The 276,136-nt window shown below is 41.3% G+C and overlaps 16 protein-coding genes and 1 long non-coding RNA gene across 30 annotated transcripts in view; 5 read left to right on the top strand and 12 right to left on the bottom strand.

Annotated features, from left to right (window-relative positions):
* Positions 1 to 4,481: 4,481 nt before the first annotated feature.
* Positions 4,482 to 37,922, bottom strand: alx4b (ALX homeobox 4b). Its single transcript, XM_058087095.2, has 4 exons — positions 37,557 to 37,922; positions 20,526 to 20,839; positions 6,715 to 6,840; positions 4,482 to 6,608 (listed from the first exon to the last, which is right to left on the bottom strand). Exons 1-4 carry the CDS (start codon positions 37,888 to 37,890, stop codon positions 6,291 to 6,293), a joined length of 1,092 nt encoding a protein of 363 aa, XP_057943078.2. The 5' UTR covers positions 37,891 to 37,922; the 3' UTR covers positions 4,482 to 6,290.
* A 25,628-nt stretch (positions 37,923 to 63,550) lies between these two features.
* LOC144898650 (uncharacterized) lies at positions 63,551 to 71,412 on the top strand. 3 transcript variants are annotated; one of them, XR_013627581.1, is made up of 6 exons: positions 63,551 to 63,881; positions 64,190 to 64,326; positions 66,230 to 66,374; positions 66,823 to 67,129; positions 67,795 to 67,989; positions 70,360 to 71,412. It is a non-coding gene; the product is annotated as an uncharacterized LOC144898650 (long non-coding RNA). The 3 variants fall into 3 exon arrangements; XR_013627579.1 differs by lacking the exon at positions 64,190 to 64,326 and having other exon boundaries at positions 70,360 to 71,407; XR_013627580.1 differs by lacking the exon at positions 64,190 to 64,326 and having other exon boundaries at positions 66,823 to 67,034; positions 70,360 to 71,404.
* Positions 65,680 to 68,184, bottom strand: lmo2 (LIM domain only 2 (rhombotin-like 1)). Its single transcript, XM_058087267.2, has 3 exons — positions 67,788 to 68,184; positions 66,788 to 67,003; positions 65,680 to 66,259 (listed from the first exon to the last, which is right to left on the bottom strand). The coding sequence occupies exons 1-3, from the start codon at positions 67,928 to 67,930 to the stop codon at positions 66,034 to 66,036; spliced, it is 585 nt and encodes a 194-aa protein (XP_057943250.2). The 5' UTR covers positions 67,931 to 68,184; the 3' UTR covers positions 65,680 to 66,033.
* Positions 71,413 to 71,495: 83 nt separating the features above from the next.
* caprin1b (cell cycle associated protein 1b) lies at positions 71,496 to 88,294 on the top strand. 3 transcript variants are annotated; one of them, XM_058087265.2, is made up of 18 exons: positions 71,496 to 71,665; positions 73,664 to 73,828; positions 73,906 to 73,968; positions 74,043 to 74,129; positions 76,802 to 77,040; positions 77,106 to 77,188; positions 80,662 to 80,865; positions 80,930 to 80,982; positions 81,055 to 81,138; positions 81,776 to 81,955; positions 82,947 to 83,055; positions 83,142 to 83,203; positions 83,283 to 83,372; positions 84,263 to 84,409; positions 85,423 to 85,573; positions 85,654 to 85,830; positions 85,949 to 86,055; positions 87,152 to 88,294. In XM_058087265.2, the coding sequence occupies exons 2-18, from the start codon at positions 73,664 to 73,666 to the stop codon at positions 87,236 to 87,238; spliced, it is 2,088 nt and encodes a 695-aa protein (XP_057943248.2). In that variant the 5' UTR covers positions 71,496 to 71,665; the 3' UTR covers positions 87,239 to 88,294. The 3 variants fall into 3 exon arrangements, with proteins under 3 accessions (XP_057943248.2, XP_057943246.2, XP_057943247.2); XM_058087263.2 differs by having other exon boundaries at positions 85,651 to 85,830; XM_058087264.2 differs by lacking the exon at positions 71,496 to 71,665 and adding an exon at positions 71,778 to 71,976 and having other exon boundaries at positions 85,651 to 85,830.
* Positions 88,295 to 88,760: 466 nt separating this feature from the next.
* Positions 88,761 to 110,231, top strand: nat10 (N-acetyltransferase 10). Of its 2 annotated transcripts, none has more exons than XM_058087877.2 (29): positions 88,761 to 88,846; positions 90,113 to 90,233; positions 91,206 to 91,297; positions 91,377 to 91,548; positions 93,518 to 93,640; positions 93,721 to 93,782; positions 93,845 to 93,959; positions 94,042 to 94,149; positions 98,387 to 98,520; positions 100,778 to 100,871; positions 100,938 to 101,036; positions 101,125 to 101,261; positions 101,565 to 101,689; positions 103,693 to 103,843; positions 104,846 to 104,942; positions 105,008 to 105,124; positions 105,215 to 105,316; positions 105,379 to 105,453; positions 105,590 to 105,706; positions 105,774 to 105,907; positions 105,979 to 106,027; positions 107,168 to 107,258; positions 107,333 to 107,440; positions 107,514 to 107,686; positions 107,798 to 107,917; positions 108,022 to 108,120; positions 108,210 to 108,283; positions 109,261 to 109,341; positions 109,444 to 110,231. In XM_058087877.2, the coding sequence occupies exons 2-29, from the start codon at positions 90,120 to 90,122 to the stop codon at positions 109,571 to 109,573; spliced, it is 3,093 nt and encodes a 1,030-aa protein (XP_057943860.2). In that variant the 5' UTR covers positions 88,761 to 88,846; positions 90,113 to 90,119; the 3' UTR covers positions 109,574 to 110,231. The 2 variants fall into 2 exon arrangements, with proteins under 2 accessions (XP_057943860.2, XP_057943859.2); XM_058087876.2 differs by having other exon boundaries at positions 88,780 to 88,929.
* mapda (N6-Methyl-AMP deaminase) lies at positions 109,404 to 115,687 on the bottom strand. The gene is made up of 10 exons (XM_058087880.2): positions 115,529 to 115,687; positions 115,327 to 115,457; positions 115,192 to 115,252; positions 115,046 to 115,133; positions 114,892 to 114,973; positions 114,630 to 114,756; positions 111,560 to 111,640; positions 110,487 to 110,625; positions 110,309 to 110,409; positions 109,404 to 110,042 (listed from the first exon to the last, which is right to left on the bottom strand). Exons 1-10 carry the CDS (start codon positions 115,571 to 115,573, stop codon positions 109,851 to 109,853), a joined length of 1,047 nt encoding a protein of 348 aa, XP_057943863.2. The 5' UTR covers positions 115,574 to 115,687; the 3' UTR covers positions 109,404 to 109,850.
* A 444-nt stretch (positions 115,688 to 116,131) lies between these two features.
* On the bottom strand, positions 116,132 to 134,538 carry LOC131137953 (tyrosine-protein kinase CSK-like). 2 transcript variants are annotated; one of them, XM_078791692.1, is made up of 14 exons: positions 134,219 to 134,538; positions 127,391 to 127,459; positions 127,189 to 127,302; positions 127,000 to 127,112; positions 125,263 to 125,482; positions 123,805 to 123,898; positions 122,933 to 122,998; positions 122,673 to 122,772; positions 120,842 to 120,932; positions 120,695 to 120,768; positions 119,799 to 119,994; positions 119,633 to 119,719; positions 117,031 to 117,244; positions 116,132 to 116,947 (listed from the first exon to the last, which is right to left on the bottom strand). In XM_078791692.1, the coding sequence occupies exons 1-13, from the start codon at positions 134,303 to 134,305 to the stop codon at positions 117,050 to 117,052; spliced, it is 1,506 nt and encodes a 501-aa protein (XP_078647818.1). In that variant the 5' UTR covers positions 134,306 to 134,538; the 3' UTR covers positions 116,132 to 116,947; positions 117,031 to 117,049. The 2 variants fall into 2 exon arrangements, with proteins under 2 accessions (XP_078647818.1, XP_057942422.2); XM_058086439.2 differs by having other exon boundaries at positions 116,132 to 117,244.
* A 1,315-nt stretch (positions 134,539 to 135,853) lies between these two features.
* Positions 135,854 to 142,718, bottom strand: edc3 (enhancer of mRNA decapping 3 homolog (S. cerevisiae)). Its single transcript, XM_058086443.2, has 7 exons — positions 142,550 to 142,718; positions 142,150 to 142,315; positions 141,856 to 142,073; positions 141,436 to 141,777; positions 140,019 to 140,172; positions 138,187 to 138,404; positions 135,854 to 136,887 (listed from the first exon to the last, which is right to left on the bottom strand). Exons 2-7 carry the CDS (start codon positions 142,311 to 142,313, stop codon positions 136,553 to 136,555), a joined length of 1,431 nt encoding a protein of 476 aa, XP_057942426.2. The 5' UTR covers positions 142,314 to 142,315; positions 142,550 to 142,718; the 3' UTR covers positions 135,854 to 136,552.
* A 2,662-nt stretch (positions 142,719 to 145,380) lies between these two features.
* Positions 145,381 to 149,919, top strand: cox4i2 (cytochrome c oxidase subunit 4I2). Its single transcript, XM_058086444.2, has 5 exons — positions 145,381 to 145,539; positions 147,477 to 147,582; positions 147,678 to 147,845; positions 147,931 to 148,062; positions 149,662 to 149,919. Exons 2-5 carry the CDS (start codon positions 147,477 to 147,479, stop codon positions 149,793 to 149,795), a joined length of 540 nt encoding a protein of 179 aa, XP_057942427.2. The 5' UTR covers positions 145,381 to 145,539; the 3' UTR covers positions 149,796 to 149,919.
* Positions 149,920 to 152,743: 2,824 nt separating this feature from the next.
* On the bottom strand, positions 152,744 to 159,509 carry syt18b (synaptotagmin XVIIIb). Of its 3 annotated transcripts, none has more exons than XM_078791689.1 (4): positions 158,922 to 159,509; positions 158,287 to 158,498; positions 156,691 to 158,148; positions 152,744 to 154,743 (listed from the first exon to the last, which is right to left on the bottom strand). In XM_078791689.1, the coding sequence occupies exons 3-4, from the start codon at positions 156,833 to 156,835 to the stop codon at positions 153,785 to 153,787; spliced, it is 1,104 nt and encodes a 367-aa protein (XP_078647815.1). In that variant the 5' UTR covers positions 156,836 to 158,148; positions 158,287 to 158,498; positions 158,922 to 159,509; the 3' UTR covers positions 152,744 to 153,784. The 3 variants fall into 3 exon arrangements, with proteins under 3 accessions (XP_078647815.1, XP_078647816.1, XP_078647817.1); XM_078791690.1 differs by having other exon boundaries at positions 158,291 to 158,498; XM_078791691.1 differs by having other exon boundaries at positions 159,130 to 159,151.
* A 650-nt stretch (positions 159,510 to 160,159) lies between these two features.
* Positions 160,160 to 181,579, bottom strand: LOC131138014 (AT-rich interactive domain-containing protein 3B-like). 3 transcript variants are annotated; one of them, XM_058086550.2, is made up of 10 exons: positions 180,866 to 181,389; positions 180,603 to 180,764; positions 178,858 to 179,400; positions 169,667 to 169,738; positions 168,833 to 168,905; positions 167,410 to 167,593; positions 166,180 to 166,430; positions 165,826 to 166,101; positions 165,658 to 165,747; positions 160,160 to 163,327 (listed from the first exon to the last, which is right to left on the bottom strand). In XM_058086550.2, exons 2-10 carry the CDS (start codon positions 180,627 to 180,629, stop codon positions 163,188 to 163,190), a joined length of 1,656 nt encoding a protein of 551 aa, XP_057942533.2. In that variant the 5' UTR covers positions 180,630 to 180,764; positions 180,866 to 181,389; the 3' UTR covers positions 160,160 to 163,187. The 3 variants fall into 3 exon arrangements, with proteins under 3 accessions (XP_057942533.2, XP_078647814.1, XP_057942531.2); XM_078791688.1 differs by lacking the exons at positions 180,603 to 180,764; positions 180,866 to 181,389 and adding an exon at positions 181,406 to 181,579; XM_058086548.2 differs by having other exon boundaries at positions 180,603 to 181,389.
* A 592-nt stretch (positions 181,580 to 182,171) lies between these two features.
* Positions 182,172 to 185,752, bottom strand: cox5aa (cytochrome c oxidase subunit 5Aa). 2 transcript variants are annotated; one of them, XM_058086554.2, is made up of 5 exons: positions 185,596 to 185,752; positions 184,834 to 184,950; positions 182,825 to 182,946; positions 182,631 to 182,749; positions 182,172 to 182,553 (listed from the first exon to the last, which is right to left on the bottom strand). In XM_058086554.2, the coding sequence occupies exons 1-4, from the start codon at positions 185,666 to 185,668 to the stop codon at positions 182,636 to 182,638; spliced, it is 426 nt and encodes a 141-aa protein (XP_057942537.2). In that variant the 5' UTR covers positions 185,669 to 185,752; the 3' UTR covers positions 182,172 to 182,553; positions 182,631 to 182,635. The 2 variants fall into 2 exon arrangements, with proteins under 2 accessions (XP_057942537.2, XP_078647813.1); XM_078791687.1 differs by having other exon boundaries at positions 182,636 to 182,749.
* An 835-nt stretch (positions 185,753 to 186,587) lies between these two features.
* Positions 186,588 to 187,894, bottom strand: rpp25a (ribonuclease P/MRP subunit p25, a). Its single transcript, XM_058086553.2, has one exon. It carries the CDS (start codon positions 187,683 to 187,685, stop codon positions 187,062 to 187,064), a length of 624 nt encoding a protein of 207 aa, XP_057942536.2. The 5' UTR covers positions 187,686 to 187,894; the 3' UTR covers positions 186,588 to 187,061.
* Positions 187,895 to 189,302: 1,408 nt separating this feature from the next.
* Positions 189,303 to 206,503, bottom strand: LOC131138880 (protein mono-ADP-ribosyltransferase PARP6-like). Its single transcript, XM_078791686.1, has 24 exons — positions 206,231 to 206,503; positions 206,108 to 206,150; positions 205,109 to 205,186; positions 203,775 to 203,869; positions 203,649 to 203,709; positions 203,492 to 203,582; positions 203,359 to 203,425; positions 203,139 to 203,288; positions 202,381 to 202,522; positions 199,658 to 199,789; positions 199,472 to 199,567; positions 199,313 to 199,405; positions 196,974 to 197,099; positions 196,830 to 196,895; positions 195,538 to 195,605; positions 192,097 to 192,145; positions 191,839 to 191,951; positions 191,692 to 191,764; positions 191,533 to 191,602; positions 190,875 to 190,954; positions 190,743 to 190,800; positions 190,579 to 190,663; positions 190,360 to 190,496; positions 189,303 to 189,750 (listed from the first exon to the last, which is right to left on the bottom strand). Exons 2-23 carry the CDS (start codon positions 206,108 to 206,110, stop codon positions 190,400 to 190,402), a joined length of 1,893 nt encoding a protein of 630 aa, XP_078647812.1. The 5' UTR covers positions 206,111 to 206,150; positions 206,231 to 206,503; the 3' UTR covers positions 189,303 to 189,750; positions 190,360 to 190,399.
* Positions 206,504 to 207,989: 1,486 nt separating this feature from the next.
* On the top strand, positions 207,990 to 223,341 carry pkmb (pyruvate kinase M1/2b). Its single transcript, XM_058088217.2, has 11 exons — positions 207,990 to 208,104; positions 210,517 to 210,691; positions 210,784 to 210,875; positions 213,833 to 213,964; positions 214,073 to 214,259; positions 214,332 to 214,602; positions 214,713 to 214,863; positions 214,951 to 215,103; positions 216,175 to 216,341; positions 221,746 to 221,927; positions 222,872 to 223,341. Exons 2-11 carry the CDS (start codon positions 210,547 to 210,549, stop codon positions 222,976 to 222,978), a joined length of 1,587 nt encoding a protein of 528 aa, XP_057944200.2. The 5' UTR covers positions 207,990 to 208,104; positions 210,517 to 210,546; the 3' UTR covers positions 222,979 to 223,341.
* A 1,695-nt stretch (positions 223,342 to 225,036) lies between these two features.
* LOC131138875 (potassium/sodium hyperpolarization-activated cyclic nucleotide-gated channel 3-like) lies at positions 225,037 to 258,199 on the bottom strand. Its single transcript, XM_058088195.2, has 8 exons — positions 257,192 to 258,199; positions 241,367 to 241,790; positions 239,795 to 239,956; positions 239,498 to 239,716; positions 236,770 to 236,916; positions 235,031 to 235,271; positions 232,208 to 232,372; positions 225,037 to 229,945 (listed from the first exon to the last, which is right to left on the bottom strand). Exons 1-8 carry the CDS (start codon positions 257,836 to 257,838, stop codon positions 228,507 to 228,509), a joined length of 3,444 nt encoding a protein of 1,147 aa, XP_057944178.2. The 5' UTR covers positions 257,839 to 258,199; the 3' UTR covers positions 225,037 to 228,506.
* Positions 258,200 to 267,916: 9,717 nt separating this feature from the next.
* The window catches only part of LOC131138883 (neuroplastin-like), a 15,563-nt gene continuing 7,343 nt past the window's right edge, over positions 267,917 to 276,136 (bottom strand). For 2 of the 3 annotated variants that reach the window (XM_058088222.2, XM_058088223.2), the window contains 4 exons: positions 275,898 to 276,136; positions 271,573 to 271,594; positions 268,899 to 268,975; positions 267,917 to 268,769 (listed from right to left, as the gene is read on the bottom strand). The exon at positions 275,898 to 276,136 is cut by the window's right edge and continues 35 nt beyond it. In XM_058088222.2, the coding sequence (XP_057944205.2) occupies positions 268,915 to 268,975; positions 271,573 to 271,594; positions 275,898 to 276,136 (322 nt within the window). In that variant the 3' untranslated portion in view covers positions 267,917 to 268,769; positions 268,899 to 268,914. The remainder of the gene's footprint in view (positions 268,770 to 268,898; positions 268,976 to 271,572; positions 271,595 to 275,897) is intronic. The other variant, XM_078791684.1, reaches the window with a different exon arrangement.

Here is a 276,136-nt window from a genome sequence, read left to right as displayed (position 1 = left end):
CCTCCGTGACAGTTCATTTGGTTTCATGCCTTGGTTCACTTCCTGTGTCGCTCTTGTTTTGCATTGATAAGCCTCTAACCCCTTTCTTCAGACATTTGATAAGGCACTGGTAGCATTGTTTCACTCTGCCAACTAACAGGCAACAAGTGTGGACCAAACCATTTCATATAGCTATGGGGGGTTGGGTGCTTTGTCAATATGGATGTTATCATTTTAAGTTTTAATATTTAGTATATTTTATTTTTATTTTATATTTTTGTATTTTTTTTATTTAGTATTAAGTTTATTTAAGATATTTAATTTACTACCAAATACAAGATGGTTTTCATCCTTGGACTACATAAAAAAAAAAACACAGCAAAATGTAACCATTTACCCTTTATGGGCACCTGAACATGCCAATTACCATACTTTCCATTATTACCATATTACATACCATATTCTATTACCATACAACATGCCTGCATGGCTAATAAAACCTTTTCCAGATTGCATCCCTTGTTTTTGTCTTGCCACAGTGTGCCCCAGTAGGACTCGCGTGGATGTCCATAAATATTTCATTCGCCTCATTCGGCCTAAGGACTTTAGTTTTGACAGCTTTTGGAGTTTCTTTATACTTCCAATAATTTCACCATGTGCGTTACAATAACGGCCAGTTTGGACTTTTAGGAAAAACAGACTGCACTTCCGGAATAACAAACAAAAAACAGACTACATATATTTATACTGTTTATTCTGTATATTTTCATTATTTTTAATAGATGTGTCTGCTCCTGCTTCACCAAAACAAATTCATAGTATGTGTTTGATCATACCTGGCAATAAACCTTTTCTGATTCTGATTATAATTGGCAATCACCAGCATGGTACATGTGATGGAATGCATTATATTGAAACAATTCTTAATGTTTGACAGTACAGCATTTATTCAATAGAAATATTAACAATTATACACCTTGGGTATAATATGTCACGTTTTTTTAGTTAGAATCTTGTCTCATTTAAGAGTATAGTGGAACTGAACCGAATATGGACCTGCTAACACTTTCACACACATATATACACGATGTATATACATATTAATTTAGTCATATACATAATCAAATGAAGGCTCCATTCATACGAGTTCATTCACTTCACACACAAAGCGCAAGCTGTCTCTGGCGTCATCTAGCGGTTTAAACGTGTCATTGCATATATTTTTTTTCCCCCTAACTGACCTTTCAATTGAACAATCTGTCGAATACGGAAAAAAGAAAAGCGTTTAAAAGCAACATTTAACACGGAAATAATGTTTTAAAAATGTGTCTTTCATGGGCTGACGGACTTTAGATGACTGGAGATGTGAACTTAGCCCATGACGGAGCCGCTGGGTCACATTTACTTTTGACTTTGGAAACGACGAATAAAAATCTTCTAAAATTCAGTGGTACGAAATTCGAAAATGAGACTTTATTGTTGGTTGTAGGGATTTCTTTGGGACGCCATGGAAATATTTCAGTCAGATAATGGTGATAATGGTAACTTTATACTCAACAAGCAGGATCAAAACTAACCAACTGTTGGCAGAGCTTAAGCTTTTTCTAAAATGGTGCATTCAGGTGCATCAAATAACTCCTGATCTTCAATATATTAAGTTAATTAACATAAAAAGGTTTATGTTTTTTTTACGAGTAGGGGGTACTCTGCTTCAGGTCAAATGTCCCAAGGGGTACGTGACTGTAAAAAGCTTGTGAACGTCTGGTTTCACGTAAGCTACAACGTCCAAACGTTCCTAAGAGCACCGATTTACGAGCCTGATGTTGCTAAGTACGGCCTTTTAATGAACGGCTCAAGCGTCCGTTTGTTTACGGAGCGCCGTGACTGACGGATGGAGAAATAAAGTGCTGAATAAGGAATTGGATCCGGACCCTCTTTGCCATATCAGCACAGCTCTAATGTTCTAACGTAGCGAGCCAAACTTTGAAGTGGCCTAATGGTCTTCATGGTTCCTTAACCGTGCAGGCCCCTGGTGAGGATGTCATTGGAGCCCGGCTGGGGCAGCGTGACCCGCTAGCTTTAATGAGCGCGACTCCACCACTTTGGACAAGTGTTTATTTATGTCACCTACCTGCATTTTAGACTCCTCTTAAGGCTTTTAGAGGTTTGGGGATTTATTGACTGTGGTCAGCCAATGTAGTAGTTCAGTCTAAAAAAAAAAAATGTTCTTACTCATACTGATACTCACTTGTGTTTTTATTATTTTCTACTATTTGGGGGAATAGGAGTGTAAAGTTGACTATAGGGGTGTTATTTCATGTCTAGAGGGCTCTAATGTTAGACTAACTACATTCCATTTATTGCTCTCTGGTTCTACCATATCTTACTTATTGTGTGGAAATATGGGCTAATAACTATAAAAGCAATCACTGGCTAAATGTACTGCAAAAAAGGTCAGTAGGGATAATTCATAATGCCGCCTACAGAGAACAAATACAAATAACACAAATACTTCAACTTGCTGATATAGTTCATCTTCAAACAGCTAAAATAATGCACAAGGCTAAATTAAATTAAATTAAATTAAATTAAATTAAATTAAATTAAATTAAATAATTTAATTTCAATTAAATTAAATTAAATTAAACAAATTAAATTAAATTAAATTAAATTAAAAAAACTTCAACCATATTATGAAAGCAGGAAGTGAACAAATGTAACAGTTAGTGATTGTAAAAGTACCAGATGGAGGGGTAGGATTTAATAAGCTTTGCTTCTTCCTACTCCTTTTGGACATGTGGAACTGGGAACTGATTATGGGATGCACTCAATTGGAATCTGATGCATGTTCAAAAAAAAAAATCACCCACCCCCCCCCCCCCTTCTGGCTGCCCACCAAACTGCCTGTTCGTCCCTCAAGACCTCCGCCCAGAAGCCCTGGTTTGGGCTCATTGTTCTAAGCTCGCCTGCCATCCGGGAGCCAAAGGTACTGCATTCGTACTCTCAACGGTTCTTGCGGCCAAGTCGCACGTGGCCATGGACTTCATCTCTGAAGTTCTCACCTCAAGAGATTTCACTGCTGTTCTTACCTTCGTCGACAAATTTCGAAGTCAACTCATCCCGGTTTTCCTCCCAAGAGACTGAATCCTGGGTTGCCTCCCATCTGCATCGTATCCACTGGGTATGGCGAGACACCCAGGAGACACCCAAGGCAGCAGTCTTGTGGTCTGCTTGACGCCACCAGAGGTTGGACCATCGTAGACCAACGCCGGCCAGAAGGTCTGGATGTCGTTGTGGGACCTCACGTCGCGTGTCTTAGGTGTCCGATATCTCATCGACTGGGAACGTTACGGCACCCTTATCCTTGAGCCGTCCCTTATTTCTGACTTCTATCTGAGATTCCCCGATAAACCAGGTAACCCGTAGACCCAGGAGGGGGGAATACTGTCTCTACTGGTGCCACGCTCTGCTGTGACACCACCTTCCCGCTCCAGGTGAGCAGCCCATTGGTTTCTCTTTGGTTGTTTCTGCTGGTATCCTGGTGTCCTTTCTACTGCTACCAAATAGCATGTTTTACGTTCGTAGTTTTACCGAGGTTCAAGGACAACCTACTATTATCAAAACGAGGTTCAAGGACAACCTACTATTATCAAACCACGGTTTTATTTGTTTTTAACCATTCCATTTGGAAGTCTACATGCATTTTTGAAAAAAGTGAATGAGTTAGGTAAAGAGTTTGGATTCTCAAAACAATATGCGATCAAAAGAGTCATACATTTGCATCACATAAAAAAGAATCAGACCTCACAAAACGCTTGGCGTTATATTTATCTCCCGCCGTATCCCGCCACGCTGTCGCCTGTCCTTTGTGTATCTGATGAAGACGCTCGGATCTTTGCAACCTCGGCTGGTTTTGGAACTACAGTATTTTTAGTGGAACATGTTAGCTCTTCTGACAAGGTTTACTTTAGCATTATTAGAATTATTACTATTGTTATTGGGCTGCACGAGTGCACGAGCTAGGAGACCCAAGGTCAATTCCACCTCTCCCCGTGCATGCGTGGGTTTTCTCCGGGTACTCCGGTTTCCTCCCACATTCCAAAAACATGCTAGGTTAATTGGCGACTCCAAAATGTTTGTCTATATGTGCCCTGGGATTGGCTGGCCACCAGTCCAGGTGGGATAGGCTCCAGCACCCCCAAACCCTCATGAGGATAAGCAGTAGAAAATGAATGAATTAAGTATTATTATTATTATTTTTTTTTTATTATTTTGTTATTATTATTATTATTATTTATTATTATTATTATTAGACTTTATTATTAGAAGTAGTACTACACCTACTAGCTAGCGTCAATGTTGTTGTGTCCGGTTAAACATTTCTTAGCTTAGTTGTTAGCTTATGAGCCCCTATGGAGTCGGTGACTATACACGGTTTGTTCATATTTCCACAGATATTGACCAGATTTAGCAAAAAGAATAAACATGTTTAATATTTTATTCAATTTAATCATTGAAAAACAAGTTACCTTTTTACAAGAACATATCAGCACCCTGAGCGGACATCAGTTGCGGTGCTAAATTGGGACGGCGTTAAGCATTTATTGATTTTTTTTTGGCTACACAAAATAGACAGTCTGGACACAAAATACTCCAAACTGTAAGTGCAATAAGTTATTGCAATGGCACATTATAATATCAGAAGTACAATCAATCACTTGGTTATTATACAAAAAGCAGCTTAAAGGGGAACTGCACTTTCTGGGGAATTTTGCCCATTTTTCACAATCCTAATGTGAAACATGAACAAATATTTCTTTCTGTGCATTCTAGCGTAAAGTTAATATCATGTATCTAACAACGAGCGTCATGGAAATATCTATTTTTTACACTAAAGCCCTTACAAAAAAACAAACTGCGGTTCCCCTTTAAAGCAATTAGAAGGTTATTCAAACATATAGTTTAAAGCCCAAAATAGCACAACTTTACACTGGAAATATAACCGTAATATTTCAATGGTTTGGCATTTGGAGTCCATTAATGTACAAGAAGAGAACACTATAATAATACACATTGTTTATATTCACACAGAACAACTTCATGATCACGTCATTTCAGTAGTATCATCGTAGTAAGAGCTGCAGTTTGAAACGCCAACGCCATCCAAAAACTTGTAAACAGGAAGTCACAAATTCCTTATCGAAATTGAAGTGGGGGGTGGGGCATGATGTTGCATCACCTATGTTTACGATTGTTGCATGAGTGCTTTGCGGTCATTTTTTTTAATGCGTTTTGGGCTTCTCATCCACACAGACATTTTTGGCCACTGGAGGGAAAACTGCTTTTTCAGTATTTTTTTTCTTCAGTTTTTTCAATATTTCAACTTTCTTCGAGTTAATTTTCGATTTTTTTGTTCACATTTTTCAAATTTTAATTATGCCATATATTAATTTCATTCCTTTTACTTCCTCGACAAAATGTTCCAAAAATGTGAACCATTTTTTTTGTGTCTCATAATTGTAAAAAATATTTCAATTCTGTGCTAATAAAATGATATTTTTCTTGTTGATATTATGAGTTCACGTTTCATTCAAATGTATGTCTCTCTTTAAAAAACAACTTTCTTCAATATTTTTTTTTTTTTTACTTCAGTCTCATAAAATTGATATCCACTTTCTTGTGGGACAAAAAGGAGCTCCAAAATAACAGCATTGCTTGTTTGTTTTAAAAACAAAACGTCACGGTGGTAAAAAGCCATATTTGGAGTCTGAAGACCAGAAACTAGGTGCTAGCTAGCTAGCTAGCTAAGGATGGATGTTTAGCTAGCCAGCTAGCTAGCTAGGGATCCTCCCTCTGGCATCTCTTTGTGGAGTTTGCATGTTCTCCGGGTACTCCGGTTTCCTCCCACATTCCAAAAACATGCTAGGTTAATCAGCCACTCCAAATTGTCCATAGGTATGAATGTGAGTGTGAATGGTTGTTTGTCTATAACTAGCTAGCTAGCTGGTGCCAGTGTTTGAGTTGAGGTTTGATAAGGGGGCAATCGAACACGCTTGGCGATTGGTGTGTCAAGCAGTCAAACTAAAACCATCGGAGGTTCCAAAAGTGTATTTCTACGTTTTGCAGCACATATTTGTGATATTAATTTTTCCAAAGTGAGCACTCATGTGAATGTAGTTCACTTAGACCTGAGACATGAATGAATGAAGACCCCCCCTCATGTTGATGTGATCATGTGACCTGCGTTATCGCCAGCGCTGTCTGCAAAGCCCCACCACAGTGCTTCACGGCTGTCGAGGAGAAGCAGAAGATCATGTCGCCCAAGAAATGGCGGCACTGTGCTCCTTGGCCTTCATACGCAGGGCTGCTATGCTGGAGGACTTGCGGTCTGGATCCACATTGAGATCATAGCCATTCATGCCTCCGCCCATTCCGGGTCCCCCAAAGAGACTTCCCATGTGTGTCTGTCCCATGTGGCTGCTCCCTGGGCTGGGCACACCCAGGAAGTCTGAGACCCCACCATGGGCGTGCGTGTGAGGGGGCATGCAGGGGGGCACGGTATCACAAGGAACAACGCAACCTGGCACCGGAGACGCACCGCTGCTGCCGATCCAAGAAGGGTTCTGGATCTGAAAGCAAAGAGCAAAGGTGACGAGACTCCAACAAAGACGTCCTGACTTAGCAAGGCGGTGATGGCGGATCCGCAGGTCAGGTGGACTTAGGACCAGGACTTACCTGTGCGTAGTTGTCAGGCCTCAGGAGAGGCAGCTCATAAGCAGTAGAGAAATGGGTTCGAACTTGTTGCATTTGGCCAAAGCGCTCCCGCTTCCTCCACTTGGCTCTCCGGTTCTGGAACCACACCTAGAAAGAATGTTACCTGTTAGGGAACCACTTCTGGGAACCACCGGATCTTTTTTGTCAACGGAATGAACGAGGGCACCGCCCCTAAAATACCCGTTCAGTTGCAATTGCTTTTTTTTGATTGGCCGGAGAGTCAGTTCACCGTTCCTTTTGCAGGGCGGGACTATCTGCGTGCCTCGCTCTGTGGGTGGGCGGGGTTATCTGACTGAACGACCGAGACCAGGAGATTGATGGACACTGTTCATTCTGATTGACCTCGTTCGTTCCGTTCACAAAACACAACCAGTTCTTTTGACCCGTTCGTTCATGACCGACACATCACGAGTCATCATGTGTTTTTGTTGCGCTGTTGAGTCGGAACCAACGTGAACGTGAGTGAATGGACTGACTCAACACGACTGACAGGGTCTATGCACAGGGGGGGGGGGGGGGGGGGGACACAGGCTAACCACCTATTGACCCAAATGAACGGAATTAACGAAATGACCAAAATAACCAAAATGAACGAAATCAACGATATCAACGATATCAACGAAATCAACAAAATCAACGATATTAATGAAATCAACGAAATGACCAAATGAATGAAATGACCGAAATGAACGAAATCAACGATATCAGCGATATCAACAAAACGACCAAAATGAACGAAATGAACAAAATGAATGAAATCAACGAAATCAACCATATCAACGAAATCAACAGAATCAACGAAATGACCAAAATGAACGAAATGGCCGAAATGAACGAAATGAACAAAATCAACGATATCAACGAAATGACCAAAATGAACAAAATGACCGAAATGACTGAAATGAACAAGATGAATGAAATTAACAAAATGAACGGAATGACCGAAATGAACAAAATGAACGAAATCAATGAAATCAACGAAATCAACGTAATCAACAAAATCAACAAAAACAACGAAATCAACGAAATCAACGAAATCAACGAAATGACCAAAATTAACGAAATGAACAAAATGACCGAAATGGCCGAAATGAGCAAAACGACCGAAATGAACGAAATGACCCAAATTAACAAAATGAACGGAATGACCGAAATGAACGAAATGAACAAAATGATCCGGTTCACTGAAATGCACGGTTTTGCCCGCCACTAATGTTTAACCCAAATATGAGTATCCGTTGCGGATACATTTTTGTCAAACGAGTACATTTCTTGATTATCCTTGTTTAATGAAAATACTCATTATGTATCCACTCTTCACACTATGCCTGGCCACACACACAGCGACCACCTCTACCAAGACCGACCCCCCCTCGGCCATCTCTGTGTGGAGTTTGCATGTTCTCCCCGTGCATGTGTGGGTTTTCTCCGGGTACTCCGGTTTCCTCCCACATTCCAAAAACATGCTAGGTTAATTGGCGACTCCAAACTGTCCATAGGTATGAATGTGAGTGTGAATGGTTGTTTGTCTATATGTGCCCTGTGATTGGCTGGCCACCAGTCCAGGGTGTACCCTGCCTCTCGCCCGAAAACAGCTGGGATAGGCTCCAGCACCCCGTGACCTTTGTGAGGAAAAGCGGTAGAAAACTTGCAATGAGTCTCTTATAGCGCTGTGGGGGAATATTGGCCAACTCATCTTTGCAGGATTGTTGTCATTCAGCCACATTGGAGGCTTTTCCAGCATGAAGCCTTTTGAAGGTCATGCCACAGCATCTCAAGAGGATTCTAGTCAGGACTTTGACTTGGCCGCTCCAAAGTCAGTTTTTCTTCAGCCATTCAGAGGTGGATATGCTGGTGTGTTCTGGATCATTGTCCTGCTGTGGAATCCAAGTTGGTTCCAGCTTGAGGTCACCAACATTCTTCTTCAGGGTTTTTTGGTAGACAGCAGAATTCATGCTTCCATTTGTTACAAGTCTTCAACAAGTCTTCCAGGTTTGAAAATTGAGAAAAGCCTTAAATGAATGGTTTTTTTTGTTCAGCAGTTGTTTTGGTCTTGGAACTCTGCCATGCAGGCCGTTTTTGCCTGGCGTCTTTCTTACGGTGGAGTCCTGAACGCTGACTTTAACTGAGGCAAGTGAGGCCTGCAGTTCTTTGGATGTTGTTGTGGGGTCTTTTGTGACCTCTTGGATGAGTCATCGCTGTGCTCTGGGGGTCATTTTGATTGGCCGGCCACCGCCGTTCCGTGTTTTGGCCACTTTTGGACAATGGTTCTCACTGGGCTCGGTTTTTCACACAGGACCATGTAGCTTTGGATTTTTTTAGTCACGTAATAATACAATATTTCATTGAATAACTACATTTTATGTTGAGTTGCATTGTTATTGACTCATATTTACATTTGTTTGACCAAACCAACTTTGGAAATGAACTCATCCAACAGACCTTACAATATTTCATGATGCCCAGCCTCATGTGGACGCTCCCTCCAACACCCTCCACCGTCCTCCACCATCCTCCACCGTCCTCCACCGTCCCCCACCATCACCACCATCCTCCACCGTCCTCCACCGTCCTCCACCGTCCTCCAACACCCTCCTCCACCGTCCTCCACCGTCCTCCAACACCCTCCACCGTCCTCCAACACCCTCCACCATCCTCTACCATCCTCCACCGTCCTCCAACACCCTCCACCATCCTCTACCATCCTCCACCGTCCTCTAACACCCTCCACCATCTTTCACCGTCCTCCACCGTCTTCCACCGTCCTCAACCGTCCTCCACCGTCCTTCAACACCCTCCACCATCCTCCACCGTCCTCCACCGTCCTCCACCGTCCTCCACCGTCCTCCACCGTCCTCCACTGTCCTCCAACACCCTCTACCGTCCTCCACCGTCCTCCAACACCCTCCACTATCCTCCACCGTCCTCCAACACCCTCCACCATCCTCCACCGTCCTCCAACACCCTCCACCATCTTTCACCATCCTCCACCGTCTTCCACCGTCCTCCACCATCCTCCACCATCACCCACCATCCTCCACCATCCTCTACCATCACCCACCATCCTCCACCATCTTCCACATCCTCCACCATCCTCCACCATCACCCAGGTAAAATTGTGTTTGAGTCAACAAGGGCAACTGTCACTGTTATTGGAATCCAGGAGCTTACGTTAGTTCCGTCAACAACATCAGCACAGATGCAGCAACAACACTTAAGATGTCCGCTGTCATCGGGATGATTGTGTCTTCCAGCACAAGAACGGCTCACTCTGACATCACAGTGAACCCCGCTTCCTTATATTGGTGTGCCGGGTACGGTGTACGGGCTTGCCCCCCCCACCCCACCCCCGCTCTGCTGCACTGTTTTGTCGAAGATTTCACCATGTTAGCATAAAGCAATGGCTTCCAGGAAATATTTGCGAGAATGCTAATTTGCCTAAAGGGGCAAGCATCAGGCAGAAGTGGTTGGAGTTTCAGGTTTCAGGTGAAGAGAAAAAATATGTAAAGTCTGATGCCTTTCCAGCTGCACTTGGTCAAGTTGAAGAGCACAAGCTGTAAGTAACAATTTGTTTTATCAGTGTCCTGACTGTGTTTATGCTGTGCAAGTAAGCAGTTGTCTGTGTAGCATTATACGGTGTGCATACAGGGAGCGGGGTGCAGGAAGCACAGCCAGAATTAATCCATACATGAGTCACATTGGACTGTTAGGCACCGCCCTTTAATTTCATCCGATAGTCCCGACAGGAAAACACAATCATACAATTTAATGGAGCAAATACTAGAATTGAGTAAAAGTATTGATTTTGTGATTTGAGGAAATGATGACTGATCATATGTCCACTAAATTGGACATTGTGCATCGCAAACTATATTTTTACTACAATTTATAGTATTGTTTTTGAAAATACTTACAAATACTACAGTAACTTTTTGGCTGCAAATCAGTTGAATTTTTATTATAACAATATTTTATGTATTTTAGTTGAGAGTAATTATGAGAGTAATTTATGAGAGTAATGATCATTGTTGATACTGTTTGTAAAGGTCAGGTGAGAGCATGCTAGCAAAGCCCACAGAGTATTCATTCATTCATTTTCTACTGCGTATCCTCACAAGGGTCGTGGGGGGGTGTTGTTTTTTTGTTTTTTTTTATTATTCTTTGTGTTTATTGAACTATATTTCATCAGACGTTCAAATGCACGTTGTCTACTCTAATGGACATGTTACCAACTCCTTGAAAAATTTATGATTTTTAAAAATGAAGATGATAATTTTTGTGTAATAAAAACACTTAGGAAAAAAATATTATAATGCATGCATGAAAGGGATAAGATAAAAAGACTAGATTTTAGGGGAAAAAATACTTTAAAATAGTGAAATGATTTGTCCATACAGCAGGTACATTTTACTTGGTAAGAAATCTTAAATGAAGATTTTTAAGAAGTTCTAATATTTTTTATTTTTTATTTGTCATTTTTCATGTTTTATTTTTTATATTATTTATAAAAAATACAAAATATTTATTATTTATTATTTATTATTTATTATTTATTATTTATTATTTATTATTTATTATTTATTATTTATTATTTATTATTTATTATTTATTATTTATTATTTATTATTTATTATTTATTATTTATTATTTATTTTAATTTTTTTTTAATTTATTTTTATTTATTTTTTTTATTTTTTTATTTTTTATTTTTTATTTTTTATTTTTTATTTTTTATTTTTTATTTTTTATTTTTTATTTTTTATTTTTTATTTTTTATTTTTTATTTTTTATTTTTTATTTTTTATTTTTTATTTTTTATTTTTTATTTTTTATTTTTTATTTTGTCCCGTCCAGCCATTGGGGCAGATAGTATTGTTGATCTAAATGCCCTTACATGCTAAATATTATACTTATTTTAATAAAATACTTTTTTCTTTACCAAAAATGAAATGCCACAGTGACTGGTTGGGGAGATCGGGTATTGAACCCCCAACCAGCTCTACATCCTGCACCATGGCCTTCAAGATGCATAGTGTACTGTGTAAATGTACTCATTCACTGACAAGGATGGCAATTAGACATAAAATAGTTCTTCCAAGTGGTTAGCACGCAGGCCTCACAGCTAGGAGACCCAAGTTCAATTCCACCCTCGGGCATCTCTGTGTGTGGATTGCATGTTCTCCGGGAACTCCGGTTTCCTCCCACATTCCAGGTTAATTCCTGCTAGGTTAATTGGCCACTCCAAATTGTCCATAGGTATGAATGTGAGTGTGAATGGTTGTTTGTCTATATGTGCCCTGTGATTGGCCACCAGTCCAGGGTGGAAGACAGCTGGGATAGGCTCCAGCATCCCCGTGAGGATAAGCGGTAGAAAATGAATGAATGAATGAATCGTTAACAACCATCCAGTTCATTTTCTGTCATCCTTGTGCATGAAAAAATGTCAGAGTGAGCCTTCGTGTTGGTGGATGTCCAATACTTATTCTCCCAAGAAGATCTTTACATTTACAAAAAAAAAATCATACTTTTAATACTTTTAAAAGTATGAATCCATACCTGATTAATAATAATAATAACATAACTGTAAGCTGGACAAACAGTGAATGTGGGACATGAGTATATGTAATATATCAGTTCTATTAGTAATTCATGTTTGAATAACTATAACAAATTAAATAATATACAAATGATTAATATACCGATAATCGGGACGATGTTAGCATAAAAATGTGATATAGGTAGATATCGGTATCAGATTTTTTTCCCTGAATATGAAAGCCGCTATTAAAAAAAGTAGATATGTCACGTTACATATGAAGAGCTTGCAACCAAAAGGCGCTAAATCCAATTTTCACTAAGTTGCATGTTTTTCATGAGTTTAATAGACCTCTGTCATGTGTATCCAAATCACATATTTTGGTCTTGAAATCATTTTTAAAAATAGAAATAGAAAGAAAAAAAGTGATATGAAATTTATGCTTTCAACCAAAAGGCGCTATTTCCATTTCAGATTTCAACCAAAAGGAGCTAAATCCCTTTCTTTATTCTTTATTCTGATTGGCCCAAGTTTCCCATCTATTGATAATCTGACCAATACAATTGGCACTGCACATACAGAAAGCCAGTATCAGTGCGCATCCTGTTTTGTTTGTGTACATTAAGTACATATGATACATATTATAGTTACAGTATGCTATGCAATTCAGGAGAACACAAATTGTGTTTTTACAGTATTCTGTAACATGGAAGTTTTTTTTTACGCCATAAAAGGCCTTGACACCTCCAGCTTTCATGAGAAACATTATTTTACTTGTACAAAAAAACATACAATGTAAAGAGTTTGTAATGAGATGATTTTTGTCACTGTCACCTTCATGGTGCAGTCAAATATGAGCACTGCTTTTAATAACATTTTTATTATTTTAATTAATAATAATTATTTTGTATTGTATGTTGAGAATGGCTTCTGTGTTGTAATTATTTTATTAGCATAGCACATTAAAGCACCTTACATTCTTTTACAACAATGCCATTGAAGAAGTTAAAGGTGACTTCAAATTTATTTCAGCCAAAAGGCGCTAAATCCGAGAAAAAAAATTAATAAAAAAAATATATAAAATACATGGTGTGTGCAGGATTTTTATAGCATGCATTTTTATGACCTATATTGATAGTTCTTTCATTTGCAATATAGACTTGATGACCAAATAGATTGATATGTGCGTAGTTAAAAATCATTGATTTTCTCAAAATCAGTCAAAATGGATTTAGCGCCTTTTGGTTGCAAACTCTTCATATACTGCTCTCGGTATTGGAAATTGAGAGTTGGATTGAGAGTTTTTGTCCAAAAAGCCAATATTGATAATATAACAAGTGAATAATAATAAAAAGTGACAGTAGTAAAAAAAAAAGATTTTTACATCTTTAAGCACAAAGGGGAAACAATCCTGCTTCCACTGATTGTTGGTTGATTCCCAGCCCAATCAGCCCTTGACACCAACATTCCCAAAAGTCACCCCGTTTTTCAACCCCGTCCCAGATTCACATCATCTCTGCTGTGTTTGGACTAAAAAATGAGCATTATTTCTCCAATTATTGTGGTATAGTGGTATTTTAATCTTATTAGTGCCACAAAATGCCTTCATTTTCAGGCGTTTCTTTGGACCACAATTTGATTTAAAAAAGGGAACAGTCTACGGTCTGATGGTTTTGTCGGAATCTAACATGTAGAACTCTTTCTCTATTCCACAGGTCAGCTGGCTTGGCCTCCCAAAGTTGAAAAGTGTTGGGCGAACTTGTTGCTGCACCTCCGTGTTGAGGTGAGGGGTCGTTGACCTATGAATTCAATCATACGTCTGCAGGAGGGCTTAAAGTCTGTACCATCCCCGAGGGGCTTTGGTCAAGGGGGGGGGGTTATTGTTTGATGTTGGCCTTGTCCGTTTAGATGGTTTGTTCTGAGCAGATGTACCCCAAGTTTCCATGGTTAGGGTTAGGTGTTCAATAGGCTCTACAACAGGCTGTGATTGGACTGCTTTTCACTGACGGTATGGTTGCCCCGACCCACATGGGGGCTTCCTCTATCACAGTTTTCCAATCCGGTTCATCCGTTCCAGATAATTATTCTTTGCCTGTTTGTGATCTCTGTTTCGTTTACATCTTTACCCTTTTCTCAACCTTAACTTCTTTGATTTCTAGCAAATCGAGAGGAGTCAGTTGAGGTGGCTCGGGCATCTAGTCCGGATGCCACCCGGACGCCTCCCTGGTGAGGTGTTCCGGGCATGCCCAGCCGGGAAAAGGCCCCGGGGCAGACCTAGGACACGCTGGAGGGATTATGTCTCACAGCTGGCCTGGGAACGCCTTGGTGTCCTCCCGGTGGAGCCGGAGGAGGTGGCCGGGGACCGGGAAGTCTGGGCTTCCCTACTAATACTGCTGCCTCTGCGGACCCGGATAAGCGGAGGAAAATGGATTGATGGGTGGATTTCTAGCAGAGGTGGCCCCCAAAACGGACATCTACGCCTTGGCTGCGCCTACAAATTTTGTCCATGAAAATTGTGAACCACCAGGTGGCGGTATTTACCAGCAGTACATTTAAGTGACCACCAGGTGGCGACATAGTGGTAGGGTTGGGGTTAGGGTTGGGGTTTGACATAGTAGGTATAGTCAAAAAGGAGGTCTTGGTAGCTGCTACCATAAGCAAATAACTCGAGAACGGTGCGTCCTATTGCATTTTTCCCGAGGCCAACTCCCCCCATAAGTGGGCACAAACTTTCGTTTGGGACCACTTCCGACTTCCTGTGTCCACCGGAAGGGGGCGTAACTTCCAAAAAACGGTCGTATCTCAGGAACCTGGTGTGACAAATGGCAGCCAACGACAAATGGCAGCCTGGGCGGAGGCCAACGTTCGACTGGCGATGCGAACCAAGCTCCTGCTCAGTTTTTCAAGGACCAAATGGCACATGGTGGCACGCCACCCATGCCGTACTCCCGGAGCACCTCCAAAGGGTGCCGCGAGGGATGGGGTCTATGCACCCTCCAGCACTGGTCCAGTGTTCCACCACCAGGACGAAAACTGAACCTCTTGTAGTCAAGGTTGGACCAACGGTCGTACCCATCTATCCAGAACCCTGGAATAGAGTTCCCAGGGAGACTGAGGGGTGTGATCCACCTATAATTGGGGACCACCACCCCGGTCTGCTAATCCAATGGTACTTTTCCCGACTTGCAGCAATTGCAGGCGAAACTGGAGCTTTGCCACTGGGGGGCAACTGGGGGGCATTCAAAGATGTTGCAATCATACAAATGTAGTATTCTACACTGGTCAGTAGGTGTCAGCAATGTTATTGTAGTAGTTATTAGTAGTAGTTTTGGAAGCTGATAGCCAATATTCCTTTGCAATAAACATGTAAAAATCAGCCCTGGTTATTGACCCAGCCGATAATCGGTCGACCATGATTAAAAACTGTATTTAGAAGGTCGTAAACATGTTCGTGAGTATGACAATATTCTATTCTAGGGACTACTTGAAGTAAGAATCACCCAGTTTGGTGTCAACAAAGCTTGGACCAGCCTGGTCCATCTTGACCTCATCAACCCCTTCAGTGGTGGCCATTTTAGATGATTTTGACTGATCTTCACAGAGTATTGTGTTCTAGGGTTAAATAAACATACAAGCTACCAAAGGAAAGATTCGATTCCTGTCTTTCATCAAAAACTATCGTTTGTTTCTACTTTTGTCCGTTCTTTAGTCATCAGCAGTAGAACATAGGAAAGTTACCGCAAAATGTCAGCTTTTGGTTCAAAGATAGCATAACCTTCACTGTATTTATACATATGTTCTGCTTTTGTGACAGCTCAAATATCTAAACAATATACATACATTGTATACTAAATGATAAAATATACTACAACATAAACACAAACTATTTGATAACATCCAAATCATTTATATAGAACTATAACATCATGAAGTAGTTACAGTTTTAGCAGTTGGAATTGGTGCAGGCCGCACGGTGGGGGAGTGGTTAGCATGTTGGTCACGCCGTCAGGAAATGGGGAAGGTCTGGGTTCAAATCTCCTTTTGAGTGTCCCTGTGTGGAGTTCGCTTGTTCTTTGGTTTTGTGTTGGGTTAGGGTTACAGGGTTAGGGTTATAGGGTTATAGGGTTATAAGGTTGGGGTTATAGGGTTAGGGTTAGGGTTATAGGGTTATAGGACTATAGGATTGGGGTTATAGGGTTAGGGTTATAGGGTTAGGGTTACAGTTAGTGTTAGGGTTAGGGTTACAGTTAGGGTTAGGGTTGTTGTATTGAGTACAAAAACACACGTTGGTCTATATGTGCCTTGCGATTGGCTGGTTATCAGTGCAGAGTGTACCCCGCCTCTCATCCAGCTGGGATAGGCTCCAGCATACATGTACATGCATGTGCATGCATGTACATGTGTGTTTGCGTAGCCCTCAAAACAAAACGTAAATACTTCTTTGGGATGGAGTGTTGGGGTTATAATATATATATATATTATATATATTATATATGTGACCTGTGATTGGCTGGCCACCAGTCCAGGGTGGACCCCGCCTCTCGCCCCAAGACAGCTGGGATAGGCTCCAGCACCCCGCGACCCTCGTGAGGAAAAAGCGGTAGTAAATTAATGAATGAATATATATTATGTTATTATATATTATACTATATACAGTAACGTCTTGTTATATCGATATTCTCGGGAGTCAGAAAAAATACCGATATAACCGGACTATCCATATATCCGATCCTGCGCCGAACTGCATTAAAAGTGGGCAATAATGCACTCAACACTCAACAGCTAAGCTAGATAGATAGATAGATAGATAGATAGCTGGAATTTTTTTAATGATCTGCCATTTGTTGTCGTCCACCCCCTACCAAGTGCCCCCCCTGTCCCCCTCCCCTACCTTTTATGTCTGCGAGGGGAAGAGGGGATATTGGAAAGTGAGATGGGAGAATGTTCAAACCGGAGCTTGTTTTCATTTCATGTTTAATTTCCTGCCGCCAAAGCCCGTGGCTTTCCGCTGCTGACCCCTCTGACCTCTTTGGAGGCGTCCAGACGAAAGCGGCCGACAACACGCAGGACGCCCACATTTCCATAGTAGCGTGTCATTTAGAACGTTCATTTAGAACGTTCATTTAGAACGTTCCTAATGTGTTAGTGACTCACGGGTTCCCTCAGCTTCAACGCTGCTAATGTATTGCAAAATAGCGTACGTACGTACATATGTATGTAGGTATGTATGTAACGTGTACGTGTTGCTTTCTGACTGTATCGTGTTTCACGGAGGGTTTGCGCCACGCTGCTTCGCCTTTGAGCAGCTGTAGGAAGGGACGCCAGCCAAATAGTTTGTCAGGGAGATCATTGGTAGAGCCAATGAAGTCACATGTGTCTCTGCGTCCTCGCTTTTCCAACTTCTAAATGTTTCTTCTCGACAGGCCAGTGGCGTCTTTGCACAATGCGGATAATTCCCATGCAACATCAACATCGGCTTTTGGAAGCTTTCTTTCTTGCAGACATCTGCAAGGAAGGTGGCTCGGAGCAACACGGTCATTGCTGAAGATGTTGACGGCAAAGCCATTAAAGAGCTTTTATTTATGCTCCACGGCCAACAGGCAAGGAGAGAAGGAGAGGAGGGGAGAAGGAGGGGAGGAGAGGGAGGGCAGAGTGCACAAACTCCAAAAGCGTCTTTGAAGTTTCAGCCGTCTCACCTCATCTCCGTCATGCAGGACGTCTGCGATTGATAGAGTGCCTCGGGCGGTGCCTCGCTCGCGGCGCCCACTCCTCCTCAGAAAGGAAGGTGACGTTCAAGTCTAACCAACATAATGGCGGCAAAAGCCCCAAACGGCCCCTGCAGACTTTCATCCTTAAAAACTGAGACTCTCACATTTTCTGCAGAGCACACATCTGGGCTTCAGTGTCTGTTGCTTCCGAGATGAAAAGAAGGATTCAATTGCTTGCCAAGATTGCAATGCCCCCTTGGTATTCCGCAGTCGCGTAGCCCTGGACTTTGTCTTCATGGACCTTCTGTTGCAATTGTGGGATTTAGACTTGATTGCGTGCATATTTAGGGTCTGGTTTGTAGAACTCGGGTCAAACCTCACGCTGACTCAGAAGGCTGGGCGGTGTGCCTGTCAGTCGGGGAAGTTAATGATATTCATCTGGGGAATAGACGGGTCTGTGTGAGCGCAACATCGTGTACTGGTTTTTTCACTGTACCCCCACGCAGACCAGACTGGCCATGCCGTCCCTGACTTCGTCTCAAACTGCATCGGGAAATTCAAACTGGCATCTCAAGTGCTTTTTATAGCCGTACAAAATAGTCCCATGACTTCTTTTCCGCTTATGTTTTACACTCCCCTTTGAGGAAGTCCTTTGACCTTAGTGGCGCCTTTGACCTTCATGCAGAGTCCACACCGGGGGCGTCGAAACTTTTTTCCCAGAGGGGCTCGTACTGAAAACTAAAAGCATCCTACTTTGATATCTTGTACACCAACCCCTAAAAACGTATTTATATATTTCATATTGGGCTGCACGGCGTCAAGTGATAAGCATGCAGACCTCACAGCTAGGAGACCCGAGTTCAAACCACCCTCGGCAATCTCTGTGTGGAGTTTTCTCCGGGTACTCCGGTTTCCTCCCACATTCCAAAAACATGCTAGGTTAATTGGCCACTCCAAATTGTCCATAGGTATGAATGTGAGTGTGAATGGTTGTTTGTCTATATGTGCCCTGTGATTGGCCACCAGTCCGGGGTGGACCCCGCCTCTCAGCTCCAGCGCCGTCCATGACCCTTGTGAGGATACGCGGTAGAAAATGAATGAATAAATCTAGTCTGCTAATCTTATATTGAGCCCGACTTTCATAGTATTTTTTTTAATATTCATAGTATTTTCATGAACAAGGCTGTGGCACAAGAGGTATTCAGGAAGATGAAGGTTGGTGGTTCAATCCCAGCTCTCCCTCAAAGTACTCCCTAAAAAAGTATTTTATTGTAAAATAAGTATTTCCTGCTTATTTTGAGGTCTAAAAATCTTCAATCTAGATATCTAGATTGTAGTTAAGGAAATCTTAATTTAAGATTTCTTACCAAATAAAATTGACTTGCTGCATGGACATATCATTTTTATAATACAGTAAAGTCTCGTTATATCGATATCGGTTATAACGGATTACTACTTATTACGATACTATTTTCATTTCCTGGCAAATTTCTAGTCTTTTATGATATAATTAGTTCCATTAGTACGATACCCGGTTATTATGATAATCCGGTTACTAGGATGCCCTTTTCATCTCCCGCCAGCCAATTTGGTCTGCTTATATCGATACAAAAGCAGCTTAAATCAATCTTTGCTTAAGGATTTCAATACCAAAAAAGAACACGGCGAACGGCTGCTTCCAGGCATGTGTTTGGCTAGTTATGTGGGGCGGGTTGAGCATGACCTGTGAACCAGGAAGTGCGGGAATCGGTGTGTGTGCTGCGCTCTGGTGGTGGAAGTGTGAAAAATAAAGTTGACTGGAAGCAGCCGTTCGCCGTGTTCTTTTTTGGTATTGAAATCCTTAAGCAAAGATTGATTTAAGTTGCTCGACATTGTTCTATACTATAGAACAATACTATAGAACAATGTCGAGTGCATTATTGCCCACTTTTAATGCAGTTCGGCGCAGGATCGGATATATGGATTGTCCGGTTATATCTGTATTTTTTCCGACTCCCGAGAATATCGATATAACGAGACATTACTGTATATATAAAAAAAATTCCCATAAAACCTAGTCTTTTTTATCTGATATTTGGTTATCCCTCATGTCTGTTTATTGTGTTTACATTGTTCATTGTAGTTTTGAAGTATTAAGTTATTTAGTTTAGTTATTGTAATTTTATTTACTTACTGCACCAGGGTCTGAGAGGACTGAAATGTCATGTATGCATTTGTATTTCCATTACATGCATTTATGTATTTCCAGCATGTATAGCATATTTGACAATAAAGTTGACTTTGACTTGACTTTTTTGATGTGTAGTTTGTGTGTTGAGTGCAAAGTTTCCATGTCCCGCCTCATTGCCCCATAATTAAGAATCGGTCCCTGAATGGATGATTCCTTCAAATAACTGGAGTTTGGTGGTATGTCCCAAACGGGAGCGACTATGGAGTATTACGGTACAGCAATGTGTACCATGAACGATACCGTGACTGAGTGTAGTTCCCGAGTTGGCCGGTTGGATGGGACTGGCTCCAGGCCTTACCTGTACACGAGCCTCTGTCAGGTCCGTCCTCAGTGCCAGCTGCTCGCGGGCGTAGACGTCCGGGTAGTGAGTTTTCTGGAAGACCTTCTCCAGCTCCTCCAGCTGGTAGCTGGTGAAGGTGGTGCGGTTGCGCCTCTTCTTGCCTTTGTTGCTCTCAGCCTCGTTTTTGTCCAGAGGGCTGGAAAGATCCGAACCCGGACGCTCGTTCGGCCCCTTCACGCCGCTTTCCTTCAGATTGAGGTAGCCGCCTTCCATCCCGGGGGTGTCGACACTGGGGGGCAGCTCTGAGTCTGTCAAGTCATTGTTGTCCTTTCCTGCGTGAAGACAATTAAGAAATAGGTGAGTGTTGTGACTGACAGATGCGTGGTAACCATGCGTGGATCCGTGGTGCCAAATGTACAAAATGTTTTTTTATTGCACTACTTCCTGTTGTCATCCAGAGCTCGACCTTGTTCAGTTCCCCTATGAAGCAAAAATGAACCAGTCTATAACGACTTTTTGCCTGTTTTCTCCATGTCACTCAAACGATGGCTTCCCTGTTTTCATGACATCATTGAGGAAATAAGTCCCGCCCATATTTACATGAGACCGCCACTTCCCAGGGAACATTTAAATCTATATTTTTGTTAACTAGGCTTCGCTCCACCAGCCAATCACAGGGCACATATCGACAAACAAACATCCACATATTCCGATTTATTTGCGCAAACGGAAAGAATGTAACCTTTGTATACACCACATTCCCAAAGAAAAGTGTCAATCCGAATGAACACATAATCGGATTCACAGACAGGGGTGGAATATTCCTTTCCCCAAACCGATTGAGGTATCTTGTACCCACTCAAACGTAAAGTTGGCAGTGAAAGAAGTTTGGGATGGCTCTAAACGCTTGGCTTCAGAAGGCGTGGTAAAACTGCCCCTTTGTGATGTCACAGAGGGGACGACTTCCTTATATGGTTTGATATCCATGCTGTAATCATGCATTAACACGTACACTAATGATAAGATGAAAAAGTTAAATATAATGTTTAATCTTCAGTGATGCACTTACGGTTGTCTCTGTGGACACGTTAGCGCTGTTAGCGCTGTTAGCGCTGTTAGGGCGCTTCCATCTTACGTTCCCCAGACGGTAAACATGGATGATGCCGTCTTTATACGGCAACCTGTATACGTCTTTTTTGCTGTTCAATGCTGCCTCACTACCTCCATATCTCCGCAGGCATATCCGATCATTCCACGTTGCGAAGGGATGCTAACAGCTGCTAACAGCTGCGTGTCAACAATAGCAAGCGGCAAGCTACAAAAGATGAGCATCCGTAGCCGCACACTTGCTAAACGAGTCGGTACGGCACAAAAACAATAATAAAGTAATCAATATAGCACAATTAAACAGTAAAAACGCAGCAGTAAACAAGGAGCTGCGTAACTAGCTTACACTCGGGCGCCGCCATCTTGACACATGAGACCTCTGTGTCAAATCCAGTCGATATTGACATTGATATGAACGATGCTTATTTTTGATAGTGTGCTTAAAAGAAATATCGATATTTTAAAATATCGTGTCCAGGCTACCACGCTCACGTCTCTTCATCACGCAGCCATTAAACCCAAGGCCATTTTGTGACAGACCTGGCGCTGCTCCTGTCAAAATATGCTAGATTTTTTTCACTTTTAAAAAATTTGTTAAATAAATGCTTTTTTAAATTTATTGATACAATACATCATCTGACAATTTTCCAAGTATCCCAAAAACGGACGTAGCTTTGCTAATACTTCACTAATACTTCACTAATACTTTTTATTTCTACGAAATTCTCAACACAAGATCATATGATCCAGATCATATCATAACTGTGGTTAAAGACACCCTGGTTCATTGCTGATGCAATTGTAATAGCTTTTTTATATAGTATTTCCGTCGCTCTTATTTTGCAGACAAAATCTGCTCTTATTTTGAAGGAAAAAAGTTTGCCGTGTATGGAAATGTTACCCATGGCTTCACACACAAATCGCATGAAGTCAGCAGCCAACATAAAACGCTTGTTTACATTCAAGGGGACCTATTATGCTAATTTTTGGCCCTTTGTATGGAGTAAATGACTCCTATAGAGCAGCTACACACAATAACCACACAGAAAGCTTTCTAAAACAGTCTGTTTTCATTTATTACACCCAAGGTCCGCCTCCAGCCACACCCACTAGACTAGAGACACTTTCTAATTTTGTCACCATAGGAGTTGATAGTAAATGAATAAAGCCTTTGGATAGATACTTGGAAAGTGGTTAGGAGCAGCTGGTAGCTCACGAGCCACTGGCTGGAGACCCCTGACTTTCAGTCATTAAACGTTTTTTGGGTGACTACCCGTGAAAAAAGGCAACTCTTGTCATTTGTATGATTGCAAGACACTCTCTGTATGCACACTCTATAATGCTACACAGACAACTGCTTACTGACACAACATAAACACACTTAGGACACTGATAAATTGATAAAACTGATAAAAAAAATAAACACAAATATTGTGGCTGGAACTCTGTGCCCCCCCCCCCCCAAACGGGCCTCAATTCCGGTTGAATTTAATTCTGTTTAATTCCTTCCTCCCGCCTCCTATGTGATTTGTCACACTCCCAAGTGCTCCTGAGGACTTCCAGAAAATTACTGTAGGTTCACGTTGCTGGCAATCTGCATCCCATGTGAGGGGGTCCGAGTTGCATTGACGTCAGTCATGAAGTCCGTAAAACCGAGCGTGCAGAGCCATCCAAAACCTTCATGATCCGATGCTTTGGCGTGGTTGAACACCAGAATGCAACATTGGAGGTCCAGAGATTAATAAGTCAGAAAAGTGGAAATACATAACAGGGCCGCTTGGAAATGATTTATAATGGCCATAATTTGACAGTGGAAATGATTTATTTCTATTGTTTGACTTTATGAGTGTTTCATGAGCACCCGGGAGCAAATTGTGTTCCCCAGTGACGTTCCTTGCCCGTTACCTCACATTGACTGCCAGCATAGACGTGCATTGGCCTTGCCAGTGTTGTGTTCATTTGTTCCGTAGTCTGTCGTGTTCGATACTCAAGTACGTCATAAGAAAGTTACTGCTGAGTAAAATGGTGGAATAGTTGTGGCGTGATGAAGCTAGGCGTTGACTGTCTACAACTTACATGTTTGTTTTCACGGATTAAGATGCTTCCGCTGGTGTGTCCCGAAATGCCGTGTCAGTAGTCAGAATCCCTCCCCTGTTCTTGGACTAAGACCCCCACCCCCACTTCGGCTTTCCCAGCAGGAGTTCATGACCTCATCTCACAGATGTTGTGATGCTACCAGCAGGTATTATCCTCATTAATACATTGCATTGTTTTTATTGTCATATGCAGCGCTACCTTGGCGTGTCCAGCGATGCTATGCTAGCAATAGCATGGAACTAGCTAGGGATTTCCAACACCTCAGTAAAACATACATAGATGATAGCTATTTATTCATTCATTCATTTTCTACCGCTTATCCTCACGAGAGTCGCAGGTGTGCTGGAGCCTATCCCAGCCGTCTTTGGGGGAGAGGCGGGGTCCACCCTGGACTGGTGGCCAGCCAATCCCAGGGTATTATAGCCATGTATTTATTATGTATTGTGTAAAATGATGGCAGGAGCAACATCAAATCAATGAAAAGTGGGCGGTGACATTGATGTAGTAGACTCAGCATGGGATATATTTCCTGTTTCCCAGAGTGCTTTGGTGTATTGTTGTTTTATATGGTGAATAATTGATTTATATTTACATTTATATGCATCAACCACGGATCAGTATTGACCGATATCAGTGAAAAAGTAAGGTGTCGATATCGGCGCCGATTCGCTCCGCCGATCAGCCGCACTCCCGCCGCAAAAAATTTGCTTTTTGGGGGGGCGAACACGTGGAAGGGTGTGGTGAGTTTGAGGCCCGGGATGTGATCATTCGTCGGTTATGAACATTTTGCGATGAGTACCGCATCAGTACTGATTTAGGAGCATACAGTAACACTTTGAGTGCAGGAGGAACTTTTGGTGTGTGCAGGGCAGCGTCAAGCTATGCATGGTGGGTGCAGGTCAGTCTCGGCACTTCCCCAGTTCAGCCGTCCAATGAGAGTGGACCGGGACAAGTGAGCGTTTTGCACCCTCCCTGAAACGTGCATTTAGCGGTTTACCTTTGCGATCCATAATCAAAGTTATTTCTGTTAAAAAGTCAGAGTTGACCGTCTTCTCCATTTAGCCATTACTAATTAATTGCTGATTAAATGACAGCGACTTACGTCTGATGTAATGGTCTAAGTGGTTTGGTACCTCTGGACTTGATCGTATGACGTCTAGATTATAAACCAAGTACTCTACAAACTGACCTATGGAAGAATAAGTCGAATTTTCACAGAAAGTATGAAATTATACTTAACCAGCATGCAGGGGATGGTGCGTTCAGGGACAGTCAAAGAGAGTGGGACAAATCGGCACTCTCATTAAGCATTCAAACAATGGGGTTTTTAACTGGACATTATTTTTGAAGCCACTATACACCAGTAGGAGCCTGGACTTTACGTTTCAGAGTGGTTGGTATTGAACAAATTAGCACTCAAAAAGGTCAGCAAATCCTATTGTTTGCATTCCCAAATGTGGGAAAAAGAGGGTAAAAATACAGTAAAGTAGTACGAGCATGGGACAGAGTTAGGAGGTGCGTTCAAGGACTGTCAAACAAAGATGCAAACATGCAAAAAGATGTGAGATTTCTAATTGAATATTATGTATATTTGGATTAAACAACGGCCCATATTTCCACATTTTGACGTTGCCTTCATAAAATATTATGTAGTTATCTTTGTAGTTGCATATCAACTCCATTTTTGTACATTCCTACCTGTTATCAATTTTTTTCATATGTGATTAATTATGAGTTGGGGTACACCCTGGACTGGTGGCCAGCCAATCACAGGGCACATATAGACAAACAACCATTCACACTCACATTCATACCTATGGACAATTTGGAGTAGCTAATTAACCTAGCATGTTTTTGGAATGTGTTAGTGTTCTTACAAACAACACTAAACTCATCACACACCAACTTAACACTCAAAAGGTATAATTATGAAACCAGCTCAACCGAATCCTTCATTCATTCATTCATTTTCTACCGCTTACCCTCACGAGGGTCGCGGGGGTGCTGGAGCCTATCCCAGCTGTCTTGGGGCAAGAGGCGGGGTACACCCTGGACTGGTGGCCAGCCAATCACAGGGCACATATAGACAAACAACCATTCACACTCACATTCATACCTATGGACAATTTGGAGTGGCCAATTAACCTAGCATGTTTTTGTGAGTGGTTAGCACGCAACTCACAGCTAGGAGACCCGAGTTCAATTCCACCCTCGGCCATCTTTGCCATAGGTATGAATGTGAATGGTTGTTTGTCTATATGTGCCCTGTGATTGGCTGGCCACCAGTCCAGGGTGGACCCCGCCTCTCGCCCGAAGACAGCTGGGATAGGCTCCAGCACCCCTGCGACCCTCGTGAGAATACGCGGTAGAAAATGAATGAATGAATGAAAAACTATTTAATCATGATTAATCACGTTTAAAAAATCCACAGTTAACTCATAATTAATCGCAGATGAAAAAAAGTTGATCACAGGTATTAATGTACAAAAATTGAGTTGAGTTTTCTGATTGTGGTCCTAAAATGTTAAGTTAGGGTCCATTGTGCTCCAAGTACGCCTGTAGCCCTGCCCATACCTTACACCTGTTTACCACAAGTTTACTCAAAAATGCATGTCCCTACGGGACAAACGTCGTGGCGACATCAACATGTGAGGCACAGCTGGGTGCACACGTGGCCACCGCCAAGGTTTACTGTACGTTGATCCCCGCATGCGGATGGCACGCCATCAACATTTACAGTCAAGTATTTTCATCCCTCTCGCACGCTAAACAATCTCTTCTGTGGCACGCTAATTGTAACCACGCACGAGTCTCACATTCTTCCACAACGCCAAGATTCCAGCGCCGGCAAACAAGCAAGGCCTCCGTCTGCCGTTTGCCAAAGTTATTTTGTGACGAGCGACAGACCTCTTTGGTTTGCCGAGGTCAGCACTTTATTAGGGTCGGCAATTTAATCACTGCTGAAAACATCAAAGTGTCATTTAACTGGTTGTAAAGCAACAAGGCACCCTCTCAGTTTTTTATGGAATAAGACGAGGAGGGTCAAGTGAAGCCAAATAAAAGAAGCACTATAAATTAGTAACCCAGGGAAGGGTTAATGACCACGCACTAACGAGAGAAGACAAAGGAATGCTTTTAAACGGAGCAATCGGAGATCTTCAAGCACTCGCATTAGCCAACAAATAAGGAAACTATATTGTTATGAACAATATTTTGTATTTTATGTATCACATTGCAATGCCCTTATTCAGTTATTACAAATATTTCTGATTATAAAACGTGAATTTATTTATATCACTATTCCGGACTTTTTTTCATAGGTTGGCTGTTCCTGCGACTTATACTCCAGAGCGACTTATAAATGAAAAAAGTGTTTATGTTCCATAAACACTGGACACCTTTTGTGTTCATGTTTATTTTTGTGTAGCTGAATAAGCATTGTGTTAGCATATCTTACACCTATTCAGCCTGTTCTCTATTCTTTTATTGTTACAACTTGCCTTCCAAGATGACGTAATGCAGGGGTCTCAAACTCAATTTACTTGGGGGCCACTGGAGCTCGGGTCAGGTTTTCAAAAAAAAACAAAAACACATTTATTAAAAACAAAAAAAAAATCGCTTTGGTTCCAATAAAAAAGCTCTGATAAAACATTCCACTGTTCTCAAATATCTTACTTTTTATTTTTCTACACAAAATAAGATGAAAAATAAATAAACAAATCAAGAATAAAGAAAATCAATCAATCCGTAATAAATAAATATAATAATAATAATAAAACGGCAAATAATAAAAACGTAAGAAAGCACATATAGCTGGTGGGTAGACAAATGATTTTTTTCAGATTAAAATGAACAAAGCATTATTAGAGCCCTGTAGACATGACAAAACACGACTATAGTCACATTTATACTCTTTTTATTTACAACATATTGCGCAACTGCAGGGTCTTGAGACACATGCTAACTCGCAAACTAGAGAGCTAGCGACCTAAACGGTAGCCTTCAAGTTATTTCCTTTAAACTTAAATAGCCAAAAACTTACCACTTCCACACGGATAGGGAGGATAACTATTAACAGTTATTTAACCTTTAACATGAACATTAATCAAATGTAATAATTTTTTCTGGGTACATGATACCATACAGCATCCATATCAAACTTGCGCGGGCCGCACTAACATTAAACTTTCATATCAAGGCGGGGGCCTCAAACTAGTGTCCTGCAGGCCACATTTGGCCCGCGGGCCATGTGTTTGAGACCCCTGACATAATGTCTTTTTTGGTCAAGTAGTTTGGAAAATAAATTACCTGCACTTATTACCTACCACTTATACTCCGGAGTGACTTATAGTCCAGAAAATACGATAATTCCTGATTTTGGAATAAAATTGCAGAAAAATTGTGAGAATAAAGGATAAATGTCAAAAAAGTTTAACTCCACAAGTGTTTTTTTTTCTTTTTCTTTGCATTTTTTGAACAGTTAATGATGACCAAAGTATCAAATAAGTCTGATTTTCTTCTTTTTGCAATTTGAAGACTTAAAACGGGTTGGGCAAACATTTTGACTCGCAGGCCACACCGAGTTAACAAAATTGTCCAATGGGCATAATTCAATTCCCAGTTCCACATATCCAAAAGGAGTAGGAAGAAGCAAAGCTTTTACCCCCCCCCCATCTGGTACTTTTACAAATGCCTATCAAGGCCAATGTCTTCTGGCTAGTATTACTGCAGTTTTCCACGATGCCTGTGTGTCGTGGAGTGTCTTGCTCTAACATCTCAGAAAAGCGTCCCCCACCCAATTTCCTTCACACTGTGCAGGCTTGTCAAAACCAAAACAAACATGTCTGCCGTGTGGTACTTACCTGACAACTGTGAGAGTGACATGAAGTGAAAAACATGCTACAGAAAATATGTCTCAGTGGTCGTATATTAAAAAGTTGTCCTTTTAACGCTTGACGGAGTATGGTGAGTTTTTGAGGCCCACGGTGGGATCTTCTAGTCTAACACGGCCAACACGGGACACTCGCCCGTATGTGAGTGACAGTCACACGTCTAAAGAAAAGAACCCTGAAAAATAATCAAAGTAAGACAAGTATGTTTTTCTATCAATAAAGTTGACTCAGTACAATAAATCCGTACAAATGGGCCCTTCCTCTGCTATTTTTATTTCTGTCTAAATCTTTGATATCCAGCAACTTTGCACAGGCATTGAAGAGGAGTGGACCAACATTCCACAGGCCACAATTGACAACTTGACAACCTGATAAACTCAATACGAAGAAGATGTGTTGCACTACATGAGGCAAATGGTGGTCACACCAGATACTGACTGGTTCTGGGTCACCCGAGACCCCCAGTAAAGTAAAAAAAAAATGCAAATTTTCGGGTAGTTTGTGTGTACAGCTGGTGCTTTGTGACATGCATTTGTGAACAATGGTACTGGTAATGGTAATGGTACTGGTACTGGTACTGGTACTGGTACTGGTAATGGTAATGGTAATGGTAATGGTAATGGTAATGGTTTTATTTCATTTGAACATGCATCAGATTCCAATTGAGTGCATCCCATAATCCGTTCCCAGTTCCACATGTCCAAAAGGAGTAGGAAGAAGCAAAGCTTATTAAATCCTACCCCTCCATTTGGTACTTTTACAATCACTAACTGTTACATTTGTTCACTTCCTGCTTTCCTAATATAGTTTTTTTTAATAAAATAAAATTAAAAAGATGCGTACTTTCCCCATTCGGGTGTTGAAAAAATACTCAAGCCTAATAAACAGTGGGGTGGTCACGGCCACCCCCTGGCCACTTGGTAGGTCTGCCACTGCAGTAGCACGCTGTATTGTTTCTACAAACACTACAAAATTTTGTGGCAAAATTGACATATTTAACACCATCCGTTTTAAATATATTTATCATGTATGTACGTATGGAGTGGAATTAATGCTAAGAATCCCCTGGGACAGCGCCAGTTCATGCCAGTTCATGCCAGTTCATGCCAGTTCATGCCAGTTTGCGCCAGTTTGCGCCAGTTTGCGCCAGTTTGCGCCAATGCAACTTAATGTGGTGCCTAGTGGCGTACAGTGACCCAAACTGCCTCCCAACTGGCTCATGGCGGCCCATAATGGCGACCAAAATTTAGTTTGCCGTCAAGAAAATTTCAAAATGTTTAAAATCTTCATCGCGCCACTTGCATCAGGCAATCAGCGGAAAGTGTCCACCAAGTGGAACCAAATGTCACAAACAATCCGCCTATTGGAATCCAGTGAAATTTAATGGCGCAAGCTAAGTCATTGAAGCCATTGATGCTAGGAGTCCACTAGGCCGGCGCCAGTTGGTGCCAGTTGGCGCCAGTTTGCGCCAATGCAACATACTGTGGTGCCTAGTGGCGCCAATAAGGTGCCTAGTGGCGTGCAGTGGCTCAAACTGCCTCCCAACTGGCTCATGGCCGCCTGTAACAGCGGCAAAAATTTTGTTTAGCGGCAAGAAAATTTCAAATTTTTTTAAATCTTCATCTTCATTCAAAGTGTCCACCAAGTGGAACCAAATGTCGCAAACAATCCGCCTATTGGAATCCACTGGAATGTAATGGTGCGAGCCAAGTTGCGTCAATGATGCTAGGAGTCCCCTGGGCCAGTGCTAGTTGGTGCCAGTTGGTTTCAGTTTGCGTCAGTTTGCGCCAGTTTGCGCCAATGCAACTTACTGTGGCTCCTAGTGGCGCCAATAAGGTGCCTAGTGGCGTGCAGTGGCTCAAACCGCCTCCCAAATGGCTCATGGCCGCCCATAATGGCTGCAAAAATGTTGTTTAGCGGCAAGAAAATTTAAAAATGTTTAAAATCTTCATCTTCATTCAAAGTGTCCACCAAGTGGAACCAAATGTCGCAAACAGTCTGCTTTTTGGAATCCACAGAAATGTAATGGCGGGAGCCAAGTTGCGTCAATGATACTAGGAGTCCACTGGGCCGGTGCCAGTTGGTGCCAGTTGGCACCAAAGATGATGTGATTGGTGCGTATAGGCTCGCTGTGGCACTGAATAACAGCAACATGGCAACATGCCGAGTGAACGTAATACGCGCCAATCACATCATCTTTGGCACCAACTGGCACCAACTGGCACCAACTGGCACCAACTGGCACCGGCCCAGTGGACTCCTAGCATAATAACATGGCTGCTAAGAGTTCTGTTTGTTAATTCAAGAACATTTTTACATGCTGTGTGTGACATCCAGCATTGGTGTGATCCGTGGCGGGGCAAGGGTCCTTGGGGGCTCAAAGCAAGAAACGAATCATGCACACCAAAAAATCCCCCAAAATTGTTTTTTTGCACACAACTTCTGGGACATTTGTTATGCACACTGATTCCCTAATCTAATAGAAGAGATCAGGGGTTGTCAAGGTGACGTTCAGGGACCAACAAAAGCCTGTTCGTCATAGTTTAGTTGTTAGCTTATTAGCCCCTATGGAGTCCGTGACAACAGATCATAACAATGCACTTAGCACTGTTTTTCTTTTTCTTTTGTGCCCCACTGGGGTAACTCCTATTCATCGTGTCTCTCAGTGGCCCATAAACAACCAAAACCTCATCAGTTTTACCAAATCTTATTTCACGGGTCTGGAATCAGGCTTCATGTTGGTGTTGCCTTCTGAGGAACCAACACATCCACTTTGATGGATGCCGTTACTTCAGATCTTCTATCCGGTGAACTTTGCTCTAATCTTGGCGTTGCACTGCTAGGTAGGATCACAGTTCAGTCGCTAACATCCACAAAATGTGGTAGTCATCATCCCAAATATACATACATGTACCATGACATCATTTCCCAGCCCCCCCCCCCTCGGTGGAAGTAAAGACTTTATTTTGACAGGATGCTTTTAAAGCGCTGCCAGAACCTTCTTGTGGTCTTGTTTTGCTCTCGTGCGTTGAGAAACACGTTGTACGGATCACAGGATGCTCCGATTTCACACTCACGTCACAGAGGGGTTGTTTCAAATTGGTTGTTTTACCGGGGAGACAAAAATAACTGGCGCAATCAGGCTTACGGAGTCAGTCGGGATGCGTCTATCCACCCGTCCCAAAAAGATAAAGAAACCTTCCTGTTTTCTCCGACACACACCTGAACGTATGAAGTCATCCATTCCTTTTTCAGTCCCGACCACATTAGAGGATTTGACTGGTCCTTAAAGGGACATAGAATATTGTGTTCTTGGGCTACATAAACATGGAACCTACCAAAAAGTGTTGTTTTTCATCAGGAAAAAAGAGTTACCATTTTTTTCCATTCTTTAGTAATCAGCAGTAGAACATATAAGTTTCAGCAAAATATTGACAATTTATACATATTTTACCAAAATATATACACAACTATAAGTGTCACTTTTTTTCATAGGTTGGCTGTTCCTCTGTTCCTGCGACTTATACTCCAGAGCGACTTATAAATGAAAAAAGTGTTTATGTTCCATAAACACTGGACACCTTTTGTGTTCATGTTTATTTTTGTGTAGCTGAATAAGCATTGTGTTAGCATATCTTACACATATTCAGCCTGCTCTCTATTCTTTTATTGTTACAACTTGCCTTCAAAGATGATGTAATGTATGTTTTGGTCAAGTAGTAAAATAAATTACCCACAAAAAATGCGACTTATGTATGTTTTTTTCTACCTAATTATGCATTTTTAGCCTTGTGCGACTTATACTCTGGAGCGACTGTGAGATTTCTAATTGGATATTATATTTTAATTTTTTCATAGCATTTAACATACTTGTTAACAACTTTTTTCATCTGCGATTAATTATGAGTTAACTGTGGATTTTTAAAATGTGATTCATCACCATTAAATAGTTTTTCATTCATTCATTAATTTTTCTACCGCTTATCCTCACAAGGGAGCCTATCCCAGCTGTCTTGGGGCGAGAGGCGGGGTACACCCTGGACTGGTGGCCAGCCAATCACAGGGCACATATAGACAAACAACCATTCACACTCATATTCATACCTATGGACAATTTGGAGAGGACGTAATGTCTGTTTTGGTCAAGTAGTAAAATAAATTACCTGCAAAAAATGCGACTTATACTCCAGTGCGACTTACGTATGTATGTTTTTTTTCTACCTAATCATGCATTTTTGGCCTAGTGCAACTTGTACTCCGAAGCGACTTATAGTCCAGAAAATACGTTAAATCATTTTCGCATTAAGAGCTGAACTTTGCATGTGTTAAAATTTCCCTTGTGCACGCTACACTCCTCCGTGCTTTTTACTTCCCGTTATTACGTGAGTAGGATGCATGCAGAGCTTGGGATCGGGCGTTCATGTTGAACAAAAATGTTTGAATAATGTTTTGGTAGGGAATGAGTAAATAAAACCAGACTTTGTAATGATCTGTAATATTGTTCACTGACCACTAGGTGACAGTAATGTTACTGTAATATTTGGTGAGACACACAAGCACCAGACTTGATCTCCAGAACAACAGACACAATAATGCAGAACACCAAATTTACCAATGTTTTTTTCATAAATACACCAATGAACCTTGTAAGGAAAAAAAATAATAATAACATCCATTACCTCATTGATGGCTGAACCAAAAAGGAATCAAATATTGTAGCGTTGGGTATATTGTGTTGTTCCAAGCTTCACGTCTTTCATGTGTTCGCTATAGTGGGCAGTCAGGTTCAGATTCAGCTTCAAAAAGTCGTTATTCATGCTGTTCCGAAAACCGTATTCAGGTTTTGGCCCCACCCCTAGTCATTACCATTCCACTAATCCATTCATTAATATTCATCCAAGTTCATTCAAAAATGTGGTTAAAAAAAATAAAAATGTGGTTAGATTTTCATGACCATAAAGAACAACAGAAATGTGATTCGAAAGTACTTGTATTATATGGGTATTTAACTAGAAGTATTTACACTATGTAATTCAACATTTATTTCAGTAATGGGAAACTCCATCTGGTACTTTTACAATCAGTAACTGTTACATTTGTTCACTTCCTGCTTTCACAATATAGTTTAAGGTTTTTTTTGTTAGTTTTTTTTTAAATAATGTACCTCATACCGAAGTACTGGGTGATATGAGCATCCAATGCCATAATGGGTACCATAGTAAGTGTCAATATAGTGATATATATAGCACATCATGACTGGTTCAAGACTCTTCATCCTTGTATTTAGCAAACATCAACTGCTTGTATTGTTTCTTGAATTGGCTCATCGTTGTGCATTGTTTGATTTCCTTACTCAATCCATTCCATAGTTTGATTCCACATACTGACATGCTATGGCTAGCATAACGTAGTCCTAGCATAGAAGTGTTTCCAATGTACTTCTTCCCTGAGATCATATTTCTCCTCTCTTGTAGAGAAGTATTGGATGACATTTTTAGCTAAATGCTTATTTTTAGCATTATGCATTTTTTTAGCTGTTTGAAGATGAACTATATCAGCAAGTTGAAGTATTTGTCATTTTACAAATAAGGAGTTAGTATGTTCTCTGTAGGCGGCATTATGAATTATCCTTACTGACCTTTTTTGCAGTACATTTAGTGAGTGAAGATTGCTTTTATAGTTATTAGCCCATATTTCCACACAATTAGTGTGGCATATACATTTGATAGACTATCATATACACGTTTAAAAAGAAATTATAAGTAAAGTGCAGTTGATATTTGTCCTTAGTCTATATTTGGCTTGAGTATATGTGCAAAAGAAAAATGTCTCCCCCGTCCATTTGTGACACTTTGTTTATTTTCCAAGGCACGGTGGAGGCAGGGTTATGTAAACCAGGCCCTCTATGTCATTGCTTGTGGGTCGCTTTGTGTTTGGGGAGGATGAATAAAAAGCATATAGGAGCCAGTGATGCACATCTGCCTCGGATTAATGCATGGCTCTGCTGCAGGACTCATTTGCATTCCTCGATACTCCATCACCTCCAGCTTTCACTTCATTCACTCGGAGGTGAGCAGGTAGGTGCCCCGCCCTGTGAGACATTCACTGATTCACACTGAAGCCCACCTGAGTCATTTATCACTTTCCTTTTCCCACCACAATTACTGGATCCACCCGAGTTTTTAAACACTGGTAGTCCCACAAAACACAAACCTAAACCTTAAAATGCTAAATATACTTAACGGAACTACTCAAGAAGAGATGTCTTGAAGTCTTTTCTTGATTAACATCAGGTTTGGGATTGAACACATGTTAAAAGAGGACATTTTATAAAGACAAATCGCCGTTTATTATCAACCCAACTCCTACAAAGTTGGCAGCAACCGGGAAATCCAAAGAAATACAGCTGAATAGGTGCAGATTCTGGAAGAACTAGAACGCTTTCGGTGCTGGTTATTGTGTCTATCTGCTCTATAGGAGTCCACAACTCCCATAGGGCCGAAAAATTAGCATAATTGAATATAATCCTAAAGACCACCCTTTACTTTGAGTGGTGGTGTAACCTGTAAGCGCTAGTCCGTCCCGTCTCGTCTCGGGAACCTGTTGTTTGTTACTTAACATATCTGACTGTAATGGAATCGTATAATAGCGGTAGCAATAAAAAGGGTTATCAATGAGATCGTAGAATCGCTGACATACATCAGTAATTGATCTTTTCAGACAGGAACATTTCCTAACAAATTGACAGCAGCTAAAGTAGCTCAATTTTTTTTTAATGGTAAGACACAGAAATTTTACAAATTATCGACCAGTCTCCTTAATACCACAATTAAAAATTCATTTTGAAGTGGTTTAAAAGCTACCTAGCTAGCAGGAAGCAATATGTAAAGGTGGGAGTTCAAATGTTACATGTGGCGTACCCCAGGGGTCAATACCGGAACCAAAACTGTTCAACCTGCATATCACTGACATCAGGCACCAGGCATGCTTACTGCGGGCTTGTGAATTGAATGTTCATTTGTCGACCGTACTACGTTCAACCAGGCTCACCACAACAGACCATGTGAAACCTAAACATGTAACATCTTGTATACTCAATATAGTAAAAGGCCTCGTATATTGTGGCCAGACGTGGGCACAACCTTCATTAATCCTGCCGTCCACAACATGTAGGCGTGGCTAGGCTATCTCAGCAATGTTTTCATGTTAAATAATATGTTATGACTGTGTGGCGGGCCAATAAAAAAAAACAGCCATGTGCTGCAAATGGCCCCCGGGCCGCACTTTGGACACCCCTGCTTTAGGCTGTGCATAGCTGTGAAGTCAGAATGTATATCGTATTATATAAGTATTCACAATTGGCGCAGCATGGCTGTAAAAGTACACAACAGCCCGGTTGCCATGTGAACAACGTTGCATTCAGGGCCCATCCCGGCATCCTGGCACACGCACACTCCGTCTGTACATCACATGATTTGGAAGGGTATGAAATATCAGCGTCGAGTCATATATCTCCCATGTTGGACCACACATAAGAGCACAAGCCTGTTGACGCCTGAGGCTTTGACTATACAGACCCCAAGAGCGTCCCCCCCAACCCCAGGGCCCCCGCGCCTTCATCTGGCTGCAACATTTGCTGCGTTTAATGACGGCTCTGTCAGTACATTTGCCAGGTTAGTTCACTAAAGTACAGCACTGCTCCAAAAAAGTCTGGAGACGTACTCCAACCCCCAAAAATAGATGACTTTGCACTTTTAAGATGGTGCACTGGCGGGGGTGCACCCCTGTGTTATGATCAGCCGCCCTGATGGTATGAACCATGATAACGTTAGCCTGCATAACCATATAATATAATAATATAGTTACAGGCAGGTCCAGACCTTACTTATTTTAATTGGAGACCCCCGCTGACCCCCGCTGACCCCCACCAAACCTGTAATGCAGGGGTGTCCACTTTTACCCCCACCAATGGTCACGTATAGTGAAAAATATAACAGAAATATAAGTTATATGTTTCCATTTCAGTGTTGTGATGCAAATGAAAAAGTGTATTTCTTGTATGTACTTTTTTCCAAATATTTTCATTACGTGCATAAATAATCATATCAATAATAATTTTTCTGGTAATAATATAGTATAGCTTTTACCCCAAAACTAATTTTCCCAAAATTATGACTTTATTTTGTTTGTTTGTCATATTATGAAGTTGAAAAAAATGCCTTTCTTCAATTTTTCAACCTGATGCTTATTATGTCGTTTTTCCCCCCTCATAACATTATGACGGTATTCTCGTGAAATTCCAACATTTTTAATTTAAGTTACAACTTTTTCTTTTTAATATTTTGACTTTATAATTCCATTTTTTATTGTGTATTTTCTTAATATAGTTCTTGATGTTAAATTCTGTTTTAGAATGTACCACGCGCCGCCTATGGCCCATGGGCCGCACTTTGGAAACCATTTAAATTGAAAAAGGTACCTCGAAATCCATGCACCCGAGCTAACTTGTTGTTTATTTTCATTTTCAACTTGACATAACCTTGATATCTATCTCTATACGGCTGGATAAAAAACAATGAAAGATTGGAAATTGGCTTTTTCATCTTAAATCGCAATCCAAAAATATTTTTTAAAAAAATGTAAAGGCCTAAAATGTTGTGTTTAATATTAAACATAAGTTTAAAAAGAAGTAGAATATGTGTGTGGTCTTCAAGGTCAATGCTAGCCTTTTTTGACTTGTGTTTAATGTAATATAGTTTAATACTAATATACTTATTAATACTTTACATTGGCGTAATCGTAGCCTTTTTGATTCCATGTATTTTTGACACGGATTTGTTGTTTTTTATTCGTTTATTTTGTGCCTAAATGCACACATTACGACATTGCATCTTGACTATTGCGTAGTAAAAGAAATCATAATAATAAAAATAAAAAGTACCCGCACACTCACCGTAGCAGGGAAGGATGCCGTCCGGGTGCAGCTTGCCGCCTTCGGGGGGAGTCTTGCAGGCGGGCCTGTGCATGAAAACCTGGTACTTGTTAAAGGTGCTCTCTCCTTCCGCGCCGTCCAGAGTCTGGCACTCGGACTGGAAGGGACTGGACCGGGACTTCTCCGCAAAACCTTGCCCTTTCCCGCCCGGGAAGGTGGGGCTGTATTTGGCTTCGGTGGCGCTGAAAGTCCTGAACGGGTTCGCCTGGTGCTCCCTGCCTTGCGTGGAAGACGGACTGTAATAGGAATCCATCGATGTCATATCGCAGTATGACACGCAAGTATCTGCGTTCATGCCGAGAAGGTTAGATTTAAAAAAAAAAAAAAAAAAAAAAGAACGAAAGAAGCGAATCCACGCTGCCCTCCCCCTTTTAGACAGAACTCCACAACCTTCCACGCACACGCTCAAACACAGGCATCAGGGACGGATTTAAAAAAGAGATTTTTTTCCACGGAAAAGCTGCTGAGATGTTGGTAGCCCACAGTGGGAAATATCACGCAGCAGAGCACCGACCTTCAAGCTGAGCGCACTGCAAGTAGGCCCACTGCGCTCTGACTGCGCTATTATGCTCTGATGGGAGGTCAACCTCCGAGGGGGTTGAGTGGGGGGTGGGGGGGTACACACGCGGGAAACACAACACATGACATTCATGCTTTTTTAAATTTTTGTCTGTTTGTGTCTTTAGGATTTATTTATTGAAGAAATGAGTCCAAATTCTAAATATTATATTGTCTTTTTTTTTTAACTATTTCCCAAACCGAACTACTGAGGATAGAATCCACGCACAAAGGACGATTGTCGCTGCCAAGTCGTCTTATTTAGGTAAATATTCAATTACTTACAAAGAATTACGACCAATATTCCTCGTTGAAATGTTTGCCTTGCTAGTAAACACAACTTACGTATGTCTTTTGTCGTTTGTGCGCAAATGGAATAATAAGTCTGCTCCTGAATTCTATTATATATATTACTAGACTATTTAATAATAATAATACTCTATCACAAGTAACAGTAACAAATGCATTTCAATACGATACGAAACAATAATAATAATTATTACTTTTTTTTAATATACCAACATAATCAATTTAGATGTGGTTTCGGTGCTTTTTAAAATAATTTAAAACCCCGTTAATTTAACCTTCATACAACTTTGGTTGGATGGGATTTGTTTGAAATGAAATAAAATGACATTAAATTAACTTCGTTTTGTTCTTGTTATTTTGGTTGTTTTAAAATAGCAAATGGATCCAAATGAGTTTCAACAAAATTCGGGTTACTTATTTATCCAAAATAAATCCTATCCAGTTTACTGCTTTGATGGATGTTGAGATGAGGAGGAATATTCATTTTTGCTATTTTGCTTCGAACTCGAGAAGAAAATAATATTTTTTTTCTGCGCATTTTGCCTCATACAAAATGTGTTTGATTCTAATTTAGTTTAGCTTCAAAGCAGTCTCAGTTTAAAGATAGTTTTCAGGTAAAATGACGGCCGAATATGAGTGACAGGCCCAAGTGCTGCGTTCAGGGCCAATCACATTGCCCCCCCCCTCCCGGAGCAGCTGTGTGTACGACATCTCAAGGACTTAACGGACTCAGAAAGTAAAAGTGCACTTTTTTTTGGGTGGGGGTGGGGGGGGTACCCACGACCCGCAATCCTTACGTAAGACGTGAACACATCATTTTATTGAAACATATTGACAGCTCGGTACTGCACGTGATGGGATCCGCCCATGTCGCCTTCACAGACTGTTATTAAAACACGGACTGTGTGGAACTGTGAGTTGGCCCACGTCACAGACCATCAAAGAAGCATACTAATATGCCAACAATATGGCATACTAATGATATTAATATGCCTAATGAAGCTATTCCGCTGGCATTTGCATTTTAAAAGTGGAAACAATTAGCACAAAATTGCCAACCATTCCAAAGTCAGCCCAAATGTCCCAATAAGACTAAAACAGCAGTGCTTTAAAGGGGACCTATTCTAATCTTTGAGTTGTGGGCTCCCATAGAGCAGCTCCACACAATAACCCCCGCAGAAAGCTTTCTAGATCTTCCAGAATCGGCACCTATTCCAGTAGTGTTTCTATGGATGTCCTGCCTCTCTCCCAAAAATATCTAGTTTGTCCCACAACCAAAAGTAGTCTTTGAGCTTTGCCCCCTCATGCAATTGAGTTTGACACCAATAGCTATAGCGTTAAAGGGGACCTCCATTAGGCTTTTCCACTTTTCTGACCTATAATGATGTTAAAATGTTAAACCATGACAAGTTTCAAACCACTTTTCAAGTAGCTCTCCCAAGGGTTTATTCATTTATTATCAACTCCAATACCCACAAAATTAGAAAGTGGGGTTCGGCAGTTGTCCGGAAGTCCTCAAGAGCACTAGGGAGCATAACCAATCACTTTGGAGCAGGTGTGCCAGGAGTGGAATAAATGAAATCAGATAGAATAAAATAATAACCACAATGCATGCATTCCAGCATAAGAAAATGAGTTAGTTAGGATGTCATGGGAGCTATCTATTTTGTTGCTAAAACCCTTAGACATAAAAAAACAAAAAAACAGTGTTCCATTTCCTGTATATTAACCAAGCTCCAGTGATATTGTTATTGTAGCAGTGAACAAAAAACGGAAGTAGCGTAAGCTACTCTTCTATGTGAAATCTATCTGTGAATCTGTGAAATTCTATGTGAAAAAGTATTACATGTTATCATCAGTGTACGTGTTCATGCATGATCACAACATCTATATCAAACCGTGAAGGTTTTTTTCGAGAGTTTATGACCAGTCCCAAAGCCACCAACCTTGAAGTCATAATAGACAGTAATAAAAAGTAAACTTTTTACTGTTTGTTTGTTGCGTTTAAGGGGTTGGGGCTTTTATGACTTTTAACTCGGGTGTGAGTCATATGGTCATTTGTGTCTTTCATTTAGCTTTAATTGGATTTATCTATTTTATTTAATATTTAATATTTAATATATAAAATTTAAAATTTAAAATTTAAAATTTAAAATTTAAAATTTAAAATTTAAAATTTAATATTTAATATTTAATATTTAATATTTAATATTTAATATTTAATATTTAATATTTAATATTTAATATTTAATATTTAATATTTAATATTTAATATTTAAATTTACATTTTTACATTTTTACATTTTTACATTTTTACATTTTTACATTTTTACATTTTTACATTTTTACATTTTTACATTTTTACATTTTTACATTTTTACATTACTTGTCTGTGCTGCATGTTGAAAACTGTGTTTATAAAACGTGCTATATAAATAAAGTGGATTGGATTCATAGGTACGTGCCAATGACGTGCATTGTTAGCTAGCTCATACTAAGTCATTTTTGCTTGTTAGAATGCACAGAAAAGATAAACAAATATGCGTTCATGTTGCACATAAGGATCGTGGATGATGAGCAAAATATGGGAGCCCACAAATTGCATTTGACTCAAACCTGAATTTAGTTAGATGCACATTTTGGAGAAATATGAACACAGTAGACACACATTTTATTTTGAGATCAAATTAACACAAAAATATGACTTGTCACAATGTGGCATCAAACAGGTGGATGCGTATATCGATATGCTAATACGGGTTTACAGTTGTGTAAGTGAACTCATTCACTGTTGGCATAATCATCAGTGACAGCGCAGAAAATAAGTTTAGCATTAAGTTTTTTGTAAATAGCCCCATCATACATTAATGGTATTGACATTTTACTGCTTTAGTATTTTCAATTCTCACTGTAACAAAAGACAAATTGCCTCCCTTTTAAAATCAAAACCGGACATGTACTTCTGTTTTTAAATACTGTATAATTCCGTATTTAATATTATCCAGTCTCCTTTCTCGTTTTCCCATTTGTATCCATTGAAGCCCTCCACTATGGGCAGGCTGTCTCAGGCAGGAGGCCATGTCATAGAACACATAGAAAGGGTGACTATGGATGTTTACTTTTTGGTCCATGTGGATTTCACGTTTTCACCATCAAAACAAAGAGATCATTTTGATTGTTTTATGAATATATTTAAAAGAAATATCTCAACCCAGATAGCAAAATTATATTTTAATTTGTACCTATTTTGTGGGGCCCTGTCTTAATGTTTCCCCCCCTGGCTGGGTTAATATAAACCACCGGTGTGCTGCAGGCTAGCGGCTCAGCTGTCCTAGATATACATGGCCTCTGCTTGGCATTCTCTCTAAAAGGTTTTGCTTAAATGGCAACCTGGTTGTTTAACTTCCAGCAGGAAGCACGTCCAGCTATTTGCCGCCTGGAGGAGGCCGCCATGGCAGCATGGCGAAGCAGAGACTCGCGGCCTCTGGGGTTTACGCTGACATCGGCCTCATGTATTACTTCAGCGTCACGGTGACGCATGTCTGAGTCCCGTTCTTTGCAATGCTGTGTTTGGTTTGACACGGTAAAAGAGTGTTTTGTCATTTGCACCAACGTAGCAAAGGCAGCACAGCAAGTTGTCCGGTATGTCGATTCACAATTCATAGTTTGGCATATTTGCACATTGTTGCCCTAGTCCCTATTTCTTTCCTGCAGAAAATTCATCTCATTCACTCAAGTCCATCATTTATAAATACATGATAATACAGCTCAAATAAACAGTGAATACATTACACTCACTGGGTGTGTACGCCACAACATAAATAAGGCCTATGTGTTGTTCAATATATCATACAGCAGACCAACACAGTGATAGATGAGAAATGAAATGAAGTTTATAAGATTTACAGAAAGTGTGCAATAATTATTTCAAATCATGTGTCTAAATTTGGGAACCTCAACAGAAAAATGGCATCAATATTTAGTGGAACCTGACAGCTGAAATGGCTAACCGAGCTTAATGTATCCTTCCCCTTGATCGGGGGTCTCAAACACACGGCCCACAGGCCAAATGTGGCCCGCAGGACACTAGTTTGAGGCCCCCGCCTTGAGTTTAATATTAGTGCGGCCCGGGCAAGTTTGATATGGATGCTGTATGGTATCATGTACCCAGAAAAAATTATTACGTTTGATTAATGTTCATGTTAAAGGTTAAATAACTGTTAATAGTTATCCTCCCTATCCGTGTGGAAGTGGTAAGTTTTTGGCTATTTAAGTTGAAAGGAAATAACTTGGCTACCGTTCAGATCGCTAACTCTCTAGTTTGCGAGTTAGCATGTGTCTCAAGACCCTGCAGTTGCGCAATATGTTGTAAATAAAAAGAGTATAAATGTGACTATAGTCGTGTTTTGTCATGTCTACAGGGCTCTAATAATGCTTTGTTCATTTTAATCTGAAAAAATAATTTGTCTACCCACCAACTATATGTGGTTTCTTAAGTTTTTATTATTTGCCCTTTTATTATTATTATTACATTTATTTATTACTGATTGATTGATTTTCTTTATTCTTGATTTGTTTATTTATTTTTCATCTTATTTTGTGTAGAAAAATAAAAATTAAGATATTTGAGAACAGTGGAATGTTTTATCAGAGATTTTATTGTAGAAAATCGGAACCAAAGCACAACATTTTTCTGTTTTTAATAAATGCGTTTTTTTTTTTTTTTGAAAACCTGATGCGGCCCAGCTTTGCCCAGACCCTAGCTCCAGTGGCCCCCAGGTAAATTGAGTTTGAGACCCCTGCCCAAGACCATGATGATGAACAATTCAGGTCATTTGACAGTTGTTTTGAGGCTAGCATGTTGCTACTCTAACAACTTGCATTTGGCCACCTTAAATATTCTTTATCATGATTTGGCTTCACTTGTATGGAGGTATGTAGGTCAAAGGTCAGTGAGCTTACCAAATTAACCCATTTTACGTTCCAATGTTTCGTATCAATAAAACAACAAGGGTGGTTAAATAATTATTGCACACTTTTCCTATAAACTTCATTTCACTTCTCATCTATCACTATGTTGGTCTGCTATATGATATATTTATAACTTATATATAATATTTAAATTTGTGATCCCAACAACCAGTCATTTATAAAGGAACATTTTGAATATTATCAGGGGTGCCCAAATTTGTACTGATTTGATCAAATATTATAAACATAAATGTGTCCTTGATTGCATGGCAATTGTTTATGTAACTTTCACTCAGAAAATGACATGCAATCTGCTAATTATATCTGCTGAAAATAGTTCCTGGTATTATGGTTGGACAATAACAGCCTTTGCTAAAGCCCGCTACTAGTTAGCTACTACGTTAGCATCTGGGAAGCTAGCTGTTAGCTGTGTTTCAATGTAGCAAAATAAGCTGCGCTCCCGGAAGGGATTGACGTTCTATTGTCAGCTTGTTGGTCTCGTTCGCTAGTGAATTCATGTTTCTCGTGACAATACACGTAATATACCGAAGGTTTGAATCTCCACTTCCGTGCTAGCGTCTTTCCTCAGTGGGTAAACATCACACAGAAGCCACATTCTCATGGCATATAAAAATGTGCTTGAATAAACATGTCTCAATATGTATGTAAGGTACATAAAAGATAAGGTAACATGGTTTAAAAAACTGTTTATAATGTATAAATATGTTTAAAGCATTTAAGAGTAGTAATAGTTCATGTCATACATATAAAATTCAGTTGTAAAAGAAAAAAAGACACCCTACTATTTTTTTACTAGTTTGTTTCTAAAATAAGCAAATCTCCATTGTTGGCGTTTGGGTGTAATACCACAATGTCCACTAGGGGGTGCGAGCAGCGATGGTGGTATAGAGTAGGTGACAAAACCACAGAGGAAGAATAAATCCTGAGGGTGAATATACGTCAAGTCATCGTGGATTGTCTTCCTTATTCTGTACCACAGGTTAGTACAAAGTAGAGATCATTTATATTTTAGCGGCTGTAAAGAGTTTAGAAAGTTGGTAGAATAAACAGCTGACTGCAAAATGTTTGTTACAAAATGTGTTGTAGAGGATATGAACACAAGCCAAATGGCTAATGCTAGCAAGCCTGAATGTACAGTTGATAGCATGAAGCAGGCTAATTGAAATATGTGAAATGTGTCTGGAAACAAATGGGTAATTGTTGATGTAATCATCTTATAATATCTGAAGTGTTGGTATTTTTGAGAGGAAGAATAAATCCTGATGGTGAATACACGTCAAGTCATGGTTTATTATTCCTTATTCCTCCTACTTCGTAGGATAGAATATACAGTATTACAAAAGAAAGATGGTGAGCATCGATTGGCAAAAAGGCAATATTGGACATCCCTAAAGTATAGCATTGTAATGGAATTGTAAGAATGACAGAATTAATAAATCAGACTGTTTCATTGTTGAATACGGCCTATTATTAGTCAAAATATGCATATTTAAGCACATTACTTGTTTTAGCATTTTCAAGCATAAAAATGGCTAAATGCAGAAAAATGCAAATACGTTGTGATCACATGTAGTATTCTACACTCGTTGCTGTCCTTATGTGAAACATAAACACATATTTGTTTCCCTTTTCTGTGCATTATAAAATGCCAAAACAAGTTAATTTCAGCTAGCTTACAATGCTTTGGAAAGGCCCATTTTGGAAAGCGTCTAAAAAAACCCTCTATAATAGTCAAAATAGGTATTTCCTGTGACACCTTGCCTTTGCTAGCAAGCTGATATAAACTTGTTTTCTCGCGCTAGAATGCACAGAAAAGGGTAAGAATTATGTGTTCATGTTTCACATAAGGATTGTGAATGATTTGTCATGTTACAGCCTCATTCCAAACTGTATTAAATTAATCTCTTACCTCAAAATTCTACACAAAATACTCCATTATGACAATGTGAAAAAAGGGTTTTTTTTACATGTTTTGAATTTATTAAAAATAGAAAACAAAAAAATCACATTTACATAAGTATTCACAGCCTTTGCCATGAAGCTCAAAATTGAGCTCAGGTGCATCTTTTTTCCACTGATCATCCTTGAAATCTTTCTACAGCTTAATTGGAGTCCACCTGCAGTAAATTCAGTTGATTGGACATGATTTGGAAATATAATAACTGTCTATATAAGGTCCCACAGTTGACTGTGCATGTCAGAGCACAAACACCAAGCATGAAGTCAAAAGAACTGTCTGTAGACCTGCGAGACAGGATTGTCTTGAGGCACAAATCTGGGGAAGGATACAGAAAAATTTCTGCTGCTTTGAAGGTCCCAATGAGCACAGTGGCCTCCATTATTCGTAAATGGAAGACGTTTGGAACCACCAGGACTCTTCCTAGAGCTGGCCGGCCTTCTAAACTGAGCGATCGGGGAAGAAGGGCCTTAGTCAGGGAGGTGACCAAGGCCCCGATGGTCACTCTGTCAGAGCTCCAGCGTTCCTCTGTGGAGAGAGGAGAGCCTTCCAGAAGGACAACCATCTCTGCAGCAATCCACCAATCAGGCCTGTATGGTAGAGTGGCCAGACGAAAGCCACTCCTTAGTAAAAGGAACATGGCAGCCCGTCTGGAATTTGCCAAAAAGCACCTGAATGACTCTCAGACCATGAGAAACAAAATTCTCTGGTCTGATGGCTTTCGTCTTGTTTAAGTCTTGATGGCTTATTTTCTGTTATTTCTACTATATTGGGTAATAGGCATTTGAAGGTGACTATAGGGGTGTTAATTCATGTTTGGAGGCCTCTAATAATGTAAAAAGCCGAACAATATTAAAGGCAATTCTTCTGTCATGGCAACCATTCACATTTTATTGTATTTGATATTACTAGTTGGTTGAGAAATGGTACAGACCACACCCTGTGTGTGTGTGTGTGTGTGTGTGTGTGTGTGTGTGTGTGTGTGCGTGCCAGGGACAGGCGCTAGGTTTGTGTGCGTATTTTGAAATTGCTTTCACATGAGTGGGATGCACACTGCATCAGCAGATTCTCTGATCAAATTAAATGGAGATGAGAGGAGAGGGGAAAAAAGAGCAGCGGTTGTACTGATGTATAATTCAATAAACGGGAACAAACGGGGGCAGACGGAGGAGATGCTGCGCTGCCGTCTCGCCACTTGATTTAACTACCACTTGTACAACTCGTTAGCTCTCCATCAATCCATCACCTCACTATAAAACACTCCTAGATGGTGGATAGATAGTTGTATCCTCAGCAGAATGTGGATTCAATGTGATTTTCTGTCAGGTATCAACACTGACACGCCGTTGCTGGTGAGGTTGGACGCAGTAAGGAACAAAAAAGTTGAGTGGTAAACCCACCAAAATATCCCTGGTCATAAAAAAATGTCTTATTTGATTTATGATGAATGACTTATACAGGTGTTATATGAATCAACTGTCATGGCACGTCCAATCACATGACCAGTCGAAACTGTCAGGTAGGAAAAAAGGACTGTTAAAAATGTTTGATGAATCATCAAAAATCAAATATTTTGCATTGAATCATATTTTGGCTATTCTAAGAAATTACAATATGTCTATAGCAATGCTCTTTTCATACTGTAGATTGGCTGATATATCGGTTATTGGACAATGTATTGGATATCAGCTTCTTTTCAGCCCCCAATATCAGTCAGCATCAGCCCCAAAAATCCCCCCATATCGGCCGGCCTCTAATTGGTAGACATCGGTATCGGTATTGTGTCCCTGGCCACTCTGACTATACTGTTGTCGGCTAGCTTCTCATGTTAGCCTCTGGGGTGCTAGCCTGGTTTTATGGTAATGGTAATGGTTTTATTTCATTTGAACATGCATCAGATTCCAATTGAGTGCATCCCATAATCAGTTCCCAGTTCCACATGTCCAAAAGGAGTAGGAAGAAGCAAAGCTTATTAAATCCTACCCCTCCATCTGGTACTTTTACAATCACTAACTGTTACATTTGTTCACTTCCTGCTTTCCTAATATCGTTTAAGTTTTGTTTTTTGTCACCACCGAAGTACGAGGTGATTAAGTCCTACTTAGTTGGTCCTGATGCTGCGTCATCAATAGGTAAAGGTGCTAGAGGTGGAAAAGCTCGAAACAAGTGAAAGACTGTTTACCATCTTAGCAAATGAGCATTTCTGCTTGGGATTTTAATAGCATGAGTTAAGATATTCCTCGAACCACTAGTTGCTGTCCATTTCACTTTGTATCAGCTGTAACAAAGTAAAGAAATAAGTATTTCATTCTTTCATTCCAGTCTTGCTTATTTTTAAGTAAAAAAATCTTAAAGGTGACCTATTATTCTTTTTCCACTTTTCTGACCTATAAATGTAGCTAGAATGTTGTATTATGGCGTTATACCATGCCAAAGTTTCCAATCATGAGGTTTGTGCATTTGGAAGTGAGCCCTAAAAGAAGTTTGGGATGGCTCAAAACACTCAGTTTGAACAAGGCGTGGTAAAACCGTTCCTTTGTGACATCACAGAGGGGCGGATTTCCTTATATGGTGTGACCAATCACAGCGGAGTGGGCATGCCTGGAGGCGGGCCGTGGGTGGAATAAATGAAAACAGACGGAAGGAAATACAGCTGGAATAGGTGCAGATTCTGGAAAATCTAAAAAGTTTTCTGTGCGCGTTGTTGTGTGTAGCTGCTCTATAGGAGTCCACAACTTAATACAAAGGGTTGAAAAATGAGCATAATAGGTCCCCTTTATGTTAAGATATGGAAATCTTAATTTAAGCAATCTTAATTGAACTTGGACAGATAATTTCACTCATTTTTAGTAGATTTAGTAGATCTTATATTTGGCCAGGCCTTTTTTGCAGCGCAGTGGATCAAACATTTGACATGAGCAGGCTAAAATGTGGAATAAATTTATCACCCGGCAGTGTTAACATATTCATGGAAGCGTCTCGCTGTAATAACGGCGAGAGTAAAACAGCACTCATAATTGTTTTAACGGGGGACATATGGCAGACTTCAGAGGACAAGCAGTTACGGACACATGCTGCAAATATCACAGCAGCTCTCCCTCACACTTTCCCTGTCACACACACACGGTATTAATGCACCACAAAAGTTGAAACATGGTGATAAATATCGCGATGGTGAATTTCAGCTTCTTAAAGCAACAGCTGCTGCAAACAGACACGGGATAATGACCGGCTTTGTGCCAAACATTCCGAAATATCAGCCATGTCCTGCAATTTTGACATTAGCTTCACCAAGATGGCCCCGAGCCAAAAGGGCTTTGTTTCCAGATTGTGATGGAAAAAAGTTAGAAGGCTGTCATTTTATAAGTCATTTCACTTCAATTTCTATTTTCCCATATTCCTCATCTTTGAACTTTGAAAGCGGTTTGGAGCACAACACATGGCGGCGTGCGCGGCCTTAACAGCTTCACACCAAGACTCGCATTCAAGGACATGGCGGCGGAAAGCGCACACATACTTATGGCGCTTATTTATTGTACATTTCCACCTGGAATACATGTTACAGCACTTAGTGCGCATCCGTGCAGGGGCGCCGCCGGGTATTCTGGGTCGCATGAAGAAAAATGAGCAGCGAGGGGTTGCGTTCAAAGACATCATTGTTATGATGATAACATTAAGTATCACCCACGCAATATTATTATTTTATTACCCAGGTTTCCTTTATCTGCCTATTTGATACAGTGTTAGCACGTGTTTGGATTGTAACAGAGCACCATGTGTGTCGCCCCAACCTGATCTTCCCACCGCAGCGTCCGGACCGGGCCTGGCGATGTCCACAGAGATGCAGGAACAAAGCAAAACAAAGGCGTCTGAGTGAACATGTCTGTCGATCCAGGGTTGAGCTCATCCACCAGGGCTCAAGGAGGACTCATATCTGGATGGGTAAGGAGCCACATTCCCTTGAAATGAGCTGCTCCGGGATGAAAGCCTTGTGTGAGCTCCCCAGATGACCCACGACCCCGTCTGTATTTGTGCAAGGGGGAGAACCCTGATCCCGGGCTCTGCGCCTCCCTGCCAGGAACCTGGGGAGCCAGGTCGGGGTGGCCGGTCCAAGCCCGCCATCTTGCCCTCTGGTGTTTTGCTACTGGGGTAAAAAGTGACCCTCGGATGAGCCGACGCTGTCACGGCAGTAACCTTTCACCCCGGGAGATTCAGAGGTGGCCCACAGGAGGTTTTTAGGATTTCATGACTCTGCTTCCAATGCATGAGGAGTGACGCTTCGTGTTTCTGTGGAGAGAAACCTGTTTTCTCCTTTTACCTCGGGGCTGTTCACATCGCCACAATCGTCCAGAGCTGACATTTTTGAGCTGGAATTGGTAATTTCTTCTTCTTTTTTTTGACTTGCACTAAATGCATTTTAATGCTAACCTCTGCCCTCCCCCTTAGGCTTTGCAGGATGTCACAGTTGGCCCCAAACGCGGCCAATTACAAACAAACGCAGATGCCCCAAATTCCACCTTCACTTGAAACAGTTGGCTGACCCTGTTTTCCCCTCTGGTGAGGTTACCGCTACCTACACATGCCCCAGGCCGCCCATAATCCAATCTAAGAATCTTGCTTTCAAGGAGTGTTATCAGGAAGTGGGGGGACTGCCGACCATATTTCAGGGGGTGTCCAAACCTTTTCCACCTCACGTACGTACTGTACACCACTAGATATGCTGAGAAGTCAAAATTGCATCTCGGCTTTGTCATACAGATGAAAAAGTGGATTATGACTTTTCCCCCCGTTTTTGCTATTATTTCGGACATTTTTCAAGTATTTGAAACTTTCTTCCGATGTACTATTGCGACTTTATTCCCGTAAGTTATTTGCAGAGTAGTAGCATTTTTTCCCCAAACTAACACAACAAAAACTGAAGCCAATGGCACCACAAGTCACGCATTAATTAAACATTCCCACAATCGTTTCAACCCTAATTATGGCGTGTTTCTTTGATATTTCAACTCTGCTACTAAAATATATATATATATATTATATATTAAGTTTATATATTATTTTATATTATATGTGATTATATGTATGTTATTTATATTCATGTGAAATTACAGCTTTTTTTAATTTTCTTGTAAAATATTTTGACTTTATTCTAGTGACATAACTTTTTCCACAACCAATTTTATTTGACCAACTTTTTTTTTTTTGTTTGTCTCTTTTAATATTATAACTTGGAAACGTCTTTTTTTATTAATATTAAAATTTTATGCTTCTAAAATTAGTCTAGGGATGTCCAATAGCCGATAACCGATATACCGATATTGTCCAACTCTCAATTTCCGATTCCGATATCAACTGATACCGATACAACATCACATAGAGGCATAATTTCAATGAGTAGAATTGTGGTAAAGCAGTGTTTCTCAATTATTTTCTCTTATTTTCTGTCATGCTTGTCATTCCATCAAGGGACAGAATTTTTTTTGTGCCGCTCCGATTTGAAATACGAGAAACTGATCATATTTATTCATTTATCTGTACTGTACAGACTGAACTTGAAACCGAATCCAGGAAAATACGGCAAAACACATTCAGGAGTCAAATTGCATGTTGAGTACTATAAAATAGTACATGTTGGTAGGTCTGTAGGTCTGTGTCCTCTCCTATCTGAGCCCCGCCCGGATGAGTGAGCTCCTTAGTCTATCTCTACCCAAACTCAATTCAGCCGCTTGCATCCACGATCCCAAACACATGAGCATAAGTAAGGGTGGGAACTATTTCCACAGTTTTTGAGTGTTTAATGCGATTTTCGATTTGTCCTACTTTTTCGACGGTCATTGAATGCACCGACGTACGTTCTCCGATGCAAAGAGGGATGTATGGATGCATTTGGATGTATTTTCCTCCTTTTTCTTTTACCTCATATTTGTTCCCCAATTCTGATACTATGTGGGAATGCATAAAGGTACGATTTGATGACTTTGAGTGCTAATGTGCATCATTGTGGTAGTTCCATGCTAAATGGCTAACGCTAGCAAAACACTGGACTTCAGCCACGGTCATCACATTGACAGCCCGTCAATAGCAGCTGGAACTCCAATTTAGCTGTGTGTTCAATGCCAAAATCATCAGAGAGATGTAAAAGTGTGAAAAGCACTGGCTAGTTGGGCCACTCTTATGCCAAGGTAGCACTGGATATGACAATAAAAACAATACCTGCACTGCTCCAGTCTCTGGCAGGCCATGGGATCCAGGATAAGTCAAACACAGCGACAGTAGATACAAATAACTTTGGTCTTGCTACAAGAGCCATCTGCCAGGGCTTTGAAACTAACTTTACCAATCTAAATACTCTTTTCTTTCTCCATTTCCCATCAATATTTGTTCCAGCTTGTGGCTACAGAGTTACCGTGCTTTAACCAAACTACGGTGGAGGCCGAGGGTCAAACAGGAGGAGTGCACATTAATCGTGGCGTCATTAACGCGTTAACTTTGACAGCCCTAGTTAACATATGACAGGAGATATGTGATGTTACACATATGAGAATCTGAAATTAAGAGTTGGACAATGCTGGCATGGTCCTGCCAAAATGGTGTCCTTTGTTTAATTTCCCAGGATTTGCGAACTCCTCAGTAAGAAACATAGCTATTAGCTGTCCCAGAAATCCACCCCCGCGGCATCGCACCGCCGGCATGCATGATTCATGGATGCGTGAAGCTCCACTATGCTGTGGGCTTTCACTTTGTGCTTTCACTGTTAAGTCCTCATATACCATAAAACTCTGCAAGAAAGCCAGAAAAAGTTGAAAATTTGTCGCTAGTCGCTTTTGAGCCAGTATGTCACAAAGCGTGATTGGAATGTCACCAGACAAAGTTGCCAGGTTGAGGTTTTTTTGTGTAACATCAAGTTCTGCTGACATCAATGCCACCCCAACGTCCTTATATGGGTGGCACTCAGTAAACGCAGACCAACGTTTCCAGAAGTCCTCTGTAGCGCTTGGAAATGTGACCAATCATTACACAGACCATTTGGATGGGAGGCAGGAAATCCAAGGAAACACTGTTGGAAGACGTGCAGAGTCTGGAAGATCTAGACCCGCTTTCTGTATGGGATTTGTGTGTAGCTGCTTTATAGGAGTCCATAAATCAATACATGGACCTGGGAATTAGTATAATATGCTAATGGTAATGCTAATGGTAATGCTAATGGTTTTATTTCATTTGAACATGCATCAGATTACAATGGAGTGCAGGTCCAACGTAGTCCTAGCATAGAAGTTTCAAATGTACTTCTTCCCTGAGATCATATTTCTCCTCTCTTGTAGAGAAGTATTGGATGACATTTTTAGCTAATTGCTTTTTTTAGCCTTATGCATTATTTTAGCTGTTTGAAGATGAACTATATCAGCAAGTTGAAGTATTTGTGATTTTACAAATAAGGAGTTAGTATGTTCTCTGTAGGCGGCATTATGAATTATCCTTACTGACCTTTTTTGCAGTACATTTAGCCAGTGAAGATTGCTTTTATAGTTATTAGCCCATATTTCCACACAATAAGTAAGATATGGTAGAACCAGAGAGCAATAATAATAATAAGTCACCTTTAAAGTAATAATATGGGAAACTACAAAATGAGGGGGCGCTGGGAAAAAGGGGGAAAAGTGGGAGTATCCCAAAGGAAATATTAATGTCGGCAAGTATGGTGTACTACTTCCTGTAGTAGGGTGCACAACGCAATATACTCGGGATCACATGGATCTCAGGCTCCCAGGTAGTCGTGACCCCAGGGACGAGGGTTTCTTCGGAGTGACAAACAGAGCTGTACTCATCCTCCTAATTGTTCGGAATGTCCTCGTTGAGACAAGAAAGAAATCCTTTCACATGCTCCCTAATCAGAGTCATGCAGCTTGCACTTAATTCAGGAGGACACTTGTTGAACAACGGCCTTGTCGTCCCCCCCCCCCATACACAGAACTGTCTGCAGAAACAAACCTGCCAGACCACCACAGTCTGTGTCTCCATGACACTTCCTTTTCCATTGTTTGGATTTGTTCAAGTGTTGGCAACCTGTGAAAGCATTCAAAGCAAAAGTTCCAAATATATCAGAATAAGTTTAGGGATGGACCCGAACTGGAAGTAACAGTTGTTGGGGCCATAAGCAAAAGTTCATAGAGGGTCCCTCAAACCAGCGGTCATCAGCATGATGCATCGCGTTTGGTGGCCTCCAACTGGGCTGTCGGTGCCTTGCCTGGTGGCACGCGGTTGGTAACCGAGCATAAACTGCGTTTCTCGTTTGCCTAAATTGGCTAAGTCAGTTGCGCTCCTTGTCATTCCGTAGAATTCTAAAGCAATTCCGGTCTTAAATCCAACCGGGGGCCAGCGGCTGACGTCTTCGCTCCCTGTTGGGCTGCAAGGTATTACTGTAAGTCTCTGGGTCTTGTTGGCACAAGCCAAATCTACTGTAGTACAATATGAGTGTTGGCAGGTGGGCCGCCCAAGCATTAAAGACACATGTTGGATAGTAATGGCCTGTGATTGCTTCCACAAGGAGCTCTTCCAATAGTGCTAACAACTGGCTGACATGTTTTGAAGCGGTCTTTTTATTTTACAATGAATGTGTTTTTTTCTTGCTTCAGTTGCACTCGGATTTGAAGATGATATTTGTGGAACCCCCTGGGGGTTGTGCTATAGAAAAGAAAAACGCTGCTCTACATGCGATACAGAATGTTACAATCATTAGACAAATGGTTAATGACTCATGGGAAATTTGTTGATAAGTCTGTACTTGTTAGCCCTCCTGCTTTTTGTGTTTTTTCCGTTGGTTAACTTTTAACAAATTGCTGGTTATGCTAGAGGAGTACTGCTGTTGTTGTCAGCAACAATCAGGCAACATCAACAATTTATAGTGTGAATGTTGACTTTTGGGACTAAGTCCTGTCTGCAAAGTGGCCATGCTTTACTACCAATCTTGCTCAAAATGTACCATTATATTAATACACAGATACCTTGACGTACAAAAATAATTCATTCCGGAGGGGCTTTCCTATCTTGGATTTTTCGTATGATGAAATGTACCCTATAAATGCCGTAATTTGTTCTAGCCCAACAGTCATATTTAGTATAAAGTCAGAATTCATACATGAGTTGACATAACTTCACTTTTATACTTTTAATTGGCTTCACTTTTTAAAGACACGTGTACTTTAAATTCCCTCGAAGTTCATAGCGCAAAAACTCAAGACAATGAATGAGAGCATTGCTGGGGATTCTGGGAGATAACCACCATAGCCAATGGGAGAGCACAACAAAGCCTTCATGTGATACCAATTGAATTCTGGGAGGACGGCACCTTTTCGAGCTGCACTTTTGTATTTTAATGTTTTTTCGTGAATTTTTGTGAATTCTGAATTTTTTTTATGTAACAAGGTGGCTGCACGGTGGACAAGTGGTTTGCACGCAGGCCACACTGCTAGGAAACCCAAGTTCGATCCCACCCTCGGCCATCTCTGTGTGGAGTTTGCATGTTCTCCCCGTGCATGCGTGGGTTTTCTCCGGGTACTCCGGTTTCCTCCCACATTCCAAAAACCTGCTAGGTTAATTGGCCACTCCAAATTGTCCATAGGTATGAATGTGAGTGTGAATGGTTGTTTGTCTATATGTGCCCTGTGATTGGCTGACCACCAGTCCAGGGTAGACCCCGCCTCTCGCCCCAAGATAGCTGGGATAGGCTCCCTCGTGAGGATAAGCGGTAGAAAATGAATGAATAAATGATTGCTGTTTTGTGGTAGACTGGGTTCTATTATTAGTCAAAACATATTAAATATACATATACTGTACATATACATTATCATATGTAGTATTGTGGTCACTCGGCGGCAATAATGACACAAAACATTGAGACAATAGCTCACACATGGTAGTGTGAAAATAAGTTCTCCTCACCTTCTGTGTGGAAGTGGTATGTTTTTGGCTTCTTAAAGGGGGAACTGCACTTTTTTGGAATTTTGCCCATCATTCCCAATCCTGATGTGAAACATGAACACATTTTGCTTTCCATTTTCTGGGCATTATAATGCTCCAGCACCCCCGCAAATGAATGAATGAGGTTTTCGTAAGTGGAGGTTTTACTGTATTGATAAAAATATACGATTGATATTGGCAGAAAATTGAAAATCAGTAACTATCGGTATCAAAAGCGCTGTTAAAAAAACAGGTGATATGTTACAAGTATCACTAATTGGTATTGGTTGATAGCCGAATCAGAAATTGAGAATTGGACAATAATAGCATATCAGATAAAGCTAATATTTGCTCTCTATATTCTTCCCCTCTCCTTCTACTGTTCCCTTTCCTCTTTTATCGCCCAGTCATCCTGTCCTGTCTAACCGAACATTTCCACTCATTTCATACTTATTTTATAATAAAGCTGAAGCGTTCTTTGACTAAAAGAACCATCTTATGGACATTAGCAAATACGTCCTTCACGGTTTCCAAAGGTTGGGTTTTGTCTGCCCACAAAAGGAGCGTGTTTGATGCCGCTGGAAAGAGCATCGCGACTCACATGGCAAACACAAGGCACAGCATGGCTGACCATTAAAACAGCAAAATGAGCGTCGTTCCATAAAGCGGCAGGCCTGGACAATTAGGATGCGGCGCTCCAGTCCGGGGTGCCGGGCCGAGGCCTACGATAGCGCGTGATTGAGGCTGAAAGGTAGCAGCAATGGTGGAGGGTCAAGGACAAAGAATCCACTCACCAGCCCTCCTTTGCTTTACGCCTCAAACTCACGCGCACGGACCTTCCATTGCTTATTGAATTACGCTTAATCACTCAATTAAAGTCACATGGAGACGCATCATCCCTTTTCTCAACCCCACTACTGGACGCCCAATAACGGCTGCAGTGTTGCTGCTCGTGGGAACAATCAAAACAAGAAGTCCAAAATGCGTTGAGTATCTCAGTCGCTTGGTTGGTTACATGACTGTCTTTAATTGGACTTTCTTTAATTGGACGTATTTCATCATCCATGGACATACTGACAAAAAAGTTAGGAAATGAATAGAAGTCGTGTCCTAACCTTTTCCATGTAGTGAAAAGTGAAAGGATGCAACTGGGGGCCAATGGTCGGGACCACTTTGATATGTAAAGCAATACATGTACATAGATATGCTAAGAAATTACATCATAGTTCAGGAAAAAACGCATCTAGGCTTTGGAATATAAGCGACAAAAAGAATTTGACTAGCATGCACTTCGGTCTCAGCTCTTTTTCCTTCCATTTATTTCCAAATACTTCAACTTTCTTCTTAAATAATCTTTCTTCAAATATTCGTCCAACTTAATTTTCCAATATGGCCGTTAGCCAGCAAGCTAACTAGTTAGCTGTACATTTTCTCAACTTAAAGGGGAACTGCACTTTCCTGATGTGAAACATGAAGACATATTTCTTTCCCTTTGTCTGTGTTATAATGCACAGAAAATAAGTTATCCTCACTTTTCGTGTGGAAGTGGTATGTTTTTGGCTTCTTAAAGGGGGAACTGCACTTTTTTGGAATTTTGCCCATCATTCCCAATCCTGTTGTGAAACATGAAGACATATTTCTTTCCCTTTGTCTGTGTTATAATGCACAGAAAATAAGTTCTCCTCATCTTCCGTGTGGAAGTGGTTTGTTTTTGGCTTCTTAAAGGGGGAACTGCACTTTTTTTGAATTTTGCCCATCATTCCCAATCTTGTTGTCAAACATGAAGACATATTTCTTTCCCTTTGTCTGTTATAATGCACAGAAAATAAGTTCTCCTCATCTTCCGTGTGGAAGTGGTTTCTTTTTGGCTTCTTAAAGGGGGAACTGCACTTTTTTGGAATTTTGCCCATCATTCCCAATCCTGATGTGAAACTTGAAGACATATTTCTTTCCCTTTGTCTGTGTTATAATGCACAGAAAATAGGTTTTCCTCACCTTCCGTGTGGAAGTGGTATGTTTTTGGCTTCTTAAAGGGGGAGCTGCACTTTTTTGGAATTTTGCCCATCATTTCCAATCCTGATGTGAAACATGAAGACATATTTCTTTCCCTTTGTCTGTGTTATAATGCACAGAAAACAAGTTCTCCTCACCTTCCGTGTGGAAGTGGTATGTTTTTGGCTTTTTAAAGGGGGAACTGCACTTTGAGGATTTTTGCCCATCATTCCCAATCCTGATGTGAAACACAAAGACATATTTCTTTCCCTTTGTGTTATAATGCACAGAAAATAAGTTCTCCTCACCTTCCGTGTGGAAGTGGTATGTTTTTGGCTTCTTCAAGGGGGAACTGCACTTTTTTGGAATTTTGCCCATCATTCCCAATCCTGATATGAAAACATGAAGACATATTTCTTTCCCTTTGTCTGTGTTATGATGCACAGAAAATAAGTTCTCCTCACCTTCCGTGTGGAAGTGGTATGTTTTTGGCTTCTTCAAGGGGGAACTGCACTTTTTTGGAATTTTGCCCATCATTCCCAATCCTGATATGAAAACATGAAGACATATTTCTTTCCCTTTGTCTGTGTTATAATGCACAGAAAATAAGTTCTCCTCACCTTCCGTGTGGAAGTGGTATGTTTTTGGCTTCTTCAAGGGGGAACTGCACTTTTTTGGAATTTTGCCCATCATTCCAAATCCTGATATGAAAACATGAAGACATATTTCTTTCCCTTTGTCTGTGTTATAATGCACAGAAAATAAGTTCTCCTCACCTTCTGTGTGGAAGTGGTATGTTTTTGGCTTCTTAGAGGGGGAACTGCACTTTTTTGGAATTTTGCCCATCATTCCCAATCCTGATGTGAAACATGAAGACATATTTCTTTCCCTTTGTCTGTGTTATAATGCACAGAAAATAGGTTTTCCTCACCTTCCGTGTGGAAGTGGTATGTTTTTGGCTTTTTAAAGGGGGAACTGCACTTTGAGGATTTTTGCCCATCATTCCCAATCCTGATGTGAAACACAAAGACATATGTCTTTCCCTTTGTGTTATAATGCACAGAAAATAAGTTCTCCTCACCTTCCGTGTGGAAGTGGTATGTTTTTGGCTTCTTCAAGGGGGAACTGCACTTTTTTGGAATTTTGCCCATCATTCCCAATCCTGATATGAAAACATGAAGACATATTTCTTTCCCTTTGTCTGTGTTATAATGCACAGAAAATAAGTTATCCTCACTTTCCGTGTGGAAGTGGTATGTTTTGTTTGTCTATATGTGGCCACCAGTCCAGGGTGTACCCTGCCTCTTGCCCCAAGACAGTTGGGATAGGCTCCAGCACCCCCGTGACCCTCGTGAGGATAAGCGGTAGAAAATGAATGAATGAATGAATATTAATAGAAGCCAGTCCGCCCTTCGGAGGGTCACTTCCGAGGTTTCCTTAATCTACACAAGTTCCATGTGGGTCCCTGCTGTGGCTCGAGCCTGTCGGGTGTGGAGAAGCAGCAGTGAGTGAGGAGGAAATGGGGTCTGGCATGTTGACTCAGGAGTAAATCCCCCCGGACTTGGAAAAAGGCTGCTATTAAAGAGTTGAGTGGCCCCACAATGGTGGACACCCCAACACTGGAGGGATGACTGGTCACCATGCGGCACATCAACGACCAGCATCAACTCCTTCAGGAGCTGCAATCACCGCTTGGTGGGAAATCAGGTACTTGGATAAGTATCTTTCCACTCATTTCATGTATATATGAACACATAAATAATAAATAACACTTGACTAGCCTTTTAAAGTCCAGTCAGCAGTCTTTCACCAGGACTTCTGGTTGCCGCTCATATGAGGGTTGTATCTGTTAGCTTTGAACGTTCTTGTTGTCCCATCTCCATCTCCACAGAGCGCTGTTAAATTTAAAGTTATGAAAATACACTAAGAAGAGTCCCCGTACATTTGGATGTTTTTTCTTCTGTAGTATAATTTGTGGAGTGTATTTTCTCCGTATTCAAGCAGGTCATGAGTGGGTAGGCCTTGACAGAATGGACAATCTACATTGCCTCGTGGCGGTCAAACGTCCATTTCACCTGCGGTTCCAAACGGGGCTATTAAAGGGTCGGGTTGGGCGACACGAAAAGAAATGAGTTAATATGAGCTAGCTAACAATGCATGGCATCGGGATACACCTATGAAGCCCTCTAAAAAAACCTCAACAACATTGCATGGTTTGATATCCATGCTGTGATCGTGCATTGACACGTACACTGATGATGATGAAGTATCTTGATAAGTATCTTGCCATATTTTGATGATTTATATAACATTACCAAAACATCTTTGCCAGGCGCATTGGAAAGTTACGTAAGTTATGTAAATGGAACAATGTTGATGTTTTTTGGAGGGTTTTTGCTAAAATTGTGAGCCCCCATGTGTAGTAACATGCACGTCAGGGTGTAATTCCCGCTTTAATGCAGACCTACCAACAAGTACAAATTTATAGTACTCAGCATGCAGTTTGACTCAGGTTTCAGTTTCCAGTTCAGTCTGTACGTACAGTACATGAATAAATATGATCACTTTCTTTAGTATTTCAAATCGGAGTGCTAAAAAATGTCTGTCCTTTGGGGGTCTGGGGGGGGCATGACAGAAGACAATTGAGAAACACCGCTCAATAAAAACATGAAAAATATATGTGATTGACAATATCGGCATATTGGTTGTCGGAAAAAAATGTATAATATCGGACATCCGTACAAAGTACTTAACCTGGTAATACCTAAGAAGATGGGACTTTTAAATAAAGTTTTTTTTTTCCATTGACCTTTGCCAGGGACCCTCGGAATTGTCATTAGCACTCATGATAAATCCACTGAAAAATGTACAGTGGAACCATGTGATCAGTATCATATCAGCCCAGCTCACTCATGGACGATTGGTATGGAATCAGCAGCATGAATCCCTGATTGGAGCATTCCTCATTATCTCTCATTTGGAATGCTTTTATTTCACAACCAAAGCTTCTCGTGTTTAGACGGCTTCCTGATGTCCGTGGGGAATTTTCCTTTGCGACGGTTAGCAGCTACGAGTCTATTCAAAGCAGAAGTTTTCCACGCTGTGCTATCAGAGAAAGGGGAGAAGAACAAGTGTGGAGAGAAACGGACAATCAAAGACAGGAACTGAGCTTTTGTGATTGTGTTCCAGATTGGTTCCAGGTGAGGCGTTTTGAACGGAGGACCGGACACGTTCATAACAACACCAGGCACGGCGAAGATGTTGGCGTTTAGTGATGATCCCTATCAGCAGGTGTGGGGATTGTTTTCCATGTGGTGGGTGGTTCAACTCTCAGTGGAAGCGTCTCGTTCTGATGTTGAAAAAGGACAGAATTCTTTGAAATCCCTGCCTTGTCCATGGACCTCAACAAATGTATGTGTTGACGTTCTCCATGATTCGACTGTGGTGCCACATCGTACCAGTTTGTCTGTACCGCTTGCTTGATTGGAAGCAGACTTTGCATGGGAAGTCTAATTAGAGGTGGAAATTGGGCTGAGGTTGGTGCTGTGGAGCGAAGGTACCCCAAACAGAAGTCCCTGGAGGAGTACATTCCCCCCTGGCAGCAGGGTTCTTCTTCTTTATTAATGATGTCCTTGGTTGGTTTGTTTTGGTTTACCATATCCGTGGACATGTTCTGCTCGTCCTTCAGCATCTGTTAGAGAAGCAGTTGTCAAGGCTCCAAAAATGCTCCTCTCACATGTCTTCTCTTACCTTTTTGGGTTTTATTGTATTTATTTTAACGGGCAAGTTTGAGCGGAATCTGCCAAGATCCAAGCAGTGGTTGGTTGGCCCACTCCTCCATCTAGAAAGCTTTTGTAGAGGTTCCTTGGTTTTACCAACCGTTTTCATGGCCGGACCTCTGAACAAGCTTTCTCACCTCCACTTCCTGTACGCGGTTGGAGTTGGGGCTGTACTCTCCTAGTGCTCCAGCTCCGACCAGACGCTGCACCAATGTACCTTCTCCGGGGGTCTGTTGCCTACTGAGCCCAACTATGATGTTGGCAATCGGGAGTGATTGGAGGTGCTTCTTGGCCTTCAAGAGTGGAGGCACTGGTTGGAAGGCGTCCCACCCTGTTGCAGGGACAGGAACCTTGAGTAGGAAATGGTTCTGAAACTGAGTGGGCAGGAAGGGCAACGACTACCATCCATTTTCATGATAAACAAGATTTGTATGCTCTTGATTTTGTTGCATTTTCCTACTTTCACTTTCAATTTCAGTTTGTACAGGATAGATATAATCAGTTTCTCTAGTAGGGCTGCACGGTGGTGAGTGGTTAGCGCACATACCTCACAGCTAAGATACCTGAGTTTGATTCCACCCTCAGCCACCCTCGGGTTTTCTCCGGGTACTCCGGTTTCCTCCCACATTCCAAAAACATGCTAGGTTAATTGGCCACTCCAAATTGTCCATAGGTATGAATGTGAGTGTGAATGGTTGTTTGTCTATATGTGCCCTGTGATTGGCTGGCCACCAGTCCAGGGTGTACCCCGCCTCTCTCGCCTGAAGTCAGCTGGGATAGACTCCAGCAAACCCCCACGAAGGGTACATGGATGAATGGATGGGTGTTAAATGGTCTATCCAGCATCAGGACCAACTAGGGCTTCACTATCTTGCCCAGGGTGACTTCCACGTGATCACAGCAGGGCAGAGGATCGAACTTGTAACCTTCAAGTTGGGAGACGACGATGGTTTTGTTTTTTTTAATGTCATTTTTAAATCAGGAACCCTACTTTGTGGAAGCCGTTGTCAGGTCTGGAACCAGTTCATAAACAAACGTATAAACAAGGAATGACGGTTTTGTTTTTGGCTAATTTGTGGCGATCCCTGACTGTTGTATGTGTTACTTTGCATTCCCTTTGTAACTTTATCACCAACAGACAATCCAGAACGTACATTTTACATTCAGCCAATATTTTTGCTCTCTCAGATTCCCTGAGGTTTTTAGAACGTCCAAGTATGTAAACTTATAAGAACTAGTGGATCCATCATATCACACGTCTGTACACATGGCCCTCTGAGAGAGCAAGGAAGAGAAAAAAACAACAGCGTGGAAGGCTTTAAAAAAAGCAAACGGGAAGGTAAAGGAAAATAGGTGAGAGAGAGAGAGACTGTGTGATGCATCAAAGATCGGGTAGGAAAAAAAAAAAACGTGGATCCTGGCTATTCCATGCTGGACTTCTCTGGGGCCCCGGAGGTCATCTCGCTCATAAATCCTCAGCACATATTTAATCCAGTCAGAGGGTAAGCCCGGTGAGAGTTAAAGGATGCACACTTATTACTCACCTATGCAGAGCTGGATGTTCTGCCCCCCCACCCCCAAACTGCCAAAAGTCTACTCCCACATCAACCCCCCTCCATCCAGACAGCCGGCGCTACGTGCTATCAGAAAATCAGAGCAGGAATGTGACTCCTGACAGACACATCTCTCAGGCCCCCAGACTGAATATGTTCCCAATTAGCTGCATCTGATAAAGTGTGAGTGCAAGTGAAACCCGAGGCGGGCGTGATCAATAGCACTTGACTCATTTGGTCATATAGCTTTGACATTGACGGCCCGCCGTGTGATTAATCGCCACCGTGCCGTAGATAATCGTCTGACCACATCCTCCTCTGGAGGTGTCGCAGAACTCCGCTGTCACGTCCGCTCATCGCTTTCGGTCACCTTTTAATCCATCCTTCCTCCAGCTGACAGCCACCTCAGACCCCACTCCGACCTTCAGATGGGCATTTTTCACTTGCACAAAAACACCCAGGTCAAGCATGGGTTTACATGGACCACACTGCCATCTGCTGTTTCTTCTTCGCATTGCAGCCTACCGCTCCCTTAGCAAACAGATGGACGCTCCAGTCACACACAGCGACGCTATTTGTTATTTTTTGCCAGCATTACACGTTTGTATGAATCACCAACTACGCACAGATCATATTTTTAATTACTTAAATAATAAGTCTTACAGATCAATTACACACATACACAGTACACATATAGCGAAGTAATAATAAATATTGTAACGTCTGAGCAAGGGCTGGGCGATATGTATTGATATGTTTAAAAAATATTGATATATGTGTTAAGCACGATATCAAAAACAAGCTATTGTTTATATAATATCGTGATATAAACAATTAATTTGACGTGGGCGTCTCGTGTTTCAAGATGGCGCCGCCCTAGTGCAAGCTAGTTCATGCAGCTCCGTGTCTTCTGCAGGTGTTTTAGTGTTTAGCGGTGCTTTATTTATTACTTTCTTGGTTTTTGTGCCACGCTGACACCTTAAGCAAATGTGCGGCTGTGGATGTTCATCTTGTTACGTTTGTAGTTTGCCGTTTGGTCCGATGTTTACACTCGGAAGCAGCCGTTAGCTTCGAGCACCCTTTTGCTACACTAGCGGTCGTAGATTCCCGCCGAGATATGAAGGAGGGAAGGCTGGACAGCGGGAGTGAACAGCAACAAAGACCTTATAACGGTTGCTGCATAAAGACGGTATGGACCATGTTTACCTTCTGTCGTCATGGGGAACGTGATATGGAAGCGTTAGCCCGGCTAGGCCATGTATGGCATCAAATAATACAAGTATGCAAACTTGTTTTGTTGCTGATCAGAGTGTTGTACGAAAGGAGCTATGAATATTACTGCTGTTTCGCTGTGAGCTGGAGATAAATCTGCAGACATTTCTTCTCTAAAACCTACATTGTAAAAACTAATAACTTTGCTTCGATGATGCCAATTTTGCTTGTTCACCTTCGCTTTAGTTATGTTACTACTTGATTGTCAGTCTGTCATGACGTCAGGGTAAACATGAGACCACGTGACACAACCAGGAAGTGTGAGGAAGGCTAGACCGCCTGCATGAACCAGGCTGGTTCGAGGCTGGAGGAGGAAGGCCTGGGAACATCTTGGATCCGCCCGGAGGAGCTGGACCAAGAAGGTTCAAGAGAGTCTAGGCTTCCCTGACATATTCTATAATATGATGTTAATAATCAATATATTTTATATTATAATATTTAAAAATATATATAAAATAAATATATATAAATATATCTAAATAAATTTATATATATATCGAAAATATATATAATACAACTTAATATTACAATATTAACAATAAAGTCAACATAAAATGGGAGTGAAGTCATTATTAGAAATGAAAAAATATTTTAACAAATAGAAAAAAACAGCAGCAATTCTATTCTAAAATTTAAAAAAAAAAAAAAGCTGAGTCCATAATTCAATGAGAAAAAAGTCACAATTTTATTAGAATAAACTTTGTGTTTATGAGGAAAAAATAGTCATTTTTAGTAGCATTTCATTATCACAAAACCGAAATGCAGTTCTTGAAATATATATTTCACTTCTTAGCATGTTTATTATGAGTGTTGCTTTACAAAATATCAAATGACCATTGCATCCTTTGTTTTTTCCATATTTGGGCCTTGGTGGACAAAGATGGAAACCATCAGCACAAATCTTCAAAAACATTGAATCCGTGTTTGTTCAAATTGCAGTCGATTGAACAAATTGAAAAGTCTTCACTGGGGTGGCCGTGCATGGCTGCAGTCCTTGAAATGATAAATGACTCCAATTCAACCAATCAATCAAAAATGTGCAATTATTAGGATTAAGAGCCAACTAAGAAATCTTCATTTACGATATAAACATATGGTTGCTATTCTTATCTTAATAAAAAAAGCATACACTTCAAAAACAAAGTTATTTTATGCAAACATTGGTCCAAAAGAGTACTTATCAGGTACATAAGTGGCTAACCACAGCATTAGCCACCACCAGGGAGCACCTGAAACTCTGTTTTTACTACTTTAGTATTGGTGTACTACTGAGTATTGGTGTTTCAGAGCTACTTGGACATTGTCCCTATTTACAAGGTATAAAAATAATATGCAGACAATATTATCTTTTATAAGTAGTGGTCTTATGCCTCATTCCTCCATGCTATAAAAAGGTGCTGTCTGCCTTGGTTAAGTACTGCATGGGGAGTGCTAACCCGTGAATGTGTACTGCATACTCCGCTCTCAGCCTAGTAATATCTAATAATAATAATAAATATTAAAATGAATTAGAGCCCTGTAGACATGGAATAACACCCCTATAGTCACTTTTTTTACTCCCTACTACCCAATAAAGTAGCTATAATAACAGAATACAAGACACAAATGAGACTGGTACATATTGCTGTAAATGTGTACCAGTGCTAGGGGAGCTGAGTGAAGGACGGAACAAGAAGAGAAGTTTTATCTTGGCACGGGTTGCAGCCACAACAGTTAGATTTTACATATACTTTTTAATTTTGTTTTACAGAAAGAGCTACTGTCAATCATTTTGAATTGAAGTGTGTGTGTTTTAAACTATTACTGTTAGCATCTGGTAGCATTCGGGTTCGGCCCCACCCCAACTACCCCATACTGTCATTTTGTTATTATATTTTGTAGATTACGATACGGACCATATCCAAGTAGCTCTTCAACAGCTAGTATTGTTGCTTTAGATATTTTTCATCTTGGTTTACCACTTTGAGGGCCCCACTGGTGGTGGCCAGTGCACCTTTGGATCATTTATGTTGAAATGTTTCCATGGGAATTAGAGATGGAGTCTGGACAGCCTGCACACTCGTGAGTTCCTACACCATGCTGTTATTGTTGAGTTTGGTCCACTCAAAGATGTCCTGCTCGCAAACAATGTCTGAGTTGATGAGCAAGTAGCGGTCACCCACGCAGAAGTGCTTCTGGCAGGCGGCGCACTTGAAGCATTCCAGGTGGTAGACCTTATCCCTGACACGCATGGTCATTTCAAACGCTCTTATCCTCTTCTCACAGGAAGCACAGAGACCATCCTGGCCGAAAAGCCTTTGTGGAAGAAGACATATTCAGCATTACTGTCAGGATTTTGTCTCTACAAAAATTCCACAGTAACACACTTACCATAACTTCCAGTGTATACGTTGCTACTTTGAACCCTGTGGTGAGTCTAATTTATGTTGTAATCTCCTGACATCTCCCTCACTTCAGAACTACCGCTAATCCATGAGGGCAGGAGCCAAGTCATCTTATAAGGATGGCTAAACTCATCACACAGCAACTTAACACACTTGTCTTGATGATTTTAGCATTCTGATCAATGCCCTGCCACCTTGTGGGCGTTTTTATGGCGGCTGAAAAGTGTTCTGAAATGTTATAATGCATTAGTGGAGAGTTGCATCATTAACTTTTTTTGACTATTGCACAAAAAAACATTACTGTACAATTACATTGTTCTGATCGGGATTATAAAAATGTATAAATTCACCTTTGGTACTGAAAGAGTGAAAGATGAAGTTATTCTGGTCATATTGTCAGTCATGTCGCAATATTCTGACATAAGAAAGCAACACCAACCTGAGGTAATCCCTGCGGCATAATTTCCTCCCCAGTTTGTAGTACAGCCGGCGGCCGACCTCCCCGAGGCGACAGCCACACAGGTCACAGCTGAGGCAGTCCTCATGCCAGTACTGCTCGATGGCCTTGAGGAAGAAGCGGTCGCCAATGCTCTGCTGGCAGCCGCCGCACGTCAACAAAGATGGAGGCATCTGCAGGACCTCGTCCACTGGCTCCCTGGACATCGGAAACACAGCGAAACAATACAGTTGTGCTTTCTGTTGAGATTGGGGGCGTCCTAACTTTTTCCAGCAAGGGCCTGCTGAAAAATCAAAGGATGCAACTTTGCCACTTTTATATTTTGTAAGTTCTATACATTTTGTGATAGGTGAAAAAGCATATTATTATATGAATTCTGCTCTTTGCACTTGATGTCCCATTTCTTATCTTTAATAATCTTTGTAAATTTTATTTGCATACGATGATTCCAATGTTATCACTTTTCCCCCCAAACTAATTTGACAACAATTACAACTTAATTTTGGTTGTTTGATTCTCATAATACTGACTTTTTTCCCTTACCATAACAAATCTATGCTATTCTCTATGCTATTCTCATAAATTGCAAATTTATTTTCATAATTATGACTTAACTCCAATAATATTTTTCCCAAACTAAATTATTTATTAACTTAACTATTAACATGATTTATATTTATTTAATTATGCCGCATATTATTGAAAGCGATCAAGTCAACAATCATGTTCACATCTTGTCCACACGAGGGAGCCATTTGACACAATTGCACTGCATTGTCTCGTTCCGGCAAAAAATGATTCAAGCGGAAAAACAAAACCTTATTTTGATGCATTAGCGAAAAATGTATATATCTTAATATTATCCATGAAAATTGGATCTGACAGCATTCCACATTAAAACTTAGCACATAAATATCATATATCTCTCATAATGTGAATTGATGGCCAGAAAATTGCTTATGTAATACTGTGTTCCACTCACTCATTAGCTTCCAGCGTCTTCCTCTCGATGGTGGAAGACATTCCTTGGCAAGCGGCAAGCCTCCAAAAACCTCGGCCGACCTCCTCGATGTTTAGACGGCTTCCAGAAAAACCATGACCGTCGATGATGGAGGAGGCTGTCATCCAACCATGGTCTCCTCCGGCGGCCTTCGTGTCTCCTCCGGCGGCCTTCGTGTCACAAGGTCAGCGGCTCGGATCTCCTTGCTAGCTGCTCCTGCTGCTCCTGCTGCACGGGCTTCACGGCGGCTTCACGGCGGCTTCACGTGCAGCAGGAGCATCATGGTTAAATAGGTCGTGGACACCGGAACCGCCCCCCCCCTCGAAGTCTGTGTTGCTTTCGTTTCCCTCTTCCTGTTCACGACTCTGTGTGACTTCCTGTGTGACAATGGCAGGAAATGAGCCTTAAAGCGGCAGCACGCGCTCGCCTGCGTCGTGACTGACACGAATATTCCTTCATTCATTTTCTACCGTAAGAGTGACACGAATATAATAATAATAATCACTTTGTTAACATTCAGTTCATAAAACTCTGTTTTATTCAGTGTAAAAAATCACAAATTTTGATGTTTCAAAACTCTTACATATGCTTCCAATTTTTTTTGGAAGACCCTGTCACGTGACTATGCACTTTATTCCCGATTGGTTGGCTCTGGGACACAATGATAGATTCTTAAAGCGTATGTGTCAGTTTTTAAACATCAAATTTATATGCGGTGAATTTTTATAAAGTCAATTTTATAAAACAAATGATACAAAAATATACAATTACAATTTACAATATACAATTATACAAAAAACACTGTATTTCAGCACACTGAATTTTTAAACTTCATATTTTAAAGGTAATGCTTTTATTTCATTTGAACATGCATCAGGTTACAATTGAGTGCATCCCATAATTAGTTCCCAGTTCCACATGTCCAAAAGGAGTAGGAAGAAGCAAAGCTTATTAAATCCTACCCCTCCATCTGGTACTTTTACAATCACTAACTGTTACATTTGTTCACTTCCTGCTTTCCTTTAAGTTTTTTTATTTTTTTATTTTAATTTTATTCTTGTCCCGTAGCTAAGTACTGGGTGATATGAGCATCCAATGCCATAATGGGTACCATAGTAAGTGTCAATATAGTGATATATATAGCACATCATGACTGGTTCAAGACTCTTCATCCTTGTATTTAGCAAACATCAACTGCTTGTATTGTTTCTTGAATTGGCTCATCGTTGTGCATTGTTTGATTTCCTTACTCAAACGTAGTCCTAGCATAGAAGTGTTTCAATTTTAGTTCTTCCCTGAGATCATATTTCTCCTCTCTTGTAGAGAAGTATTGGATGACATTTTTAGCTAATTGCTTATTTTTAGCCTTATGCCTTAATAAAGTGAAATTTTATTGCTTACATTTTAAAAATGTATTTATGATTCAGCATTCATGGCCAAATTTGTGGATTTTTAGTGCAAATGTTGTAGCTCACAATGAGTCTCTTATAGCACTGTGAAAGAATCTCGTCCCACTCCACTTTGCAGAATTGTTGTCATTCAGCCACATTGATGATGACACAGCATCTCAATGAAATTAAGAATTAAGCTCAGACGAGGTTGACTAGGTCACTCCAAAGCCTTCATTTTGTTTTTATTCAGCCATCCAGAGGTGAACGTGCGTTTCGGATCATTGTCCTGCTGCAGAACCCAAGTTGCTTTCAGACTGGTTTCAGTGAGGCCTGCACTTCTTTGGATGTTGTTGTGGGGTCTTTTGTGACCTCTTGGATGAGTGGTCACTGCCCTCTTGGGGTCATTTTGGTTGGTCGGCCACTCCTGGGACGTTTCACCACTGTTCAGTATTTTGCTTTTGTGGATAATAGCGATGGGGGGCACAAGGACTTTTTGTAGCTTTGGATTTGAACGTATTCAGTTGTGTTGTCATTGAGTAATTTACATTTGTTTGATGATCTGAAACATTTATTATGCATTTTCATCTTTTTGTATTGAGTTGTGGACTCCTATAGAGCAGCTACACGTAATAAATGGACAGAAAGCTTTCTAGTTTTTCCAGAATCTGCACCTATTCAGCTGTATTTCATTTTATTTCATTCCCCTTAAAGTGTGACAAACATACAAAAAAACTTTTTCACACCAATTCCATCTGTTCACGGATGAGCGTACATTACCATTTATTATTAGCGAGTAACAATACATTTCATACTTTAATAAAGCCTTTAATATGTTTGTGAAGCAAAGTTAAGCAACATGTCATACTTATAAGTGCATGCAGTCTATGTGCAAAAACATGGGCAAAATTTGGGGATCCGTACGTGGTGAGAACCGCCTCAGTGTAGATTTGGGCGCATGCGGAACTGAGGAGAGAAGGCGACAGTTCTGAAACTGAATCAAATGTAGTCATTGCCACAGTCACCTTTATTGCAAATGTTGATTTGAAATCAGGAGGCGAACATCAACATAGCAAGATATTTTTGGTGTTTTATGTGTAATAAGTCAATAAGTAAACAAAGTACTGTACGTGTCCTCACACTTGGCTCCTCTTATCTGCTGCCAGAGTGTCAGAGCTGCCTGAAGGAGGGAGGAACACAGACGGCCGTTGGACTGGACAACGAGATAAAGAACCTCAGACCAAGAGCCAGCCAGACAGACTGGACTCAAACCTTAAAATGTCCCCTGACTGTATCTCTGGGCTTGCCAGTCGGTGGTCGACATATCGGACACAACGCAAAACATAGTCATGTTCATCTACTACTTCCTGGGAAGCTGAGTCAGGAATGGGCAAGTGGCGTAACAAGCCTTCATAGCCGTGGGTAGGGTGATGTTCTACTTGTTTGACTGAAATAAAACAGGCTGCCTCAACGAGTCACTCATCTCCCCGTAGTCACTAAAAAGAAAACAATGTGTGGAAGGTTGCAATCAATAGGCCGAGCCGCCATGTCAACCGTTTCCTGTGTTTGACAACACGAAAGGAAGCTGGTTGCACATTCTTTGGACAGTTTGGTTTGTCGTTCAAGGAAAGCGGTAATCTACACCGCTTTCATTAAAGAACATTCATTACAACCTCGTGACAAAGCAGTGTTCACAGTAAGAAAAAAAATCTAAATCCTAAAATGTATTTAATAATTTAATACATTCAATTTATTTTATTGATTTGGTCGAGTTTGACTGCCATCTGCTGGTCATTAACGTTCATAACGTTTCCTGATGAATTGAAGGCAAGCTCCCTTCGATTCAATACTCATGTTTTCATAATAGCTAAGAAAATAAACTTGACATAATATTTGCACCCCATTGTGATAATACTGTAACAGTTGGGTAGCGATGACATTCTTATTGTAAATGTCATATTTCCTAAATTAACGGGGAGCACAGACAGTCACTACTTTATTTTGAAAAATGTGTGACAGAGCTCGCCAGCTGCAGAAGAAATGTTGTGTGCATTAAGCCCCGTCAAACTTCGCTAATGATTGTGCAGATTTTCTTCCAGGAGAGTGACGCTGTTTTGCCTGACTGAAAATAACATTAGAACAATTGCACATTGTTATTGTGTTGATTTATAATGTATTAAAATATTATTTTTCATGGCATGATTTATGTTTTATTGTTTAATTCTTCATTAGAACGTTTTTTATATGCAAAGTCGTATTACACATGGACAGGCATATCTTCGTAAGCACAAAACGGACCTGCGCCTTTATAAAGACTTTCTCCCTCTTTCTAGACGTCTCAGTTGTCGGTGAGGCCGGCGGGGCGGGTCCAACATATCGTGAAAGAGACAATAAAGCGACAAAACAACCACAACAACTTGGCTCTGTTGAACATTTGGCCATAAAGTTCCCCAGTGGATAGAAAATATTAAGGTGGGTGATATACCGGTTCGTCCCTCGGGGCTAACGAGGCTGCCGACCAGCTGCAAAGCTAGCATAGACAGCGAGGCGCACTAGCAGTGCATGGTGAGGCTAATGGTCTGTGCTAACAGCAGTGCCGACATTTTAGCAAACCACCAGAGATCACCGATCAACTCGTCATAGTGGATCAAAGATCAGATTAAATCCGTTTCGCATTTTGAGTTAAACCGAGAAAGGGCATCGAGAATTGTCACTGTTTCCACGCCAGGGCTCTACACAGTGTAGCGGTGAAATTAACGGTGATATGTGAATAGACCGACCCGGTAAGTTTGCTACATTAACCCTCTGGAGTTCTTAAAGACCTTTTTTGTCTTTGGTGGTATATTTTTGCTGGTTTTGGTTGTTACGCCATGACATAATTTCATGAACATTCAAACTGAAAATTCACTCTTTTGGTTCCATAGAAAAAAAGGCTAAAAACTGCTATAAAAACAAAATATTTTAATATTTTAATCAACTTGAGTTCTAATAAAGATTCCACTGTAAAAATGTTTTCATGAATTTAACATTCTGTATGTCCATTTCATTCAATGATGTCACAGAGTTTTCTAATTTCAGGATTTCATTTCCCCCCCAATTTATCATATTTAATGAGCGGACTGTATTCACATTGTAGGTAATAAGTGTTTCCTCTGGGAGAGTTCTGGTGGGGGTAGGGGGGGCTTATCAATGTAATAGTCCATGATGGCCAGGAAACGGGTGCAAAAAGTCATCATCAAAAAAAAATCAAAGCAAATATGTTGAGAAGTACAAACAGGCTGCTCTGTTGGCTCTACCAGGGAGGAAGGAGCTTGCAGATCCATTTCTAGAGTTGTCTGTAGTTCTCTGATTACTTGCTAAGTAGAGTAGACCACCGTGAAGAAATTAATGTATGGGAAACGGTGAGGTCCATGCATGTTCTGTGTGCATATGCGTGTATCTGTGTATATGTAGTATGCAAAATTATTTGGAGTTGTGTGTGCGCTCATATGAATGATGGCACAAAAGCAATAGTTTCTAAGGTGAAAGCCACAGCCACACTGTATTTTGGAATATTAATAAGGTGAACCCATGACGACCAACACAGACAGTTTTCTCAACTGGGACAAAAAAAAATCATGGAGGTGTCTCGGGCAGCAGAGCCGTTTAATATTATTGCACACTATTTTTTTTTATTTTAGTCACGAGAGGTGTCCATCACATTTGAACCACTAGTGTACCTGTGTGAGACGTAGCTTAACACAGACATTGTATGTGTTATATTTGTGTTTTTGCAACGTAGCCAGGGTAGTGGCTGCTGTGGCTAGTAGCCCCGCCTCCACAAAGAGGCTGAATGAGATGAGAACCCACTCTCGTCGTTCATTCCACTTATGGAACCAATGCACACAGACAGACAAATGCGACGTCTATATGCAGAGGCATAGACGTAGTGGAGAGCGCTGGCCCTTGAGCACACCAGCGCAAACAAGCACTGGTACTTCCATTTGGCAGCAGCGTAGTGCAGGGACGTCCTGCCGAAGTTGCTTTTATTGAAGTCTGAGAAGTAGATTGAGACATTCCAGGCTGTGTGTCACAGAGGGAAGAGCATATGAATTTATCGAAGACGTCATAAATATTGAACTTTTTTAAATATTTGATAAGTCGTGACAGGCCTACTTGCATATATTTGATAATATAGATTGATGATAGCACAATTATGGACCAGCAAAATCTGTTTTGGTGTCAGGCTTGCATGTGTGTATCCTGAAGGCCACCCAGACCTTCTTAAAGGGATCCCATTGGGTTGAAAACACAGCCCTTGTCCATAGCTGTGCCATTGTACTTGACAAAAACCACATGGTTACGTTAACGTTATGTTTTGTTTGTCCCGTCTTTGTTTTATACTAGAGCAAGGGGTTGTTGTTCCTCATGGTGCTTGATGGTGCACAATTGTCTTGTAACGTTTTTATCTTGTACTCTTGTCATTGTTAGATGCCCTCTGCGATGAACGCCAACAGGACGGTGCAGGCCGCCAGCCCAGACGTGGGATCCTCTCCAGGTTTATTGGGCTGTAATGCATTTGGCGGCCAGTCTGAAGTCCTGAAGCAAATGCTGCTTGTTATTGACAAGAAGGCCCGCAACATGGAGAAGAAAAAGGTAAAAACACTTAAGAAGCCCAAGATCCATTTTGATAACGGGTCATACCTGTTAATAACAATGTCTGTCTGTCACAGAGCAAACTGGATGATTATCAAGTTCGAAAGGATAAAGGCGAGCGTCTTAATCAGGACCAGCTGGTGAGGACCCAGTAGTGTCATCCTTATGTTCATAACTGCAAGAATGACTTGAATGTTTTGGTGTTTCTTAATAGGAGGCCCTCTCCAAATACCAAGAAATCACGAATAACTTGGAATTTGCCAGGGAGTTGCAGAAGACCTTCTTCACTCTTGGACAAGATGTAAGGAGGGTATTTTGTTTCCCACGGAACTGCAATTCATGTCTGGCGTTGGTGGGTTGAGGGGTGGCAATAACATCATAATTGGCCATGACACATTTGCGTGTAGTTGCGATAGACGTTGTAGGAGAGAGGAATTATGTGGGAGGCAAGAAGTGAAGGCCTATCTACACGGGGACCTTTTCAGGTCAAAATGGCCTCTAATACTGGAATCGGCATTCTGGCTGACCTGAAAGGATATTTTATGAAAATGGCTTCCAGAGTGGGGAAAATCTGAGAACACTGGCTTGTTGTTGTTGACAACAATGATGTCTCCGACTCACCTCCGCCTTGTTGCTGTCACATGATCAGTGACCTTTGACCACAAACCAGCATAACTGAATATTTTGAGGATTTTGTTGTGTTATACTACAAATATTACTCATCAAATATTCAACTGAAAATATTTTTCAATTAGAATTTTTTTTGCTTGGTTAAAGAGCAATAATAAATTCACAAGAAAAACTAAAACATATGACTAAATGACTGAACAAGGTTTCAACTAAGGCTGGGCGATATATCTATTTTTAAAAATGTCTCTAACTCTGTTAAGCACGATATCAAAAACAAGCATATCGTTCATATCGATAAACATGGACAATACCATCTTTATCCAGCAACCTTTTTCACTCCCGCTATGCAGCCCCCCCTCCATATCTCCATGGGGATATACGATCGTTCTGCGTAGCAAAAGGGGGCTCAAAGCGAACAGTTGCTCTCGATTGTAAACATTGGAGCGAACAACAAACTACAAACTTAACAAGATGAACATCTGTAGCTGCACACTTGCTCAAGGGGTTGGTATTGCACAAAAAACAACAAAGAATTAATAAATAATAATAATAAGCACTATTAAACACTAAAAACGCAGAACTAGCTTGCACTTGGGCGGCGCCATCTTGAAACATGAGACCTCCGCATCAAATCAAGTCCATATCTATCTGTCGTCATGGGGAACGTGAGATGGAAGCGCGACCCCGGCTGCAGAGACTACGGTGACTGCAGCATGATTGCACTGAAGATTGAACAGTATATTCACTTTTTTCTATATTTATTTAAAGATAATATACTATTTTATTTCAGCGGGTATTGTGTAAGATTGTTTTTAAATTATAATAAAACTTTGCATGCATATTTGGCTTTGACTTTTGTCTAAATTCACTTTGTGGAAAAAAATATGGAGATATATATTTATCGATATTCAACCTAAATATAACGGGATATGCGTTTTGGTTGATATTGCCCAGCCCTAGTTTAAACTTTTAGATCAATTGTTTTAGTTTTTAAAGTGACATTGTATATGATGTAAGTATTGACGGAGTATTACTAAACAGTATTATTAAACAAAATATCGGGGCGATCAAGCAAGTAACTTTTCCACACAACCCAACCGCCTGAATTGTGCACCAATTCATCGTACGTATACCACAACCACGAGAAACAAAATGAGAAAACATTTGTCAGAGATGTGCATTGTTGGCTAGCTCATATTAACTCGTTTTCTGGCGTGGTAATGCACAGAAAAGGGAAAGATGTGTTCATGTTTCACATAAGGAATTTTAAATAGTTCCTCTTTTAAGATTTATTTTATTAGACAATCCTAGAACTCATCGCAGTTTTGTGCAAAAGTGAAACCGATACACAACTTTCTCTGATGCTGCTAAATCTACCAAAGTTGCAAATACCTTTGCCACTCGAAACCAGTTCAGTCCGGAGAGACAATCAAGCCCCAAATTATGAATACCTCCAGCAATGTTCCTGTTGTTCAACCAGAAAGATTGAAAATGACAAGATTCTAATTATAAGACGATGTACAAGAGGCATCATCGAGGAAAAGAAAATCTCTGCTATTATTTCCATTTGAACGAAATGTGGCTTCACCGTGATCTTGAGTTTCTTCACCACTTTTGCTGTGTTGTGGGTTGTTGGCACGCTAATACGTCCATTGAGCCAAGCTTCCCTGCAGACTGCCTAATTCTCGGTTCCCTGGTCCATTGGCTGCCATGCACTCTCAAAGCATTAGATTGGCTGATGTTCTCCTACTTTAGGCCAAATGAAAGATACATTGTTGTGGTCAAATAATTCTATATTTTTTTAATCCGATTATAAAACAGCAGACCAGATCTCATCTTCTTTTTGCAAAGGTCAAGTGCACTTTTGTGTCCTTGTGTCTGGACCAGTGACCTCCTCCTTGGTCTGCATTTGTGGAAACCATATAGCCATTTACTTTAATGTTGCTATGAATAAGTTAGGTTTTTGTTCAAATGTATTCAAATGTATTCCACAACCGTGCCTCTTCTACATAGTCTTACAATCTCCTGGGAGATCTCTAATCTGAAATCTCCAATAGTGTTTTCACTAGATTTGTAGGTAGTTCCTCATATGAAAGACAATATACAGCGGCCTGATTACTTGCTAAATATAGTGTCCATGGCTACTACTGAGTCCTGCTGCTACATCATCTTTTGCCCTGGCAGACCAAGTGCGTATGGGGACAGCTACTCAGGCAGTCCCATCATCGTGTGTTCATGAGCAAGGGAAAACCGGTAGTGCAAAGTCTGAGAAACACTGCAGTCCTCTCAAAGTGAAAACAAGGAGAGCTTCCATTAGTGTGGTTTTTGTGTGGTCGCGATCAGATCCAGAAGGTAGTGAAGAAGTCTGCCCGACGGGAGCAGCTGCAGCGGGAGGAGGCAGAGCAGAGAAGGCTGAAGACTGTTCTGGAGCTCCAGTTTCTCCTGGACCGACTGGGAGAGGAGTCAGTGCGGCAAGACCTGAAGCGGGGAGTCGGAGGCTCAGCCCTGCTCACGGAAGTGGACCTGATGGCGTTTGATGACTTCTACAAGCTGGTGGGGCCAGATCGGGACCAAAATATCAGGTCAGGGCACATTTTTTGACATGTGCATGAACATAGACGTCATTGACTTGTTCTTATGCTCCCAGGTTGGCTGACCAGTATGAGGCGGCATCTGTGCACCTCTGGGACCTTCTGGAAGGCAGGGACAAGGCTGTGGTTGGAACAACGTGTAAGTTCAATTCTGCATCGCTGTTGTAAGCCATGGACTTTATCACTCCTTGCTGAAGGGAACAATTAGCCATTTTGATTATTTGTATTACATCTTTAAATATGTTGACAGGTCAGCTGATCTGCTAACAAAGCGCACACACATCATTTTACTCATACCTTGAAACCACTGAGATCAAATGCCCCTGAAGTCACGGAATCTCGCGAAAAGTGACATAATGTTAATGAAATGCTGTCATGATGAGAAGAAGGAACGTTCGTGTGTTGAAGTGTTCCCTCGGCGCACCGCTGAATCATGGCGGAAGCTCATCACAAACACTAAACCGCCACCCCCGATCTAAACATGTAAAAATGCCGAAGCCGGAAACCCCTATGACAGAGCATGAACGGAAGCTAGCGGGGTTAGCTTAGTTTAGCAGCGCATGCCAGTATGACTTTTTGTGTGAAATACAGGCTGTATGGGTATATTTTATGTTGTGTTATGTTGTGTTTTACGACTTCACTGTAAGCGAGCGTTTGACAATGCCCGCTAAGCATGTGCATGTGCAAAAAGACGAGAGTCACGTTTATTCTTGCTCTCAGCTCGCCTGAACTTTCGACAGACATTCTCAACACAAACAGAACATTCTTCTGGCCTTCAAAATAAGAGCAGTTTGCCACATTTGCCTAACTGTCTAAGCAAAATAGGAAATTTAAAATTTAGCCAGATGTATTTCAACAACTATGCCACATCGTAAACAACACAAAAATGACATCGAAATAACAATTTATGTACAAATGCTTTTCCACTTCCTGCTTGCTGTGGAGCACTTTAATACAAGTGAAAGATACAAGCTTAAAACTGTGCTAAACACAATCTCTTCTATTGTGCACTTATCATCATCTCTTTTTGCCTCTTGTGTAAAAACAAAAAACCCCATAAAAGATAGAAATATCATTGAAAAAAAAGAAAAAAGAAGTAAGTACGTCTTTGGTGGAGGTGATATTGCAAACGTTTCCACCACTGAAGGGTTTGTTAGCTTAAACAGTTCTTCATTGTGATACTCATCGGATAGACAAAGTCTGACGTTGCACCTTGCCTTCTTGGCCGCTCAGCTTCTAAAACCTGTAACCCATCCTCCATATATTCAGGCTCAAAAGCAGTAGGCAGCGGTTGTAGCTCTCACGTAGTCTGCCATGATTGGTGGTAGCAAGCACAGAACATACAGTGCATCCGGAAAGTATTCACAGCGCTTCACTTTTTCTACATTTTGTCATGTTACAGCCTCATTCCAAACTGTATTAAATTAATCTCTTACCTCACAATTCTACACAAAATTCTCCATTATGACAATGTGAAAAAGGTTTTTTTGACATGTTTTGAATTTCTTAAAAATAGAAAACAAAAAAATCACATTTACATAAGTATTCACAGCCTTTGCCATGAAGCTCAAAATTGAGCTCAGGTGCATCTTTTTTCCACTGATCATCCTTGAGATCTTTCTACAGCTTAATTGGAGTCCACCTGCAGTAAATTCAGTTGATTGGACATGATTTGGAAATATAATAACTGTCTATATAAGGTCCCACAGTTGACTGTGCATGTCAGAGCACAAACACCAAGCATGAAGTCAAAAGAACTGTCTGTAGACCTGCGAGACAGGATTGTCTTGAGGCACAAATCTGGGGAAGGATACAGAAAAATGTCTGCTGCTTTGAAGGTCCCAATGAGCACAGTGGCCTCCATTATTCGTAAATGGAAGACGTTTGGAACCACCAGGACTCTTCCTAGAGCTGGCCGGCCTTCTAAACTGAGCAATCGGGGAAGAAGGGCCTTAGTCAGGGAGGTGACCAAGGCCCCGATGGTCACTCTGTCAGAGCTCCAGCGTTCCTCTGTGGAGAGAGGAGAGCCTTCCAGAAGGACAACCATCTCTGCAGCAATCCACCAATCAGGCCTGTATGGTAGAGTGGCCAGACGAAAGCCATCAGACCAGAGAATTTTGTTTCTCATGGTCTGAGAGTCATTCAGGTGCTTTTTGGCAAATTCCAGACGGGCTGCCATGTTCCTTTTACTAAGGAGTGGCTTTCGTCTGGCCACTCTACCATACAGGACTGATTGGTGGATTGTCCTTCTGGAAGGCTCTCCTCTCTCCACAGAGGAACGCTGGAGCTCTGACAGAGTGACCATCGGGGCCTTGGTCACCTCCCTGACTAAGGCCCTTCTTCCCCGATCGCTCAGTTTAGAAGGCCGGCCAGCTCTAGGAAGAGTCCTGGTGGTTCCAAACGTCTTCCATTTACGAATAATGGAGGCCACTGTGCTCATTGGGACCTTCAAAGCAGCAGAAATTTTTCTGTATCCTTCCCCAGATTTGTGCCTCAAGACAATCCTGTCTCGCAGGTCTACAGACAGTTCTTTTGACTTCATGCTTGGTGTTTGTGCTCTGACATGCACAGTCAACTGTGGGACCTTATATAGACAGTTATTATATTTCCAAATCATGTCCAATCAACTGAATTTACTGCAGGTGGACTCCAATTAAGCTGTAGAAAGATCTCAAGGATGATCAGTGGAAAAAAGATGCACCTGAGCTCAATTTTGAGCTTCATGGCAAAGGCTGTGAATACTTATGTAAATGTTAGTTTTTTGTTTTCTATTTTTTTATAAATTCAAAACATGTCAAAAAAAACCTTTTTTCACATTGTCATAATGTAGAATTTCGAGGTAAGAGATTAATTTAATACAGTTTGGAATGAGGCTGTAACATGACAAAATGTAGAAAAAGTGAAGCGCTGTGAATACTTTCCGGATGCACTGTATGTCACTGTTGTTGACAGAAATGGCATCTCTGTGGAATCAGTGTGCCCAGGAATTAAAGGAGTCCTTTCGAATTAGGAATGGAAAATTGTGATACTACACTAAATAGATTTAAAAACAATATCTTAAGTAGGGCTGGGCGATATGGACCAAAACTCATATCCTGATATATTTAAGTAAGAAGTAAACAATAGTAAAAAATAAGAGCCACTAAAATAAAGTAGTATTTTTTATTTTGGAGTTTTTTCCACAGACGTCAATGTGATCTGCAGATTGCCTGCACTCAGTACATGTGGACATTTGTATCCAGAAGTTCTCAAGCTCTTGGGAGCATGACCAATCACAGTGGAGTGGAGGTACATGGAGGAGGGATGGGGGTGGAGTACCAGACCGTTGGTCTGGGTGGGAAGCAGGAAACCACGGTAACACTGCAGAAAGAAGTGCTCATTTTGGGATGAGAATCCAGAACTGTTTGTTTATTTATTTATTTGTGTATGTATTTATTTTTGTGTGTGAATATATGGAAGATTAGCTACATGTTAGCTTCAGGCAGAGAATAATGTTGCTGGGCAGATCCAGCGAGAGTGAAACATTCTTGTAATGTTATTGTGTAGCACTAGTGCTAAATTTTCCATGGAGAAAATTGTAGTATTAATTGATCATTTGTGTGGTTTTTCCAGATAAAGCACTCAAGCAGAGGTTGGACCAGCTTTTGCTGAGTGGTTACTTCGATCGGGTTCCACCGGGTTCTCACCAAAATGGAGTGTGTGAGGAGCAACCGGAGGAGGAGGACGCGGTGAAAGAGGAAGCGGTGGTGGAAGTACCAGCAACTGAGGGAACAGCAACTGAATCATCGGAGGCAGAAGAGCAGCCCGTTGATGCGGGTAATCCACCATTTTCAAGCCACATGAAGTGAGGGCACAAACTAAACGGTTTCTCTCTCGACAGAAACTGAAGTCATTGAAGAGTACGTAGAGCCTATTGCAGTGGAAACAAAGGAGGTTAGTTAGTTTATTCCGACTAAATGTTTGTACAAATGATGGGACTGACTTCTTTTTTTTGAATGTGTCTAGTTCGTAAACAGACAGTTCATTCCAGATAGCACGTTCAGCGGCAGTGTAAAGGAGCAAGGGGACGAGTGGACCACAGAAACGGAGGTAAAACACAAAAGAACACACGTTACAGGTCACGTTAGCGGCAACCTCAGCAGGGAAGGCCAGACTTCCCAGCCCTTCCCAGATGTAATCCCTCCAGCGTGTCCCAGGTCAGCCCGGGGCCTCTTCACGGCTGTGCATGCCCGGAACACCTCACTAGGGAGGCGTCCGGGAGGCATCCGGACTCAAATACAAATGACAAATACTCTGAAGTTCACATTGTGTGTCAAGTCATCAGTCGGCTCATTTGCACAATTAAATTTTAGTTAGATTGTGTGCAGACTATGCTGGTTTTGTCCGAGTTTGGTTAAAGTGCAGTTTGTGTTTTGGATGCAATACAATGCATTTGGTGCACACTGAGGTGTTATACTTCGGAAATCACAGCACCTGAAATGTAATCCATGTCACAAAATGATGACGTACAAATGGGCTAAAATTGACCTCAGATTGTGTTTTATACACAACAGACCCAAAGAAAATATTCTACACTGTTTTTTTTTTCTATTTATTCAATGTGTTTGCAGTATATTTTTGTTTATAGTTGCAAATGGCTGCAGTCGGTGCATCATGCCTCTCAAAGTGACATCACCCTCCTGGCAGCCCTTTCAGGAGACTGACAACTCCTGTGTGTCCTTTGCAGGTGGTTGCTGCCATGCAGCAGCAGCAGCAACAACCCTTGCAGCCTGCCCCTCCTCCCGTTCCTCTGGAGACCCACCCATTGAGCTTAGTGGCTCCCGTGCCGCCTACTGATGCCATGGTCAGGAAGCAGGTGGTGCAGGACCTCATGGCACAGATGCAGGGAACGTACAACTTCATGCAGGTAGCTGTTGTGAACTACATATGACTTCAATGTAAAGTATACTTCATCCTTTCATTACAAACACTTTTCCTATGTGTACTGTGATGTAAAAAAAAAAGTCCAAGCATAACGTTCACTTTGACACAATTTTGGCCATGTTTTACAATATCTAAACAATATAATATCTATCTAAACAACTATGCCACAATGCCAAAAATGGTTGTTTTACATGAAATAACATTTTTTTTAAATTTACAAAACCAACCCCATGGCTTCAAGTTCTTTACGTGAAGTTCTTTAAAAGTGGGCTTCTGTCACCTTGTGGCCGTTTTTCTTGGCTTAAATTTGATCTATTATTCCTTTTCCACTTTTCTGACTTATAAATGTAGTTAGATAGTCGTATTTTCGTGTTAAACGATGCCAAAGTTTCAGATAATGAGATTTGCGCATTTGGAAATGAGCCCTGAAAGAAGGTTGAGATGGCTCAAAATGCTCTGTTTCAAAAGATGATGTCACAGAGGGGCGGACTTCCTTATATGGGCATGGCTGTAGGCCAGATGAGCTCTCTGCCCTGCCCCAGCAAATGTATTTCATGATATGGGTTAAGGTTTGTGGCTTTTTATGCAAGACTCTGCTGATTTTAATCATATATTCGCCAGGATAAGCGGTAGAAAATGAATGAATAATATCGTGATACATGCCAAGAATCATATCGCCCAACCGTAATTCCCGCAAACCATTTGCTCGTTCTTATTTTTATGTGACGTTGTTTACAGCCACGAGAAGCTGAGTGCTGATGCTGTGTGTTAATTACACACAATTATTCCAGTATGTCATGTCACGTCACATCGATTGATAGCGGAATTGGAAATTGAGAGTTGGACAGTATTTGCATGTCGGATATCGGCCAAAAAGCCAATATTGGACGTCCCTAATTGTAACACAAAATGGTATAAACAGAGGACCGCCTGTATGTGTTGAGCACGGATGCTAATTTAAGCTCTGGTTTCAGGACTCCATGCTGGACTTTGACGGACAGCCCATTGACCCCGCCATTGTATCAGCCCAGCCTATGAAATCGTCTCAAACCGTGGAGCTGCCACAGCTGGTGTGTCCTCCAGGTAAACCAGGAAAACAACGAAACAGAACACATGTGATGCTGCTTCTAGTGAAGCGTCTGGTTGATCAAGCATGGCATCTCCTTCAGTGCATCCAGAGTCACGGCTATCACATCCCAACACTGTTCCTGTCCAAACTGAACCCACACATGTAGGTCCCTTTCCAGACTACTCTGATTGGGGATCCACTTTGAACAAGCGAGCATGTTTGACTTTGGATCTATTTGCAGTTACCTATTGTCTCCCCAACGCCATCAGCCATGTTTCAGACCTCCCACACGCCAGATTCTCGGCCAACAGAACCAATCGACCCCATACAGGTAAATATGTACAAGCTCTACTGCAAGTGTCCATTTGGTCGGAAGAGTTCAGTAGAAATGTAGTTGTTTCTTCTTTATCATGATGAATTGGTCCTTGAAGAAGGATTCAATATTCATTAATGGAATATTTTCATTGTTATTTACGTTTAAAGCCGCTATTAAACATTAGAACCCTTATGGTCACCTTTTATATGCATGTTATCTAATATTGTAGACGTGATAAGCATTCACACTCACTGGTGTCTCCGTCGACATAGTGATCATTTTACTTCGGATTTAGGCCTTGTCCACACATAAAAACGCATATTTTCCCCTCTCTGTTTATTAAAAAAATGGTGTCCACACAACCTAAAAATTAACTTTTTTGGATTAGATTAGATTTCATCTCCTGATGTTTCTTCTTCCTCCTCGAAAACTAATGACGTATTGCTCACATCTTTGCTATAATCACTGTAAGCATCTTCTATCGCTTCCATTCTATGTTCGTTCACTCTGCCTGAGATGAGAGCTGTGCTCACATACAAAAATTAGCTTTTTTTCCAAATGTTCTACTAATTTAATGTTGTCTTTCAAAACAAAAAAAACAACGTAGAACAAAACAATAGAGTGCATATTTAAGCAAAGTTGAAATATGTATATAGTTGAAATATATATATATAAATGCTTTAATACGTGATTTAATAATTTCTTCTAGAAACTTGCTTAACTCGTTTATTTATTAACTACGTATATTGAAATGAAACTAAACATCCAAATTACACATAACACCCCAGTTATCTGACGTAGGAATTGACATTGTTTGGTCAGTTAAATGTGTCACAAAACTGCTGTTCTTGCAAAGTGAAGAAAATCATGTCAGTGTAATCGCTTCCCATCTCTTTTTGTCACAGACGTCCATGTCCTTGCCCTCGGAGCATTCTCCTCCTCCCACATCTCTCCCACCCGCCTCCCAGACACAGGTTTTCCAGCCAGTTCCCAAAACTCCTCACAGCAGTGGCATCAATGTCAATGCTGCACCATTCCAGTCAATGCAGACAGTAAGACCCCATATTCCTCACTTTGTCTAGTTAGCTGATGATTGATAAAGATTGGTATTAAAGCAGGAATCACGTAAATGATGACTTGGTGCTAGGGATGTCCCGATCCACCTTTTTTGCCTTCCGATCAGATTTTTTATTTTTATTTTTTTCTAGCCAGGCTTATGCAATAGTGATCCTTTCCTCTATTCCATTCTCTATTCATTGGGCAAACTCCCATGCACCCTCCAGCACCTTCGTGGAGCTGTAGAACTGGTCCAGTTTTCCACAACCGGCACGAAAACGGCATTGAACCTCTTGAGGTTTGAACAACATTTGTACCCTTTTCTCCAACACCCTGGAATAGTCTATCCCAGGGAGGCTGAGGAGTGTGAGCCCCTTGTAGTTGGAACACACCCTCCAGTCACTATTCGTAAAGAGGGGGACCACCACCACCCCTGTTCTCGACTTCCACGCAATGTTGAAGAGACATGTCAGCCAAGACAGCATTGAGGAATTCTTGAGGAAGTCATCTTTTTTTTAATGATAATAAACTTGTGTTACAACCATGAATTTGTGGACTTATTAATATGGTTATAAAAATAGCTCTCCAAAGCATTAATTATAGTTCTTGGCTTTTGTAACAAACCTCTGAGTCACGTCCCTCATCCAATAAAAGATAAAAAAGGGTAGGACTAATCATTTAACGTGGCTTTTGTTTGTTTCAACTTTTTTTTTTACATAGCATACACAGCGAGGGGTTCAAGCGTCACTACACCATGACACAGCTAATTAAGTGAAATTAATGGCACACCAAGAACATGTCATTGTGTTGTTGTGTGGCCTTTTGATATACGAACGTGATACAGCAACCACATGGGCCCGATCTCGTGACGGAAATCGATATTATCCGATCTTCAAAATACAGCGGATCGCCCCCCCCTCCCAACCATGAACATCAGATCAGGACATCCCTACTTACCCTATATAATACTTTGGCTGGTTTCATACGTTTCCCTTTGTTTGCCTCTCAGGTATTCAACCTCAATGCGCCAGTCCCGCCTGCTGAGACTGAGGCTTTGAACCAGCCCAGCCAGTACCAGAACACCTTCAACCAGGCCTTCAGCGGCCAGACTCAGCATCCTGTGGATCTGACAGAGATGCAGTCAGAACAACTGCAACCTGGTACAGCCCCACCACCCCCTGCCCCATAAACGCTTTACTTCTGAGATTGACTTTACCATTAGAATTTGCTCTTCAAACAGTTGGTGCCTTCCACCCCCAAGACCAGTCAGGAGGCCACCAACAGCCATCACAGCCAGGCCCAGGCTTTGGCAGACAGACTCAGTCCTTCTATAACAGCAGAGGAATGTCACGTAGTGGACCTCGCAACGCCAGGGGCATGATCAGCGGCTACAGAGGCTCCTCGAATGGCTTCAGAGGTTCGGCACCAGTTCATTCATTTCTTCCCTTTTTCAACACTTTGAATTGAAGTCACATTTCAATTCTCATTTTTTGTACACTTTGTCTATGCCGAGTTAAACATGTTTTCTTTTCTAGGTGCTTACGACGGTTATCGGCCTCCTTTTGCCAACGCTCCCAATTCTGGTTATGGACAGAGTCAGTTCAACAGTCCGCGCGATTATTCAAATGGAAATTATCAGAGGGTATGAAGAATTATTTAAAGAGAATTTCATTTGCTCTAGAGCTCTCAAACTCGGTGTACCGGGGGTCCACCTGAGGTAGAGTCTGGGTCAGGCCGGGCTGCATTAATTATTGAGAGTAATGCCAGCTCCCAGCATGCTTTGTGGCACTCGTTTAATAAAACGTTGCTAGAGTTTAGTGTTTAGATTTGAGGTAGTTGTTGTTTATCTCCCAAAGTAGCAGTTTCTCTTTGCGTGTTTACTTGTTACATGTTGTGCTGTCATTTTGTGTTGCCACTGCGATTGTAGGTCGTGTTCACTGTGTGACAGGCTCGTTGAGAGTTCAGTGTTGGCTCGCGCTCGCCTCTGGAAGTGCCTCTGAATTTGCCCAGGCTTCATGGGCCACACTTAATGTTTGATGTCAAGCAGGGGCCCACAAAATATGTCCTGGCGGGCTGCAAGTGGTGCGCAGGCGGCCAGTTAGAGTCCCCTGGTCTCGTGCCTAGGTTCCTGAAGCGAGGTAGTCAGACACAAAAATTGTGGAAAGTGTCTTGGGGGTATGTGAATATACATGAAAGTACGTTGGAATGGTAACGCTACCATGACAGGACTGCACATCTTAAGAGCAGCATTTCTCGTACATCCCTTTATTTGTGGTGGCCCGCTGCAGTGAATTTTGGGCTGTCGGTGAAAGATTTGATGCTGTGCTTTTTTTTTTTTTTACATTTGTTTTGGCGCGATATCCTCACCCTCGCTCACAATCACATTATATAATAGACTGAATGGCTTGCCATTCCAACTTTGTTACTGCGTAGTCGAAAGCACTTCAGCTTGCTTGAGGACAGCGCTATACAATTTGCAAACCAATTAAGCTGTAAAGATGTATTTTTCACCATATCATTACATAATTATATCAAACAGGTGAGAAATAATTAAAAGTAAGATGGTTTATTTTGTGTTTTCAGACACTGATTTATGTTTAAGTGTGCAGGATTAGGGGGTCATATGGCGTCAGGTCTAATGCAGAAGGGGTCGGGGACTGTGAAGTTTGGGAATCACTGGTCCAGAGTACTTTTGTTTCTCAAAATGTGTGCTTTTTCTTGTCATTGCCATGGTCAAGGATGGCTACCAACAGAACTGCAAGCGTGGAGCTGGCCAGGGACCCAGAGGCGCATCGAGAGGCAGCACTCAGGCAATGAGATCCTGAAAGGTCTCTCATAATGACTAACTGCACCACACTGAAAATTCCACATTCAAGAGTACATTTACCCCAGCTCACTCTGCTCTCGCCAGTATGTTTGATATCGGACACATCAATCACATGAATCTGGACACAAGCAAAGCTGTGAATTGAATCAGATTTACAGAGGCCATGTGTAAACAATATTCCTGGAAACTGGAAAGAGTTCATAAGTTATTTTTTGTATTAAAATGCACCTGTCACTGCTGGTCCAATCCATGGGAGTCACGTCCCTTTCTCAGTTAATATTGTCATTTTGGTTTTGGGAAAGAAAAACGTTTTACAACAAGCACCCTTGCCTTGTTTGTCAACTGATGTTGCTTTAAGGGTTTCAATAAAGTTGTGTTGCATACCCCAAGACCTTGAATTTGTGCTGTTTAACAGATGACATTCTGTGGGCTAATCCCTGGGACAGTGCTTCTAAACCAGGGGTCTCAAACACGCGGCCCGCAGGCCAAATGTGGCCCGCAGGACACTAGTTTGAGGCCCCCGCCTTGATATGAAAGTTTAATGTTCGTGCGGCCCGCGCAAGTTTGATATGGATGCTGTGTGGTATCATGTACCCAGAAAAAATTATTACGTTTGATTCATGTTCATGTTAAAGGTTAAATAACTGTTAATAGTTATCCTCTCTATCCGTGTGGAAGTGGTAAGTTTTTGGCTATTTAAGTTTAAAGGAAATAACTTGAAGGCTATAGCGTTTAGGTCGCTAGCTCCCTAGTTTGCATGTGTCTCAAAGCCCTGCGGTTGCGCAATATGTTGTAAATAAAGAGTATAAATGTGACTATAGTCGTGTTTTGTCATGTCTACAGGGCTCTAATAATGCTTTGATCATTTTAATCTGAAAAAAATCATTTGTCTACCCACCAACTATATGTGGTTTCTTAAGTTTTTATTATTTGCCGTTTTATTATTATTATTATATTTATTTATTACTGATTGGTTGATTTTCTTTATTCTTGATTTGTTTATTTTTCATCTTATTTTGTGTTGAAAAATAAAAAGTAGGATATTTGAGAACAGTGGAATGTTTTATCAGAGCTTTTCTTGTAGAAAATCAAAACTAAAGCAAAGTTTATTCATTTTTCTGTTTTTAATAAATGCGTTTTTTGTTTGGAAAACCTGATGCGACCCAGCCTTGCCCAGACCCTAGCTCCAGTGGCCCCCAGGTAAATTGAGTTTGAGACCCCTGTTCTAAACAGTCCGAAACATGTGGCTATCGACTCGGGTCGGGCTTTGGCGCCACCTTATGGTAACAGCGAATTTCTCCAAAAGAATTGAAGAATGTAAACCATATAAATGGTCTACTTCATCCCGTTTGCACAAGTTTTTGATTAAAATATTATGTAATACGTAGGGATTGACACACTATTTTCTCGATAAAAATATATAACACGACTGAACACGGATTACTATTGCAAGATTCAATGTAATGTATTTAAATCATGCTTCGCCTACAGAAAATATATAAACACTGGTTTTGGCTGCAAGTGCAGGAGCATCGAAGTAGAACCAAGCCGTCGCATGATTATTGCGTCACACAAGGGGTCCTTCATCAAACGTGTGTCGCCCCACGTGAGTCTATGAACAGGCTGATGGCTGCTCGCATACAAACTGCATAATCTATAGAGTTGTGGGATTTAAGGAAGCGATAAACGGTAAAAGGAATTCATTACTGTATCTTGTACTGTATTTTGTATTCATTGGTATATTTTATGAGGAATTTCATTTTAAAGAACAGCCACCGATTGTGCTATTTGGGATCATTTTTCTTGAGTTGTGGTAGTTCTGTTATCTATTCGTGGCTGCTCTGTGTAGATGGTGATATTGTCTAAAAATGTAACATTGTTCCGTCGCTTCTTTTTAGGACTGAACGTCTTTTTAAAATAATAATAATATGTGTAAAATATGGCCATCAATTGGAAAAGGGTATGAGCAACTCCAGATATCGGTGAGCTTTTAATTTGCATGCAATACCATATCAGGTTAGACCAGGGGTCTCAAACTCAATTTACCTGGGGGCCACCAGAGCTAGGTTCTGGGTGAAGCCGGGCCGCATCAGGTTTTCAAGAAAAACCCAAAACGCATTTATTAAAAACTGGGTAAAAAAATCAATAAACAAACTATCTTCAATGCTTTTGCTTCTGCTATACCCTACACTTTTTCAGTACTTTGGTTCCGGTTTTCCACACCAAAATATCTGATAAAACATTCCACTGTTCTCAAATACCTTCATTTTTATTTTTCTATACATAAAATAAGATAAAAAATAAACAAATTAAGAATAAAGACAATAAATTTATTTTCAATATATTTTATCAACAAGTTCAAAAATGAATTGTATTGAACAATACAACAATAAAGTGCACAATGGAATCCTACAATTAAAAAAAACTTTCTATAAATAAAACTGCAAAAAACATTCTGAACATCTTAACGTAAAATAAATAAAAAATAACTTAGCATCATTTAGAGATAAATATATTCAATTCAAATATTAGGCCTATTACAGTTAAGTGAACAGTAGTTTAACTTGTAGTATTTACTGGAGCTCCCCCGACTTGACATGCAGTTTTTCGTCCCAACTCGTTGTCCCAGCCCTAGTTATAATACGTTTGTGAGTGAGGGCGCCAAATATGTTTTTGTGGTCCAACAAAAATGACGTGAAAGGGTGTCTAAACGTTTTCCACCGAGTCCCACATGGAAGGTTCACTCGATATTTTGGATACCCACACGTAGATATGCTAATAAGACAAAACTGCATATCAGCTTTATGATATAGGTGACTTCATTCCCGTGAAATCACAGCCCTTTCTTCCGTTTGTGTGTATCATTTCCCAGGAAAACAATGGCAACCGTGCGGAAGAAGGTTGATAACCGGATTCGTGTCCAGATCGAGAATGGAGTCGCTCTCCAGCATCGTACTATGTTTGTGGTGGTGGGAGACCGTGGGCGAGATCAGGTAATGTTTTAGCGTATTAGCTGTATTTTGGGGTCTTTGCGCTGAGCAGTTTGCTGGCTAGTCCAGCGGCATGCTGGCCCATGTTCAGCATGACCTCGTAACACTGGAAAGAAATCGGACTTCACAACAATTTGGGTGGCTAGTCCATCTTTACCCAAGTTCACAAAACAGTCCTATATATTTTTTTCCTCTTGCTGGCGCAGAATCATCAACTCCAACCACTTGTGCCCCATACCTGACCCTCGGGCATTTAGCTGTCCCTCAAACCTGAATGAACATGTCCTGGAGGAAGCCAATGCCCCTTGCTAACACCCTGAAGTCTCCGCCTGCAGCTTGGGCTCACTGTCGGCACACTGTGATGTCACAGAGATGTGGGAGGGTTCACAAGTCTGGCAGACATGCTCTGTTCTGAATGCTGCAGCGGGGGAGGAGCTTATAGGTGGAGGGGATGGCCGTTTTAAACCAAGTATCAGTCGATGTCGACCGACTTTTTCAGTGATATCGACTGATACCGATTTGTGGCTGATTGATCGGAGCATCCCTATTTTAGCAACTACGTCTGAAATATGCCCTTTTTGACTGTTTTTAATGAAGAGAAATACAAATGACAGTACAGGATGACATGTGTTTGTTTGTATCGTCCTGTTTATTTACACACGCGTGACAAAGCCGTTTTTGTGATCTTGGGAGCGTCCCTGAATGCATCTTGTGTTCTTGTAATGAGAACGAGGAAGTGTCGTTCCCAGAATGAATGGACTACAGATGTGAGTCCAACATATCGGTGTTGGAATTGTACTGCTGTTGATGTTTTCAGGTCAGATTTACATTATAAAAGAGCCAAATTGGTGCGGAGAAGATGCCTCGTTCATTCAGTCATGTGCCTCAAACCAAATCAGAAATAACAACATTCCAGATTTTACAATTACCTTTGATAGTATTTGATTATTTGAAATGATTTTGTTTGTGATCCAGGTGGTGATTCTGCATCACATGCTGTCCAAAGCCACCGTCCGAGCCCGACCGTCTGTCCTGTGGTGCTACAAGAAGGAACTTGGCTTCAGCAGGCGAGTACGCCGCATGTCCGCTTCCTCGCTTGTTGTTTTGTTTGATTCTCAAGTATTGACTCTTCACGTGACGGAACAGCAATCGTAAGAAGCGGATGAAGCACTTGCAGAAGAAAATAAAAAGCGGCACCCTGAATCTGAATCAGGACGACCCTTTTGAGCTTTTCATTGCTGCCACCAACATTCGCTACTGCTACTACAACGAGACGCACAAGATACTAGGAAACACGTTTGGGATGTGCGTCTTACAGGTAAGTTTAGCTGCTTATTTTGCTCATCTGCACAAACCAAACTTTTACATGCAGTGGATCCTCGCACATTTGGGGTTCATCAGTCACAATAATTGATTTTTGCTCAAAAAAATATCTATTTTTCAATTTAATTAGTTAGGTTTTTTTGTTGAGAATCTGCCTTTTCTGCTGCAATCACATCTCCTTCACCATTAATGGGGATTCATTTATCAAGATGCCCCTGATGATGATGATGATGATGATGATGCATGTACAATGTACAGCATACTGTATACTGTACTGTACCTATTGGGATGCTTTTCCACTTTTTTGACCTATAAATAATGACATCCTCTGTAGATCTATTTGCTCTACTGTGCTCAAAGCACTTTATGTTAAAGTGTGAGGGCAACAGGATGGTAGTCATTGGGGCTGGTTATGGGGGACTTTTTGAGGATTTCAGGCAGGCGGGGACGACTGCTTGGGCCAGAGAGAGCTTTACATTCCTGCAGAAGACACTGGAGAGCTAGCGGGCGCATGCGCTGAGCACCTTGGTACTCTGTACAGGGCCAGTGGCCTTCCTGCAGATGGGTGGCACTGTGGTCAAAGCCAGCAAAGAAGCTGTTGAGCTCCTCTGCCAGCAACTCGCTCAATTCTCCTGGTGTCACCTTGCAGCCTCTGAAGTCGGTGACGTTCTTTCAGCCCTGCCACACCTCCTGGGATTTATTGCTGGCGAGGAATCGTCCTCTTATAGTCCGTTTTGGCTTTTGTTCATTCCTGTTTTCAGGTCAGCTCGAGACATGCTGTAAAGAGCTCTTGTCACCTGACCTGAAGGCTGTGCCTCAGGCCTTGAGGAGTGAGTGGACCTGGTTGGTCATCCAGGGTTTCCTGTTTGGAAAATGAGCATATGTGCCTTTTTTAAAGGCTGCAGTTTTTACATGTTGGTGTGTTTTAAGCATTGAGATTTCACATTTTGTTGGGCGACTCTTGAACACACCGCAGTGGGTCAAAAGTAGACAATTACTCGCTGTATTTCAGGGTTTAACAAGCGGGGATCTACTGTATACACTACCGCTCAAAAGTCACTTGCAAATGTATTTGTTTTCCAAAGAAAAACACATTTTCATGCATTTCACAAACAATGAAAATGAATCAGATGATTTTCAAAGAAGGATGTACATTTCTGCATAGAGGCCAACTATCAACAACTGTCAGGCCTATGCATCAATCTCCTGGTATGGCTGCTAATCCAAGTTCATCATTTTATAAGGCTATTAGATGATTAGAAAAGCCACCTAAAAATCGAAAGTCATACTAAAATCTCTTACCATGCTGTTAACTACTCCCTTCAGCACAAACTGGGTCTAACAAGGACAGAAAAACGCTGCACAACTGTGCAAGAAGAAACAAAGAAAGATTATTCCATATGATCGGAATCGGTCAATTTCACTCATGGATGATTGGTATCAAAATCGGCAACATAAATCCCTCGTATTTGCAAAGTCATAAACAGATTTTCCATGCTCCAACTACAAAAATATTCCATGTATTGACTTGGAATCCTATATTGTGGAAATTAATTTATCGCTGGCAGGTCTGTAACCAATTAATTAAACCAGGGGTGAATGTAATCACGAAAGACCAAAAAATCCTTAGCAATAGCACAAACTGGGTCTAACAAGGACAGAAAAACGCTGCACAAATATCTGAGAGTGTGTAGTTTAAGACAGGTCGTCACCTGGCAGCTGCGCTAAATAGTAGCCGTCAAACATCAGTGTCGGTATCAACAGCAAAGCAGCCACTTCAGGATGCTGGACTTCATAGCATGCCTGCCAAAAAAAAAGCCATATCTCAGACTGCGATTGGCCAAAAACATTTCCAAGTGATCCCAAACTTTTGAGCGGTAGTGTGTTTGAAACGTGCAGCTACTGGACATAAACATGCAAGCCAAAACAACAACATGAGCGTATTTGTTTACCTTCTTGCACAGGACTTTGAAGCTCTGACTCCCAATCTTTTAGCCAGAACCGTTGAGACCGTTGAAGGCGGCGGTATTGTGGTCATATTACTGCGTACTATGAACTCACTTAAGCAGCTATACACAATGACCATGGTAAGTTCCTCACCTTCTCTGTATTATTGTTCTCACTCACATGATCCCATTTTTATCATGTATTTTGACTTTTGTTGCAGGATGTCCACGCTCGTTACAGGACTGAGGCCCACCAGGATGTGGTTGGAAGATTCAATGAGAGGTAAATGGGAAATGATTTGTACGGAAATAAGGAACGTTTGTGTTCAAGTTTTCTTCTTGTAGGTTCATTCTGTCCCTTGCCTCCTGCAAAAACTGTGTTGCTATCGATGACCAGCTCAACATCCTACCCATCTCCAGCCACATGGCCAACATCAAGCCAGTTCCTCCAAAGACTCAGGTGCCTCCACGCACAACACAACACGGCCCGCTTGGTTTTTTGGACATACTCAAACTCCATTTTTTTCCCTTATATACTTTAGGAAGATGGTTTGCCTCCACAAGAACAGGAGCTGAAGGACCTGAAGGAGTCTCTTCAGGACACTCAACCTGTGGGTGTTTTGGTGGATAACTGCAAGACTATGGACCAGGTGAAGGGCTCTCGAATACTGTACTATTCTGGGACGCTTTTGATTTCTTTTATTATTAAAACACACACACATCAGCCACCGATCGGTATCGGCCCATCTTAGTGAAAAAAGACAGTATCCATATTGGCCAATATTTGTTTTAAAACGCCGATCCCCTCCGTCCCCCCATGCAGCATTCAGAACAAGCAGGTCTGCCATGTGTGGGACTTCCTGTCTTTGTTGAGTGATCTCATTTTTGCATCCTGCAAAATGTGCCTAAAAATGTCTCATTTTGAGACATGGTGTGGCGTTCAGGGCTGAACACTTGGCAGGGTGTGGTGAGTTTGAGGCTTGCCATGTGATCCTCTGGTAATACAGCAGCTATAAAGCCCTGGTCCCAGCCCCTCGTACTTGCAAGTGTGGGCAAAATTTAGTGATGAGTACCGCCTCAGTACAAATTTGGGAGCATGTATACATAATGTAGCACTTCTGGTGCAGGAGGCACTTTGGTTGTGTGCCAGGCTGGGTCGTACGCCGGCTCGTGTGACGTGTGAGCGTTTGTGCCACGCTTGGGGAGGGAGTCAGCCGTATCTGCACTTCAGAAGACGGTGGATGCGGCTGGAGGGGCCCAGCAGAGGTGGCTAAACCTGTTTTCAGTTAATAATGTGAGAAGACTAGAAATAGCTGCATTGTAAAATAGAAAACGTTGAGTTGTGGAACAGCTACAAATTGGTGACCTTTTCTATCTTTTTAACGGTCCTGTCGCTTTGCAGATGTTGATTTCCACATTACCAGGACCTTGCTCCTCCTGGGTGCATTGATGGGAACCAACACTACAATGTCTGTCAGCAATAGTGGCATAAAAATCATGTGTCTGTTTGTAGTCTGCAGTTGCAGTGTTGTGTAAAAAATATACATACAGGAATGCTAATATTTGGCTACATGTCCCCTGGCCATTTTCACTTCAATGAGGTGCTTTTGGTAGCCATCCACAAGCTTCTGGTTGAATCTTTGAACGCTCGTCTTGACAGAATTGGTGCAGTTCTGTTAAGTTTGTTGGCTTTCTGACATGGATTTGTTTCTTCATCATCGTCCACCATCGTCCACATGTTCTCAATTGGGTTTAAGTCAGGACTTTGGGAAGGCCGTTCTAAAACCTTAATTCTAGCCCCATTTAGCCATTCCATGACCACTTTTGATTTATGTTTGGGGGTCATTGTCCTGTTGGAACACTCAACTGCGTCCAAGACCCCACCCAACTATCTTCCAATCACTCTCTCAGAGAAAAAAGAGTTTTGTAGAAATAACTGAAAACTCAAGAGAGCCATGATCATGTTCTTTACAAGTGTATGTCAACTTTTGACCACGACCGCAGCCACTGCCTGACGGATGATCACATAGCGAGCCTCAAACTCCCCAAATGCCGCAACAACCTAAGCTTTTTAAAGCATTTTTGAGGCATGTTTTGTAGGGTGCAGGATTTCTATCACTCTCACAAAGACTGGAAGTCCCACACACGGCAGACATGGTAATGGTAATGGTTTTATTTCATTTGAACATGCATCAGATTCCAATTGAGTGCATCCCATAATCAGTTCCCAGTTCCACATGTCCAAAAGGAGTAGGAAGAAGCAAAGCTTATTAAATCCTACCCCTCCATCTGCTACTTTTACAATCACTAACTCTTAGATTTGTTCACTTCCTGCTTTCCTCATATAGTTAAATTTTTTTTCATTAAAATAAAATTAAAAAAAATAAAAAAATTAAATTAAATTAAATTAAATTTGTCATGTACCAAAGTACTGGGTGATATGAGCATCCAATGCCATAATGCAGGGGTGGGCAAATATTTTGACTGGTGGGCCGCATTGAGTTAACAAAATTGTCCGGGGGGGCCATAACATATATTTAACATACACACTATTTTATACTTATAATTTTTCTAGATTTTTTTGGTCTAATTTTATCTGTAAAACTTTTTCAGGAGCACTTTAAACATCAGTCATTTAATATATCATACATTTATTTATATATATATATATTGTTAATATATATATTTTTTCTTGTTATTTATTTTCATTTAATTTGTAATTTTTTTTTTTTTTTTTTACTAAATAAGACGTCCGACTTGCAAGTTATGTTGCGAGATTGTATGTTAAAATTTGAAATACTTAAAAAGCAACAGGCGGGCCGGATTCAATCGCTTAGTGGGCCGCATGTGGCCCCCGGGCCGTAGTTTGCCCACCCCTGCCATAATGGGTACCATAGTAAGTGTCAATATAGTGATATATATATAGCACATCATGACTGGTTCAAGACTCTTCATCCTTGTACAGTGAAGAAAATAAGTATTTGAACACCCTGCTATTTTGCTATTTCTCCCACTTAGAAATCATGGAGGGGTCTGAAATTTTCATCGTAGGTGCATGTCCACTGTGAGAGAGATAAACTAAAAAGAAAAATCCAGAAATCACAATGCATGATTTTTTAACAATTTATTTGTGTGATACAGCTGCTAATAAGTATTTGAACACCTGAGAAAATGAATGTTAATATTTGGTACAGTAGCCTTTGTTTGCTATTACAGAGGTCAAACGTTTCCTGTAGTTTTTCACCAGGTTTGCACACACTGCAGGAGGGATCTTGGCCCACTCCTCCACACAGATCTTCTCTAGATCAGTCAGGTTTCTGGGCTGTCGCTGAGAAACACGGAGTTTGAGCTCCCTCCAAAGATTTTCGATTGGGTTCAGGTCTGGAGACTGGCTGGGCCATGCTAGAACCTTGATATGCTTCTTACGGAGCCACTCCTTGGTTTTCCTGGCTGTGTGCTTCGGGTCGTTGTCGTGTTGGAAGACCCAGCCACGACCCATCTTCAATGCTCTGACAGAGGGAAGGAGGTTGTTCCCCAAAATCTCACAATACACGGCCCCAGTCATCCTCTCTTTAATGCAGTGCACTCGTCCTGTCCCATGTGCAGAAAAACACCCCCAAAGCATGATGCTACCACCCCCATGCTTCACAGTAGGGATGGTGTTCTTCGGATTGTACTCTTCATTCTTCTTCCTCCAAACACGCTTATTGGAATTATGACCAAAAAGTTCTATTTTGGTCTCATCTGACCATAAAACTTTCTCCCATGACTCCTCTGTATCATCCAAATGGTCATATGCAAACTTAAGACGGGCCTTGACATGTGCTGGTTTAAGCAGGGGAACCTTTCGTGCCATGCATGATTTCACATCATGACGTCTTAGTGTATTACCTACAGTAACCTTGGAAACGGTGGTCCCAGCTCTTTTCAGGTCATTGACCAAGTCCTGTCGTGTAGTTCTGGGCTGATTCCTCACCTTTCTTAGAATCATTGAGACCCCACGAGGTGATATCTTGCATGGGGCTCCACTCCGATTGAGATTGACCGTCATGTTTAGCTTCTTCCATTTTCTAATGATAGCTCCAACAGTGGACCTTTTTTCACCAAGCTGCTTGGTAATTGCTCCGTAGCCCTTTCCAGCCTTGTGGAGGTGTACAATTTTGTCTCTGGTGTCTTTGGACAGCTCTTTGGTCTTCGCCATGTTACAAGTTAAAGTCTTACTGATTGTATGGGGTGGACAGGTGTCTTTATGCAGCTAACGACCTCAAACAGGTGCATCTGATTCAGGATGATACATGGAGTGCAGGTGGACTTCTAATGGGCAGACTAACAGGTCTTTCAGGGTCAGAATTCTAGATGATACACAGGTGTTCAAATACTTATTTGCAGCTGTATCACACAAATAAATTGTTAAAAAATCATGCATTGTGATTTCTGGATTTTTCTTTTTAGTTTATCTCTCTCACAGTGGACATGCACCTACGATGAAAATTTCAGACCCCTCCATGATTTCTAAGTGGGAGAAATAGCAAAATAGCAGGGTGTTCAAATACTTATTTTCTTCACTGTATTTAGCAAACATCAACTGCTTGTATTGTTTCTTGAATTGGCTCATCGTTGTGCATTGTTTGATTTCCTTACTCAATCCATTCCATAGTTTGATTCCACATACTCAAATGCTATGGCTCTGTTCTGAATGCGGGGATGAAGCTGATGGGTGGAGGGCTTTGCCGTTTTAAATGAAGTATCAGCCAATGTCCATACCGTCCTTTTCCATCCTTTTCCATCATCGGCCTCTACCGATTTGTGGCTGATGGATCAGAACACCTCTAGTTGTCTGTATATTACTTGGTTCCACTGTCTAATCTGCTGTGTTCTCTTCGCTAGTCCAAAGCAGTACTAAAGTTCATTGAAGCCATCTCAGAGAAGACCCTCAGAAGCACTGTGGCTTTGACGGCTGCTCGTGGCCGAGGCAAGTCTGCAGCCTTGGGTCTGGCAGTGGCTGGAGCCGTGGCCTTTGGGTAAGAACAAACACGCAAATGCCAAAAGTGTGGAAACACTGGGTGCTTGTTGGGAAGAGCAATACAGTAATCCCTCCTTTATCACAATTCATTGGTTCCTTTGATAAGTGAATTTCCATGATGTTCTTATTTACAAAATCAAATATTTTCTGACTTACAGCAGACTAAACCTGTTTACAGCCCTGTAAATAAGGTTTTTAATTTTTAATTATTGAATCCCTCTAGACATGAAACACCCCATTGTTACCTTTACATTCAACAATAAGAGAAATAGTAATAAGAGAAAATAAGCCATTTAAGGCATAGATAAAACTAATGTTTGAGTCGGGGGAGGGCAGGAGGTGACGTGGTTCACTGTTTAGTTTTAGCTTGGCCGCAACAGTAGTCTCTGTTAGGGGTTATTGCGCCTCAGACAATAAAAGCCTGTTGTTGTGGTGATCAAATCCAGTGCTTGTCTCCCACCAAACATTCCCGTAATATTATTGACAACTACATATCTACATATCATTGCAGCATCTTTTGAATGGGTCCTTATGGGACCTATGTGGGTATCGGTATGTTTTTATGCTGAATTTAAAATATTTTTGCTAAGAATTATGAGAAGACATTTCAAGATGAAAGAGGAAGCAGTAGGAAAAGTTTAATAAGCAGCTGAATTAGAAAAAAACAGCTGTGATATTATGATCCCTTTGAGAGGAAAAACACATTCTAAGGAGAAAAGGGTTAATTTTACCAGAACATACTATTAACGAGGGCTGGGCGATATATCGATATTTCTTTTAAGCACAATATCAAAAACAAGCATATTGTTCATATCGATATAGACTGGATTTGATGCGGAGGTCTGATGTTTCAAGTTGGCGCCGCTCCATTATTAACACTCAGGAGCAGCTGTTAGCTGTGAGCACCCCCTCACTACACCAAGCAACTGGAGATCCCTGTGGAGATATGGAGGAGGAAAGGCTGCATAGCTGGAGTGAACAGTGGAAAAGACGGTATAAAGGTTGCTGTATAAAGACGGTCTGAACCATGTTTACCGTTTGTCATCATGGGGAAAGTGCGATGGAATTGCCAATGCCGCTAGCCTGTCTACAGAGTACAGTGAGTGCAGCATGAGTGCACTGAAAATTTAATTATATTAAACTTTTTCTATATGTAAAAAAAGAGAATATACTATTGTATTTCAGCGGCTATTTGTATGACTCATCTAAATTCAGTTTGTGGAAAAAATATCGGTGTGTATATATATCAGTATTCTACCTAAATATATCACAATATGAGTTTCTAGCCTTACCAATAAGTAGTAACTAATATTAGGGGGGGGGAAATGTCATTTTCATAGCACAGAGTTGGCAGACTTGTTATTTTTCTTGAATTCGAAAATTAGGTTGTGCAAAAATAAATGGTTATAAAGTCAATATTGTCGGAATATTACAAGCAGAAAATGTATGTATGAAAGTTGAAATATTTGGAAATGTAATAAAGTGTGGCGTTTTAGAGATGTTTTTTTTTCTTGAAATAATAGAAATGGTTTCTAACTTCATAACAGTATAGAATTTCTTAACATGCTTTACAAAATATCAAAGTGGCCCTCGCATCCTTTCAATTTTCACTGATTTCAAGTATTTATACATAGTGTACCAAGGTACATACCAGTACACCATTTACAGCTCAAATTGTGGTTACTGTGTTTTTCATTGATCAGAAATATTTTCATTGAATTTTTAGCCAATTAAAAAACAAGTGTACATAATGTCTATTAGAAGGTGCGACAGAGAACCAGCAAAAGCAAAAATAACGGAAAAAAAAAAAAACGGAAAAAAATTCAAAAATCCAACAATTCCAAATCTTGGAACAAATGACAATTCCCGTAAAGGTAAGACGAATTAATTAAATGGGCAAGACAAAGGAAAAAATATTGGAGAGCTCAGTTCAAATTGTGGAAGTCCACGAGGAATGGTCCTCGTACAACAGCGGTTCCCAAAGTGGAGTATATGTACAGTGGGGTCACGTTTTGGGAACCGCTGCCATACTAGAAGTGAAGGACAAAGTGGGGGTCAAATGCAAGTCCGGTTCGCCTTGTGGTGCTAAACAGCGTTATGAAAGGCAATCTAAATTGCCAATCATGGAAAGAGCTTGGAAACATCTTTCCAGTACTTCTCTACTCTTCTCTTATAGTCTCTAATAGTGATGAAAGTTGCTGTTAGCATAGCGTAACCCTATTGTGGTCCAACCATGGGTCTTGTGTTGTCCACAGCTACTCCAACATCTTTGTAACATCACCCAGCCCAGACAATCTCCACACCATGTTTGAGTTCATCTTTAAAGGCTTTGATGCTCTCCTGTATCAGGTAAGGTGTCACGTCTTCATCCAGCGTTTGATGCGTGCGAAGCGATGACCTTTCTGGCTTGTGTAGGAACATCTGGACTACGAAATCATCCAGTCACTCAATCCGGAATTCAACAAAGCGGTTGTGCGGGTGAACATCTTTAAAGAGCACAGACAGACCATCCAGGTGAGCAGGGCTCTCCTTTGTCTTTCTTTTTTTATTCTATCCACTACTCAAATAAACACATCATCTTCATCTCTCCGTCCTACTGCAGTACATCCATCCGGGCGACGCCGTCAAACTGGGCCAGGCTGAGCTTCTGGTTATTGATGAAGCCGCAGCCATCCCACTACCGCTGGTCAAGAACCTGTTGGGACCATATCTGGTTTTCATGGCCTCCACCATCAATGGGTGAGTCACTTTGGTGCAGTCCAAAATAACAGCAAGTCCTGGTCTCCTCAGATAAATGACAGATGACGGCTCTTCAGTGGAATACATTATGGTTGTCTATGCATTTGTTTACAACTGCACTGCATCACAGAGCTCACAGAGTACCAAATTCAATACTGCAAATTATTATTAGTATTATATAAACATATACATACTGTAGTGAAATGATTAGCTCTCAGACAGAGTAAATCATGTCCATGTACCTATCGTACCTCCGAGTACATAAGGTGGTATTTTGAGCTCCTCCCACGTGGATGTGTGCAGATACGAAGGCACCGGTCGCTCCCTCTCGCTCAAACTGATTCAGCAGCTGAGACAGCAGAGTGCGGACAGCCAGCAGAGCATGTCGGCGGAGAACAGGAACACCAACACAGCCAGGCTGGCAGCAGGTACTACACTGTACTACACTGTACTACACAGTACTTACACTGTATACTGGATAGCATACTATGCAGTCATCCCTTGTTTATCGCCGTTAGTTTGACCGTCCAGGTTGTAATGTCGGAAAATATGCTCATTTTATTTGCATAAATATATATTTTGAACAATAATGGTCCATGCTTGAACACGATAAAGTGATGTGGCCACAGACGTCACAAAAGCGACGTCTCGTGCCAGCCTAGGATCATTTTTAAGCAACTAATTAATAAACCAGGGTTGGGTGTTATATTTCATATACTGGTATACCATATAGATCAGGGGTCTCAAACTCGCGGCCCGCGAGACGCTAGTTTGAGGCCCCCACCTTGATACCAAAGTTTAATGTTGAAATGACAGCTTAAAGCTGTGTGCACACCGGACACAATGAACATGATTTTGCCCCGCCCATACCGTTACCCTACCCTGTTACCCCGCCCTGTTTTGCTTTGGATTAGCAATGAAGCTAAAGGCTTATGACGCTGGGTACAAATAAACGCAGGAAATGATTTGGAATAAAAGGGAAAATACACGTCAAGATAAAGCATCTCATCAAACATGTTGTTAAAGTTACCACGCTGATCCCAGATGGAACTGAGTACCATGCTAACTTGCTAATTGGGTACAATTATTAAGTTTCATTAATGTTCATGTTAAAGGTTAAATAACTGTTAATACTGTACATTTGAATCTGAAAAAAATTATTTCTCTACCAACTGTATGTGGTTTCTTATGTTTTTCTTATTTGCTGTTTTATTATTATTTACTTATTTATTACTGATTGATTGATTTATTGTCTTTATTCTTAATTTATTAATTTTTTTAATCTTATTTTGTGTATAGTAAAATAAAAAATAAGATATTTGAGAACAGTGGAATGTTTTATCAGATATTTTGGTGTGGAAAACCGGAACCAAAATACTGAAAAAGTGTAGGGTATAGCAGAAGCAAAAGCATTGAAGATTTTTTTTTTATTGATTTTTTTTTCCAGTTTTTAATAAATGTGTTTTGGGTTTTTTTGAAAACCTGATGCAGCCCGGATTCACCCAGAACCTAGCTCCGGGGGCCCCCAGGTAAATTGAGTTTGAGACCCCTGATATAGATTGTTACGCATTTATTAAAAACGGAAAAATATACAAACTTTTTCAGTGCTTTGGTTCCGATTTTCTACAAGAAAAGCTCTGATAAAACATTCCACTGTTCTCAATTATCTTAATTTTTATTTTTCTGCACAAAATAAGATGAAAAATAAATAAACAAATCAAGAATAAAGAAAATCAATCAGCAATAAATATAATAATAATAATAATAATAATAATAATAAAAACGTAAGAAACCACATATAGTTGGTGGGTAGACAAATGATTTTTTTCAGATTAAAATGAACAAAGCATTATTAGAGCCCTGTAGACATGACAAAACACGACTATAGTCACATTTATACTCTTTTTATTTACAACATATTGCGCAACTGCAGGGTCTTGAGACACATGCTAACTCGCAAACTAGAGAGCTAGCGACCTAAACGGTAGCCTTCAAGTTATTTCCTTTAAACTTAAATAGCCAAAAACTTACCACTTCCACACGGATAGGGAGGATAACTATTAAGTTATTTAACCTTTAACATGAACATGAATCAAACGTAATAATTTTTTCTGGGTACATGATACCATACAGCATCCATATCAAACTTGCGCGGGCCGCACTAACATTAAACTTTCATATCAAGGCGGGGGCTACATTTGGCCCGCGAGCCACGTGTTTGAGACCCCTGTTCTACATGAATGAGCGTGAATGGAAGCCAGCAGGGACAGATTGTTTATCATGCGTGCGTGACTCGGGCTCCATGAGTATATTTTCATTTGTACTTTTTTGACTAATACTGCAGTACAGCACCAAACCATACCGTACGATACTTTATTGTCAATCAATCAGTGAATTTTGTCTGACTTGTATGTCGGTACATCTTTTCCAGCTCGTACTCTACATGAGGTCAGCCTGCATGAGTCCATTCGGTACGCGCCAGGTGACGCGGTGGAGAAGTGGCTCAACGAGCTGCTCTGCTTGGACTGTCTGAACATTCCCAGGCTCGTATCCGGATGCGCACTTCCTCAAACCTGTGACCTGTATCCTTATAGTGAAAGTGCGAGTAGACTGAAGTATCACAGTATTTCTTTTTTCGCTCTTCCTCCACACTGGAGGAATATCTGATGCCTGGGAATTTTTTGGCTTGATCTACCATCTAGCGGGAATGTAGTAAATTCCTTGGCCAGACTTTTCCATGCCAGACGCACATGTTTCTTATGCTTATGCAAGTTGTTGATTTCAGTCAAGAAGCTAATTGATGATATCGTCCCACTCATAAGTTTCATATCGGTCAATATCAGTATCGATATTTTTCCCCTATAATGAAAGTTGATTATAATCAGAATGCCCATATTTTCCGGCGCGCAAAATATGACCTCATCACCCCCCCCCACAAGCATGTAAACATAGGCGGGTGGCTAGTAGGCTAGTAGCAACCTAGCTTGCTCCTTCCATCCATCCATTTTCTACATAATTACTGGAAGTAAGTGACAGTATGGGTGTTTGTTGCCCCGCCCCTTTTGGCAGCAATAACCAGTGAAATGTTTTGCTGGGATGAGATGCATTATGGGATGAAATTTTTACCTTGTATTAACTCTGTATATTTCTTACCTGGCCTTTGAGTGTTAAGTTGCTGTGTGATGATTTTATAACACGACACTACGAGTTAGACTGTTTATCTTTTGTAATGACCTCCTGCGATTTCTGATGAGCTTTTTCATCGCCCATGATTGATTCCTGTCACTGAGGAGCCTGGTCTGCACGGACCTGTGCGTGCCGCAATATGCCACGTACACACGTGTAGCCGATGCAGGTTCCAATCTGTTGCTCTCTCTGAATTTAGTGGGTGTGTCTTAAACACTATATTCCCGTTGAACACCACAGAAGCTGTGATTTGTCCTTCAGACTCACGCAGGAGGAGTTAATGCAGGAGGAGTTAATGCAGGAGGAGTTAATGCAGGAGGAGTTAATGCAGGAGGAGTTAATGCAGGAGGAGTTAATGCAGGAGTTAATTGAACCTTAACCAGGTTAATTACCTTCAGGTACTACGTCAACAGAGACACGTTGTTTTGCTACCACAAGGCATCTGAAGCCTTCCTGCAGAGGCTGATGGCCCTTTACGTGGCGTCCCATTACAAGGTGCGACCCGCCGCTTGACGACCTCGTTTGTTCTCCTGCTGACCCGACATGTTCCCTCGCTCCAGAATTCCCCCAATGACCTGCAGATGTTGTCCGACGCTCCGGCCCATCACCTCTTCTGTCTTCTACCGCCTGTTCCTCCCACGCAGAACTCGCTGCCTGAGGTCCTCGCCGTGGTGCAGGTCAGACAAAGACCAGCATCGAACGTAACAAATGACGTGTTAACGCCGACTCCGCCTTGGCTTAATAAAACTCTGGGAACGTCCGTGTAGGTGTGTCTTGAGGGCGAAATATCCCGACAGTCCATCCTCAACAGTCTTTCCAGAGGGAAGAAAGCGTCAGGTGACCTGATTCCGTGGACCATATCGGAACAGGTGGGCATGACGAGGACGGCGGCACATTTACCTGCACAATGCTCACCAAACACATTCCACAGTTCCAAGATCCTGACTTTGGTGGCCTGTCTGGAGGGAGAGTGGTCCGGATAGCGGTGAACCCGGACTACCAAGGGGTGAGAGTCCAAGTCCACTCAAACCTTCTATGCTTCATGAAGAAAGGGTTGAGTTTGGTGTGGAAGAACCCATCAAGAACCTTTGTGATGAGCTTGTGAGGTCCACCATCAGTGTCCTCTGATGTTTCTCCACCAGATGGGCTACGGCTCACGAGCGCTCCAGTTGCTGCAGATGTACTACGAGGGCAAGTTCCCGGTTCTGGATGAGAGCGCCGACGTCACCCACAACCAAATTACGCCAGTCAGCAGCGAGGTACTGCAGTATTTCCTTCCTGACTTGAAGTACAAGAGGAATGAAAACGTTGTCTCTCGCTCGCCAGGCCGTCACGCTCCTGGAGGAGGTGGTGACTCCTCGCAAGGAGCTCCCCCCTCTGCTGCTGAAGCTGAGTGAGAGACGAGCGGAGCGGCTGGACTATTTAGGCGTCTCCTACGGCCTCACCACGCCCCTTCTCAAGTGAGTCCACGTCGGTACGCAGGAAGGGAAGCTCCGTTCTAAGAGTTTTTCTTTTTTTTTTCCAATTTGAGGTTCTGGAAGAAAGCAGGATATACGCCCGTCTACCTGAGACAAACACCTGTAAGTACACTTCCTTCCTTCCTTACCTCCTTCTGCACCAACACACCCTCCCATGTGCCTCGTTGCCCTCCATGTGTTTCCTCAAAGTGTTGGATGGGAGACCAATTCCGTTATTTTGGCCGTAGACTGGATACATCTGGAAACATCTGGAACAGAGCTAGCTTGCTTACTCGGCAGCCTTGGCTAGCGTACTCGCTTCGTTCATTCCATTGGAAAAGAAAGCAAACTTCCAGCATCACGTGGACATGATGAACAGCTAGCGACGACATGACGATTTGGGCATGACCGCCATTTTGAGGAAAAATAGACCGAACGAACTTCACCAAGATGAGAGCCATCCCGATGCCGACGTCACATACTTTCATTCATTCATTTTCTACCGCTTGGGGTGAGAGGCGGGGTCTACCCTGGACTGGTCGCCAGCCAATCACAGGGCACATATAGACAAACAACCATTCACACTCACATTCATACCTATGGACAATTTGGAGTGGCCAATTAACCTAGCATGTTTTTGGAATGTGGGAGGAAACCGGAGTACCCGGAGAAAACCCACGCAGAGATGGCCGAGGATGGGACCGAACCCGGGTCTCCTAGCTGTGAGCTCTGCGCGCTAACCACTCAACCGCCGTGCAGCCCTCCACATACTTGAAATAGCTAATTTAGCGAGCACTGCAGCTGTATTAATATTAGTAATATTTTAGTAATGGCGCATTCCACTGACAGTTTTGTTGATTAATCAAGTAATCTGAAAAAAAACATATTTTTGCTTGGTTAAAGAGCTACAATAAATTCAAAATAAGACAAAATAAAACATTTGACTAAATAATGGACCAATTTAATTAGTAGATGTTATATTTCTAAATGGACATTGTTCATAACAATAAAAAAATAACCGGTGGTTATTTGTAGGGCTGTACGGTATTTACACATATTTTTTTATGTACAGCAGACCGCTGAGTCGTGGTCCAAAATAATTCTAAACGCTAAACGATCCCCTCCCGACTGAAACGGCTTAAATTGGCGCTAAACCTCAGGAACGTTGGCTGGCTCGCCCGATTTGGCTCGCTAGCATTATGGAATCCATAGCATACTTTTGTACGCAACCATGTACTACAACTATACTTGTTACTTTTCCAGAACGACCTGACGGGTGAGCACTCGTGTGTGATGGTGAAGGAGCTGATGTCCGATGGAGAGGAACGCCAGTGGCTGACCGCGTACTGGAAAGGTCAACATTCCCGCTAAAGCGTGTGTTTACGTATCATCTTATTCCATTCATCCGAGCGCTGGTTTCCGGTCCAGATTTCCGCAGGCGCTTCCTGTCTCTGCTCTCCTACCAGTTCAGCAACTTCCACCCCAGCCTGGCGCTCAGCATCCTGCAGAACAGGAACGTCAAGGAGACGGCGAGCGGTAGGTGGCATCAGTCGACGGTAGCGAGCACCTCATTGCATTAGTACGTCTCGTATGCCTCTGCTCTCCGCAGGTACGAGTAGCTCGCAGCTGGCGGTCCACTTCAGTCCGTACGACCTCAAACGCCTGGAGTTGTACTCGCGCAGCATGGTGGACTACCACCTCATCATGGACCTGGTCCCCACCGCAGCACGCATGTTCTTCCTCAAGCAGCTGGGGGATGTCTCCCTGTCTGCAGCCCAGTGTGTAAGCGCCTCGCCTGGCCTCGCCTGGCCTCGCCTGGCCTCGCCTGGCCTTGCCTGCCTATTCCTCGTGTCACATCGGTACTCGGACTCATGGGTGCCTGCTTTTCTCCAGGCCTTGCTGTTGGGCGTCGGGCTTCAGCACAAATCGGTGGACCAGCTGGAGAAGGAGATCAACCTCCCGAGCTCGCAGCTCATGGGGCTCTTTAACCGCCTGGTGCGCAAATTTGTGCAGGTAAGATGAAACCATGGCGTCGCTTAGAAGGGATCCCAGTGATCCCAGTGATCCTAGTGATCCCAGCGATCCCGGTGAAGCTCAAGTCTTTTGGAATGTCGTAGGTTTTCACCAGCATTCAGGAAAAGGCCATTGAAGCAGACATGGCGGCGGCCAAGGACGTCACCATGGAGCCCACAGCCCGAAGCCTTCAGGACGATCTGGTAAGAAGCCCCAAAAGCCCTCCTACCATTCGGGGTTTGGTTCCATCCAAGGGGAAGCTCGTCTAACCAGGACGGTATTTTCCCACCAGAATGAAGCCGCAAAGGAGTTTGAGGAGAAACACAAACAGGAGAAAGAGAAAGTGAAAGAACTTGACCTGGAAGAGTAAGTATGACAAGATGGCCAGTAAACGCCACAGACTGGCCACAATAAAAGGCCCCTCTGAGTTGTGCAGTAATATAACAATTAATAACAAATAATAACAATTGTGCTTCAAATTAGCGTTGATAATCGATATCAGACACAATTTTTCATGAATTATATTTATCGTATATAATTTCTTGTTTGGAGCATCGCTGCTTTCCAGGAACGAGCAGCTCATAACCCGAATTTCAGATCACAGTTCAATGCCAAAAATCAGCCAATAGATGGCGCTCATGAAAAAAACACTGATGACAAGGTACCTAATAATATTTTTTTTATATTTAATAATAATAATAATAACAGCTAACATATAAAATTATATAATAGTAATTAATAATATATATTATTATATTAATAATATATTTAAAATATTTAAAATATTTTATATTAATATATTATTAAAATTTTTAATTTAATAATTATAATATATAACATACAATATTATATAGTAGTAATTAATCATAATATATTATTAGTATTAATAATATATATTATATTAATATATTTAAAATATAATTTAATATATTTTATATTAATATAAAATATAGTAATATAAAATATATTACAATTTTTATATTTAATAATAATTATATGTATAACATACAATATGATATAGTAGTAATAATAATATATGCTATTAATATTTATTATATTATTAATATATTTAAAATATAATTTAATATATTTAAAATATAATTTAATATATTTTATATTAATATAAAATATATTATTAAAATTTAAATTAACAATGATAATAGACAAAACACATGCATTGCTCCTGTGCATTTGAGAGTTGATGTACTCCATGAGGATTTACTGGAAGTTAAATAACTTTGGTCCTGTTGCCAAACGAAGGTCTGGGCCTTCTGCCCTGGGTCAAGGATGCCCCCCCCCCCCTCGCCCCGATGTCCATCAACTACAATCCGTTGTGTTTGCAGGTACAGGATCCGTGGACACGATGAGGAATGGGATGAGGTGCTGAAGAAAGCTGGCAGCACGGCCATGGTCAGCATCAAAAGGTACCGTAGCCGCCGTCTATCCCACAAAGCGCGGACCCAGAGCGTCTAGACGCCCCAGTAACCCCAGTTCACGCCCAGTAACCCCAGTTTTACGCCCAACAGTGATAAGAAGAGGAAATTGGAGGCGGCGGGCAACGGTCTGCGGCCTGGGAAGCAAACAAAGAAGGAAGCACAGGACGGGAAATTCAAGAAGCATAAACGTGGCAGATCTGGAAAGAAGGGATTCAAGTGATGGATGTGGAGTTAATCACAGTTAATCACATTTAATCACAGGCATGATTCAAGTGTTTATCATGTTTGCTTCAACTCTGCTCATAGTGTAATAATACATAAGTGTTTTCACTTTTTATAGTTAGTCTAAGATTTGTATACATACACGGGTTCATATATACTGTATGTACATACACAGGTACACATATGTACATGTATGTATATATGTATAAAAATATTAGTATTTTCCCTTTGCTATGACATGAGGTAAGCGTCAGCTGCCGCTGGTCTAAAACGGCTCAGTCGAGCACACGAGGCTGTAATTCAGTCCACTTTTGTCGTAGCTGCTGCTTGACGCTGTCCGGTGCGAAGATGCAGTCGATGGCCTGCTGGGAGAGCGTCCACACGGCCTCGTGGTCCAGGCCAAACGTGGTTGCCGCAAGCTGGTATTCCTGAGACAAATCCGTGCTGAAGACTCCCTTGTCATCAGTCTGCGATGGGAACAATGAAACGTGTTTTTTTAACGAATGTTTTCAGTGGAATATTAGAGAGGCGTGTGTGAGCTCTCTTGTGCCAAAACGTGACGATAGTCGCCATCAAGACAAAAGCTGTGATTGGCTCTGTGCTTTCTGTACACAATAAACCTTGCAATCCAACCGACTATGGTGTTCCCAGTGTCAGTCATGCCAGACAATAAATGTGTCTTCACTGTTTTGTATTTGACTTCATTTACTTCATGTGGCCCCGTTTTACTCACACAAATGACGCTTGGGTGCCCCAGCTGGTACCAGTACTTGAAGTGATGCTGGGAGTACGACGCTACAGTTTGGCCTTTCACGTTTGATGTCAGGCAGAGCTCTGCAGGGAAGAAAAGGCGTCAAATCCACAAACGGGTCGTTGATTGTGGGAGCCGTCGTGGTTTGTCATGTGCCGACCCAAAGGGATGTTGTTCTTGGTGACTTTGTCCACGAGGCTTTGGGATCCGCCCACTTCGGGATGGAGGAAGGTGCCGTGACCGATCCTGTCTGGCGGCAGACTGAGCAGCAGCTCCGACTCCTCGCGCTGAGACGGCAACTGAAAGAGATGATGCGCTAAAGATGCTGGCGCTCGATGTCGGCACACCGATGTCCCGTCACGGCAGAACCGTTCATTTCAGTCAACCGGATCATTACGCTTCATTTAGCAAAAAGATCCGTTCATTTCGGTCAATAGGTCGTTAGCCTGTGATCTCCCCCCGTCAGTCCATTCACTCATGTTCACGTTCGTTCCGACTCAACAGCACAACAACACGTGATGACTCGTGATGTGTCGGTCATGAACGAACGGGTCAAAAGAACTAGTTCTGTTTTGTTGAACGGAATGAATCAATCTCTCGGTCTTTCAGTCAGCTGACCCCACCTCACATACGACGAAGTTTTGGATTTTTTTTCTCCCTTAATAATAAAATAAATTTAAATAATAAAAAAAAATTTCTCCCTTAATAATAAAATAAATTTAAATAATAAAAGTATTTTTCTCCCTTATTAAAATAAATTTCATTAACATAATTATTTTTTCTCCCTTAATAATAAACTTAATTTTAATAACACATTTTTTCTCCCTTAATAATAAAATAAATTTAAATAATAAAATTATTTTTTCTCCCTTAATAAAATAAATTTAAATAATAAAAAAAAAATTCTCCCTTAATAATAAATACATTTAAATAATAAAATTACATTTTTTCTCCCTTAATAATACAATCAATTTTTATCTCCCTTAATATAATCTTTCATTTAGAAACTGCATTTTGTGTTTTATGTACTTTTTTCTATTTGTTTGATTAGCAGAAACATTTAAGATGAAGTGATAAACACTTTTTCACAGCACATCTGAATGACCTCTTTGACACCAGGCTGGGATTAACATTTGCAATAACAGGGACTGTTGTGACTCAGCTCCAGAATATCCGCCTTTCTCTCTTCAATTGCCATTGTTCACTCGTGAAAAAAATGTTTGAATATCTTACCTCAGAGAGATGCAAGGATAACTTGAGTCCGCTGTTCTTGGCTCTCTGCAGGGCAGGAAGCAGGTCTTTGCCGTGGCCCACCTGATGATGACAAACACTTCAAACAGATGGTTTGGATCTTCTGACGTGACGTTGTTAATTGTTTTAATTAATCACCACCGTTGTTGTCTTAAACCTAAGAAAACAAACTCACAGTATCACTCGGATACTATGAACATCCAGCAGCAACACAACATTTTCATATGACTATTTTGATTAAAGTCAACCCGCTACCTCGTCCAAAATGTACAAAAATGTACTACTTTACCAATTTACCATTTCCTGTAAAGTTTGAAACCAAAGTAGAACACAATTACAAACAATAGAGAACATCAGTCATGTTTTTATACCACTTAGCCTCTTCAGGCAAGAGGCGGAGTCCACCCTGTACCCCCCGTGGTGGCCAGCCAATCACAGGGCACGTATAGACAAACAACCATTCACACTCACATTCATACCTATGGACAATAATTAACCTAGCATGTTTTTGGAATGTGAGAGGAAACCGGAGTACCCGGAGAAAACCCACGCAAAGTCCAAAGAGGATGGAACTCAGGTCTCCTAGCTGCATGATAACCACTCGTCCACCGTGCGGCCCCAATATTTAAGCAAAGTTGTCACTCAGATACTGTGAACATCCAGCAGCAACGCAAAGTTTTGTCATGACTACCATTCTACTAGCACAGGGGTGGGCAAACTACGGCCCGGGGCCACATCCGGCCCGCCAAGTGTTTGAATACGGCCCGCCCAATCTTTCCAAAGTATTTCATTTAAACTCAACATACAACCTGGCATCATGGCCTGAGCCAACCTTTTGATGGTTTTATCAATTTCGTTTTTTGACATGGTCTGTTGTTTACAAAGTGCTCCTGAAAAAAGGGACACAAGCACATAATAATAATTATTATTATTATTATTACTATTAGATTATTATTAGATTATTAGATTATTATAATTATTATTAGAACTATTATGATTATTATAATTATTATATTAATGCTAATTATTATATTATTATATATAATATTATTGTTATATTTGCATATTTTACATAATAATAATATAATAATTATTATTTTGATTTTATTGTAATTATTATAATATTTTATTATTTTTTAAATATTTAAATATAAATATAAAATAATAAAGAATAATAGCAGATTGCATGACAATTTTTCAGATACAATAATACCAGGTGGACTGTTACGTGTAAAATATATAGTCTGCCCCCCCCGTAAATTTTGTCATATCAATGCGGCCCGCGAGTCAAAAAGTTTGCCCACCCCTGTACTAGCATCTACTTGAGAGAAGTGTTTGTTTACGCTGCTTTAGCTGAGCGCTATGACCCTGATGATGTCATGTCAGGGACCCCGGGGACGTCCCCAAATGAAATTAACATTTAAATAAAAACATCACAGGCCTGAAAATCAATAAGCCTAATAGTAGCAGAACATTTGAACCATGTTATTATTAACAAATGTGGGGTTGCGTTCAAAGACACCACGCCATTTAAGAAAACTATGAATCCCAATGACACTACATTTTTTTAGACCACACATACACAAATAAAGACATTGTGATGTCTGGAATTTGGAGTGTCTGTGAATGCACCTTGAGAATGAGGAGGTTTTATTTCAAGAGACGTGTTTGTGAGTTGCACTTCCATATGTGCTGTTGGATGTGTTCAGGGCACAATAAAGTTATAAAGGAGCGTCAGACTGTGGGGTTGCTACACTGTGCCTCAGAAAGATGTGGCTTGACATGATGCATGTGACTAAGCTAAAAATGTTCATGTAATCAAGGAAATAAACCACCGCCTTTAAATATTAATATTCATTCATATCAATATAACTAAATAAATTAAATAATATTGATAATATTAAATATTAAATAATATTAATATATATGTTAATATTAATATTTCAAGGTGGTGGTTTATTTCCTTGAATTAATATTAATATTAACATTAATCATATTAAATCAAGGAAATAAACCACCGCCTTTAAATATACATATAAATATTAATATTAATTAATATCAATATAATATATATAATATATATATAATTAAATAATAATAATTATATTTAAAGGTGGTGAATTAATATTAATATTACTTCAAAGAAATAAACCACTGCCTTTAAATATTAATATTAATTAAGATAAATATAATTAAATAAATTAAATAATATCGATCATATTAAATATAAAATTATATACATATATTTATGTTAATATTAATATTTATATTTAATTTATTTCCTTGAATCAATATTAATATTAACATTAATCATATCAATTCAAGGCAATAAACCACCGCCTTTAAATGTACATATAAATATTAATATTAATTAATATCACTATAATTAAATAAATTTAATAAAATTAAGATGAAATTTGTATATTTATATTTAAAGGTGGTGAATTAATATTAATATTACTTCAAGAAAATAAACTACTGCCTTTAAATATTAATATTAATTAATATCACTATAATTAAATACATTAAATAATATTGATCATATTAAATATAAAATGTTAGTATATTTTAATATATTATATATTATATTCATATTTTAATATATTTAATATTATATATATTTATATATGATATATTAATATCTATATTTAAAGGCGTTGGTTTGTTTCCTTGAATTAATATTAACATTAATCATATTAATTCAGAAATAAAGGAAATAAACCACCGCCTTTAAATATACATATAAATATTAATTAATATCAATATAATTAAATAGATTAAATAATATGAATATTTATATTTAAAGGTGGTGAATTAATATTATTATTAATATTACTTCAAGGAAATAAGCCACCACCTTTAAATATTAATATTAATTAAAAAACATCAGGGCTGTGAAAAATGTAATCAGAGAAAAAAATATTAAAAATAAATATGAATATTAATATAGTGATATTAATATTTAAAGGCGGTGGTTTTTTCCCTTGATTCCATTTTTCACAGCCCTGATGTTTTTTTAATTAAACCTGATGAAGAAAGATAAGTTGCAAACCGTTGGATCGCCACTCAGGTCAAGTCCAACGACCAGCCCATCAGCAGACAACATGAAGTCCTCAGCCAGCTTCACCGTCTCCATGGCAACCTCACTGCCATTCCTGCGATCGATGGCCACCAGGAACCTTCGGGAGAAATAACATCGTAACTATTGATGTCAGGCGAGAGGCGGGGCATAACCTGGACTGGTCGCCAGCCAATCACGGGCCACGTATGGATTGTTGTTCATGTTTATTCCCGTACTATGCTAAGCTAACTACCTGACATCGATGTCCACGTCCTCGTCTTTACACATCTGGATGGCTTTGATCACCGTGTCCACATAGTTCCTCTTGGTCAGCCCTACAGAAGGGTTACACTTGAGGAACAAATCAAACAGTTTTTGGTTTTTGATGTTATTATTCCATATGAAACCTGTTTTCTCCTCCTGTCTCGGTGTACTTCGAAGTTCTAAATATTTGACACCATCAGCCGCAAACTCCTTGATTACATCTGTGGCCACCTGGTGTGAAAACAGCATCGAAAATAATGAAAGTAAATCACAGAAGACACAACCTTACCATCAGGATATCCTCCTCCGTGTCCACCAGCTGATGGATGACCTTGAAGACCTGGAAGCACCTGTTGGGACGCCACGTCGAGTCAGCGAGAGACGTGATGCGTTCACGTAACACGGTTAGAAATGGCCTACGTACTCTTCCAGGCTCCTCCGCTGTCCTTTGCCGATGGCCGTCATGTGGTGGTCGATGTTGAGATGCGGCTTTCTCTTCATGAGTTTCTCCATGGTGTGAAAGCTCACCGAGCCGTTGAGGTGAGCGTGGAGCTCCTAGTGGGGAAACTTCACCATCACCATCACCATCCACTTTTAAACCTCATCCAAGTCAATTTCTCACTCACCACTTTTGGAAGCTCCCGATAAAAAGGATCGAGCTCATTTTCCATATTCGACACTAAAACGTATGGCTAACTTTCCCTGAGCTGTTATGACGACGGGCTGCTTGTATTTTCAGGACACATTTGCATGTGACACACCAAAGCGCAACACTCAAATGAGTCCCTTGGTCGCAAAATAAAAGTTCCGACAACCAGGTTTGCTTTACTGTGTGACTAAATTACTTTAAATCAGGGGTCTCAAACTCAATTTACCTGGGGGCCACTGGAGCTAGGGTCGGGGCAAGGCTGGGCCGCATCAGGTTTTCCAAAAAAACCCAAAATTAAAAACCATTAAAAACTGAAAAATATACAAACTTTTTCAGTGCTTTGGTTCCGATTTTCTACAATAAAAGCTCTGATAAAACATCCCACTGTTCTCAAATATCTTATTTTTCAGTACAAAATAAGATGAAAAATAAATAACCAAATCAAGAATAAAGAAAATCAATAAATCAGTAATAAATAAATATCATAATAATAATAAAAACTTAAGAAAGCACATATAGTTGGTGGGTAGACAAATGATTTTTTTCAGATTAAAATGAACAAAGCATTATTAGAGCCCTGTAGACATGACAAAACACGACTATAGTCACATTTATACTCTATTTACAACATATTGCGCAACTGCAGGGTCTTGAGACACATGCTAACTCGCAAACTAGAGAGCTAGCGACCTAAACGGTAGCCTTCAAGTTATTTCCTTTCAACTTAAATAGCCAAAAACTTACCACTTCCACATGGATAGGGAGGATAACTATTAACAGTTATTTAACCTTTAACATGAACATTAATGAAACTTAATAATTGTACCCAATTAGCAAGTTAGCATGGTACTCAGTTCCATCTGGGATCAGCGTGGTAACTTTAACAACATGTTTGATGAGATGCTTTATCTTGACGTGTATTTTCCCTTTTATTCCAAATCATTTCCTGCGTTTATTTGTACCCAGCGTTTAGGGGGGGACATGAGGGTAGTTGGTGTGAGAGAGACAGATGCAGAAGATGGGGTTGGATGGAGGCCAAAGAGAAAGAAGAAGAATATATATGTTATTATATAAAAATGATTTATTTGGCCAAATACATATATGCACATTTGCAGGGCAGTGAATGTCAATGACTGTCCGGGGGGGGGGGGGGGGTGGTTGGGGGTCCCGGGGGTCCCACCTTGATGTCGTACTGGCTCTTGTCTCTAAAGTAAAATTCATCTTCAGAAGGAATCCATGCAGGTTGAAAGCGTAGAGAAATGATGAAGTCAAACACGAAGCTGCAGCGTTGCCAAATGTCACAGCCAATGCCGGGTTCCACTAAAAGGCTCCGACATTGAGAGAGAAGGCAGGAAGATGTGAAGATGTTGTGGACACAGGAACCTTCTCACATCAGCTGGTAAAGTTAAAGCAACATAAGGACATGTTGTGAACGTTGTGGACGTCCTCAAATCAAGTGAGATATTTGTCTGGTCTCACATCAGAAGTTCATGTTTAGTCACAGCTGGGTGCATCTTTTGCGTACGCCCTGGCAGGTGTTTAGTAGCCACGCCTTCAACTGGTCAAAAGTGGGCCGACGAGCAGGATCCAGTTCCCAGCATCTCGTCATGATGTCATAGACAGCTGTAGGACATCCATCTGGGGGGGGCATCCGGTATCCTCGCTCCAGCAAAGCCCCCACCTCTTTTAATTTCTGCACAATGGGAACAATACAGTTGATGTTGTTAACGACTATGTTGGTAAGACTAGTACAATGACAGCTGTCCTATCTAGTCTTTCAGCATGAACCAGTAAAGTCTAGTGAGATGAGAACTGTCCTATCTAGTCTTTCAGCATGAACCAGTAAAGTCGAATGAGATGGGTGTTGTCCTATCTAGTCTTTCAGCATGAATCAGTAAAGTCTAGTGAGATGAGAGCTGTCCTATCTAGTCTTTCACCACAAACCAGTAAAGTCTAAGGAGTTGAGATCTGTCTTAGTCTTTCAGCATGAACCAGTAATGTTTAGTGAGATTAGAGCTGTCCTATCTAGTCTTTCAGCATGAACCAGTAAAGTCTAGTGAGATGGGTGCTGTCCTATCTAATCTTTCACCACAAACCAGTAAAGTCTAGTGAGATTAGAGCTGTCCTATCTGGTCTTTCAGCATGAACCAGTAAGTCTAGTGATACGAGAGCTGTCCTATCTAGTCTTTCAGCATGAACCAGTAAAGTCTAGTGAGATGGACGCTGTCCTATCTAGTCTTTCACCACAAACCAGTAAAGTCTAGTGAGATGACAGCTGTCCTATCTAGTCTTTCAGCATGAACCAGTAAAGGCTAGTGAGATGAGAGCTGTCCTATCTAGTCTTTCAGCATGAACCAGTAAAGTCTAGTGAGATGGGTGCTGTCCTATCTAGTCTTTCACCACAAACCAGTAACGTCTAGTGAGATGAGAGCTGTCCTATGTAGTCTTTCACCACAAACCAGTAAAGTCTAGTGAGATGAGAGCTGTCCTATCTAGTCTTTCACCACAAACCAGTAAAGTCTAGTGAGATGAGAGCTGCCCTATCTAGTCTTTCAGCATGAACCAGTAAGTCTAGTGATATGAGAGCTGTCCTATCTAGTCTTTCAACACAATGTGATGAATTCTAGTCAAACTAGAGCTGTCCTATCTCGTGTGTGAGCATGCACCAATGCAGTTTAATCTGCCAACAGCTGTCCTGTCTGGTCCTTGAGAATGGACCAATCAATGTCTTGAGCCCAAGCAGTGCAGTAACGATTGAGTCAAAGCCCTGAGAATCCATTGGCCTGGACGAATGAATGAGTATATTTGGTCATATCTTTAAGACTTCAATGCGAGCGGGCCTCCTTACAGAGGCATGCCCAGATACACAGTAGGCCTGCCCTCCCCCAGCTACACTTGACTGTTTACGGTGTTAGTAATGGCTCCGAGGATATGTTTCTTCGATAGCAAGCTGTAAGTAGCAATTATTTCAATTAATATCAGTTTCCTAACTGTGTTTATTTAGTGCAAGTCATGGACAAAAGGTGCTTGTCAGTGTAGCATTATAGAGTGTGCATGCAGCCCCCCAATGGCTGGAGTTGCAAATAGCCTTTTTCCACCACAACCAGTGTGTCTACCTGAGTTTTTAAACGGGTAGTCCGGCAAAAAACGTGAAATGACCTCATTCCAGTACGACGGTGTACAAAGATTGCCTGGACGCAGTAAATGCGGACCTACGTTACTACTGTTAGAGTTTGTACACGGTGGGTCAGGGGTCTCCAGCCAGTCGATGCTAACCACTCTCCAAAGGGTTTATTCATTTATTATCAACTCCTATGCCGCCAAAAAGTGGGGTTCGGCAGCTGGACCGGAAGTCTTTGGGAGCGCATGGGAGTGTGACCAATCACAGCGGAGCGGCAGTGCCTGGAGGCGGGCCATGGGTGGAATAACCTGAAAGCGACCATTTTGGAAATCCCAGGAAACCCAGCTGGAATGCAAATGAACATAATAGCCCCCCCTTGAAAGCATCGCCTTCCCCAGTAGCATCACAGCGTCAGTCTTGTATCTTCATTGATGGGATTTGGCCAATAAACTGCATTAGGAGAAACAAGTTTAAATAGTTGTATATTTTAAACTTGTATAGGTACTTGTCTTGTATAACTCTTAGCTACCTTTGGAGGGTTAGGTTGCTGTGTAGTGATTTTAGCCTTCCATCGACGATGAGACTGCGAGCGGACTGTTATATTGGGTAACGACCTCCTACATTTCCCATGCGTTGTGAGGTTTCTCATAGCCTGGTCCTAACAGACTCGTGCTTGCTAGCGGTGTGCGATACCACTAGATTTGGTATCAAACAAATAACAAGTAAATACAGGGCCAGTAGCGCTGAAATCAATATTGTTTTTTGTTTTTTTTTAAATTTAGGTGGCATCATTACCATCTGAATGAGAATTAATTCTCATGACCTTTTTTGTGATTTGCCTTTTAGATTATTAATCAGTTAAAATTCAGGAAAGAATTCTCATTTCAAATTGGACAATGGCAACACAAAAAAGGAGTATTTAAATTCAGGAAAAGGAGTCCTTAAATTGGGCATACTTACAACTTTGGGGTAAGGCATTCGACCAAAAGAGTAAATCTCCCAAAGTAAAACACCGTAACTCCAAACATCTGATTTGGTGGAGAATTTCTTTTGATAGAAAGAGAAAAAAAGCCATTTAAAATCTTTTCAACAATTGTTGGCAAAAAAAGGTCACCCAAGGCAGCACCTTTTCTCTGAGGGCCTCTGGTGACGTCCACTTCACAGGCAGCTTGTCAGTATCCTGAACGGAAGACGCCTTCTTGGTCAAACCAAAGTCACTGACTTTAGCCACATGGTCCTCTGACAAAAGAACATTACGGGCAGCCAGATCGCGGTGGACAAAATGATTGGCCTCCAAATACACCATGGCGTCACACACATTTCTGCACGGGAGGAGAAAATGACTCAGCTAGGTGGCGGTCATGGTCATAAATCATATGTATCACAATATCCACTTGCAGCTATTTATCAACGTTAATTGCTTACGTGAAGTAGGATTCCTTTAAATAGTTTTTTTTAACATTATTAGAAACCTCAAGACATGAAATAACACCCCTATATTCACCTTTAACAAATCCTCAAGTAGAGTAGACATAGCAAAAAAAAAAAAAAGACATAAATCTTGTGTGTGTTGCAGTAAATATGTTCCGGTGCTAGGGGAATTCAGTGGGCGGCGGACAGGAAGTTGGGGGTCAAGAGATGAGTTTCAGCTTGATGTGGGTTGTGGCCGCAACAGCAGCTCATGTCAGGGATTGTTGGGCCTATTGTGTGATTCAAAACTGTAAAAAAAAGCCTGTCGTACCAACAATCAAGTCTGGTGCTTGTGTGTCTCACCCAACATTACAGTAAACGACCAGTGTAGAATACTACATATCTTCAAAACATCCTTGAATGCGTTTTCTGAATGCCTTATTTTTGTATTTGACCTTTCTATGCTTGAAAATGCTTAATTTGCAAAAAATATGTAACATTTACTTAAATATGCATTTTTTTTTTTTACAAATATTCCACCACAAAACATCATCATTTATTCATGAATATATTTTTGATGAACCGTGATACTGTTTGGGTGTAACTACTCACAATGAAAAATTAAGGAGAGCAACTTCACCGAGTACAGTCCGCCCTCTAGAACGTAGGTAGTCCACTAAGGTACCCTGCAAACAGACACACACACACACACACGTAAGTCAAGTCGTGAGGTTGTCGATGAGAAGGTCAGACACCCACCTTTGTCATGAATTCAGTGATGATGAATAAACTGCCGTCATCCTCTGTGATCACGCCATGCAGCTTCACCAAGTTATGGTGACACAGTTTCCTTTGAGAATAAACAATGTGGTTTTTCTATCGTTCAAATGCTACGATATTCATTCAAATGAATAATTATTCAATTATAAGTACCAAACCGCAGACTTTTGGCAACAAACTGGCTGACTTTTCTAATGGGACGTCAGCCTCTGCACACATTGCTACTAAATCGTCAACAATCTGTAATGCCTGTGCTTACCGTTAACAATGAAGGAAGATGTAGTCACCCATGCAATCCCAACTGCATAGGTAATATATCCTTATGGCACTCTTACTTTGTTTACACAGATGACAAACAATGCTGAACCTGCACGTCATCATCTATTCGTCATATTGCATGCCGAGTAAGATAAATGTGTACATGTTGGCAGGTCTGCGCCACCATTAAAAGCTCCCCCAGACCACGCCACCTCCAGCAGGGTCTGTTCCAATATTTGAGAAGCATTGGTGTTCATAATGATTTTGTACCGTGATTAAGAGGTCCGCCAAGTAAATACTTCCCCACTTGAACATCCCTTCTTTCACTCACAAAATGTCTTAGTAATATTTATTTACATACTTAAATATTTACTCTTGGATTGCCATCCGGAACATTGATTTTTACATTCTTATTATTACATGCTGCTTATATGGTGCTAAGTGTGTACTTTAACGCTGAAAAATGTTGGTAGTTTCAATAAAATTCTAATTAAAAAAAGGCAAGGTCATTTGTATGTATCAAAAAAGTACCACGCTGTTACACAAATGTGAGTTTTGTGTATCGTTGCACCCCTACAGTTTACACAGCAAGGAGGACTTGGAAGAACATGTGCAAATGAGGGAATTATAGGGAAAGTTATTGTTAATAAAATTGTTATTTTGATGTAAAACAAACCTTTTTGTGTTGTTCTTGTGGTATAATTGCTTAGTTGTTTAGCAAAATATTTGCCGATCCAGCTGACTTCCGGCAAGAGGCGGGGTCCACCCTGGACTGGTGGCCAACCAATCACAGGGCACATATAGACAAACAACCATTCACACTCACATTCATACCTATGGACAATTTGGAGTGGCTAATTAACCTAGCATGTTTTTGGAATGTGGGAGGAAACCCACATGCAAAGTGGAGATTCAAACCCAGATCTTCCCCATCTCCTGACTGTGTGGCCAACAAGCCAATCACTCGTCCACCGTGCGGCCCTGCTTTTTTTTTTTTTGGTGAGAAATGACATTTTGCTGAAAGCTACCTAAAAAGTAGAAACAAATGTTTTTTTTCTGATTAAAGACAGGAATCTAATCTTCCTTTTGCTAGGCTCAATGTTTATAAAGCCCAGGGGTCAGCAACCCGCAGCTCTGGAGTCTGTAGTCTCTTTGTTGTTGGGTCCCTTTCGCAATGCTAGAATACTTTTGAATACCAGTATGGGCAAAATCTGCATCTTTGTAACGAGTTCAACAAAATCTGACTTTCTGATCTAATACTTTCTCATTCCTAGCTGAGGAATGAGGAATGCAAGCGGGTGTTTGACTGCCTGCTTTGGTTGGGTTCTGTACGGACAGATCTTGTTGGCGCCAGAATAAAGTTACCATACCAGGTAAGCAAGAGCACTACTAAAAAACCTACAAAAAAAAAACTAAAAGATGAATAAATTTGTGTTTGGGTTGAAAAAAAAGGTATAAAAACGTGTGTTTGGTAGCAAATTAGTACTTGAAGACACAATGAGATCAGCTTGTGAGCCAGTTTCTCTCAGCATTTCCATATTATTGAACTTACATCATGATAGAAGCCTCTGCAATAAAGGCCTGTGCGGTGGCATCATTTTTAATGCACTTCACAGCTACTTTGATCCCTTTGTAGTCAGCCAACATTACTTCTGCAAAGATCACAAGCAGAAACAATAAACAATGCACTCAGCCAACCGTGTGCTGGTGTAGCAGCCATGACCAGCGACAGTGTTTGTCCTGTATTGCTGACCAAAAGACATGTTTTTCTCCAAGGCGCTCATAATGAACATCAAGCCAGACGTTACTCACCTCCAAACTCTCCTCTTCCAATGACCTTTTGTAATTTGAGATGCTTTCTGTTCATCACCCAGCCACCTGTAGGTGAATTTAAGACAGGAGACGTGACGCAACCACAAGCTCCAATCCTTCAATCTGGAAATAACTCAAGTGTTCATTCAATTACAGTGTTCCATCGTTTATCGCAGGGGATATCAAAAAATAGCCTGCGAAGGAGCCAACTTTATTTGTTTACAATTTTTAGATATGTTTTAAGGCTGTAAAACTCCTCACAATACACTTTTCTCAGGCAGGCATTCATATTTTTTCTCTGGTTTAAACACTCTCAAAGTTCAAACCTTCATTTCAATTTTAATGATCAACCAACAAGGACACAAGAACGGATGGATTGTTATACACTCACACATTACTTCCTCTGACTGTGCCTCGTCCTAGCGCCATCAACTGGAGTGTTTTTGTATCCTCGTTAAAACATATTGCTCCTGCCATCGTCCTCCTCCTTATCCTACTCCTCGAACTGAAGATTCATTTCGCCGGTTAGCTCCTTCACCTTCTATTCTACCGGCGGTTACCAAGCAAGCAGCTCACACAGTTGGCCACAACAGGAAACGTCACAGGAGATTGAGATTGATACGTTGGCTTACAACCAATCGGGACAGTTGTGGCTCTATATTTAGCATGTGGGTTCCTAACATGCTCGTACAAGCACATGAACACTTCTTCAACTCTCACATGAGTATACGACAATAACGAACACAACAACAGAGCACCACTATATTGTTCTAATACACCACCAGCAGCAGAACACAACGCACACTCAAAAAAATGCGCCAAACAGCAAATCTGTGATGTAACAAGGGAACATCGTATTCAAGTAAACCCACCTCTCAAAAACTCATCTTGGACTGCTACGGTCTCTTGCTTCAACTTTGGCTTGTTTAGGATGGTGCACAGACCATCAGCTTTGTTCTTGTAGTGCTGTGAAGAGAACATTGAAAATATATATATTCTCAGGCAGGAAGTGTCATCTGGTAGCCCACAAGATCCAGTATAAAATGACTGAATTCACAATAGAGCCCTGGGTTACAAGAAAAGTGCATGTTCAATGAACTTGACTTTGACAGCCATGTTTAAGACCTACCAATTAACCTAACATGCATGCCTTTTGCACTGTGAGGGGAAAACAGAGTCAAACTGGGGGACCATTTCGGTCATGCAGTTGTTTTTATTTGGACTGTAGCACATTCTAAAAATAGTACCTAATACGCTTTTCCAAATTTCTGACCTAGAAATGTGAGAATGTTGTATTCTTTTGTTAAACGATGCCAAAGTTTCAGATAATGAGGTTTTCGCATTTGGAAGTGAGACCTGAAAGAAGTTTGGGATGGCTCTTTGGGATAGTCGGAAAGGAAACAAACTGGCGCCTAAGTAAGTAGCAATCTTTTTACATTAGTATCAATTGGTATCATTGGTATCAACTTGGAACCAACGTTGGGATCAATATTTGTATCGATTCGCCCACCACTGTGGATCAATTCCCGATTTTGGGTTTTGGCAGTTGTTCGGAAGTCCTCAGGAGGGCTCGGAAGCGTGGCCAATCAACATGGCTGGAGGCAGGCCATGGGTGGAAAACACACAAACACAAAACACAGACTGTTTTGGAAAGCCAAGAAAATACGACTGGAATAGGTGCACATTCTGGAAGTTCCAGAAAGCTTATTGTGTGTTCTATAGGAGTCCACGACTCAATACAAAGGGACGGAAATGAGCATAGTAATAGGTTGGCCTGCGCTTTTTCACCGATATTGACCGATACTGATCGGTGGCCGATCGATGGGCGCACCCCAGTAGATATGAATAATTATTTTATAGTAAATAATATTTGCTTACAATACTGTTAAAAATTCCCCAGTTTTTGAATGTGTAATGCGAGCGCTGATTTTTCCGACTTGGTTGTCTGAAAGTGCTCTGAATATAAATCTATCCGGAATATAAAGTGAATATAATGTCTCCGAAATCCACAAAATATAACCTCTGAGCATATGCACATATTGGTTTACAAAATATGAAAGTCCTTTCATTTTCTAGTACAGTCATAGGAAAAAGTTTGGGCACCCCAGCCGTATAGGAAAGTCCCATTCACTTGAACAACGCTGCCCGAACACCCTTTTTTCGGGCTTTCCTCCATCATGGTTTTTCCTAAATCTATTCATGAAGAACTCAACACTAAAATGCCTATTTAAGCCAATTGTACATATTGTACAGTACATAAACGGCTAAATGAAGCAAACACCAAATAAACATGAAATGAGACATAAAGGGCGTATGTATGTAGGGCGTACCTCAACCAGCTGGATGAGGTTGTCAAAGTAGACGTCTTCATCGATGGTGAGCTTGCCATGGAAGTATTTGATATGGTAGTGCTCCACTTTGTCATTGGTGCTCAAACACAGCGTGTAGTCTCCTGGGTGGTTGGTGCTCTCCCTCACCAGGAAGAGGCCCATCTCTGGGGGGCAGAGCAAGTGCTGAGCTTGGGACCGTGTTATTTTGCCGTGAAACCACCTGCAATAAGAAGCACAGAGCAACCATAATCTTTCACACGTGTTATTGTCTACATAAAGTTATATTATGCTGTCATGGGGTGAAGCTATCAGATTGATTCCCATGATGCACCATGCTCTTCCACTATTATAGCTTACAATGAATTTGAATCTATAAATAGTTCATTGATTTTATGAGTTTATTTTAAAAAGTTGAACTCTTCCACTGTCAAAGCACAGTTTTTGTTGAGGTACAGGTTTTAAAAAATTTGTTTTTTTCTTTGATTTATTTTTTGTCACATATTGAAGTACTCGGTGATATGAGCATCCAATGCCATAATGGGTACCATAGTAAGTGTCAATATAGTGATATATATAACAGCTTTACAATCAGTAACTGTTACATTTGTTCACTTCCTGCTTTCCTAATATAAATTAAATTAAATTAAATTAAATTAAATTAAATTAAATTAAATTAAATTAAATTAAATTAAATTAAATTAAATTAAATTAAATTAAATTAAATTAAATTAAATTAAATTTAATTTAATTTAATTTTGTCCCGTACAGAAGTACTCGGTGATATGAGCATCCAATGCCATAATGGGTACCATAGTAAGTGTCAATATAGTGATATATATAGCACATCATGACTGGTTCAAGACTCTTCATCCTTGTATTTAGCAAACATCAACTGCTTGTATTGTTTCTTGAATTGGCTCATCGTTGTGCATTGTTTGATTTCCTTACTCAAACGTAGTCCTAGCATAGAAGTGTTTCAATTTTAGTTCTTCCCTGAGATCATATTTCTAAGTATTAGTATTGGAGTATTGGATGCACAATTTTTTGTATAAAAATTTTGGTCCCAGTATTGACCCCTGGGGTACTCCACATGTATATATATATATATATATATGAACTTGCAGATGTGTATTCTCCTAGCTGTACGTATTGCTTCTGTCAGCAAAGTAGCCTTTGACCCAGTTCAGAACTAATCCTCTTATTCCGTACCTTTCTAATTTAGTTATTAGGATGTATAAATAAAGATGCGTTTTGGGTGACACAAATGTCTACGGTAGGGATCACCAATCTTTTTTCTTGTGAGAGCTACTTGGATTCTGTCATTTTCGTAACATTTATTTTTATGGCTTATTTCAACACAAACACATTGAAGATAGTCGTTTTGTTTTTGGTATCCAAAACTCACATTTTGTATTAAAACAAACAAAAACAAACTGGCCATCTGCAAAATGCATTTAAAATTCACAAAAAATCTCACATTACCTAAAAACCTTCTCATGTATCTTTTCAATGCCTTATATTTGTATTATACTTAATTTTGCAATTCCTATGCTTAAAAACACTTAATTTAAGGGAAAAAATGCTTAAATATGCATTTTTTTACTAATAATAGGCCACATTCAATCAGGAAACCAGCATGATTTATTTGTTAATATACGTATTTTTGAAAAACTGTGATAGATTAGGGCCACAAAATGTGATCCCTGAGTGGATTCATACGCCAGACATTCAACTCACGGCATCAGATTCAGCTTGCCATCAGATTCCACACGCTCGTATTTCTGCACACGACTGGCGGGAATGGTTCCTTCACGTCCTGCCATGTTTGTGGCGAGGTACCAATGTGGATCCTTCAGTGAAAATGAATAAACGTGAGAAGAAATGAGCAGCGTTCCCAGCTTTAAAAAGCAAAAGAATAGTACTGACCTCTGTGGCTGCAACGATCGTCAACACATCTCCTTGGCTGAAAGGGAGGTGGTGCTCCAACGAGCCTTTGAAGTTGAATCTGGCCACACACTCCGTGCCTTTGGACCAAGGAGTCTATGGAGATCAACATCAACATTTTCCAGCTTTTTCATATCATTTTATATCATATCAAGATATAACTCGCTGTGTATGCGTGTTTTACCTTTGCCATGTTGTGATGGTTCGCCCTTGTAGGTCCTGTGGGTCTACAAATGGGAACCAGCACACAAACCTAAAGCAGCAATCAGATTCATAATACAGGAATTAGGACAATCTTTATTAAAAACACAATGTTTCCCATACATTTATGTATTTGTGGTGTATATAAATAGATTTGGCGCTACCCGTTTGACCTCACTCATATGGGACTCAATGTAGCTTGTTGTTACAGCGCCACAGAGTAGGTGGCGGTATGCATTGTGGTGCTCGCAGGATGAAGGCACACAAGGAAGAATCAATGTTGACATCTTTTTATTTACAGTATTTAGAGCTGACATTGCATTGCATTGACACAAGTACATTGCATAACTTTTTGACTCACGGGGTACATTGTGGTTCAAAAATATGGCAGAGGGGCTGTCGATATTTAGGTGGTCATTAAACAGAACGACGTTCTTGCTCACGGTGCAGCAAAACAAAAACACACCACATCCACAGCATAAATAAACAACTACTATGTGGGTCACAATCGAATCTTCTTAAAGGAGCACACCCGCCGCCACCTGACCGATGAACACACCGCAAATATCATCACACCCCGCCTAGTGCCCCCCCCCAAATGGCACACCAAACTAAAGCCTTTACACTTGCCAGCTCGGCGGGACATTTACCGTGACAACCAGTGGTGGCGCTATGGCATAGCCAGGAGTGGCCGTGGCCACCCTTGGTCACTCGCCGGCCACCCCAGCGACCACCCCCATGGCTGGGAGAACATTCAGCCAACCGGTGTTTCCGCTTGGACGCATTTCACTGCAACACGCAACTTTCCATGTGGAGGCGCTATCAATAAATGCTAGTCTTATCGGGCTGGGTGACATATACGTATTATTATTATATATTTTTAAATATCAATATTTACTTTAAGCGTGATATCAAAACCAACCATATCGTTGGTATCGATATAGACTGGATTTGCGCTGCATCTCACTCATGCCTGCATGCAGGAGGGGGGGGGGGGGGGGGGGGGGGCGGAACAGACCCCCGGTAGCTCAGTTGAAGCTAACAGGCTACCGTGTCTGCGGTGGAAGAAGTTGGCAACAAATAAACAGTAACTCACTAATATGGAGGTACTTTGATACTTTGATATAATATATGGTGACACAAAAAAACTTGCATTTTTAACAATCCAATAAAACCAAGAGTGATTGAAGAAAAATATTTGATTAGTAACTGAACCATTAAAACATGCCATTTAAATGGACCTATTATGTTTTTTTTACTTTTCTGATGTTTTATTCTCGTGTTAAATGATGCCAAAGTTTCACATCATGATTATTTAACAGTATTAGTTGATTATTAGTATTTTTAATGAAACCACTTCACATGCATTGATTTTGTCTAAATTCACTTTTTGGAAAAAATATAAAAAAATATCAGGGAGTGTTAACAAATGAGTGTGTCCATGCTGTGTTTCGGTGGCACTATCGGGCGGGGGTGTACACACACCGGGCTTGTGTGTGTGTGTGCACACGCTGCAAGCCTCTTGTGACCGCTTGTTGATGAATCAATCCACGAAGCTGGAGCCGTGTTACAATGCATACACATTTTTAAAAATGATTATTTTTTGGTCATACTTCCTGCAACGTTCCAGTATCCATAAGATAGCAGCTAGTATTAGCTAGTATTAGGTATATGTCAATGAGCGCAGCATCAGTCCTGAAACAGTGGGGGTCGGGCCACATTGGCTTCAGCAATGTAGCTGTGGGGTCATCGGAGAGATATGAACATACGTCCTCACGGTGCAACAAAATGAAAACACAACCCATCCACAACAAGTTAAAGCATCACATACATCAACTACTACCACGAAAGAGCTAAGCGCTAAACATAACATGACTTAAACCAGGGGTCTCAAACTCAATTTACCTGGGGGCCACTGAAGCTAGGGTCTGGGCAAGGCTGGGCCGCATCAGGTTTTCCAAAAAAAAAAAAAAAACGCATTTATTAAAAACAGAAAAATATACAGACTTTTTCAGTGTTTTGGTTCAGATTTTCTACAATAAAAGCTCTGATAGAACATTCCACTCTTCTCAAATATCTTAATTTTTATTTTTCTGCACAAAATAAGATTAAAAAAAAACAAATCAAGAATAAAGAAAATCAATTAATCAGCAATAAATAAAAAAATATATAATAATAAAACGGCAAATAATAAAAACTTAAGAAACCACATATAGTTGGTGGGTAGACAATTTTTTTTTTAGATTAAAATGAACAAAGCATTATTAGAGCCCTGTAGACATGACAAAACACGACTATAGTCACATTTATACTCTTTTTATTTACAACATATTGCACAACTGCAGGGTCTTGAGACACATGCTAACTCGCAAACTAGAGATCTAGCGACCTAAACGGTAGCCTTCAAGTTATTTCCTTTAAACTTATATAGGCAAAAAATTACCACTTCCACACGGATAGGGAGGATAACTATTAACAGTTATTTAACCTTTAACATGAACATGAATCAAACGTAATAATTTTTTCTGGGTACATGATACCATACAGCATCCATATCAAACTTGCGCGGGCTGCACTAATATTAAACTTTCATATCAAGGCGAGGGCCTCAAAGTAGTGTCCCGCGCCGCGTGTTTGAGACCCCTGACTTAAACTGTTATTTACATGTGCTGACGACACAGACCGAGGCTCGTCCAGCAGCAACAACAATATGAGCTATGAACAATAAAACATTGGATATCAAGAGCATGTTAACGTCCCACCTTGTTCACATCCCTGAAGACTTCTTCGACATAATTAGCAATCAAGGAAAAATGTGTCAAACACGGCAAAATGTCAGGAGACAGAGTGCCACAAGCTACCTGGCAGGCCTTGCGGTATTTCAAAAAGAGTCGTTCTAGTCGGTTTTGGTTACTTTAATAATAAAATTAATCTCCCAGCCCTGAAATGACCATTTGATCTATTTAAAAACAACAGCAATATAAAAGTACACAACATAAGTTAGTCAACTACAAAATGGTGGCGGTGTGAGGCCCTAACCCTAACCCTAACCCTGACCCTGACCCTTACTGAATCAGGAATCCAAGGACCAGAATCCAAAATGAAGTGCAATGTATAAAAAAGTTGTATTGAACCTTTTGTCCGAGTCGCAAGTTGTTTCCACTTCACATTGCAGACGACATGGAGCAAGACAGGACAGGAATGCCGACATTTGAGAGTGCCACTCCCTTTGCTGCTGACAAATGTGAACTGAAAGCAGCTATGAAGGAAACACGCAAGACCAAGTGAATGGTCGTCACACACAAACATGACGTCCTGAACACTAGAGGTTTTTGGTTGCATCGGAGCAATGATTGTATCCTTGTCTAGACTCTGTGACCATCCCGGCATGAACACGTAGGACGGGATGCACTTGGAATAACATCATGACTGAACACACACGAGAATGTAGAGAAACAGGAAGAGAAGATAACAGGACTGCTTTTCACTCAACAAACTGTTTTGTTTTGTCATTTTCGTGAATTACGGAAACCAACATGTGCCAAGACGTTTTATACATATTTAAAAAAAACTTTTGTGATATCAGTATGTAGGTAAAAAGGCGTATATTCAGTATGAATATGTTTCAGATCAACAAACAAATGGCAAAATGCAGAGACAAACAATCCACCTGTGTGAACAAGTGATTGCACCCTAAAGCTAATAACTGATTGGACCACCCTTAGCAGCAAACAACTGCAATCAAGTGTTTGTGATAACTTGCAATGTGTCCCTTACAGCACAGAATTGTTGTTATTTAGCCACTCTGGAGGCTTTTCAGTATAAAGCACCTTTTTAAGGGCATGCCACAGCATCTCAATATCTCAATCTCTTCTGTTATTCAGAGAAGGACTTGGTGGTAGAAAGTAGCCACGTTTAAATGAGGAGTTTTTCTCTTTCCGAATGGAATCTTTCCGAAAACTGTGTATACATGGAAAGGAATATTCCAATCACTTGTCTACATGCGCCGCTATAATCAAACAGAATAGTAACAGAACAGTAAAATGTAAACATCAACATCAAATAGCGGTTAGACCCAATAACCACCACAGAAAGCTTTCTAGATCTTCCAGAATCTGCACCTATTCCAGTTTTGTTTCTTTGGATTTCCAAAACGGTCTGTTTTCATTTATTCCACCCATGGCTCCAATGTGATTGGTCACACTCCTAAGGACTTCCGGACGACTGCCAAACCCCACTTTGTCGGCATAGGAGTTGATAATAAATGAATAAAGCCTTTGGAGATCGACTTGAAAAGTGGTTAGGAGCAACTGGTTGGAGATACAGTGCATCCGGAAAGTATTCACAGCGCTTCACTTTTTCTACATTTTGTCATGTTACAGCCTCATTCCAAACTGTATTAAATTAATCTCTTACCTCAAAATTCTACACAAAATACTCCATTATGACAATGTGAAAAAAGTTTTTTTTGACATGTTTTGAATTTATTAAAAATAGAAAACAAAAAAATCACATTTACATAAGTATTCACAGCCTTTGCCAAGAAGCTCAAAATTGAGCTCAGGTGCATCTTTTTTCCACTGATCATCCTTGAGATCTTTCTACAGCTTAATTGGAGTCCACCTGCAGTAAATTCAGTTGATTGGACATGATTTGGAAATATAATAACTGTCTATATAAGGTCCCACAGTTGACTGTGTATGTCAGAGCACAAACACCAAGCATGAAGTCAAAAGAACTGTCTGTAGACCTGCGAGACAGGATTGTCTTGAGGCACAAATCTGGGGAAGGATACAGAAAAATATCTGCTGCTTTGAAGGTCCCAATGAGCACAGTGGCCTCCATTATTCGTAAATGGAAGACGTTTGGAACCACCAGGACTCTTCCTAGAGCTGGCCGGCCTTCTAAACTGAGCGATCGGGGAAGAAGGGCCTTAGTCAGGGAGGTGACCAAGGCCCCGATGGTCACTCTGTCAGAGCTCCAGCGTTCCTCTGTGGAGAGAGGAGAGCCTTCCAGAAGGACAACCATCTCTGCAGCAATCCACCAATCAGGCCTGTATGGTAGAGTGGCCAGACGAAAGCCACTCCTTAGTAAAAGGAACATGGCAGCCCGTCTGGAATTTGCCAAAAAGCACCTGAATGACTCTCAGACCATGAGAAACAAAATTCTCTGGTCTGATGGCTTTCGTCTGGCCACTCTACCATACAGGCCTGATTGGTGGATTGCTGCAGAGATGGTTGTCCTTCTGGAAGGCTCTCCTCTCTCCACAGAGGAACGCTGGAGCTCTGACAGAGTGACCATCGGGGCCTTGGTCACCTCCCTGACTAAGGTCCTTCTTCCCCGATCGCTCAGTTTAGAAGGCCGGCCAGCTCTAGGAAGAGTCCTGGTGGTTCCAAACGTCTTCCATTTACGAATAATGGAGGCCACTGTGCTCATTGGGACCTTCAAAGCAGCAGAAATGTTTCTGTATCCTTCCCCAGATTTGTGCCTCAAGACAATCCTGTCTCGCAGGTCTACAGACAGTTCTTTTGACTTCATGCTTGGTGTTTGTGCTCTGACATGCACAGTCAACTGTGGGACCTTATATAGACAGTTATTATATTTCCAAATCATGTCCAATCAACTGAATTTACTGCAGGTGGACTCCAATTAAGCTGTAGAAAGATCTCAAGGATGATCAGAGGAAAAAAGATGCACCTGAGCTCAATTTTGAGCTTCATGGCAAAGGCTGTGAATACTTATGTAAATGTGATTTTTTTTGTTTTCTATTTTTAATAAATTCAAAACATGTCAAAAAAAAACTTTTCACATTGTCATAATGCAGTATTTTGTGTAGAATTTTGAGGTAAGAGATTAATTTAATACAGTTTGGAATGAGGCTGTAACATGACAAAATGTAGAAAAAGTGAAGCGCTGTGAATACTTTCCGGATGCACTGTAATCTGAACATTATTTTCAGTCTGAAATGGACTTGGATTGATGAGAAGTTGTCTGTGTAGCATTATAGAGTGTGCATACAGGGAGCGGGGTGCAAATTACAAGCTCACCAATGTCTTTTTTTTAAACACAGGTAGTTCCGCAAAGAACGTGTAATGACCACATTTCCTCTACGGATGTTGTGGCAAAAATTTTCTGCACGTACGTAAACATGGACCTACGTTACTAGTCTTTGAGTTCATACACGGTAAGTCAGGGGTCTCATGAACTACCAGTAGCTGCTAACCACTGGTTAGCGTAGCTTTTTCCCCTTTTTTAATTATTTTTTCTCCATTCTTGTAAAAACCGCTTCAATTTCCATTTTGGTTCATTTGTTTTGGTGAATTCTATTTTTAGAATGTGCAATGGGACACCCCTGTAGTCCCTATACATTTTATAATTGCGTGAGGGTTCTGGAGCTGAATCCAACCTAAAAATGACAAGTCAGTTTTATTGCAAACAGTGATCCAAAATCTAATGACTATAAAATAGACACATTACTTACTGCTGGCTTGCCATTGTTGTTCTAGCTTGTTCAACACCAAACTCACCCACTAAAGTACAGTACATTTCGTCAATCATATGATCAGTAAGGATATGAAAATGTCAAGACAGGTTTAAACCTGTCAAACACAAATATTCTGGTGGTATGAAAGCCACTAAGAGCTATTAAAAAGTACAACTGGTCCTTGACGTGAACCTGCGGTGTGCACATCATCATCAAGATCGTATCAACAAGAGGTTGAAGTCACAGGAAGCAGGAAGTAAGGTCAGCCCTGATAATAAAAAACCTGACGTTTACATTATGCTTCAAAGATATAAAAGAAACATTTACCGGTATGCAGGTTAAAGTGACTCCAGGCAATACGTCTACTTTCCACAATCCAATTTCATTTCGACCACAGCAGACAAATTCCCACATAGGAGGAAAAATAAATAAAGGCCAAAATCACACGACGTGTGTCACAGGTATTCCAAAACTTTCATAGTCCAGGTTGGTCGCCTTATATTTGTAGAAAAAAACACGTACAACTACGAGTCGAAACTGAAGTCACTTGAAAAAGTGGAAAGCTCACAGACTAAAAGCGGCACAGTGACTTAAAACACTTGTTAGTTTGACAAGATACTCCACTAACACCTCCTTCCACAAAAACTGGCCCGCCCTGATTTGTATTACGCATGCGCATTAACAGTACCGCTTTATGGCATAGCCACCGCCATATTGGGTCGGGCAAGGCTGTGTATGCCCGGTAAAACCATACCTGTCCTGTCAACTGCCAGTTTCCCCCGGAAATTACCGTCATTAGTTTCTCGGCTAAAATCGGGTAACATTAATGGCTTCGCGGTTTGCCGAGGACATGTATAAGCGGTATAGAAAATGAATGGATGGATGTTTACGATACAATGTTTCTGGAGTCTGCTTTCCATCATGGCGGCCAAACCTGCACAGTGCACTACGGAAGTCTGTCCCTTTAGAAAGTCAGCACGACATGAAAATAACCATCATTTTCAATATATCAAGTTTACAATATAACTGTTTTTCTTCATGTTTATTATTCGTCTCTCAGATGAATGACAAAAAAACAAACGGCAGTCTCCGGTAAGTGGAGAAAATAGAAAGTACATTTGTTTTTATAACACTAAAAAGGTACCAGTGTTGTCTGCAATGCCAAATCCTGTCACAGACTCTCCAACAGCTTTTCTTAGACAGTATCAGTAAAACTACTGAAAGGTATTGACTGATAAATGTGAGTTCACTTGAGGAGCAACAGCATTGTGGCTTGAAAATGGCTGGTTACTGCCTAAATGCTGTTGTTGTGAATGGGTGCTTGAAACGTTTTTTCACCAACAACAAAAAAATGCCAACGTTTAATTATTGCTCTCAGGAGGCATGTCACATTGGAGTCAAATGACACATTGTTGAATGGTAATCGCCAACGTGGACCAAACAGAGAAGGTGATGGTGTAAAACAAACATTTATGAGGAAACAATGAAGCTGTAATTACAGCACAATAAATGCCATTCACGGCCAATATTAATGGTAATGATGTTGTCAGGCCGGACTTGTTCAGGATGCTGAGATGCAATACATCAGTCCTATGGAATGATGGAAAAAGATACAAGTATGATCATGGACAAAAACAACTACCGTGCTTTCCAGACTATCAATCGCACTTTTTCATGGTTTGGCTGGTCCTGCAACAGGTACAGTGAAATGAAACCGAGTCTTCCACAAATAACAATGGTCCCATTACAGAATGAGCCTGTTTATTTTTGCCGTCCAACGTGGCCCAAAGAAAATGTGACTTCCTGTTTTACAGTACGAGCTCTCCATTCAAGGTAAAAAGTGGTGGGAGATACCTACCATGCGGAGGCAAGAATTATATCAAAGTAGGTTGCAGCTTGGTGATTGTTAAACACATCTCAACTTCACTTACAATCAAATTGGTTGTTTTGAAACTTTAGAAATGAGTTTTGTAAGCTTTAGCCATTTAATGAGAAGCTGCCATCTTGTTTTATTAAAAGGGGAATCTACTTTGATATCAATGGAAGTCGACCATACAATCTAATTGTAGAAAATAACGTACTGAATAAAACAGTCACGGTACTTCAGATAATATACAATAAGCAAAAAAAAAAAAAACTACAAAAGAGAGATTATGCATGCTGTATCATCACAGTCTGACGCACCATGGAAAGAAAATTGGTGACAATCTGTATGATTATCATCATTATACACCATGAGCTGCCCCAGTTTCTTTAAATGTGTTTTCGATTAAAGACTAGAATGTCGTTCATGTCACATTTTTTAAATCTGAGATTGTCCTACAAAGCACAATTTAACTCTATTAGATAAAACAAATCATTTAATTTGTAGTTTCAAATAACCTGTTTATCTCCAACACTATATAGATACAATAGTATCTATGTAATTACTGCAACCCATAGAGGTGTTAATTAGGTTATTTTAAAAAGAAAGAAGAAAAAAAAGCTGTGCTCTCGCCATTAAGCTAGCATGTGGTACAGAAGAACTAATGCACTACATCAGCGGTCCTTCAGTACGAGGGAGAGGTCACATTCACATGGTGAAATGTCAGTAACTTCATGGATAAACGCTGAAGGCTTTGACACAGTCCAGGATGGTCAAAGGTTCAACAACCAGTCCCATTACGCCGAGTGTAGAGGGATGACAAATTTGCATCCGAAAGGAGAATGGTACTTGATTCCCACTTCCTGGAAGACCTGACGGGGGATACCTATGTCACAAAGGTAAACCCTGCCAGCCCCCTCTGCTAAGGGAAGGGGGAGGCAAAGGGACAGGGACCATTTGGCCTCCACTGCCGGTCCCCGTCCGCTAACAGGAGGGTCTATGCTGAGTACCGGTGCACGGTTCTGGTTAGCCCAGTCCGCAGCCGCTCTGTACCAAGGCTGATCCATCAGGAATGTGTTCTCATGGCAGTCAAGGCAGTTGATGATGAGATCCACGGGGGTGTCTGGCAGGTCTGTAAAATCAGAAAAGGAAATATTTTAACATCACAAGCTCATTTCTGACTTGTTGGCCTACGAGAAAGTTAATCATTTCATCAGGCTCGGTTACATTCGGACTGTATGATAACTTCAAAATCGTTTTTTCTTCTTTTAAAAAAATATTTAATTAAAAAGGACAGAAAAAAGAAACAACAATCTCGCTTCACACCAGTTCAACACCTGAAGTGTTGTAACCAGTGTAACACCAAATACACCATCAAAGAATACACAAAAAAGCAATTAAAACAACAACAATAACTAGATGGTACAATGTCAGCGGACATTGCATGTGAATGCTGAAAAGCTGAAGCTTGACTGAAATGCTGTGGAAATATGCTAAAAGTACAAGTAAATTGGCCGTTTGAGCTCATATCAGGAATTGAACCAACCATTCCTCTACCAGCTGTGCGATGCGACTGTAGTATGAGCCGACCCAAACGTCATGGAGAGGTGTGTATTGCCGTGCGTACTGAGACTTTAAAAAGGTACTCACTGACATAGGCAGTCATGAAAAGGTGCGGTTTATCGTGCAAAACTTGGATAAAGTTACTCACCGTGAGCAAAGTTTCCTACACACAATCATTTGGCTGAGATAATACTGGCTACTGTTGTACAAAATCCTTCAACTGTGCCTCAAACGTGTTCAGGAGCGCACGCTAGTAATGGGTTGATCGATACTGAAATATCGATACTTTGATAGATCACCCCACTACCTCAATATATTGAAGGGTTAAAATACATCAATAAATGACTATGATGGCTTCTATTCCTTATGCTATGAATTGAAATGCTCTGCATGACTTTTTAAAACCGACCAAACACATTAGTTGAATTCGAACATAGAATCAAATCGGTATCAATGATACCAGTATAGACCTGGAATTGAAATCAACGTTATCGCACATCACCAGCGCTCACACTGCAGCAATGTTTACTTCTGTAAGCACACGGAAATATGAGCCATGTTATGCATACACGTCACTTTCTAGATGCTTTGCAATCATATTAACATTTTTTTAGTCATGTCAACTGGATTTTATTTTTTTTAATTGTGCATGAAATCCTGCAGTGGTAACGTAGCCTTGGATACCTGCATAGTCTGAGTGGTGCAATTACGTGGCGTGTTCCAAATGAGTGAGGGAGGCGTTTGGTTTGAGGACCTCCTGTTGGTTTGTGTTAGCATGTCACAACCGACATTTTTACTTGCAGTTTTTCCACCATTAAAAAGTGATAGATAACACTGAAATCACAACTTGCACTCAAATAATGCTCACCTTTGATGTTTGACACTTGTTTCCCGCCGGTCTTATTGAAGAGTGTCAGCTCACTGGTGACCGAGTCCACCATCTTGACAAAGTTGGGAAGGAACAGGATGACCTCAACTTCGTGGTTGGCCAGGTGACGACCACAGCTAATGCCCTGAGCACCTTGAACATGTGGGCCACACAGCAGAGCCACAGTGGGACGCTGGTGTAAGTTTTTGGGCGTGAATCTGGAGGAATCAAAAAAAGAAATGAAAATTCATCATCTATTTGGATGTTGGGAATTGGATACATACGACTGAGCATACCATGTTTGATCTATCGGTGCTTTATAAGCCTGTTATTGTATTTCCTACTGCTACCAGTAGAGGGTGTTGTGTACTCATGTGAGAGTGGAAGCCTGCCCAGTGTCCAGTTCATCTAGCATGTGTAGCCAACCACAACAGTCCTGATTGGCTAAGGAGTAACCCGCACATTGTCTTCTGCGTTCAGGGTGGACCATTGTCAGTCAATCTCCTTCGTCCACCGCTGCATGTTGGCTAACGATTATAGTTGTAATCTATGATTGCTAATGCTGTACATTGATTTTCAGTTCAATGGAGGATTATGAGCAGGAGTAAAATAATGCAACAGGAGCGATTTGTTTTAACAAGGATACAAAAACGTGACAGCCTTGTGGGGCTGGAACAAGGCAGTCAGACGAGTGAATATGGTGAGAGGTACTGATTTATTGTGTCCAAGAGGTTCATAATTAAAATTCTAATAACATTTGAGTGTGTTGAAAACCAGGGATGTTCTGATCAGGGTTTTACGCTGCCAGTACCGATCCCGATAATCCATGGGTGAAATCGATTTTTTTTTCTTGTAAGGACTACTTTACAAAATGGCCAAGAGCTACTAAATTTTGTAACATTTATTTTCATAGCTTATTTCAAGCCAAACAAAGCCATATGTTTGTTTACCAGAACATTGCCAAAATGCTGATATCCACAACTCAGGCTTTGTATTATACAAAGCATTTTATTTTTAGTCTTCTCACAAGCTAACTGAAGTTAACTAAAAACATGTAATCGTGTCATGTCACATTTGAGCCACTAGATGGTATTCAAGTGTAGTGTACCTGAGTGAGGCATACTACAGTATATTAGCTACAAATCGCAGGGTGTCACCAGCTCAAACACCATTCCAAGTCGTGGTATCAAAACAACTACACACACACACACACAGCAACACAATAGGTGGATAAAACAGACAAGACACTACCAGCGTATGATGCAGAATATTAACCAATGCACACTGGGAAATGGAAAGTGCTCCCAAGACTGCATGTCTTGCATTAATTTAGATGGTAGCCATTTTTTTAACGTCATAACATAACATAACATGCAACACTGTGGTGCTTCACTGCACAAGCTATGGCAGCTCAGGAGGAACACCAAAGACATGCTTCTTGTGCATTACAAGACACTGAACACTTGCCATTTTGCGCCGTTTGGTTCATTTACTCTGCCGATCAAAAGCCTCAGTAAGTGTTGACTGACGGAAGGAAGGCACATCCACACCAGAACTGTGGCATTCGAGTTAACTATTGTATTTGTGCCTTCATTCATTTATTCATTCATTCATATTTGTGTCTGCTTGCTAAATGCTAGCACTCCGTGTAGCCCCCGCCTCTACGAATGCACAGACACATGCACAGAGTGAACCCTCGTCATCCAGCCTGTGTACCGCAGAAAGATGGAACAAAATGTATTTTTCAGAGGAAATCATGCACTCTTGAGAATGAGAATGGATTGTGTTCACACAATACGATGGAAGCACCAAAAGTACCTCAAGGTGCCTACCTGTTTGGCCCACCAAGCAATGTGAGGGCCATTTGACTAGCACACACACCAGTCATCTCAAGTCGTCGCTCCAAAGTGAGGCCATGACGCTCCGCAGCTAACAGCAGACGCTTGTGCAGATCATATGATATACAGGGTACCACGAGTCCAGAGTCTGTTCGGAATACAAAGCAATACCAAATCTATGGCGGCTTTATAGTCTTATGAAATGTTTATTTTCCTTTTACCCTCATTTTAACACTTCTTCCTTTTCCTTAAAGGGTACCTATTATGCTTTTCCAATCAACCTTTCTGACCTATAAATGTTGTTACTTGCTTATACCACACTAGGGGTGTAAGAAAATATTGTTTCGCGATATAACGCGATACTTTGTTCCACGATACTGCATTGATATTAAAAAGTATAATATGGATATTTTTAGGCATTTATCATAGACTTTATTGGTATTTATTCAAGTGCAAAGTTGATTTCTAATTTGAATTGAAACCTCCGATGGTTAGGTGGCAGCACTTACGTAGCCAATTGAACGAGATTGACGAGTGAAAGGTCCAGTTCAACATGGCAGAATGTCAGCACATAACAGCGGCCCCTGCGGCGTACAAGGCTGAAGTGTGGACACATTTTGGATTTCTACACAAAGTAGGGTGTGCACAAATTGACAAAAGCCATGCCGTTTGGAAAATGTGTCGTGTTTCCCGAATACTTTAATCTGCGAGTCCACTTCGCAAGACACCATGAGGACCTGCCGCTAGCAAGCAATGCCAAGGTCCTTTTGTATACTACAAAAGTAGTACTGTGATATTGCAGGTATTTTGTTTTTCAAATTGATATCACTATTTTGTTGAATAATGCTTATTTCAAGCATCCTTGAAATAAGGATTTTTTACTGGTGTTAGTTACTTTGTTCCACAAAAATACTCTTCTGATGGTGGATAAGTCAGGGACTGTATACTCTACATTTTTTCACAGCTAATAGAATGTGAATATTTGAGCAGGATCTTGAGACATCATTTTATTTATTTGTTTTTTAGTAAATTTAAATCTGGATGTTAAAGCTTTATTTATCCAAATGCTACACTTTAAGTTTTTACAGAGGAAAGTTTGTGATACAGCATAACATACTATTCTAATGGAATAAAAATAAGTGCAGTAATATGTGTATATTGCTGGTGTCATTCAGTTTTTCCAGGAAATCTTTAACTACAAGAAAAACAAAAAATATCACCTTGTTAACAGTATCGTGATATATTGTATCGTGAGCCTAGTATCGTGATACATATCGTATCGCCAGATTCTTGCCAATACACACCCCTATACCACACCATACAATAATGTAGTATGCTACTTATATGTATAAAACAGTACAAATATTTAACAGTACTAGTCTGTTTGTCATGGTAAAATGCAAATCCTTACCAGTGCAGTATTCTCTGAACCCAGCCTGTGGTACTGTGATCTGTCTGTACACTACAGGTTTGCCTTCTAGGATGTTCTCATCATGGCGGTACCGTGAGGGTGTTTGCTCCTGAGGTGTACCACGTGATCGGGCCCCATTACGACGCTCTGATGTGTCAATCTCTGAAAAAACTGCCGCCTTGTCAAAAAGGGCCAAGTTTCCTTCAAAATCGAAGTCAGTGTCCAGGCCGTCATCCATTCCGTCACCAAAACACTCATCGTCCCTTTGCTTCATCTGAGTGCTGTTTTTCACCCCATTCTTCTTGGGGGTGACTTGGTTTGCAGCTCGACTGCTCGATGACCCTGGGAACGCCAGCACATACAACTGATGGTTACTGCTGTACAACAAGAAGCAATGACCTCCTCATCATCTGAACTTACACGAGTTGTGTCTTCGTCGAAAGCCCTTAGGGACATCCAGGTGGCGTTCTCCATAGCTTTTTGAAAAGTATTGTAGAGAGTTCACAGCATCTACAGTTCTCTGGTCACCTTTTGGAACTGCAACTGGGGTACTACTTGCGTTGGTAGACACTAGAAAGCTGTTCTGAGTACTTCCATTTCTGATATCCAAGATCTTTAGTTCCTTAATGTCAATGGCACTGTGAGGGAAATAGGGCAAATACAAGATCACTTAATTGCTGGTTCAACAGTTAAAAAAAAGACACCAAGCTGTACCTGAATGTGACCTCCGGAACCGGGCACTTGACCCCATTGTGAAAAGGTTGTCTGAGAGATATCGTTTGACAGGACTGGTCCACTGATGATACCTCTCCCTGATAGACTCCTAGTGTCGGTCCGCAATTTATTGACACCAAACTACCCAGCCAATCCGCAGCCATGCCTGTTAACATTCACAAACAAGGCACTTTCACAATGGCACAAAGGATAATGAAAATGCCTTGTGTTGTATACCAATTTAATACGTATGCTTCAGTTTAAACCAATGTTAATAAATACGAGTGACCGATGTTAGCTAACAGCTAACCCGCTGGCGGCGAGCGTTAGCTTTAGCTAACATCAATCTCAGTGGTACGGAGGGTCCACTTTTGCCATGAGACAAATTTAAACAATATACCTTTTGAGATTTACACCAATGAAATTCCTATCATGAAAACACGGCAGGAAACTACACAGTTGAGTGCTGAATTCAATGATTTGTCGCTTTAAAGTTGCAGCCTGTCTCCGCTCCTTGAATGGCTAGATAATGCTGCTGCAGGCATCTGGGTGAGCACTTCCGGCTTCCGGAACAAGTTTGATGTCGGAATAAAATCCGTAATGTTCGATGTGTAATATTACAATACAAAACCAAATTATATTAAAATGTATTGACTTATACTTTTTTGCGCAGATAATAATACAAGCAAATAGTAACGCATGCGTTACAGATTTCAGCGGGGAAGTACTGCTCTTCTTTCTCAGCACTGTCTCCAATCTCAATCTGAATGATAATATCCCGGATGTTAGCCATGTAGTCACGTTCATGAGGAAAAATACCTATCTGGTTCTGCCTTGGGCGGAGCTTCCGGGCGGAAGCTTTTCTGGGCAAAATCCGTATAATACATCCTGTATATCAGGTGAGGTCAGGCCTTCAAAATAAAAGACGCCCGCCAGTAAATAAAACGATAAAGGCCGACATAGATTATTATGATTATTATAGATTATTATATTATTATGACTATAGATTACTATGCGGTGGTTCCCAAACCTTTTAATTTAACGTACCCCTTCAGACACTTGACCTGAAGCCATGTTACCCCTACTTTTGCACACTTTAAAAATAGAATCCTTATTGTGTTAATTAACTTGAAATAAAGACAATTCATTGGTTTATTCATTTTAAAGTAATTTCCAGGTGAAACATTTGTATTTTCCATGGAAGCATTAAGATAAAGTTTGACATGAGAACTGATAAATAAGTTATCATCTTACATATTTTTAGTCCACTTCCCTGTGAATGGACTTCACTTATTTGTCCACTCAGGGTGGCTATGGTTTAAGTCTGCATTAACGATCGTGATAAAGCAGTATCTGTCCAAAGCAGGGGTCTCAAACACGTGGCCCGTGGGCCAAATGTGGCCCGCAGGACACTAGTTTGAGGCCCCCGCCTTGATATGAAAGTTTAATGTTAGTGCGGCCCGCGCAACTTTGATATGGATGCTGTATGGTATCATGTACCCAGACAAAATTATTACGTTTGATTAATGTTCATGTTAAAGGTTAAATAACTGTTAATAGTTATCCTCCCTATCCGTGTGGAAGTGGTAAGTTTTTGGCTATTTAAGTTCAAAGGAAATAACTTGAAGGCTACCGTTTAGGTCGCTAGCTCTCTAGTTTGCGAGTTAGCATGTGCCTCAAGACCCTGCAGTTGTGCAATATGTTGTAAATAAAAAGAGTATAAATGTGACTATAGTCGTGTTTTGTCATGTCTACAGGGCTCTAATAATGCTTTGTTCATTTTAATCTGAAAAAAATCATTTGTCTACCCACCAACTATATGTGCTTTCCTAAGTTTTTATTATTTGCTGTTTTATTATTATTATTATATTTATTTCTTACTGATTGATTGATTTTCTTTATTCTTGATTTGTTTATTTATTTTTCATCTTATTTTGTGTAGAAAAATAAAAATTATATTTGCAAAGATATTTGAGAACAGTGGAATGTTTTATCAGAGCTTTTATTGTCAAAAATCGGAACCAAAGCAAAGTTTATTCATTTTTCTTTTTTTAATAAATGTGTTTTTTGTTTTTTTTTGGAAAACCTGATGCAGCCCAGTCTCACCCAGACCCTAGCTTCAGTGGCCCCCAGGTAAATTGAGTTTGAGACCCCTGCTTTAGACCATCAGATAGTGAAAATATCCATCACACAGTCATACATTTGCCTTGAAATTCAAACATTTGTCAGAGAAGTAAACAAGGAGGAGTTAGCATACTCTTGATATCCAACGTTTAATTGTTCATATTTCCGATTGTTGCCGCTGGACTACCCAGCATGCCTTGCGGGCATTTGGAAACAATAGTTTTAAGTTAGGTTGATATGTGCAGCGCTCACTTGTTGGTTATCACCCACATCGTATGATTAGTTGATTCATGTGTTTTGGTTTCTTTGCATCGTGATCAAGTGTGTTTTTCCTGTTTGATGACCACATAGTATATCGTTTTTTAACTCAGTGTGGCCTGCCACACAATCAGAAAATATGGAAGGTCAGGGTTCAAATCTGTGCTGGCCATCTCAGACTCTCATACCGGCCCATGCCTAATAGTCACAATGTAATATTTACATATTTAATATTTATATGTTTTTCTGTATTTTTGAAATTATATTCACTTTCTCATATTTTTCTCATATTATGGTCACTGTACAATATTTTTGAATTGGAAGGATATTTATATCCCATACAAGAATATTATTATGATGAAAGATGATATGAAATACAGTGTGTGTTAAAAGAAGACAAAGACTTGGGTTGTCTTTACACACAAAGATGATAAAGTGTGTGTGTATTTAGGTCACATGATGATATATAGTTTTATACATACTGTAGCTGCTGACCCTTGTGCTATTTTTTATCAAACATGTCCTTGTCTGACCCCATCTCCCCCCCGCCCCCCTCACACAGAAACCCTCCGTCAGCTGGTCCAGTCCGGTCCTGTGAGTTTAAGTCCACATGTAAGAAAGTAAATCCAAGAGTAGAAGACATTTGGCATTGGACTGTAGAGTAGAATGTAAAAGTAGGCGTGTCCTGCCCATATATGGCAAATCAAATAACAAGCTGTTTGTCCTTATGTAACCTGCCTCGTGAGGTGGGACTCTCCAAAAACAGCAAAAACTAGTCCAAGCCCCCAAAAGCCAAAGTGTCAGCACTGCTGCATGCAACTTACTAATAGGACATGCACTACTTTTTCACTTTGCTTTTTATTCCCACACTCTTTTCTGTGCTTAGGGCCCACCCACTACAGACACACTTCCTGCTGCGTCCATGAGATACACACACACACACACACACACACACACGCACAAACAAAAAGGCTTTTCCTTGAAGAAGTTGCTGATATCTGCACCAGCGTGAGTATCATTTCTTATGATGATGACAAATATGATATTCTTTGCAGTGTTTTAGGGGTTAAAAGCGAAAATAGAAGAAAAGACATTCCAACTGTCCCGAGTGGTGGACATGCAGCCAAGGTGGCAAACAAACACAGAAGATAAATACTGATCAAATACGGCCGTCATTACTTGCATGCACTGCAAACAACTTTAGCAACTTTGTTTTTTACCACAACATATACCATGTTGATCATGTGTCGTGGTTTTTTATTTGACAAGGTCAACACGTACTCTAACTTTGACAAGGTGCCAATTTACAACGGCCATTTTCACTGCACGTGTGTGTGTGTGAGAGAGAAACAAACTAAGCAGATGCTTTTAAGCCAATGATTCCTTATTCCGTTTGTCACACTTAAATGTTTCAGATCGTCAAACTCATTTCAATATTCCTCAAAGACAACACAACTGAAAACCCTGTGATTGGCTGGCGACCAGTCCAGGTTGTACCCCGCCTGGGATAGGCTCCAGCATTCCCTCACGACCCCAGTGAGGATAAGCAGTATAGAAAATGAATGAACAACCAAAACAACTGCTGAACAATAAGAGCGATAAGGCTCATCTCAACTTTTTTCTTTGGGAAAAAATTTAACTTTTTGGAAGGTGTGGGTTCCATTACATCTGGAATAAAAGTAACACTGCATTTCAGTGTAAGTAAAATAAGGTGGTGGTAGTGTGATGGTCTGGGGCTGCTGCCATAGGTGCAAACATGAATTATGCCGTCTGGCTAAAAATCCTGAAGGAGAATATCCGGCCATCTTAATTAGCTGAAACCAACTCGGGTCCTGCAGCAGGACAATGATCCAAAACACACCAGCAAGCCCACCTCTGAATGGCTGAGGAGAAAACTAATGAAGACTTTGGAGAGACCTCGTCAAAGTCCTGACCTGAACCCTATTGAGATGCTGTGGCATGACCTTCACAAGGCTTCATGCTGGGCACTTGTACATGAAGAAAATACATATAAAATACACAAAAAACCACTAAATAACAGATAGCAATAATGAAGATATGATTGGTTCTAATGAAATCTGTATGTCCCTTTCATCACCACTACTGTCAAATACACAATAGTTTACAAATATTATGCTTATTATGCTAATATTATTATGCTATTATACTTTTGTATTGAGTTATGGAATCCTATACAGCAACTACAAACCATAACAAGCACAAAAAGTTTTCAAGATCTTCCAGAATGAGCACCTATTCCAGCGGTATTTTGGGGATTTTGTGCTTCTGTGCGCAAAAACAGTCTGTTTTAATGTATTCCACCCAAGGGCACGCCCACTCCGTTGTGGTTGGTCACACACCAAGTGCCCATGAGGACTTCCGGGTAGCTGCTAAACCCAATTTTATAAGAGTTGATAAAAAAAAACTGAGATTTATCTTTTTAAAATGTCCACTTTTAACATTCATGGATTCATTGGATGCTGAATCTGAGCCGGATGTAGAGTCTGGACAGTCCAAAGTTTCTCTAGAAAACATTTGACTTCAAAACGTCTCTCAATGGTAAGGAGCTTTAGCATTTTAGCATTTGGTCGCACATTTTTAGAAGCGTACCTGGCCTACAGCGCACGCCCATATAAGGATTCCTGGCACTCTGATGTCACAGAGAGTGACTTCTTTCAGTGCTCATTTCCAAATGTGCAAACCTCATTATCTGAAACACGGGAATACTACAAGTATTCCAAGTACAAGTACAAGTACTCACACTAATGCAGCGTTTTATGTATTGGCTGCTTCTTATGTGTATGTGCACAGGGTTTGCACCAAATTTGGCTGTACAACAATAAAGTTTTAGTCAACTCCGAAGGCGAGTTGGTTTTGTTATACTTAACATTAGTATCATAAATGTAAGAGTACAATAAGAGTGGTCCACCTAATGTATTCTGCAGATGCTTGGCCTGACAACAGCTGCAAGACATGCTGGAATCATGTTCCTGAGCAGACGCCTGGCGCTGGCGTTGCCCTCCAGCAGCAGAGCCACCATGGCGAGTCACGGTAAAGCCAAAGCAAAAGTCTATTGTTTGGATTTCAGGCCTCTGCTTGGAGTAAAATATTGTATTTACAGTCATTTCACACACATCATGTTCCAGGAGATGTGAGTCAGGTGGAGCAGATGTCCAAGCCCATGTACTGGGACCGCGTGGACACGCCGTTGCCGGACAGGCCTTACAAAGATGAGCTGAGTGCTGCCGAAAAGAGCCTCAAACAGAAGGAGAAAGGATCTTGGAAGCAGCTGACCAAAGAAGAGAAGATAGCCTGTAAGACGGAAAAAACTAACAAAAATGACCAAATCCAGTCAGCTTCATTTTCAGAGTCATTTTCTTGGTTGTCATCTTTTTTTAGTGTACCGCCTGATGTTCCGTCAGACCTACCCAGAGATGAGGCAGCCCACTGCAGAGTGGAAGACGGTTATGGGGGCCTTCTTCATCTTTCTGGGCTTCACCGGTCTGGTGGTCTGGTGGCAGGCCCTCTATGGTCAGTCTACAGCGCCACTCTTCATTTGTCCACACGGGAACTTTCTTGACATTTTTTTTGGCGGGTTGAAAAAAAAAGTTGCATCTACACTTCCGGATTAGTATTAGGTTTAGTACCTGATCAAAATCTTACAAAATCTTGAAAAATAGCTAAAATTTACCTTTTGCACATTTGGACCTTAATGACTTTTTAAGTAGAGTTACAATATGCAAAAGCAAGATGGGGGAGTGTGACAAAAGGTTATTTATTGAAAAGAACAATTCAACTGAAATGGGCTGATCAAATCAGCTCATCAAAACATTTGTGCAGACCTGCCAACATGTATGAATTTGTAGTACTCCGCATGCAATTCTACTATAGAAAATATGAGAGAAAATAACCACTGCACCCAACAAAGTGCAAAGTGAATAAAAGTGATGTGTCACGGCAGCTAAACCTCCAGCAGGTGCCAGCATGGACTAACACTCTCCTGTTAGCCCTGAACGTGAAATGGTGACGTTACCGGAAGTTAAGAAAATGTTGACTTACCGGTTTATCGTGTCCGCTAACAGCAAGTTGTCTTCAGGATGTTATTTGCGCAAAGCGTCCTTTTGTAAAAGTGCCGTAGTGTATTTAGTGAAGTACTTTACTCCTTAGAGTCGCCATACTATGAATCAAGAGGACAAAATACTGATTTTTAGCTACTAGCTTGGATAGCAAACTTTTCCTGTTCAGATTTGTTTGACCAATCAGAGTAAACGAAGGATGTGACGCCTTTGTGTCTCCTCGGGTTTTTTTTCTCTTCGTGTAAAAGGAAATACATCCAAAGAAAGAAACGTCTTCATTTTACAAAGCAGTCGCCTATATTTGGAGTACAAAAATTCAGATATAAAACTCTAGAGAACTGAGATAATTTTCAAATGAATTACAACCGCACTGAAGAGAAGCGCGATAATTTCCGAGTTCTTTGTGTGGCCACGTGAAGGCAGCAGGGCTCTGTTCCAATACGCATGTCCTCCCCAAGCAGGTGTGGTCACGCTTTAACACGTTCAGCCGACCTCGTACTATAAATCTATAAATATCATAAATATACAGTACAGATCAAAGGTTCATTCTTCAATGTGTTTTCTTTATTTTGGAGGTTTGAAGGTTCTCAAAACTATGAATGAGCACATGTGGAATTATGTACTTTCCTAAAAAGTGTTTATATATATCGCTCTCTCTCGCTCTCTCTCTCTCTCTATATATATACACACACACGATACTGAATATAAATAATGATTAGTATTTCACATTCAAAGGTTACATATCAACAGATTAGTTGATATGTCACAATTCAATTCAATATGGCAATAAAGATAATTACATATACTGTAATTCATCATTAGTTGTGTACTACCCGAGTAGCGGTAATACTGTAGATCAGTCAAAACACATAGTGTTCAAATTTACACAGTTCATGTGCTGTTAGCATTCGTTATCAAACATTACAGATAAGCAAGAACTGAAAATGATATTCTAGCGTATGTAACATCATGTTTTCCCATTTAAGTGTACTACTTTTGCAGTGAATAATAAAATGTATAAATATACTGTAACATCATGTCGTCGTCCAACTAGTGTACGCGCCTCGCCCTCCGACCTTCGATGACGAGTTGCAGGCCAAACAGGTGAAGAGGATGCTGGACATGAGGATCAACCCGGTAGAAGGTTTCTCCTCCCAGTGGGACTACGAGAAGGGCCAGTGGAAATAAAAGGGAAATGAAGTGGAAACTAGAAGAAGGAAATCAGGATCATGATCACTATTTGTGTGTGCTAGAAAATATACAATAATATAAATAATAAAGCTTGACTCCGTCCAACCTTTTTTTCATTTGTCTTTCTTGTTTATGCTAATTATTCAAAAATAAAGGTTTGGTAATGGTTGAATTTGATTTGAACATGCATCAGGTTACAAGGAATAACATCACATAAACGTGTAAGGTGATGGAACCGTATTGTGACATAAAGGTGAGCTCGGTTGGTATTCACTCTTCCGTATGTGAATGACGCCAAGACTAGCAATTAGCGATTAGCAAGGCGAGCGAGTTAGCTAGTATCACTGCACCCTCGGAAAGAAATTTGTTTTAAATCATCAAAATACTGCAAGATACTGCAACTATTACATGTTATCATCAGTGTCAAACGATACAACGTTGTTGGAGTTTTTTTTGAGGGATTGATAGTCGGGATAGCATTGTAAGCTAGCTCAGATTAACTTGTTTTCTCGTGCTATAATGCACAGAAAAAGGAAAGAAATGTGTTCATGTTTCACATAAGGATTGTGAATTTCCAAATAGTACAGTTCCTCAATAATATTTGGGATTTTAGAAATAAGGAGTTAGTATGTTCTCTGTAGGCGGCATTATGAATTATCCTTACTGACCTTTTTTGCAGTACATTTAGCCAGTGAAGATTGCTTTTATAGTTATTAGCCCATATTTCCACACAATAAGTAAGATATGGTAAAGAGTGTGGAGTGATTTCTGATTAAGAACAAATTTTGCTTTGTTCAATATTGAAATATTTCTCACCACCTTATGTTGTATATTTTTAATATGAGGCTTCCAGCTCATTTTTTCATCTATTATGATCCCCATAAATGTATTTTCCTTTCACCATTTACCACCTTAATCCTCTTATTCCGTACCTTTCTAATTAAGTTATTAGGATGTCATGATTGATTCTATCAAAGGCTTTTGTCAGATCCATGAATACTGCGGCTGCACACTTCCTATGATCTATTGCGTTAGTCATTTCCTCTGTAATTTTGATCAGTGGCATGGAGGTAGAAATATTAGCTCTGTATCCATACTGACTTTCTGATTAATGAGTAATTTGTTTGCATTGATATATTTATGAAACCTGTTATTGAATAGCTTCTCAAAAATTTTAGAGAATTGCGGTAGTAAGGAGACTGGCCGCTAGTTGGTAAATTGATGTTTGTCCCCAAGTTGCTCTAATATTGTTTTTGTACTTGTCTAATAGTTGCAATAGTACTGTAATAGTACACACTCCGAAGATTGACGTCAACTTATGTTTATAAGTCTACACCTCGGTACATCTTGGTCTGAGCTACCTGAGCTGGCAGGCATGCTAGTTTGTCCGCGGGGCGAACCCTTCCCCTTTGACCTAGGCATTGTTACGGTTGCTAGGGAAACGCCGTACGTCAACGCCGTCCATCGATTGGTCAGTTAGCTCGCCTTTACAACCGTCTTTGATGTTTAATGTTTGCTGTTTTTATCGAATGATGTCTCTCATCACTCGTTGTTGCAGCCTGGCAAGTCTCTACGAAGATTCCAAGATGTGACGGAGTTCAGGCTAGGAGCAGCCACCAGCCAGGCTAGCTAGTTAGCATAGTAACGGCTAGTTACAGTCCGTTGTTATGGTGAGTTGAGACCTCGCTTGTCCCAGAGTTCTCAGCGGTAATTAGAGATGCTGACACGAGTAACGGTTGGAAATTTTCCCCCAAAAAGTTTAAAAACTCTCGCTTTTGAAACTAAATGTAGTTAGAATGTTGTATTCTTGTTGCATTAACCATGCCAACGTTTCAGATGATGAAGTTAGTGCGTTTGGAAGCGAGCCTTGAAAGAAGCTTGGGATGACTCAAAAGGCTCAGTTTCAAAGGGCCTGGTAAAACTGACCGTTTGTGATGTCACAGAGGGGCGGACTTCCTTATGTGGTTCATAGTTAGGAAGCGCTTTGGGATGCAGTAGGACTTTTGAAAACGTGAATACGCTTGTGTGCTTCACAGCCCTCCATTTTGTTGCATCTAGCTGGTTTGAGTTTCAGGTTGAGTCTTTACAGTACATATCAATAAATAGATATCAGTTTCTCAGTAGTATTTCAAATTGGGGGGATGTGAAAACATTTCTCAAAAAGTAACCGTTGCTTTACAGCAATATGTCAAAACCTGAATTATGTTGTTTGACCTTCTTTCGTTAAATTCCTGTGTGAAATTGAGATCATGGTTCCACGCCGCCATGGAGGTAAATGCTAGCGTAGACAATGCTAATGCAAATAAAGATGAGATCCATCAGACAGAGATACGCAGGAGGAAGAAACACTTTGCTGTGGATTGTGGCGGATTAAAGCCCAATGTCATTTCAAAAGGGATGATCTCCCCTTCATTTACATCCTGCAAGACAACATATAATCCCCTTAACATTAAAAGCAAACAGGGGGAACATTTGACCTCTTCTCTTTGTAGCTTATATGCTAGGAGGACATGACACGTTCAGGCACCGTTGGTTCTACCTGGCGCTGATGAAGCACTTTCTTTAGGTTGTCTGGCTGAAGACCACTACTTTTATCCCGTGTGTTCGAGTTGGACCGCTAAACCACATCCTGGTAGATCACATCTCACTGCAGAAAAGGGCACAAGTTGACAGGGGAGAAGGAAATACAGCGTGAGCTTGCCATAAAAACATGACTTCCCAAATATGAAATATGAAATTCACCATAGTGACTGGACAACTGCACGATTTTTTTTAATACTATACCATTCTATTCTCCTCCGCTCATTCGTGTCCGGGGGGTACCAGTCTCAGTAGGGAAGCCCAGACTTCACGGTCCCCAGCCACCTCTTCCAGGTTCACCGGGAGGACACCAAGGCGTTCCCAGGCCAGCTGAGACCCTCCAGCATGTCCAAGGTTTATCTGGAACACCAATTGGTAGTTTCACGTTTCATGGCCTGCAGATACCTTCAGTGTGCAAGCGGATCCCATCTTCAACGCGATATTACTCCCAACCCAAAGGGAGCAATCCACCATTTAACAACTGAGAACCATGGCCTCAGTTTTGGAGGTGCCGAGTCTCATCCCAGAAACTTGACACTCGGATGCAAACTTGCCCCGTAAATTTGTTTTTGATCCAAACAAATTTCAAGACTGGACGAAGGAAAAACTGGCAATACGGAGTTATTCCAACAAGTGAAAGAAAAACTCGGGGAAGCTGGTATCACGTGATGTTGATGTTTACGTTTTACTGGGCATGCCCCATTGACTATTCTCTATAGTGGCGCATGTAGACAAGAGATTGGAATATTCCTTTCCATGGATACCATTGTTTTCGGAAAGGTCATTCGGAAAGAGAAAAACTCCTCAACGTGGCTAGTGACTGATGCACGATCGTGCCGGTTGTGTATTTTATGAAATACGTTTAAGATTTCAAGGTGCACATAGCAATGTATTGAGAGAGATGTAATATTTTAGCGCGCTCATGTCAGCCATACATGCAGGATGCTTGACCGTGCCCTTGTGCGACTTGTGACAAATGCAGAGCCGTTCCTAAAATTCCTCATTGCAGCTCTGAGCTCCTCTATTGTGGCTGCCGCTTGGACTTGGTGTCCAGAGAGGAAGTGGCTGGGTGTGACTGGCCAATCAGAGCGTAGAGTGAAAACATAATGAGCATTTTGGCACAAATACCGATAATGACAAAATGTACTCCTATCATACTCTTATACGGGAAAAATGCATTATCTGTCGTTTATAACGAGTACCGGCTCATCCCTAGTATCGATTATTCCGGACTTATGGTCCTATGTCCTATGTAAAAAAACGTCCTATGTCTGACAAAAAATAAATCAAAATTTTCTTCTCCCAAAAATGCCAAATTTTCAAATTTGTGAGTGTGCATAAATTAACTGTGTGTGTGTGTGTGTGTGTGTGTGGTGTGCGTGTGTGTCACAGGACCACAACTATTCTTAGCTGTCCTGTGTTTCACGGAGCTCCTCGATGAAGTGAAACTCGTGGCCTGCCTTCCAGTCTCTCCCACCACATTCAGCGTGCAGGTCGGCGTGAAGGTCCCGCGTGTGAACATGGATCCTTAACGTGCAAAGTTGGAGCTCCTCTGCGGAGCTGACACTCCATAACATGGTTAACATTGCCTGGTTGAGGCCGCCCTGCACGGACGCGCGTGTGGTCGAGGGGTGGAGAGGCAGCAGGCTGCCCGACACGGACACGTCCTCCAGCCTGTGAGGCGACCCTGTGAGGCTGAGGATGGTGGCTGTCAGGGTTTGAACCTCTGCGTTGAAGACCACGGTGAAATGGAGGCAGGGTGTTGGTGAGGTTGACGGTGTGAAGCCGTGCTTCATTGGAAGCAGCGGGATTGGTTCTTCGGGCATGGATGGATCGTGTGTGGTGAGTCTGCTGTGCTCATTGTAAGCCATGCTACCACCAGTCACGGTGCAGCGTCTCTGCAGGGCCTTGCGTGTTTTGGATAGCAGTTTAGGAAGATAAGGCAGGGACGCATGGCTGGTGTCCATGGGTTTAAAAAGAGGCGCCGATAATGGCGGCGTGCTGAGGCGGCGCAAGGAGAAAAACGACTTGGGCTGCTCCTTCTGATCGCATACAGAATTGGTTTTAGTTGAGAAGGACCAGGAAGTCAGCTCCGCCTCCAAAGGTGCAGGGCTGGTGAACGTAGACGGGTAGTCCAGCGTATCGCCGTCCAGCTCTTCGTACTGCTGCCTGGATGAAGATACGGGCGTGGCGGACGGGGGCGGATTGCGGTCAAAGGCGAGCGGCTCAGCGGGAGACGATGCTGATGTCACGCTTTCTTTGTCATCACAACAAAGATGGCTTTTCCACCAGCACAGAATGCATCCCAGGAGCAAACACAGGCAGAACATGATCAGTCCCACCAGAAGAAGAACGTGAAGGTGAACTGGAACCAAAAAACAAAACAGTAACTGTAACGATTGCATACACCCAAGAGCATGATTAAATTTTACAGGATCACAGGCGGTCGTAGTAATCTCGTATGATGTACAGTGCTAAAATTGCAGCATTCTTGAGTTGAATCTTTGTCCTACTTTACAGTGGAACCTCAGTTAGAGTACGCCCCAGTTAGTGTGTTTTTCTGTCGTGCATTTGCGTACATTTTCTGGTTGCCGTACAATATGGCACACATATCATTTCCATGTTAATGGACTAATGCAGTCATTCCCAAAGTGTGGGCCGCGGCCCCCTGGTGGGACGCGATGGTACTGCAGGTGGGCCATGAGACGTCATTAAAAATATGATTCATTTTTTCAAATATTATTTTTTAAATTATTTTTATTGTAAAATATTTATGGCATGATTAAAAAATATTTATAGGCCTGCGTAATAACCTCGTGAGTGTTATTGACCTGTCACAATGTATTATTTAGGAAACTTATAGTTTATGAGTGTGTGACACCACAGATTAAAGGTTTGGGCTTCCTTTATCCCCCTGCTTTCATTTCAATCCTGAATATAACAATAATAATAACAACGATAATAATAATAATCTCTCTGTGTGGAGTTTGCATGTTCTCCCCGTGCATGCATGGGTTTTCTCCGGGTACTCCGGTTTCCTCCCCCATTCCAAAAACATGCTAGGTTAATTGGCCACTCCAAATTGTCCATAGGTATGAATGTAAGTGTGAATGGTTGTTTGTCTATATGTGCCCTGGGATTGGCTGCTCTCGCCCCAAGACAGCTGGGATAGGCTCCAGCACCCCCCGCGACCCTTGTGAGGAAAAGCGGTAGAAAATGAATGAATAATAACAATAATAGTTTAATAGTTATAATAAATAATTAGTTCTAATAAATAATGAGTTATAATGAAGTTTGGGAAGCCCAGGACTAGTGGAATTGGCCAATAAAAAGGCAATGTGAAGAGTGAGTGAACAATGAAGAGCGTTTAGTCGTTCTACTCCCAAACTCTGAAACTCATTACCATGTGACATTCAAATTATTGCCTCACTCCCCATCTTCAAATCCAGACTCAAACCTCGCCTGCTTACTCCCCATCAATGCTTCTACACTGTCTGATATATACCATATTTTCTGGACTATAAGTCGCTCCGGAGTATAAGTCGACAAGACCAGAAATGCATAATTAGGTAGAAAAAAACATACATAAGTCGCACTTTTTTGTGGGTAATTTATTTTCCAAACTACTTGACCAAAACAGACATTACATCATCTTGGAAGGCATGCGGCACTCATGCACCCACTATATACCGTATTGTCTGGACTATAAGTCGCTCCGGAGTATAAGTCGCTAAAAATGCATAAGTCCGTAGGAAAAAAGCATACATAAGTCACACTGGAGTATAAGTCACATTTTTTGCGGGTAATTTATTTCCAAACTACTTGACCAAAACAGACATTACGTCATCTTGGAAGGCAAGTTGTAACAATAAAAGAATAGAGAACAGGCTGAATAGGTGTAAGATATGCTAACACAATGCTTATTCAGCTACACAAAAATAAACATGAACAGAAAAGATGTCCATTTTTTCATTTATAAGTCGCTCTGGAGTATAAGTCGCAGGAACAGCCAACCCATGGAAAAAAAGTGTGAGTTATAGTCCAGAAAATATGGTATATATTTTCATTTATAAGTCACTCTGGAGTACAGGTTGCAGGAACAGCCAACCTATGAAAAAAAGTACGACTTATAGTCCTGAAAATACGGTAAGTTGCGTACGAATGTTGTTCTATAAAAGAAAAATATCCTTCAAGTGTTCTGCGTACAGTGTTTGGAGTTACTCTACGTAGAAATTCCCACGGCAAAACTCGACTTCCATCCCAATCCAGGAACCGAACTGAGGACCACCCACATGTGCAGTATTGACTTTACCTTCCAGATGTTTGGCGAAGAGCACCTGAACCAGCAGCCAGAAGAAGAGGATGACCATGATGACCTCAATCATCCCCTTGCAGAAAAAGAGTGCCACAGACCTCCACAGAGGCTGACCCGGGTACTCCTCGTCATGGTAAGGCATGGTCACTAAACGTCCCAACAGAGTTTTGCTAGGCGTGAGTCTGCCTCCCTGGAATAATAAAGTGATGACTTGGACCACAACAAAACATCGTCAGCATCCAGCTCTTCCTGTCAAAGCTTCTTCTTTTTATCCTTCAACATAAACTTTATCCATAAAGAAACGATTAACGTGAGGTTATTGTGGTCGCTCCTCTTAAAAGTAGGGCAGCGAGTTCTTGGTCTGGAGTGGTACGACGGTATTAGTTCTACTAGTAGAGGGTGGGGTCTGTGGCGGTGATCTCCATCTCATAATACCCCGTGTGCGTCTTTCCTCCCCCAACATTCCCCCAGCTGTCCATCACCGCGTAATAATAATAAATCCAGCACGCCGTCACCACAGCCTCATCGCCATCTCACTTTCATTTCACTTATGGACCGTTTGCTATATATTGACCTTACTTTTCTCACATTTTATTTATTTTTTCCCTTGACATTAGAGGCGGAAATTTAATTGTATTTTTTTATTTCATTTTTTTTAATTAAAGTAAATGGTCAATCTAAAACAATTTCATTTCAATAGAAATGATCAATTAAAATATTAAACATAAATACAAAAGTAAAAGGAAATCTTAAATATAAATATAAAATCTAATGAATGGATGAATTCATCTTAATACAAATGCTAAATAAAAAGTCTGAAAATAAACATCCGGGATGCCCCCATCTGATCAGGTTCAACGGCCAATCTGCTGTATTTTTTAAGATGAATTAATATCGGCTTCCAACAAGAGATCATGTCGATACAGTATCATGTCGGTAGCGAAGGGCTACACACCAACATGCTAGGTGGGTAATCCGCCTCAAAGCTGCTTGCCACTCGACTCCCGCTATACCACCGTGCAGACGTGTCCGCAGGGTACTGTGATGACGTTAGTTTGAAGTGTTTCCTCGTTTTTATAGATTAATCTAACCTCTTCTTCTATTGTTTATGGACAGTTAGGAAGTGGCTAACACTGTTAGCTCGTTTGCTTGTGACCATTGACCACAACAAACCACAAAGGAGGGCCTCCTGTTGGCTGGTGGGGGTCCATCGGTTAGTCTACTGCTGGTCTTGACTCCTCGGCTCTGGTGCTGGACCTCCCTGTGGCTTGGGGCTGTGGCACCCCCCACACTTGCTCATGCGCGGGCTTTACCCCTCGCCTGCTCTTTTGTCTGGCTCGCTGCTGTAGTCCCGACGCTGGGGTTGAGGGCGAGCTGGGGTGTTATCCCTGGACGGTCCGCATCTCCCTCGGCTCGGGGCCTGGTTGTGGGTCTGGGACCCCTGAGTCCTCCGCCCTGTTAGGCCCCAGAAGGGAAATTTTAATGCATAGCCATGCGTGCACACTGCGTGGTTGGGTTGCACAACTTGGACACACAACTGGTGTGCTGAACACAAACCATAACAAAAGGGCAAGATTGTTAAGTGCTAAGTACTTACTAAGTAAGTTCAGATGACGATGGATGATTGATGTATCCAAGGAACGTGATAGCCACCGGTAGCGCTGCGTTAGCTAGAGTATCTCGATGCCGCCAGAACAAAACGCCAGAAAGTGGAATGACGTTGAAATGTGCACCATCACACAGACCGGCATAGATGGGCTTCATACATGACAAGCTGTTGTCAATTATGGCCATTGTTCAATCTCCTGATAATAAGAAACAAACTGAAAGTCAACACAAAAGGTACCATGCGCAAGTGCCAGCATGGCAGACAAGTGATTCCGTTGCATTCTTATCAAGATTAAGATATGCCTTTATTCGTCCCTCAGTGGGGAAATTTGTCGCAGTACTTTGTAGCGGCGCACCAATGTCAATTACATGAAACGGAATCCTTTAAAAATCATCCAAAATTGTCAAAAATGGCCGATATGGCCAGTGACGTCTTTTAAAAAATGGAAGCAGTGAACATCAGAGTTAAACTGTAAATTGTCTATCATTAATTCTATTTAATAAAGCACGGTTTTAATTTTTCTCATTCATTTCTCTACCCCAAATATGAAAGAAGTTAGAGTAGATTTCCTACCCAAAAATAGTGCATTTGGTCCCCTTTGCTTAAAAAAAACACTCACATCGACTTCCGCGACGGTGCATCGCCACCATCTTGTTTCCAGCAAATACAAGGAAAACAAAACACAATAAAGTCCAGCAGCTGTCTACTAGCTCGTTTCACAGCTCCTTAAAAAACTATTGATAGGTTAATAATTAACATTTACAATGACTTTTTGTGGTAAGTAAAGTTATTTTCTTACTCGGACGCAAGTTAATCAGATGCCTGACCTGCTCGGCTCCCGAAGCTGCTGGCTTCTATGCTAGCAACTGGCATGTACACTTTGTGGTGCGTTCAAGGAGCGTTGGGGGAAACGGTAAATACCGACCACTTACACTCAAGAAAAACAAGAACATCTAGCTACAAAATAACAGGATTTACAAAAACACTACCGAGGCATTTAGCGTGCTAGTTGTACCAAACGCTTTCCGATATGTGTGGGGGGGGGGCACACAAAAACCAAATGAGCCAACTGAAACGCCACATCACTAGCATGTTGGCAGACAGAGATCTCCGTAGCGTCACACCGGCTGCTCCAGAGCGTGTGCCCGAATACAATACATCTTTCTGGACTACAGCAGGTGGCTCTTCCCGCTCCATAGTCTGGTTCTTCCGAGTTAGTGATGTGTCGGTCGCGGAAGAATCGGCTGTTTGAAATGAACGCCAAGAGCTGGTTCGCCTTGTTGGGAGCCGATTAGGTTTTTTCCTATTAAAGGGGAATGTCATTGGTCAAGAATTGTGGCAACGTTGCTGTGTCCACAATGAGTGGGCGAAGGGGCGGGGTTAAACATGCTATGGTGCGTTTAGAGATGATTCGTTTGTGAGAAATTTGTAGATTTTACATATTTTGACCAATTTGTCTATTGAGATGGGTCTGTTTTTATAATGTCACATATAATATAATTTTGTAGCTGTTCATTGAGGTTTTAGTAAAAAAAATTGAAAGCATGTATTTATTACTAATTTATTTGTTAATACATTTAAACGAAATAATCTTGAGGAGCCACTTGGGAGCCGAAAGAGCTGACTCTTTTAGTGAGCTGAGCCCAAAAAACGGGCAAAATTTCCAACAATACTCCTGATAGTGATGTGGTAGTAGTATCCATCCATCCATCTATTTTCTATGCCGCTTATCCGCACTAGGGTTGTGGGGGTATGCTGGAGCCTATCCCAGCTCTCACGTCATCCGTCTTGGGTCACAAATCTTTTGTTTTCCAGGTAAAAAAAAAAGACAATTGTCGTTTGGTTAAGAAAAGAACATTTTGACACCACATGAGATGATTTTATTCCACATGATCATGTTTTACAGTAACATTTACTTTCTAATTAGCCTTGATTGTCCACTTCCAGTACATTCCAGTAGATGGTTGCTCCACCTATTGCATATTTCTCTACAAGGTTGAGGTAGCAATGGCGCAGTGTGGTCAACAGTCACAATGTGAGGTCAGTCACGATACATTCGTCGCCTTTACAAAATACATCACATACATCACAGAACGGGTACGAGTCCGGTGGGACATTCCTGAGTTCAGATATTCCGAAGTCAAATGAGGTCAATAAAATACGCCATCGGCTTTACGCAAACAGCAAAAAAAAAAAAATGTGAGCGTGATGTCAAAGCAAAAGGTTTGCTCCATCTGACGGATGGAGGTGACAATAGCTCAAAGTATGAAATCCCTGAGAGTTGCCATGGAAACTCCACTCACAGCAACCATGTTCCATGACATACAGTAGATCTCGCCTTCTCAGGCCTCCCCCTCCCTCACTGACGGCGCAACCAAAAGCAATGCTCAATGTAACTGTGGCAAACATACCATGCGGGCATTGAAAAAAACCTACCCACAAGGCATGCTGGGTAACATCCTGTTACAAGGGCTTCCCAGCATGCCTTGCAGGTTATAAATGAGTACAAAATAACAGTTAATCAGCTAATTGGTTCCAAACCCAACCATGATGTGAAAGTAAATTTATGTTTAACATAATATTTGTTTTGTATAATTATTAATAAAAAATAATATATAATAATGTTTAACATAATAATGGATTTATGCGTAACATTCAATATTGTTTGTTTCTTTCGACTTATTCCCTGATTAATAAATGGAATATTTTGGTAGTGTCGGCATAGAAAGCCTGTTTATGACCCTTCAAAATGATTAACTACCATTATTAGAGCACATTAGACATGAAATAACACCCCTATAGTCCCCTTTACACTCATGATAGAGCAGAAATTATACGTGATATAAGACATAACTCACTGGGAAAGTATCTCAAACGTAATGTGGGCCGAGTGCATAGAATTAAAAAAAATAGTCCGGTGCATGTATATTTCGATTCCTACGCAATCTGTGTAGTGCGGTTACATTGCATGCTCCTCATGTTACTTGTTGTATTATGTCATTTTTGGTTGTGCTGTGACTGAGCAAGTCATAAATATCAAACTGATTGGAGCTGTGGAGATTATAAGCAAATATGCAGGGATTCAATGTACGCTATTTGATATCATCCAAACAGAAGTAGGTCACCGCTAAGGCTTTTTTGGTCTTCATTCACTTTGGCAGTGCTGTGTTTCTATGGACCAGCACCAAGGCAGGGGTGTCCAACCCGTTTCCATCAAGGGCCCATGTTCTTTTTTCCTGCTTTTGCTGTTTCTCTTTTTCATTTTCAAAATATTTCAACATGTGTATTTCCTTCTTGTAATATTATGACTTTATTCCCATACGTTTTCAGTTTTTCTTCAATATTTCAACTGTTTTGGATGGAAGCTCATTTCCGCAACTTGAAAAAAAATGTATCCCAATGCTAAGTCATAATTTAGAGAGAAAAAGTCAAAATTATGAGATAAGAATGTCATAATTATGAGATAAAAGTTGAAATTATGAGATAAAGAGTCATAATTATGAAATAAAAATTCTAAATTATGAGATAAGAAAGTCATAATTATTAGATAAAAAAAAATCAAAATTATGAAGAGTGAAATTGAAAAATTGCGAAAAAAATTATGAAAAGTCATAATTATGACATAATTATGTCTTTATTTATTTGACACTAGTGCGGATTAGGACCTTTTATCCCATAATTTCAGCTTTTTATTGCATAATTCTGACTTTTTCTCTAAAAATCTTGACTTTATCTCCTGATTTTTACATTTTAATCTCCTAATTTTTACTTTTTAATCTCCTAATTTTTACTTTTTTAATCTAAGAATTTCTACTTTTTATCTCATAATTGCGTTTCTTCTCATAATTTTGACCTTTTGTCATAATTTCATCTTTTTATTGCACAATTTTGACTTTTTCTCTCATCATTTCGACTATTTCTCTCATAATTATGACTTTTTCTCTCATAATTGAGACTTTTTGTGTCAATTATGATTTTAGCTCATAATTTGAGCTTTTTATTGCATAATTTTGACTTTTTCTCATAATTATGACTTTTTCTCTCATAAGTTTGACTTTTCTCTCATAATTTCAGCTTTTTAATGCATAATTTTGACTTTTTGTCTTATAATTTAGACTTTTTATCTTCACTTTTGACTTTTTGGCTCATAATTTTGAATTTTTTTCTCTTAATTATGACTTTTTCTCTCACTATTTTGACTTTTTCACTCCTAATTGTGACTTTTATCTCATAATTATGACTTTGTATCTCATAATTATGTCTTTATTTATTATTGTCTATATGTGCCCACCTCTCGCCCGAAGACAGCTAGGATAGGCTCCAGCATACACCTGCGACCCTAGTGAGGATAAGCAGCATAGAAAATAGATGGATGGATAATTTCGACTTTCTTATCCCATAATTTTATCTCATAATTTACCATTGACTTACCATTGGGCTAACTTTTTTTGTGAAAACGGGCTTCCACTTGATTCTTGTAAAAATTACAACATTTAACATTTAATAGTTTGACTTTATTCTTGTAAAAATGACGGCTAATTTCTCATTTTTTGTTTTTTTGTACTGCAGGCCAATTTAGAAAAAAAACCATGTGCCACCGATGGCCCCCAGTATGCATTTTGGACACCCCTGCGCTAAAAAACTTCCAAGAAGGATTCCACAAAGCTTACATCAAAGATTAACACGTTTTCGAGGCCACATGCACACACACACGTGCACACACATCCCCACCATTGTCTTGCCAATATTAATTTAAATGAAACTAGTGACAGATCTATGCTTGGAAAGGTAGAAGCAGACATATTCCAAACAACTAATGAGTGACGAGAGAGCTAAGATAAAGTATACAGCTCAATGACAGGTTCAAAAAAGCCCTGCCTTTGAATTAATGGGGTCCCTTTGAGGAGGTGGAGGAAGAGGAGGAGGGGCTGTGGGAGGAGGAGAAGGCACTAAAACCACCTGTTGCTGCTGGAGTTCCAGCCTGCGACACCACTGGGGCAGCTGACTTCTGGGCAAACAGCATTCCTGTCAAAGACAACCACATGGTAAAACTGCACATTTTCATCATCGGCAGAATACAAACGGGTATCGGTCTGGGTAAAACTCTTTAAAAATCTTGGTAAAAATCAGTAAAAATCTTTGTCAAGTACCTGTGATTCAGTGAAACTACACTCTTTGTCGAGTACCCGCAGGTCAGTACAAGCCCATTCTTTGTGGAGCATCATGAGTCGGTAAAACTCAAGTCTTCATAAAGCACCCATGAGTCAGTGAACCATGAGACTTTGACGAGTACCCGAGTCAATGAAAGTCGAGACTCTGAGGAGTACTAGAGTCAGTGACAGTCGAGACTCTGACGAGTACCCGAGTCAGTGAAAGTCGAGACTTTGACGAGTACCCAAGTCAGTGAAAGTCGAGACTTTGACGAGTACCCAAGTCAGTGAAAGTCGAGACTTTGACGAGTACCCGAGTCAGTGAAACTCGAGACTTTGACGAGTACCCGAGTCAGTGAAACTCGAGACTTTGACGAGTACCCAAGTCAGTGAAACTGAGACGCTGATGAGTACCCGAGTCAGTGAAACTGAGACGCTGACGAGTACCCGAGTCAGTCAAAGTCGAGACTCTGACGAGTACCCGAGTCAGTCAAAGTCGAGACTCTGACGAGTACCCGAGTCAGTCAAAGTCGAGACTCTGACGAGTACCCGAGTCAGTCAAAGTCGAGTCTTTGGAGAAAACTTGTGAGTCAGTAAAACTTGCTGGAGTCTTTGTCAAGCACCCATGAGTCAGTGAAATGCAAGTTGTCTTCAGGCATCTGTGAGTCAGTGAAAGTCGAGACTTTGACGGGCACCCAAGTCAGTGACAGTCTAGGCTCTGACGAGTACCCGAGTCAGTGAAAGTCAAAACTTTGACGAGTAACCAAGTCAGTGAAACTGAGACTTTGACTAGTACCCGAGTCAGTGAAACTCGAGACTTTGACGAGTACCCAAGTCAGTGAAACTGAGACGCTGATGAGTACCTGAGTCAGTGAAACTGAGACGCTGACGAGTACCCGAGTCAGTCAAAGTCGAGACTCTGACGAGTACCCGAGTCAGTCAAAGTCGAGACTCTGACGAGTACCCGAGTCAGTCAAAGTCGAGTCTTTGGAGAAAACTTGTGAGTCAGTAAAACTTGCTGGAGTCTTTGTCAAGCACCCATGAGTCAGTGAAATGCAAGTTGTCTTCAGGCATCTGTGAGTCAGTGAAAGTCGAGACTTTGACGGGCACCCAAGTCAGTGACAGTCTAGGCTCTGACGAGTACCCGAGTCAGTGAAAGTCAAAACTTTGACGAGTAACCAAGTCAGTGAAACTGAGACTTTGACTAGTACCCGAGTCAGTGAAACTCGAGACTTTGACGAGTACCCAAGTCAGTGAAACTGAGACGCTGATGAGTACCTGAGTCAGTGAAACTGAGACGCTGACGAGTACCCGAGTCAGTCAAAGTCGAGACTCTGACGAGTACCCGAGTCAGTCAAAGTCGAGACTCTGACGAGTACCCGAGTCAGTCAAAGTCGAGTCTTTGGAGAAAACTTGTGAGTCAGTAAAACTTGCTGGAGTCTTTGTCAAGCACCCATGAGTCAGTGAAATGCAAGTTGTCTTCAGGCATCTGTGAGTCAGTGAAAGTCGAGACTTTGACGAGCACCCAAGTCAGTGACAGTCTAGGCTCTGACGAGTACCCGAGTCAGTGAAAGTCAAAACTTTGACGAGTAACCAAGTCAGTGAAACTGAGACTTTGACTAGTACCCGAGTCAGTGAAAGTCGAGACTTTGACGAGCACCCGAGTCAGTGAAAGTCGAGACTTTGACGAGCACCCGAGTCAGTGAAAGTCGAGACTTTGACGAGTACCCGAGTCAGTGAAAGTCGAGACTTTGACGAGTACCCGAGTCAGTGAAAGTCGAGACTTTGACGAGCACCCTTGTCAGTGAAAGTCGAGACTCTGACGAGTAACTGAATCAGTCAGAGTCAAAACTTTGACAAGTAACCGAGTCAGTGAAACTGAGATTTTGACTAGTACCCGAGTCAGTGAAAGTCGAGACTCTGACGAATAACCGAGTCAGTGAAAGTCGAGACTTTGACGAGTAACCGAGTCAGTGATACTGATATTTTGACCAATACCCGAGTCAGTGAAAGTCGAGAATTTGACGAGTACCTGAGTCATTGAAAGTCAAGACTTTGACGAGTACCCGAGACAGTGAAACTAGACTCTTTGGAGAGAACTTGTGAGTCAGTAAAACTTGCTGGAGTCTTTGTCAAGCACCCATCAGTCAGTGAAAGACGAGTCTTTGTCGTGCACCCGTGGTGAATGCAAGGTGAAGATCTTACCAGAGTACATGGTGCCGTTGACCTCGACAGACACGCTAATACTGGCTGCTCCATGCGGAGTGGAGAAACTCGGGGCCAAATCTGTGCCCTCTGTGAAATACAGAAGACATGTCCATGCAATGACTGCTTCCTGGAACTCCATCAGTGATATATTAGTGACACACCCACCACGACTGTTGTTGACTTTGAAGTTCATGGGGTTGAAGTGGGACGCCATGGCCAGCAGGTTTTGCTGGAGCGCCTGATGCACAAGACGCTGCTGCTCCTCAGCCAGACGCATCATCTTCTTCTCTGGACCGTCTGCGACAGCGCCCCCTACTCCCCGCTCCAGCCTCTCTCTGAGATGCTCCAGAGTGGCAGCTTGAACCAAATGCTGATGATGGTTCTGCCCCAGGGCTCGGGCCACGGGAAGCCGGGGGGGGATGAGCGGAGTTGAGGTTTCATCTGAGCAACGCAGGAAGCATGAATTTAAAATAACAGCAACGATGAATTGAAGAGCATCAGAGGGAACGCTTTTCGTACCTGCGTTTTTCTTCCCAGTTGGGCTAACTGACCGACTGGAGGTGCTGTGCCCGGATGTGGGGGTCTGCATCGTGGGTGAGGGATGCAGCGTGTGTGGGGCAGAGTTTGGAGATGCCGAGTAGCGGTACAGGGTGTTGGTGTAGCTGGGACGCCGACCTTCTCTGCGGTTACTGTCGATGGCAGCCTGCAGCTCGCCTGGAGAGCTCAGACCCTTCTTTTCGCACTCAAAGGGATATAGGTATTTCATGTACCTAAAAAATATGTACAAAAGTAAACTTGACAAGTTTACAATAAACAATGTTTGATACAGTAAAAAACATTCAAGCCAAACGCATTTTGTAAAGGTGTTCCTTCATCGCGGTAATCAGAGAAATGAACATTGCAAAAAGCAGAACTATCTCCTTCTCTGCACTTGCTTGCCCATTTTTGTCTTTTTTGTCTTATTATGCTAATTTTTCGTCCCTTTGTATTGAGTTGTGGAGTCCTATAGAGCAGCTACACACAACAACCTGCACAGAATGCTTTCTACTTCTTCTAGAATCTGCACCTATTCAGCTTTATTTCTTTGGATTTGATGGTTCCTGTGAAAACAATCTTGTCTTAATGTATTCCACCCACGTATTCAAATCAGGAACCCCAACCATTTGTGCCTGATGGGGGCGCCGTAGGATTTGTAAACAAATGTGGCTTTCCCAAACGAGTCTATTAACATAAACAGCGGAGCAGAGCTTGGGGGAGGGCAGAGGGCTTATCTGGCTTACAGCCACACCATATAAGGAAACCCGCCCCTCTGTGACATCACAAAGGGGCAGCTTTACCACACCTTTTGAAACAGAGCATTTGAGCCATCCCAAACTTCTTTCAGGGCTCACTTCCAAATGTGCAACCCTCATGATCTGAAACTTTGGCATTGTTTAACACCAGAATACTACATTCTAACTACATTTATAGGTCAGAAAGGTGAAAAAAGCATAAGCGGTCTCTTCCTCTTTTCAAAAAGAAAACACTTAGATACTATAAACATCCAGCAGCCACACAACATTTTGGCGTTAACCAAAAAACACGCTAACAGAGGTTATACTGTACTGCGAAAAGGGGGTTGTACTGTTATTGTAGAGCTGGGTCACAAAGACACCCTTACAATGATTTCTGAGCTGTTTGGGTATAAATACTCTGTTGCTAAATAAAGAAAAGCATGATTGCGTCTATTTTGATAGCGGAGACACGTACTGTGTGCGCAGAGTAAAAGCTGCACTGGTTATAGACGTTGGGAGGTTGAGGCCTCTGGTGATCTCCCGCCAAATCTTCTTATTGATGACTTCCACCAGGCCTCCCTTCTCTGTCACAAGCTTGTAGAGCTTGTACAGGTCCAGCACTTGTTTGGCCATGATGGGAATGCGATTCACGGGGGTTCCTAAAGGAAACACAAATGACAGCAATACTGATTCCTAGGCGTTGTACAAACAGGAATGCGCTTCTTTGAAAAGAGAAGATTTGCTCATAATATTCATGTCTGACTGCCTATTAACTTATTCAATACCAAAGACCTGAACATTCAATCCCAAAGACAGATTTAGAAGAGCAAAAAGAGTAAAAGAGGTCAGGTTTCATGCAGTTTTAAGCCATAAACACGGCCACAAGGTGGCAGAAGTGCAATTGACAAGATGGACAGCAAGGTGAGAACAAGTGAGAGAGCATGGAGAAATGTAGCATGCGGAAAGTTATGTCTTGTAGGCCAAAATTTTGTTCCAGTTTAGTTCCAAATGTGAAATTGTAAATAGTAAATTGTAAATAGTTAATGGTGTTATAGTTGTAAATATACTGTTATTTTGATGTAAAACATAAATTGTTTGTATATGTTGCAGTACTTGAGCTGTCACAAAAGCCAAAAAGTGACAAACTGAAAGTTATGCACAAAATGTTTTTCCTCCCTTTTTGTTGAGAACTGTTACTTTCCTAAAACTTACCTATGCTCTACTATTCAAAAATGGAAAAAGGTAGAAAACAAGCTTTTTTTATTATTATTTTTCTTTCTTTTAGTTGAGTCCACGTTTATATAGCCATAGAACAAAATATTGTGTGTGGCTTGAAAAATCAAAGTCAAAATGGTACTGAACGGCTCCGAAGGGGTTGATTTGGGGATTTGGGACGTGAGCATCTTCATTATACGTATATGCAAGATTGGACGGGCAACACAGAAAAAGTGTCAAACTGAAAGTTACGCACAAAATGTTTTTCCTCCCTTTTTGTTGGGAACTGAAAATTGCCTATGGTCTACTGCTGATTACTCAAGAACAGGAAAAGGTAGGAACAAGCTTTTTTTCCCGATTTTTTTCTTACTTTTAGTAGAGTCCATGTTCATATAGCCATAAAACACAATGAATTTGAAAAATCAAAGTCAAAATGGTCTAAAATGGTACTGAACGGCAGTGAAGGGGTTGATTTGGGATGCGAGCATCTTCATGATATACGCAAGAATGGTGCGGCAACACTGCGCAGGGATTCGGCAGGAGACAAACATAATGCCGAGCGATTTGTGAGGTCTGATTTTTTTCGAGAAGGCATTTTATACAGTATGAACACGGACTACCAAATATCAAAACAGGAAATAAAGTTTGTATTAGTAAGCATAATGGAAGAACAACAGTTGTACCTCGTTTTTGCATGAAGACAAACAGTTCATCAAGAAACTCCTTCCGCTGTGGGTCGCTGTCCAGTTCATAAAGCTACAAAGCAGAAGAAAAAAGCTCATTTGCATTTTTTTGGTGTCAAAATTAGAAATTTTAACCAACAACATCACTTCCTTTCCACGTTACCGGAACACAATTATAGCAAAACTCTTGTTTATGCCTTCAATGTCTTATTTTTTCTGAGTATGTCTACCATATGAACATGCATCAGATTACAATTGAGTGCATCCCATAATCAGTTCCCACTTCCACATGTCCAAAAGGAGTAGGAGAAGCAAAGCTTATTAAATCCTACCCCTCCATCTGGTACTTTTACAATCACTAACTGTTACATTTGTTCACTTCCTGCCTTTCTAATATAAATTATTTTTTTGTTTGCTTTTTTTAATTATTATAATTTTTTGTATTTTTATTTATTTTTTGTCACATACTGAAGTACGAGGTGATATGACCATACAAATATCGCCAGCACTGCCAGTATTTTTTTATTGTTATTTATACGTGTTTCCCAAATAACAAGGTTTTATACATGCAAATCGCCTCTCGGCTGATTTTTTGCTTTGAACTGCAAGCTAAAATTTGAGTTATGAGCTGCTAGTTAATGGCAGGCATGGCAGAGGACAGCTACTTGGTGTTACTGTAAGCAGTGCAGTAGCAGCGAACTAGCTAGTCGCTGGGAAAGATGTTCGACACACAGTAAAACATACATAGATTATAGCTATGTCATTGTTTATGTGTTTTTATGTATTGTGTGAAACTTTGACAGGAACAAACATCCAATTTAAGAATCGGCTGACCTTTGCAAAGTCCCTGGAAGGTTCTGCTCGTCCTCTTCCTCCATCGCTCTCCTCAGCCCAGATGGGAGCTCTCTATCAATACAGTGAGAAGGGAGCACATTTATTCAAGCAAGTTTACATTTGGAAGCATTTGTGTTGTTTTGTACTCCTCCCCGCCACATAGAGTGTGCCTGTACTGCTGCCCTGTGTGTTGTGTACATAATACATGACTTAACTTGGAGGGAGATGAGGGAAAAGGCTCCATTGTGGTGAGGTTGCTTAATGTGACAGGTTTTGGCCCCCGCAGTGTGACAGTTGAAGGTTAAAATGTGAGTGGAGTCCAGTGTGTGTATGCAACCGCGTGGAAAAGCCTGCTGAGATGTTATTGTCAGCACACATGCAGGCTAGCGAGATGATACAAATGTGAAATAATTCTTGCCTCTTTCACAGGCCCCCTCGGGCCACACTTTGGACACCCTGGCTTTGCCCATGTATCCCACTTCCAAGTGCTTCTCTCTTTATTAGAATTTCATCGTTAAATGATGATATTTCATATGTGTTTTGTGTACAGTGTGAATGCCGTTGCTTGTAGCCTGAGGACTAACAGTAAAGGATTGTTTTGGTTACTTCTCTAATTGCAATATTAACAATTTTTCTGTTTTCAAAACCATGATTGATATGGCGGATTCGTAACAGCATTTTACCCACTCAGCTATAAAACGCATGAGAACCAAAACACACATAAAATGTTGGCTATAAACGGCAACTCTCCTCATGTTTACAGTGAAAACACCGCTAACGGCAGCCTCTTCACACTCCAGGAGGCATTATTTACTAGTATGCTTAGTTTACATTACAAGCACAGAGTAGAAACAACACGCATCTGTAAAACTGACTAACAGCGGGTACTCGCAGATTTTTGGTATATTTTCAGAGATCTTACATGACAATAAAACATTTTCATAGCATGTGGTGTACTACCAAATAACCAATACAGTAATCCTGCCTCTTGGTTATTGATTCCAGACCTGGCTATGAAAATTGTACATAGTTCATGGTGTTATATTTGTAAATAAATGGTTATTTTCACATAAAAACAACAATTTTTGTTGTTGATTATGGCAGACCTGTTTTTTTATATCTTGGCTTAATATATATGGCTACTGTAGAGGTTTGATTAGCTTGAGAGCATTTAGCTTTGGCTTACACATCAGCCTCTCCACAGGCCGTGTCCGTAGCTAGCTGTAGCGCCACAAATCTGTTTGGTTTGTAACGAAAAAATGTAAAAAATATCCACCTTTTTTTTCTTAGAATACAAACAAAATAGCTGGCTAGCACAATAGTTAGAAATAGAAAATAGATGAAAGAGGTAAGAAAACCGTATGCCTTCTAACTCTCAAGTGCTAACTGACGGCTAAATGTGAAACAGGAAGTATATTTGCTCTATGCGCTCTTAAAGGGGAAGTACACTTTTTAACAACGTATACAAAATCTTATAAAAACATGAATTCCAACAGACCTTTAAACATTTTTAACTATTACATGAAGTTATAAATTACATTATGAATTATTAAACTTCTTCGACATTTATGTCGGCTTCACAAAAAGCCATTTTTCCTCCCTTTTTTGTTGAAAACTGATATTTTGTTGAAACTTACTTATGTTTTACTGCTGATTGCTAAAGAACGGAAAATGTAGAAACAAACTAGAGCAGGGGTCTCAAACTCAATTTACTTGGGGGCCACTGGAGCTAGGGTCTTGGCGAGACTGGGCCGCATCAAGTTTTCCAAAAAAAAAAATTTTTAACGCATTTATTAAAAACAGAAAAATGAATAAACTTTGCTTTGGTTTCAATTTTCTACGAGAAAAGCTCTGATAAAACATTCCACTGTTCTCAAATATCTTACTTTTTATTTTTCTACACAAAATAAGATGAAAAATAAATAAACAAATCAATAATAAAAAAAACAATCAATCAGGAATAAATAAATAAATATAATAATAGCAATAAAACGGCAAATAATAAAAACTTAAGAAACCACATATAGTTGGTGGGTAGACAAATTATTTTTTCAGATTAAAATGAACAAAGCATTATTAGAGCCCTGTAGACATGACAAGACACGACTATAGTCACATTTATACTCTTTTTATTTACAACATATTGCGCAACTGCAGGGTCTTGAGACACATGCTAACTCGCAAACTAGAGAGCTAGCGACCTAAACGGTAGCCTTCAAGTTATTTCCTTTAAACTTAAATAGCCAAAAACTTACCACTTCCACACGGATAGGGAGGATAACTATTAACAGTTATTTAACCTTTAACATGAACATGAATCAAACGTAATAATTTTTTCTGGGTACATGATACCATACAGCATCCATATCAAACTTGCGCGGGCCGCACTAACATTAAACTTTCATATCAAGGCGGGGGCCTCAAACTAGTGTCCACATTTGGCTTGCGGGCCGCGTGTTTTAGACCCCTGAACTCGAGAGTCTAATCTTTCTTTTGGTCGGTTCCATGTTTATGTAGCCCTAGAACACAATACACTATGTGTGCCTTGAAAAAATCATCAAAAAATTGTATTTTTTGTATGGACAGGGCCATATTTGTCCCAGAACGGCCCCAACGCTGTGATATATTATTGACTACATTGCCTCAACGACACCATCACCCACAAACCTAACTCTGGAGCGGGCGGCACAGCGTTTGAAACATGCAATAGGTCAGCTTAGAATTTCTAATAAAAGGGCCCTCGACTCCCCCAAGCTCCCCTATTGATGTGACGGTATAAACATCCCAGTCTTTTCAGCATCACATGGAAATAAAACCCTTCCCCCCTTATTGATGAGCAAGCGAGACCTACTGTGGATCTATTAACAAAAGAGTCTGCAGTTAATTGCTCACAGAGCTTTCACACATACAGCCCTGGGAATGCTGATAGTATTCAGTATGTAGGTCAGCAAAGGCGTTCTTTTGTCTCCCTCAATACTCTATTTGTTAGTACTTGGAAATAAACCCTCTGTGATGCATTCTCAATGTGATATATGTACACATGGTACTTTTAATTGATTGCAAAGGGCTTCATTACAAAAATCATTCAAGTGCTCCAGTAGAGCAAAAGCGAAAACATGGCGTACACAATATGCCAGCAGGGGGAGGAAAATTTTTAATTCAAATCAAATTATCTCCATACAAGTCAAGATCATTTATCTGGCCCGTCGCCAAGCCAGTGGGGGGTCCCCTTAACCCCCTTTCCGAAGGCGTCGGTGAGGCTTTACAGTGAGGCCGCACACAGAGCGTGAACAATGGTCGTCCCGCATGGGGAATCAGACAGACGTTTCTTTCAACAATGAATACACTAAAGTTAAGCGAAATGGTGGAGCTTCTCAGAAACCATAGCAGGAAATGAATATCAGTTATCAAATCCCACACCTCACATATAGTCCTTGTGAAACATCATTTGACATGACTCCTTGTATACCTTGAACGGTGTACAACGTGCATTCATTTCATTTCAAGTGGAGGAAGGACTGCAGTGGCCATTATGTATTGATTACATGCATATGACTAACAGTGCCATTTAGTGTTGCTAGGTGACAACTAAATGACATGCAGCGCCATTGTAACCCATGTCATGCCATGACCCCAATGAGGAGCGGTCATATGACTTGGTCAGCTGACGTGAGATCCCCTCCTGATTCGCTGTCTGTGCTGCAATGAAGCAATAAAGGGCCAGCAGGTGCAGGCAACAAGCGGCATGCTCACAACCCTCCTTTTGAAATCAAACCTAAAGAAAACAACTTTGCGGTCAGGTTCTTTTAGACGGCTTTGGTCCTACACCAAGCAAAGGAAGCCTTCAGAACTGGCAGCGAAGGGATAGGACCGTCTTTCCTTTTGACTCTGTGGCGAGTGGACTCAAGGATGGAGGACCATTCCTCTAGAGTGGAGTTCCTAAAGCCACCATTACCCCAGAGACTCGTCAAACTGTTATACCAGCTACTTGACCAAGATTGCTGTGATCCTCCTTTGTTTGTCATTTTGTTCCTGCAAAGCACCTGTGTTTCTGTGTCTCATTCACACCACTTCAGACTCCCAAGAACTATTCTTCTGCATTATTTATTCAGATAGCCCTATATCCCTGCGCTACACCATTCCATTCACTGGGCTGTGTGATATGTGATAATCCAGATAAATGTGCCATTAACCACGTATACATGGACCCAAATATTCCAATTACATTCGGTTTATTTGCTCAAACGGAAAGAATCTAACCTTTGTATACATCTCATTCCCAAAAAGTGCCAATCCCAATGAACATATAATCGGATTCACAGGAGTGGAATATTCCTTTCCCCAATCTGATTGCGGTATCTTGTACCCGCTCAAACGGGAAGTTGTCAGGGTGCGTTCTTCTTCTTCTGTTGTTTATTGGCGGTTGGCAAGCAGCTTTGGTGTGCATTAGCGCCATCTGTGGAACAGAATCTAAACCCTTCTATACACCATTCATAAGTCCACTTTTATTAAAAAAGAAAATATAAATCTATATAAAACATGTCCTGAGTTTAATTATAAAATATTAGCAAGATTGAATTAGATCTTTTCCTGTTTAAATTGATCCCGGGTGCGTTCTTTCAGAGCATACTCAGATATGACGTAACACGCAGATCCAGACATTCTTCACTTTTAAAAATGGAGGCCAGCAATCGGCACTGGACTGTTGCGGAAAGTTTGTTTTTGATCCAAACTAATTTCAAGACTGAATGAAGGAAAAACTGGCAATACGGAGTTATTCCAACAAGTGGAAGAAAAACTCGGGGAAGTCGGTATCACGTGATGTTGATGTTGACGTTTTACTGGGCATGCCCCATTGACTATTCTGATTGATTATAGCGGCGCATGTAGACCAGAGATTAGAATATTCCTTTCCATGGATACCATTGTTTTCGGAAAAGTAATTGGGAAAGATTCCATTTGGAAAGAGAAAAACTCCTCATGTAAACGTGGCTATTGTTAGAAAAACCTACAAATTGCGCTTCACTGTTAATGCTTTTCATCAAGCATTGAGACTTGGCACAGTGTTTGGTGTGGCGACGTTCATGGCTGGTGTCTTCTATGTCTTCTATGGCATTTTTGTAAAGGGGACCTATAATGCTTTTCCACTTTTTGGAATGTTGTTATAATGTTGTAATGTTGTATTCTCGTGTGAAACGACGTCAGCACGTCAGGTAATGATGTTTGGGTTGGTCTGAATGCTATGTTTTACAACCGTTTTTTTTTTAGTTCTACTAATGTCAAGGCAACCCGGACTTCCTTATGTGGGCTGATTGCCTGCACTCAGTAAAAGTGGACCGTGAGTGTAACCAATCACTACAGAGTGAGCTCGGTGGGAGGAGAAATATGACATAGATTATTTGGTCAGGAGGCAATAGATCCAAGGATGTAAAGTTGGAATAGGTGCAAATTCTGGAAGATCTAGAAAGCTTTCTGTGCGGGTTATTGTGTGTAGCGACTCTATAGAAGACCCTGAAAAAAATAGGTCCTCTTCATGGCCCTGTCCAAAAAAACGCTCTTAACATTTTTTTTTTGATGGGTTTAAAAAAAATGTGCGTCTACACTGTCCCGAATTAGTAAACACTTGCTTCCTGACGGAAGTGGATCGCTGTCTGAAAAGGATGTCATACACAAGGCACACGTGGCACCGTGAACAGACAACACAACGCCAAGCGATATATATTCTGACGGATATTCAGATATTATGGTGGATTGTCGTCAAAGCTGACTTCTGGTCATGTGACATGGTGGTCGTGGGTCACTGCTCTTATACACGGAAATGACGAGCCAGTGTTGTCAGATTTTCCCACTCTGGAACCCGTTTTCAAAAGATAGCGTTTCAGGGCACCCGAAATATCACTTCTGTGTGAGAGGTTGAGGATAACCCAAAAAACAACAAACAGAAAAATATACTTCACTTTGGTAAAAAAAAATCTTCAAATACTTCTTCGTAGGGATGTCCCGATGATCCGATCTTCAGGGTCGGGATCGGCTGCCGATCAGTTGCAATTTGATGATCACATAAAATCAGCTTCCGCCACAAAATCAGGCCGAACCAGTTGCTGTATAACATTCGTGATTCTGGGCCAAACGCCACCATGCTAGGTACGGTGATGCACCTCAAAGCTGGTTGCCACTCGACTCCCGAAGAAGAAAAGGCCACGCCAATGTGCAGACATGTCCGCGGTGTTCGTTCATTTTGTGTTGGACGTTGGATATTAGGCTCTGTAGCTACAGCGGTAGTTCCCCCTCACTGCGATCGGACTCCTCTGCCATGGCGTCATAACCTTGCACAGAAAGTGCTGCTCTAACCGAGAGCGTTTATTAAACAACATGTTATATCCTCCGATGTCACTGGTACTCTTGTACCCCTACTACAAATATACCTGCTTCCACGTTCAATCCGGCCTCAAAATATGATTGGAGGACCCGGTATATAAAAAGTATGCAAACCTTCCTCTGTATTCATTCAGTGTGAGCATGACGCTTCCAAGGAACGTGCCCCCACATGGCCTGAAAAAACACTTCTGCTTCACTAACCCCATACTGTACAGAAAGTAAACTTTCCAGTTACATGCTGGGAGGCATTAACTTGGTGGCCCCTCTGGCTGCAGGCGGCATTAATCAGAATGTATTGTATTGACGTGGGGGCCCGGGCAAGGGATGGCACAACCTATTAGCTCAACTTTGGTTAACAAGCCATAGACTGTGTTTTAATTTGCACACCGCGGTTGACAAGGAGGGACTAACTCCAGCGGTTGGAATTCAAATAGAGGAAGGGGATAAATGGTGGCAAAATTTTACGGCCATAAAATTTTTTATTTTTGACATATGACTCACTCCTGCCCTCCGAACCTTCCTGACGTTTACCTCCGATTTATTGGCGGGCGATGTGTACCTTAGCATGTATCAGGATACTTTTGGGATGTATCACAATAAGAGGATGAAGCTTTTATGCTCATTGAGTTGTTTCCTAGATCTTCCAGAATCTGCACCTATTCCAGCTGTATTTCCTTGGATTTCCAAAAGGCTCGATTTTAATTTATTCCATCCACGACCTGCCTCCGAGCACGCTCACTCCGCTGTGATTGGTCACACTCCCAAGCACTTTAAGTACCGTACGGTCGGACTACTGCCAGATCCAACTTTCCAATTTTGATGATAAATGAATAATAAATGGCTTCTCCTGACCAAAGCTGTGGTTCTCCTTACCGCCATGGACTCACAGGCGTATAATGTGTCCGACATTAATGCACCTTTCCCGGCGAGAGAGCGCTGCTACTGGCTTCAGCAACAGTTTGGCAGCGGTAGAAAATGAATGAATGAATGAATGAATGTTCACACAAACAGTCCCGTGTGAAATGCTGTTGACAAATGAAAATATTTTTCTCTTGCCACTAGTCACTAACTCCAACCACTTCTGCCTGAGCTTGCCTCGCAGTAAGACTTCCTGGGAGCCATCACTAACAACCGTAAACAAAGCAAAGCAGAGCTGTGCAGTCCTAGAGCGTATCTGGCCTCCAGCGCGTGCCCATATAAGGAAGCCTGACTCCTTGTGATGTCACAGTGAGCCAGCGTTTGACAAAAACTCACTGAAACTAAGCGTACAGAGCCATTCCGAACTTCTTTCACAGCTCACTTCCAAATGCGCACACCTCATTATCTGAAACTTTGTCATCATTTAACACGAGAATACTACATTGTAACAACATTTACAGGTCAAAAAAGTAGAACTGATTCACTTGGGGAGATGATTTGAAGAAAATACTACAATGCCTATAACTGGCAAGTTGACACACAGCCATAGAAGACCATATGCTATATGCTATATCTTATTTGGAGGGAGACCAGGGTCCGTAGTTGCAAAACATCCTAAGGCTAACATGTCATTTTTCCTCAGATTCTAAGACTTTTCTTACGTCACTGGTTCCCAAAGTGGGGTACGTGTACCCACAGGGTTACGTCAATTGCCATAGGTGGTACGTATATAAAAATGCAAAAACAATTAGTGCGTAGCACTCAAGATTACTGCCTTGCCTCAGAGTGTCAGCAGACAAAGCAAGTTGTTCCTTGCTCTGTGTGCATCATGCCAACAAATCGTTCATTCATTAATTTTCTATTGCTTTTCCTTACGAGGGTCGGGCGCATGCTGGAGCCTATCCCAGCTGTATTCGGGCGAGAGGCGGGGTACACCCTGGACTGGTGGCCAGCCAATCACAGGGCACATATAGACAAACAACCATTCACACTCACATTCATACCTATGGACAATTTGGAGTGGCTAATTAACCTAGCATGTTTTTGGAATGTGGGAGGAAACCGGAGTACCCGGAGAAAACCCACGCATGCACGGGGAGAACATGCAAACTCCACACAGAGATGGCCGAGGGTGGAATTGAACCCTGGTCTCCTAGCTGTGAAGTCTTCAAACAAACAAGTACTACTAATAATTACTTTCATCTGGAAGATTTGATTTATATTGGTGTTTTTACTATGCTGCACGTTGCATTAGGAATTTTAAGAAGCCTAAAACCAAATTCTCACCAGACTTGTAACGTCGCACGGACGTAGCAGTGCGTCATGCACTGGCTTCTATTTTAAATTGGCCAAGTCACAACAGCCGAAACGGTTGATGTACATTCAGGGTAAGACTGTCAATACATGCAATAATGTTTAGTCATTTTTAACATCACTTTACTGTTGAATACCTTCAGTGGCGACGTTTCTGGGGACTACTCATATAGATCCTGGATCTCCACGGTAACTTGCGTCAGAACATATTCCACCATTTTAGGCAGCCAGATCGAGCATAAGCAGAGCCCGGATAGCCAAGATATCCCAGCTTAATCCTAGTTTGGTGCGATAGGCCCCTGGCTAGAAATAATAGATCGCATTTCAACCTTGTCATATAATATATGAATCATATAATAACCTAATCTAATAACCCACAGGCAGGCTTGGACCACAGCCAAGAGCAATTAGCCAGACAGGAGGCGAAGGTACAAGACAATAAGTGAAGTAGAAGCTCTCCGCCAGGGGCGGCCATTAAGAATGATCAAGGCTTTGGCCACTTTGCCACAAGCCAAGCGTGGTGGTGGTAGTGGTGGTGGTGGTGGGGGGGGGGGGGTAGTGTAAAAAGAGAAGTAACTTACTTGTTTAAAAGGCTCATCATAGGCACTGTCAGTGAAACCATTGCCTGATGTGAAGGTCGGCGGCCCCACAGGAGACAACACCTCGTTCTCCTCCTGCTTCACAGTTCCAGGAGGAGATGAGGAGGACTTCCCAGCTGCTGAATGAGGGTCAGTGTACACACTGAAAGGGACGCCTGGGAGCTGCTCAAGTCCAGGCTTCTTGGCTTCCGGTCCGTTTTCCTCCTCTTCTCCTAATTCTTCTTCTGAATCTTCATCACCAGTCTCCTCCTCCACATCCATCCTGCTCAGATGGCTGTTGAACGCTAATTGGGAGAGGCCATCTGCTTTGCCAAAAAGGTCCGACCTGGACCCCGGTGGGGCCCTGGCAACTTCCGCAGCACGTTGAGCAAAGAGGAAATGAGCTTGAAGGTGTTTCTCTTGGAGGTTCATGTCGTGCTTGGCTTGCTGTTGTCTCTGGAGGTGCTCCATCAACGCCTCCAGCTTCACGCTAGCAGGACTGGACTGGGGGCATTTCACTGAGCTGCCCTCCTCAGATAAACCCGACTGAAAAAGACACAACACCATGACTGGAATGAATGAATATGAGGTGTTACTCAGGGTATATGTACTGTGCCCACTGATCTTTCTTTTGTATACTGCTTGAGTGTTCCGCTTGTCATTAGCCCCACATTTCATATGATTGAACGTTATGTTACCATACTGCCAACCATTGAACATAAACTTGAGTAACAAACTCAATTCCACAGAATTTTTGAGTGCCCCAAAAAAGTATCCCGTGCATTGGTGTCTTTGTCTCTTTTGCAGTCTGCTTCTTTTTTTTAAACAATTATTGGCAATGACTACAAGACAACTCACCATGGGGCCAAATAAATGTTATAAAGAAGGTGACAAGGGCTATTGAACAAAAGAAAGAACATGTAGATATGAACGCGCCACTAATGTCAGCTCCTGCCTCTGAACTCCTCAGTCTTGGCCAACAATTGTCGAAACAAAAAATTCCTGATGAAATTTGGATGGGTATGCCACTTGTTGTGAATTTTTACCAACACCATATCATGTGTAAATTAAGATTTTGACATGAGTAAAATAGTTGAAATGCTATCGCGTTTGCTAAAAGTTAGCATGCTAAGCATCGTGCCACATTTATCATGAATTTAGATTTATACAATGTGGGAAAAAAATAGGTAAACTGCATGCTAGCATCTACGTTGAGTAGTAGATGTTGCAGGCATGCCATAATTCACATAATTCATTTTAATTTAACAATTTTATGTTGTTTTCTGCATGTAAAACTAGAAGTATTCTGTGAAAATGTGCTGTTATTCTCATAGGATTTTCTGACCTTTTGGACTTGAACACAAAAACCAAGATACCACTGTACATTCACGGGATTTATACAGATTTTCCCCCATTTTAATAAAGTATTTAATGAAAATTAGGGCAAATATTTGAGATATTTTAGTCCCAATAGATAAAAATGTGTTCAGTTTGGAAAAAGTTACATACTTTCAGCCATCAGCATTAACATTTTAGAGTTAAATAAATAAACAAAGCAACGAAATCGTAAATAGAATGATTTCAAATGAATAACTCACTCCTTCTCGGTTGGGCTTTCATTTAAGGGACTAAACGGCAGTGGTGTCGTGTTTTAAAAACGAGGTTGGCGAGCAGATCGAAGCGTTTACATTCTGCTTTTGTTAACGAGTGGGAAGTCCTGCTTGAAACAAGCGGACGTCGACACTTACCATTTGCGCTTTAGAGTAATCCATCATCTCTTTTGCTGATCTTCGCTCCCACACAAACCAATACCATCGCAAGACCCGATTCGACTGGAAGCTGGCTCAGAACCAAAAACCCATTTGGTCTCTTCTCCTAGCTGAAACCGTTTGGAGCAGAGGAGGAGGCCGCTTGGGGAGGAGGAGGATGAAGAGGAGGAGGTGGGGTCACAACAAGCGCTATGGAAAATAAAACATCTACGATTTGTTTGGTTTTTTTGTGTGTCGTTTACCATTTACACCCCCTCCAAACTTGAATGAATGAACGAACGAATGAATGAAGGCCCGCCCAGTGGTCTTAAAGTGCATTTCCGGGATGGCCAATACAGTACATTTCTTTATCTACCTGATACCAAGTACTTCCAGCCAGGACCGTCTATGAGAGCAATTAATAGCTGAGCCGTTTGCCAAGGAGATTTTGTCCATAAATCCAAATATTTAAAACCCCCAGCAAACACAAACGATTTAAAATTGTATTTAAAATCTTGAAACTATATTTTGTGAAAAAAGGCTTAAACGTATTTTTCCCCTTTCTCCTGTTTCTGTAATATGGTTGCCCCCATGTTCGTATTGCCATTTCGTTTGTAAATAAAGTTCTGGTTGAAAAAAGTTTTAAATGCAGCTTCCGGATTCACATCCGCACGGGACATAATACGGTAGTGGTAGCAGATCGGCAGTACCGTTTTTATCTCGACTCCTTGGTTTACATTCCCACTCATGCTGCTAAAGTGAGCGTCAGTTATTAACATTTTTATGTGCTGAATCGTACCTACCGCTTGTAATTAACGCAAGACGCGCTTTGACAACTCTTCCAGGAATTGTTGTGTGCCGCAGTGAAATACGTCCAATCGGAAACAGCGGTTAGTCCAAACACTTGTTCCGCACCAAGAACCTCGTTTGTTAATATCGCCTCTCAGCCGTGGGGGTGGCCACTTTTATCTGTTTCTTTCGGTTTTTTTCCTGATTACGGACTGCTTCCACGTAAAGTATTTCTGATGTAGCCGGCAGTTTTTACTTGAAAATGGTCAGGAAAATGGAATTGTCTTTGATTAGGATTGTAAATCAAAATAAAACACGTCAAATATTTTAAGCAAACACTTAAACTCATTTGTGATCAATTTAACAATATATGAATCCAACATGACAAAACGAAAAAAAATATCAACTTTGTCACGCTGATGTCGATCTAACCTAGGTATTGTATTTGAGTTAATCGGCCCGCTGTTATTACACTCGAGAAAAAAAACAACGTCCGTGGTCGGCCTAACATCCGGTACATATGCCGGAACAGGCAGGACTTCAAAAAACAAGGCTGCGAAGAACGGTGACATTTGGCCAGTTCGTATTTTAACTTCTCCTTCTCGGCGTCGACGGAGCAACACAGCGTCCGGTCCGCTCGGAACATTCGTTTGTGATTCTGCTTAACATGCCATTACCCGGTAGTCAGACCTTCAAAAGTAAAAGCACGGCAATACGATAACATGCACAAGTTGGTTCTTTACCTCTTTTCTAAAAAATGATTACAATACAAAACCATAGTGCCGTTTCAAAAGTTTATTTTATGCTCCTGTACATTGTCCCTGCAATGGAAACAGATTGAGAACATGCAAAAGAATGGCTTTGAGTTGTGAAAACGCTGCCCCCTTGCGGCAAAAAGTGAGTTACACAAGTACAGCCAACAAACAGCAGTCTCAAATCGGTAAGTGCTGTATTGTACCTCCCGCTTCACAGAGTACATAAAACCATTTGTAAAAAGTATTCTGAGGTACTTTTATCGCGTATTACAGATACAGTTTCCTTTATTAGGTTCATTAATATTGTACAAGCAAGTGAACATAATAAAGGTCAAATTAAATAGACGGATGAGGCAAACATGAAGGTACAATGATTCTGCATTTGGAGGACATCCACCACCACCGGTCTGCAATGCAAACACATCATCATTGCAAAATACTGCAATCCGCTAACAGAAAGACAAAGAAACATTGGACCAGACACCTTACTTATACTTTGTCGATACCAAGCTCTTCAGGGGTGGCGATTCCAAGCTCGTCTAATGTTGGCCTCAGTTCTTGAATAAGGTACGGGTAGATCTCTTTGTGTGGGCCGGCTTTATCCTAAACAGGAAGCACGTCACCGTCGACACCCAAAGCACAACTGCAAATATCCTTGCTGGCAGTGTTTCATCTCACCTTCACAGCTTCCAGAATTCGGATTGCGGTGGCCAAGTCGTTTAACCTCCGACAAGCTCGGAGTGCTGCCTCGAGAATTTTTGGCTCGGGTACCAGATCGTAACAAATAAGCGTGTTCATCCCTGAAAAACAGAGGGATAGTGTTTTAGAAGTCGAGATTCCAACGAGGCACTGGACAAACTACTTTTATTCTATGCAGGACAACCAACACACAGATATGGCCGAGGGTGGAATCGAACTAGGGTCTCCTAGCTATGAGGCCTGCGCGCTAACCACTCGTGCAGCCGAATATGTGAATATAATCTATGTAAATACATGTTAACTGTAACCCTACTTTTGGCCCACCCTGTACTATAGTATACATTCCCATCACTTCGGATGTGAGCTCACCACACCATGACAGAGGAATACGGACACATTGAGGGGGAACTGCCTCTGTAGCTAGACAGCCCAATACCCAATGTCTAACGTGAAAGTAACTTCACCGCGGAACTCTGTGGACATGTTTGCATGGTGGATGGCGTTGCCTTTTTTTTCTTCTTGTGGGAGGCAACCGGCTTTCACGTGCATTACCGCACCTAGCATGTTGGGAGCCGCGGCTTCACACAACTTGCATGAAGTCAGAAGTTAACATGACCAAACGTTTTACATTAACAACTCACAGTCACATTAGCGTGCTCCGCTAAACTGGGCTAACCCTGCTAGCTTTCACTGGCTGTTGCTTTTCACGAGGTCACGCTTGGTGACAAGAGTTTCAAAGTCTTTTGCCGATCCGGTATCCGGTTGCCGTCTTGACAAGTTTAGTTGAGGAGGGGTTTGGTTAGTGCTTGTGAGGACATGCCGCTATGAATGAGTGGTCTGACCGAGCTAACCAAGTGCCATCGCAGCTGCGGTTGTTGTCCCTAATTCACACACAACTTGTCTGCAGTCGGCGGACAGCCGTAGCGTCTCGATGCGCCACCATAAACTACACTCATGCTTTTTCTTTGTTTGTTGTACCTTCAGCATCGATTATTAACATTTATGAATCGGTTATGAATGAATCGGTCCCCCAGTCCTAATATGTATATAGACAATATTAGGGTTGGGTGATTTATTTTATGTACCGGTAAACCGGTATAGATTCTTCCAAAAATAAGAACATAAACAAAGTAAGGAGTTGCTGAGCGCATGCTGCAAACGAATATATAAGATGAAAAAATGCTGTCATCGTGAGGAGAAGGAACGTGTGTGGAGCAGACGGCTCAGTCGTGATATTGTTATTGTAGCAGCTAACAGGAAAAACTTTATCTGGCGGCATAATACAACGCCTAGCTAGCCGCTAGCATCAGTGTCACTCACGAACAAACGACTCAAGCAGCGTTGACAACAGGACAGCAGGTAGAGTGAATACTACAGGCTACAAGACTCAACAAGATGCTCGTTTGCCGTCAGTAGGGTTGGGCGATATGGACCGTAGCATATATGACAATATTTAGGGGATGGATCACAATATAAAATTAAAAAATTCAGCTGCATCTTATATAAACAAACTCTCTATTCCTGATCTGTGCAATTTGTGAATAATTTTAAAAGCTTTAGATTGGTGTGGCATTTGGGGCCAAACACTTGGCAGGGTGTGGAGTGTATGGCTTGTGATGTGACCATCCGTCAGCAGACAGCGGCTATAACGCCCGTCCTAACCTGCTGTACTTGCAAGTAGGGCTGCACCGATTATTTGAAAAGTTTGACTACCTCGATTACAAAATATATTCAATGTTTTTTTTGTGTCTACTTCAAGGACTTGCTTATGTCTCCCACACAGAGGACAAAGAAGCAGGGAGATTGAAGAAAAAAGTGACAGACAAGACATAAAATGTGGCTAAACACCGTAAGGTCAGCTGGGATAGGCTCCAGCAATCCCGACCCTCACAAGGATAAGCGCTGCAGAAAATGGATGGATGGGTTACCTAGACCACTTTGTAACAAACATTGATAACGAAAAAAACTCAAACTTTATTGCAACGTACCTTTTCTCAGCTCCCATGCATCAATGTCTTGCTTGTTAAAGTAGGTAACCCAACGGGCATCGAACTCTTCATCTGTCTCTTGTTTCCCGTGTGAATAGCACCTGGAGGTCAACAGAGCTGCAAGGTGAAAGTGACATTTAGTCGCCATGTCAGTAAAATACCTACACGGTCATAAAGCTGCTTTATGAGGAAGGGCAAATATGTACAATCAACAATACCGGTAAATCATCCAAAGTGCTGTCAATGAAACGTCAACAAACAGTCGAATATTGCCCAGCAATAGAAATATTAACTATAGACAGTCAATATACAGTCAGAAGGAAATTTTAAGCACACGGATTTAGCTAAACGAAACTCAAAATATACCACAAAAATATAATTAATGCCTTCCTAGTAAAAAGACTTCAGCTGCTTGGATGAACTGGGTTAGCTAAAGCTAACATGCTAGCATGAGCAGCCCTACCACAAGGCCCGACAAATGGGAGGTTCAACTGGGTCACCACAAGGACACACAGAGACAAGAGCAACAAAGAGCTTTTAACATGCAAACACACCACAGGCTCAATGAGAAAGTTAATTAAACTGTAATTCGAGTATACAGAGTGCTGTAAAATAAGATGAGTCTAATTGTGGTTAGTCCTTGTCGCCGATAGTTGTGGGGCTAACATGAACTAGCATGGGAGCTGTGCTCCGTCCACAAATAATTCACTGAACCAACCCTGTTGGGTCCGAATATGCCCGATAAATACACATGGCTAATACCTTTGCACCCCGGCTTCCTGTGGGCCAAACTCCGAAAACCGGAGAGGGAAAGGCGGGCGGCTGCTCTGAACATGATGCGGGACAGCGAAGCGACGCGGACCGGTGTTCGGTCAGATTCCGCAGCAGGAAGCGTAACTCCGTTGTGACGTCATTTATTCATTGTGCGCATGTGCAACTTTTTTTTCTTCTGACTTTGACCTCAAATAGAAGCGTTTATGTGTACTGCACACTGATTGACACAAAAGCACGCTAGAATATCTCTCTCTATATATATGCCAGAATATATCTAAAACACAGATAATTACATAATTAGCTTGGGTGAAACAATATAATTGTTTCATTGAAATGTTCAATTGGTTTTGGCATATTATGAACGGTACTGTACAAAACACTTTTAATTTATTTATAATAACATTAATTCATTCATTTTCTACTGCTTATCCTCACGTGGGGGTGCTGGAGCCTATCCCAGATGTCTTCGGGCGAGAGGCGGGGTACACCCTGGGTACACCCTCCACTGTGCAGCCCATACTACATAATATGTCTAATATATTAATATTATTGGTTCTAATTAATATTCTGCTAGTTGGTGTGATATTTGGTATAGGATTCCACTTTAATAGTCTACCAGATGACATGAGATTAGAACCAAGAATGATTAAATAACATTTAAAATGAATATAAATCAAAGCTATTTCACATCTCAGTTCAGATGTGTACAATATGATTACATATTAAGGTTATTTTCTATAAATCCATGTCCAGATATTAATATTGACTGAAAATAGTCCGGGATGTTTCTGTCTTAAATTTAGGAACGTGTCATGTGTCACACTGCCCTCCCTCGCAGCCCCTCCCCCTAGCCCACTTCCAGCTCCATAATAGGCAAAGAAGGGTTCAAGGAATTTCGTTATAATGGATGCTTGCACATTCATAATTCACTTCTGCAAAGACTATTTTGATTTTATTTCCCCCCCAAAATATGTGTTTATTTCCCCCAAAAAACACATCTTGACCATGAGTCAAATAATGCATACAGATAATTGTGTACCACTGTTAAAAAGCACATACTTTTTACATATTCATAAATGACTTATTATGTTCTTTCTGTTTTGCGTGTAGTTTGGTGGTTCTCTCAATAGTCCATTGGTCTTAAAGTGAAGGTGAGTGGTTGTTGGTCCATATACGTAGTACATGTTCCCTGCGATGGGCTGGCGTCCAGTCCGGGTGTACCCCGCCTCTGACCGTCAACGAGGATAGGCTCCAGTTTACCCGGGACCCTAATGATGACCAGTGGTACAGAAATGGATGCATAAGGAGCAGCTTCTCTATCTGGATGGGGGTAGTCATCTTCTTCTCTGCGGTTTTTAAGGCCCTACATGAAAAATAGGTTCTTCTCTGTCCAGAGTGGACCGGCAGGCTGCCAGTTGAACCGCCGTGCTATGAAGGCTCGTTCCCTTGCCATGTTATTGTCCTGGTAAGCCGACCAGGCCACCCTGAAATCGATTTGTCAACGGAGGCACACTTTGACTCCAGTCTTCCAAGCGTATTCGCTTAGCCGAGGGTGGCCCACGCGGCATCCTGGTCATGCCTCCACATGTGTCCGTGTCCTCTGTGCTCGCGGTATGTGGAGGTTGGTATCCGGGCTCCTGAGCATCGAGAGGGTCTTTGGACAGCAGGATGCAGATGGCAGGGACTGTCCTCTGCCTGCTTCCACCCGCGTCTCCGTCTCCGTCATCTTCCCAAACCTCATTCACTGTCTTGTAGTAGAGCTTGGAGACCTGGTGGAGTCCTGCCACTTTGCGTTTGAGGATCTCCACACAAGTGATGGTCTTAGTGACTCCTCTGTCCGAGCCGGTGAAGACAACCTGTCTCAGCGATGTCTCGCTGTTTTTGTCTTCGTCTTGCATGCGAGCTGTTGCAAAGCGCAGTAAATTGCGGATCTTGCTTCCTTCTTTCACTCTCATGTGGAGAAAGTCCGTGGCAAGTCCAGGAATGGGATAGAGACTGCTGTCTTCTGTGCGGCTCACTCTCCTCAAGTTCTTCTGACTGAGTGAAGTTCTCCTCATCTGATCCGTTGGTTCCGTCATTGTTTACAGTCCATAATGTGTCCAAACAGCCGTCATTGTGAGGTGTCAAGAAAAAGAAGAAACATGGACCTGTCTTTGTCCACTTCTACCTCTGATGTGAAGGACATCCTCGCCCGGTTCAGCAGGAGGAGAGTCGATGCCAAGAAACACTCACGAGGCTCCGAGAGAGGCATGTGGAGTGGCACAAAGAGCTCTTAAAGGCACATGCGGCATTCGTTGGCCAATCAAACTTTATTTACACCCTGAAGCCTCAGGAATTTTGCGAATGAATACGCATGATTAAATGTGAAGCAACGAGGCGTGCAATTGTGCACAACTCAATTGTTTTATTGTGCAATCAATCATTCAGAAAGTTTGGGCGTTTGATGCCCATATGAGTCTGGTAATCGTGTACGTATCCTTTGCACCAGAATCAGGAAGCCATATGGTCGTCCTTTGGGCTAATGCAACCTTGTAGTCAATCTATCGCCTGCTGGGATGACCCACTAAATGGCTGCTCTGCCATGATTAAATGAGAACCTTTAAAGCTTAAAGTCATCACTTTTTTGGCTAAATGTCTTTAAAACAGCAATGGAAGCCAACCACGCTGACGGGAGAAGAAGGGGTGGCAGCTGTGGGGCTCATATGGAAGCACGGTAGTGTTATAATGTTGCCTTTCTGCCTCACAGGAGGGGACGCATCCTGCGGTGTTTGCTAACATGAACAATAAGCACGCTGTCGTTTGTTCAAATTAAATCCAAGACTAAGTAAATGACTTTGAATGATACTTTTAAATGTTGGCTCAAATGCAAAATAGTGTGACGGTGTGAAGAGTTGATGAATGAGGAAAACATGAGAGAAGGAAAAGTAGAAGAGGTGTCTGCTGTGGACTGGGAAGTAGCAAAGATCGGACAGAAAGATTAACAGTCTGAATCACAGTGTCATCTTACTGAGAAAATTTTACTAACACTAAATTTATCACACAGCAACTTAACACACAAAAGGTGTTTTTTAAGTTTGAAATGACAAAAAACCCACATTTTTCAAAGTTTGAAATGAAATGAACACTGCAAAGAACAAAACTAAACATCCAGCTGCAACACAATGTTTTGGCATGACTACTATTTTGATGAAAAATATTCCGAACCAAGTCTACCATCCACCTCAAGAAGTGCTTGTTTACCCTGCTTTAGCTTAGAGGTGCCACCCTCATTACTAGAGTACTTGGTAGGGCTAACTCGTCATGGCCGCCGCCATGAACTATAAATTCATTCATTCATTTTCTACCGCTTATCGTCACGAGGGTCGCGGGGGTGCTGGGGCCTATCCCAGGGCACATATCGACAAACAACCATTCACACTCACATTCATACCTATGGCCAATTAAGCTAGCATGTTTTTGGAATGTGGGAGGAAACTGGAGTACTGGTGAAAAACCACACATGCACGGGTAGCCTGCGTGCTAACCACTTGGCCGCTGTGCAGCCACTATAAATTACATTTTTGCAAGTTTAATGTTCTCTTTCAACAACTCAAAGAATGCACAACAGGGTCCCCAACTCGTCAATTGCGAGTTACTGGTTGATCTTTGGGACTTTAATGGTCAAAGAATATTGGGAATTGTTTTTTGTTACGACATCAACGCTCGCCTCTGGGAGAGAAACCAACAGACATGCATTTTGAACACTGAACACGCTCGTACGCCTCCAAAAAATGTCACACTTTCAGGATGGGTTGAATCCCAGACAAGCAGGTCGATTTGAAGAAAGAGTCTTTTAATAGCTGTTCTACCGCACACAGCAGCCATGAGGCAAAAATGCAATAAGAGAAAACTATTGTGCAGAAATTATAAATGCAACTAAAAGCACCATATTAAAGACTCGTGAAAAAGACTAAATACGGGATCTAATTATTGGCGAAAGACTGGGAGAAGCTACCTGGCAGGCAGGAAGACGAAAAGCAGACGACCATAAATCTAGGGGTTGCCGGGCGTCCTGGAGGAGCAATGGAACGACGCCCCCCTGCCACCAAAGGTGTAGCACAGATGAGCTTGTCAGGTAGCTCCTCCCATCAGGACCGCCAGGGTCTGAAATGACGACACAAAACCGTACAGGAAGCTCGTAAGGAAAGCCAAAGCAAAACAACCAAAGAGAAACCAACAGGCTGCTCACCTGAAGCAGCTAATTGGTGTCACTGCAGGGCACCAAAAGGTAATCATTGGCTATCCTGGATGATGTCATCATCTCATTTGCATATCATTTGCACAGATGTTGTAAAATAGTATTGGAAAAAAGGCTAACCTCGTAGGAGAGACAAAAAAGTGAATAAAAAGATCTGAATTAAAATGGAGATTGAGGACTTTCTTAAATGGACTCTTTTTCAGGCCCTTGCATTGAGTTGTGGACTCCTGTAGAGCAGCTACGGCTTTCTAGATCTTCCGGATTCTGCACCCCTTCCAGCAGTGATTCCTTGGATTTCCTGCCTACCGCCCAAGAGGTGTGTGTAACTTGACTCCACCCCCGCCCCACTGTGATTGGTCACTCTCCCAAACGTTCCCAAGGACCCCCGGTGCAGCCCGTGTAAGAAAGTTCAGGTTTCATTGATTTCAGGGCTCACTTCCAAATGCTCGAACCTCATGATCTACTTCGGCATTAGTTAATCAATCGATTGGACCCCCAAAATGTCATGTGACCACCTGTATGGTATATCCGTCCTCCGTATCACAAAAGCTTTTTTCAGCTTGGCCTGGTTGCAATGACGTGTAAAATTTGTCTCTGAATGTCGGAGTCCTGAGTGTTGATGTGGACATCTCCCACGCGGCCGTTTTCATACCTGAGACACAAAATGGCGGCACATTGTTTCAAGGCAGACGCACAACGTTGCGCTGAAGTTGGCATGTTTCGGTTGCACTTACACAAACAGGAAACGTGTGCACACGTGGTCGGATACGGGGCACACCCACACGTTCCCGTGCTTCTTGAGGTCCTTTGTGGTTATTACTGATTATATAACAAACACAAATGTATGCAAAAGAGTGTAGTAAATTAATAAAAATAAAAAGCTTTTGGTGATACCAACCTTCGCAAAGCGCAACACAGTTTAGGTTCCTGCTTTGCAGAAACCTGCCAGGCGGATCCTGCAACAATGAGATAATATCACGTTTAACACGAAGACTTGGAAGATAAAAGCTTGATGTAAAACGTGGCTTACCTGTTGGACTTTATGGATGTGGTTATATTTCTTCAGGAGGTCCTCTTTGCTTGGTATCTGGTGTTGTCCCTTCCCCATGTCTGATGAAGCACATTGGAAGGTACAGACGTACAGCTGAAACCTACATTCATTCATTCATTGCGAGAGGCGGGGTACACCCGGGACTGGTGGCCAGCCAATCACAGGGCACATATAGACAAACAACCATTCACACTCACATTCATACCTATGGACAATTTGGAGTGGCCAATTAACCTAGCATGTTTTTGGAATGTGGGAGGAAACCCACGCATGCACGGGGAGAACATGCAAACTCCACACAGAGATAGCCGAGGGTGGAATTGAACCCTGGTCTCCTAGCTGTGAGGTCTGCGCGCTAACCACTCGGTCGCTGGGCCACCCAACTTACATACAGTGTACTCAAAATCGGCATGAATGTCATGTTCATTTTGGATCAAGAAGGGTTTGTGTTTGTGTGTCACACAGGCTGGATGACAAGAGGCGTCACTCTGCTTCTGATTCCTTATAAAATGAAGCGATATCGGCAAGCAGGACCCAGGAATGATTTGAAGATGGACATGATAGATTTCCATATGAATAAACCATAAAGGGCCCAAAATGAATGTGACAGTCATTAAAATGTTGTGCATCTTCATACCAGAATATCCAAAGGAGATGCTTGAGATTGGGCTTAAATAGATGCCTTTGCCGTACGCTGCTCCATGCATCTTTTAAAAGGACACACGTGTAAATAACAGCAACACTGTACATAAATATATAAAGTGAGTATAAATGTTGATATTTTCCATGGTCTCACCTGAAACTTGGTATTGGAGGCATTAACAAGTCCAGTCCTTAAAATAGAATGCCAGTTTTCAATGTGGGAGCCACTGGGAAAGAAGGAATGTGTTGTTAGGATGAAATAAAGTCGGAATTTGAATGAAAATGTGTTGATTTTGCTCACTGGAAAGCAAAAGTGCTGCCATAAAGCTTGCGGGCGGTTTGGAAGCGGGCCTCTTTGCTGGGGGGGCTGCTGATGAGCAGGAACTGGTGAGGCGTGTGCATGAACGGCAGTTGCTGTTGGCCAGCCAGGAAGGAAAAGAAATGATTTCAATAGATTGTACACATGCGGCTCCAGTGCTATACTACTGCTGTATTGCTAAAGTACACGATGAGTGTACTACTGGTGGTCTACTACTAGCACGGCTCAGCTCAGTCCTACCCTGCTGGCTGGGAGCTTGACCATGTGAGATCTGTTGCTGGATAAAATCCTGACGTGGAACATTAGAAAAAGAAAAGCGAGTGTTTGCCACATGAGGTCCACGTGCACAATACCACGTGCACAATACCACAATCTGAATTAGCATGAGACAGGTCACGCCTGATGTTTATTATTGTGGTTTTTCAAAGGTGTTGAATTATATTGCATCATACGTATTGCATCATACGTAGTCGTCATGCTCCAAATGTCGCTGCCTCATCGGACCACGGTTGTCTCCTTTGGGGCGGCTTTAAGCCACACAAATGGCCACAAGGTGACAGAAGTGCATTTGATAAGAATTTGAATGAAAAAAACAAACATGGAGGCAAGGAGGAGGTGGAAGAGCACGGAGGAGTGTAGCGTGCTGAAGGTTTGCATAGTGGGATGTTTTAACGCATGCATGCATACAAGGTTCAATTCCAAATGTGGAAATTGTAAATAGTTCATGGTGTTATATTTGTATAAAAGTTGTTATTTTCTTGTAAAACTACCTTTGTTTTATTTATGTTGTCGTGTAGTGTTATATATGTGGTATATATGTGGTATATATGTGGTATATATGTGGTATATATGTGGTATATATGTGGTATATGTGTGGTATATATGTGGTATATATGTGGTATATATATGTGGTATATACATATATGTGGTATATATGTGGCATTTTTGGCATTGTGCGACTTATACTCCGTGGCGACTTATGTATGTTTTTTTTCTACCTAATAATGCATTTTTGGCATTGTGCAACTTATACTCCAGTGCGACTTATGTATGTTTTTTTTCGACCTAATTATGCATTTTTGGCATTGTGCGACTTATACTCTGGAGTGACTTATGTATGTTTTTTTTCTCCCTAATTATGCATTTTTGGCCTTGTGCGACTTATACTCCAGTGTGACTTATGTATGTTTTTTTCTACCTAATTATGCATTTTTGGCCTTGTGCAACTTATGTATGTTTTTTTTCTACCTAATTATGCATTTTTGGCCTTGTGCGACTTATACTCTGGAGAGATTTATGTATGCTTTTTTCTACCTAATTATGCATTTTTGGCCTTGTGCGACTTATACTCCAGTGCGACTTATGTATGTTTTTTTTCAACTTAATTATGCATTTTTGGCCTTGTGCAACTTATACTCCAGAGCGACTTATGCATCTTTTTTTCTACCTAATTATGCATTTTTTGGCCTTGTGTGACTTATACGACTTATGTATTTTTTTTCGACCTAATTATGCATTTTTGGCATTGTGCGAGTTATTCTGCAGTGCGACTTATGTATGTTTTTTTTCTACCTTATTATGCATTTTTGGCCTTGTGCGACTTATGTATGTTTTTTTTCTACCTAATTATGCATTTTTGGCCTTGTGCGACTTATACTCCGGAGCGACTTATGTATGCTTTTTTCTACCTAATTAGGCATTTTTGGCCTTGTGCGACTTATGTATGTTTTTTTCTACCTAATTATGCATTTTTGGCATTGTGCGACTTATACTCCGGAGCGACTTATGTATGTTTTTTTTTCCACTTAGTAATGCATTTTTGGCATTGTGCGACTTATACTCCGTGGCGACTTATGTATGTTTTTTTTCTACCTAATTATGCATTTTTTGGCCTTGTGCGACTTGTACTCCGGAGCGACTTATGTATGTTTTTTTTTCCAACCTAATTATGGATTTTTGCCCTTGTGCGACATATACTCCAAAGTGACTTATGTATGTTTTTTTCGACCTAATTATGCACTTTTGGCATTGTGCGACTTATACTCCAGTGCAACTTATGTATGTTTTTTTTCGACCTAATTATGGATTTTTGCCCTTGTGCGACTTATACTCCGGAGTGACTTATGTATGGTTTTTTTTCTACCTAATTATGCATCTTTGGCCTTGTGCGACTTATACTCTAGAGCGACTTATGTATGTTTTTTTTCTACCTAAAAATGCATTTTTGGCATTGTGCGACTTATACTCCAAAGCGACTTATGTATGTTTTTTTCTACCTAATTATGCATTTTTGGCCTTGTGCGACTTATACTCCAGAGCGACTTATATATGCTTTTTTCTACCTAATTATGCATTTTTGGCCTTGTGCGACTTATACTCCGGAGCGACTTATGTATGCTTTTTTCTACCTAATTAGGCATTTTTGGCCTTGTGCGACTTATGTATGTTTTTTTCTACCTAATTATGCATTTTTGGCATTGTGCGACTTATACTCCGGAGCGACTTATGTATGTTTTTTTTTCCACTTAGTAATGCATTTTTGGCATTGTGCGACTTATACTCCGTGGCGACTTATGTATGTTTTTTTTCTACCTAATTATGCATTTTTTGGCCTTGTGCGACTTGTACTCCGGAGCGACTTATGTATGTTTTTTTTCCAACCTAATTATGGTTTTTTGCCCTTGTGCGACATATACTCCAAAGTGACTTATGTATGTTTTTTTCGACCTAATTATGCACTTTTGGCATTGTGCGACTTATACTCCAGTGCAACTTATGTATGTTTTTTTTCGACCTAATTATGGATTTTTGCCCTTGTGCGACTTATACTCCGGAGTGACTTATGTATGTTTTTTTTTCTACCTAATTATGCATCTTTGGCCTTGTGCGACTTATACTCTAGAGCGACTTATGTATGTTTTTTTTCTACCTAAAAATGCATTTTTGGCATTGTGCGACTTATACTCCAAAGCGACTTATGTATGTTTTTTTCGACCTAATGATGCATTTTTGGCATTGTGCGACTTATACTCCAGTGCAACTTATGTATGTTTTTTTCCAACCTAATTATGGATTTTTGCCCTTGTGCGACTTATACTCCTGTGCGACTTATGTAAGTTTTTTTTCGACCTAATTATGCATTTTTGGCCTTGTGCGACTTATACTCCTGAGCGACTCATAGCGCAGAAAATACGGTAATTTAAAGAACGGAAAAAGGGAGAAACCTCCTTTTTTCTTTAGTCTTTCTTTCGGTATGTTCCATGTTCATATAGCCATAGAATATTCTGCGTTGCCTTGAAAGATCATTGGAAATCATCTAAAACGACCAGTTGTATTTTGTTAAATGTCTGGGATTGAATGAGCAAATCTGCCTCTCACTCGAAAAAAGTTGGAATAGCGAGGATATAGAAGATGAATGGAGTGTAAAGGTGACAATAGGGGTGCTATTTCTAGTGTAGATGTCTCTAATAATGTTAAAACTGTATTTAGAATATCCAAAACAGTTTTTCTATGCTCTAAACATGAAAATATTGAATTTGAATCATTCCAATTAACTGCGATAAATGAGCGACGACTGTAGCTCTTTTTCATCTTCAAGGACATGAATCCATGATGCATGCATACCTAATGAAGTGGCCAGTGTGTGCAGTTGCTAAAATCCTGATCTCCTTTGTATCTTACCACTGAAGGAGAGGAACTGCAAGAGGGTCCATCCTGTCCATCTGCTTTTTAATGTCAGAATAAGGACCCTGCATATAAGATTGGGAAACGGTGACATTATAGCCAGAAAAGGCAAATGGGGACAAGATAAGATAGATATGCCTTTATTAGTTGCACATGGGGAAATGTCCCTTCCCTGGACTTCACCATGTTGCAAAGACACCACTGACTGTCTAGAACAGTGGTCTCAAACACGCGGCCCGTGGGCCAAATGTGGCCCGCAGGACACTAGTTTGAGGCCCCCGCCTTGATATGAAAGTTTAAAGTGATATGGATGCTGTATGGTATCATGTACCCAGAAAAAATTATTACGTTTGATTCATGTTCATGTTAAAGGTTAAATAACTGTTAATAGTTATCCTCCCTATCCGTGTGGAAGTGGTAAGTTTTTGGCTATTTAAGTTTAAAGGAAATAACTTGAAGGCTAGCGTTTAGGTCGCTAGCTCTCTAGTTTGCGAGTTAGCATGTGTCTCAAGACCCTGCAGTTGCACAATATGTTGTAAATAAAAAGAGTATAAATGTGACTATAGTCGTGTTTTGTCATGTCTACAGGGCTCTAATAATGCTTTGTTCATTTTAATCTGAAAAAAATCATTTGTCTACCCACCAACTATATGTGGTTTCTTAAGTTTTTATTATTATTATTATATTTATTTATTACTGATTGATTGATTTTCTTTATTCTTGATCTTATTTTGTGTAGAAAAATGAAAAGCAAGATATTTGAGAACAGTGGAATGTTTTATCAGAGCTTTTCTTGTAGAAAATCGGAACCAAAGCAAAGTTTATTCATTTTTCTGTTTTTAATAAATGCGTTTTTTTGTTTTTTTTTTGGAAAACCTGATGCGGCCCAGCCTCACCCAGACCCTAGCTCCAGTGGCCCCCAGGTAAATTGAGTTTGAGACCCCTGGTCTAGAAGGAGCTGAGCATCACAGTTGTTTTGGCTTGTTAAGGTTCTGTCCACATCTCCAGGCGTTTTCAACCCCTGATTGAAACCTCTGTTTTTCTGAGTGGTCATCTTTAAGGGGTTGACTAATTTTGTCAGTGAGCAAGGCATTAAAAGGGCATTTGTTATTGTATTAGAATAAATATTGTTGTCATTTTAGTTGCATTTAGTTATTTTAGAACTCCTTGTAAGATTTTATTATAAACATGATTTTTTTTTAATTTCCGGAAGCCCTTTTGCTGCAATGGGGGTTGAATCATTTTGAAGAAACTGTATTTATACCATATAGTACAAGAGTACCTCTCACCTGTGCCATCCTCCGAATGAACAGGATACTGTCCAGGGCTTTTTGTAGCCTCTCGTAGCTCTTTCTCTGTGACGAGAAAAGAACTTCTTCATCTTGAATTGATCATAGCTTCATACGAAGATGACAGCAGAGTTGTCATAATACCTTCGGACTAAAAGCCAGAATTTTGGGGTTGTTTGGATCTGCAACGGATGGGTAAGGTTCAAATATAATGTTCTTGCGTGGGGACTGTAGAGCCGCCCTGCACATGGCAACCAGCAGGTCCACCACCTGTGGAGCAGAAACAGTGTTGCGTTGACGTATGGGAAAAACACATGGCAACTTCAATCATGATAAAATGGGATCCCAAGTGCAGGAATACATAACCAGCATGGCCGTCATCAAACATACTTATTTGTTTATATGATGCACAACTTCAAGTATTTCCTTAAAACTTAACATACAAGCTGGCAACATGGCTCGAGCCAACCTTTTGATGCTTTAGGTAGATTTTTTTCATCAATGTGGTTATTTGATGTGGCCTGCTGTTTACAAAGTGCCCCCGGAAAGGGGGGACACGAGCCCAAATGACATTTTTACACATACAATCATTCCAGGTGGACTGTGTGAAATATATATAATATAATCTAGATATATATAATACTATATAATATAGTCCCTGTTTAGTCAACTTTGTTAAATCAATGCGGCCCTCGAGTCAAAAAGTTTGCCCACTCCTGTCTTTGCTAGTAGCGGCTTAACAAAGCACCACCATCTCACAAAATCATCATCAAAAGGGTCATTCACCCGAGAACCGCTGCCGTAATAATAATAATAATAATAACAATAATAATAATAATAATAATAATAATAATAATAATAATAATAATAATAATAATACATTTTATTTGTATAGCGCTTTTCAAGATACTCAAAGACACTTTACAAAAGAATGAAGTTGAATAAAACAAGTAAACAGAATAAAAGACACACCAAAATACAACATTCATTGGTTAATACATGAGTAAAAACATGAGTATAGTTAAAACATGAGTAAAAGCGGGGAGGGGCGGGGCACAGCAGTCAGATATAAAAGGTTAGACATTAAAAACAGATTTAAAGAGGTGGGTCTTGAGTTGTTTTTTAAAGGTGGGAAGGTCAGGCAAGCACGGAGTGAATGGGGCAAAGAGTTCCAGAGGGTGGGGGCAGCGATGGAGAAGGCTCTGTCTCCCCAGGTTCGGAGCTTGGTCTTACAGGGGAGTGCCAGGAGGTTTGAGTCTGAGGAGCGAAGGGGACGCGGGGGATTATGTGGATTGAGGAGGTCTGTGAGATATGGGGGGGTCAGATCATGGAGGGCTTTGTAGGTGATGAGAAGAATTTTGAAGTGAATGCGTTGGGGGACGGGAAGCCAGTGGAGGTTTTGGAGGACAGGGGTAATGTGTTCTCGGGAGCGGGTGGAGGTGAGGAGGCGGGCAGCGGAGTTCTGAATATATTGTAGTTTGTTGAGGGTTTTGGATGGTGTACCGTAGAGAATACTGTTGCAGTAGTCCATTCTGGAGGTGATGAATGCATGGATTAGGGATTCAGTGGCAGAGAATGTAAGTGATGGACGGAGTCGGGCTATGTTCTTAAGATGGAAGAATGCTGTCCGGGTTAACTGTTTGATGTGGGGTTCAAATGAAAGGGTATAATAATAATAATAATAATAATAATAATTGGCCAAAATTGGCCTACGATATATTGCATCAATACATGTAACACATTTTGAATTTAATTCATGGCTAACACTTTATAATAAGTTACACAAAATGACAGGACCGAACCTACCTAACCTAACCTGCTGTACGTCCTTCCATCTCCGTCTCTCTGCCTTACCAACCTGTAGAGATCCATCTCTCCATCCTTACTGTTCAACCTAGCGTACAAGTCATCATAGACCTCTTGTTTGGTCTTCGCCACCTCTACTTTCACCATAGCATTCATCTCTCTGTACTCCTGTCTACTCTCTTCAGTCCTCTCCACGTCCCACTTCTTCTTAGCTAACCTTTTTTGCTGTATACACTCCTGCACCTCCTCATTCCACCACCAAGTCTTTTAGGTGTGTCACTATTAAGTTTAAGAAAATTTTGATATCAGCTAAGCAGTTGGTGAGGGTGGAGTAGATATTGGAGGTGGTAGAAATGTATAATTGAATATCATCGGTGTAGCTGTGGAAATTGAGGCCATGTCGACGGATGATATTGCCAAGTTGAAGGATGTAAAGGATGAAGAGAAGAGGACCAAGCACCGAACCTTGGAGAACACCTTGAGGTAAAAGGGCTATGGAGGAGGAGCAGCTATTTATGTGCACGAACTGTAGCCAGGCCAGAGATGAATCAGTGATATTGGGGCTGGTTTTGAGGCGGGACAGGAGGATAGAGTGGCTAACGGTGTCAATAACTATATTTATATTTTGAGGATTGGCTCAACTTTACACGAGAACAATCCTGGAGAACCTTACGGACCTCTGCACCCGTGGCGACCTCCTCCGTGGCTTCAGCCATAACCCCCATGGTGTGATAGGAGAAGACGCAGAGTTCCCTGGTGCACACGGCAGGCTAGGAACGCAACACAACACAATAAGAGTGCGGTTTCACAAACAGGGGTTGCTTGGCGGAATTTACCTTCAACATGGGGCCGTTCTGGAAAACGTGTCTCTCATCACAAACCACGCAGTATTCGTTCAAGGTGGCCATTCTCTGCTCTGCGTACCTCATAACCTGTGGACGTACCGTATTTCATTTTAATAATCATTCAAAAGATATCTGGGCAGAATAAAGCATTTTTGCAGTCTTTCATTTTTTTTTGACCTGCACCAGGAAGCCGTGTTGGAGCGTTGGGGTGGTCTTACAATGCCCGATGGCCTGAGAGAAGAACAGGAGCTCAATCAGCTGCTTGGTGCTGAGTTGAGCTGATGATTTCACTCCTGACACCACCACTCTCTGAGGAGGAAAAGACACCGACAACCATAAGGTACTAAACATGGACTACATCAGGGGTGGGCAGACATTTTGATGCGTTGAGTTAACCCTCCTCTTGTGTTACGGTCGGCACCGACCCGTTTTACATTTGAATGCATAAAAAGAATCACATTTGTTTATTGCATCAAGGCTTTTTGACTTTGTCAGGAAACTCTATTTCAACAAAATAAAACCAAAAAAATTATTTTTACTAAATTTTAAAATGGTCTGGTTGAAATTATGACCACTGTATTGTTGGGTGGGTTTCGACCCGGTTATAATAATATGACTATAAAGCAATATTTTGAGCCACAACTGAAATCATAAGTGTCTAATTAGCCAACACAATGACAACCAGCTCCTCTTCTCATCATGGAAGCTTCAGGGGATTCTCATTTGGACTGCTTTTCCAATATACCAGCAGAAAAACAAGGTCCAGACATGTGAGGTGAATTCACTCATTTGATTGGCTGATTTCACATTTACTATTTGGATCATGGAAAGAATGGAAACAAGTACAGTGAACCAAGATCTGGACCTGTTCTGCTTTTTCATTTCACTTCATAAAGTTCTGTTGCTGAAAACAATAACTTTTTCTACCTTTTCTTGACATGAATATATATGGGTCAAAATTCACCCCAACACCATACATGTTTCTTTAGTGATTAATACTAAAATGAGAAAATAAATAAACTAATTGATTTAAGAGATACATATGTGTCACAATCTGCATCGCCTCCTGTGTGACAGTTTGTGTTTTTCACGTTGTTTGCCTTAGTTCCGGTTTTCATGCTCTTATTTTGTAGTTTTTCCTGTGTTGGTCTGCCCTGTGTCCCGTCACCTTTACTTTCCCTTCTACGCGCACCTGTTTCGAATTTGATTTGTCTTATTTAGTTCAGGCGGGTGCGTTTGCCTTTTGTTGGTTCATTGTTGTCTGCTCTTGGTTGTTTGCTACGTGTTGTATGACAGTGCTGCATTCGCCTGCTCCGAAAATAAAAAGCTAAGCTTTTACCTGCACCATTGGCTTCATCTCTGCATCCTGGGGTCGCATCGCAACACCCGCATGACGAACCGTGACAATATGTTCTATATCCCTCAGTAATAGCCAGGTAACAAAAGAACCTTCAATTTATGAATATGATTCTTTTGAGATTCATTTGACTATTTTTGGAAATTAAAATGGAGGGGTATAGTGACAAAAAAGGTCTACACCAAAAGTATTAAAAGCAACATTTTCATGGACGAGGAAGCCTAAGAAGGTAACCAAGACATGAGAAGCAAATTTGATATTAACTTATTGTTTTTAGTGTATTTTATAGCTGATTTAATACATGGGTCAAAACTGACCTGTTAATATAAGAGATGATACCAGAAAGCTAACACAAGAGAAAGGTTAACAAAATCGTCCAGGGGGCCAGAAAATATATTTAACACACACACATTATTTTACACTTACAATTCTAACATTCTGCATTGAATTAATTACGTCACCTTGGAAGGCAAGTTGTAACAATAAAAGAATAGAGAACAGGCTGAATAGGTGTAAGATATGCTAACACAATGCTTATTCAGCTACACCAAAATAAACATGAACACAAAAGGTGTCCAGTGTCCACTTTTTTCATTTATAAGTCGCTCTGGAGTATAAGTCGCAGGAACAGCCAACCTATGAAAAAAAGTGCCACTTATAGTCCGGAAAATACGGTATGTCTTCGGAATCGGGCGTTCGGGTATATAAAAACGTATAAAAAAACGTATAAAAACGTAAAAAATAAATCACTGAGCCCACATGATTAAGACTCAGAGGGGAAATGAAGAAGAAAAATGAAGGGGAAAATATTGATTTACAAATATTTGTGAGAGCTCGCAAATCTTTTATGAGGGAACCACGAATCACGTTGCAAAAGCTCACAAAAGTATTGCATTATGTCATAAAACCATGTGACGCTAAAGGACACACTTGTGGTCATGGCTTGCTTACATGTAGTGAAAACGGGGTGGAAATGCATCTTCAGTATTTGCCCATCCCTTAATGCGCAAATGTAGAAGTATAAAGTAATACTGTAAATATTTATTCCCTAGGCGGCCCACTATGTGCCATTCGGTTCTTGTACGAGCAGGAGCTTGGTCCGCATCACCAGTAGTAAGTCCAGCCTGTTTCCAGTGAACTTTGGCCTCTGCCAAGGCCGCCCTCGGTAACCGACTCTGTTCATAATTTTCACAGACGGTCCGGTTCAGGGGCCGTCTGTGAAAATGGACGATGTGGTCCTGATGGCCTCTTATTGCTGTGACCTTCAGCGTTTACCGGGACGGTTTGCATCCCAGCACCTCCTAATCAGAGGCCGTGGTTCCCAGTCGGAAAACTGTGGAGTGCTCCCTCCGGGTTGGGAATGAGCCAGAAGGCAAAGTTCTTAATTTACCGGTCGAACTACGTTCCCACCCTCACCTACGTATGGTCATGAAAGAACGATATCGCGGATACAAGCGGCTGAAATGAGTTTCCTTCGGAGAAGAGCTGGACTGACCCTAAGAGATAAACATCCCAAACATCTTGAAGTGGGTACAAAGCTCACCTTTCCACTGGGGGTGTACGTGAAGAGTTCTCCAGATGGATTCTTGATGTTGTACGAAGTTGTGTGATTGGTGAATTGGTTGAGTTTCATGGCAGGCAAAACGATCCTTCCTCTCAGGCTGCGGTCTTGGATGGAATTGGATCTGTCGGGTGATCAGATGTCAAGAACTGCATTGACAAATGCTCTGTTTTGACTGATGATGTTGGAGATGTGTTCATGCGTGTCGTAGTTTGTACACTCTTAAAAATGCTGGGTTGTTTTTTTGACCCAACCGCTGGGTTGAGCCTGTTGGGTCATTTAATTGGGTCATTTTTATTCAATTGGGTATTCTGAGAACCCAATTTGCTGGGTTACATCGGTTGGGTGCTAAGTTATTTGCTGCTGGGTTGGGATTTCCATTATGTTAAAATAAAAATAAAAATAAAAATAAAAATAAAAATAAAAATAAAAATAAAAATAAAAATAAAAATAAAAATAAAAATAAAAATAATTTGCTGGGTTGAAATAACCCAGCAGTGTAGTAAATATGAACCCAGCGTTGGGTCATATGAACAACCCAATTTTTGGGTTAAAATAACCAACCCAACTTGTTGGGTTAAAATAACCCAACGCTAGGTTGGTCCAATATTTAACCAGCGCTGGGTTGGGAAAACCCATATTGGGTTGTTTTTAACCCAGCATTTTTAAGAGTGTAGTTTGCAGTTTGTAGTTACCACTTCCACACTCTGCCACTACAACCAGGAAATGGACTCACGTACTTGGACAGCGGCATCCAGATGCTGAGTCTGGCACCAAATTTCTTCATGGTTCCGCTAGGCCTGAACCAGCTGTGCTTCCTCTTCTGACAGACGACCATGTTGTCATTTGTCAGATGTTTCCACTCTTGGGATATGAAGGCTGCAATTACACTGTTCAGCACAAATAAAGTATGGATCTTTCCCAACAAACAATAGTGACGAAGATACTAGGTGCTTCTACCTCTGCAGTTGTTTCCCAAGCTTGAAATGATGTCTATTAGACGGCTGGAAGACTTGAACTGTGGGTTCTGTGGGGAGAAATGATGTAAGACCCAAATGTGATCGCTTGTGTTAGCAGCGGCGTGGAGGCTTGCCTGGTCCATCCAGATATTGCGACAAAGACAAGTGCAGGCGGACAGTGATGGGCTCGGTTGGATTTACACTCCAGGCCTTGGCCGCCTCCCCCTGTGGACACCAAACATGAAGTTCAGGTCCAAACATAATCGCTCAACAAGTCCGATGTATGCTTACATCCAAAAAGTTGGCTTTAATGTTCAAATCCACGTCGATGTTATCAAGCCACTGATATTCCCTGGAAGGAGAGGAAAGATGGTGGGATTCTTTGTTTCTGATGTGATGATATATTTGGATATTCACCTGGTAGAGACTGCGCTATGGGAATAGAGACTCCTGACGGCCTCAACGTCCGTGTCCAGTCGGGGGTGGCAGGTGGGCTCAACGGCGTAGTGCCCCTCCAAGGACCAACCAATCACGTTAGTTTTCATACGTTGATACAAGACAGTTATTGCGTCATAACTCGGGCTGACAGACCATTCAAATATTGAATCGTAATTAATCACATTTTGTCTGTAGTTAACTCATAATTAATCACACCTAATCAGATAGTAAGACGTTTTTATCCATAATAATAAGTATGGATGTTCGATAATAAAATATCCGCCCACCCATAATATTGATTTTTAATATTGATTGGGGCGGCCCCCCTGGGGGATCGTGGGGAACTGTCGAGGGGGGGGGGGGCAAGGCTTTCATTTTAATGCAGACCTACCAACATGTACAATAATAATAAAATCATAATACATTTTATTTGTGTAGCGCTTTTCAGAGTACTCAAAGACGCTTTGCAGTGGAGAAAATAGGAACTAAAAATAGAGTTGAGTAAAATTTATAGTACTTGGGGGGTGCTTCTGCCCCGTAGGGGGGCATGACAGAAAATAATTGAGAAGCCAATGGGCTGCCGCATTGAAAAAAAATACTTTTGATGTGATGAACTGGGTTATTTATTCATTCGGTTTTTGGGTCTGCTGGCAGTCAAAGGACTTCATAATTGTCCTGAATATTTCCCCTTTATACGACACCCCTGGCTGATAGCACTCATCATAAATCAATCGATGTATGTTCACTTAATCCATGTGATCGGTATCGGTATTTCCGTCCTGGATGATCAATATCGGCAGCATCAATCCCTGATCTGAGTATCTCTAATGCGTTCACTAAATCACTAAATCTCTCTGGAGCTAGTGCGCTGCTAATGCTATTTACTTCAGCTATGGTCACATTGACACAAGCCCCCAAATAGCTGTCCTCAGCTATGCCTGCCTGTTCATCTAAACAACACTAGTAGGCTATGCCAAGGTATGACTGTATAAATGACAATACAAAAATACAGATATCAATCCAGTAACTCCAGGCGATGATCTGTGACAACTCAAATCACAGCGACAGGAGCTTCAAACAACTTTCTGCCAGGCTTTGAAGATAAATTTCTTTCCTCTTCTTTCTCAGTTTCTGCTGAATATTTGCCTGCGCTTGTCCGTCCACAGTCACCACTGCTTCCTCAAACATTAATCACGCGTCAAAAATAATAGTGCTGGGAAAGGGAACTTGCATTCATGTATTATTTGTGCAATTAATTTTGACAACTTCAGCCTTAAAGGACATTTAAAGAGACGTGGATGGAAGATGTTTACCTCTGAGGTGAAGTCATCCTCGCTTCCCTCACTTCCCTCACTTTCCTCACCGTCACTCCATTGATGGCCCTCGGTGTCCTAAACAGTTAAATAAGAGATAAAGTACGTGATTAAATGTACAAAATACTGGAGAGAGCAGGAAGAGTAGAAGGGGCGTCTGCTATGGACCAGGAAGTAGCAAAGATTGGTAAACAGGAAATGAGAAAAGCGTTGAAAAGGATGAAGAGTGGGAAGGTCCTGATGGACCTGTGGAGGTATGGAAGTGTCTAGGAGAGCTAGCAGTAGAGTTCCTAACCGGGTTGTTCAATGGGATCTTAGGTGGTGAGAAGATGCCTCAGGAATGGAGGAGAAGTGTTTTGGTGGCCATTTTTAAGAACAAGGGCGATGTGCAGAGCGTGTAAAGCTAACGAGCCGTACCATGAAGTTATGGAAAGAGTAGTTGAAGCTAGGCTAAGGGCAGAGCAGTAGTATGGTTTCATGTCAAAACAAGAGTACTACAGATGCAGTATTTGCTTTAAGAATGTTAACAGAGAAGTACAGAGAAGGTCAGAGGGACCGGAGTGGAAGAGTGAGGTTACAGGCAGAAGAGCTACAGAAGGTGGAGAATTTGAAATGCAATGAAGATTGTGAAAAGGAGGTGAGGAAGCGTGTGCACAATAAACTTATCAGCCCCACTGAAACCACAGGAAGTCACCACTCCACATACCAGTCTTACTGTCGTAACAAAAGAGCTAAAACATCACACAGAAACGCAATAGCAACAGACAAAACACCACCACTGAATAATGTAACCAATAGCTACGTGAGCAGACAACAGTCTCTTATGGAATGGTTGCATTCTTTTTCAATGCAGCGAGCGACACTGTCTGTGAGCTTCAGTATTATTGTTGATGTTTGCAGATCCTGCCCATAAAGGCTGATGTTTGATATATCTGTTGTATTGGCTCTCGTAGTATCAACTTGGAAGAAAGACTCAAAAAAATGTATATATGGACTCACCATGAGCAACACTTTTCCTCACTTTGCTATTAGATGGTATTCCCTGTAATGAACATAGATATTCCACATAGGATTATTGTGTTCCAATACAATGAATGGGGTGTTTATGGTGTGCGTACTTACCTCCTTTTACAGATAAATCTTGCCCATCCACATCCGTCACTTAAGAAAACGGAAATATCCGCAAGGAGTCCAGGAATACGGCGTGCTACTTCATGGCCTGGTTGGTCCTGTGTGTTGCTGTCCTCTAACCGATCCGCGATCCAGACAGGAAGAAGTCCACATGTTCAGTCGGGGACTCACGGATGGCCTCATGTGATCCTCCAGGCCGAGAGTGGTGTTAACTTTTCTGAGCCACTCATGGCAGGCTGCAGACTCCCCTGAGGTGACAACAAATTGATTCAAAACACTCGCTCATTTTTTTTCGGTGTGTGTGTGTCTACTTTGACCTTAATCAGCAGTTAACCCTGCTGCTCCACAGTCTGGTCAGATGACACACTTCTCGGCCTTCGTGCATCAGGGCTCTCTCATTAAGTGCTTTTCTCAGCCTAATCCACTTAAACTAGTAAGAGCGAGTGTTTGGTCTGGGACTTTTTTTTTAAGATGGCCATATGTTCCTTTAAAACAGGGGTCTCAAACTCAGTTTACCTAGGGACCACTGGAGCTAGGGTCTGGGCAAGGCTGGGCCGCATCAGGTTTTCCAAAAAAAACAAACATTTATTAAAAACAGAAAAATATACAAACTTTTTCAGTGCTTTGGTTCCGATTTTCTACAATAAAAGCTCTGATAAAACATTCCACTGTTCTCAAATATCTTAATTTTTATTTTTCTGCACAAAATAAGATAAAAATAAATAAACAAATCAAGAATAAAGAAAATCATTCATTCATTCATTTTCTACCGATAATAATAATAAAAGGGCAAATAATAAAAACTTAAGAAAGCACATATAGTTGGTGGGTAGACAAATGATTTTTTTCAGATTAAAATGAACAAAGCATTATTAGAGCCCTGTAGACATGACAAAACACGACTATAGTCACATTTATACTCTTTTTATTTACAACATATTGCGCAACTGCAGGGTCTTGAGACACATGCTAACTCGCAAACTAGAGAGCTAACGACCTGAACGGTAGCCTTCAAGTTATTTCCTTTAAACTTAAATAGCCAAAAACTTACCACTTCCACACGGATAGGGAGGATAACTATGAACAGTTATTTAACCTTTAACATGAACATGAATCAAACGTAATAATTTATCTGGGTACATGATACCATACAGCATCCATATCAAACTTGCGCGGACCGCACTAACATTAAACTTTCATATCAAGGCGGGGGCCTCAAACTAGTGTCGCCTGTTTGAGACCCCTGCTTTAAAAGTTCATTGATCAGTTCTGACACTCCTTGCATCAAAACCATTCACACTAATTATGGTGGCTGCCTGCAAATTTGCTCATATTTTGTAAAAAACGACACATTTTTTTCTTGCATGTGCATTTTTTTAGTCATTTATTTAATTAATTCCATGAACATTTTTTGTGTAATTAACATATCACGTCACATATAGTGAAATGAAATGAGAAACTGGAAGATTATTGGGCTTTTTTGCACTAAAATGATGTAATCTAGATCCAACAGTAATTATTTTGCATGGTTTATACGGTGGGAGACTCTTCACTTCCCCTGGGAGGCCACAAGAGGCCGCTGCTGTCACAGGTTATCACAAGCGGGTGCCGTGTCCAACTCCAAGTTTGTCAGGCATGTTTTCTTTTGAAAAAAACTCACCTGTACGAGCTTTTTTTGTAAGTATTTCTTTTTGTACAAGTCAGCGCAAGTCATCATCGCGAGACAACCCCGAGCTAGCGACTGGCTCCTATGAACGCGGACTATATTCTCGTCGTGAAGTAGTTCCGGTTAACCGAGCGCACAAAAGGAGCCGCTGCAGGCAGTGAAGTGGTGCATTCAGGACCCTGCCAAGTTCAACCGAAAGGTGAGTGCACATTCATGTGTGTGTGTGTCTGCACCACTATGTTTTTATTGGTATTTTTTTCTGATGAGCTATCTTGATATAGAAAAGTGTATATATTATATACATGTTGCTATAGATGTGTATATGTCGTATTTCCCCTTAATTGCATGCATTCTGGGATAATAGTGAACTTCTCCATGTAGTATTAGGAAGGTCTGTGGATTACATTCACCTGCATGTATTACCATTAAAATGGCATACTGTATAAAGGGACTGGGAAATCATTATATATGATCACTGTAGCGTTTGAATCCATGATGACTTTTGTACATGCAGTGACCTTTCTGTGAGGGATTATGTCATTTCAAATGTTCTATTAAAAGAAGTATGTTTCCCCTCTCCAGAAATACTCTCAGGTGGTTATTTTAAGTCGGTGCTAAGGGCGAGAATGTTGTACTGGCACACCGAGTCTTTCCACTGAGTGAAATCAGTCTGGAAAACCTTGTGTTCCTTGTTTTTTCCCACACTGTCGGGTGTCTGTGCTTCACCTTTAGCTTCGGCTCCTCGTGTCCTTCAGCCCCACATGGACTCCCGGTGGAATGCGGAGCGTGCAGTCAGCCTGGCATGCTGCCCTTGTTGCTTTTTTGCACCGGCTGTTTGCTCAGCTGGCACCAAGACCTCTATTCTGATCTAGAGTACTTTCATTACAGCTTTCATACAAGCTTCTCAAGTGTTGCTCTCTCACCACTCTCTCCATTGATATGCATGTTCAGAAAAATGTCTATTTTTGACCCGCGGCTAACTTTTCCCCCTGACAAATCCTCCTGCTAGCTTGATATTGATCAACTCCTCTGTTTTTGGATTAACATTTGCAGTAAAAGTAGCTGTTCCGATTATTAGATTAGATTCCTCCCCTTCTCTTTTCAATTGCCACTGTTTACTCGCAACATTCAGGCTTAAATTGAACAAGGATTGTTAAAATGGAACAATCCTTACATGGTACGTCTTACTCCATTCTAAAGATAAACAAATTGATAAAAAGAGACACCTCATTACTGTATGGAATGGGAAATGATGTGCCTTCTGACTCCAAAAAGCACAGCAACGCGCCATTTCACCAGAGTTCAATTCCACCCTTGGCCATCTCTGTGTGGAGTTTGCATGTTCTCCCCGTGCATGCGTGGGTTTTCTCCAGGTACTCCGGTTTCCTCCCACATTCCAAAAACATGCTAGGTTAGTTAGGGATTCCAAATTGTCCATAGGTATGAATGAGAGTGTGAATGGTTGTTTGTCTATATGTGCCCTGGGATTGGCTGGCCACCAGTCCAGGGTGTACCCCGCTGCTCGTCCCAAGACAGCTGGGATAGGCTCCAGCACCCCTCATAACCCTCATAAGAATAAGCGGTAGAAAATTAATATTATTTTAATTGTGTTATTTTGAACAAAAAAAAGATATTATTGAACAATTTGAAAAAGTTTGACTGTAAATCAGGCATCAATTTAAATTTAGCTTTGTGTCCAACACTACAAATGTTGTACTTTTGAGCTAATAGTACGAATGGACTAAATAGGTCAGGTAACAAGGTTATGCTTTGCTGATTTTTTTGAAAATGCTAATAAATAAGTTCATAAATAACTAAGTCATTAAAAACATATTTATAAAAAAAATAACCACCTCAGCTTCACAAAATGTAGGAAACGGCTGAAAGTGCTTGTATGCTGTCACCATGCTAGCAATGCTAACGTGCAAACATTAGCATGCTAACAACTAGAATAATAGTAGCTAAATGTATGTACGTATGTGTGTGTGTCTACTCATGAAAATGGTTAAAAATGCTACTTTTGTTGAACATAAACACATATTGACCGTAATTAGTATCGCAATCAGGCACCAGGCAGGACCAAAATGCAGGTAAAAAAGTATCTTCTTGAATAATAATTTTGCCTTGCAGCAGCAGGATCACGGAAACTGGCCTAACCGAAAAAATGATTATGAACCAACGAAGGAAGGAGCACACACCTGAGCTAGGATACGAAAAGCAGGAAAACGGAAGCAGGGCAAGACAGGAAGTGAATACAAAAATAAGAGCATCCAAAGAGAAACTAAATTATAAGGGAACATAAACACAGTGACAAGCAGGAACCAACACACGCATGTCACTGTAAAAATAAAATAACCCTTCCCGAATGTGGGATGCTTCCGAGTTACTATGGTAACCAAATGTTTTGATTGACACTTCCAGAGAGTCATGACTTAACAACATCCTTTCCATTGCAGTTTATTACAGCTTGTCCTGTGTACCTAATTTTATGTCCAATGGCTGTCCGCAAGGCTTAGGGTCAGGCCTGAGTGGGAAATGTGTCCAGTTTGACCTTGACCTCCACTATTGACAATAACTCATCAATGTCTTTTTGTCGTTCCCCTGCCTGTAGGTATCGTCCCAAAGGCCCTTTTGTCCAGTCATGTCGAAGTCCAAGGATGCCTCCATCATCCACACCCAGCAGCTGCACGCTGCCATGGCGGACACCTTCATGGAGCACATGTGCCTGCTGGACATCGACTCTGAACCTGCTGTGTCCCGAAACACCGGCATCATCTGCACTATCGGTCAGGCGCACAAAAAAGTCCAATATTTCCATAATATATCCATCTAATTTAATATCTTAGCTTAGCATCTCATGCTAAATGTTTTCCTGCAGGACCTGCCTCGCGATCTGTGGACATGGCCAAAGAAATGATCAAGGCCGGGATGAACATTGCAAGAATGAACTTCTCACACGGAACACATGAAGTGAGTGAAGGAAGATACATTTATTGGAGATATAAAATACCTACTGGGTACCAAACACGTACACTACTACGTAAACTACTACTAGTCGCTGGAATCGTCCCTTGGGATTTGACAATTGACAATTAGCGTTATTGCAGGATGTATTAAATGTGTCATAACTCAGATAATAATTTTACATTATTATTATTGTATAATTTTTTATTATATATCATATTATATTATATATTTATATGTTTCCATATATATATATATTTATGTATTTATTTATTATATATATATATATTATTATTATTATTATTATTGTATCATGTAAAATATGAGGGGTAAAAAGAAAAAAATATTGTAAGATTACTTGGATATTACGTATGAATATCTGTCCCTCCATTATTTCTTCACGGCCACCGGTTGCCCCAGTCTGGGCTCCCCTACGGACGTCAATACAGAAACGGAGGAGTAGTTAGCAGACTAATACTTTCAGCATTTACATAACTACAAACAATACAGAACATATTTCAGCAATGTTGGTTAATCAGGTCAGTAAGACTTTCAAGTATGTCTATTTATGAACTTTGCAGTGTCATTACCAGTCAGTCAGCAATAGTGCAATAGTGAGTCTATCCCTGACGCCAGTCACCATAGTCATGTGACCCGCCCACGGCTGTAATGTGATCGAACCGTGTTAGGAAGTTGCAGAGCTGACCTGTCATCCTTTTTTTAAAAACGTCATGACATTTGGCTTTCCGGTCACTCCAACGGATCAGTGAACTAACAACCTTTGGGTTAACACCCATGAAACTTGACTCTCAAGTACGTATGACCCAACACTTGGAATATTGGATAATATCGGGTGTACCTAATGATGTGGCTTGTTACTACAACTTGGATTAGTCTTGAAATTGAGTGCTGTGGGGCCACTTGTCAGGACAGCTACAAATAGAGCCAAAAGCTCTTTTTCCTCTTGCAAGTCTTTCAGGAATAAAGCCACCAACTACATATAAATATATGAAGAACATATAAAGAAGAGAATAGTTTAATACTATAATATAAGACCCCAAGCAGCTGTTTTGTGTCATGTGCTAAAATTGGCATTGCAGTTGTCATTTAGGATTCACTGCTCTTCTCTGCCACGTCCAATACGTTTAACCATCTGCTCTTTAGAAGCGCTAGTCAAGGATTCTCAATAGGTCTGTACAACGTCAGACATTTGACCTGAAGCCAAGCGCCCCCTACTCCTGCACACGTACATTTTCAGTTTTCTGTTATTTTACCTCACTCGGGTGGCGTTTGTATGCTGGAGCCTATCCCAGCTGATTTCAGGCAGCCAATCCCAGGGCACATATAGACAAACAACCATTCACACTCACATTCATACCTATGGACAATTTGGAGTCACCAATTAACCTAGCATGTTTTTGGAATGTGGGAGGAAACCGGAGTACCCGGAGAAAACCTGCAATGCACGGGGAGAACATGCAAACTCCACACAGAGATGCCCAAGCACAGATTCGTACTCAGGTCTTTGCGATCTCCTGACTGTGTCGCCAACATGCTAACCACTCTGCCCCTTAATTAACATAAACATAATTAACTAGTTAATTTGAGATTAATTAAAAACATAGCAACCAATATGTAGCGTTATCTTTGGAGTGTGTCGTGGCGAGGTGTCACTACACCAGTAAAGTAGTTCTTCATCGTAACGATGTAAATAATAATGGGCACCACACACTGAAGGCCACATGGCCTCCAGTCCATTCGTTTTCAATTACCGTCCATCCAAGCGACGCGTGCAATTTGTGCATGTGAAAGTTTATGCACATGCTGGCTTGCAACGGGATCCCAGAAAGTTGAAAAATGTTCAGCTTTTCTAGACGAGGACCAATCAGAATGAGTTTCATTGATCAAGCAATGAGTGGACAGGATGCTAATCAGTACGCTACATTAGCCATGTCAGATTTCCCACATCTGTTTATATAATAGTTTATATAATATAGAGAGGAACTTGTTGGTGTGAGAGTAAACATAGCAGGTAAGTTCACATTCGGGTCCCCCTGTGGGCCCACTGTGGACTGTCAAGGGGGGCGTGAGAGGCAGGGAGTACTTTCAATGTTAGTGTAGATATGTACAATATGCCTGCCAAGATGTACAAATGTATCATAGTCAAGATCCCGTACTAGCAAGAATATGGTACTACTCCATCAACACTGGCTGCGTCTCCTCCTCTGAACTACTTTGATATCTCCAATTCCCTCCGCATCTGACAGCCAATCAAAACCGTGGGGAACATGAGAACTTTCTCCAACAAGATGGAAGAGGTAACGGCGCTAACGTGGCTGCAGAGGACGGCCTGATTAAGATTCAAGATTTCTATATTTCAAAAAGGATTATTTTATTTCAGCAGCTATGATTGATTCAAGTGCTTTTCCCGCTTTCCTGAACTATAAATGTTGTAAACGATGTCACAGAGGGGAGGACTTCCTTATGGTTGATTTTGGGCAGGTGACCAATCACAACGGAGTGGGCATGCCTGGAGGCGGCGCCATGGGTGGAGTAAATAAACACAGACAGGCAGGAAGCACAAATCCAAGGAAATATCTGTTTTCTGTGCGGGTTATTGCATGTAGCTGCTCTACAGGAGTCCACAACTCAATACAAATGAGCATAACAGGTCCGCTTTAAGAGTTTTAACATTTGAATGAAACAACACATGGCTTTGACTTTGTCTAAACTTTGGACTTTGTGGAAAAAATATTGTGATTTATATCGTACATCGATATTCAGCCTAAATATATCTAATATGAGTTTTGGTCCACATCGCCCAACCTGAGCCAACCTTGAATACCGTAGCCCCCGCTTTAAAGCCATACATTCTTGATTATTGTCAAATTGTCCAACTTTAGAGGCTGTGCTTCACTTCCAAAGGTATTTGGCTAAGCCAAGTGTTCTACCTTGTGTACCAGTACCACGCAGAGACCATCAAGAACGTCCGTGAAGCAGCAGAGAGCTTTGGAGCAGGCTCTGTTGGCTACCGGCCGGTGGCCATCGCTTTGGACACCAAGGGACCAGAAATCAGGACCGGACTCATCCAGGGTGTAAGTTGTTACCATGTGATCACCAACAGCCTCAATGATGACGCCAGCTGGGCTAGCTAGGAGAGTGAAGGTCACGCACACGCTCTTGTTCTTGTTCTTGTTGTGCAGAGCGGAACCGCCGAGGTGGAGCTGAAGAAAGGTGACACCATCAAGCTGACTCTTGATGACAGCTACAAGGAGAAGTGCGATGAGAAGACTCTGTGGCTGGACTACAAAAATATCACCAAGGTGGTTGAGAAAGAAAGTCACATCTACATTGACGATGGTCTGATTTCCCTTAAGGTCAAAGAAATCGGTAAGAAGGAAGACCAGTTTGAGCATCTGGTCTACAACCAGTCAGTAACACTTAAATCTGCCCGATCCAAAGGTAGCGACTTCTTGGGGTGCGAGATTCAAAATGGCGGAATGTTGGGCAGCAAGAAAGGCGTCAACTTGCCCGGCGCTGCCGTTGACCTGCCCGCCTTGTCCGAGAAGGACCTTCAGGACCTGCAGTTTGGCGTGGAACAGGGCGTGGACATGGTGTTCGCGTCCTTCATCCGTAAGGCTGCTGACGTTCACGCGGTCAGGAAGGCACTGGGCGAGAAGGGCAAGGACATCAAGATCATCAGCAAGCTGGAGAACCACGAGGGGGTGCGCAGGTGCGTATTGTAGTGGTTCACGTAGCTGGTCTCTGGTCACGATGGGACCTCTACAAGGAACAATACCATAGAAATGAAAAATTATGTCTTACGGATTTTCTTTGTCATAGATTTGATGAGATCCTGGAGGCTAGCGATGGCATCATGGTCGCCCGTGGAGATCTGGGTATTGAAATCCCAACAGAGAAGGTCTTCATCGCTCAGAAGATGATGACTGGCAGGTGCAACAGGATGGGCAAGCCTATCGTCTGTGCCACACAGGTGTGTTGGGAAGTGGTGCCATCGTTGTCTTTTGTTTGTGCGAGCTCTTCATGATGGAATCTGTCTTCTTCTTCTTCTTGTCCTCAGATGTTGGAGAGCATGACCAAGAAGCCTCGTCCTACCCGTGCAGAGGCCAGTGATGTCGCCAATGCCGTGCTGGACGGCAATGACTGTATCATGCTGAGTGGGGAGACGGCCAAGGGTGACTACCCTCTGGAGGCGGTGCGCACACAGCATCAAGTGAGTGCATGCTCGGTCCACGTGTGAAAGCTCATCATGGTCATCGGGGTTAGAAATATGTCAAATATGGCCAAATATGCCAAAAATGACTCATTTGAGTTACATAAGAGTATTTAAAGGGGACCTATTATGCTCATTAAATGATCCTTTGTATTGACCTGTGGACTCCTATAGAGCAGCTACACGCAATAACCTGCACACAAAGCTTTATAGTTCTTCCAGAATCTGCACCTATTCCAGCTGTATTTCCTTGGATTTGAAATGATCTGCTTTCATTTATTCCACCCAGGGCCTGCCTCCGGGCACGGCCACTCTGCTGTGATTGGCCACACTCTCAAAGTGCTTCCTAACTAAGACCGAACCCCACATTCTAATGTGGTGGTTATTATAAATGACCAAAGTCTTTGGAGAGCTAACTGAAAAGTGTGAAAAGTTTATATATAAGGAAGTCCGACCTTCTGTGACATCACAAAGGGAAAGTTTTACCACGCCTTGTGAAACTGAGCGTTTTGAGCCATCCTATATTTATTTCAGGCCTCACTTCGCCTCATTTTCTGAAACTTTGGCATCATTTAACATGAAAATATAACAACGGATAAAATGATTGTTTATGGAACAAATGTGTGGACAATGGAAACTATTTTTGTTTTATCTGCTTCTCATCTCTGGTCCCCGAATATAAGACAATCTGTCTTTTTCAGACTGGTTTTAGGGGACAAATAGCGTCTTATATTTGGGTTAATATGGAAATGTTAGCTGTTTAAGTTCAACGTGAACTGCCATCAGTGTCGCTGCCTGACTAACGGCTAGTTTAGAACTGTGTGTGTGTTATAACACGTGTTATAACCCGTGTCATGGAGTTGCATTGTGTTTCCTGTGTGTGTTCATGTTGCTCAGTTTGCATGTGTGTGAGGAGCTGCAGTGCACAGCAACAGCCCGTGGACATCGTTAGCTTCATGTGGTGCTTCCAGGTATGAAGATGTCTTAGCTCTTAATTTTTTTTTTGTCCTTTGAAAAGTAGAAATTCAACAACAATGTTGAGTAACGTTTAAAAACATTTTTTTTGTTCAGATTGCCCGTGAAGCCGAGGCCGCCATGTTCCACAGGCAGATGTTTGAGGAGCTGCGCCGCGTCTCGCATCTGACCCGTGACCCCACGGAGTCCGTCGCCATTGGTGCAGTGGAGGCGTCCTTCAAATGCTGTGCCAGCGCCCTTATTGTGCTCACCAGGAGTGGCAGGTTAGAATCCCTCTGCTTCTTCTGTACTCCATGTGGCCAATCCCTCCTGGCTCCAGTGAAGTGAGCCACTTCTGACCTTTTGGGATGTGAACTCTGACATTTTGCACGATAATTTTAACTCCCTCTTCATTGCCCGCATGATGGGGTTCATCCTCAAAAAAAAAAAAAAAAACGTGATTCATCCAGCTGGGCTTTCATGAGAAAGGCAAGTAAAGTAGTATAATAATCACCGCTGCATGTCATGATCATGAACATATTCTTTTGGGCAGAAGAGTTAGGGGATGCTGACAAAATAAAAAAATCACAATAGTATCTTTTCTGTGTCCATTTGCATCGGGGATATTGATATAAGCCATCCCAAACTTCATTACATTATCGTTTTGGCAATGAGAATACAACATTGTAACAACAATTATAGGTCGGAAAAGCATAATAGGTCCCCTTTAATGAATGAATGAATGGATCTTGGTCTGAAACCAATTTGAATATATTTTTAACCTAATGAATTATTCATTCATTCATTCATTTTCTACTGCTTTTCCTCACGAGGGTCGCGGGGGATGCTGGAGCCTATCACAGCTATCTGCGAGAGGCGGGGTACACCCTGGGCTGGTGGCCAGCCAATCACAGGGCACATATAGACAAACAACCATTCACACTCACATTCATACCTATGGACAATTTGGAGTCGGCAATTAACCTAGCATGTTTTTGGAATGTGGGAGGAAACCGGAGTACCCGGAGAAAACCCACGCATGCACAGGAAGAACATGCAAACTCCAAGACCAAAATTTGCTGTGCACACAGAGATGGCCGAGGGTGGAATTGAACCCTGGTCTCCTAGCTCCTAGCGCTAACCACTAGACCGCCGTGCCGCCCCTAATGAATTATTCTTATGTTTTTTTGTTTGTTCTTTTCGGTTAACCTTTTTATGAGCAACCTGTATTACCATTAAAAAAGCTGAAAAAGCCACGAAACTCCTGGTACGTCAATACCACTACACCCGGAGAACAGATCTAGATCTGGTACCGTCTAAAGGTCGCACTGCCAAATGTTATTTTACTGGCTTACTTTCATTTTGATGCATCATGCCAGAACTGGACAGAAAATTCAGTTCATAAAAGCTACAATAAGTGAAAGTATTAAAACAGGAGGACGCGGGGAAAGAGCAAAATACGTTGGTTTCCTGATGAAAATGGAAGGATTGTCAGTAATTGTCCTCCTGCACTAATGCATAGTGTTGCAGCAATACAGCCTAAAATCACAGCAAACAAAATGTTGCCATTTTTTAATATGTCATTTTAAAGTGCTCTCTAACTACTATTTGGCCAAAAATCTCAGAAACTCATGATGGCTTTCCAAGTAGGTGTAAAAAAACTCGTATTGCATTGGGTGCATATTCCAGCGGTCATGATGTGATCCCTGCAGCTTTATTGGATATTTTAGTTCATTGTCCTTCTTTTGTTGTTGTTTTTTGGCTTGCAACTTTTGGGTTTTGATTCAGTCTCACTGCTGTCAGCAAGTTGTTTCCAGATGCAGCGTGCTGCGGAAAGCTCCAAAAGCCTAGCGTCCGTCCACTTCCTGGCCAGCAAGAAATGCTGACGGACAAATAGCACCTCGTTTTCAGGAGGGTTTCCACCGAGGCATCGTACCTCTATGTGCGGTCTGTGTGTGATGGGGGGGCGTACAATGGGATTGAAGGTTGTCACTTTAAGAGACGTGTGTAATTTGTTCTGGGTGCGAGTGTGCAGTGTGTTGTGGGAGCTGAAGCATCAAATCATAAAGAACTCAGGCCTTCATGATGCAGTGAAGGCCTCATGAAACTAGGTCAGTGGAGGTTTCAGATCAGGTGGACAGTTGGATACGGAACCAGCTAAAACAGTTCAAACATAACAAGGTGGACACCTCTGCTCCACCGCATGGAAAGCGAAGGCATTGATGTAAAGGTGACGCAACCAACACAATGGTGCCGGTTCTCAAACCCAGCAGACAGGAGGTTCACTGCTATGCTGTGAAGCAACAAATATGGAATACAAAAGCATCAAACAACATTAAAACAATGGGATATGGCAATAGGCCTAATCAGCAAGTGCATGAGTCAGATGGAATTAGTTGCAAGTTTTGTTTAAAGACAGAGAGAGATGTGAAGGCTGAAAGTTTTAGAGAGTTTTTAGGGTGTGCCAGTCATTAGCTGCAGCAAACCGGAAAGCGCTGCGTCCAAAGATGATACGAACTTTGGGGATGGAGAGTTTGATGTGATTACTGGACCTTAGATTGTAAGCAGAGTGAGAAAGATGGAAGAGGGAAGAGAGATAGAAGGGTGTGATGCCAAGTATGGTTTTGTCGATGAGCTGGAGCCAGTGACGGGGCCGTCTGGTATGGAGTGATGTCCAGTCTACCAACTTCTATCATTCACAGTGCTGAGTGGTGAAAGGGGCGCTAGTAGCAAAACGGATGGCGGAGTGGTGAAGAATATCCAGCTTCTTCAGAGTGGACTGAGATGCCATCCTATAGATGGTGTCACCATAATCAAAAATGGGCAAGATGGACATTTTGACAAGTGTATGTTTTGCTGAACGGGTGAAAGCGGACTTATTGCAATAGAGGAATAGAGCTCAAGCAAGCTTTGACTTTTGACTGTAGGTGCTTGATATGGGTGGTGAAGGAAAGGGACGTGTCCAACCAGAGGCCAAGATATTTGTAACAGGTACAAACTCCAGTTCAGACCCGCTGACACAGAAAATTTGGGGAGTGAGGTGAGAACAGGTTTCCGGTCAAAGATGATGCATTTGGTTTTCTTAGTGTTGAGGAGAAGGTGAAGGCTGTGGAAGTGCTGCTCTACTGAGGTGAGATTGAACTGAAGTGAGGATGTTGCAGAGTGTAATGAAGGCCCCTCTGCATATAAGATGGTGTCATCAGCATATAGATGGATCTTAGAATTACCAGCAGATAAGGCTACATCATTTTTGTAGATGGAAAACAGCGTTGGGCCTAAAATGGAGCCTTGCGGCACCCCTTTAGTGATGGTGATATGTACCTTTGCACCAGGGCAGGAAAGAGCTCGCCACATTCGTCACCTTAGTTGGGACATATGCCTTCTGATGTCTACCGTTTGGTATCAGTGTGGCAGCCGGCGATCATGCCCCCAAATATGGCAGAGACTATATTATATTTTTATTCATGGATAGACGAGGGAATCCATGACCACCACATAGTGGAGGCGATGACAGATGTTGTCAACAGAAAAGTTTGAAGTATTTTGGTCAAATTCCATCAATTGTAAATGTCAAATGCGTAGGGATTCACTGCCCATTAGTGTTAGTGTAGCGGAATGGACCTTAGCATGTATCACAACATTTTTGGTATGTATCACAATATAATCAAATTCAGTGGCGGATAACGTGGCTGTAGTGACTACGTTCTTCCAGAACAGAGAGGAACATAAGGTGACCTATAAGAGTGGAGGTAGGAGTCCACAGGTAGACTACATCTTCTGTAGACGCTGTCATCTGAAGGAGATGAGTGACTGCAAAGTAGTGCTAGGTGAAAGTGTAGCCAGACAGCATAGGATGGGGGGGGGGGGTGTAGAAGGACCCTCATGGTGAGGAAGATGAAGAGGACCAAATGGTGGAAGCTGAAACAAGAAGAGTGTTGTAGGATTTTTAGGCAGGAGTTGAGACAGGCTCTGGATGGTCAGGAGGTGCTTCCAGATGAATGGACAACTACAGCAAATGTGGTCAGGGATCAGGTAGGAGAGTACTTGGTGCGTCATCTGGAAAGAAAGCAGACTAAGACTTGATGGTGGAATGAGGAGGTGCAGGAGTGTATACAGCAAAAAAGGTTAGCTAAGAAGAAGTGGGACATGGAGAGGACTGAAGAGAGTAGACAGGAGTACAGAGAGATGAATGCTAAGGTGAAAGTAGAGGTGGCAAAGACCAAACAAGAGGTCTATGATGACTTGTACGCTAGGTTGAACAGTAAGGATGGAGAGATGGATCTCTACAGGTTGGTAAGGCAGAGAGACGGAGATGGAAGGACGTACAGCAGGTTAAGTTAGGTAGGTTCGGTCCTGTCATTTTGTGTAACTTATTATAAAGTGTTAGCCATGAATTAATGGTAATGGTTTTATTTCATTTGAACATGCATCAGATTCCAATTGAGTGCATCCCATAATCACTTCCCAGTTCCACATGTCCAAAAGGAGTAGGAAGAAGCAAAGCTTATTAAATCCTACCCCTCCATCTGGTACTTTTACAATCACTAACTGTTACATTTGTCCACTTCCTGCTTTCCATAATACAGTTTAAGGTTTTTTTTGTTTTTTTTAATAATGTACCTCATACCGAAGTACTGGGTGATATGAGCATCCAATGCCATAATGGGTACCATAGTAAGTGTCAATATAGTGATATATATAGCACATCATGACTGGTTCAAGACTCTTCATCCTTGTATTTAGCAAACATCAACTGCTTGTATTGTTTCTTGAATTGGCTCATCGTTGTGCATTGTTTGATTTCCTTACTCAATCCATTCCATAGTTTGATTCCACATACTGAAATGCTATGCTAACGCTAATGTAGTCCTAGCATAGAAGTGTTTCAAATGTACTTCTTCCCTGAGATCATATTTCTCCTCTCTTGTAGAGAAGTATTGGATGACATTTTTAGCTAAATGCTTATTTTTAGCATTATGCATTATTTTAGCTGTTTGAAGATGAACTATATCAGCAAGTTGAAGTATTTGTGACTTTAGAAATAAGGAGTTAGTATGTTCTCTGTAGGCGGCATTATGAATTATCCTAATTAACTGACCTTTTTTGCAGTACATTTAGTGAGTGAAGATTGCTTTTATAGTTATTAGCCCATATTTCCACACAATAAGTAAGATATGGTAGAACCAGAGAGCAATAAAGAACAAATTTAGCTTTGTTCAATACTGAAATATTTCTGGCCACCTTATGTTGTATATTTGTAATATGAGGTTTCCAGCTCATATTTTCATCTATTGTGATCCCCAGAAATGTATTTTTGTTCACTCTTTCAATGCCTACACCGTCTATTTGTATTTGCTGGTGCGTGTCCTCTCTGCTGTTAGCAAACAGCATGATTTTAGTTTTACTTAGGTTCAAGGACAATCCATTATCATCAAGGACAATCTATTATCATTTCAAGGACATCTATTATCATAAATTAGATTCAAAATGATGTGAAAAATTAATGAAATTAATGAAATAATTTAAATCCAAAATGTGTTACATGTATTGATCCAATATATCATAGGCCAATTTTGGCCAGTATTTGATAAACGGATGCAGCCTGGCTAACTTTTGTAACGGAACATCAGCATTTGTATATGTTGCTAGAAAGTTCTCGACAAACTACGTTTCTACGTGCACTTGCAGGTCTGCTCACATGCTGTCGAGGTACAGGCCCCGTGCCCCCATCCTTGCCGTCACCCGCTGTGGTCAGACAGCCCGCCAGGCTCACCTCTACCGTGGTATCTACCCCGTGCTCTACACCAAGCCTGCTAATGATGTCTGGGCTGAGGATGTGGACCTGCGTGTCAACTTTGCCTTGGACGTTGGTGAGTAGAAGATCTTTAGAACTTCTCTCATGTGATCAGTGATGACAAATATGCAAAAATACATATGATGAAATAATGTGGTGTGTAGGGAAACTCAGGGTTACTTTACCGTCTCCAAATTAAAGTAAACCTTTCTAAATATGTATAATATAATATATAATTTAAATATATTTTTTCTAGGCCTGTATATTGAAACCAAACCGTTCTATATTATACATATATTCTATTATACCGTTCTACATTATAGATATTTTACAGAGGTCCTTCCCCGTTTAGCAACAATTTTCATTGTGTAAGCTAAACTCGAATTGGACAAAAAAAAAGTCCAACATGCTGCACACACACTGAATACAGCCAAGAATACCACTGGAATAAATTCATACAATTTCATGGAACACAGACCAGAGTACAGACTGATAGTGTTTAGGCCAGCAGAGAAGGCTTTGATGGCCCTGACTACACACCACTACTCTTGCACATGGTAAACCTTAAATCTTAGATCTTTCATGTTTTTTTCCACTTTTCTGGCCTATAAATGTAGCTAGAACGTTGTATTTTCGCGTTAAACGATGCCAAAGTTTCAGATAATGAGGTTTACACATTTGGAAGTGAGCCCTGAAAGATGTTTGGGATGGCTCAAAACGCTCGGTTTGGACTAGGTGTGGTAAAACCGTTCCTTTGTGACATCACAGAGGGGGGACTTCCTGATATGGTTCATAGTTAGGAAGCAGTTTGGGTGTCTGACCAATCACAGCGGAGTGGGCATGCCCGAAAGCAATTAAAACAGACCGATTTGGCCGGAAGCACAAATCCAAGGAAATACAGATGGAATAGGTGCAGATTCTGGAAAATATAAAAAGTTATATTTGTCCAAGTATTTCACGAAATGTCCTACAAAGGGTTCACGTGGAAGTTAGTCACAGGGTCTGCATGTTCCCCTGCAGGTAAACACCAGAACTTCTTCAAGACCGGTGATGTCGCCATCGTTGTAACCGGTTGGCGCCCAGGTACTGGGTACACCAACACCATGAGAGTGGTTCTGGTGCCTTGAGGTCCTAAGTGGACATTAGCAACCTGGCCTTCTTCCAGTCTTTTTTCTTTCCATTAGCAAAATCACTCCTCCACAAAGACTTTTCATGGTTTTTGCCCCCGCAAAATTGCCCAATTGTACATCGTTTTATTTGACTTGCTTCAGACTCGAAAAGAAAGCAAACGTACATTGTCAATGGACAATGTAGGACATAATTACAAACAATATATCATTTATATATTCAAGCCAAGTTGATGAATCACGTCAGGCCCCCTTTAATGACCACAATGAAACTGCTGAAACTTCCAATAGTGGTGTTGTCATGCCATGGCTTCAATGAATTAAAAGGAACTCTTGAAATGTTTGTTTCTCCTCCTTGCATTTATTTACAACTCAACGGTCCTGTTTGTATTTTTGTAAACTAACACTTCTGGCGGTGAACCGCTTCACAAAAACAGTGTGATGACTTTTACACTATATTCTATTTTTTGTACATGGCTGTTTACTATGAATACTCACATCCGTTTGCATTCTCCTTGGCTGACTGTGATGCTGTCAGTGTCGACGTTTGTTGTGACTGTGAAAAAGTTATGTTATCTTAACCTTATTTATGATGTGTTGTGTAAAACTATGACAGGAACAACATCACAATAAAAGCACAGGCAGATTTCCCTGGAATGAACAATCACAGCAACCACTATTTAAATTTAACTAACTATTTAACTGTTTCAGGTATTGGCTGGTACCTGGTACCAAATCAAATCAATAAACAATGCCAACATTGTATTATGTTACCTTGCACGACAGCATAGCCTCTTCTTCCATTCACATATGGTTCTTGCATTATAATCTTCGTTCCCTTAAAACGCTTACTTTTCAAACCAGTGTATGAACTGACGTGCATATTCTTACTTTCTTTTTAACCAAGTCATTCATAAACATTAAACATTTCACTTACTTCCACAACAGGAATAATTCCAGCTCTCTTTCAAACATGCTTAATTGGCACAAGATGGCGTCGGCGCTTGCAAACGTTACGTTGCTCCCTTTTCCACACATATATTTTCTCATATATTTATAACAGCACCATTTGTACATTAAAACGTTTTATAACTTATTTACATAACGCATTTTCGTACCAAAACCGGAGATATGAATTATACGCAGCCAACTTCCGGCTGTCCTTCGTCTTGTTTAGCAGAAAGAGGAAGTTCGTCAAGCAGACTAACTCACGCAAAGTGTCAGAAGTCAGGCAAGTCGTCACACTGCCCCCTGCTGGCAAATAGCCGTTATTACACCCCATTATGTACAAACATGGTGAAAACAATGTAGTTCCATTTTTGAAGTGGCGTCAACAAATACATTTATGAAAACAATTTTGATCACACTTCCGTGTCAGTGTAACCGTCAGACGTCCCACCTCCCCCAAAAAAGCATTTTAGAAGTGAAAACTATGCCAGAAAAAGCACATACAAACTATGTGTATCCACTCATCTGCGTGGCTGTGGATGCTTTTTCATAGTCCAGATCGCCCCCCCCCCCCCCCCCCAGTAAACCATCCAATCACTGTTAGTATGCAAATGAGCCAACATGCAGCACTGACTTTGTGGAAACAGAGAAAGGGACACATCAGACAACTAATAATTAACAACTAAAAACAAAGATGTGGCTGCACAGTGATCAAGTGGTTAGCGCGCAGGCCACACAGCTAGGAGACCTGAGTTCGATTCCACCATGGACATCTCTGTGTGGAGTTTGCATGTTCTCTGCGTGCGGTTTGTCTCTTGTACTCCACCCTCACATAAAAACAAAGTGTCATGTTTGTATTTGTTTTATTTTCACGCGTATACCGAAGCATTTTTGATGGAAAATATTTGCATCTTTCAAACCACTAGCCATGATCCTCAAGGAAGCCATGTGAAACCCTGTTTCTTGATTGTGATTGGTTCATTAGGAGCCAATGGTGAACCAGAAGTGTTGACGTCATCCAAATTGTGCTTTTTTTATTGATTCAAAGAAGCAAATAAGTCATGTGGTTGTCATAGGTGCGTATCAAATCCCTTATTATATATATATATACGTATATATATAACGTATTCCTATCTGTGATTAAATATAATTAATTATCCAAGGACAACATTTGAATCGATTAACAGCTCAACTGTTAACATTTACATTTGGATTTTTGAGAAAATCAAGACAAAACAAAACAAACAATAAATACAATAAAAATATACAGCATATATTTGTACCCTTTATCAATGTTACCTTTGTTATGGAAAGAACACAACTTTATAGACATGCATGGCTGACCAGATCATTATTTATTGCATTGAATTCCATAGCTAAAATAAATGCTAAAATATACACACAGATGGAATTATGAAAAAGAACAATAAACATAGAGAAATAGATGAGTGTTCTCGCACCTTGCACTCAAAGTAACGTTACATTCAAGCTGCTGGTGTGAGCTTGGAGGGGAATATTAATGAGGGATTGATCCAGCCCGCCGGCGGACATGTTGCCTGCTGACCCACAGCATCGCTCGGTCACTCGGCCTCAAGATTCGCAAAACAGGCAGTTCAACAACCAAGCCGGGAAGCGTTCTTGTTGATTAGCAGCAACAAAGAGGTAAATGTGTCCTGCTCATTATGTTGTTTTTAGCCCTTTGACTGGTGCAGGAAACATGATATGATATGACATGATCATTTGCCTTTCTGATTGTGAGTGTAAATACTGCATGGCTTAAATGTCCCAGCAGAGATGTTGCAATAGAACATCAAGTAGACAAACATTACATTCACTAGTTTGATATCTGCTTTTTTTGTGCAATAAGCATCTTGGAAGACATGCTGACTTCAACACATTCGTACATCCTGGTCCATCTTGCAGGGCCAGCAAAGGACAGCCAGTCCAATGGAGGCTCAACGTCACGGCAACTCCGATGTGTCTGCCTGAGGACATGCCTGGAACTCTACACCAAAAGAGTCTGGATGACTGAGCTCCTCATCACATTTTAAAGGGTATACAGTACGTCCAGAAAGTGTCATTTCGGCTGCTTTCGGTGTCTTTTTGGATATTACCCACATGTTGTTAGCATAAATAACAGTAGGAATGAAGATTACTGGAAAAATGAGAGCTTTTCCTTTTTGGGTCAGCTCTCTTTCCAGCACAATCACCATTACGGCATGGCAACATGCGCCATCAAACTACTCACTCAAACCTTCAGGACACATTGAGAGTAATATTTTTGTTATTTTTGTAATGGCAATTGACTTATACTGCAGAATGTTACCAAGATTCATAAGATACATTCCAAAGTCCCTCATAAGGAACCAAATCCCCGCAAACACAATTTCCACTGCATTTCAGTCCTGCCACAAAAGTACCAGTTGAATAAAGGATGATACCAAAACGGCCTCTGAAAGGCCTACTTTTCCCCGCATGATGGAGCACCTTGCCAGTAGGTAAAAGTGAAAACTAATTCGCTCTGGGAACAAAACATTGACATTTTGGGTCCATGGCCAGGAAACTCCTAAGACCATAATACCTTTGAGGAAGACGCAAACATCAAAACCTTTGGCCATCACTGTACTATGCGTTTGTAAACAGTCATTTCTACCCGTCTTTAATAAACACATGACTCGTTGGCGTTATCCCACGTTGCAGCTCGAGAACCCTCCCATTCTCTCTTCAATTGCCGTTGTTCAATCCGGGTTTAGGTCCTAAATATGCCTCACACACATATTAAACACATTTAAAGTATAACATGTACAGGTAGTCACCACTAATGAATGACCAATGAAAAGATGGAGTCGGGGTCACGGTGTAGTCTTTGACCTGACCTGGTTAGACCAGGTTGTATGGCTCATGCTAGAGTCTTGCAGGTGACAGATCCGCATCTATGATATAACGTTCTCTGTACCAGAACAAGCTAAACACGGAAATCGGAATAAAAGCTACCAAGTTGAACATACATGCCTTGACATACATACAAGGTCAAAGGTTTTCTTTTTGGGATGCTCCGATCGGGGTTTTATGCTGCCGATTCTGATACCAATCATCAATGAGTGAAATGGGCTGACACTGGTCAGATAGTTGTAGTGTAAATTAGTACTAGTGTACTAGTACTATTGGCTATATTAGGTGTCACCAATATTTTTTGAGAGCTACTTTAACGGTATGAAAATGACTAGTCGTTTTTGTAACATTTACCGTATTTTCTGGACTATAAGTCGCACAAGGCCAAAAATGCATCATTAGGAAGAAAAAAACATACATAAGTCGCACTGGAGTATAAGTCTCATTTTTGGGGGGTAATTTATTTTACAAACTAACTAAAACAGTTATAAGTCGCTCTGGAGTATAAGTCGCAGGAACAGCCAACCTATGAAAAAAAGTGCGACTTCTAGTCCGGAAAATACGGTATTTGCATAGCTTATTTCAGCCCAACCAAGCAAATATGTTTGTTAACAAAATAACAAAATACTGGTATCCACAACTCCCACAATGCATTTCTTTCTAGTCTTCTTACATGAACTAAAAACCTGAATGAAAAGCAGGCCATCCAGTCCGACCAATCCGACCACTTTGGCCTCCAACTGCCACACACACATGGGCGAGTGTCCGGCGTTTTGGCTACATTAAACACTCACCACATCCTGTCACGTGCAAAACTTATGTCACTCTCACAACAACAGGAAGTCCCACACGGCAGACATGTTTAGCTTTGGCTGCAGGCTGAATGCTGGGCGTTATAAGGCGTGTATCGGCGATACCAATCATGTGCTTTTTCAATTAAAAAAATCGCCGGAAATCATCGGAGCTTTCAGTCGGAATCTTCATCATTGCTTGTTAGTGGAAAGTGTCTGTTCTGTAGTCTTTCCCTTTGAAGTGTCCTGTGTCCATTTCCGTCTACATAATCCACGATGGTATCTTCATACATCAACTTGTGTTCACCTCGCTACAAGTGTCGTGCAGGTCTGTGGTGCATTCAAGGACCGACAAAAACATCAGTGAAGCATAAAAATGTTGAAATTATCGGCTGTCTACTCTATGCTGGACATTTTACAAAAAATCAGAGACTTTGTTGAAACTGAATGCTGAATGGCGAATATGGCGGGATCCACTGTACTGGATTATAAATCCTTGACCGAGTCCAACGTCTATCCCGATGCCGTGCGTTTCAATCATCAAACATAAGGACTGTAAAGAAGTGGAGACAGGTGAAGGTTGCAAAGTACACGGGGTTAAACAACTGAGATAATCACATAATGGTTGTAATACAGGAGTTGATAATTTCATATTTCCATGAGGTGCTACAGGTATTATACTGTATTTACTTGGCAATGGGTCCTTTTCTTATTATATCTAAAGGAGAACTACGCTGTAGAAAAAGAGTCCATCCATGTCCAGTACCTTCTGTGGTGGAGGGCGTTGGTACGAAGCTGGATACGAGTCACACACCCTCCTTGATTGACAGAAGCGGGATGGACGAGGGGAGTTTTGGACTTCCATCATGAAAGGAGGAAGGAGGGTGTGTCTGAGCCTCACAAGCTGGAGGGAAATTTGGACTGTTTGTGTTCCACCTCCAACAGCTGAGAGTTTACCGTCAGAAACTGAGGTTCAAGTGCTGAATGCGTCCAGGTGACAGCGGTGGTGTGACCCGGCATGGAGAGTTGGGCTTTATTGGCCGCAACAGGGGAGGAGAAGGGGCTCGTCACCCCCCCTGAAAGCCTGTCTTGCGTGTGGTGCGAAGAGCCCGATATGGTCTTTATCTCCCCTGGTGATTCGTCGTGATCCCTGATGGGGCTCGCCACCCCGGCTGGGCATGAGGTCTGAGTGTGAAAGGGGCTGTGCATGTCCTGGTTTTGGTAAAGCGTCCTTCCCCTAGCCGGACTCTGCAGGCTGGGACTGTGAAGGGGCGGCGTGTAGCATGGTGACGCCTCTGCAGAGCCGTACTGCGCCAAGGCGGCAAGGGCGGACTGCTCAGGCAGAACCTCTGGCAGGAACGCCGAACGCAGGCCCGTCAGACTGTGCTGCGCCAGAGTTGACGCAGCACCGCCCCCACATCCACCCCCACCCGCTGCCGGAATAAACCTCACAGTGGGCTGGGTGGCGCTGGTGATGATGGGTAAAAGTGGGAAGTTCTGACTACTGGCAGTCCTCCTGACGCCGCCATGACAGGACCCCATCTGCTGCGTGATGGCGTGCGAGCCCTCCTGCAGCTGGCTTAGAATTGGGCTGACAGAGCTGGAGATCAGAGGACTTATGGTGCAAGAGGAGGGGGCCGGGAATCTCCCAGCGAGGCTCGCTACCTCCCCCTGCTGCTGGAGTAAACCGAACGGATGGGGCGGGGCGGTGATGGTGCCGTGGAAGGGCTGCGAGTGGAGCTGGGCGGCGCACGTGTAGGAGACAGCGGCCTGGCCGACGGGGAAGTTGGAGGCCACGACCGAGTGGGGGGGCGCCACAGGCTGCAAGCTGCTGGTGAAGATGGGCTGAGAGGTCAGGGTCGGTAGCGGTCCAGTGGTGAGGTGCGGCACTCTAATGGATCCCAGTGGGGCGGTGTCCACCCCTGGGTGGAATTTGGCTGAACTCAGGGGAGAATTGGGCCCAGATGGAAGCGCCCCACTGTGGACTCTTTTTGAGTGACCCATGGTGTCTTTCAGGGAGCCAACGGCCAGAGGATGGTGGAATAGGATGGGGGGCAGCTGGGGGTGGTGAGCCAAGGCCAGCGCCAGCGGGGTGGTGGCAGCGGCCGCCTGGAGAGGTGCCTGAACCAGGGGAGCCCAGATGACCGGGGTGGGCGATGCGGGAGCAGGGGGAGCGGTCAAGCTCTGCGCCGTGCAGGTCTGGATGAGTTGTGTGCACTGGGCCATGTCGCGGTCATGTTGTACTATTCTTTGGATGATCTCGCTTTCTTGGAGGTTTAATGTGCCAGAACTTTGGTGATGCTGGACTTTATGTTGAAGAACAGAGTTCCTCTTTCCTGTTGTTGAAAAAACACGGCAAATTAATGAAAGTGTATTCATGAAGGAGAAATGGTTGTAGACTACCACGCTGATGAGAAATAGGCTTTCACATACATTCCTGTACTTGTGGCGGCCCACAACAATTCATTTTGGACCGCAACAGAACAATTTAGCACCATCTTTTTCTTTGTTTGTTTTTTTTTTTTAGATGTGCTGTTATCTGTTCATCTTTGCTCACTGTGACGTTGTAATGACGTGCCTGAGTGGCTTGAATAGAGACAGGAATCAAAGGAATCAAACCCAAACAAATGTACATTCATCAACATTCCATTCAACAATTATAAGCACACTCCCCTCCAAACATGACAAATAAGACTCAAAACTCTTATGGTGACCCTATAATGTTACTTGACTATTACCACGCGCTGATGATCTACTGCAGAGATTTTCAACTGGTGGGTTGTGACCCAAAAGTGAGTCACGAAAAAATTATTTTAAAGATGGCAGTGCAACTGCCAAAGATTTTTTTGTGCAAGAGGCACAAAGATGATGAAAGTCATCAACATCACTTCCGCAGCAACCAGGAAGTGAAAAGGCGTGTAGCTGTGGAGACGCGGAGGAGATTATGCATTCAGGGGACATTTTAATGCAGTGATTTTCAACCTTTTTTGAGCCACGGCACGTTTTTTACATTGGAAAAATCTTGTGGCACACCACTAACCAAAAATGTTCCAAAATGTCACCACGACCTCACACGTGCATCAATAAGTCTATGGGAGGAACAAGGTAGGTGTTGCCACACGGACCAATATTACATTGCTCTGCCAGTCTTTACACCACAGACACTCCACAGTAGCCACGTTTTTACATCACCACTTTTTCTCTTTCCGAATGACCTTTTGGGAAACAATGGTATTCATGGAAAGGAATATTCCAATCTCTTGTCTACATGCGCCGTGAAAATAAACCAGAATAGTAATGGGGCATGCCCAGTAAAACGTAAACACCAACATCACGTGATACCGTCTTCCCCAAGGTATTCTTTCACTTGTTGGAATAACTCCGTATTGCCAGTTTTTCTTTAGTCCAGTCTTGAAATTTAGTTTGAATCAAAAACAAACTTTGCTTAGTCCAGTGCCGATTGCTGGCCTCCATTTTTAAAACTGAAGAACGTCTGGATCTGCGTGTTACGTCATATCTGAGTATGCTCTGAAAGAACGCACCCGGGATCAATTTAAACAGGAAAAGATCACATTCAATCTTGCTAATATTTTATAATTAAACTCAGGACATGTTTTATATAGATATATATTTTCTTTTTTAATAAAACTGCACTTGTGAATGGCGTATAGAAGGGTTTAGATTCTGTTCCACAGATGGCGCTAATGCATACGAAAGCTGCTTGCCAACCGCCAATAAACAACAGAAGAAGAAAAACACCACGAGGAAGAACGCACCCTGACAACTTTCCGATTGAGTGGGTACAAGATACCTCAATCGGATTGGTTAAAGGAATATTCCATCCCTGTTCAATTCTTTCCGTTTGAGCAAATAAACCAAAGTGAACTGGAATATTTGGGTCCATGTATACTATTGACATAATGGCTATTGACATCATATTTGCAAATGATGATTAATAAATGTGTGCCGCGGCACAGTGGTTGAAAATCACTGTTTTAATGCATGCACAAACGTCCAAGCGCACACAATTCCGTTCAAAATGTTCATGGTGTTATATTTGTAAATAAATGGTTATTTTCATGTAAAACAAACATTTTTTGTGTTGTTTATGTTGTAGCATCATTTTTAGACTTTTTGGCTAAATTTGTATCAAAGTGAAAATAATGCACACAAAAAGCCTTTTTTCTGCCTTTTTTGAGATCTGATATTTTGCTGAAACTTACCTATGCTCTGCTGCTGATGACTAAAGAATCGTAGAAACAAACTTTTTTCTGAACATTCTAACATGTAATGTCCCTCTGATGTACTCCTTCTTGATCCTATCCATCCTGGTCACTCTCAATGTGAACCTCAGCATCCTCATCTCTGCTACCTCCAGTCGTGCTTCCTGTCTCTAGACCAAACAACATGGCTGGTCTCACCACACTTTTGTATACCTTTCCTTTCATTTGAGCTGAAACTCTTGTATCACACATCACGCCTGACACTTTTCTCCTCCCGTATTCAACAGAAGCCAAAGATCAGCGTGTGGTCTGCAGGACCATTACATCTAATAAAAGGATTCAACGGGCCACCTTATCTTAGCCCAAGGGTCTCACCAATGCGATCGAGCCGGTCCAGGGCCACGGTCTCGAAGGCCCTCCTCATCATGGGATACTCCTCCAGCACCTCATTAAAGTTGTCCACAGAAAGAGAGTAGAGACGACAGTAGTTGTCAGCTCGAACGCTAGCGGTCCTTCTGCCTCGCGTCAGGAGGCAAATCTCTGAAGCAAGAGAGGAAGAAGAATTATGAATACGACTTTTTACATGTACCCCATTTAGAACGTCTTAGATTGATGGTATAAAAATCAGTCAGTATGTATTTGTATACACGTTGTCCACAACAATGTTGTGGTGCAACGCAAGGTGGCGTAGTGTATTTTGGTCATTTCGGCTGCACCAAAATGGGTGTGGCGGCGCACCAGGGGAGGTGTCCAGTGGTTTATATCGTTGTAGGAGTTCTTTAAGATATACTGGTGCCTGTACTGCGTTTAGCCAGTGTAGTACGGCTAATATGGGTTAGGGTTAGGGTTAGATATGATCTCTTCTTCTGGTTCCGTTTAAGGACATTTTGGACTAAATGGAAGATTTTTAAAAAATGAACCTAGCATACACGGGGAGAACATGCAAACTCCACACAAAGATGCCTGAAGGGGGAATTGAACCTGGTTTCCTAGCTGTGTGGCCTGCGCGCTTTTAAAAATATAATAAATGATGATGTCTATTAGGCGTGCTCCAATCAACTGGCCACCGATAAAAGTGAAAAAGTACAGTATCGAGAGGAATATAAGTCTTGGCTTCAACATTGAGATGCGATCCCAGGATGCAGAGAGCAGGAGACCCGATGCAGGTTTCCTTTTGAATAATTATGGCTAATATGCAGTCACCAGATGCCAGAAAAGACAATTGCAGTATCATGGCAAGCTCCAAGAAACAATGCAATGACAGACTAAGATGCATGCACCTGAACTACTCAGAAAAAACAGGAAGCGCTACCACAATAAGGGCATAAAACAGGAACTAAGGCATAAAAAAAATCAGGCATCTCTGTGTGGAGTTTGCATGTTCTTCTTCTTCTCTGGTTTCCTCCCACATTCCAAAAGCAAAATGATTCCAGTTGTGTTAGATGATGAAACATGAAAAGAGCGATGCCTCTGAACTCCACAGATGGAGCACTTAATGCAATTTCTGCAGCTTACAGTTTGTCCTGACCTAATCTGCCGTGCCAGATCAGAAAAATTAAATAATGCGGCATTTAAAAAAAATAAAAAGTAGACATATTTTGGAGGGCAGACATATTGAGGATATAGACGCAAACACGAGGTCTCTCACGCTCTCACTTTGCTGTCCTGTTTATTGATTTAATCTAATGACGGTCACATGACCACGTGGGACTGCTGACAAATTTATCACCCAAACTAGTTTTCTCCTCCTCGCATGTTGTCACGTCAAAACAATCATCCATCTCGACAAATTACCTGAGCGATGAATTAAATTTCACTCCAAGAAAATACTACATTTCCGCTCCAAATATTGAGGAGAAAAACTCGGAGATAGAATCAAAGCTGAAATAATATCAGGCCCTCTTCGTCCCGACCCCTTTTAAGGAGATGATGTGGACGTGCTGCAATGGTGTGTGGGAAGTTAATCTGCTGAGTGCCTGAGCAAAATAAATCTAAACAAGGCAAACTATTACCATTTCTTCACATCAGCACAAACTGAACTGCTGCCGGCGGATGCCTGATGTTGGCAGACCCAAATGTTCTCATGCACCCAATAACTACAGCTAACTCATATAGAAGACACAATGTCGTCTCGTGGACTATGTTGATATGCTAAATACATTTAATCGAGTTCGAAATTTAATGATCACCCCAGGAGGTTGGACACAATAAATTATTAAGTGACTCACATGTGTTTCACTCCTCTGTAAGCGTTTTTATATCCTTGTTAAAACATATTGTTGCTATCTTTTCTTTTAACGTTCCTTTAAACATTTAGTAACTTATTCTGCTGATCCAATTTAGATTCATTTATTCAGCTTGTCCAGAAGTCCAACTTCTTCCTTTGGCCTTTTGGGTGCAGAACGTTTCATCAACATTGTGGGTTTTGTCGGGGAGAAAACGTGCAAACATGCAGATTTTCAGCTAACTCATATGGAAAACACAAGTCATCTCATGGACTACGTTGATATGCTAGATAAATGTAATCGAGTTCGAATTTTAATGGTCAACGCAGGAGGTTGGACACAAGAAATTATTAAGTGACTCACACGTGTTTCACTCCTCTGTAAGCGTTTTTATATCCTTGTTAAAACATATTGTTGCTATCTTTTCTTTTAACGTTCGTTTAAACGTTTAGTAACTTATTCTGCTGATCCAATTTAGATTTACTTCTTGTGTGATGGTTGGCTTCCTTTCGCCTTTTGGGTGCAGAACGTTTCATCAACATTGTGGGTTTTGTCGGGGGGAAAACGTGCAAACATGCAGATTTCAGAGTGTCTGCAAGCTGTTTGCCAGCGACCACACAACTGGAGACACGGCAGTGTGGCATGAATGAGATTGATTGACAATGGTCTACAGCCTATCAGGACGCAGACGGCAATGGGCAGGTTCTCCCTTAGCCAATCATGATACAGAACACAATGCACGTTCATCCGGGCCGGTACTACATTGGGGCAAGGGAAGACAACGCCCCCCCAAATAAGGCTTATAGGGCTTGTACCCCCCAAATAAACATTTTACAAGTGAAAACTGTATGACTGTATAAACCCCCTAAACATAAAGTTGATGTTTGCTTCTGACAACTTTCTGTCAAGGCAAATAAAATGTTTTTTTTAAATGTGTTTTTGACCAATAAAGCGACTACTCACGGCACCTCACCTCCAAAATAAGAGCCATCCGACAGCTTGGTGTCTTTGCTGCTTTTGGTGAGAACACTGACAACGCCGTGTTGGATGAAGTACATTTTCTTGCCGATGGTTCCTTCCCTGATGATGTAGTCTCCTGGCTGGAAGACCTCAAAGCGCAGTTTGGTCAGCATGGAGGTGACAAAGTTGGGATCGGCATTGGCGAACAGAGGCATGGAGGCGACTAGCTTGCGGCAGTTAAAGTTGATGATCTCCTGAAAGAGACACAATTTCAGTTGCGCTCTGTTAATGAGGCCTTTGTACAGTCAACAACTCATCAGATTACATGACAATAAACATACACAGATTAAGGAGCCCCCGGGTGGGGGCATGGAAAACATTGAAGGATGCATTTTTGCGTGAGCTGGCAAAAGTATTCACATTAAGAGCATTGTGGTTGCTTCCGTATTCTGAGTTTGCGGTTGAAACTTTTAATTGGTTGAGTTTCCGATATGAATGTTCACGCTTAGGACAGGCCGTGCCACAATGATAGAAGGGACTAATCAATGTGTTTCCTTTCCAGTAAGAGTACTCATAGAGATGTTTCCATTAACACGGGTTCCGACCGGATGTTAGCATTTTAGTTTCAAGATGAACCAAATAACCAAAAATGCTGTCTAAAAAATGCTGTCTAAGGATTACAATGATATTTTTATTATTATTATTTTTTACCAATGATTAATCACCAGTTTCAACTGAATTAATCATGATGAATCAACATTTGTACTGATGTCTGAAAAATGTTTTTTTATTTTTTTTTACTAATGATTAATCACCAGTTTCAACTGAATTAATCACAATTAATCAACATTGTACTGTTGTCTGAAAAATGTTTTTTAATTTTTTAACCAATGATTAATCACCAGTTTCAACTCAATTAATCATGATTAATCAACATTTGTACTGTTGTCTGAAAAATGATTTTTTAATTTTTTTACCAATGATTAATCACCAGTTTCAACTGAATTAATCATGATTCATCAACATTTGTACTGATGTCTGGAAAATGTCAATTTTTACGGCATTTCATTGAGGGACATATAGATGGATGACATATATTTGTGCGTATTAAAAGTTCCAAATGAACTGAAAATGAAAATCAAGCTAAAAGATGCCACACGTGTCTTAAAGATTTATTGATGTACTCAACACTAGTTTCTTTAATAGTAGCAGAACATTTGAATCACACTTTAACAGTGAGATGTGGCTTGCTGTGAGGCAGATGCCATTTTCATGATGTTTTTTCACAGCCCTACTTCATACCTCTACATTAGTGCAGCAAGGGGTGCACAAATTCTGAAGATGGAATAAAATGATGTACTTCCACATGATTTTTTGCTATGTGGACGCAAGCTATGACGGTAAGCGTGTCCTGTAGCTTCACATTGTTTTGCGAGAGCTTGCAAAACTAAAGTTTTGTGTTATCTCACAAACGTGCTGCGTGATCTTGCACCATGCCCCCCCCCCCCCCCCAGATTATGTGGAGGCCATTTACAACTACTATCATCATTCATATTAAGACAGCAATCACATTCAAAGTAAATCATTCATCAATGTTATTTTTTGCACCCTTTTTTGGAGAAAATGATAAGAAAAGACGAGACCGTATCACAAAGTGTCCACATAGTGACAGCGGTGGTTACATTTAATGTGATTGCATTTGCCATCCCATTAACATATTTATGAGCCACTGCAAAGCAGATTACTTCTGACCTCCCTCAGTGGCTCATTCAGCTCCTCCAAAATGCTCTCCTCATCAAACATCTTGCCCTGGTAGCGGTGTTCGTAGTAGTCGTGGATCCTCTGCCGCATGTCCGCCGGGAGCTTGTGGAAGGACATGTACTGCTCCACCTGTTTGTACTGTGACCACAATGGAAATAAGAAAAGAAAAGCACTTACAATGTAACATGATGCACGGGCAATGAAAGGCAAAATGCCATGTCATGTCATGTCAAACGTAATATATTAATCTGTTTGATGTGTGGGCTCAGGGGCTCACTATAATGTGCCTCATTATGTTAGCACTCAACTGTCGGGCCATCTGTGAAAGCTGTCCACGGTGTAGGTTTGGGCCATCTGACAAATACAGTTGTGCTCTGCGGGCTGCGGCTAATGCTATTAACTGCTGTGTCCTTCAGCATGTACTCCAGCAGCAAAGCATCGTTAATAGACAGTGGACGCAAACGATGTTTGTTTTTGTCCCGCTGGAAGTCTCTATTTATGTTATATTGTTCCAAGGAATTGTGATGATATTCCACACTGGTCACAAGCTGTCTGTGATATTACGCTAATGTTGGGTGAGACACACAAGCACCAGACTTGACGGCCGGAAAACAACAGGCTCTTATTGCTCCCCGCCAATGAGTAATGGAGATGATAAAAATGTCCATTTTTGACACACAGCTCACTCCACCCTCCAAACCATCCTGCTAGCTTTTATATGTCATAATAACGAGAGTACATCATATCACCAAGTAATCAACTTTGATTTCCCAAGCATATTTAACATTGGAATGTTCGTAATTGGAATGCCAAGACCTTTTTCATTCATTCAACTAACAACATAATCAATTAAACCAGGGGTCTCAAACACGCGGCCAATGGGCCAAATGTGTCCCACAGGACACGAGTTTGAGGCCCCTGCCTTGATATGAAAGTTTAATGTTAGTGCGGCCCACGCAAGTTTGATATGGATGCTGTATGGTATCATGTACCCAAAAAAAAATGATCACGTTTGATTAATGTTCATGTTAAAGGTTAAATAACTGTTAATAGTTATCCTCCCTATCCGTGTGGAAGTGGTAAGTTTTTGGCTATTTAAGTTTAAAGGAAATAACTTGAAGGCTACAGTTTAGGTCGCTAGCTCTCTAGTTTGCGAGTTAGCATGTGTCTCAAGACCCTGCAGTTGCGCAATATGTTGTAAATAAAAAGAGTATAAATGTGACTATAGTCGTGTTTTGTCATGTCTACAGGGCTCTAATAATGCTTTGTTCATTTTAATCTGAAAAAAATCATTTGTCTACCCACCAACTATATGCGGTTTCTTAAGTTATTAAGTTATTATTTGACGTTTTATTATTATTATTCTTATATTTATTTATTTATTACTGATTGATTTTCTTTATTCTTGATTTGTTTATTTATTTTTCATCTTATTTTGTGTAGAAAAATAATAGATAGATATTTGAGAACAGTGGAATGTTTTATCAGAGCTTTTCTTGTAGAAAATTGCCAATGCCCACAGACACACACAGAGTGAATACTCATGTCATCCAGCCTGTGTGGTACAAAGAGACACAATTGATCAAGCCGGCATAATTGTCTTTTTTCATCGTTAATCGATTAATCAATTTATGGATTATCATGACAGGCCTACCCACACTTATTAAACACACATCCAATATCCAATAGTAGCTAGGGTGTGTTCTCCAGTCGCCGAATCAAGTGCAACATTTCCACAATTGACGTAAATCTCCCTAGCTGCTCCTCCCACAGGGAGGAGACCAGACCAGTTGAGAAACATAGTCCTGGGTCTTCCCGGAGGCCTTCTACTGGTCCCTCACAGACACATTAGCAACAATCATTGCGTGGCATTGCACCTTTAATATCAGCTGTGCACTCATGGTCGCCTCTACATTTACTATCAATAGTTCATGTCTTTGACCTAAAAGGGGCTGCATGGTGGTTGAGTGGTTAGCGCTAGGGGAACCGGGTTCAATTCCACTCTCGGCCATCTCTGTGTGGAGTTTGCATGTTCTCCCCGTGCATGCGTGGGTTTTCTCCAGGTACTCCGGTTTCCTCCCACGTTCCAAAAACATGCTAGGTTAATTGGCTAATTCCAAATTGTCCATAGGTATGAATGTGAGTGTGAATGGTTGTTTGTCTTTATGTGCCCTGTGATTGGCTGGACACCAGTCCAGGGTGTACCCCGCCATTCGCCCGAAGACAGCTGGGATAGGCTCCAGCACCCCCGCAACAGTATCACTCGGATACTGTGAACATCCAGCAGCAACACAACATTTTGGCCTGACTACTATTTTGATTAAAATTATACTGAACCAGGGCTGCACAGCGGTCGGGTGGTTAGCACACAGGCTTCACAGCTAGGAGACCAGGGTTCAATTCCACCCTCGGCCATCTCTGTGTGGAGTTTGCATGTTCTCCCCGTGCATGCGTGGGTTTTCTCCGGGTACTCCGGTTTCCTCCCACATTCCAGAAACATGCTAGGTTAATTGGCTAATTCCAAATTGTCCATAGGTATGAATGTGAGTGTGAATGGTTGTTTGTCTATATGTGCCCTTTGATTGGCTGGCCACCAGTCCAGGGTGTACCCCGCCTCTCGCCGCAATACAGCTGGGATGGGCTCCAGCATGCGCGCGACCCTCGTGAGGATAAGCAGTAGAAAATGAACGAATTAATGACCTAAAAGGTGGTTAATTACCTTTTCCTGGTATTGCCTCCTGGAGGAGTCCAGAGACTGAATGAGAGCGGTGGCATGGCCCACAAACATGGCGAAGCAGGTGGCCCCCACGATCATGCTGAGGATGGTGAGCCACACGTCGGCCATGCCGATGGGTGGGTAGAGCCCGTAGCCGATGCACAGCATGTGGCTCATGGCTTTGAAGAGGGCGTAGGAGTATTGCTGACCCCACGTGTCGTTCTGCGGGGGCAAGCCAGCACATCAGTGTGAAAATATCAAATCGGCAGTTTTTTGTTTTTTTTTATGAAAACCACATACCACCATCTTATTTCGTGTGACCCAGCAATCGGGAGGGAAGTCTTGCAGCATCGGAACCAGGAACTGCAGACAGCCGTCCCAGTGACACAGCAGCAGCATCATACCAATCAGGTTCATGATACGCACCATGGCGCTGGCCAGGTCATAGGTCATATGGAAAACCTGACACACACACACACAGATTATCAGCATTAATGGAAGTGAAGAAAGGACATGAATATCTCTTAGCGAATAAATCTATGAAATTTGAATTCTCACTCATGCAATCAGAGGATTTGCAAAATGGTGTTTGTCCTGATCTGATGGTTGCTGGGGTCCTTTACCAGACCATAGTGCTCTTAATCTTCTACAGCAAACAAAAGGCTATCAAGTTGTTGCGTAATAACCTGTAAGCAATATTAATCAGATCATGCAGACATCAATATTAACACTCATACGTGTTGATAATTCTAAAAGTACAATGGAACACAACTGTTATGATTTTTGGTCCAGCTGTGCTATATATTTTTTACGACGATATTATTTTGTTTACACAAATAGACGAGATAAACTAGCCTTGTGTCTTTTCGAACACAGAACCAGCAAAACGCTCACTTACTTGAAAACGCTAAAACAACATCAAAAGTCATCCAGCCTGAGTCGCACATACTGTAGCACTAGCATGCTCTGCTAAAGTAAGCTAGCCCGGCTAGCTTATGTTCACGCTGTGTAAGAGAGGAGTTTTTCGCCAATTTTTTCCGGGTTAGTTTTACATTAGGCCATCGTTTCAACATGTTTAGTTCGGGAATTAGCATTAATTACATCATATTGTATCACTTTCCATGAGATTCTGTGTTTTAAGCTCGCTCTCTTCCAACTCTGACTGAACGAACGGGTCAAAAGAGCTAGTTATTTTTTGTGAACGGAACAAAATACCCGTTCAGTCGCAAATGCTTTTTTTTGATTGGCTGGAGAGTCAGAATCTTATCGTATCGCCATGCCTCGCTCTGTGGGTGGGTGAGGACCGAGACCGAGAGATTGACCGACACTGTCGGTGACCTCGTTCATTTCATTTACAAAAAAAACTCGTTTTTTTGACCAGTTCGCTCATGACCGACACACCACTAGTCATCACGTGTTGTTGCGCTGTTGAGTCGGATCGAACGTGAACACGAGTGAACGGACCAACGACCAATTGACTGAAATGACCCAAATGAACTGAACTTTTTACTGAATAAACCGGAATGATCCGGTTTTGGACTTCTTCTACACATCAAACCGCTGTCCACAAAAAACAGATGAATGGATGGACCCACCTAGCATGCTAGTTCATTGGTGTGGTGCTGTTTATGTTTTGATTTGTGCCGTGAGTAATGACTCTGGTCTGAATCGTCATCAGATGGTCTGAATTAGCTAGAATTTGGTACACAAATAATTGGTACACATGGTCAAATCCTAATTTTTTTAAGAGCTACACTTAAATTGAAATTGACAAACATGGAGATTAAAAAAATGATCAGCACCACATCTGTCTGGAGAAAAAAACAATATTGTACATTTCTAATAAATACATTTGATTTTTGTCATTTGTACCTCCTCCCACTGGTGGATGTAGCGGATGAGTCTGGAGAGGCGCAGCAGGCGCAGCAGACTGAGGATTTTGGTGAAGCGCACAATTCTCAGGGCTCGGGCCGTTTTATAAAAATCCGAGTCGATGCGAGTCTCCACGATGAGAAATATGTAGTCCACGGGTATGGAGGAGATGAAATCCACCACAAACCAACTCTTCAGGTACTTGATCTTGATTTGCTGAGGGTCCAGGATGATCTCGGTGTTGTCCTCCTTGACGATGCCCGTGCGAAAGTTGAGGACCAGGTCCATAAGGAAGAAAGTGTCCGAGACCACGTTAAAGACAATCCAGGGTGGCGTGTGCTCGTCTTTGAAGAAGGTGATCCCCACAGGGATGATGATGAGGTTTCCCACCATCAGAAGCAGCATGGTCAGATCCCAGTAGAACCTAATAGACACACATATAGCATAGTTCCAGTACAGCACACCATCATGCGTTTTTGCAAATGTTGATCTGAAATCAGAGGAGAACGTCCACATCAAACGAGCGGGGGAGTTTGGAGGGGGAGGCTGAGTGAAATAGACATGAAATGAGCATCTTCTTTACTGGAGAAGACGGATGCCACACGCCTAGAAAAGCTGGTGGCGAAGGCAGGCTCTGTCATTGGCTGAGGAGGCTCCTTTCCATCATGGACACCCAGCATCATCGCCCAACAGAAAAGCAGTTTCAGCGGCAGATTACTATCACTGCCGTGCTCCACCCAAAGACAGAGCAGCTCATCCTCCCCCAGGCCACGCAGCTTTTCAACACAACAGAGGGGGAGAGGGGGACAAAAACACACACGGGACTGAATTTATGACCTTATTATGCATTATTATTATTTCTCGTTTAATATTGCAGTGCAAATTTGATTTGTTCCAAATGCATTTTCTTTGTTCTTCCATCTCACCGATGGGTACATGATGGACAGTTGTAGGAAGTAGAAGGTCATGTGACTGCCGATTGTCCTTTCTCCAGGGAGAACATTGAAGACGTCTACCTACTTGGAACCATGATACCATGTCTGGTGCCTCTTTGGATTATGCACTGCCTTGGTGTATTCGTATTCGCAGAATTCGTAAGACGGAAACAGCGGTTCAACGCACCCCAGCAGCTGTCCGTCATGATCGATATGGTGGCTAAAGCCGTTAGCACTGGGACTGTGACTATGAATCACAACAAGGATACCATCTTGGAGAAGCTTTGGGCTTTGCAAAGGAAGATTGATCGATTGGGAGACCAGAATGGACAAAACGAGTAGCCTGGTTGCTTGCGCTAAACCAAACCATGTACTTCATCTGGATTTCAGCTGACCCGACAAACGGCGAACCAAAGTCGTGTTGTGACAACAACTTCTCCCAAAAGACGCTCTGACCCTCCATTATTTCTTCATGGACACGTGTTTGTTTCTCCTGTCTGGGCTCATCCACAGACGTCTCCGTGGCAACTGCTGTTTTATTGCAATGACACCCTGCGAACTGAGCTCCAGGATTGGGCACCTAACGTGGGGAACTCCTTCATAAGGAGTTTAGTTTGGAATTTTTCTCCCCCTCCGTCATTGCCCAATCATCCTGTCCTGTCCACCCCTTCGCTCGCCGCATATTATGTTGTATATGTATAACGGATGATTGCACAATTTCGCTTGTACTTCTGTATGAGTGGCAATATCAATAAAGGGCCATCTCTATCTCTAAGTGATGAACTTCATTATGACGTTTTTACAGAGATGCTGAAAATGTGAGTTCCTCTTGGAGATCAATAAAGTATCTATCCAGCTACCTTCTCCCCATATACTGAAACAATGAACTCATTCGATACGAAATATGTATTTAGACCTTTTCTTCACTTCAGAACAAGCCATAAACACATCCACAAGTGTGGTGTGCAGAAGGTTACACATTGTTGGGAAATTGTAACGTACCAACATAGTTTAGTTGAAAATGTCAACAGACAATGCGTGTGAATTCTGAAAACCCAAATGAAAAGGTGCGGAAATAGAAATTTACACTGAACTGTTTGGAAGCTGAAGTTGGACTGAAATGCTGTGGAAATGAACGTAGAATGAAAGGAAGAGTAAATTCCTACTATGAGCTAAAATTGAACCAACCATTTTTAGGTTTGGATCCAAGTACTTTAACAGCTGTGCTATACAACCTTTACTAAGTTGCCAGAACTGGGGTAGCAGTAGCCCAAAGTCAGCTGGGATCGACTTCTACTGGGATGTACATGTATTTAGTTTTTTTGTCATTCTATATACATCAGTAAATGCACAGTGTGTATTTAAATACAATATGTGTATTTACTTACGCTCTTCTATTTATCTGACCCCATGACCATAGTTTGTAACCATCTGCCATTTGACGACCCTGCACAACCTGAAGCCCCAATGAAAAAGCACCCCAGATCATGATGGACCTCCTCCACCGTGCCGCATAGAAAACATGTCAGGTGGGATCTCCTTGTCATGCCAGTAACGTCGGAAGCCATCTGGACCGTCGAGGTTACATTTTTTCTCATCAGGGAATAAAAGTGTTCCCACCTTCCAAGGTCACATGTTTGATGATCCTGCAAAGTCTAAACGGCCACTTTTGTGGCATTGAAGGAGACGAGGTCTTTGAATTGTTTTTTATTTGTTTTGGAAACCCTTTGTTTTTGAAACATTCTCCACACACACAACACACTTCAGTGGCCGTCCTTCAAAATAAAAGCGACGTTTGAGAGTGAGAGTGTCATAAAAATATCTTCCATATGCAGTTGGAATTTCCTTCATCACAAGCACAGGCATTACGGTTTGTTGAAGATATAGTAGCAATGTGTGCAGACGCTGACATCCCATTAAAAAGTTAGCCAGATTGTTACCAATAAATCAATGTGCTTTACAATTTGAGTCCAGTATAATTCATCATATGGCTCTGATGAATTACAATTTTGTATCACTTTATATTCATATCGTGATACAAGGCTGCATGGCGTTTGAGTGGTTAGCGCACAGGCCACACAGCTAGGGGGCCTGGGTTTGATTCCCCCCTCGGGTATTTCTGTGTGGAGTTTGCATGTTCTCCCCGTGCATGCGTGGGTTTTCTCCGGGTACTCCGGTTTCCTCCCACATTCCAAAAACATGCTAGGTTAATTAGCCACTCCATATTGTCCATAGGTATGAATGTGAGTGTGAATGGTTGTTTGTCTATATGTGCCCTGGGATTGGTTGGCCACCAGTCCAGGGTGGACCCCCGCCTCTCGCCTGAAGATAGCTGGGATAGGCTCCAGCACCCCCGCAATCCTCGTGAAGATAAGCGGTAGAAAATGAATGAATGAAGTCACCACAAAAATGGGAACAATGGCAGATTTAAGGGCTTCTGAACAAAGAACAAAATCTCAACTCTTGACAAAAAAACGTAGAACGATTTAAACATGGACATAGAGGGCTCTAATTTCATTGCGCTGCGCAAGGTGGCGCACCCTACGCAGTGGTCATTTGTCCAGCACACCACCAAGGCACAGCCAATTTGAGTGGTCTGAGCCGAAATGACCCTAGTGGAGGTGTCCACAGTTTCAGCTTGGTGCAGTAACAATGTTGTGACAAAACATCACACTAAAAAAGGTGCGCTGAAGGTGCGCCAGCTCTGACCTGATCCATTGTTGGCGCAGGCAAAGCGCATCCTGTGGTAAATTAGCTGACAGGCGTACAGTGCAGACACGTTACCAAAACCTCACTGGCAGGTTTTGGCAGAGTGTCGGGCACATTTCAATGCAACCAGTAAAAATCTGTACATTTTTTGTCAAATTTACAATGGCTAACTTTGGTTATTAACTCATTTCTAGTCAAGGACCAGAAAGTTCATCTGATAGTCCTATGAAAAAAATATTGATTTAACAATTGACCAGATTGTGTGTTCTGTACTAGCTGGCTGACAAATACATTTTTGCTATCATATCTACATTGCCTGTGCTTTGCATTCTGTAATAAATCTCCCTGAAGTAAGTGACGTGTGAAGGAGCTTTTATAAGCGTCAACCCCTGAGTGCTTTCAGTCCAAATACAGCTCTGTAATTGATCCGATGCAGCTCAGCCGAGCTAGGCAATGCTCACAAACACCTACGGAATACAATTGTGTGTGTGTGTGTTGAAGAGACTACACACTCCATATCAGAGAACTAAACAACTTGTCATCTTCCCACCAACAGCCTGACATACTGTACCTTTACACTAGCACATGTCAACAGCCTCTGGAGCTGTGACATGTAAATACACTGAACCCCCTACAGCAGGGGTCTCAAACACGCGGCCCGCGGGCCAAATGTGGCCCGCAGGACACTAGTTTGAGGCCCCCGCCTTGATATGAAAGTTTAATGTTAGTGCGGCCCACGCAAGTTTGATATGGATGCTGTATGGTATCATGTACCCAGAAAAAATTATTACGTTTGATTCATGTTCATGTTAAAGGTTAAATAACTGTTAATAGTTATCCTCCCTATCCGTGTGGAAGTGGTAAGTTTTGGGCTTTTTAAGTTTAAAGGAAATAACTTGAAGGCTACCGTTTAGGTCGCTAGCTCTCTAGTTTGCGAGTTAGCATGTGTCTCAAGAAGTTTTTATTATTTGCCGTTTTATTATTATTATTATATTTATTTATATATTACTGATTTATTTATTTTCTTTATTCTTGATTTGTTTATTTATTTTTCATCTTATTTTGTGTAGAAAAATAAAAAGTAAGATATTTGAGAACAGTGGAATGTTTTATCAGAGCTTTTTTTGTCAAAAATTGGAACCAAAGCGAAGTTTCTTTAAATTTTTTTGTTTTTAATAAATGCGTTTTTTGTTTTTTTTTTGGAAAACCTGATGCGGCCCAGTCTCACCCAGACCCGAGCTCCAGTGGCCCCCAAGTAAATTGAGTTTGAGACCCCAGACAAAAAGAAATGCACAGCAACATAACATCTCAGCTATAAGCAGTACACTAAACACACTGAAATAGCATGCTAACGATAGCATGAATTAGTGGCAATGGCTAACTTAGTGGTATTGTATGACTTATCTGATTTTCTGAGACTAAAGTCAAGGTATAATGTTTACATGAAATGGCGACGATCCTCATCATGGGCAACTGACTCACAGGACCAATTGGGGGGGACCGGATCAGGTTCCATTTGCTTTCAAACAAAGCATTAGCATTGCTGTGTTCATCCGCCCGTCGTCCCTGTGCTGACACAGTGGTCCTAATTGCTCATCCCCTCTCTGGCTAAATCCAGCGTTATCTCCTGGGAATCCATGTCATCTCCAGAAGTCAGCTCCCATCAGCCAGATGTTGAGTAGTTAGCATTACAGCTCTGCACACGTCATTGTGCTGCAGGACATCAGAACAGCTGGACCAAAAAAAAGGACAGTGCATTACCGTCGTCCTCTGCAGACCCTCCTGTTTGATCATTGGCTGGCTGCGCACGCAGCGTTTGCCCCGGCAACATCGGGCAACTTGCTAGCGTAATCTGGTGCTTGCATAAAAAATAAAGCTCATACTTGTAGCGGGAATGGGAATGTGTTCCTCACTGGAGAGGAATCTTGCACGATTTGGGTCAGAGTGCAACTCGGTTAAAGCGCACGAGAGCACAAAGAGAGAGGAGTTATAAGCAAAGTGAACACAAAAAGGCTTAAAATGGCCAAAGGAGCTTAGATCAATGAGGACAGCTGAAAAAGGGATGACATTTGTACTGGAGATACTTATCTCTTTCTGCCGCGCCGCAGCTGCCTGCATGCAGTTCAGTGGCTTAACACACACCTGTACTGCAGCTCGAGTCCTCCATCATATTAACCGGCCGGTGTCTGCCGCTGAAGCCATCACAGACGGCAGCCATGATGGTTTAACTGTGAAAGACTTACATGCCGTGGAAACATCAATAACACTGTTATCTGTTTACACCACATTGCGGTCTAATGTGTAGGCTACAGGATGACTGCAGGGACACAAGAGAGGGCCACAGCTGCTTAGAATGCTAGCGAGGTTCGAACTAGTTAGCGTGCCATTGATTTACTCTCAACTCTGTGTGTACTTTAAACGGTGCGGGGAGGAATAACAAAATAAGAAGCCAAATGTTACCACTTCCACACCAACTAGGAGGATAACTTTTTTGGCCAGAACACTACATACGATTTATATTGAAATATTTTTTGGCTAATAATAGACCATAGTCAACCACAAATCAGCAATCATTTCTTCATGAATTAATTTTATTTCAATATTTTTTGGCTAATATTAGACCATGGTCAACCACAAAACAGTCATCTTTTCTTTATGAATTAATTTTATTTCAATATTTTTTGGCTAATATTAGACCATGGTCAGCCACAAAACAGCCATCTTTTCTTTATGAATTAATTTTATTTCAATATTTTTTGGCTAATATTAGACCATGGTCAGCCACAAAACAGCCATCTTTTCTTTATGAATTAATTTTATTTCAATATTTTTTGGCTAATATTAGACCATGGTCAACCACAAAACAGCCATCTTTTCTTCATTAATTAATTTTCCCAAAGAAAAACTGCTAAAGTGATATTCAAACCACAATGTAGCGAGGGATGATTATGACTGTAAAGCTATAAAAATGTATGAAAATGTGTTTTGTGTTGACATTTGTGAGTCGTGTGGTGTAACTGCAAACAATGATAGAGATGACCGCTGATGATATCATCAACCACTTCCGATTAGCACGGACGGATTTGGACTCACGTGGTGTATTTCATTAATTCAAATGTAATTAATTAAACTTGATAACCGGAGAATATACGCAAACCAAGGCAAAATTTTGGAGTAAATTTTGTGTGTTGGGCATTCTTCATAAAATCATAATTTTACAGATTAACATAAAAAGTAAATTCTTAAAAAAAACATGTGATGCTAGGTTTAGGAATTTCCGTGGTTATGAATCTGCTCCCATAAATGAATAAAAAACGTTAGTTACAGCGTGTGCGTCGTGCTGTGAGGAAGACGAGCCACACTGAGGAAGGATACCTTTGTACACTTGATTATGTCTCCTAAGCGTCAGCGCGCCAAAGAAAAGGAAAGCTATTCCCATGAGGAGAGAGAAACGTCAACCAATATTGGCTGCACATTTTGGCTTGACTGTCACGGCTATCATTAAGAATAAAGATTATTGGATGTTAATGAATGTTTCGGAGGTCATGGATTCTGTGCGCTGTTACACGAAGATCTGTGAGGAGAAAGAAGCGCTACAAAAATGTATACATGAATCAATAGCTAATCACTGGAAATTCTCCACTTCGTTCAACCAGCAGAGAGGTGACGTTCCACGGCTCATCAACAGGTAAGAAAACACACAACAACGGTAACCATAACAACTATGAACTGATATGAAAACGACAAGAAGGTTCCCTCTGCACATTGGTCAAGTCGGGATCACACTTACGGCCTTCAAGATAAGAGCGGTGCACATTCTGTCTAATAGTGGTCATAAAATAAGGGTGTCATAAAAATAGCTTAAATGAATAAAAGCAATTGCAATTTTATTTAAAAGCTCATTTACAATGGAGAAATTCAACTTTATTACTTTTGATTTAATTTACATTATGATGGAAATGTTGTCAATTCAGGTTGGCCATACGAACATTAGCATATAGCAATATTTTGGGCATGTATCGTCATCCATCCATCCATTGTCTGTGCCGTTTATCCTGACTCAGGTCGCAGGTGTGCTGGAGCCTATCCCAGCTGTCTTTGGTCAGGGATGCATCACAATAGAACTAAATAAAACTATGTACAATTTAAATTCAGTGGAGTCTTGTATAAAAAGCTCCAAACCGTAAGCCGTAGTATAACTATTGTTGCTATGGGTTACTGTATTTACCAGCAAGCACAAGAAGATAGACTTGGTCTACAGCCAATCAGGACGCAGAAGACTACAACACTCAACTTCCCACAAAGCGGCCATGAATTCACAACATTAACATAATAACCAACTGTGTTATTGTGTTGTGATAACTACCATATACGTGCGACACACAAAAAGTACACAGTTCCAGTATATTTTTTTTTACTGTGATACTAAAGCTCCATGCACACTGCAAAAAAAAAAAAAAAAAAAACATGGCATGAAACCTCATGATATCATTCTAAGATTCAAGTCGAAGATTCAGTCAAAAAATATCGATTTTCTTCCTTCAACTGACAGACGGACTGCAAGATGGGCTAGAAAGACGAGTGGCACCAAGTGGTGTTTTGTTGACGATTCATGAGTGGAACATAGTGGAACACTATGAAAGCCATGAAAGCATGTGAGGAAATAACATCAGCACAACAATAACATTCACAAAAAAACTCAAAAATATTAGAGCAGCTAACAGCAAAAAATATATTTAGCGTTATATTTATCTCGCTAGTCTCGCTTTCACTCAACAACGGGAAAGACGGAAAAGTGGCTGTCAATTTGGCTTGGAAGACTCAACAAGACGCTTGTTTGCTGTCAGTATTTTTTAGCTGAGGATTGGAGCTAAGGTACTATGCTGGAAGACACAGCCATCCCAACGTGAGTGGACATTGGAAGTGTCGTCGCTGTTTCTGTGCTGCTGTCGTTCCAGCCATCAAATTTCGACGGTGCTGGAGCCTATCCCAGCTGACTTCGGGCAAGAGGCGAGGTACACCCTGGACTGGTCGCCACTCAATCTCGCCAATTAACCCAACAAGCATGTTTTTGGAATAAGGGAGGAAACTGGAGTAACCGGAGATGCTAACCACTCGTCCACCGTGCAGCCCAGTGTTCGCTCTATTGGCTACACTGAGTCATGCGCCTAGGAAAAAAAAAAATAATAATAATACATTTTATTTGTATAGTGCTTTTCAGAGTACTCAAAGACGCTTTACAGTAGAGGAAAAGAAATAAAAATAGAGTTGAGTAAACGATGCATTAAAATACAATATCCAATACAATATTCATTGAGAGCTAAAAGAAGGATAAAAGCTCAAATGTTCCATTAATGTTTCAAATCATCAAAATGATGGCAAGGTAGTTAAATTATGACATGTTATCATCAATGTACGTATTGTTCATGCATGTTCATGTACTACAGCGAACCTTATTAGAGGGTTTCATAGTCGATGACATCAATGATGTACATTGTTAGCTGCCTCACTCATTTTCTTTTGTTAGAACACACATGCAAAGAAATATGTCTTCATATTTTATATAAAGATTGTGAATTTAGGGGGAAAATTCCAGGAAAAAGTGCAGTTTTCCTTGAAACATGAGATTTGATTGCTAATTTCTTAGGACACAAACTCAAAGCTGGAGTTTAGTGTCATGACCAGTCATGCAAATAAGACAATAAGACCACCCAACAGCACATCTACATTGCACACTTGTATCACACTTACAAGTTCGATTCCACCCTCGGCCATCTTTGTGTGCACAGCAAATTTTGGTCTTTGGAATAAACTCCATGTGAGTTAAAATCAACTCAATCTGAGTGTACATATGTACAGTGCATCCGGAAAGTATTCACAGCGCTTCACTTTTTCTACATTTTGTCATGTTACAGCCTCATTCCAAACTGAATTAAATTAATCTCTTACCTCAAAATTCTACACAAAATACTCCATTATGACAATGTGAAAAAGTTTTTTTTTTTACTTTTTTTGAATTTATTAAAAATAGAAAACAAAAAAAAATCACATTTACATAAGTATTCACAGCCTTTGCCATGAAGCTCAAAATTGAGCTCAGGTGCCAATGAGCACAGTGCACAGGCCACTGTGCTCATTGGGACCTTCAAAGCAGCAGAAATGTTTCTGTATCCTTCCCCAGATTTGTGCCTCAAGACAATCCTGTCTCGCAGGTCTACAGACAGTTCTTTTGACTTCATGCTTGGTGTTTGTGCTCTGACATGCACAGTCAACTGTGGGACCTTATATAGACAGTTATTATATTTCCAAATCATGTCCAATCAACTGAATTTACTGCAGGTGGACTCCAATTAAGCTGTAGAAAGATCTCAAGGATGATCAGTGGAAAAAAGATGCACCTGAGCTCCATTTTGATCTTCATGGCAAAGGCTGTGAATACTTATGTAAATGTGATTTTTTTGTTTTCTATTTTTAATAAATTCAAAACATGTCAAAAAAACCTTTTTTCACATTGTCATAATGGAGTATTTTGTGTAGAATTTTGAGGTAAGAGATTAATTTAATACAGTTTGGAATGAGGCTGTAACATGACAAAATGTAGAAAAAGTGAAGCGCTGTGAATACTTTCCGGATGCACTGTACATGAGTGTACATGCGTGACCATCCATTGACTCCACAGGAGAGTTAATAGAACTCTGCTTTTGGAGTTGATCTTTTACCCCCCATTCAGAGTTAAAACTCAACTCTTCTTGGTGTTAAAATACTACTCTTTAGAGAGTAAAATGTGACTCTCGAATGGAGTTGATTTTAATGTTAACTCTTAACCGGTGTTAAAAGCCAACACTTAATATATAGTTAATTTATTTTTTTTTTTTTTGTTTTAATTTTTTTCTTCTTTTTTTTCTTTTTTCTTTTTTTTCTCCTTTTTTTTTTTTTTACCGTGAAGCGAGTGTCAAAACATCATTAAAGCAGGTCTGTCAACAGACAACCCAAACCACATATAGGGAATCGCAGAATTGGCCATTAAAAACAGAATTTATTATTAAACGCGGAATCTTGCTGTTGTGACTGGATGAGCGGCAAACGATGGTAGGAACATTTATCCTCGCATCCAGCTCGTCTTCACCGTCAACAGGCATTCTCAACACACACAACACACTTCAAAATATGGCCTTCAAAATATGAAAGCTCTTTGCCGCATCTTGTCTAAGGACATTGTTATATGTGGTAAAATGTATTTGTATACAGGCATAGCTTTAAGGCTAAAATGTGATGTGTATGTTGTTGATGTTTACCAGTTGCTACGTGTTCTTGTACCCTGTTCCATTCATATTTAAAGGTACCGTCGTTAATTTAACACTATTTCTTTTTCAGAGAAAAAAGGATTTCTACCTTTTTTCATTCTTTAAAATATTTCTTCTAAATTCTTGAAAATATCAGTTTTTGACGCTAAAATACATTTTAAACATAACTTTCACTTTGACACACTTTTTTCTTTTGTGAAACAAAAATATCTTAACTATACCAACATAAACAACACAAAAAGGGGTTATTTTACATCAAAATAACAATTTATTTATAAATATTAATTTAAAAAAAAATCCAAACCATAAGCCATAGTATAACTATTGTTGGCTATGGTTTACTGTATTTGCCAGCAAGCACAGGATAGACTTGGTCGACAGCCAATCAGGACGCAGAAGACTACAACACTCAACTTCCCACAATGCTACCTGCTATTTAGAGTTGACATTAATTTTATATGCGAAAATTATTACACTGAACATTTTACTGTGTACGAGAGATTTATTTTATTTAATAAACAATTCATACAGTGGAGGTTTAATAATTCCGTCCTGTATGAAAACATTTCAATAAAGTTCAATACATATTATTTTATTACAGTCATCCCTGCCGGCTTGGAGTTGAGGATTTGCCCCACATTCTGAAAAGAACAAAACCAAATGAAATGAAACATAGTTTTCAGGTTATCTTGGCTAAAGAACAAAAACTTAATATGAAGAAGCTATAACATTTCTGTGCATTAAAGGTTGAATGACTTGACATCCGGTATCAATTACACGACTTGGACTGCTTGGGACAGACAAAGTATGTGTCACACTTGGAGAGGAGGTTTCTTAACCCCTCAAATCTGAAGATGACAAGAGTATAAGAAATATATATTCAGAATATTTACCACAAATCTTGAATAAGTGCCTGTTTACATAATCAAAACATAAACATTACATAGAGTATAACTCTGCTTACCACATGTAGCGATGTAGTCCCATACTGTGTCAGGTTGGAGTTATCATCAAATTAGCGTAGGAAAACACTTGTTGGGGCGGATTATTACCATACAGTAGCACACACAAACTCTATTCTAGCACATCATCAGGCGAGACACAATTTCCTCAAAATATGAGTGACCTCATAAGTACCCTCATCAGTATGGATGACAAAACCCGTCTTTGACTGTTGCAGCTTGAGGAAAGACGTCCTCACCCACTTCTACGGCCTGGTGGTCTGGGACTTCCAGTGCTGTGCTCTATGGGATAAGAAACAACAAGGATGTCATTTACAAAATGCCAGTTGAATATCTTCTTAACAGTTTTAAACACATACCTTACCTGCACTGAGAAAATGCTTCTTCCAGTTTGACATACTTCTTCTTTCCTCCACGTTGTACTTTGACTAACATCTGGAGCTAGGAATAAGGGAAAATACACGTAATTTAGTGGTACACCTGATGACAGTGGGATTCTAACCTCGCATATATCACGGTGAAAAGCTGTTAATAACTTTGAATAGTAAAGTTACGTCGCTGCAGGCCTAAACTTGTCTGACTTAACGGTTAGCTTAAACCACGTAGATGAGTGACGCAAACTCTGACTTATAAAAAGGAAGCTTTTTCGCATAATTGCGTCGGCGCTACTTGGAATTGTTTCTTTCCTTACCGTTTTCGACAGCATTTTCAGGAACGGTGATTGATGACCAGAAAGGTGGTTAGCTAACGCTAAGTCGTTTTTATCAACAGACTGAGCAAAAACTGTTCACCGGATGCAACAAGAGCTTCTTTTGTGAGCCACATACGGCGGGAAGTACAAGACAAAAACAGTTACTCACCAACTCCGGGGGTCAGTGGAGTCAGTGTAGGTCCCTGAACACCCATGGAATCAACTCCAAAAAATGACGCTGCCTGGTCGTCGTCCTTAACACGCGTGGTAGTCAGGGTTCAAATATCAACCCCAAAAATTCAACTCTTTCACTCTTGTTACTTTAACTCGAGAACTTTGCTGTGTGGAGTTTGCATGTTCTCCCCGTGCATGCGTGGGTTTTCTCCGGGTACTCCGGTTTCCTCCCACATTCCAAAAACATGCTAGGTTAATTGGCCACTCCAAATTGTCCATAGGTATGAATGTGAGTGTGAATGGTTGTTTGTCTATATGTGCCCTGGGATTGGCTGGCCACCAGGCCAGGGTGGACCCCAAAGACAGCTGGGATAGGCTCCAGCACCCCCGCCACCTTCGTGAGGAAAAGCGGTAGAAAATGAATGAATGAATGGTTCCATGATTATTTACACAGGATGATTCCTTACAGAGAGAGTATAGAAAAGCACCTTCTAAATGCAGTTTTTAACATTATGAGAGCCCTCTAGACATGAAATAGCAACCCTATAATCACCTTTACACTCCAATTAGCCAATATAGTGAACATGAGACTTAAGACCAGGGGAGACCAAGCCTTTTCTGTGGTCGGCCCCAAGCTATGGAACTCTCTCCCCTCCCAAGTAAAAAAGGCCCCCAACATTGAAAGCTTTAAGTCTCATCTTAAAAGCCACTTTTATTCTCTGGCTTTTAACTCGGAGTGAGTCGTATGGTCCTGTGTCTTTTAGTTCTTTCTTTTATTTTATTTTTTTTATAGTTTTATTGCTTTGCTTCTTGTTTTTAAGATTTTAATATCTAGTTTACTATTTTATTTCTTAAATGATCTTTTAGTTTTGGATTAAATTCAATTTGTACCTTTATTTATTGTATTTTATTTTACTAGTCTGTGCAGCACTTTGGAAACTGTGTTTATAAAATGTGCTATATAAATAACGTGGATTAGATTGGATGTTAAATAGTAAATAAGTCACAGATATTAATAATGGACTCTCCTGAACATAAGAATTTTGACCGATATTACATTTTTATGCCAATATCAGGCCAATAATATTGGTTGGTCATATCGTATTTTATGCTATTTTCATACCTACAAATGCTTAATTTGGGCAAATATATGAACCAGTTACCTAAACATGCATATTTTTCCTACTGCATATGCAACAATAATCCTTATTATTTTAAAAAAGTGATATGAAGCATGGAGTGGTGAGGGAGGACTGCATTTTAAAACAAACTCCCTTTTCATGCCTAAGTGGAATAGCAGTTAGAATCGCAGTTAGACCAGGGGTCTCAAACTTAATTTACTTGGGGGCCACTGGAGCTCGGGTCTGGGTGAGACTGGGCCGCATCAGGTTTTCAAAAAAAACAACAAAAAACGCATTTATTAAAAACGAAAAAATTTGCTTTGGTTCCAATTTTCTACAAGAAAAGCTCTGATAAAACATTCCACTGTTCTCAAATATCTTAATTTTTATTTTTCTACACAAAATAAGATGAAAATAAACAAATCAAGAATAAAGAAAATCAATCAATCCGTAATAAATAAATATAATAATAATAATAAAATGGCAAATAATAAAAACTTAAGTAACCACATATAGTTGGTGGGTAGACAAATGATTTTTTTCAGATTAAAATGAACAAAGCATTATGAGAGCCCTGTAGACATGACAAAACACGACTATAGTCACATTTATACTCTTTTTATTTACAACATATTGCGCAACTGCAGGGTCTTGAGACACATGCTAACTCGCAAACTAGAGAGCTAGCGACCTAAACGGTAGGCTTCAAGTTATTTCCTTTAAACTTAAATATCCAAAAACTTACCACTTCCACACGGATAGGGAGGATAACTATTAACAGTTATTTAACCTTTAACATGAACATTAATCAAACGTAATAATTTATCTGGGTACATGATACCATACAGCATCCATATCAAACTTGCGTGGGCCGCACTAACATTAAACTTTCATATCAAGGCGGGGGCCTCAAACTAGTGTCCTGCGGGCCACATTTGGCCTGCGGGCCGCGTGTTTGAGACCCCTGAGTTAGACAGTCGGACTCTAAACGTAATAGCTATCATTAACTCTGTTATTAACTCTCTTTGGTCTTTGTTGCGGTTCAGAGCCAACACTTGGAGACCCCCCTAAATCGCTAGCGTGATGCCATGACACCTCGCACACAGCAGGGCGCAAACATCTGGGTATCTTGATTCCATTCCAATCTCTCCTCTGCCCTTCTACGTCAGCGTGTAGCGACGGCCACCCTCCCCATCCACAACATCTCTCCTCCATTAGACTAATTGTGCTGTAATAATCCCCCCCCCCATGTGTGCTTCTAATATCTTCAGTGGTCATGTTACCCTTTTTTGATTACCCCATCTCCAAGCCCCTGCTGCATTCTCTCTAATCTAATCCGTCGGCCTCGCTAAATGATAAAAAGTGTAATTCAGATGAGTGGGAATGACGGCGGTGACACACATTGGTGGACAAGTATGGCGGAGACTCGGGTTACATGTGAAAGGCTGATGCTGATGTGCAAGTAAAAGCATGACTTTCAATGTTTTATTGTTTACTAAATGATCAGACATATTTGTTTGCAGTCTGCAAGGCTGATTTCATGCAATTTCATGTTTGCTCATCCGCTCATTCAGCAGGCATGAAATGCTTCCCCGTGGAAGTGGCCTTTAAGGTACTGGAATTAAGTCTTCAGCAGAGGATCACTTTCAGGAATGAAGCCATCTAAGCCATCTTGCCAATGGATTATTGAGACACAATCACTTCATGCCCTGCATCAGCTCACACGGCTCAATGCATCAGGTTCACCTGCTCAATCCCTGGAGGGAAATTGGCCTTTCATATCAACCTGCTTGTTTCTGCGGATTATTAGATTTATTATCAGATGCCAGGACAGTCAAGGTAGTCAACTTGCCAGCACTCTCCAACAAAACTCCGGGATTGCGTCATTGCGTGTAAATAATGTTGCAATACGGCAGGTTGAAAGCTTACCTAAAATCGCTGTACGGGTGAATAATCCAGAAACCAGCAGACTTGACCCGCTCCCGTTCGTGCTCCACGGCCCTCTCGCTGCCCAGCATCCGCAGAGAGAACTTGTTGACTCCGGGCTGGAGCATCGCCCCGAACTGCCGGTGCATGAAGCCAGCCTGATACAGCCGCTCATCCTCGGGGATGATTTGCTCGGTGCCTTCCAACTTGATGAAAGTGGACTGGTCGAAGGCGGACGGGCGGCCGGAGGCGCCACCGCGACCCGCCGCCGCCGGGCCGCGCTCGCCGGGGGAACTCTCACCGACACCGGCGTCCGCCTCCGGGATGAGGCAGCGCTGCTCCGCCGGATCCGACCCCGGCGGATGACGCCCGCTGACGGAAGAGACGCTGCTCTTGAAGCGTCGACAGTCTCCGTTCAAGTTGGTCTTCCCGGCGGCTTCCCCGTCTTCTATCCCGCCGGCCTCGTCGATGCTCCGGCAACTGTTGGCCGGGGACAGAGAGGACAGAGAGGACAGATGTCTCAGCAGAATACTTTTCCTCTTCGTGTCCTTGTCGCCGTTGTCCCCCTCGTCCACCGCGAAGGCTTTCGGTCCGATGTTTTGCGGCAAGCTGTAAAGCCGCTTGCGCATGGAAGACTGGAACCTTTCCATTTCAGCGGAGGAGAGCCCGGTGCGGATGAATCATATGGCTACCGTGCATTGGACGGCGCATCCGCAGGACCGTTTGACACTTCGGACGCGCCTCTCTTTCCACCGCCGCCCAAGTCCAAACATTGGCGATGCGTCAACAATGGAGGTCCGCGGTGTGCGAAGGAGGCTGGCGGTAGGAAGGTGCACGTCCGGCATCGGACCGCGTCGGGCGTCGGACGTGCGGGAGTGCGGGAGTGTTGCCGTTGCCGACTCCTCGATGACAAAGCCTGGTCTCCGCCTCCCTCCTGCGGGCGGGATGATTGCGCGGTGTCAGCACGAGCTGGGGACACGCGTGCACGCACGTGGCACCTGCCTCCCGACAACGTTCGATCCCGGTGCACGAGATTTGGGATGCCGATCGATTCAAACGTTTCATCTTGATGAGTTCCGGTTTGTGCATAATTAACTTGGAATTAATAACAATTAACTGATAGAAACACACTTTTATCTGCAATAAATGTACCGTTTAATACCCCAAGTTGAATACACACTTTTGGTTTTTTAAACAACAGCTTAACACAAAATGGACACAAAACTTTTTTATATACATTGAAAAAAACAGGCTGCACTGCGGTCGAGTGGTTAGCGTGTAGACCTCACAGCTTGGAGACACAAGTTCAATTCCACCCTCGGCCATCTCTGTGTGGAATTCTCCCGTGTGGGTTTTCTCCGGGTACTCCGGTTTCCTCCCACATTCCAAAAACATGCTAGGTTAATTGGCCACTCCAAATTGTCCATAGGTATGAATGTGAGTGTGAATGGTTGTTTGTCTATATGTGCCCTGGGATTGGCTGGCCACCAGTCCAGGGTGTACCCCGCCTCTCACCTGAAGACGGGATAGGCTCCAGCACCCCCACCATCCACTTGAGCAGGGGTCTCAAACTCAGGGTCTGGGTGAGACTGGGCCGCATCAGGTTTTCCAAAAAAAAGAAAAACGCATTTATTAAAAACAACATTTTGTAAAAAACTTCGCTTTGGTTCCAATTTTCTACAAGAAAAGCTCTGATAAAACATTCCACTGTTCTCAAATATCTTACTTTTTATTTTTCTACACAAAATAAGATGAAAAATAAATAAACAAATCAAGAATATTGAAAATCAATCCATCAGTAATAAATAAATATAATAATAATAATAATAATAAAACGTCAAATAATAACTTAATCACTTAAGAAACCACATATAGTTTGTGGGTAGACAAATGATTTTTTTCAGATTAAAATGAACAAAGCATTATTAGAGCCCTGTAGACATGACAAAACACGACTATAGTCACATTTATACTCTTTTTATTTACAACATATTGCGCAACTGCAGGGTCTTGAGACACATGCTAACTCGCAAACTAGAGAGCTAGCGACCTAAACGGTAGCCTTCAAGTTATTTCCTTTAAACTTAAATAGCCAAAAACTTACCACTTCCACACGGATAGGGAGGATAACTATTAACAGTTATTTAACCTTTAACATGAACATGAATCAAACGTAATAATTTTTTCTGGGTACATGATACCATACAGCATCCATATCAAACTTGCGCGGGCCGCACTAACATTAAACTTTCATATCAAGGCGGAGGCCTAAAACTAGTGTCCTGCGGGCCACATTCGCGGGCCGCGTGTTTGAGGCCTCTGCTCTTGAGGATAAGCGGTAGAAAATGAATGAATGAAAAAAACAATTAGTACACATTGGTAAGGTAAACTGTCCATCACTCAAATACTGTGCTATTCTCTTCAAGCACCACAAAATATAATTGTTACTTAACATTACAAATAAAGGTTTTCAAAAAAGCACCCCAACGAAGTGAAATGCAAACAGAGTATTACAAAAATAAATATTGATATCTTACAAAAAGTGCTGAAGAAGAGTCAGTAACAGAAGTAGGACTGTGCCCATAAATACAGTAGTACTGTCAGGCTATAGTTTATACTTTTTATACTTCCAAACACTCTTTTAATAACACATTTGGTGGTCTGGTGATTTCAGTAGTGTGGAAGATTGACAAACACAGCAGTTGAAGCACAAACACTAATACTAATAATAAAAATAATAAAATACTAATAAATGGCTAATCACTAATAGTAATGACACAAATGTATCGTATGTGTTCTTGGAGTGGGCGTGCCACAAACCGGAAGTGGGCGTGGTTCGACCATTTACTGTACCATGTACCATGTAAGCCCATTGCTTACATGGTACAGTATCTTAGTCTGAAATTGACATGGATTGATCAGTTATATCAGCTATATCAATATACATATTGATCATCTATATTTATTATTATTATTGCGTTATATGTGTACTGTGTATGTGTGTAAGTGATCTCCAAGATTTCATTATTTTTTTAATGATCTGCGTGAAGTTGGGGATTCATGCAAACATGCAATGATGGCAAACAGGGAAATTATACTTCAGCCTTGTTCATTGTATTTTTCTAAAAAATAAAAAATAAAAAAAAAACACTGCATTCAGTACTTCAAGACAATTTCACTTTATCTCACCAACCAAATTACGAGAAGATGAAAATAAAAACCGTGGTAGTATCATAACGATTCGTATGCATTTTTTTTGCGTACGTTTAAGATTGCAACGTGGGCTGTAATATTTGACCGTAGTCATACAGGCCGAGTGTTTGATGCTACTGTGCACATGTACCTAATGTTGTGGCCAGTCCCGTTTCAGCTGTTTTATGATGACTTCATGGAATTCATATTCCACTGTAGTATGTTATTGTGGAGGCGTGGAATGTGACGTGTGGGGTCATGAAAGGTCACCTTTGGTGGTATCAGTGGGAGAGCAGGTGCCGAGGAGCTGTATGGCTGTGGACACTCCCAAATCGGAATTTGGTTCTCTGAGGGCGATGGCTCCAGACCTCTCCCGGCGTTCACCTTTGAAGTGTCTCTCCACGGGGCTAATCTGCTCGACTTGAGTGGGTCACATCATGGCTGAGCTGCTGGATGCTGGCGTGATGGAGCATGATGGAGCATGATGGAGCATGATGGAGCATGATGGAGCATGATGGAGCATGATGGAGCATGATGGAGCATGATAGAGCATGTCGATGCCTCACCCTGTATTTCCAACATGGTGGCGCCCGGTCCACACCGTTTACAGCGGGAACGGAGGTCTTGACCTCGACTGAGGATGTAGTCGGATGGTGGAAGGAATACTTTGAGGCCTTCTTAATCCCACTGACATACCTTCCATAGAGGAAGCAGAGTCATAGGATATGTACGCGTATAGTTCCATCACCGTGGCTGAGGTATCTGGGGGTGGTCAAAACGCTCCTCGGTGGCAAAGCTCCAGGGGTGGACCAGTTTTGCCCAGAATTCCTCAAGGCCCTGGATGTTGAAGGACCGGCTTGGCTGACACGTCTCGTCCCCCTTTTCAAGAAGGGTGTGTTCCAACGAAGGGGGATCACATTCCACAACCTTCCTGGGAAAGTCTAGCATTCCAGGGTGCCGGAGAGAAGGGTACGACTGTTGGTAGAACCTCAGCTACAGGAGGTCCAATGTGGTATTCCTCCTCTCGGGAGAGTGCTGGGGGGTCATGAGGGTTTGCCCAACCAGTCTACATGTGCTCTGGACTTGGAAAAGGTATTCCACTGTGTCCGTCACAACGTCCTGTGGGGGGTGCTCCGTACTAGAACTTAACACGTGTTCATGTCCCACATAAGGATTAGTTATTAGTTATTAGTTATTAGTTATTAGTTATTAGTTATTAGTTATTAGTTATTAGTTATTAGTTATTAGTTATTAGTTATTAGTTATTAGTTATTGTTGCTTTGATGGGCGTTTTTAGTGTTTTGATGTTTGAATATTGCAGCGGTTAACAGTCAAGAATGCCAAAATGCTATTTTAAACATTTCCCATGCAGCAACTTGGTTAAAATGTCCATTCAGAACGGATGGTGTTTGAAATCCTAATGTTGGGTTCAATGGGATTATTGCTATGCTATCTGTGAATCGAATCATTTTAGCAAAATCTGCAATACATATATGAGTATGTATTGTTGGTAGTTCAAATGGGGAGAACGAGAGGCTTATTTCTTTTTGTTTTATTCTGGATTTTTAAATACAGGGCAAGATTAATTTGGCTGTCCCGCAGCTTTAGTCATGTGCCACTTAATGGAGAGTCTTTTCAAAAGTGGCAACAAATCCCTGATGTTTAAGCAGATCACTCCATCTTTAATCATCTAATTCTGTGGCGCGTGTGTGCTGCATGGACAGCTGTCTGTCAGGATCCAGCGAGCAATAAAAGCAGCGCTCAACTGTCAATTCAAAACAGAACACACTGTTAGACGGCTTATATTAACGTTCAACAGAATTATTCAACATTTCAAGATTTATTAACAAAACACATCATTTTCCTCTGTTTTCTGCTTCTCGCATCACGTGGACACCCTTTGTCATTGCAAGCTAATTCAATTTATTTTTTTATTCATGTAAATGTGCAGATTCTAATTATAATTTCCATCTTTAACAATTCTCTTTCCTCTTTTCTGACCTCTAAATGTTGGAATTTTGTATTCTTGTGTTAAACAATGCCAACGTTTCAGATAATGAGGTCTGCACCGCCACAGTGTCATGGGTTCCAGGAAATATTTGTTCAGGTTTGAACTGGCCTAAAGAGGCAAATGTTAGGCAGAAGTGGTTGGAGTTGCAGATTCCTGACCAGCACGAAGAAAATATGGGACTCTTTTATGAAAGTGTTGCAGAAGCCTGATGCAAAATATTACATTTCTCCAGGTTTTCTGGGTACATGATACCATACAGCATCCATATCAAACTTGTGAGGGCCGCACTAACATTAAACTTTCATATCAAGGCGGGGGCCTCAACTAGTGTCCCGGGCCGCGTGTTTGAGTCCCCTGCACTAAATCAACACAGTTAGGACCCTGATAAACGTGCTCTTCTAACGCTTCCACACGACAAAGTAATGTTGGTGTGGTTTAACACGAGAATACAACATTCTGACTACATTTATAGGTCAGAAAAGAGGAAAAAGCATTAAAAAACGCTTCATGTACATTTTTCAACTGCTCTTGAATGTACAAAAAGGTTTATTGATGATAACTGCTTCCCAGTAGCAGTGGCAAAGCCGTGGCCAGCCCTTGGTCACTCTCTGGCCACCCCAGTAGCCACCCCAGTGGTCACCCCAGTGGTCACCCCAGTGGCCACCCTGGGGGACAATTTGGATCATTTTCTGTGGCGCAGAACATTAGTAGAGCCTAGCCACAGTATCGGCTTGAATGCATTTCACTGCAACACACAACTTTCCGTGTAGAGAAGCTGTCAATTAAAGCACATCTTGCATGAAGTACAAGCGGTCGGTACATTAAACCAAGGAGTCGACACTTAAAACAGGAGTGTCAATGGACATCTAGTATTTGCGTATTATGCTCTGAATGGCTTTGGCCGCCATGATGGGGAGCAGAATCCACAAACTATGTATTGAAAACATGTCGTGGGCACACGGCTCTGCTATGAATAGCTCTAATAGCAGGACCACAAGCAGTGGCGAAGCTGCGCGGTGCCTCTGGTGGGCGAGAGGTTCAAAACACATGAACAACAAGCAAACCAAACAACAACTCCGGAAGGGGAATGTACCAAATCCCAGAGTTATAGGAAGTGATAACTTTGTTGGTTTGTCTTTGTGGCAAAGAAATGCAACACACAAACAAAAAGAAAAATACAATTACATAAATGTATATTATTATTATTTAAATTAAATTAAAAATATTATGTAAATTATATACATTTATTTTATTATTATTTAAATTTATTATTGCAATTATATTTAAAAACATGTTTTTACAAGAGTTTTAAATGGTTTGGTGACCGGTCCCTGGTCTCATTTGGAACGCAGTAATAGTGCGCCACCTGCTGGCCAAAGTGACAGGAGAATTGAACTTGCACACATATAGTACGCGGTATGAATACAAAAAGAGAGGAATGTACCAACCCACCGGAGCTGATCCCAACGTTATCGCCTCCTAAACTCTGGGACGTGGTACATTCCCCTTATTGTGGAATTGTAATGCGGCGTGTTTTGTTAATGTTTGGCACTTCTCGGCCACCGTAGCCCCCAGCCACCAGCCACCCGAATGAGGCATTCCGGGCTCCACCGCTGCCCGGGTGGACTGAATACACTTCCACTTGTCCGTAATCCCGAACGGATGATACATTTTTATCCCGGACTTTCATCGCCACCTCTTCAATTTGTCCACATCTAATTTCAGGTTTTAATGTCATAAACCTGCTTTCTGACCGATTGTTAACAGTCATGAAGAAATTGTGGCGATGAACCATGAATGCAACACTCGTTGCCTGAATGCTACAAAGTACATTAACACTAAGTAGTAGTACACACACATACATGTATGTACATGTACATACATGTACTTGATAAGATGTGTCTTATGTGTCTTATGTGTGATGTGTCTCATTCATTGGTCCTGAGATCAGGTTGCTCCCCCGATGCTAATTCATTATGGGCTTCCTCTCTTTTCCCACTAGAGGGCACTGTCGTGCAAACTCCCACTTTTATATCTATTTACACAAAATTTTATTTTATTTACAATTATTAAAAAAAATTATTAATCATTTGAAATCATTGCACCTGAAGGTTTCATGCCACATGGTGGCTAAGGTGTGCTCTTTTTACACATTTGAAGAAACTGTAAGAATGCCACTTTTAGAACGACACGGCCTGGGGAGTCGTACCTGGCTCGGTCCATGCGGGCTGCAATTACACTTCTCATCAAAGTCAAGTCGCGGGCCGCATAATATGATCTGGTGGGCCGCAACTTTGACACTTAACCGTGACATCATTGAGTCCTCCATCATCAATGCGTGAACACAATCCACTTCCCAAAGGAAAGTTCCCAACTAATAAATCCAAGAGTCAGAAGATTTTATTCCTGCTGAAGGCTGCTGGCAAGGCTTGGAGACTTTGGAAACGATACAAAAAGGGAATCAGGTAATGACTTAATGGCAAAATCATAAGGTCTTAGGGGGTGGGAGTGGGGGGGTGGAAGTTAGGTTACTAATTACTAACTAATGCATATTGTGATATCCAGTGGATACTTTGGACAAATCAATGTACCCCAATGGGGTTAAGCCAGTGTTGTGCCATCCAAGCCTGGATAAATACGAGGGTAGGAAGAGGTCAGGAAGGGCATCCGACCTGATGGGTCGAGGCCCGGGTTAACAACGACCGCCATCAGTGCTGTTCACCTGCAGGGTGGCGGTGGAAATTGGGTAACTGTTGGTCAAAGAAGGAGAGGAGGAAGATGGAAGAGGAGCACCAAGAAGGGACATTGAATGTTGGAACTATCAAAGGTAGAGAGATGGTTGACATGATGCAGAGGAGGAAGGTAGACATACTGTGTGTCCAGACCAGATGGAAAGGTAGCAAGGCGAGAAGTTTAGGAGCAGGGTTCAACTTCTTCTATCATGGTGGAGATGGGAAGAGGAATGGAGTAGGAGGACTTGGTTAAAAATGTCCTGGAGGTAAAAAGAGTGTCAGGTAGGGTGATGAGTCTGAAGCTAGAAATTGAAGGTGTGTTGTTCAATGTTGTTCGTGGGTATGCCCCACAAGTAGGATGGGAGTTGGAGGGAAAATGACCTTGATGAAGTGATGCAGAGCATCCCTAGAAGGGAAAGAGTTGTCACTGGGGCAGACTTGAATGGACGTGTTGGTGCAGAGGAACATCGGGTGAGTAGGGAACAGGTGGAGGAGATGCTAAGAGTGGAGGTTTGCACTGGAAAGGAGAGGAATGAAGACGAGGCACAGCAAGACAAAGCCAGGTTTTGTGTGTGAATGAGAAGATACAGAAGGTGGAGAAATTCAAGTACTTGGGGTCAACAGGTCAGAACAACGGAGATTGTGAAAAGGAGGTGACAAAGCGTGTGCAGGCAGGATGGAACGAGTGGAGAGAAGTGTCAGGCGTTCAGCTAAAATGAAAGGAAAGGGATACCAAACTGTGGTGAGACCAGCCATGTTGGTTGGTCTGGAGACAGTAGCCACGTTTACATGAGGAGTTCCTTTGCAAAAACAATGGTATCCATGGAAAGGAATATTCAAATCTCTGGTCTACATGCGCTGCTATAATCAATCAGAATAGTCAATGATGCATGCCCAGTAAAACGTAAACGTCAACATTGCCCGAGTTTTTCTTTCACTTGTTGGAATAACTCCGTATTGCCAGTTTTTCCTTCATCCAGTCTTGAAATTTAGTTTGGATCAAAAACAAACTTTCCGCAGCAGTCCAGTGCCGATTGCTGGCCTCCATTTTTAAAAGTGAAGAACGTCTGGATCTGCGTGTTACGTCATATCTGAGCATGCGCTGAAAGAACGCACCCGGGATCAATTGAAACAGGAAAAGATCCAACTCAATCTTGCTAATATTTTATAATTAAACTCGGGACATGTTTTCTCCTTTATATTTTCTTTTTTAAGAAAGACCTCTGAATGGCGTATAGAAGGGTTTAGATTCTGTTCCACAGATGGCGCTAATGCACACCAAAGCTGCTTGCCAACCGCCAATAAACAACAGAAGAAGAACGCACCCTGACAACTTCCCGTTTGAGAGGTTACAAGATACCTCAATCGGATCGGTGGAATATTCCACCCCCCGTGAATCCGATTATATGTTCATTGGGATTGGCACTTTACTTTGGGAATGAGGCGTATACAAAGGTTACATTCTTTCCGTTTGAGCAAATAAACCGAATGCAATTGGAATATTTGGTTCCACGTATACGTGGCTAATGGACTATTTGGGTCCATGTATACGTGGCTAATGGACTATTTGGGTCCATGTATACGTGGCTAATGGACTATTTGGGTCCATGTATACGTGGCTAATGGAATATTTGGGTCCACGTATACGTGGCTAATGGACTATTTGGGTCCATGTATACGTGGCTAATGGACTATTTGGGTCCATGTATACGTGGCTAATGGAATATTTGGGTCCACGTATACGTGGCTAATGGACTATTTGGGTCCATGTATACGTGGCTAATGGACTATTTGGGTCCATGTATACGTGGCTAATGGACTATTTGGGTCCATGTATACGTGGCTAATGGAATATTTGGGTCCATGTATACATGGCTAATGGAATATTTGGGTCCATGTATACGTGGCTAATGGACTATTTGGGTCCATGTATACGTGGCTAATGGACTATTTGGGTCCACGTATACGTGGCTAATGGACTATTTGGGTCCATGTATACGTGGCTAATGGACTATTTGGGTCCATGTATACGTGGCTAGTGCCACTGAGGAAAAGACAGGAAGCAGAACTGGAGGTAGCAGAGATGAGGATGCTGAGGTTCTCATTGGGAGTGACCAGGATGGATAGGATCAGGAAGGAGTACATCAGAGGGACATTACATGTTAAGATGGTTGGGACATGTCCAGAGGAGAGATGAATATATTTGTAGAAGGATGCTGCCAGGTCGGAAGGAGGCGTAGAGGAAGACCAAAGAGGAGGTTTATGGATGTAGTGAAGGACAGGGTTGGATGGAGGAGATTGATTTGCTGTGGCGACCCCTGAAGGGAAAAAAAGCCCAAAGAGAAAGAAGATGACGACTTGGGACAAACAAATTACCACAGGGCTCCACACTAGACTTAAGGAGTGGATTGATGAATTGTAGGATCGTAGCGCTGAAGGGAATATTGGCACAGATTGAGAAGACGGTATCCGTGATGATCCATCTTTGGCAACAGTCCCGTCATCAGTGAAAATAAACCTTGAATGTTAATTCATCCTTTCTATTCATCTTTTATATGCATTTCAAATGGTTTTATGCATGTAAAAATCATGGTAGCCAAAATAAAAAGCAAGCTGGTTGTCCCACTTGGGACCCTGTGCTCCAAATGACGGTGCTTTGGTGCTTTTTGGCATGTAAAAATGAACAGAACTCATAGCCGCTCTGCCGTCATTCCCAGGCGGATTCGGCCCGAGGGCCGCCAGCTGATGAGCTCTGCCATAGATTTGACAAATACACGAGATCAACAAGCCAAATATATTTTTGGAAATGTTTATTCTTAAAAATGAATCAATATTTTGTCACAGGCCGTTCAAGTCCCTTCCACGTCCGCTGTACAGAAACCATGCAGCTGCGTAATAAAACATCTATGCTCTACGGTGATCCTAATATAGCTCAATGCTGTCACAGAAGAATTAAAAGCTGCTTAGGCAAGATATTGATATGAGTATTAGTTGCATAGGATAAAAGCCATGCTGTACAATACATATTGTAATTACAAAACAATGTAGAATGATTGTAACATATCTCTTAACGTAGGTTTATACAGTTTGCCATTACTGTCAACATTGAAGTGCATCATAGCGTTTCTATCAATACATAGCTACAGTGATTTCATACATACAGTACATACATTGAACCTTATTAGGTTTAGAGGGACATTGCAAAGCCCTTTAAATGGAATATTCATATTATCATGATGAATCTTAGGTCATGATATGCAATTGAGTGATAAAATGGTACAAAAGTGCGAGATGTGTTTTTTTCTTCTAAAACCGTACAGTATAGATTATCTACATGAAGCCACTCTGAGAGAACACAAAAAAAAATCCTTGTCTCAGAGGGTCAATATCTTGCATGCCAGTATTTTAAAAGTCGTAAAAGTAGCAAACGAGGAGGGCGGGGGCGGGAAAAATCATACACGTCAACAACTGCATGCAGTAACAATAGTTGTGTTATCAATGGCATATTGATTAGAGCTTGTTGCAATAAAATCATAAGGCATGCCTCATTCAAATTCCCTCACACGTTCAATGGCAGATCCATTCTAGTAACTGGCGTGGATTCCATTCTTCTTTACCTTCTTGTGGTCAATAAGCATAATGTGCCCTGCAACGGAAACAAAAAACATTTCATTTCAGTGCAATTTCACACGTTGGGGCAATGGTGTCATTTGTCCCTACTGGCTTCTAATACATATTTATCAGGTTTGCTCCTTTTTAATAATTCAATACTCACTCTGCAAACAGGCAGCTCAATTTGTATTCCTCTGGCGCAGATTCTTGTCTTTGTGGTTGTTGGTGGAATTGGTTTTCCTTTAGCAGGGAGTAAATGGCACAGTCACTTGATGCCCATACAATGTCAAGTTAAAAAGGCCCATCTGGGTCATTTAGGGCTAAGTTAACGTAACATAAGTAGAGGTTATTATCTGTCATGCCCTTTATTTATCTACACTGAATTTGAAACACAAACGTTTCACAGATTTTCTACACAAAATCATACAGCATCTCACAAAAGTGAGTATAATGGATCCTCGCACATTTGTGATTCAGTATTCTGACAATTTCTTTTTGTTTTAATTTTCAACTGAAAATACGTGCCCCCCCCACAGAAAACACATCTCAGTGTAAGGTTCTCCGCAGGGTGTTAAAAAGTCCAATCATTTAAATGTAAGGCTTCCATTTGGCTAAATCAGGGGTCTCAAACATGTGGCCCACTAGTTTGAGGCCCCCACCTTGATATGAAAGTTTAATGTTAGTGCGGCCCACGCAAGTTTGATATGGATGCTGTATGGTATCATGTACCCAGAAAAAATTATTACGTTTGATTAATGTTCATGTTAAAGGTTAAATAACTGTTAATAGTTATCCTCCCTATCCGTGTGGAAGTGGTAAGTTTTTGGCTATTTAAGTTTAAAGGAAATAACTTGAAGGCTACCGTTTAGGTCGCTAGCTCTCTAGTTTGCGAGTTAGCATGTGTCTCAAGACCCTGCAGTTGCGCAATATGTTGTAAATAAAAAGAGTATAAATGTGACTATAGTCGTGTTTTGTCATGTCTACAGGGCTCTAATAATGCTTTGTTCATTTTAATCTGAAAAAATCATTTGTCTACCCACCAACTATATGTGGTTTCTTAAGTTTTTATTATTTGCCGTTTTATTATTATTATTATATTTATTTATTACTGATTGATTGATTTTCTTTATTCTTGATTTGTTTATTTATTTTTCATCTTATTTTGTGCAGAAAAATAAAAATTAAGATATTTGAGAACAGTGGAATGTCTGTTTTTTGGAAAACCTGATGCGGCCCAGCCTTGCCCAGACCCTAGCTCCAGTGGCCCCCAGGTAAATTGAGTTTGAGACCCCTGCTCTAAATGCTCTTCAAATTGTCATTAGGAGAGGTCTTAAACATGTATTAACAGTAATTTTATTAAAAACTTCAGTCACAATTTAAAATTGGGGGGGGGGGCCTTGAGTGCATCCCCACATCCAAAGAGCACGCAGGCACTATGAAGCCATTTTTGTGATGTTCAGGGTGTCCCTGAATGCATCTCGCGTTCTTGTAATGAGAATGACGAAGTGTGTCACACTTGTTGACGCTCATTGTGCTTCCATAGGCCGTCATACTACAACAGAGTCGTGCTGGCTATGCTGCATGTGCGTTAATTACGTAAAAAAAATTGGTTAACGCGTAATTTCTTTTTATTTTGTAGATTCTGCTCTTTCTTCTTAGATGGTGGTTTGGTGTGATAAATTAATTTGCTCCAGGTGTGGACAGGAAATGATGTTGGGGGTTCAGAGTTCAGGTCTGGTGCTTGTGTGTCTAACTCAGGGGTGGGCAAACTACGGCCCGGGGGCCACATCCGGCCCGCCAAGTGTTTGAATACGGCCCGCCAAATCTTTCCAAAGTATTTCATTTAAACTCAACATACAACCTGGCATCATGGCCTGAGCCAACCTTTTGATGGTTTTATCAATTTAGTTTTTTGACATGGTCTGTTGTTTACAAAGTGCTCCTGAAAAAAGGGACACAAGCACATAATAATAATAATTATTATTATTATTATTATTAGATTATTATAATTATTATTAGAACTACTATGATTATTATAATTATTATTAGAACTACTATGATTATTATAATTATTATATTAATGCTAATTATTATATTAATTATATAATATTATTGTTATATTTGCATATTTTACACAATAATAATATAATTATTATTTTAATTTTATTGTAATTATTATATTTTATTATTTTTTAAATATTTAAATATAAATATAAAATAATAAAGAATAATAGCAGATTGCATGACAATTTTACAGATACAATAATACCAGGTGGACTGTTACGTGTAAAATATATAGTCTGCCCCCCGTAAATTTTGTCATATCAATGCGAGTCAAAAAGTTTGCCCACCCCTGGTCTAACTGGACATTACGGTAAAAATATGTAAAAAAAATGTGCTTCAAAATGCATTTTACAAAATGAATAGTTCATATTAGTGTAAAAGCATGTTTGTTTACTTCCCGTTCCTTTGTTCAACTCTATTTGGTAATTATTCTGCATTATGCATTGGTAGTGTCTGTTTTTATGCAGCTATTGTGTTGCTGTGTGTAGTTCTTGTATGAAACCATGAGTAGGACTAGTATGTGAAGTGCTGATTTTAAGTCCATTGAAAGCTGCAAAATAAAGACTCAAATTACCGACTTGTGAATGCACCGGAACATCTACTAACCATCTAGTGGTTCATGGATTAGTAAAATCTGTTATCTTGACTGGCCCAGCCATGGTAGTCCATCCGACACACCTCAAGCCTCAAGCTATTTATGACCCAGACTTGTATTATTGTTAGATTTTACTCCAAGCACTAAAGACAGAAAAAACTGCAATATCGGTACTTACACTGGTCCAGCTGGGTCATCATCTGAGGCAGCAAGGGAAAAATAAGGAGAAATGAAGACCAAAAATAAGTAATGCAAATAAGATGTTTTTGCTTGTCCAAAGGTGGTGCATTTGGTTAGCTTGTTTTGTTTAGCATTTCATACACATTGCACAGTTTTCTGAGATGTAAATGCAGCCCGGTGGAACAAAGCAGGTAGAATGTCTTGCAATGGTACAAATAGAATGCACTTGAATGCAACACAACAGCACATATACAAACCAGAAATAATACACACTGGAGCAGTGTTTCCCATACATTTGTGGCAGCCCTACTTTATTCAATTTGCAGCAACATTTTGCCCTGGCTCATTACACACGTCCAATGCATGGTCAATTTTATTATTCATAATTACATCATTTTTTAACTAATTAAAAGCAGAATTCTCCAGTGTTGTAGTACCCTCCTGATCCTACGACAGCATATCAGGTCCACATTGAAAAAACTGAATCTGAGATTTTGTGAATAAAGTTGTGAATTTGACAACTTCGGGCGAGCTTTCATTTATAATATGGCAGCAAAACAGAGCGTTTGAACACAGATTAGCATTCTCACTTTCACCTTGCTAACACCCCCCACATGCCCAAGGCCAAAAGTCACATGGGTCCCTCCTTTTCATAGCTGTGGAGAAAAAGATATATATATATATATATATATTTCTTTTTTTAATGATTGTAGTTAGAATGTTGTATTACTGTGTTATGTCAGATTATGAGGTTTGCACGTTTGGAAGTGAGCCCTGAAAGAAGTTTGCGATGGTTCTGAGCGCTCGGTTCCAGGGAGTTTTTTCCCAACACCAGCTGCCTGTGACATCACAGCGAGCATGACTTCCTTATATGGGCGTTCCCCCGTACAAGCTGTAGCCTTGCACTCCCCCACAGCACAGTGGGCGTGCCCGGAGACAGGCCATGTGCGGAGTAAATTAAAACAGACCGTTTTGGAAAGCCAAGTAAATACAGCTGGAATAGGTGCAGATTCTGGAAGATCTAGAAAGCTTTGGGGGTTATCGTGTGTAGCAGCTCTACAACTGAATAAAAAGGGCCGAAAAATGAACATAATAGGTCCCCTTTAAGTGTTAAGATGGTCTGTCTCTCTTCCATTCTTAATTCCCTTTTTTATAGCAACAAATGACTTTATCCAGTACAATACGCAACTGATGTCCACCAGAGTATTAGTACCACAATGTGTTCCCAACACTGTTTGTATGCAGTCAGAGGATGTAGTAAATACTCAAGACCTTGTAGTAAGTACTACAGAACGAGTTAAGGCCTTTAAATTGTTGACCCATTTTATGGTCCCTGAAACGGGACTTTTTGTATCATTCTGAAACACACATTTTTACTTTTAGGTAACCTTACCTCTTTGTACCATTTCATGCTATTCATTAGACTTGAAACACCTGAATTTCAATAAATAACTGGAAAAAATAGGGCTTTCTACAAATGTTGACCAGTAGTGTAATTGGAAATTCGTGAGGAAAAAAAATTGTAACTTTGTGTTTTACCCGTCCGCACACCAACACCGAGTCCACATTTTGAAAATATCCGTTCTGGCCAGAGTTTCATATAGAGCGTCATAGCCAATTTCGCTATTATTCGCATGCAAACCAACACCACATAAAGATAACAGTCCTGCGGGAAACACTGCTGGATAAAGAGCAAAAATCCTTCTTTCATGCACAGTCCAGAATTGTATGATAAATCATCATCCTTAGAGGTTAGTGTTAGAAATGGGAATATTTCAAAATGTCCACACTATTTTGCATGCTTTTTGACGGCTGCAACAAGAACGTAAAATGAAGACATCCTCGTAACTCAGCAAACCATGTCTGACATAGAGCAGAACAGGAAACGCTGACGCTGAAGCATGCAGTCTCACACTTACCACCAACACCGATTAGGTTAGGCAAATGGGAAAAGGGGAAGACGGAACAGATATGACAACAATAAAATATTCAGCACAAGCTGACCTAATTTAAGGCAATGCAATTACAATATCAATTATTAACATGTCCTGCAGTAATTCAGAAATGCGAGCAATGTTATTTGAATCAAGCTCAAAGCGATACCAAAAGTCTTATAAGAAGACTCAAAGACTTAAAGTAACAACCGTCATGAACATCTGATCAGGTTTGGTAAAAGTCAGAGGTGTCACTCAATCTTCGCATGCTGGATACAGAAACCTGCGATCATATAAAAATTCAGTTTGAACGTAAAAGGTCATCAAAATACCATTAATGCATCATTTATGGTCCTGCAGAAAAATGAAGAACTCCCGCGTTGGTATTGGCAGCTTTAAATACTAAATGTGTCCACTACTTTGGCATGCAGCAGATCCGTGCAATACGATTAACTATTGAGAAGGTCCATCTCCATGACACTGCAGTATCACATTTCTCTTTAATATTAAATGCACCAAATTGTCCTGAGAAGGTGTGACCTCCAGCAACAGAACTAGGATCCATCCATTGGATCCACCTCGTTAGACTGAATTATTGAATGTGGGCACAGCAAAGTGTCGGGTGACCATGTGCAGATAAGGAATGCAGTCCGAGACCGCAGAGCGCAAGTCACACGGGCCGCGCTTCCCTCTAGATCAGGGGTCTCAAACTTGCGGCCCGCGAGACGCTAGTTTGAGGCCCCCACCTTGATACCAAAGTTTAATGTTGAAATGACAGCTTAAAGCTGTGTGCACACCGGACACAATGAACATGATTTTGCCCCGCCCATACTGTTACCCTACCCTGTTACCCCGCCCTGTTTTGCTTTGGATTAGCAATGAAGCTAAAGGCTTATGACGCTGGGTACAAATAAACGCAGGAAATGATTTGGAATAAAAGGGAAAATACACGTCAAGATAAAGCATCTCATCAAACATGTTGTTAAAGTTACCACGCTGATCCCAGATGGAACTGAGTACCATGCTAACTTGCTAATTGGGTACAATTATTAAGTTTCATTAATGTTCATGTTAAAGGTTAAATAACTGTTAATACTGTACATTTCAATCTGAAAAAAATAATTTCACTACCAACTGTATGTGGTTTCTTGCGTTTTTCTTATTTGCTGTTTTATTATTATTTTACTTATTTATTACTGATTGATTGATTTATTGTCTTTATTCTGAATTTGTTTATTTTTTAATGTTATTTTGTGTATAGAAAAATAAAAATTAAGACATTTGAGAACAGTGGAATGTTTTATCAGATATTTTGGTGTGGAAAACCGGAACCAAAGTACTGAAAAAGTGTAGGGTATAGCAGAAGCAAAAGCATTGAAGATAGTTTTTTTTTTTTTTTCTCCTGTTTTTAATAAATGCGTTTTGGGTTTTTCTTGAAAACCTGATGCGGCCCGGCTTCACCCAGAACCTAGCTCTGGTGGCCCCCAGGTAAACTGAGTTTGAGACCCCTGCTCTAGAAGCATCCTATTGGCCTGCATCTTTGCATGCTTCTCTGTGGAGCTGTCGCTGCACTACCCCACATGATCATTGCCATCACTTCCATCCGCAGGGGCAGGACAGCCAAGCAAGTTTGGAAATGGAAGGTTTCCCAAACAATAGTCTCCTGCTGGCTACATAGTGGAAGGACCCAATGCATTGCAAATCTAATATTTGTCCATGATTTCTTGGAGATCTAATATCATGATTTATTCCTAATTGTTTGCAAAAATATATCCACATGTTGGATGTTTTATTGTGTGCTTTCTATTATTTTTGTTATTGATTTCCCATGCATTGATTTATCAATTTAAATAAAAAATGGACCACCACAGATGCAGTGGTGTGAAAAAGTGTTCGCCCTTTTCCTGATTTCTTATTTTTTTGCATGTTTGTCTTACTTACTTAAATGTTTCAAATCATCAACCAAACTTAAATATTAGTCAATGACAACACAACTGAACACAAAATGTCGTTTTTAAATGAAACTTTTTATTATTAAGGTGGAAAAAAATCCAAAGCTACAAAGCTACCTGTGTGAAAAAGTGATTACGCCCTAAAGCTAAAGCTGGATTGACATTATTTTCCAATGGGAAAGTTTTGGTTTGAGTCGGACCTTAGGGCGGATTAATGACGCTAACCAAGGCACCACTGTATAATGATCAGCCTGACAGGCTCGTTGTTACGACTCCATTATGATGGCAGCGTAACTCATAATAAGAAGCACCTCAGCGGCAGCCACACCAGTTACTGGTGTTACTGGTGTAACTGGTGAGGGAGCGGCTGCTCACTTGTATTTCAAACAGGAGCAGGATAAATAGAAATTTGAAAAGAGTTCCAAAAGGTGACTTACCGTCTTGTAAATCCTCAGGCTTCTTACGTTTCTCATAGACAACAATGATGACAACCAGGATGATGATCTCGGCCAAAACCCCCAGAAGAGGCCATAAGGGGGCCAAATGGCTGCGGACTCTCAGCACGGAGCTCTCATCGCTGCTGCCCATTAAGTTGGTGGCGTTGCACTGGTACTCGCCTGGGTCCAAGTTAATGTCCAGGTTGGCAATGATGAGCTCAGTGTAATTGTCTTTGCTG

The sequence above is a fragment of the Doryrhamphus excisus genome, linkage group LG6 (genome assembly GCF_037039965.1).
Source record: "Doryrhamphus excisus strain RoL-2023G ecotype Guam linkage group LG6, RoL_Dexc_Guam_v1.1, whole genome shotgun sequence".
Taxonomy (NCBI): domain Eukaryota; kingdom Metazoa; phylum Chordata; class Actinopteri; order Syngnathiformes; family Syngnathidae; genus Doryrhamphus; species Doryrhamphus excisus.
This window is presented reverse-complemented; position numbering and strand designations above follow the sequence as displayed.

What these genes read in the sequence shown, in the direction of transcription:
- alx4b (XM_058087095.2), bottom strand. Translation starts at nt 37,890, where the DNA reads ATGAACGCAGATACTTGCGTGTCATACTGCGATATGACATCGATGGAT. An exon ending in CGGCATCCTTCCCTGCTACG is followed by an intron (nt 20,840 to 37,556) that starts GTGAGTGTGCGG and finishes GTCTTCACGCAG; the next exon opens with GAAAGGACAACAATGACTTG. An exon ending in TGACAGAGGCTCGTGTACAG is followed by an intron (nt 6,841 to 20,525) that starts GTAAGGCCTGGA and finishes CATTCTTTCTAG; the next exon opens with GTGTGGTTCCAGAACCGGAG.
- lmo2 (XM_058087267.2), bottom strand. Translation starts at nt 67,930, where the DNA reads ATGACAGCCTCCTCCATCATCGACGGTCATGGTTTTTCTGGAAGCCGT. An exon ending in AAGACGCTGGAAGCTAATGA is followed by an intron (nt 67,004 to 67,787) that starts GTGAGTGGAACA and finishes TCCGATGTCCAG; the next exon opens with GGAGCCAGTGGACGAGGTCC. An exon ending in TGCCGCAGGGATTACCTCAG is followed by an intron (nt 66,260 to 66,787) that starts GTTGGTGTTGCT and finishes TCTTCCACAAAG; the next exon opens with GCTTTTCGGCCAGGATGGTC.
- caprin1b (XM_058087263.2), top strand. Translation starts at nt 73,664, where the DNA reads ATGCCCTCTGCGATGAACGCCAACAGGACGGTGCAGGCCGCCAGCCCA. An exon ending in GCAACATGGAGAAGAAAAAG is followed by an intron (nt 73,829 to 73,905) that starts GTAAAAACACTT and finishes TGTCTGTCACAG; the next exon opens with AGCAAACTGGATGATTATCA. An exon ending in CATTCCAGTCAATGCAGACA is followed by an intron (nt 84,410 to 85,422) that starts GTAAGACCCCAT and finishes TTTGCCTCTCAG; the next exon opens with GTATTCAACCTCAATGCGCC.
- nat10 (XM_058087877.2), top strand. Translation starts at nt 90,120, where the DNA reads ATGGCAACCGTGCGGAAGAAGGTTGATAACCGGATTCGTGTCCAGATC. An exon ending in ATGGCCTCCACCATCAATGG is followed by an intron (nt 101,262 to 101,564) that starts GTGAGTCACTTT and finishes GGATGTGTGCAG; the next exon opens with ATACGAAGGCACCGGTCGCT. An exon ending in CTCACCACGCCCCTTCTCAA is followed by an intron (nt 105,908 to 105,978) that starts GTGAGTCCACGT and finishes TTCCAATTTGAG; the next exon opens with GTTCTGGAAGAAAGCAGGAT.
- mapda (XM_058087880.2), bottom strand. Translation starts at nt 115,573, where the DNA reads ATGGAAAATGAGCTCGATCCTTTTTATCGGGAGCTTCCAAAAGTG. An exon ending in ATCGGGAGCTTCCAAAAGTG is followed by an intron (nt 115,458 to 115,528) that starts GTGAGTGAGAAA and finishes TTTCCCCACTAG; the next exon opens with GAGCTCCACGCTCACCTCAA. An exon ending in ACCTGAGTGGCGATCCAACG is followed by an intron (nt 111,641 to 114,629) that starts GTTTGCAACTTA and finishes TGTCATCATCAG; the next exon opens with GTGGGCCACGGCAAAGACCT.
- LOC131137953 (XM_058086439.2), bottom strand. Translation starts at nt 134,305, where the DNA reads ATGTGGGAATTTGTCTGCTGTGGTCGAAATGAAATTGGATTGTGGAAA. An exon ending in GCAGAGGCTTCTATCATGAT is followed by an intron (nt 120,933 to 122,672) that starts GTAAGTTCAATA and finishes TTATTCTCAAAG; the next exon opens with GAAACTGTGTCACCATAACT. An exon ending in TCACTGAATTCATGACAAAG is followed by an intron (nt 120,769 to 120,841) that starts GTGGGTGTCTGA and finishes GTCTGTTTGCAG; the next exon opens with GGTACCTTAGTGGACTACCT.
- edc3 (XM_058086443.2), bottom strand. Translation starts at nt 142,313, where the DNA reads ATGGCTGCGGATTGGCTGGGTAGTTTGGTGTCAATAAATTGCGGACCG. An exon ending in GTTCCGGAGGTCACATTCAG is followed by an intron (nt 142,074 to 142,149) that starts GTACAGCTTGGT and finishes TTTCCCTCACAG; the next exon opens with TGCCATTGACATTAAGGAAC. An exon ending in GTTCAGAGAATACTGCACTG is followed by an intron (nt 140,173 to 141,435) that starts GTAAGGATTTGC and finishes TATTCCGAACAG; the next exon opens with ACTCTGGACTCGTGGTACCC.
- cox4i2 (XM_058086444.2), top strand. Translation starts at nt 147,477, where the DNA reads ATGCTTGGCCTGACAACAGCTGCAAGACATGCTGGAATCATGTTCCTG. An exon ending in AGCCACCATGGCGAGTCACG is followed by an intron (nt 147,583 to 147,677) that starts GTAAAGCCAAAG and finishes ATCATGTTCCAG; the next exon opens with GAGATGTGAGTCAGGTGGAG. An exon ending in CTGGTGGCAGGCCCTCTATG is followed by an intron (nt 148,063 to 149,661) that starts GTCAGTCTACAG and finishes TCGTCCAACTAG; the next exon opens with TGTACGCGCCTCGCCCTCCG.
- syt18b (XM_078791689.1), bottom strand. Translation starts at nt 156,835, where the DNA reads ATGCCTTACCATGACGAGGAGTACCCGGGTCAGCCTCTGTGGAGGTCT. An exon ending in CTTCGCCAAACATCTGGAAG is followed by an intron (nt 154,744 to 156,690) that starts GTAAAGTCAATA and finishes TTTTGGTTCCAG; the next exon opens with TTCACCTTCACGTTCTTCTT.
- LOC131138014 (XM_058086548.2), bottom strand. Translation starts at nt 180,629, where the DNA reads ATGATGGATTACTCTAAAGCGCAAATG. An exon ending in ATTACTCTAAAGCGCAAATG is followed by an intron (nt 179,401 to 180,602) that starts GTAAGTGTCGAC and finishes TGTCTTTTTCAG; the next exon opens with TCGGGTTTATCTGAGGAGGG. An exon ending in CAAAGTCAACAACAGTCGTG is followed by an intron (nt 165,748 to 165,825) that starts GTGGGTGTGTCA and finishes TGTATTTCACAG; the next exon opens with AGGGCACAGATTTGGCCCCG.
- cox5aa (XM_058086554.2), bottom strand. Translation starts at nt 185,668, where the DNA reads ATGTTCAGAGCAGCCGCCCGCCTTTCCCTCTCCGGTTTTCGGAGTTTG. An exon ending in TGCATGGGAGCTGAGAAAAG is followed by an intron (nt 182,947 to 184,833) that starts GTACGTTGCAAT and finishes TCTGTTTTTCAG; the next exon opens with GGATGAACACGCTTATTTGT. An exon ending in GAATTCTGGAAGCTGTGAAG is followed by an intron (nt 182,750 to 182,824) that starts GTGAGATGAAAC and finishes CTTCCTGTTTAG; the next exon opens with GATAAAGCCGGCCCACACAA.
- rpp25a (XM_058086553.2), bottom strand. Translation starts at nt 187,685, where the DNA reads ATGACGGAACCAACGGATCAGATGAGGAGAACTTCACTCAGTCAGAAG.
- LOC131138880 (XM_078791686.1), bottom strand. An exon ending in TCAAGCTCCCAGCCAGCAGG is followed by an intron (nt 191,952 to 192,096) that starts GTAGGACTGAGC and finishes GCTGGCCAACAG; the next exon opens with CAACTGCCGTTCATGCACAC. An exon ending in CTGTGTTGCGCTTTGCGAAG is followed by an intron (nt 190,664 to 190,742) that starts GTTGGTATCACC and finishes TTATATAATCAG; the next exon opens with TAATAACCACAAAGGACCTC.
- pkmb (XM_058088217.2), top strand. Translation starts at nt 210,547, where the DNA reads ATGTCGAAGTCCAAGGATGCCTCCATCATCCACACCCAGCAGCTGCAC. An exon ending in TCTCACACGGAACACATGAA is followed by an intron (nt 210,876 to 213,832) that starts GTGAGTGAAGGA and finishes CTTGTGTACCAG; the next exon opens with TACCACGCAGAGACCATCAA. An exon ending in CAACTTTGCCTTGGACGTTG is followed by an intron (nt 221,928 to 222,871) that starts GTGAGTAGAAGA and finishes GTTCCCCTGCAG; the next exon opens with GTAAACACCAGAACTTCTTC.
- LOC131138875 (XM_058088195.2), bottom strand. Translation starts at nt 257,838, where the DNA reads ATGGAAAGGTTCCAGTCTTCCATGCGCAAGCGGCTTTACAGCTTGCCG. An exon ending in CACCCGTACAGCGATTTTAG is followed by an intron (nt 241,791 to 257,191) that starts GTAAGCTTTCAA and finishes TGTGTCTATTAG; the next exon opens with GTTCTACTGGGATCTGACCA. An exon ending in TGAATGAGCCACTGAGGGAG is followed by an intron (nt 235,272 to 236,769) that starts GTCAGAAGTAAT and finishes TGTCTCTTTCAG; the next exon opens with GAGATCATCAACTTTAACTG.